This window comes from Girardinichthys multiradiatus, chromosome 1 (genome assembly GCF_021462225.1).
Source record: "Girardinichthys multiradiatus isolate DD_20200921_A chromosome 1, DD_fGirMul_XY1, whole genome shotgun sequence".
Taxonomy (NCBI): Eukaryota; Metazoa; Chordata; class Actinopteri; order Cyprinodontiformes; family Goodeidae; genus Girardinichthys; species Girardinichthys multiradiatus.
The window spans coordinates 39,913,365-40,201,722 of record NC_061794.1 but is presented as its reverse complement, the minus strand read 5'-3'; the positions used below and the strand labels follow the sequence as shown (position 1 = coordinate 40,201,722).

The window sequence follows — 288,358 nt, the reverse complement described above, 5'->3', positions numbered from 1 at the left end:
CAATCTGTTTAAGAGGCCAGAGTGCCAAATATGAAATGTTATTAAGAGGAAATTCAAGACTCAATTTCCACAAGACTCAATTTCCACAAAGACAAGGATGAAATGGTAGCAAAATCACAATAGCTCTACAAGCCAATAGATGCTACACGCCCATGCATGTCAGTATAAGAAATGATCGGGAAAAGGGGAACAGGAACTGTGTGAATACCTATGTTGTACACTTGTTCTGTAGCACTCTACTGTAAGACAATCAAATATTTTATATACACTATAAAACATTTTTCATTGCAACTAAAAACTCATTACATCTAGAGAACATTAGATGTATATACTTTTAACTGGGGCTGCACGGTGGCGCAGTTGGTAGCACTGTTGCCTTGCAGCAAGAAGGTCCTGGGTTTGATTCCTGGCCTGGGGTCTTTCTGCATGGAGTTTACATGTTCTCCCCGTGCGTGCGTGGGTTCTCACCGGGTACTCCGGCTTCCTCCCACAGTCCAAAGACATGCCTGTTAGGTTAAATGGTCACTCTAAATTGCCCTTAGGTGTATGAATGAGTGTGTGCTTGGTTGTTTGTGTGTTGCCCTGCGATGGTTTGGCGACCTGTCCAGGGTGTACCCCGCCTCCCGCCCATAGACTGCTGGAGATACAGGTCCTTCTCAAAAAATTAGCATATTGTGATAAAGTTAATTATTTTCTATAATGTAATGATGAAAATTTAATATTCATATATTTTAGATTCATTGCACACTAACTGAAATATTTCAGGTCTTTCATTGTCTTAATACGGATGATTTTGGCATACAGCTCATGAAAACCCAAAATTCCTATCTCACAAAATTAGCATATTTCATCCGACCAATAAAAGAAAAGTGTTTTTAATACAAAAAATGTCAACCTTCAAATAATCATGTACAGTTATGCACTCAATACTTGGTCGGGAATCCTTTTGCAGAAATGACTGCTTCAATGCGGCGTGGCATGGAGGCAATCAGCCTGTGGCACTGCTCAGGTCTTATGGAGGCCCAGGATGCTTCGATAGCGGCCTTTAGCTCATCCAGAGTGTTGGGTCTTGAGTCTCTCAACGTTCTCTTCACAATATCCCACAGATTCTCTATGGGGTTCAGGTCAGGAGAGTTGGCAGGCCAATTGAGCACAGTGATACCATGGTCAGTAAACCATTTACCAGTGGTTTTGGCACTGTGAGCAGGTGCCAGGTCGTGCTGAAAAATGAAATCTTCATCTCCATAAAGCTTTTCAGCAGATGGAAGCATGAAGTGCTCCAAAATCTCCTGATAGCTAGCTGCATTGACCCTGCCCTTGATAAAACACAGTGGACCAACACCAGCAGCTGACACGGCACCCCACACCATCACTGACTGTGGGTACTTGACACTGGACTTCTGGCATTTTGGCATTTCCTTCTCCCCAGTCTTCCTCCAGACTCTGGCACCTTGATTTCCGAATGACATGCAGAATTTGCTTTCATCCGAAAAAAGTACTTTGGACCACTGAGCAACAGTCCAGTGCTGCTTCTCTGTAGCCCAGGTCTGGGGAATGCGGCACCTGTAGCCCATTTCCTGCACACGCCTGTGCACGGTGGATCTGGATGTTTCTACTCCAGACTCAGTCCACTGCTTCCGCAGGTCCCCCAAGGTCTGGAATCGGCCCTTCTCCACAATCTTCCTCAGGGTCCGGTCACCTCTTCTCGTTGTGCAACGTTTTCTGCCACACTTTTTCCTTCCCACAGACTTCCCACTGAGGTGCCTTGATACAGCACTCTGGGAACAGCCTATTTGTTCAGAAATTTCTTTCTGTGTCTTACCCTCTTGCTTGAGGGTATCAATAGTGGCCTTCTGGACAGCAGTCCGGTCGGCAGTCTTACCCATGATTGGGGTTTTGAGTGATGAACCAGGCTGGGAGTTTTAAAGGCCTCAGGAATCTTTTGCAGGTGTTTAGAGTTAACTTGTTGATTCAGATGATTAGGTTCATAGCTCGTTTAGAGACCCTTTTAATGATATGCTAATTTTGTGAGATAGGAATTTTGGGTTTTCATGAGCTGTATACCAAAATCATCCGTATTAAGACAAATAAAAGACCTGAAATATTTCAGTTAGTGTGCAATGAATCTAAAATATATGAATGTTAAATTTTCATCACGACATTATGGAAAATAATTAACTTTATCACAATATGCTAATTTTTTGAGAAGGACCTGTAGGCACCAGCTCCCCCGCGACCCACTATGGAATAAGCGGTAGAAAATGACTGACTACTTTTAACTGTGTGCAAGTTTGCAGCCACCAATCTTGTGTGACAGCAAAATGGGAGAAGCCACACATTGTCACCTACTTCCTTGTGCTCCCCGTTTCTTGCGGGCAAGAAAGTCTAAATCTGAGGCAGCAAATCCACAAACTGCTGCAAGACTCTGCCTTGACTCAACCAAGTGGACATTTGCGTGAGGTAGCATTGCCGCACTGTGAGGAAGTCCTACTTTGTGGTAAAATCCTGGAAAGCCATTCTTATAAACACAACAAGCTGAGCAGTGTCCGTAATGTCCACAGGTTCATCAAACTGCAGGGAAAAATATTCAAACTGTGACAAGTCCATCAACACTTGTTGATCCAAGTCCTGTGATAGCGCTTCTGCTCTCTGTGTCACCATTACAGGTCCCAGTGGCACTGCACGCAGGGCACTTTTAATATCATCTTTTTTTTAAGTTATTAAAAATGGTCTCTGCTGTAGCAACCACAGCTTCTTTAAACAACTTGCCATCTGTAAAGGGTTTCTTGTGTTTAGCCAAGATGTGGCACATGTGAAACAATGCTTCTATCACAGCTTTGTATTCAACGGTAAATGGACTGAACTTATATCGCGCCTTTCCAGTCATACTGACTACTCAAAGCACTTTGCACTAGAGCCACATTCACCCAGACGCACTCACTAACGCATACTACATTCATTCACCGATACGCAGATTTGAGGTTAAGTGCCTTGCCCAGGGGCACATCGACATGTGGCAGGAGGAAGCTGGAATCATACCCACAACCCCCAGAATGCAAGACAACCACCCCTCTCACTGAGCCACAGTCCCCTGTTGAGTTGAAGGTCTTGTAAATAACACCTGCTGGGCCTTTAATGCTGAGTTCAGTTAGCCAACTTTTTTCAGAGGAATTGTGCTCTTCGGCGGATAGCTGTCCTTAGTTTCGTGGTGCCGCTCCAGATTCCCTGGTTTAGATGTTTGGCTCGCATGCACTTGTCCTTCACCATTGTAAAGATAAATTCTTCTTTCCATTCTGGATCAAAATAATAGGTCTTTGCCTTTTTTACGAGGTATCTTCCATCGTAGCTGTATGAAAATCGCCAGGTACAAAAGTGGATTTAAGCAGGGTTTGACTTATTCTTCTTCATCCTCCTTTGGATTTGACAAACCCAGACAGCGCCGCTTGGTCATTGCAACCTGTACAGTGGGTAATCTTGGAACTATAGCTTGACCGTGGTCCCATCAAATGAATCAATGAATTCATAGCTCTACATTTTCCAAAATTTGTCAAGACTGCCATCGACCGGTTAGTGATTACTGGTGTAGACAAAGCGTTTGCATAGTGTATATTGAAACTGTCATCGTTATGTAACTTGTAGCCAGGGGGATACATGAGATAAACAGGGGTTGGACAATGAAACTGAAACACCTGGTTTTAGACCACAATAATTTATTAGTATGATGTAGGGACTCCTTTTGGTGGAGGAATACTGGTGGAGGAAAACCTTTCCTGACTCGCTCCTCCAAAACACCCCAAAGTGGCTCAATAATATTTAGATCTGGTGACTGTGCAGGCCTTGGGAGATGTTCAACTTCACTTTCATGTTCATCAAACCAATCTTTCACCAGTCTTGCTGTGTGTATTGGTGCATTGTCATCCTGATACACGGCACTGCCTTCAGGATACAATGTTGGAACCATTGGATGCACATGGTCCTCAAGAATGGTTCGGTAGACCTTGGCAGTTACGCGCACATCTAGCACAAGTATTGGGCCAAGGGAATGCCATGATATGGCAGCCCAAACCATCACTGATCCACCCCCATGCTTCACTCTGGGCATGCAACAGTCTGGGTGGTACGCTTCTTTGGGGCTTCTCCACACCGTAACTCTCCCAGATGTGGGGAAAACAGTAAAGGTGGACTCATCAGAGAACAATACATGTCTCACATTGTCCACAGCCCAAGATTTGCGCTCCTTGCACCATTGAAACCGACGTTTGGCATTGGCATGAGTGACCAAAGGTTTGGCTATAGCAGCCCGGCCGTGTATATTGACCCTGTGGAGCTCCCGATGGACAGTTCTGGTGGAAACAGGAGAGTTGAGGTGCACATTTAATTCTGCCGTGATTTGGGCAGCTGTGGTTTTATGTTTTTTGGATACAATCCGGGTTAGCACCCGAACATCCCTTTCAGACAGCTTCCTCTTGCTTCCACAGTTAATCCTGTTGGATGTGGTTCATCCTTCTTGGTGGTATGCTGACATTACCTTGGATACCGTGGCTCTTGATACATCACAAACACTTGCTGTCTTGGTCACAAATGCTCCAGCAAGACGTGCTCCAACAATTTGTCCTCTTTTGAACTCTGGTATGTCACCCATAATGTTGTGTGCATTTCAATATTTTGAGCAAAACTGTGCTCTTACCCTGCTAATTGAACCTTCACACTTTGTTCTTACTGGTGCAATATGCAATCAATGAAGACTGGCTACCAGGCTGGTCCAGTTTAGCCTTGAAACCTCCCACACTAAAATGACAGGCGTTTCAGTTTCATTGTCCAACCCCTGTATATACAATGTTAGTAAGTTGCTATGCTGCTCCAACAACATTTTGATTTGCTTAAATACTGTGCCAGGCTCAAGCCACAGTATTAGATATACAGTACTGTGCTGTAAATACTTTTCTTATAGCTGCAAATCTTTGTATGCTATAAAAAGCCAAAGACATACAGGTCCTTCTCAAAATATTAGCATATTGTGATAAAGTTTATTATTTTCCATAATGTCATGATGAAAATTTAACATTCATATATTTTAGATTCATTGCACACTAACTGAAATATTTCAGGTCTTTTATTGTCTTAATACGGATGATTTTGGCATACAGCTCATGAAAACCCAAAATTCCTATCTCACAAAATTAGCATATTTCATCCGACCAATAAAAGAAAAGTGTTTTTAATACAAAAAACGTCAACCTTCAAATAATCATGTACAGTTATGCACTCAATACTTGGTCGGGAATCCTTTTGCAGAAATGACTGCTTCAATGCGGCGTGGCATGGAGGCAATCAGCCTGTGGCACTGCTGAGGTCTTATGGAGGCCCAGGATGCTTCGATAGCGGCCTTTAGCTCATCCAGAGTGTTGGGTCTTGAGTCTCTCAACGTTCTCTTCACAATATCCCACAGATTCTCTATGGGGTTCAGGTCAGGAGAGTTGGCAGGCCAATTGAGCACAGTGATACCATGGTCAGTAAACCATTTACCAGTGGTTTTGGCACTGTGAGCAGGTGCCAGGTCGTGCTGAAAAATGAAATCTTCATCTCCATAAAGCTTTTCAGCAGATGGAAGCATGAAGTGCTCCAAAATCTCCTGATAGCTAGCTGCATTGACCCTGCCCTTAATAAAACACAGTGGACCAACACCAGTAGCTGACACGGCACCCCAGACCATCACTGACTGTGGGTACTTGACACTGGACTTCTGGCATTTTGGCATTTCCTTCTCCCCAGTCTTCCTCCAGACTCTGGCACCTTGATTTCCAAATGACATGCAGAATTTGCTTTCATCCGAAAAAAGTACTTTGGACCACTGAGCAACAGTCCAGTGCTGCTTCTCTGTAGCCCAGGTCAGGCGCTTCTGCTGCTGTTTCTGGTTCAAAAGTGGCTTGACCTGGGGAATGCGGCACCTGTAGCCCATTTCCTGCACACGCCTGTGCACGGTGGCTCTGGATGTTGCTACTCCAGACTCAGTCCACTGCTTCCGCAGGTCCCCCAAGGTCTGGAATCGGCCCTTCTCCACAATCTTCCTCAGGGTCCGGTCACCTCTTCTCGTTGTGCAGCGTTTTCTGCCACACTTTTCCTTCCCACAGACTTCCCACTGAGGTGCCTTGATACAGCACTCTGGGAACAGCCTATTCGTTCAGAAATTTCTTTCTGTGTCTTACCCGCTTGCTTGAAGGTGTCAATAGTGGCCTTCTGGACAGCAGTCAGGTCGGCAGTCTTACCCATGATTGGGGTTTTGAGTGATGAACCAGGCTGGGAGTTTTAAAGGCCTCAGGAATCTTTTGCAGGTGTTTAGAGTTAACTCGTTGATTCAGATGATTAGGTTCATAGCTCGTTTAGAGACCCTTTTAATGATATGCTAATTTTGTGAGATAGGAATTTTGGGTTTTCATGAGCTGTATGCCAAAATCATCCGTATTAAGACAATAAAAGACCTGAAATATTTCAGTTAGTGTGCAATGAATCTAAAATATATGAATGTTAAATTTTCATCATGACATTATTGAAAATAATTAACTTTATCACAATATGCTAATATTTTGAGAAGGACCTGTACATGCGATACAGTTATGGAGATGTTGGAGTGCAACAAGCTCAAAGTACTACAACTAAAGAATACAAATGTATAAAACACCCACAATCAAATTGATATTTTTGTTCTCTATTTGATAACTCAACAAAACTAAATGACATGCAATTCTCCCAGGTTTTTGCCCAGGTTTTTGCCTTACAACAAATGCAAAAAAGATGCACTACAAATGGTTCAACTCTAGTCATCAGATATTTACAAATATTTTTAACAATGACTCTATCTGCACTAATTTTAAACAGATTTATACAGACTTTAATATGAGGTTGTTTTTTTATATTTAAAACATTCAAAAGTATTTACAAACAACAGTTCTATTAAATATATCATGTATGCACTTTGTTTACTGAAAGACAGTACTGTATTTCTGTTCTTTGTCTAGTTTTGGTGTCTCACCCATCCATCCATTTAGATATCTAAAACAGCCAGCCATTTGTCATTTTCATGAATCTCTAAAGCCATCAGTAAAAGGCAGGAAAAATGGTTAAGGTGGGAAAAATAGTGCAGCAGTCAGCACTACCCGTGAAATCTCAGAACATATTATGCTAAAATATTCAATGAAACAGACAAAGTATAGATTACAGTGAGCTGACTCAATTTTAATTTTTCATGCAGTAGTTGAAGAGCTCCCATCCCCAAAGACAAACATTGTTTTAGGGTTTCCACACATCAGAACCCTGACACCCCAATAGATTATGTGGCGATGCCTTTGGCTGTTATTATTTGTAATTGGCTTGTCTTGCCTATGCCATTCCATGATCCAGGCTAACTGTAGAGTAAACAATGATGTGAGTGGAAGGAGCCCTTTTAGCTGGATCCAATAGATTAAAAACAGACACCGCTGCCCCTAAACCTGACAGCATAGCTGATGAGCAGCAAGTCTGTGTACACAGTATAGTTTGTCATGAGTGACATCTTCATTTTACCATCAATTCCTTAAAGAATAACTGTGATGTCCTTAACAAAGACATTTGAAGCACCACTCAAGCATACCAGCTCACATCCAATGTAAGACATAGCCCTGAATTAGAAAATGACTCCACATGGGCTTCTCAGGGGAAGAACAAATACACAGGTCTGTCTTTACTTAGAGACTCACCAACCACGTAATGACTTTACATAATTATTTTCATCCTTCTCACTGGCAGGAAAGGCCCTTAGATGGAATTCAAATCAATCTGTCAGATAGCTTTGCTAGAAAAGCTGATTGTATTTCAGCAACACACAGAGGGGAGAGGCATTCACTTACCAGACAAATCAGAACCTTGAGGAGATTACAAACCTGAGAGAGAAATTGAGTCTGGAACGAGCTTTCCATTCTGTTCTCGTTGAATTAGATCTCTAGCCTCTAATTGACTTTCTAATTTTTCAATTAGCAATCAACATTAGAGGGTTTTTTCTGAAGCTAAATTACATTCAGACTTACTAATCTATTTGGGTGCAAGAGGAAACAGATTTAGCTGTGACAACTAAAATTAAAAAAAATTACAGTTACTCAGACATGTTCCAGTGTGTGATCTTTGGGGTTAGTATCACTCTGACAGGACAACATGATTTATCAAATATGCATTTCAGAAAGTGAAGGGCCCTACAGCACCAGCCAGTCTGATATCAGTCATGGACTTTCACTGGCTGTCTGAATGGATCTTTCTGGGATGTAAACACTGCCAATGAACTAGCATCTCAGAACTAATTAACTGTGAATGTTAGACCTCAACTACACCAAAAACCTCCACCTGGGCCAGAAGAGCCTCCTCCAGTTGGACCATTTAGATCAGGGCACCTCCTATGAGACTGTAGTGCCAATTACACCACAAACTAAATCATAGCAAGCCCATAATGAAGTCCCAATCCTCATCAGCTCCAATTAGACAGAATAGATCTTTGTAAAGGAAAAAATGTAGAGGGAGGGGAAGAGAAACAGGGAAAATAATAGTAGATAAAGGGTAGAAAAAATTTAGGGTGATTGTGGAGAGAATTCCATAGCTCTACTCAGATGCTTGGATGAGGCCTCCATTAAAGATTGTAATTGGAGTTGTCTTGGGGAAAAAAAGAGTTTCACACCATATTTCTTTGGGAGGAAGACAAAAAGGAACCCATGTATAATGTTTGAAGAACATGTCATGAGAGATAATTTTTGCATTTACTTTCCAGAAACACAATTTGTGCCAGACCAAACGTATTTTAGTCATTAGCTCTGGGATATTGTCATGCTCTAAAGCGTAATGAAGGAACAATATAATATGTCTGACAGAGTGTCTCTGTCCCTTTGTGGCATACCTCCCATGGTGTATATTACATACTTACCAACCCCCATACTGCTGGTGTGGTGGCAGAGCTGAGAGAAAGAGGACTCATTTTAATTGGATTACTGAGCATCGGAGTGATTTCAGTGCTGTTGACAGAAAAGACTTCAGTTACCCTGCTCTGTGTTCAAGGACAAACAGACAGATTATGATCTCAATGTGGACAAAAGCTATGCTAATACAGACCAGAAAGGGAGCAGGGGTGTGTAAGTCTAAATGAAGGGGAAGTAGATAGATCCCTCATTAGTCTGTTTGCATTTTGGTGGCCTATGTTTGGAGAGGGCTTTAGTCTTCAGGGGATTGTGGCAATGAGGAGCAGACCCAGGTGGTGCAATCTCCTGAGGGAGTCACAAATTTTAGAGTAACACAATTTTTATATTTTGGCTGGAAAAGCAATTTCTATGATTATCCCAAAGTGACAAGGCCAGTCTAATCCTTGGGGTATTTTTTTAGACAATATCTGGTACTTTTCCTAGAGTTTCTGCATGTCTTAACTTTAATAATCAGTCTCATGCATTGAAAAGTCTTAAATACACCCAGATTCCTTGTGGGTAAATTTGTGAGTTCATTCATTATTCATTTTTGTTTTTCAGTTTTTTGTAAGAAATGTGCAGGTAGCTTTGTTAGTTCTATGATACAGCTCTGACTTAGGAATCTGGGCATTAATACAATAGGAAAAAAACTACAAAGTCCATGATGTAGTAAAGACATAGGCCCAGTCAAAAAGAATATATCCCCAGAAATACAAACGTTTCTGCAATCCTCAAAAAAATTCCAATCTTGAAACTTGTTTTTTGAATATTTTGGTCAATTAAACTCAAACATCCATCCTGTGGCTCTGACAGCTCTTTCATCTAGGGAAACTGTACATTTACAAACTAATTTCAATAGTTAGTGAAAACCTGTTACCAATGACTGCTTTATAAGCTTTCACTAAGGTGCATTATAATAGGTTACAACTTTACTGAAAAGTTCACCGGTAATTCAATTTAAAAAGTGAAATGCAAAAACTACACAGATTTATTACACATAGTTATATATTTCAAGTGTTTATTTCAGGTATTCTTAATAAGTTATACTACATTTGGGGATTTCATTAGCTGAAAGTCATAATTATCAATATTTACATAAATAAACACTTAAAGTATATAATTCGGTGTGTAATGTATCCCTAAGGGTTAGGGTGAGTTTAGTGTCACGATGACATCCCCCTAACTCAGTCTGATGACCAAAAAAGTTTGGTGTAGGGAGTCAAAGGCAAGGCACAGGCCGACGCATGTCACGCAAGAGCTCATCTCCTTATGTTAGACCCGTGTGGAAGGTACACAATAAAACAATCCTAATACCACATCAAAGGGCAAGCAAGGACCCAGGAACTGGGCAAAGATCGTGCAGGTTAGGGTTAGGGGTTAGGGTTACGGGAACTGATTCCTCCTCCCGAAGGAGAAGGGAGGTGCATGGTCCATCTACCCGTCAGGTCCCCCGCGCCAACGTTTATTTTTTGGTTGGCGGCCTCTTTGTCGTCCGCCACCATAGCAGACCTCCGTCCAGTCGTCTCCCATGGAGTGGGTTAAAAGTTGTGTTGTTATTTGGTTTTTTGTAATTATTAAGACAAACAACTAAGGGAGGGTTTTCCAAATGGGGAAACAATACGTAAAATGAAACCTTGTTTTTTGAAAAAAAAAAAAAATACGTAAAGATGAATTTAAATTAATTCTGATGTTTTGAAATATTATTAAATGATTTACAGACTATTTATGCTAAACAAAATGGAGAGTATCAAACCAAGGTAGTGTTTCCCAAAGGGGAAAAAGTATTTCCAAAAGAAAATAATCTGTATTGTGTTTGTGCACTTCCTGATGTTTTTATATTTTTTTTACTTTGTTTTAATTTTTTTATGTTTTTATATATATATAAATATATATATATATATATTTGTTTTGTTTTGTTTTTTTTAACAAAAAAAAATAAATAAATAAAATAAAGAATAAGTACGTGCTGATCTGCAGAGCCCCAGGGATATGTTGTCTCTTCGGAGGTCAGAGCAGAAAGGGTTAGGGTTAGGGTGAGGGGTTAGGGTTAGGGTTAAATTTTTTTAACTGAATAGCTGAAATACATTTTGTCCCATCATATTTTTATTTTTATTTTAAATGCATTAGTATTTCTTTTTTTAACTGACTGGAAATCTAGTGATTTTAATGTTACAGCCCCAGGGAACAGGATTTGAAAAGACAATGGACACAAACATGTCTCTTAATAGTTAAACACTGCACAGATCAATCAAATCACATTATTCTATGCTTTATAGTTTTGACAGTCAGTCATTCATACTGTACAATGCTATAATGTTGTCAAGCAGAAAACAGAGAATTTAAATTAGATAATAAAAATTATGTAAACTTTGACCAGGTCATCCAATACTATATTAATCCGAACATTTAGATTTCCTTCAAGGGCTAATTTAGGCCTTGCTTTGTTTGGAGATATTGCACACTATTATTCATATACTATAATTATATTTGCAAAAAAAAGCATGACAGTAATTTGTGGAGGAGTGATGGCAATGTGTCCCACTCATATCCATTTCAGTGAACATATTCCCACTTGGTCTAGTTAGGTGGAGGAAAATTGCCTTGATAAACTCTTTGCAGAAAACAGTAATAAGGTTGTGAAGATGAATAACTGCAGAGAAACTGAGGATTCTAACTGTAAACAAAGCCATATATTACTGTAATGTTACCATGTGGGAGTGCCACACATGCACAGAGTAGGTTAAGGCTCACGCTATTAAAGCGTGGGTGTTCTGTCAGCCTCTGCAACCTACACACCAGTGTTTTTTAACAATAATTTGCAACATGGGTTCTAAATGTTTAAAGAGAAAAATCCTTCATTAATGTCATTTTCATGACAAATTTGCTTCCAACTTAAAATGTTAATCTTTCTTTCCAATATGAACAAATTTACAAAATACTCTATAACAGATGTGATACTAACAAATCACTGACTAACACTTGCAGTCAATACACCATGCATCCCTTCTGCTCACTTCTGTAGGTAGTTAAATATAGAATGAAAGAGGTTTTAATCCATCAGAAAGCTGCATGGACGGTTTCCTGAAATCATATTTTGGTAACTTTTACAATCATTTTTATTGTATCTTCTTAAGGCGACAGGGGATGCTACTACAGCAGAGTGACCAAAACTATGGTGCAAATTATACCGATGGTGTGATACAAAGAGAAGACAATTAGTTATAAAACAGCTTAACAATGTAAAGTTACCTCAAAACTGCTTGTTGAAAGAGTTGTTGAAATGCAAGAAGGGACTAAAACTTGAAAAAAGCAGGAAAGAGCTGCCCATAGATGAGCTGAATTGGCTATCACTAGCATGAAGGTTGATATTAATTTAACCCATCTACCATGCAAAAAGCAATGTATAAGCTAAAATTAGCTAAAATGCTAATGCTTACTACAGCGTATATTCAAAAGTCTATGAAATTGCCGTTTAAAATTATTCACTAGTAGTTCACTGGTAGTGAACATTTTAAAAGTTGAATGGGATTTCTAGCTGAAAGTATATAGAAGTAGTAAGCTGTGAAAGAGCACAAAGTTTGAGCTGACTTTTGCGGAATTTTTAAGATGAAGTTTAATGTTGTAGATACACACGGACTTAGGGGCATGCAGGCAGAGTACAGGCAGGTCATTCAAAGGCAAACCGGTACAAGAGGCAAAACAGAAAACAAAGCACTAGGAGGAACTCGGGAAGAATACAGGGGAGTTCACAAGGAAGTTTACAGGAGGAACCAGCAGGGAACAATGAAATCTAGAGAGCTTACAAACTGAGGGAAGTGGAGTGTAGACCAATGAGACAGGGAGGCAGGTAATCAGAGGAAACATGTAACAGGTGTGGACCAGGCTGCAGGGAGGCTGAGGGAATGTGTCAGGTTAAACTAATGAGAAGGAGGAAAGCAGGGACAAGAAGAACTGAGCAAAAACTAGACTAAATAACACCTGGGGAAACTCTGACCTAAAAGGAATATTAACCAACACATGAACACAATAATCTAGAAAGTAATAAACTAACAAAAAACCCAAAATGGCAGATCCTCTCACTATCCAACTATGATCCATAATCTGTCTCTTCACTGTAGTCATATAGGACTATTGTGTATTGCACATGACAGTGAACTCAAAGTACAATTACAGACACACATAAGGTAAAATTTAAACCGTTTAATAGATCCTGGAATCAAAAGGAAAAATCCTATAATTCCAGACTCTATTGCTATTATTGCCTAACAGAAAAATAAGATTTGTTGAAACAGAACTTCATTAAAACAAATCTGCTCTGTGATGGCCTTAGTGGTTGTTAGAGAACACTGATAAACAAAAAGCTTCATAAAGACCATGGAACACAGCAGAGAGCTCAGGGATAAAGATATGGAGAAGTCATGGATCAATGTTTAATCCATTTTCAAAATATAGAAAGCACAAATGCAAACCTACCAAGACAAGTCCATCTACATAAACTGACAACCCCAGTTTACCCCAGGATTCAGCAAACGTGAAAGACACTGTATGTCCCCCACAAAAAGTTTCATTTCTTTGCCAATTTTCTGCTTTTCTGGACTCCACTGGTCTGCTTCCTCGTTCCCTCCTTCTGTTTGGAGAACTCTCTCAGAACTCCTCCCGTGAATCTCCTCACAGCTCCTCCTGACGTCCTCCTGGAACCACCTACCTGGATTTCCACTCCAACCTGGAAATAGGACAAAGAGACAATCACCAACAAACCCACTCAACAATCTCTGAGGATATACCCACCTCCTCCTGGAACGCCATCTTCTCCGGCTTTAAGAAGCCGTTTTTACGTCATTACAAAATAAATCTTAACTATCTCTGATCACAGACATTTCCCACTAACCTCTCCTAGTGTCATTCTGGACTGCAGCCATTAACCTGGAAGAAATATCTCACTGTACATATTTACTAATAAACCTTATAAACTATCTCTTGGTATCTGTGATTGTTTCACTCCTTAACAAACATTACAAGCATATGCATGCATTATAATAACCCAGTCAAAGTCCAAATCTAAATCCAATTGAATTCTGTGCCATGACAAAAAAATTTATGTTCACAAACACTCCTCGTCCAATCTGAGTTTGAACTATTTTGTAAAGAGCAATGGGTAACAATTAAATTTTAGATGTGAAAAGCTGTTAGAGACATTTCAAAGGACACAGGCTGTTGTATTCCCAAAGAGAAGCATTAATAGCTGTAACTTAAAGAAATTTAGAGGTGTGAATATTTTTGCTGGGTACAGTTATTACAAACCCATACATAGTATTAACTGATTAAAAATTACAAAGCTTTTGAAATAAATGTGAGATACCTCATTTTCTACTCATTTGCTTAATTTTGCAAAGTAACATTCAAACGTTTTTTCCATGTCTGACCCAGCAAAGATAAATAGATCATGCAAAGTTTGCATTAACCAGGTTGTAGTTTCAAAACTATTAGCAAAACCCTTTGCAGTGCCTGAAAAGTTCGTGTTGACTTTAGAATTGAAGCATTTCAAGAATTAATTTAATTCTCTACAGAGCACAAATGGAGAGAATAAATTATTATATCTGTTAAACGTTTACATACAATTGTTGTTACTCTGCTTTTATCCAGTTTGAGGTCTCATTGTGTCCCCTTTTAAGGCAAGGCGTTTTGAGCCAGAGCAGACTTGTGCACTGGTTTAATCAGTCAGCAAGTACCATCCCCCTGTTTGCTGATTGGTCAGTTGGTGTATGTGTGTACGTCTGATTGGTTTATTTGATTTTTTTCTGGATTGTACTTTTTATTTAAATACAACTTGTGCTGGGATTTGTAATGACCCCGAGAAGGCCACAAACAGAAACTCACTGGTTTGCTATTAAAGTTGGTTCCCAGTACTTCAAATGTTGCTGAAGTTTTCATCTTTCCAGTTTGAGGTATAAAATGTTTCCTTGAATTGTGATATGAGGTCCCAACCAACTTAAGAACATTGTGCTGAAAGGTTACAGAAGAATACTGCAGTTTGAGCCCACAGCTTTACATAGATCACACCTTGCTCTCAGCCATCTGACCTTTAAGTACTAGTGGAGGTTTTGGAAATTCGACAGGAGCACCTGAAATTTGCTTCAGAAATGCTTTTTGCTTTGTCTTAATGGGGGCATGCCTTTAAGGCTGTCATCAAGGTGCATCTAATTTAAATGCTGAAAATGAAACATCTGCCCGGAGTCAGTAAGATTCATCTCTCTGTCTTATTACATCCCGTAAACAGCATCCAATATACCCCTCGTACTCACAGAGTGGGAGGGAAACTCAGAGGAAAAATAGAAAGAAAACCCACAAATATTAATGAGCTGTTACACTGAGAAATAACGACGTGTTCATCCCTGATAACATCTGTACTTCCTTAATGGCATGCACAATTATGTGAGCTCTCATTAATATCAGGGCTGGAGCTGTCATCTCTAAGAGCTTCAGTTCAATCACTGCTGTGCTTCTTAAAGCATACAGTAAAAAAAAAATATATTCAAAATGTGCCTCCAGTGACTTACTATTATGCCACATAAATGGGTGCTAGGAGACCAGCAGCAGCCCCAACAGTTATATGGGTAAAAATAAAAATGATTTAAATAAAATTTAAGCTCTGTGAAAGACTGTCACATATTTTGCTGGGTCTGGCAATACGTTCATGGCCAAAAAAATGACGTGCTAAGTTTTGCAGCCAGGCAGAGAACTTTTGGGTCCATTGACTTTAGGTTTTAATCTAATAAACTTTATTTGTAAAACATTTTTTGGGATTAGAAAAATCAAAGGGGGGGCGGTTGTAAATTAAACAAGTGTGAATTTAAATCTACACAGTTTATATAAACACTAGAGTGCTTATATCACAGTAATCAAACATCTGCCATTTATAATGTAAAACAGAAACACCTATGCAAATATCTATAACCATGCAGACAAGATTAAGCAATTTAAATCTAGAGTTCAACTGTTGAATTTGTTTGCTTATTGTATCCAAAGCATGGGCAACAGAGTGGTGTTATTGAGTCATAGTTTGGAGCACTGAATTGTGGGAACCCAGGATAATGCCTTGGTAAGTGAGGCCGGTCCATAGTTGTGCCACAGGATCTCATTGACCAGATTATTCTGTCATGGTGTTTGTTAGTGAGACCCTTGTGAAGGCAGCAACCACGGACAACTGAGGAAGGTTTATTGGCACAAGAGGAAAAAGTGAATGTTTCTTCCAGGTTCAGGAGCGGCTTCCAAAACGACGCTGAGGAGGAGAAGTAAGTTATTATTGTATGAAGTAAGTTCAATAACTTGCAACAAGGATCCTCCTGATTGGTCTGAACAAGCTCCAGCTGTGAGGACGCACCCTGCAATCAGAGAAGTAAGGCACACACACAAACAAACCTGCACAGCCCTGTAGACATGACACCTATACACACAGGAAGTGCTATGCTGGCACCTCCTATACCTGTCTTGAATGTGGGATCTGAACAAAGGGACAAACAATGAGTATGAGTGAGTATTTACAAAGAAAGATTTACAAAAAATCATTTACCAGAAACTTTCCTTTAACAGGAGACTGCAAATTAACTAAGGATTCAATGGTGCTTAGTTTAAAAAACATGCTTGGAATTAAATTGTGACACAATGCTACCACAAACAACTCCAGGTGTTCAGGCAAAGTTACAACAGCAATGTTAAACTAAAGGATTATTAACTACAAATCAGAATCAAATTTATTGGCCAAGTCTGTGTGCTTTGGTTGACTTTGGTTTCCAGTACTCTGTGTACCAACATTAAGTATAAATATATATAAACTTTAGAGAAAATAAAATAAGGATAAAGGAGCAGTAGGTATGTATATGTATCTACAGCCAAATGTTTTTTGTATATAAACAAAACAGAAGGGCAGATATGCAAATATGCTTATTTTGTTTCTCAGCAGAGTAGCTGACTACTCAATCTGTAAGGTGGTCATTGTGTTCAACAGAGAGACAGCCTGGGGGAAGAAACTCTGTGGCAGCTGGTTTTGTAAAGAGTGCTCTGTAGCAGCATCCTGAAGGTTAAAAACCTAAACCTTGTGAGTAGGATGTGTGGGGTCAGCAGAGATGGTTGCTGCCCTGGTTCTGACTGTAGACTAGGTGATGGAGGGAAGGTTAGCCCTGCTTATCCTCTCTGCAGACAAGGGCAGAGTGGGTAATCAGAAAAGTTGGGAAGATTCCTGATGGGGCATTTCATTCATTGGATGGTCGGCGCCAGAGAATAATCTTAGCATTTCTATTCATTCTGAATTGATCTGCCGCTTTAAGAGACGGCAAAGGCAGTTTGGGAACTTCCATTTGATAAATAACACCTCTGAGTAGCCCACAGTTGGTTTAGTCCAGCCCAATAGGCGGAGTGGGACAAGTTGCTGATTAGTGAGCACAAACTGATAAGAAGAGACCAGGTGGGACTGAAAAAGACAGGTTAAAGAAAAGAAAGGCATTAGTAGACAATGCAGCCAAATGTGCAAAGCTCACTGATATTTTTCAAGAAGAAAGACGGAAGACACAACTGGTTATAAAATTGGGCTTAATTAATTTTTTAACTAAAGACTAACATGATAAATGAACCTTGTTCTGTGGTACCCAAATAAGTAACCCAAGTAAACAATAGCCTTTAAAAGCTAAATATGCATTGTATAATTAGGCAATAGCTACTAAAAATAATTTAAATGTATTCAAAATAAAATCTAAATAAATCTAATAAGCATGCTGTAAAATAGCCCATTTATTGCATGCTTTTTGAAGCATCTGAGTAGCAAAGCCAGGCAGAAAATATTGATTAAACCAAAATTTGAGAGAGGACAGGCACAGCTCAGTAGAGTGCTAAGTACATGCATTAACATAACAAAAATGCTTTATGTGCTCTGGGATTAGCATGTTCATCTGCATATTGTTTCATAGGTGAATCAGGTTGAGAGAGAAGGGAAACAGAAACAATGAGATCACAGCAGCTCAGGATATATCACAAGGAAAAGCCTAGGATATTTAATTCAGTTCTGTTACATTCACAAGTATTTTATTACTCCCAAAGGTAAATTAAATGTTGTTCATCATGTCATGCAGGTTTCTTCAAAGAAGAAGGTCTATGATGGCATCTTCAACTGCAATAAAACAGCAATAAGCAAACTGCTGGGTGTCCTGAATGTTGCTTTTTTGCTTACTCAGATGGGCCAACAGGAGCCTCTCTAGGACCTTCATAATGTGGGATATCAGGGCAACAGGTCTATATTGTTGGGGCAATGGTGGCTTAGGTGGTAAGGGTTCATCCAGTGGGTTGCCGGTTTGAACCCCCTGCCCCATCCGTATCAGTCGTGTCCTAGGCAAAGACACTTCATCCACCTTGCCTGCTGATGGTGGTCAGAGGTGCCGATTGTATGGCAGCCTCACTTCAGTCAGTCTGCCCCAGGGCAGCTGTGACTACAATGTAGCTTACCACTGTCAGCATGTGAATGTGTGTATGAATGGGTGAATGACTGTTTGTAGTGTAAGGCACTTTCGGACTTGATAAGTGCAGACCATATAGTCATTGAGTATAGTCATTGAGTTTTCTTTGGTACTGGAACAAGTCAGGAGGTCTTCCACAATATTAGAACATTCTCCTGGGTCAGGGTAAGGTTGAAGAGGTGCTGCAGAATCCCACAGAGTCGCTCTGCTCAGGCCTTCAGGACTCTGGGGTTGACACAATCTGGACCCTCGGTCTTATTCCGATTCAGTTTCTTCAGTTGCCTCATCATCTGACTTCTAGAGACACACAAGTGGAATGAGGAAGCAAATGGAGTATTAGCATCTTCTGATTTGATTGAAGACGAATATGTAGAAGCTCAAGGGTCCATAGCCGAGTTGGACAAAACATTTGAGGTGTGACAGGGAAGCTTTGGGTCAAAGGAGGATTGTCTGGCTAGGGGCAAGTGAGGATGATGCTGAGGTTGTTCGTGAACTGAACCTATTAAAGAATGTGTTCGGTTCATTGGCAGTGTTCAGACATCCATTTGTTTAATACTTCTTCTGCTTGAAGGCTGTGATCTTCTTTATCCCTTGCTTCTGTGTACTGTATACTCAATGACTCACTTTCTTTTTCTCTGAAGGCTCTTTTTGTCTTGTTAAGCAGGTCTTTAGGTCACTGGCGATCCAGGGTTTATTATTGGGGAATCTCAGTACTCAGCGCCATGTAACCATCTTGTCACAGTTCTCTTTATTACAGGTTGCCTCTGAACAAAGGGTTTATATTTGGAGCAGAGAAAAAAAAGATTGTGTTCTGATTTGCCCAGAGGATGCCTTGCGTTATACAAGTCCTTGATATTTACAAAAAACAAATCCAATGTTTTAGTTTCTCTGGTAGAGCAGCTGACAAACTGATGAAACACTGGAAGTGTAGCAGAGAGTGAAGCATGGTTAAAATCAGATATTGCCACAAATACATTGGGGTGAAAAACACCTTATTGATATGGTTACGCATCATAATATATGTCCAAAAGTAAACTTTTAACAGCATAACTCCTTCTAGCAGCACAGTATCCAACAATAAAGGGAAAAATCATCAAAAATAAAGCAAATTTCATCCAAAAAAGGATGAACTCAAGTTTTAAAAAAAAGACATCGGAATGAAAACAACAGAAAACAACATGCTGCCACCCCGAGCGGCACAATTCCAGGATAAACAACAGGCACGGAGACAAGAAGAAGCTAGTGTAGATAGGACTGAACATTTACATTTTTTTGTCCATCCACAAGCCCATGACCTATATATGTGTTTTTTTTTTTTTTATTACAATTCTCAGCAGCCTATTACACAGCCCCTACTAGCAAATGATTTTCACAACAAGCATGGCACGAACCAGAAATGGCTGACATACTTAGTCAAATCACAATCCCTTATTTGTTCTTGGCCTCCTATTGGGCTGATATGTTACCCCACTCCTCCCCTGTATGCAGACCTAATTGTTCTTTGCAGTCTGGACCTGTCCTGTTTTGTGGGTGAGCCACACTGCAAAATGATGGACGAACACAAGACAGACTGAGTGTTGGCAGTGCAGAAGATGACCACCGGCTCCTGTGTACTTCCTGAGTATATCCAGGAATTACAGTCTCTGCTGGGCCATCTTCTGAACAGTGTCTATGTCAGTGTGTGAATGTGTGTATGAATGGGTGGATGACAATTATCTAGCCGTGCTGAAACATTTTAATCCCAAATTAATTAAAAGTTGTCAAGAACAGAAGACTTGTCCATCCAGCTTACAATGTAAAACTGTTTATGTAATAATAATAATCAAAACACAGTACGGTTATGTATGGAAGCCCTGACAGGCAAGTGAGGAAAAATAAAATATTTATTATAATATTTCTATGTTTTTTGTTTTTTTTTCTGTTCTGCACTGAAAGGCAAGTGAGAAAAAATATTTGTGTTTGTCCTTGTAATACTTTGTTCTTCCACTAGAGGCGCTGTAATAAAACCACCAGCCTTCACTAACAGCTGTGTTGTTCAAATGGATTATTTCCAAGAACGAATGTCCCATTTTCTAAATGAGATTGTTGTAAAGTAAAATAAAATACAGTAAAAGCACACAAATAGTGTGCTTGTTGGCCATGCTATGTTGTTATCATAACAAGCTTGTATATTCATGTGCGATATAGAATTAACCACAGTACTGATCAAGAATATCTGTGGGACAAAGGACAATTGCCCACCATGACTGCTCTTTCTTGACTGCTCTTTCTTGGGACCAAGACTGTATCTTGCAAATGGCCTTAAAACTTGTCAGTACATGCTTATCATAACTTGTCACAATCAATTTGAAAAGTGTATGATAAATCACCAGACAAAAAATCAAATATGAACCCTTAATGATTAATGATCCTTTAATGATAAATGACGCCTTATTTTTCTAAGTCTTTTTATTTTTTTCTTGTCTCAAGCCTGGAAAGGCAAGTGAAAAAAAAAAATGTTACCATATTTTTTCTCACTTGCCTTTCAGGGCAGAACAGAAGAAAAAAAACAATAAAATATTCTAATCTAATCTAATTTGCTGTCTGTCATTTCCATAGGCTGAAGGAACTGACCTCTTAATCAGATGAATTCTTTTGGCAAATCCTTCTTGATACTAGCGTACCACTAAAAGATTAAGCGACGGTACGCAGTACCAGGAAGAGAGAACCGCCAATGTGATGCCGGGAGTGAAGTCAGGTGTTGGTTGCTGCTCCGGATGACTTTCCAGACATTGTACTGTTGCACTATTACCCTTGGGGTTTTTCCATTGAGCTCCCGCCTCAGAGTTTTACAACCTTTTGTTCGAGATTTGGGGTTATCAGCTGTGAGTGGCTAAAGGGCTGGCTCGTAGATGCTCTGCATCTGGGGCGTGGCCCTACCGTTCTACCAGCTGATAGCTGCTGTCAAGACGCACACATGGAGAAAGGCTTCACAGCGCAGTGGTTTTGTTCATCTTTCCAAGTTAATCCAAATTGTTGTGTTATTCTGATTTGTCCATAAAATGCTGGTTTGATCTCCATCTACCCTCCAACACATATCCTTATTTTAGATTATTAGTCTACCTCTTTTGTATAATAGTGCACAGTTAATGAGGTAAATGTTGTTTGACCAGAATAGTTTGATTGTAAGAGGGACTATTGGTTTAAAACATTTTCACAAGATAAGGCTAGTGTTTCACACCATTCAGTAAAACGATCGATAACACAGTGACATTTGGTGTGGTTTTGGTTAATAATTGTCAATTATTAATGATAATTAACTAATTGTAATTATTAAGTGCTGTGAGCCAAATAATCACACCACCAGAGTGTATCTCTGATCTTTATTCATAAGAAATGATTTTTGGTTAGAATTTATTTTTTCTAAATTATGATTTTTTATAATAGTTTTTGATACATATTTATAATCAGTCATAATCCTTACACAGTATATGTCAGAAAGTGTTTAGGTATTAGGATGTTAGTAATACATTTTTAGTTTTTAAAATTTCACATAAACCAGTTAAAGGAGACACATGTTCAGATTGTTCAATTTTTATGTTTTTATGTATGTAGAATAGAAAATAGTTTATCGGTGGTTTAAATATGCCAGCACCCTAACCATTAAATATATTTTCTCAATATTTTCAAGAGCTTTTAATTTCTGCCTTATCCATTCAGGCAGCCTAAAGTAAAATATTAAAATGTCTTCATTTGTTTGGGTTTAGACTTTTTCAAAATGCATGAAGCAAGAGCGGGAACAATAGGAGCCAATGAAGATTTTTGTAATCGTACCGGCAATAATTTAAAACTACTTTAATCCCTGACTCCTACAGAGTCCAAGTACACAACAAAATGTATTTAGGGGTTAAAAAAGTGGATTTTGCATGATTTGTCACCTTTAAGACTAGCAGTGTGTCTTAGATAAGATACAATGAATTCTGAATTTGTTTTAGGGAAAAGTGGTGAATTTCCACATGCTCCACATGCTCAGTCAATTTTTCAAGTGGTCTATTGTCATAGTGTGCAAAATCAGTTCATGCAAGGCACCACTTGTCCGGGTAAATAAAGTACTGAGTAACTTTAAAACATTCTACTTTTGTGTTTGAGCATAGATGTAGCCTTTTCATGCATAGGCGGAAATCCCAGGGGCATGTCCCCCCCCCTCCTAAAAAAAATCATTGTAAACACAAATACATTTCTTTCTACAATAAAACACTAATATTAACTTTAAAAACAAATTACTCAAGCAGTTTAAATTATAAACGTTAAATGCGTTTCTTAATTAAAGTGGTTTGGTCCGCATGTCACCCAACGGGTGGGGCTACCTGCAGCTCCTATTGGCACCTTTGTGTTTCACTGAGAGTCAACAGGCTTACCTGCTGAGGAACCTGCACCAATGTGTAAAAGTCAGTGAGTCATTTATCACACCACTAGTTCAACAAACACAAGGTTGTAACATCAAAAGCGACATTTCTCCCTCTTTGTCCAAAATCAGCCTCTTTTTCATCAGCGTGCTGGTTAAGCAAATAGCCTAGCTTATGACAAGCTCAAGTGTGTAGTATAGCACCAGTGACAACCAACAGGGCAGTTGGAAGAAAGAATAGGACACAGTGGAGGGAGGAGAGCAAGGAGGAAAAAGAAAGAGATCACTTTCAACTGAGAGGAAAAATAGATGAGGGGAAAGACGAGAGGAAATAAGCAGGACAGATTTTTCAAAAAGGTCTGTCAGGATGTGCATGTCAGATATAAGGCTAATTCATATTTAACTGACATTTTAGATTTGTTCCTAGAGAGATATCCAGATTTTGAAATGAATATAGGTATTCTTAATTTAAGTTTGAGGTCAGAGTTTTGATAATTGTTTGTAGGCTAATGACAACTTTTCCTGTGTACGTGTGTGTATAATTGTCAGCCAACCAGGTCAGTAAAGAACATTGCTATAACTACTATTATAGCTTAACATTATTTAACATGCCAAGGGCTTAAACCTAGAAGGAAAGTTGCAAAGAAGCAGAAAAGAGAGACAGGAAGAGAGCTTTTTTCCATGTCCCCCAAGGAATTCCTCTCTGAAACGTTCCTGTTCATTGTGCCCCCAAAAAATGAAGTAGGACTTTTGCCCCTGTTTTCATGTTATTCCTGTAATTACTATATTCCTATAATGTGTAATTATGTTTCTTCATGTGGATCTAGGGCCAATTTAGATAACATTCTGTCTGGACCTAACAATTGCTTTACACTTAGAAATCCCTGAATACACTAAGCAAAACTTAAAGTATAAAGTTGAAAACAGTATCTGGGGTAATTTGAATATATTTACTGGTATAGACAGCTTTCATCGAGCCCCATAACCAAATTTAAGTGTTATGAAGATTTTAGCAATTTTATGAATTCCTATAGAGTCTAAATCTATGATCTCAATGGATTTAAATTGAAACAACATTCACCTAGCCCCATCATATAACAGGATCCCAAGACAAAGTCAAATAAATACATCCATTGCCTATAACAGTGGTAAGCAATTCTGGTCCCAAAGATCCAGTGGCTTGCATGTTGTAGATGAGATCAGAATAACCTTAAAAACATATGCATTCAAGGGAAAAAGATGGCAACTCCATTCATATATCTATCCATTTTATATATCTACATGATTCTTGCAGAGTCGCTTGGGACTTGCCTCCAGTATCTAATAGGCGAGAAGCAGGGTACACTGTAAGCAGGTTGCAAGTTTTCCAAAGGGCAACACAGAGACAGACAGAACAAACAACCACATTCACATTCAGACTTAAGCGTCGTAATTTAGAGTTGTCCATTACGCTAAGATTCATGTTTGAAACGGTGGGAAGAAACCAGAGCAATCCATGCATACCTGGAACATGAATACACACTCCATACAGAAAAATCCAAGTTATGACCTTAATATTCACAGTAACAGTGCAAACAACAATGCAGCTCTACCTGTCAAACCATGTTATCCCAGTAATTGTTTTTTCTCAGGTTTTTAATATAAACATACCATCATCACAACTGTTTGCAGTTTTGCATGTGACAATGAACTGCAGGATTCTGTAAGCAAGATGCTGATTTTATGGTGGAATTTTACCTTGTTTGCTAAAAACAATGGAATATAAAATTCATTTTATGGATAATGAGATAGCATCTGCAAACATACTACTTGGATGCCTTGCATGGACCATGACTGTATAGAGAGAAAGGATTGTTAGGTCAAAAAAAATTACCTCTTTAACGCCAAATGGACATGTGGCCCATTATTGGCTACACAAAAAAAGATGGAGTGAGAACTTCTACAAAAAATGTCCTCTGCAGGAAACATGAAAGAGATGAATAGAGGTAAATAGGTGAAGAAGACAGAGTAATCTTCACCCATAAAAACAGTCTCTGTTGGAAATATTTTTGTACCTGGTTAACAGAACAACTGAAATGTTAGATTTAAGGTAAAGAATAAGGCAAACCTGAGAAAAAGAGGACACAGCATAGCTGACAACAGCTTGAACAGGGAGTTAACAGCCATACCACCGAGGCAACCACAGATGTTTGTGTGCATTAAGTTCACAAGGTGAGTAAATGCTTTCTTTCACAATGGTTTTTCCTAAGTGTCTGTCAATAGAAAGGTTCTGCAGGTGTCTGTAGATCATTTCAATTAATGCATAAAGTTCAACTGTGACTGTTATCCCTTTGTCTGAATCAAAACATGTTTGACTCCAGATGCAGTCTGACTATAATTTGGTATTTAAACTTCCCTTCCATGATTAAATCTTTCTGCACAAATGAATAATTTAATTATTTCCATCAAGGTTCTTTTAGAAAAGAAGAATCTTTCTCACATGTGATGCAGTAAAGCCAAGGTCTGCCACTCCAGTCAAGCACTTCTCTTTATGAGTTGCTATGAGAGATCCGCATCCCTCTCTATGATCTTAATTAACTTCTGCTCTCCTCAGAGGACAGCAGCTGAATAAATCTCAAGGACAATAGGCAAGATTAATTCATTTATTTACCAAGCAAGTGCGGCTTATTAAATGCTAATATGGGCCCATCTCCTTCATGGATACGGCTCAGTACCTCATTTTACCCCTACACTATCATGATCCCTAGCTGTTTCTGTAAGTACTTATAAGCCTGGCTGGAGTTTCAGCAGAGAGAAAAACATTTGTCGAGGTATCATGTGTCATAAGATTTCTTTTTTTCTTGTCTTGTATAGAGATTGCACTTAAATTGAATAAAAAAAGCACAAATCTCTTTTTATTGCATGTGCATCATTTGTACTGTTACAGCATGCCTTTCAAATAATATACAATCATAATGTACTACAATGCACCACTTCTGCTCCTTCCACAGTTTCTGACTCCCTCTTTGCAAGATATACCACAGTGCAATGTAATAACCAGTTAAAAATGCTAATCAAGGACAACTGCAAAGTTTTATGTAAACAAATAACTCGATGTATGAATATGCTACTAAGCAGGTCTGCAAGTTTGCTGTGGCTATGATCACATACCCTTGGGGTGTAAAATCAAATAAAGGGTTTTTAAAAATGTCTGCCTCCTCTGTAATTTAATACTCACCCAGTCTGTTCTACACTCTCTGTAAACTTTAGCAAAAGTAAAGTCACTGCTGCTCTGTGTGCAGGGACATCAGAGAAATGCCTTGTTTTTCTCCACATAGGAAATACTCATGGGCATCATGGAAATTACCTGTTTTAAAGACCCCTATGAAGAGCATTTTCATATTTTCAAACCTTGATATTTTCCTTTGAAAAATTGAGCAGGGAGGGGGTGGGGTTGGATCCTGCATCGTGGGTGATGTTTAATGCACTCACCGGCTTGTGATAAAGCTGATCAATCAACAAAGACAAGAAGCCTGTTGGCAGAGCTGTGCTGCACCCCAGAGTGAGATGGCAGCTGGCCAGGCCAATGGGACAGGAGCTGGAAAGGGGTTAACAGCATTAATAAGAGCCCTTGGTGGTCCCATTTATCTTGCTTTACTTTTGTTTTTTTCTCGCTGACTTTCATAGACCAGAACTGACTTGGGGATATTTTGTCACTCTTGGATCTTTTATTTCTAATTTAAGGCTAACCTACCATACAGGGTCTAAATTATATTTTTGGAGAAACCACTGCATGAAATGATGACATCAGTTTGCTCAACGACTGTTGCAAACGAAAAGACAAAATAGATAAATGCAAATATGCTGCATTGGTATTAGGTTGTTTATTTGGCATTATTATTAAGGATAAACACAAGTTATTCAAATCACAAAATTACACTGAAATTGTGTGGAACGTAACTTTCTGTTTTAGCTGTCAGATGGAAGGAAAAACCGCAAAAAGAGCAATGTATATACAATCCACACTTTCGTAGGCTCTTTTTTTATTTAGTAAAAAAATAACATGTATCAAACATATTTTATATCTTAGCTTTGCAAATGTAAAAAAAAAAAATCCAACATTAAAAAAAGAAACATTTTCTGTAGCTTCTATAAATGTCAATATTGGTTGTGTGACAACCCAAATGTCAGAAGGCAGGAGGAAGGGCGGAAGAGTTGATGCAAAAATAAAATCTTTGACCATCCACAAATTGAAAATCCTCAATAATTCAAAAACACAAAAAAAGAAGATTCAAGGCAAGAGGCAATCCGAACAAAAACCATGAGCAGAAACAGAAAGAAATACCACAAAATGAGTTTGCAACAAATTCAATTGTGTTAACAAATTCAAATTCAGGCACACGTCATAGATTTTACATGTAATTTTTCAAGTAGAGCTGTAAGCTCTGTGGCAGAATGTCCTAACATCTCATAAATCTTATTGTCAATGTCCTGTATTGTGAACTTATAGATTTACCAAAATGCAGACAGAAGCCAGAAAGTAGCATGGTAGAGAAAGGTTAAATAATGAGAACAGGCAAACTTACAGGAAGTGAACAAGGAGAAAAGGATATGGAGCATGAGCTGAGTAACAGAAGGAACCACTAATCAACAGTGAAAACAAGGGACCTTGGATCTGGAGGCAAGGGTGGAGAATGACAATGGATCCAGGTGTCCATAATTGAGGGAATGTGGAACAGCTGTGAGAGGAGAGTGCTGAGCAGGGATACTGAGGGAAGGAGACAAGTTAACACAGAAAACATAAATGCCCCTATTTCATACTTTGGCCGGCTCCACCTCAGCCCGTTTTGCGACCATTTCCATTCTCTTCAGCAGGTCCCATCAAGGCTGTGCAGGGCCGAAAAGTGATGTGAACAAACCGCTGTTCATTGATTGGCTATAAGTGTGGTCAGCCATATGTCAGTGGCACGAGAAAGTGTTCAGTAAAAATCGGAATAATTTCGAAATTACTTTAATGGGTATATTTTACTAATCTACAATGTATACCCAAAAATAAAAATAACATGTCATACTGATGATATGTTTTTGTTTCTTCAACAACATTCGACAAGAACTGTTGAATGACCATCCCCCAAGGTTGAAGATTCCATGCCACAGGATGTAGGTATGCAGAGGGACAGAGAGCCCAGGGAGTCTCTGAGGGTGTGAATGAGATTTAGAGATGGTGTACACTGTTTATCTGGCCTGCCTGAAGGGATGCCCCTCTGCTGGCTGGAAAACATTTTTAGCATGGGATGCACGTCTATGTGACCCCCCCTTCCCTCGTCGTGTCTCACTCTCCCACTATCCCCAGCTGCTCAGGGGCACACGATGGTTTCGGAAAGATTAATGCATCTTCAACAGCATGCCGTGAAATCAAATTAGTGTACTCTGATCAAGAGACACGGAGGTCTTAGGCTAGGACTCTAGCAAGGGACAATTCCTCAAAAACCTAGAGCTTTATTACTCCTACTTAAAATTACTGTCTGCTAATTATTCAAATAACTAAAATGCAGTGTGTGACCAAAAAAGTATTTTCCCACATTAATATCATAACCTGTTAGAAAGTCTTTATTAAGTTTTTTGTTTGTTTGTTTTACATACTGATCTTTGACCTTACAACAAGTGACTGAATTACATGATAAAGGTGGAAAACAAAGACTTTCATTGAAATGTCACTTTACATTATCTCAGACACACAAGCTCACATTTATTGCAGGTTTCCATCAAATTTGGTCAAGGATGAACACCATTCCAGACGCAATATGCTGTTAAAATTGGATTTGCTGGGGGAAATAAGGGGATTATTACTACTTCAGTGTTCTGTTTCTGTACACCGCTTTTTCTCTCTCTGTATTTGATCATGTAATCGGGCAAGGGCAGATGGAGTCAGTCTCAGAGCTTAAAGAGTAATAACCTGAAGATATTGACATTGATGGGGTGTGTGAGTTGAGGATGTGGACTGTGTGGAACACTGAACACTGTCGGTCCCTGGATATGGAGATTTACAGGTCACATCATGCACTTTTAACCCGTAAGATATGCTTTAAATAAGGTATTGGTCATCATATAAAAGTTCAACTGTTGGTCATTACCCCTCTGTGTAGCTGCAACTGACAACTACATCCTGACCTATAGTTTCCCAGCAATACAGGTAGCATTGATAGGATATGTAAAGCTATTGTACCACACATAAATTAATACATAAATACATTTTATGTATGGGACAATATTTTAATGTTCATTGTCATATTGGTGAAGCACAGGACCACCAATATGAGAATGATTATGAATAATTTAAAATTGTTCTCATAATCTTTTAAAAATCAGTCTAAAAGATTAATCCTTGCTTTCACACTGAATTATCTCTATCACAAATTTCAATAACCATGGAGATTTCTGTATATTTTTTAAAATGAAGATTTATTTAAGATAAGCACTATGATGATTACACTTCAGATGAAATGGAAAGACTTAAAAAAACATACTTGTGATGCCATAAATCCATTTTTAATAACAGTTCTATTTAATAATGATTTTGGTAAAAAGAGGCCAACAAACAAAGATAACGATACTATGCTAAATACTGTTAGCATATATAAAGCATGGATAAAGCATGGACTCTGAACTGTGAACAAACAAAGATAATGGTAGGAAACAGCACCTTTAAATACAGTTTTTAACTTACACTTAGTCTTGCCCAGGAAGGAGGAGTCACACCAGGAATCCACCTGATGTCATGAAGCCACTGACAAAAACGTTGTCTCTGCTCCACCTTGCTCTCTACTACGTGACTTTCCCAGAGAGGCGGACAGGGGAGGAAACGCATGTGAATGTCTGACTTGCTGGCAAACTTCACAAATTCTTCAAACCTGGATCCAGAGTTGACTACGATCTGATGTTAGCGAAGAGATGTTAGCGAATTCAGAACAAAGTTAAGACAGCAGGTTCCGATCCAGCTTGTGAGTTGTAATTTGTTTAGCCTTTTCTGTCTGATGGTGTCTTCCAGTTATGTTGCTGGGTCTAATATGTTCACTTTAAAACAGATGCAAACCATCTATATGTATATTTACACCTTGCATCCATGTGGTATTTTAGCTCTCATGCTGACTCCAGCTAGCTGCATTCCACCTGTGAGAGACCCACAGATTACATGTTTTCAGAAGTTTTACAACCTTGGCAAGCGAAGCAAGGTATGTCATGTTATAGATTTATACTGTTCTTAATTTTACTTGTGAGGAACTTTGCATGTTATTCTAACTTGATTTCCACATTATTAGTGATAAAAAATAGGACTGAAGTAATGATGAAACAATATATTTAATTTGTTACCAAATACAGTTCAGGCCACAATTAAATACTTTTGGGCCAGTTAGTTAGGCTAACAATACAGCTTGTGGCAGTAATAGTCTATGTAATCTACTGATATGAGAAGTTGTGATTACATTCAGTTATAATTTGTGTTTTTTTTTGTGTGTCTTCTGTTTTGTTAAACCACAAACAACTGTATGTCAAGGGCTTCTACATGTAGGCTGTAAAACTTTAAATGTGCTTTTCTGGACAGTAAGAAATATAAATTTGTGAAAACAAAAGACAAATGGTCTATGATAGTTTTTTGTAGTCCCTATAAATAGTACAGCATTTTCCAAAGTCATTCATTGGTTTTGATTTTGGTGTGCCACCCTGAGATTTTTAATGGCTCCATGTGGCTCTCCTGTGAAATTTGTTTGGAATTAGCGAAAACAAAAATGGATTAAATTATATATACAGTATTTACTGTCAGCAATCTATACTTTAGGCATAAAGTATAGGGTTATTTTATTTTAACACTAAAGGTCCATGTAAGTGTTCTATTAAATAAAAAATGTACAAGTTTTAACTCATGGGAAATTTGAATAAGCAAAATGAGAAACATTTGAAACTTTGACAAGTATTGAAAGGTATTTAGATTAAACATTTTTAAGCATAACACTTTGAGATCTTAAAAACATTGATATTTTATAAGTTCAATTACAGTAACTGCATGAGATGAGAGGGTATTATATCTAAATGTATGGTCCATCAAGGATTTATTTGGGGTGACCTGGTGAAAAACGTTTTTTTTTGTATGTGGAAAGTCAAATGTAATGTGGTTGCATTCATTTACAGACATATAAACATTATTGAAAGCGAATAAATATTTAAAAGATCCTACAGATTTTAGAGTGAACTGTCACAAAGTATGAACTTCTGACCTGCGGCATGAGATTGGATTGCCAAATTGATTTTACAGCTCAAAAGATAATCAAGACAAGGTAAGCAATAATTAGTATTGACATCCTAATAAAGATAACAAGAAATCAATACAGAGGTGCTTCATGTTAAAAAAAAATTACGGGCGAGTGGCATAAGATCTAATCAGATGGAACCAAAGCAATGAATGATCCACCACCTATAATTGTAATGCAAATATAGTAAAAAAAAAAAAAAAAAAAAAGGAGATAACACGAGGTTTAAGTGTTGTTTCTCGTTTAAGGTTCATTGTGAGAGAGTTGCATCAGTCTGTTCTCATTAATACAACGCATTGCATAAAACCTTATTGTGCAGTCACATGTCAAAAAGAACAGCAATGCAAATAAGCATTGAAAATGTCATTTGTTTTCTCAATAAATATATTTATTTTGCTGACATAAAATTCAAGCAAAATGATGGTAATATCTCAAGTAATCCACACTTACAAAGTAATCAACAGAATGTAGTCCATATATTGAGCTCTGTTTAAGTGGAAAGACACATTGACCATGCTCACAGATTTTTTTTAATACTTATTAGGAAAGCCTTTTTTTTCATGACAATATGAAGACATCCCCTGTATGTGAAGACGATTCCTGTACTGGTTGCATGCATTGCTCGGGTGTGATTTTGGCACATTCGTCTACTCACACTGTTTTTACTCTTAAAGGTTCTGGGGCTCTTATATGCAATCTGATCTTTGCAACTGGGGTGATTGAATGGGCACAAGGAAATATATCATCTTCCTGAAAAATCCACCCTCATGGTGCTCACTAGGAATAGATCTGTAACCAATGTTATCAGTGTGCTTTGCAATCATAAGGCTGTGTAGGTTTTAAGAGAGCATTTGGCTTTTACCCATCATGACATTCTTTTGCAATAGCTTGGTAATGAGAAACACTAACTAAATACTACCAAATTTAATTTATCTTGTCACTCCCCAAAAGGTGTAGACAGCGTCTAGAGTTAGCAAACACCAAGATGCCACTCTCTGCTGCAGTTCTCCGGGTTTTTTTTATCTCCCTTATCCTTCTCACTGTGTGTGGTAAGGTAAGGTAAGGTACGTTTATTTATATAGCGTTTTTCAGTAACAAGACATTCAAAATGCTGTACATGAGGAAGAACAAGTACAATACAATCACAAAGAAAATAAACACAGAAAAACAAATCAAATGACACTTATAATCCTTGGGGGTAATAATAATTAATAATCCTTCCAAGTTTACTGGTAGAAATTGGTTCCAAGCCACTCTTAAATAATAAAGCATCTTATGATAAAAGCAGATGTGTCGGAGTTTTGGGTTCAGTGTGTGTGTTGTGCTTTGTTTGTGACTTTGTTTTCAGTTTCCAGATGGTGCTGGAGTTTCTCAGGTGTGCTGGATGATCGGTGCGACTGATCTGCTGATTGTTTTGAGGAGTATTTAAGCAGGAGGCTGCCAGCACTTCGATGCCAGAGTGTTTGCCTTCAGTTTTAACAAACTCAGCCACTACTAAGCAATGCTTCGTTCTTTGTCTTTAAGCTGACGTTGTTTATGTTCCTTCGCAGGCAGAAACCTGAACCTTCTGATCATTCTTTGTTGAACTTTAACTTCGGTTCCAGAAGTTTCTGGACGATCAAGATTACCTATGTTTGGTGGATTTTCATTTGGATTTTGTTTCCAAGTACCAAGCTGGCAGCTTCCTGTTATCCTCCGTCTCCTGAACCAAGGCAGAAGCGTACCCTGTTCACCCTCCAACGCAAGTACCTGAACATTGAACTAACTCCTGAACTCACCAGAACTCACTCTGCAGCTCAAGTAAACCATCTGGATTTTCTCCGCTTCGCACACATGGGTCCCGATTCCCTCTACCCCTGGCGACCTGACTGCACTCATTTAGAAAGCCGCTCTTCTGATTACAATAGTTACCTTTAGTTATTTTGCAATATTATAAATTCCCTGTCTCACCAGTTCTCTTCCCCTTCTTTTCATACAGTTGGCGATTCACCCGTTCATGTTCCAGACTCACTTTTTGTAAATAAAACACCTTTCACTAATTCAGTTGTTCCTCAGAGTGTTCTTCTGTATGTGGGTCAAATTTACTACGAAAACAATGACAGAACACTCTGGCCAACAAGACCCAGCAGAAGCACTCCGAAGAACCCTATCTGAACACGCTAACCAGATCCATTTTCATGACTCCTCTCTTCGTTCCCTTTCAGAACCACAGCACCAAACAAATCTACAGTTAGAACAGATTACCTCCATGTTTCAGCAAACCTTGAATACTCAGTCTGCCGCACATGTAGATGGCACTGCAGCATCACCGCCCTCTCAACAGCTTCCTCATGTCCGTGACATCACCTCATCTAACCCGGAAACATTTTCTGGAGAGGTTGGTAATTGTAGGGGATATTTGCTCCAATCTGCATTAGTTTTCAACCATTCTCCACATTCCTTTTCCCATGGTGATGTGAAAATTTCATATGTTATTGGTTTATTGACAGGCAAGGCCTTACAGTGGGCAGAGGCCCGTTTCTCTGATTGCAGAGATTTTGGTTGTACTTTTGAAGAGTTTGTTAAAGAGTTTAAGCAGACATTCTCCCCTGTTATTGACAAGACTAGTACTGGTCGACAGTTGAGGGCTTTAAAACAGCATCATAGACCCCTTACTGAGTTTTCCATCGAGTTTCATACTTTGGCCACTGCTTCTGGTTGAAATAATGATGCTTTGAAGTCAACCTTTTTCCATGCTTTAGACGACTCCTTAAAGGATGAGTTAGTCCTGATTGATGATCCCCCTACACTAGACGAAGCTATTTCCCTAGCTATAAGAATTGACAATAGGATAAGGGAAAGAAGGAAGTCCAGAGCAGAGAGGTTTAATTATAAACCACAATTAGCGACTAGCTCTCCACACACAGCTAAGACTCCGTCTCAACGATCAGTATCTGAACCTGAGCCCATGCTGGTGGGGTGCACACGCTTAACTTTTGAAGAGAGACAGAGACGCAGATTAGCTAAGCAATGTTTTTACTGCGGTTAATTTGATCACTTTGTAACATCTTGTCCTATTTGCCCCGGGCAGCCAAAAGGCAGGGTCCACCAACTATGAAAGGGGTGTTCGCAGAATTGCAAAGCCCCCAGATTCAGCTTACCAGCTACTATCATATTCAATCAACATACTTTGACTCTGTCTGCCATGTTGGATTCAGGCTGTGAACAAAACTTAATAGATTCTGAGTTAGTCATCAGAGCTGGCATTGAGGTGGAACCACTTCCTATTCTATTCACTTCCTACTCTATTCTGCTAAGAATAGAGTCTGAAATAGTACAAAAAACCTCAGCAAAGGTAAACAACACACACATAAGTAAAGATTTAGCAAGGGTACGGGGGAATCTTGAGGGTGCAAATATATATAAGTGTGAGTGTGTTTGCAAGAATTAGAGTGTCAACACTGATAGAAGCGCCATTGTCCTTGAGAAGAGCGGTGGAAGTTTTATCAATCGGCCTCATTGTCCTATCAGCACACACCTGGTAGGGGAGTGCTGGGGAAGAGCGTCGTGTTTATATAACATCCAGGATATATTTTGTCGATAGCCAGTTAGCAGACGTTTCCAAGGCTACATTGGGGAGCCAGATTTAGAAAAACAATAAATGTTGTGGTTCAGGCAGTTGTGAATTTCCAACTACCTTAAGAGTTTTACTGGTATGTCTCAATTGCAAATCCAAATAGCCAAATTTCTGGTACTTTCCGCAGATCTCGAGCGTACAACTTCTCCAAGATTATATCCTTTAACCTCTGAGTCCAACTGCTGCCAAGCTGCAATTCTGTTCAAGAATCGTGTCCAGCTTGCGATTCTGCTCTCTTAACATTTCAGTCTGAGTGTTGATCGCTCTACAGACTCCATCTAACATCGCAGGCAGTTTTGGAACGCTTTGAACAGCCGCCCACGTTTTGCGAATCACTCGATAAGCCAGGTAACCACCAACTCCAAAAAGCAGAAATCCTGTTATCAAAAGTCCAAATATGTACACATCTTCTACATCCTTGACTGACATCGTAGTCAGGCACACAATCTTCCACTGCTGCCAAGAATTCATTGTGTATCCAAAGAAGAACGTCGCGTCTGGACAAGAAGGTCTCCTTTACCCTGCCTTCCCGTTGAAAAAACAATTTGATCAATTACGTTGAGAGTCCAGCTGACCAAATCCATAATTTAAAAGTTTGGAGGATATGCAAAGCGAGGCTCTGAGAAAAATACAGACAAAAAGCAGAAGCAGGGATCAGCAGGGAGGGAGGGAGAGAGGGAGAGAAAACGCATGTGTCTTCCACCGAGAGCAAGAGAAAAAGTGGTGGCAAGATATACAGTATATGGGTCTTATCCAGCATGTGGCTGGTTGCCTTGATGTTGTGTTATATGTATATATTGTGTTATATACAATATATGACTTTTTGTTTTGTCATTGTTCCCCACTGGATCCTCATCATAGATGTCCTCGTCTTGCCCTCGTCATTTTCCTCGTTCCTGTTAATGTCTGGTGACTCTCTGTTCTGGTCTGGTTTGGTCTTGTATGTCCCTGGTTTCCCTGCCTGGTTCAGTGAGTAAGGAAATATTAAAATCTGCTCTTACCTTCATTCAAAACCCGCTTCATGACACAGACTGATTGTATAGTCAGTGTTGGCAACATAAGATTATTTAAAATGTGTTTGTTTTTTTTTCAGCAGACTGAAAAATGTATGTTTTAAAATGAAGGTTTTTAACTACATCCACTGTTTTAAAACTTTCATTAATGGCTTTGGTCAGCAGTGAATACTGATGTTTTAAGTTGGCCATACCTTCAAAACCAGTTATTTTATTTTCAGATTTTGTAAATGTAGGAGATTCAGGAGCACTGGCATGTTTTAGTCGTGGGAAAAGCAGAATGAGAAAGTGAGATAATGAAATTGTACAAGTAATCAATCTTTAACTTTCCTAACATGAGACATGGTTTGACCTTTTGATTCCTTCATACATATTTAGTTCTCTGTCACTTTATATGAAGCTACGCACTCAGGGATTAAAATAAATAGCCCAGGGTTGCACTGCTGTATATCATGTAAATGTACGTTGTTCATTAACAACCTCTTAATTTAATACAGATTACGTGAGAAACTCTGAAATCAACTTCAATTACTTCAGCTTCCGAATATTTCGTTTTGAGAGGAAGCTTCCCTAGTGGCCCAAGTAGCAGAATTAATGTGTCGCTTTTGACATTTACCAAGTGCCTAAGAATTGTTATATTAGCCATGGCTGCATATGCTGGGGAAGATGGTGGTAATCTGTTTTAGCCAAGGCAGCTGCGATAGGACATGCGGCCGGTCTAACAAAGACAGTTTGGAACCTGCAGGGCACATAGTTATACCACCACATCCTCTCGCACAGTCCGGCTTAGAGCTCTTAAATGTGACATGGATCACTGCTGACAGGTTGGAGAAACCACAAGCATAAAACACAAAGTGCAAACACAAGTCGTTACACACTTTCAAATATCTTACAGCCCAAATTGAAAGACGTTACAGTACCATAAGTAAAATTTCCAATTTCTGGGCTTTGTAAAGCATTGACTAACCAATGCAGAATGTAGCTGGTCCCAAATTGTTTTTAAGGACTATTCCAGAAGAAGATATAAAAGCCTTCCTCCTTTTAGAAGTTATTACATTCTTCTATTACTAGTAAGGCAGTGTCACATATGTGACTAATTGCTGTATTAAAGAGAGTTTTCTTCATATTTTCAAAACATTAACACAAATTATTGCAGAGTTAACATTCTCTGTGTGTATTCCGTAAGGAATGAAGATCCTTATCTTAACAAGACTAGAGCTTGGAGGGCCTGCTGTAGGTGGACTGGGTCTTCTATGAGTATTTTGGGATGAGGGCAGGCCCCATGGCAGCACCCTCTCTCTACTCATGGAGAAAAGCATGAAGGATACATGCTTTCATGTTAATACTACCAGAACCTATTATGAACCTATTTTGACAAAGAGTCATAGATGGGTTGTACATATTTCCTTTATAAAGCAACAAAAGACACTAAATTGGCAACACAGCTGAAGTTTTCTTTAAAATACGTTCCTAAATCTCGGTGCCTTCTCTTCATTCTCAAACACCTTACTGACAATGAAAATAGCTACCTTTGAGTATTCTTCATTCAGTAACAACTTCCAAACTGAAGGGTGGTTTTCTTAGGGCATGCATATGGTGCATTCACTGATCAAACTGAAAAATGATTTCTTGGTCCAGCTTGTTATATTAGTTTATTAAGAAACTGAATAAGTGAGTGAATTTGAAAAAAAAAGCAAAGCAATGTAAAAGCAGTTTCTTTGCCACACACTGCTAAAAAAGTATACATGTAGTCAAATCATATGTCAATTTCACCTCAATAACTTTGATAAAATGTGAGCTTGAGATTAGGATTCACTGCATGTATGCTTTAATCAGCCTTTGGACAAGTGCACACATCCCATGCATGTGTCTTTACCCTATTGACTGGGGATGAGTCTGTCACTCGATCCAGATTAAAGTATTAGGTCTATCAATAAAAGGGGGCAAAGCAATGAGGGGGACTTGTCAGAGATTTGTTTGCTGGCAGGGCCTTGTTATTGCCAGGAGAAGGTGTAGCTGCATAATAGCAGAATGTTCTATTTATTTTTCTGCTTCAAAGTCAAATCAAGATCAAACCCTACCATAGTAATAATTGAGGAAATATTCAAACTGATCATTGCAATTCTGTGATAACACTAGTAAAGATTTAGAAACCTGATAATACACCAGGAACTCAGTTTGACCATAAAACTCACAACTTCCTTTTAAACTTCATGTTCACATTTAAAAGTCTGGTTCATGGGTTAAAGCAAATGTCTAGACAAAAGTAAAGGATTCCCAAAAGTCAATAAAATCTCTCCAAGTAATTCCAGTATTTATACAAGGTCTAAACTCCTTTAAATGCAATCATCTACTCTGCTTGACTGGATGAGAAATAAAATGTTACCTGTGTCTCACTGCAAACAAAATGCTAATGAAAGGCCACCCAACAGACGGCATAGTAGGCAAGTGCACCTCTGGAACCCACATGCAGATTACCTGCCTGTCGACCTGTACCTAATTATTATTCATGTTTACAAACTTTCATCTCCTGGGACGGGCCGAGGAACCTGCTGCATACGGGATGAGCAAACAGTGGCTGCAGAGGCATACAAGAGTGGGCATGAATTTATTCATGGCTAAAAGAGCCCATGCACGCAAAGGCCCCAGCGTCTGCTGTCTTCCTCCCACGAGAGCAGACATTTATGAAGACATTCCCTCAAAATCGTAACAGCAGCATTATCATTCCACACAGGAACCATGTGCGTCATGACTAGGTTTGTTGCCCTGCCTCCACCGAGCCAAACAACCCAGACCCAGCCACACTGCTATGCCAATTTCCTATATCCTGTGAACCATTGTGACTAATGTGAGAGAGAGTTCAGTGCATGCTTTCTAGAGGGATATTTGGAGAGTCGCTTAGTGATAGTATGTTTTACACCCATTTCTCAGAGTGCATCCCATCTACCTCACACGAAGGGTGGAATAACAAACTGACTTCTAGCTGCCATGCACACCAATTTGTGTCCCTGTGGGCCACTCCACACACATCAGACGTAGAGTCATAGGTGGAAAGACAAATAATATCTCTATGGACACTTGCAGAGATGAATATGTGTAAATAGCAGCTTGCAAAAGTATTTATACCTGTTTAACCTTTTCACATTTTGTTACATTACTATCACAAGCATCAGTGTATGTGATAAAATATATTTCCTTGTTAAATGGATAAAAAATTACACATGATTTTCATTTTGTTTTACAAATAAAGATCTGAAAAGTTTGGCATGCATTTGTTTGCAGCCCTTGTTAGCCTCAATTACAGCTGCAAGTCAAGAGACTAGCCAATGTAGATAACAGGAAGGCTGAAAGGACTCACAGCCTCTGAGCAAGTCTTGGCAGATTTTCATTTAGATTTAGGTCATAACTTTGAATGGGTCTTTCTAAAACATGTATGTTTTGACCTAAACCATTCCATTCTAGCTCTGGCTGAATGTTTGAAGCCGTTGTCCTGCTGGAAGGTGAACCTCCACCCTATTCTCAAATCTTCTAAGGCCTTATAACAGGGTTTTTTCTTACAGGATTGGTCTGTGTTTATCTCTACCCATGTCCTCATCAACTCTGACTATCTTCCCGGTCACTGCTGTAGAATAGCACCCCCAAGCATGATTCTCCCATGTGCAATGATAATGATATGTAATGTCTGTTGTGTCTCTTGGATGGTTTGTTTCAATCTGAAAATAGGATCTGTCACAGCTTCCAATGGCTTTCTTCTTGCCAATATGCAATAAAGGCCAGACTTTATGAATACAGGACTAAAAGTTGCCCTGTCAACAGATTCTTCCATCTAAGTTATGAATCTCTGCAGGTCCTCCAGAATCACCATTGACCTTACACTGCTTTGTTTATTAAGCCATGGTCTTCATGATACTTTTTGCTTGCTAATGTTCTCTAACAAACCTCAGAGGCTTTCGCAAAATAGCTGGGACTCTATTTACTATGTATTTGAGTTATGAAGGCAAATGTTTGCGCTAGAATTTAATTTTGGCATATCAGGCTGAGCGCATGCCTGATTTTTAAGATTTTGATTTGTAAACAATTTTGAAAACGTGTTTTAATTTTCCTTCTAGTTCATGCACTGCTTTTTGTTTGTCTACCACATGCTATACCAATAAAAGTGACAAATAATAATGGTTTTAATGTGTAAAACATTTAGGATAAATTCATATTTTACAAAGTAATTAAAATTTTATCAGATTGAGGTTATGTTATTTTTTGTTTGTGGTGGTGTTTTCACAAAGATATTCTTTCACACTCATGCATAATAATGTGGGTTTGTTTGATTTGAGGGGTTTTGAAATCAGCTCGCCAAATAAAAACACATCAACAATGTCCACTGCTTCATGACTGACGGCCACTGTGAGTGCTGTCAGCTTTGTCAGTCAGTTTTATCAAAACACAGTGCTCGGTCCACAATTACAGCATGTTGTAAATGCTTGATGAGCCATTAAGATAAAAGAACAAGTTGTCAAACTGAGGCTCACGCTGCTCAAATATTGTCAACATGACATGAAATGCATGACGCCTGCTTTGTTTTCTGTGTAGAATACCACACAGAGACCACACATCTTGGAAAAAAACACAGAGAAACAATAGAGCTTTTTTTCTGTGACAAGTTCATAAAGAGTTTTTCTGTGTGGTCCACAGAGTGAGAAAGCCTCCTCACCAGAGGCCTCTATTAGTTAAAAGGAGTGATTAATGCATTAATGAATCATTAGAGGAGATCATTCTGGGTTATAGTGTGCCATCTCATGCAGTAATTGACCTAAATTAAGTCAATCTCTATGGGGCTTGCCTTGATCTCCCACTACGAGACCATTGCTCATATGATTTTCAGCCAGCAGCTGGATCTGTCCGATCGGGCAGCTCCACAGGGTCAAAAAGAGCAGATGAGAGAAATGGGAAATGAAGGGAAGGAGAGTCTCCATTGTAATCCTATGCTCCCAAAACAAATTGGCTCTTGGCTCCCTGTCTAAGTGCTGCAAGGAAGTACCACTGGGAAAAGAATCAATTCCACCTGACCTTCCAACTTAATCACTAATCGCTCCATTGCCACTCTGGTAAGACCTTCAGTGCTGGGATATAATGCAGGGGGCAGGACCTGTGGTGGGCCAAATGTCAGCAGAGAAAGCTACAGTAAGCATTTCCATTCAAGAGAAATGATACAGGATGTTTTCAACCAATTCAATTCAATTCGGTGTTATTTATATAGCGCCAATTCACAACACATGTTGTCTCAAGGCACTTCACAACAGTCAGGTACATACATTCCTATTAATCCTAACAATTGAACAGTGCAGTCGGAGTTAGCTTTTTATTCAAATTGGATCAAAAGTTTTTCTATCTAAGGAAACCCAGCAGATTGCATCCAGTCAGTGACTTGCAGCATTCACTCCTCCCAGATGAGCATGTAGAGACAGAGGACAGTCACTGGCGTTGACTTTGCAGCAATCCCTCATACTGAGCATGCATGTAGCGACAGCGGAGAGGAAAAACTCCCTTTTAACAGGAAGAAACCTCCAGCAGAACCAGGCTCAGTATGAGCGGCCATCTGCCACGACCGACTGGGGGTTTGAGAAAACAGAGCAGAGACACAAAAATAACACAGAAGCACTGATCCAGAAGTACTTTCTAACCACAACTCTTGAATGTGACCCACTTTAACACAGAACTTGGAAAAGCTTCAGTCTTGGATCACAGTATTGCCCTGAGCATGAATGACGTATTATCGAACCCACAGAAAGCAAAGTAAAGAAAATCATTTTTTTGTGATTTCAACCTGGAAAGACTCACAAAAAGAAGAGAAGACAGGGATGCAATTAGAAAAGTTTATTAGTGAATGTTTATTTCTTTGGCGCTCGGACTCCAGTGGAAGAGGTGAATGCTGAGAATAACATGCGCTTGAATGAACATCTTAGAGTTAGAATTTAAGATGTCTTCCCCTCAGGGATCCGATCCTGGTGATGGAGTGGAGGCCTGAGGAGCTTTGGAAGGAGTTTGGAAGCCAGATAGTGGAAATGGGGTGGAGGAGGGTCAAAGTTCAGCTGAAGAACACAGTGTTCCATGGATGAGATCTTTTAAAGTGGAGCCTTGAAGGATGATTGGCCGGGGACAAATGCGGGCTTGACGCTGATTGGTGGAGCAGAGCAGCATGGATGAGTAATTAGACGAAGCTGGAGGTGATGGTGAGTCTTCCATGTTGAATTTTCATTTAAATCCATTTCAATTTGAAAATACTCACAAAGGGAGGGATGGCAATTAGAAAAGTTTTAATGACGAGAAATTACATGGTTATTTCTTTGGCACTCGGACCTGGGAGGAAGACATGAATGCTGAGAATGACATGAGCTAAGATGATCATTTGTAAGGCTTAGATTTAAATATGTCTTTTCCCCAACAATAAGGGCCGAGGCCTAATAGAGTACTAGAGGGGCATCTATCAAGAAAGTGGAATGAAATAAGAAAGAAAAAGAGAAGCGAAAGCCGCAGGGAAGATTAAAAGCAGAGAAAAGAAGTTTGTAAATAGGCTATGAAGCAAGGAAAATAATAAAGAAGCAAAGCAGATAGAAGATATGCCATGAGGGTCAATGCGAGTTGATAGATATGCCGAGAGGGTCAATGCGAGTTGATAGATATGCCGTTTTGGCAATGCAAGGTGAAAGATATGCTGTTTTGGCAATGCAAGCGATGCAACGCTTGATGAAAGCTTAGAGAGCAGAGTAAGGTGACAGATATGCCGATGTAGGCAATGTATGATTATTTCAAACGTTATAGAGCAGAGCGAGGTGATAGATATGCCGTGTTTGGCAATGCATGATTATTTCAAACTTTGAAAGCAGAGCAAGTTGATAGATATGCCGTGTTGGCAATGCAAGACGATGCAACGTTTGATGAAAGCTTAGAGAGCAGAGTAAGGTGATAGATATGCCATGTGGCAATGCGTGATTAGAGGTATATCCGCTGAGGATTTGAATAAAGATATGAAGTTATGAACGGATCAGCTAGTAAAGAACAGATAGAATGGGTAATGAAGAAATAAAAAGATGAAGGATGAAGAAAAATGAGATGAAGAAATTACAGAAAGCTATGGAGTGCTGAAAATGCCATTAAAGAAATGCAGATGAAGATAAGAAATAAGGTTAAAATAAAGATCTATGAGTCGGGGTTGAATAATTAGAGAACAACAAAGTAAATGCAGGAAGATGAGTAAAGTAATGCACAAAGCATGAGAAGACAAGGAATAATCAGCCTCCAATTAAGGAAGGGCGAAACAAATAGAAGTACTTTTCGAAGAACATAGGTGAGCTAGAGTGATGGAGAAAATTAGACAAGACTGGCAGGTGCTGAGGGGAAGAGACTTGCAAAACAGTAACATGACGATTGAACAAAGCCAATGATGGATAAAGGCCAACCACCACCAGGAATTGTTGGGAGCTCTTACCTGAGAGCTGATAAAACATTGAGCAGATAGAACGGAATAGAAATCCAGGCGAACATAGGAAGAGAAGGATGAAGAAAACCAATGACCCAATTGCTGGGGAGCGGCTGAGGGAGAGACACTGGGTCACTGCAATAGTGGCTGCTCCTATTCTGAAGGAATGGTGTGAAAACTGGATGGGGCATAATGCATTGAACTGGGACATGCCTATAATATTTGAGGAACCAGGATGCGGACATGGGGCTCCTTCTAGCGTGAGAAATGGGGCATGCGAAGGAAAAGGATTTGAAAGTAGAAAAGGGTTAAACCTGATAAATAAAACAATGCAGGTTGATAGTAGCAAGAATGAAGAGATGGATTCAATCGACCTTAGACTTTAAAAGAGAAATTGAAGTAGACTGATGGGGAGAAACAACAGAAGACCTAGGAACTAAATAGAATAACCTGGAACATGATGGGCAGGATTGATGAAGTTATGAGTTATGGCTTGCCAGGATGCACAGGAGGTAAGGCATAATGCCTTAGAGGACGAGCGGCTTTGACTAACGGGATTGACCACTGTTGCATTATCAGAAAAGCAGCGATGCGCTTCTTCCAGAAATGCCCCAAATGCAGCAGGCTATAGTGATGGGATGATCTCATAGAAAGCTGGGGATTCAGATCAGGGAAGAAAGAAGGCCTTACAGCGTAAACAAATTGCCCTGAGAAACCCCCCAAAACCTACGGACGGAGCTACGTCAGTGTAAATAACCTTACTAAAAATTGACTGTTCATAAATTGTTTCATAAGAGTTTGTTAAGCTGCTGTGGCAGCAGCAGGATTAGTGCTTATGTTGAAACGCATAGTCCGGTGAGATGCTGTAAACCACTGAACAGAGCAGCGCCAACCCTGTGTGCAGAGAGAAAGTGTGCTTTACAATCATCACGGGAAAAGATAGTTATGATGAATATTGTAACAGGAAATAGTTTTAGTGCCTGGTTGATAAGGGAACAAGGTTGAAATATTATAATAATAATCCCTGACTGGCTGCTTGGGGTTCCACCATCAGGAGATGAGGGTCGGTAGCCAATGAGAGGCACATTGCTTAACTCCACCCCTGGCGGGTCATATCCACCTGTTCGCAGGTTACGGTGGAGCATGGTGCCAGTTGCCACAGACAGGAAGACAAGAAATGTTCAATGATCTCTTAGCCATGCACTAAGGAAACATCTCAACATGTTACTCAGATGATAAACACCTAAATGAATTTATAGCTGAACTCTGCTATTAAAATGATTCTCGAATCCTTTTGGGAATAAGACCATTAAGACGAGCCTTTCTCGTCAATTAAAAATCTGGCTGCTTCCGGCAAAAAAAAAATAAGTGCTTACATATTAAGAGCTGCGACAAGGACAAAGATTTGTCGCTCAAGTACAATTTCCTTTTTGTTGAGTCACAGAGAAGCACACACAGGCTCTTCCTTTACAACTCTGTTTTTAAATGGAAGACAAACAGAAGAGAAGGAGTGCAGCAAGGTCATGTGCTGAGCTTATTTGGCATGCGAATACCAAGTTACATTATTTATTAAATTATTATTATTATTTTTTTTTTTAAGTAGAGGGTGCCAATATTCTTAGTACGTTGTGCATGCTTAATGGCAATACTAAAGTTTATTAGGTTCGATATCATAAACTAAGTAAAGTCACAGACAGTTGAAATATATATTTTATATCGTTTCATGGCACTGGGAAATATAGGGAGGTGAGATGTTTAATTAATATATGGTGAAACGGGGTAAAAGCACTCATTTTGTCAAGGGCGAAAGGGTTGTAATAATTAAAGATAAATAAGTCTTTTATGGTAAGGTAATGAGGCAAAGAGGTTAAAAGCAGCATAAAGATTGAGTTATTAAAAGGCATTACATTCTGCATATCCTTAGATATTACAATGTGATCACATGCAAGGCTCTTTCAACCAAAGGATTGTGAACCATCCGCTGAGAGACCTTCTTTTAGACCGAGACGCTACAGACTGTAAAACTTAAGACGAGTCAGCCGATCGAACGGCAATGCTGGAAGAGAAGAAGATACCGTACCAGTTAGAAAGGAGACTGGAGCGGAAAGCCCGGTAATTTGTGACCGTGCAGAAGTTCTGGAAAAAGGAAGAGAAGAGTAAAGCACTCTGATGGCCGACCAAGGCGCTGGAATCAGAAGGTGGCTTGCAATATAAATGTCAGTGGAAGAACAGCGCAGTCTAAGCGGGCTCTTGATTGAGCGAGGGTGGATGCTGCTAAGGCTGAAAAGGACTAGAGATACTGATGAAAAACGAGCAGCCAAATAAGAAATAGGACAACGATGAGGGACGGAAAGTATTGAATTATCTATGCTCGGGTGAAACTATGCAGCTGGCGACTCTGAATGCCTAGAGACAGCTGAGCGCCAAAAGAGGATCCTAAGAAATGTTAGGGAGAATCTTTAATAATATTAAGCATAGCTGATTTTGTCCATACATCCCATAAAGATAAGAATACACATCGACACCATAGGGGTATAAATGGCCTAAGGTTTGTACATGAATGACCTGTGGATGGGGCACTGGTTTTTTTAAAGGGAGTAGCCGATAACTGTTTAATTAAAATGCAGCAGCACACTTAGATTAAAAATGGACACCAGCTACTACACAACCTATCAGACAGACACGGCAATGGTGGCACGTAATCTACTGATCAACACTAGGGAAGTGCACATCTATTGCTTTGGAGTGCCAGATAAAACCATGTGTGACCTTCTTTCGGGGCTCTTTGTCGACCTTTCACATATGGCGATGATCCGAAATAGGAGCCTCAGCGCTGATCTTTGTAATCATTCCTCTGCTTAATTTAGAATAAAAGAGCAGAAAGTTAGAAGCTGTTTGAGAATTGTCCTTTAAGACCAAGGACTGGAGGAACTCCGAGAGGTCTGACCAGCAGCAGGGTGTGGTAGTTCGGACAGAAAGCCGGGGACGAGATGATTTAAACGAAGCAGAAAGTAATCAGAGGAAGCGATACATTTAGACAGCTTCGGGAGATGGTAAAATGAAAGAACCAGATAATAAGCTGCCTCGGTAGGATTTAGAGCTGAGCCTGAACGAGATGGTAAAATACATGAGAGTAAATGATCAACCTGAATGAAAAGAGGGGTGGGAAACACCGCACGCTTGAAGAGCACATGAATGAAAAAGATAGAGAAGCGAGAGTGGAGTTATACATTTTACCTAGAGACAAGCTAGGCTGGGCGCTAGCAAGGGCGGAGCAAGGAGCAGGCAGCTACGATGGAGTGGGAAGAGGAAATGCTGATGTGGCAGAGATGGCGGCAAACTCACAGCAGGTGAGTAAGGGATGATGTGGAGCGCTAGGGGGGGAATCCATGAACGAGATGAATGAAGCATGTAAATTTGTAGGATGATCGGTTTGAGGGATGAAGATGGAAGGAGAAACTGCTGGAGAAACCAGGCCAGGTGACGCAGCGGCAGGGCCACCTCCGCGACGCTTAGCTGGAGAAGTGTAGGAGTTGTTGATGCGCTTTCCGCTTGCCCAGAGCTGAGACAAGGAAGAAATGAGCCATGAAGCGAGGCGAGCGCTCCTATGAGCGGTAGGGAAGGAAGGAGAGTCTGTTACGAAAATTGACAGGCGAAGATGAACACGGTAGAAGCTCCTTTAAAAGCAAGGCGTCGGAAGGTGATTGGATGGAGAATCAGATGGACAGGATGCTGATTGGAAGGCCGGGAGACGTACCGAAGAGTCATTGGAAGGTGGAGGCGGTGAAGGTGAGTCTTTCGTTCTGAATTTTCGTCAAAACTCCATTTGTTGAATAAAAAGATTTATGTGTAAGTTGAAAATGATGTGACATAGAAGGTTTTTAAGTCTTAGACTCTTCCTTTGATTGAAATGCTTGAGCATTTTCACAAAGCAACTTTGCAGCCTTGCTAGAGTCCAAAGGTTATTCATACTCCCGGCAGGTGTATGATTTAAAATAACCTAATTTATCCAAGAAGTTTGTTTCTAATAGGAAATAAGACAGGCATCTCTCAAAGGACAACAAAAGGACAAATTATTTTTAAATAAATAATTTACTACTCTTATTTACATTTTATTGATAATGGTCAGTGGAAAATTATTAAAATCTATATTAATTGAAATCTTTCTCAATATTCATTGGAAAAATCTTTATTGGCATTCCGCTTTATAGTATGTTTTCAGTGGCATTTTCCCAATCTGTCTTTTGTGATGAGCTCAGAGTCCATGGGGTTGGATAGACTCCTGGCCATTACCCTAATCCTTAGCTCCCTCCTCATATTCTTTGCTGGATTTAAATCAGGACTCCAGGTGGATCACTTCAAAGTCTTAAATTTTAGACTGAAGTAACAGGTTAGTAATAAATAAAATACTATATATATATATATATATATATATATATATATATAGGGTGGTATAAAATATGGGAAAAACATGCAGTTTTAGGAAATAAATTTATTCTGCTACATAATTTTTACACTGTAGGTTGACAGTGCTGCAAGCAAAATGAAATATAGATGCTACAGTTGTACACTGATGTACTACTATAAATACATCACAGTTCTGGTTATATTTTGCAGACTCCTGTTTGTGCAGAAACAGCTGAGAGTGGTATGATAACTAACTGCCATGTTTAGCTTCTAATTAAATCAAAGAAGTCCTGAACATACCTTGACTATGTTTCACTACTGAGCTTCTTGATTACAGAACTAATTTCATAATTTACCATGTAAAAATATGGTAAATTATTCTGTTTTTGATCATTTTCCATGTTAATTTATTAAAATGTATTCTCTGTGTCTGTAATCTTGTAACTTCACATACTTTCTAGTTACTCCTACCTGTGCAGACACCCCTTGAATTGCCCTTCATAGAAGGGAGGATATAGGAAAAAAGCTCCACGGCTCCTCTTGCTGATAAGCACGCCCAGAGGCAGGTAGACCTCTTGAGACCACACAGCTTTTCTCTACAACACAAACAATCCCCTGCACTGCAGAAGGTCAGTGAAAGAGAAATCTTCTGCCTGCCTTGGGGACGAGAAGGTAGGAGGCTCTGTGACCTGACACCACCGACCACTGAGCTGCATGAGTTAAAGAAGTAAATTATGTACGATCTAGTTTGCTGAAAGCAGATTTTCACCTTGTTTAGCTCTATACACCAGAGAACACAAGGTGTATAATGAAAGGACAGTGCACTTGTTAAGTGAAACATATGGCGAAAGATATGAGGTAATGCTGCAGTCCGCCCCAGGAGTCTATGGCTTCGCTCCACATTTCACAAGTCAATATTTGCCGCATGTATTGGCTAGAGTAAATACTGCAGTCCACACACAGTGCTCATTCCAATGGAGTCAGGGAATTGAGTTCTCAAGCAGCTGTACAGCCTGACATTTTTTGTGTCCCAGTAATGACAAAAAACAAAGCCAGGCAGGTGGTAATAAAGATTCTTTTTCTGCAGAGATGCCTCATATCCTCACTCTCCCTCACCCTTAATTTATTCCCTGAGGTGCTATGAGTGATTCTGTCTGTACTTTCCCTTATATCAAACATCGCAGGCTATTAGCTCTCAATAATCATTTTCTGCAACCCAGGACACAATGATTTCCCATGACACATAAAACTGCAATAACGTCAACTCGATTTCTGAAATAATATTGCCGACATTCTTTTTATGTGTCTCTCCCGGCCGGAGAAAATACCATCACATGATTCGCCTGCTCTCACACTGCACAAACCATTTGTAAGTTACAAAAGTTCAAGCTATCAAGTTTCTGCTCATTTTTCAAAAAATCTGTTTTTAAGCCAAATATATATTATATACATGTATATATATATATATATAATATAATCTTTCAATGAGTGGTGAAAATAATGTCAATGCTGGCAGAGACGGAGGGTTTTTCAGCTAATATAAGCAGTGGATTTTTACATTAGAGTATGATATCATGGTCTTGCGAAAGCAACAGATATCAGTACTGCTGTGAAATTAATGCAACATATCAATTGTTACAGTTATATCAATTTATAACATTATTAACTGTTGTTTTGATTTTTGTATGAGAGCTGTAAGACAGTGGTGAGGTGTGCTGTAGGTGTGAGAGAGGAGTTCAAGGTGGAGGTGGGATGGCATCATGGATCAACTCTGAGCCCCTTCTGGTTTGTTGTGGTGATGGATAGGTTGACAAATGAGGTTAGACAAGAATCTGCATGGAATTTAATGTTTGCAGATGACATTGGGATCTGTGGTGAGAGCAGGGAATAGATGGAGGAAAATCTAGAGAGATGGAGGTTTACCTTTTAAAGGGAGAGGAATGAAGGTTAGCCAGAGCAAGACCAAATACGTGCTTGAATGCAAGGGACCCAATTGGAGCCTTGAGGTTTCAATGAACCGAGATCAAAAAAGTCGGAGGATTTTAAGCACTTGGGATCAACAGTCCAGAGCAATGGTGCGTGTTAAAAGGAGGTGAAGAAACATGTCCAAGTAAGTTGGAACAGGTGGAGAAAAGTGTTGGGTGTTTTGTGGTAAAAGAGTATCAGTGAATAGATAATGAGGGGCCTTATTAAAATGGACCAAAGAATTCACAGTATGAACATGAAGGTAACAAAGAAGAAACTTATTCATTATACATTCTTAATGTTTATTTGCACAATCCTGCCCAAACATATTATTGTCTGTTAAGATATAAATATTAATACTTTTAGAATAAAGCCAACATCGACAGTCATTCCAAAACCCACAAACTCGGAATTTCAAATATATATTCCAGCTTTTCAGCATAAATTTAACAAAGAATAGTCAACAATATTTAAATCATATTAACCTGTGGGATAAACTTAACATATCTTAAATTGCATCTCTTTCATTTTATATCGGAGTATAACAAAAATATAATATGTCCAAAATCTTAGAATATCTTCTATTACTGCCTCCTACTGGTATGTTAGTTCTTTCAAACTGTTATCCTCGTAACAGTTTCCACGTGAGTTTGATGCACTCAGTTGGCTCTACTTAGTCTGAAAAATCCAGTAGTCTGTGATTTCTCAGCAGGCAAAGACGGAGTTTTGACGAAAATTCAACTTGGAAGACTCACCTCCACTTCCGGCTCCATCTAACTACTCCACCACATTCTCTGCTCCAACCAATCAGCTCCTGATCCACATTCCTCTTCAGCCAATCATCCCTCCAGGCTTCGCTTTAAAAAGACCTTCATACACAGAATCTCCTGCTCTTCAGCTGAGCTTCGACCCTCCTCCACCCCATCTCCACCATCAGGCTTCAAGCTCCTTCCAACTACCTTATCTGCTCAAACCTCCACTCCACCACCAGTATCAGGATCCCAGGGGGGAAGACTTCTCTAATTCTAACCCTAAGATGTTTATTCAAGTTCATGTCCTTATCAGCATCCATGTCTTCCACTAATATCAGCTAATAAACTCCTCTAATTGCTAGCTCTGTGTTTCTCTCAATTGTGAGTCTTTCCAGGTTGAACTGTTATATGTAAGATCTTCAGTCGGGACAGAAAAAAAACATGTTAATGTCAGTTAGTGTTAACACCTAATATTGTCAAAATCTGTCACGACTGTGAAAGCCACGTAGTTTGTCCCCAGCTTCACCAGATTATTACACCATTTTACGAGACAAACAACGGTGTTGCTAATGGCTTCATGTTTCATGCATCATTTCATGCATCATACTGCCAATTTAAAGATCACAATGTCTGGTGAGGAAAAAAACAACCAAAATCCTACATTTTATCTTGTTTTGTCTTCTGTTTTATAATCTGGTGTAATTTTGACAATTCTAAAAGACACCTTAACTTTCATTGGTTATTCTTTATGTATTAGAATACAAATGTACATTTCAAAGAATATAATCTTGTAATAATTAGATGACATGATACATTTCTGATAAAATGAGCAAATAAAAAATATCAATTTCACTGAAACAATACTGTGGATCCAACTTCAGGCATCTAAGATGCACTAAATGTTTTGTGAATTCCAGTCATCGCAGAACAACCTGGATCAAGAAAGAGTCCAGTCAAGTTATTCAAAAATTACTTATGATTTGTTTATGTTAAGATTTTAACCTTGATCATATGTAAAAAATTAAAATCCAAATAGCAAAATAAATTAAATATGTTGCACTCGGAGCCCAGATTATGCACAAATTTACATAAATCCTGATCATAAGTGAAATAGCGTTGGATCCACATGGTGCAGCTATAATAAATGGTGGGTTACAAATATCTCAAATTGCTTTCAGAAAAGGTAATTTACTTTGCCACAGGAGCTAACTAAGAAAGCATTTATGTTTCATTGCTTACCTTTCTATAGAATTTGACCAACTCATGACTTTCACCTTGCTAACAAAGAAAGACTGTTTAGCCAGATCCATTCATTGGATTGAATTAAGAAACCCAATGTAATATGTTTTGTTTACATTGGGTTTCTTGATACCGATTCCTGGTACTGATCCAAGACACTGAACTTTAAGCATTTGCCAATACTGAGTCTGACTCCAATATGTTAATATGTTCACACCAGGAAAGTCCTTTGGTCCGCTTGTTTGATCCGGAGCAAAAGCGGATTTTATTTTATTTTATTTTATTTTTTTTTTGTTTGTTGTGGTTTGCTTTCACATTGTACTTATTACAAGTGTACTATTACTTGTAAACAAAGCCACGCGGGTGACGATCATTGCTCCCATTGGACAGAAATGACAGGGGCAGGACAGAGCACAGACCTGGAAATTTAGGAAAACAGCTGTAGATGTGCTGTGTGCAGCACCTCTGTTCTGCATATTCGTGCCGTTATTACAGCTGCAATATTATTGTGAGGGTGAAGAGCAGCTCATTCAACACAGATTGAGACGTTCCATTCATAATTTTCAAACCCTGTCGGAGAATGAGTGCTGATCGCCGACGTTCTGTACGTGCCTTGTCCCACAACAAGCCAGTAGCGTTGCTAAGCAACACACAGCTTATCAGGTATGATTACCTTACAACACACACCTTTGCTACCGGCTACGGTGGATTTTTATGTCCAAAGAGACGTACGCTTTTTGTAGTTGGTTCGGATCGGGGCCGGTTTGTATTCAGACCATAAGCGAACTGCACCAGAGTCCGTTTGGAAGCGGACCGAGACCACCTCAAAATGTGGGTATCGGTCCGGTTGTTCGGTCCGGACCAGGGTTCACTTGAGTGTATTCACACCTGCACAAAAGGTCTGGACCAAGGGGGGAAACGAACTCTGGACCATTTAAAGCGGACCAAAAGTGGCAAGTGTGAATACACTCTAAAAAAGCTGCTACTTCAAAAACATGTAGAGGTGAAAGCTTCATCATTTGTTTCTAAAGCCATATCTGACTCGACATACAGGGGTTGGACAATGTAACTGAAACACCTGTCATTTTAGTGTAGGAGGTTTCATGGCTAAATTGGACCAGCCTGGTAGCCAGTCTTCATTGATTGCACATTGCACCAGTAAGAACAAAGTGTGAAGGTTCATTTAGCAGGGTAAGAGCACAGTTTTGCTCAAAATATTAAAATGCACACATTATGGGTGACATATCAGAGTTCAAAAGAGGACAAATTGTTGGTGCACGTCTTGCTGGCACATCTGTGACCAAGACAGCAAGTCTTTGTGATGCATCAAGAGCCACAGTATCCAGGGTAATGTCAGCATACCACCAAGAAGGACCAACCACATACAACAGGATTAACTGTGGACGCAAGAGGAAGCTGTCTGAAAGGGATGTTCGGGTGCTAACCCGAATTGTATCCAATCAAACCCCCAGTCGATCGTGGCAGATGGCCGCTCACACTGACCCTGGTTCTGCTGGAGGTTTCTTCCTGTTAAAAGGGAGTTTTTCCTCTCCGCTGTCGCTACATGCATGCTCAGTATGAGGGATTGCTGCAAAGTCAACGCCAGTGACTGTCCACTGCCTCTACATGCTCATCCGGGAGGAGGGATTGCTGCAAGTCACTGACTGGATGCAATCTGCTGGGTTTCCTTAGATAGAAAAACTTTTTATCCAATTTGAATAAAAAGCTAACTCCGACTACACTGTTCAATGGTCAGGATTAATTGTAATGTATGTACCTGACTGTTGTGAAGTGCCTTGAGACAACATGTGTTGTGAATTGGCGCTATATAAATAAAACTGAATTGAATTGAATTGAAAAAATACATAAAACCTCAGCTGCCCAAATCACGGCACAATTAAATGTGCACCTCACCTCTCCTGTTTCCACCAGAACTGTCCGTCGGGAGCTCCACAGGGTCAATATACACGGCCAGGCTGCTATAGCCAAAACTTTGGTCACTCATGCCAAGGCCACACATTGGTTTCAATGGTCCAAGGAGCGCAAATCTTGGGCTGTGGACAATGTGAAACATGTATTGTTCTCTGATGAGTCCACCTTTACTGTTTTCCCCACATCCGAGAGAGTTACGGTGTGGAGAAGCCCCAAAGAAGCGTACCACCCAGACTGTTGCATGCCCAGAGGGAAGCATGGGGGTGGATCAGTGATGGTTTGGGCTGCCATATCATGGCATTCCCTTGGCTCAATACTTGTGCTAGATGGGCGCGTCACTGCCAAGGACTACGAACCATTCTTGAGGACCATGTGCATCCAATGGTTCAAACATTGTATCCTGAAGGCGGTGCCGTGTATCAGGATGGCAATGCACCAATACACACAGCAAGACTGGTGAAAGATTGGTTTGATGAACATGAAAGTGAAGTTGAACATCTCCCATGGCCTGCACAGTCACCAGATCTAAATATTATTGAGCCACTTTGGGGTGTTTTGGAGGAGCGAGTCAGGAAACGTTTTCCTCCACCAGTATCACGTAGTGACCTGGCCACTATCCTGCAAGAAGAATGGCTTAAAATCCCTCTGACCACTGTGCAGGACTTGTATATGTCATTCCCAAGACGAATTTTCACTGTATTGGCCACAAAAGGAGGTCCTACACCATACTAATAAATTATTGTGGTCTAAAACCAGGTGTTTCAGTTTATTTGTCCAACCCCTGTATATATTCACAGTCTTCAGTAACATCCCTTCTTGCTCCTGATTTTATATGGTAAAGTACTAGGCTAACACTAGTGTGTTTACTCTGTTTTGATGTGACTTGTTAATTTTGTGAATTACAGAAAAAGCCTCCTGCTTCATAAACTTTTTTTTTTAATATTGTAAAATTTAATGACTGCGTAGGGAGGCCCAGAAGTTTCAGATGTGTCTCTGCTTCAACAGCTTTAAAAATTGGTTATTAACTGGCAGCTGCAGAATTTAACAGGCCCAGAATGTAATTAATGAAGTAAGTTTGATCATGCAGGGCTCCATCTAAAACTTGGGGAAAACCAGCTGTTGTACTGCAGTTTGGTAACCATGTCTTAACATAGATGGTATTGTATCATACAAGAATAAGTCCAAAATGTTGCTGTGCAAGTAAATGTAGCCAGAGAAAAACAGATCAATAGAAAATAAAAATGAATGAAGTTCCATTTTCAGAATAATTATGCCTGTTAATACTTGAGTTTCATAGTTTTATCATTGGGACTAATTCTTTGTCGTTATTTCAACTCACTTTCCTATAAATGAAATAGAAAAAAGATGAAAAATCCTTTGTTTGATGTTAATAATAAGTACCCTTTGTTATAAGTAACTTTGGTTTGGTTGGTCCTCACTGTGTTCACAGTCTGTGTCAAGTGTGGATCAAGGTGAGTTAAAAGCAAAATTAAATTAAATGTCGAAAAATGGAAGAACGTGTGCAAACTTTTTTAAAAAAGGGCTCATTTCACATTTCTTTGGGAACACAGTGTGAGCCCACTATAAATTGTAATCAAATGAAAGAGCTATTAAGCCCTCAGACATTTTGGTAAGAAAATTTCAGGAGAGTTACTGACATTAAAATAGAGGGAGATGAAAGAGAAATTCCACAAAATGTCAGGTTTAACATAAGCTGTTATTCCAATGACCTATTGAGGCCTGGAAGGTAGATTTATTCAGCCGGGTGGAGTACTTTTACCCTTCTGTCAGAGCAGGTTGCTCTACACATTATTTGTCCACAGTCATTTAAAACATACCTTTAAAAAGGTGAATTGATGAGCTGTAAGTCATGTTTTTATCCCTATGTGGTTTTGTGGGTGACCTTAAGTAAGGCAGCAATTCTCAAAGCATGTTCAGCTTTGGCTCAACTGACATTAATGTGAGATATACCTGCGTGCAACTTTAGGCTAGCTCTATAACACTTGTCAATATTAATAAGTAAGTTCAAATGTAAGAAACAGGAGAACAATTCTCCAGCAACTTTCTGTAAGTTTTGTCCTCACATGAATAATTGGAGCAAAAAGAAGTTTCAAGCCAAATTATCAAAGAGGGATTTCAAAACAGTGGAAGCAGGCTGACATTAGCGTTACCCCGTTTCCCTGTGCAAAGATACAGAACACAACAAGATGCACCTTTATTGAAGACATTTTGTAATTGTATGTACCTAGTACAGAGTTTTTGGATGAAAATTGATCAAATAAAGCAGGTTTTAGGGAAAGGGTTGTTAGAACCTACCAGTTTCTATCTATAACCCAGCTGGAGCAGAGACTGTCCAAACTCATAGGTAACAAAAAAAAGCATCCTGAAAATGATTTTTGGTGATTAAGTTTTATCTGAAAGTTTTAAGTTCATACAAAACATCATTTAACTGGTAACAGATAACTGACAGGCCGATTCTTAAGAACTTAATAAAATATATTATTCCCAGTAAAACATGTTTTCTACTGATCTGTTAAATGTGTCTTATTAAACATATGACTAAATGCATATTTTGGATAGGAATAGTCTAGTTTGTAAAACATGGAGGTCTGAAAATAAAAATTATATTTAGAAAAAAAAACATGAGCCAATTTCATAAGATTTTAGTTTTAGCCAGCTGTTTAAAGGCAAAGTGTGCCATTTTACACACTAGATCGATTGGTACAATAAATGTCTCTGGGTATCCATAAGTCTCCAGTTGTTTCAGTGTTACATGTCATGTAGGACTTTAGGTTTAGTTTATTTGCTTTGTTTTTGTTTTGTGGTAAAGAAAAGCCACATTCTCTGTTAAGGTATGAACATTTATTCAGTTAAGTTACATTACAATTTCTTATAAAATTAGTTTTCTTTTTTTATATATGATTTGATCATCATTAGCTGTTCCAGACTGTGGCCCTTATGCAGAAATCAGATTTGAACACCTGATTTAAGGTCTTGTTCACAAAGATATCCATGCATGTCTCAGTAGATGGCGCTCAAGAGTGTTGCCCGTCTCTTTGTTCAAACAAACTTAGCCTGGTCTAGCTCTTTTCCAACACATCCTGCTCTATTATCATGTCTAATAACCTAGGTAAATCTCCTATGAAGTTGTACTGTGTATTACTCTCATTAAGCCATCATACTTTAACATTTGCTTAATCTGAGGCTCTATCCTGATCTAAATTACCAGCAGGCAGATAATGGTCAAGCATTGGGGTGTACAGGCCTAAATATACCACAAAAATTAGTTACACTTTTATCAGAGTCTGATGTCATTTCCTCTAAAGAAATATGCCTGTGCATTTTGAAAAGTACTTCCCCTTGCGAGAAACAGAGAGACTAAGAAGCTCCAAACCTACGCTTGGGGCAGGCGAAGTGTATTACCTTTCCATTTCAAAGAAAATATCACAACTGGATCAGATTTCACTGGCAGTCGGGTTCAGTGACTTAACCAGAGTTAATCACAGAGGACAAGGAGTTCCACAAAGCTCCAGCTCATGTTGCCCTGTGCAAGCATCATTCAAGGGGAAATAAAGGCATTCTCTGCCTCGCCAAAAACCTGCAGTAACCTCAGCAGGTTCCTCCAGCTTGGAGGTGGTGGAAGAGGTAAAAACCAAAGCTTAATTTGTGAGTCAGCCTGAAGCATGTGTAGAGCTGTGTCTGAGCTCTCTGCTGGAGACACGCCTCACCCTCATTCATAAAGGCTTGGGAAGTTGGTTCTCTTGAGAAAGTGGATATTTGTGACTTGATGTCAGTAGTGTGAAGAATTCATACAAATAAATGACATGTACAGTTCTTTGTTCATACGTTTTAAACTTTTTTTATGCTGTCAAATTATTTTGGCAATGTTTGTATTTAAACTGTGTTTTATTGAGATTTCTTTGCTAGGCCAATACAAAGCAGTGCATCTTTTGTAAGTGGAATGTAAGGGGTACATGATTTTCAAAGAAAGCCACAAAACCAATGATAACTGTGGAGGATCTGCTGAGTTCTTGTGCTCAGGTGGGAGAATATGCTAATAGCAAAGCTTTTAGTTGTGCACTCCAGAAAGTAAGCTATTGTTGAAAGAAAGTCATAATAAATTTAAAGTTTGGAACAAATAATGCAGAAAACAGGAAACTTTGTGGTGGCTGTATCTAACTTTCTGTATGGAAAGGCATCCCCGTCACAGGCTGCAAAAGACTTATGACTGCGATGGAGGTTCTCACAGGTCAACAACCCTAAACATACAGCCAGAGCTACAATTGTATGGTTTAGATCAAAATATATTCATGTGGTTGAATGGTCCGATCAAAGTTCAGACCTCAATCTAATTGAGAATCAGTGGCAAGACAAAATCGAAAATTGATTAGTTTGAGCAATTTTAGAAAGAAACTTGCTCAAAATGTTCAAGTCTGGAGGCAAAACTAAAAGACTTTGAACCCTGTCCCTCATTGGGGGTAAATACAAATGCAAGCCACATTATCATATTTTTATTTTTAAAAGATTTTTAAAACCATATATCCTTTTCCTTCAACTTCACAATAATGTGCTAATGTATTACACAAAGTCCCAATAAAACACATTCAACTATGTGGCTGTAATGTTTCAAAATGTGAAAAATTTAAGGGGTATAAAAACATTTTCGTAGGCTCTGCAATTCTAGCCTTTTATGTATACGCATCATAAATAAGACCTCATTTTCAATGCATGGGATCTAAATTCGTTTTACATTCCTTTAACTTCGATTATCCCAAACTACACCCTGATGAAAGTTTTACTCTGATGGCAATTTTCTTATGTCTAAGCCTGCTGCACAGCCACTTTCTCTGGAGTTTGTGGGAGCCAAAAACATGCTTCAACCTGTCAGCATTCCAGTTCCGCAGAAACACCTCTGGAAAATTCCTATCTGGGAGATGGCAGGAAAGATGAGGTAGAGAATTTGAAAGGAAGGTTTAAAAAAAAGTCTAAATGCATCCTTTCTTTGCTTGCTTAACTGGGAAATGAACATGTCAGGGAAGTGTATTTCCACATAATTTAATTCTTAGAAAATCTACGTAGACGTTCTGCAGGTCATAACAGACTCCAAAGCTCTCCTTTACTGAGATTACTTGCAGCCAAATGCCATGGCTCAACAATGCATCTTGGACTTGACCAGAATTGAATTTCTTCCATTAATTCTGGGTTTCACAACAATTGAATTAAAAAGGCCATGGGATGAATATTTATCAGAGTTGACAGCTATGCTTTCAATCAAATGGCAAACACCAGAACTGTGTTCTTATCTTTATATAATGCAGGGGCCGTGGGATGGGGCCATACACACTTCTGAATGATAAATAGTAACTTGCAGAGTTATACATCTGCTATCCTTGTTGCCTACATCTTATCTGGATAGATTGGTCTAAGAAGGTAAATCAGCATTAGATGTTGATACATAATTTAGTTTCACTGAGGTGTTACCCAACCTTTGCTACCATATAAATATGTAAAGCCCAAGGCTGTGCTTATTTTTAAACAGCAGAAACTCATTCTGCTGCTCATGTTAAATTTAAAGAAGCAGAAGATGGGATTTCACAAGCACCTGATTCCAAACAGCTAATTTAGTTTCTATAAATTCTATGATTAGAGTGACATCTCTGCGATAAACAACAACCACCCCCATTCTGAAGTTCTGCACTAGAGCTGCACAATATATCAAATCAAAATTGTAATAACAAACTTATTATGTGCGATATCGCAATCAAGGACTGATTGGGTGCAATATTAAGGAGACCAATATATTTTAGTTGCCATGGTATCAGGATTTTAAGGATTGGTTGTCCCTGGGGACTCCTTTAACAGCAGACAGAACTTGTGGTTCTGTGGTTGCCGATTTAAAAAAAAAAACAATATATGTTTGACTACTCAGAAAGGAAAAGAATCACTTTGACAATCTCCTCAATCTCTCCATGTCCACCATGGAGAAGGCAGAGTGTGAGGGCTTAGGGAATGTGGAGTCCATCAGCATGGCAGAGATTGCAAAGGGAGTAAAAAAGTAATGGACCTTCCACTTTTCAATCTCATATTTACAATGTTTAGACAGGTACAGGTCATCTTATCTGTGTTTTTTCAAGAACATTTTACTTCCAATGAAAACAAAACAACAGAATTTTCTTTGCACATGTTATTATGTCGAGCTAGACAGTTTACGGAAGTTACGCTGTAACTATGGTTCTGTGAATTCCTGGATGACTGCCAGTGGCAGTAAACAAAGCGGATATGTCTCCTCGCGCTCTGCGCAGGTCGAGATTAAATGTAAACAAAGTCACGCACGTGACACGTAGCCCACCTGGGCGTGCGTCTATAAGTAGCACGTGGAAGGCTACATTTGGCCTCTGGGATTTTCTCGCAGGGAGAAGTTCCGAGTGACCAGTGTGACTGGCAGTCATCCAGGAATTCACAGAACCATAGTTACAGCGTAACTTCCATTCTGTTTCATTCCTTCCTGACTGCCAGTGGCAGTAAACAAAGTGGGTGACTTATGCCAGCAATGTCACGAGGAATGCAGTAGTCACGCACCTCTCAGTTAGTAGAAGGGGCCAGAGGCAGGATTGCCGAGGCCAGTGCGACATGTGCCACATTGAGGCGGTAGAAGTGTGCAAACGTGCATGGTGTTGCCCATGACGCCGCCACGCAGATATCGCCCAGCGGCACGCCCCTCAGTGCCGCCCAGGACGTAGACACACTCCTGGTGGAATGGCACACAACACCAGAAGGGGCAGCTGCCCCCACAGACTCATAAGCCAGCGCAATAGCATCTATGACCCAATTAGAAAGGGCTTGCCCCTGTTCTGTCCCCCGTGGCACACAAACAGCTGGTCCGACTGGCGAATAGCGCCTGTAGCCACCATGTACAGCTGCAATGCCCGGACCGGGCACAGCGTGTTAGCCAGCCTCTGTTCCTCGGACTGAAACGGGGGAGGGCAGTATGCCCCCAGTTCAATGGCTGTATTCACGTAGCCTGGGGGCAGAACCTTAGGGAGAAAGGCTATGTTCGGCCACAGTGTTACTCTGGACCCGCCTGCCTTCCAACGCAGGCAGGTATGGGTGATTTCGAGTGCGTGGAGCTCACTGACCCGCTTGGCTGTTGTTACCGCCAACAAAAAAGCAGTCGTAACAGACACCAGTTTCAATGGCGCAGCCCCCATAAGCTCAAAAGGTGGCCCACTCAGGGCCTTCAACACCAGTGGGAGGTCCCATGCTGCCGCCGGTCTCCGTAACGGGGGGCGCAGCCTCCTTGCACCCCGGAGAAACTGACACCCAATAGTGTGTCCCCACTCGTCTGCCATTCACGACGTTGTGGCTGGCTGAAATGGCATCCAATAGACCCTGCAGGTACCTCAAAATATTATGCAGGGAACACGAAATTGGGTTAACTGCTCTGCGTCTGCACCACTCCGCAAAACACTGCCAGCAACAGGCATAAGTCCTCAATGTGGAAGGAGGTCTGGCATTCTGCAGTGTCCGCTGAATGGAGGGCTCCAGATCCGTCAGGGGCTGTCAGCACCCCTCAGTGGCCACACCGTGAGGAGAAGATGGGCCGGAGACAGATGACAAACCTTCCCCTCCAACTGAGACAACAGGTCTGCCCTGACCGGGAGCCTCCATGGCTCCCTGTCCAGCAGACTGAGGAGCAGTGGGAACCACACCCTCATGGGCCACTTGGGGGCCACCAATAGAACCTTCATGCTCAACAACCTCACTCGGTGGAAAGTGGGCAGAAGCAACGGAAGCGGTGGAAAGGCATACACGTTCGCTAGGGCATCCATCCCCAGTGGGGAGCTGGCCTCCGTAGTCACCACCTCCCGTCTTGCAGGGACCATACCGAGGGGGACCCCACCCTGCAGATATGCCCTGTCCCGCCAGTGACGGAGGAGCACTGTGCAGGCGGGTGTTACCCGTACCTTGACCTGCCGGTGCAACCTGGGGTCCATGTGGAGGCTGTTGAACCACCTCTGCAAGGGCCGTAGATAAAGCAACCCCAGAGGCGTCAGAGCCGAGGCCGCCACCAGCATCCCCAACAGTCTGACGTGGGCCAGGACCTTTGACGTCGCCCGATCCACCCCGCCGGAGGTGGGGGCACAGATGAGCCAATCGTCCAAATATGGCAGGATCTTTAATCCTGACAGGCACAGAGGGCTCAGGACCGCCTTCATGCACCTCGTGAAAATCCGAGGGGCTAAAGAAAGGCCGAACGGCAGGACCGAAAACTCATAAGCCACGCAGTGGAAGGCGACTTGCAGATACTTCCTGTGTCCTGGGTGGATCGGGACATGGAAGTACGCATCCTTCAGGTCCATGGATGTAAACCACTCGCCTGGACTGATTACCCGAAGGACGTCGCAGGTGCGGAGCATTCGAAATGGCAGCACCTTCAAAAAGTGGCCCCTGAGGTCCAACACCGGCCGAAGGGAACCGTCCTTCTTTGGGATCAAGAAATAGGTTGAGTAAAACCCGTCGGCCAGCGAATGTGGCGGGACCACCACTATGGCCTCCTTGTCCAGCAGAGTCTTTATTTCCTGCAGCAAGATCACAGTTCGTGCAGGATTTGTGACGGGAGTCACCCTGACCCCCGATGGGGGCCTGTTCCACCCCGGGCTGCTGCCAAGCTCCTGCCACAGCGCGGCTCTGCTGCGCAAACTGTGCGGGAGTGGCGGTTCGAAACTGACGCCGCGGTTCTCACACGTCACGTCTCCTGGGTTGCGGAGCAGGGGGTCCCATGGCCCCGCTGCGACCAACCCAAGCTTCAGGGGCCTGGCTGGACTGCTGACGGCGCTCCAGTGCCCTCTTGGCCTCTGGTCCAAACAGCTGGTCCAGTATCACTGGCAGCCTCCGAAAGCTCTGCCTACAGTCATCCAAGATTGGGGCCTGTGCCAACCAGACCTGGCGTCGGGTGACCACCAGAGTGGACAAAAGGCGACCGAGTTCCCTGGACATGAGTCCAAAGGCCTGGAGAGCTGCGTCATTTGTGTCGCCCAGTGCTGCTCCCGCCATGCCCGGCTGCAGCATCTGGGACTGTGCCAACAGGAGGACAGAGAGGGAATTGCCAATACGTGCCATACAAGCCGCAATGCCGTAGGCACGGCACAAGAAGTCATCCGTCACCCGACACTGGGCACTTAGACAGCGGGCCCTCTCCCTGAGCGCCTCATCTGGGGAAAGAACCAGTGATGCGATGCAGTGATCCACAGGGGGCATATGGTCCAGACCATGATCCCCAGGATTGCGCATGCACACCAGGATCCGTGCGTCTCAACCATGGTGGGAGAAGCTTCTAGGATCCCTCCAGCAGCGCTGAAGCTCTTCCAAGAAGGCTGACGACGGTGGCTCCTCGAACGGAGGGGCCGCCGGAGCCCGGCGAAAAAACGGGTGCATCGTCCAGGTCAACCTTGGCCAAGGCTGCCAAAATAATTGCCCGTAGCGGGCAAGGCTCCTCCCCTGGGCCAGAGCTAACTGAACTCCTAAGGGAATTACCTGAGCCATCATTTCCTCCAATACTCGGGAGATCCCCCTCCCGATCCCGAGGGTCTGGGAAGGGGTCCCGCTGGTCCTCGAGGGACTGGAACTCTGAATTGGAGGCCCTCACAGAGACTCCATCATCTTCCAGGTCCTCCCCCAACTCCAAAGCTGCTGCTGCTTGGAAGGCAGGCGTGGGTTGTGGGGCTTGAGTAGAGCCTTTAGCTGCTCCACCTCGGCCCTCAAAGAGTCCACTTCCAGCCGAGATGGGCGCTCCAGCCGAGGCCTCTTCCTCCGTGGGCTGCGGCATTCTTCCATTGGCGCATCCCCCCGCCTCCCGGAACACGGTTGAGGGTGGCAGCTCGGCCGCGAAGAGGTGGAGATTCTCCACCTGACGTAGCCTGTTCTCTCTAACAGGCAACGGCAAAATGCTGCAGTTCATGCATGGGTCCATCAGAGCTTCCCTGAGATGACCCACGCCCAGGCATTTGGGGCACAGATTATGTCCGTCCTCTACCTGTAGAGGAACCCCACATGAAGCGCACGCCAGCATCCTGATCACAGACGTGGAAAATGCAGGCAGGCACCAGGCCAATTGAGCGAGGACTTCGATAGAACTGAAGAACGCGATCAGAGGCCTCTTTTTGATCCACTGCTTCTCAATAGACACGAGCGGGCAATCTGAGCGGGAACTGTGCAGCACAGAACGCAGTCAGAATATCCAGCTTCCACTCACCTGAAAACTGCAGCTGTCCGCTCCTCCCCACCCGGTCTCAAGAGGGGAAAAGAAGTGCCAGCATCAAGCTTCTGGCTACTAGAGTTCTGCTAACACAGAAACAGAGAAACGTCAACCACAGCCTTAGAGGGCTACAAAGAGCACTCCGACGAAAAAGTCACAGGCAGGATGACGCCGAATCACACAAACCGTGTGCTTACCTCTGTTAGACCTGCAATACCCAATAAGCGCCGAAACACAGACTTATAGGAGCGACCAACCTGCGAAACATGCAACGGTTGACCGCGAGAAGATCAAAGAGGCCGAACGTAGCCTTCCACGTGCTACTTATAGACACACGCCCAGGTGGGCTACGTGTCACGTGCGTGACTTTGTTTACATTTAATCTCGACCTGCGCAGAGCGCAAGGAGACATATCCGCTTTGTTTACTGCCACTGGCAGTCAGGAAGGAATGAAACAGAACTCCAGTTTTTATCATAAAAAGTGCAATCTTATAATCACACAAATTAAGTTTCCTATTTCTTAATGTATTCTCATGTTCCACCATAAACAACAAACATAAGAAGGCAACACATCCATATTTTCTAGCAAATTCATTCAGGAAATGTGTCTCTACAGGCCACCAGAAAGGAATGAAATGTGCAAGTTTTACAACCTGGGCCAGCAGCAAGCGCCACACAGGCTGAAGAGCACTGTGCAGCTAATACTCTGAATCAGAGAGTAACAGGGGTGAAAGTGAGCCGGTACGGTCCGGTACTGCGTACCACTAAAAGATTCTGCGCCGGTGTTACGTAACACCTGTTACGTCGATTCGCGTTTCCCCATCAGATACGGTTTCCACACCGTCTGCTCGCCGCTCACGCGGCAAAAATGGCACATGCTTGTTCAGCGCTCGTAACCAGCGCACCGTGCTTGCGCTGCAGGAGATCTACAGACACCGTGAAAGCTCAAACAACGTGTTTTGGTGAAGCTGTCCCACTATTTTGATAGATAGATAGATATTTACACACAAACATACAGAAGTTTATATATACATATATATAGTCAGTCAGTCATTTTCTTCCACTTATTCCATAGTGGGTCACGGGGAAGCTGGTGCCTATCTCCAGCAGTCTATGGGCGAGAGGCAGGGTACACCCTGGACAGGTCGCCAGTCCGTCACAGGGCAACACACAAACAACCATGCACACACTCATTCATACACCTAAGGGCAATTTAGAGTTACCAATTAACCTAACAGGCATGTCTTTGGACTGTGGGAGGAAGCCGGAATACCCGGTGAGAACCCACGCATGCACGGGGAGAACATGCAAACTCCATGCAGAAAGACCCCCGGCTGGGAATCGAACCCAGGACCTTCTTGCTGCAAGGCAACAGTGCTACCAACTCACGAGCACACAAAGAAGATCAGATCCGCTACCAATAGACAGTCTAAAATACGACTTAATCTGTTTATAAATCTAACTTTTTTCCCTTCATTGCAAATAGTTTCTGAACTGTTCTGCTATGCTGGAGCCTCAATGCTCTTGCTTTGCTTCTCTCCCCCGGAGCTCGAGGCTGTTGTGAACGGCCAGCCTTTAAACCGTGCACCGCTACATTTAATGTCTGTCTGCTCGCTGCTAAATACCCCAGTTAAAAGTAAAGGGAGAGTAACTGGTTGTGTTTCATGTTATTTTGCTGAATTACAAAAACACAGTACAGCTCGAAAAGACCACTTACGACCAGAGATTTCACATATGCTTCACGAGAGCGCATGCGCGCTTACCTCCAAAACAGAGCGGTTGCCAAGGAGATCAACGCGTTCGATTTAATGGAGTGGGAGATTTTAAACAGGTGGTGCACAGACATAAAAAAAAAATGCCGCTTGCATTAAGACAGGACGAACAATAAATCACTTACCATCTACAGACTTTTAAATAAAAACCGCGAAAACAACCGAACTGTCAATTCTTTTTATTTAAATGAAATCAAAACTTGACCACAATGCAGAGAACAATAACTTCTTTGTTCAAAAGAAAAGACGGAAACTGAAGATTAAAAGTTATGCAAAGTTATGCAAAGAAAATGCTTAATCATTGTTTCATACATGGCAGTTCTTTAACAATTTAAATATATACAGTGGTTGGACAATGAAACTGAAACACCTGGTTTTAGACCACAATAATTTATTAGTATGGTGTAGGGCCTCCTTTTGCGGCCAATGCAACGTCAATGCGTCTTGGGAAAGACATATACAAGTCCTGCACAGTGGTCAGAGGGATTTTAAGCCATTCTTCTTGCAGGATAGTGGCCAGGTCACTACGTGATACTGGTGGAGGAAAACGTTTCCTGACCTGCTCCTCCAAAACACCCCAAAGTGGCTCAATAATATTTAGATCTGGTGACTGTGCAGGCCATGGAATATGTTCAACTTCACTTTCATGTTCATCAAACCAATCTTTCACCAGTCTTGCTGTGTGTATTGGTGCATTGGCATCCTGATACATGGCACCGCCTTCAGGATACAATGTTTGAACCATTGGATACACATGGTCCTCAAGAATGGTTCGGTAGTCCTTGGCAGTGACGCGCCCATCTAGCACAAGTATTAGGCCAAGGTAATGCCATGATATGGCAGCCCAAACCATCACTGATCCACCCCCATGCTTCACTCTGGGCATGCAACAGTCTGGGTGGTACGCTTCTTTGGGGCTTCTCCACACCGTAACTCTCCCGGGTGTGGGGAAAACAGTAAAGGTGGACTTATCAGAGAACAATACATGTTTCACATTGTCCACAGCCCAAGATTTGCGCTCCTTGCACCATTGAAACTGACGTTTGGCATTGGCACACGTGACCAAAGGTTTGGCTATAGCAGCCCGGCCGTGTATATTGACCCTGTGGATCTCGCAACGGACAGTTCTGGTGGAAACAGGAGAGTTGAGGTGTACATTTAATTCTGCCGTGATTTGGGCAGCCGTGGTTTTATGATTTTTTGATACAATCCGGGTTAGCACCCGAACATCTCTTTCAGACAGCTTCCTCTTGCGTCCACAGTTAATCCTGTTGGATGTGGTTCGTCCTTCTTGGTGGTATGCTGACATTACCCTGGATACTGTGGCTTTTGATACATCACAAAGACTTGCTGTCTTGGTCACAGATGCGCCAGCAAGACGTGCACCAACAATTTGTCCTCTTTTGAACTCTGGTATGTCACCCATAATGTTGTGTGCATTTCAAGATTTCGAGCAAAACTGTGCTCTTACCCTGCTAATTGAACCTTCAACTCTGCTCTTACTGGTGCAATGTGCAATCAATGAATACTGGCTACCAGGCTGGTCCAATTTAGCCATGAAACCTCCCACACTAAAATGACAGGTGTTTCAGTTTCATTGTCCAACCCCTGTATATATATATACATTACTCCTCACCTCTCATCGACTCTTTTTATTTGGCACCCCAAAGGACAATCCTCAGTCAGAGATCAGTTGTATGTTTCCACAAGTTTATTAAAACCAATCTGAATTCAGAGAGGGAGACACCGCACTTACATGAGTACCTGAAAACGTCTGTGTGTTGTCTCACTGGAGGCTGCGTTACATTACATTTTATACCCCACGCTGCTATGCAGTACACATACACAATCATTCTGTCTGTGGATGTCTCCCCAGCAACAGTATCAAAGAAACAGAGGTATATTTCATCATTTAATTAAAGAATTGTTTCCCACACGTGGATGCAGACAGAAAACACCAGCAAGCCTTATCCTTGAATAATGAACACTCTTTGTTTTATAATACTAGAGGCTACTGTTACAGTATCAAAGAAACAGAGATACATTTCATCATTTAATAAAGAATTGTTTTCCACACGTCTTCAGGAATCTTCAGGGTGGAATACTTATCAGAAGTTTCGGTCAGCACAGAGAGGAGTAGCATGCCTCCCCAATACACTGCCGGCTTCTCACGATACAGACAGAAAAGACTTGCAAGCATTATCCTTGAATAATAAACATTCATTGTGTTATGATACTAGAGGCTAGTGTTAAGGTTTTTTTCTAACTATCAAAAGCATAACTAAAACTCCAAATAAAAATCAATCTATAAGCAGCAAAGTCCCAAATATACCTTAGTCTTAGCTACTAATAATAAGGCAATTATATTTCCACACTACTAATAATAAGCCATTTACATTTCCACAATATATGTATATATATATATATATATATATATATATATGCCCCCAGTCTCTCCGCAGCCCCCTCTAGCCCCTAAGTACCGGTAAGAATTTAAAACTACTTTCACCCCTGGAGAGGAGACAGCGATTAGCGTGTTGTTTGGCCCAGAGCTTGTTTATTCTGAGCTGCGCATGCCCAGAACAGGAAACTTTATCCTCCCTGGCAGATCCACAGTGGCACAAGATTGCCCTCTACTGGACATATAAAATTAGCATGTACACAATATAACCAAAAATAGGGGGGTATTATTTCACAAAGTTTTTTTTTTTTTTCATGTAGCCATTTTTTTCAACTCTCTACACTCTCCCCCGTTCTAAGAGATGTCTCCAGACATCTGGAACTGAAGTAACAAATGTAACCATGAAAAGTCAGGTTTGTCACCTCGTGTCTCAAAATGTCCATTATTTGTCCAGTGTCACTGTACTAACATGTCCATATTGGCATAGGATAACAGCAGTCAAATGTAGCTGGGTAAGACAGCATGGGAAAAGGAAGACATGCAATCATCAGATTTACTCCAGGTTGGCATGGGTGGTAGGATGGTTGACCCAAGCGGTCATATGTGAAGAGCTCTCGAGGTTTTACCCCTCTGGCTGACCGCCTTACTGGTGCCACTTCTTCTCCTGGTGTGTGCATGTCAGGTTCGGTGTTATCCCCTAGCTCCTCCAATCCTCCTTTTTCCACTTCATTTTCCACTTATGGGTCTCCATACAGTTCTTCAGTTAGGAGTGCCACTGGAGTTACAGGTTCTGGGACAACCACTGTCTGATTTGAACCTTGCTGTTGCATTTCAACATTCTGTGTTAAATGTCTCGCAGGCCGAAACTCTGAAGCTGTCGCTCTGAAGTCACTATGGACATTTGGCTGAGGGACATGGTCTCTTACTTTCCTCTTTTCATAAACAGGGATAGTTCTGAGGACATAGCGGTACTCCTCTTCCTCATCCGAGTTGTCAGAGTTCTGTTCAACCGTCAGATTGTCATGATCCTGACATTCGCTTTGTTTTTTTGTTTGTTTTGATGGTTTAATCTGTTCATCTTGTTCCAAGGGCAAATCATTAACAGGTAGCAGTAGATTCCGATGCAAAACACGAATGACTTTGTTTCCAGTTTCTGGTTGCACACGGTAGATAGGCCCATCACCAATCCTCTCAACAACTCGATGAATCTTTTTCTCCCAATAAGCAAAGAGTTCGCCTGGACCACCTCTCTCTGACAAATGTCTTACAATAACCCAATCTCCTGGTTGTAGTGCAAGGCCTTTAATATGTCGATCATAATATTGTTTCCCTTCTGCAGAAGATTTTGCACTATTCTCTGAGGCGATTTTATATGCTTCCTGCATCCGTGAAGCCCATTTTTGTGCATACTCAGATCTGGAGTGTTGCTTCTCTTCAGATTTTAAATCAAACAACAAATCAATTGGCAAACGGGGATCTCGGCCATACAGAAGAAAGAAAGGAGAGTAACCTGTAGCCTCATGTTTGGTACAATTGTATGCCTGAACTATGTGTAGTAGGTAGTCTTTCCACGCAGATTTCTTTTTCTCATGCATCTGAAGAAGAGTTCGGTTTAGGCGTTCAACTGGGTTTCCCTGTGGATGATAGGGGGTTGTTCGTGAATGGGTTATTCCTGCTAACTGTTGGAGTCGTTGGAACAGATTGTTCTCAAACTCTTTTCCCTGATCATGATGTAACTTTTCAGGGTAGCCAAACGTGGAATGAGATCATAAAAAATCTTCTCAGCTGCAGTTTTACCTGATTTGTTCTTAGTTGCGCAGGACCAGAATGTACTCATAACCACCTTTGCTTGGTTCAAGGTGCAGATAATCCACAGAAAGGAGCTCAAAAGGGGCACTAGTTGTTATTGATCCCATTGGTGCTTTCTGATGTTTGTTTGGTTGTTTCTGCTTGAGACAAGTGCACTGGTGAATTACATAATTTTCAATGTCATCTTGCATAAAAGGCCAATAAAACTTCATCCTCCGGCACCTGGACTCCACAGGAACCTATGCCAGGATCCTGTTTGTGGATTTCAGCTCTGCCTTCAACACCATCGTCCCAGTTCTGCTACAGGAGAAGCTCTCCCAGCTGAGTGTGCCCGACTCCACCTGCAGGTGGATCACTGACTTCCTGTCTGACAGGAAGCAGCGCGTGAGGCTGGGGAAGCACGTCTCTGACTCCCTGACCATCAGCACCGGTTCCCCCCAAGGCTGTGTTCTCTCTCCTCTGCTCTTCTCCCTGTACACCAACAGCTGCACCTCCAGTCACCAGTCTGTCAAGCTTCTGAAGTTTGCGGATGACACCACTCTGATCGGACTCATCTCTGATGGTGACGAGTCCGCGTACAGATGGGAGGTGGACCATCTGTTGGACTTGTGCAGCCAGAACAACCTTGAGCTCAACGCTCTAAAGAGAGTGGAGATGGTTGTGGACTTCAGGCAGAACCCAGCACCACCTGCCCCCATCACCCTCTGTGACTCCACAATTGACACTGTGGAATCTTTCCCCTTCCTGGGAACCATCATCTCCCAGGATCTCAAGTGGGAGCCAAACATCAGCTCCCTCATCAAGAAAGCCCAGCAGAGGATGTTCTTCCTGCGGCAGCTGAAAAAATTCAACCTGCCAAAGACTATGATGGTGCACTTCTACACAGCCATCATTGAGTCCATCCTCACCTCCTTCATCACCATCTGGTACGCCGCTGCTACAGCCAAGGATAAGGGCAGGCTGCAGCGTGTCATTCGGTCTGCTGAGAACGTGATTGGCTGCAGTCCACTGTCGCTCCAGGAACTGTACACCTCCAGGACCCTGAAGCGGGCTGGGAAAATTCTGGCTGATCCCTCCCACCCCGGTCACAGACTCTTTGAGACTCTCCCCTCTGGCAGGAGGCTGCGGTCCATCCGGACCAAAACCTCACGCCACAAGAACAGTTTTTTCCCATCTGCCACCAGCCTGGTTAACAAAGCCCGGAAACCACCCTGACACTCTCCCTTTCACCCACACCCCCCCTTTTTTTTGCTGACAGGACACCTGTAACCTGTAACTCTGCTCGTTAATGCGTTACATTAACGTTCAGCATGGACTCCTGCTTTACTTGCACTGCCATACTTGCACAATGATCACCTGCACTGTTGTATTGCTCTTGCATCTTATACTGCTCTATATTTACTCTCACTCACTTAAAATTGTGCACATATATTTATATTATATTGTAGATATGTTTATACTGTTTAATTTGTATTGTATTGCACCGACTATGCCAAAACAAATTCCTTGTATGTCCAAAAACGTACTTGGCAATAAAGCTTTTCTGATTCTGATTCTGATTCTGAAACCTCTCTCTGGCAAGCTGAATGACTTTGTCAGCTCCAACATGCCCCATATCATCGTGCAGCGTTTTTAACACAGTTTGCTTCAGTTTACTGGGTAAAACTAGCTGCTTTCTGTGTCCTGTCTGTCTGTACAATACTCCCCTGTCCAATGTCAGTCTTTTCCATTCATTTATGAGCCTGCGTATCTCTGGATCCATCTGACTCTTATCTTTACTGTTAGGCTTCCATCCCTTCATTTTGAGATTTATCACCACATAGATGACAGCATCATCCCTCTGCGCCGCACTGATGTTTTCTGGGGTAATAACTGGGGTGCCTTTAATGTTATTGTCCTCATCACTCTGGTGTAAATTTAATGCAGCCACCCATGGTACATCGCCGTCTCTCATAGCTTTGTCTCCCTGCCAGATTGCAGAGACCACCTCTGGGGGCATGACTTCCATATATTCACTTAGATGATCTTTGAGAGGAACTTTGAGAGGGTGTCAGCATCAGCATTAGTTTTTCCGGGTCCATACTTTATGGTGAAATGAAAGTCAGCAAACTCCCCCACCCAGCAATGTCCGGTGGCATTTAACTTTGCCGTGCTCAGAATATAAGTGAGTGGATTATTATCATTGTACACAGTAAAGGTGGTTGCAAAGTAGAGATAATCCCTAAATGTATCACAGGTAGCCCACTTCAAAGCAATAATTTCCAGTTTGCCAGAATGAAGATGATAATTCTTCTCAGCACGGGTGAGTGTCCTGGAGCCATATGCAATAACACAGAGTTTGTTTTCTTGTTGCTGATAAAGTACTGCTCCCAGACCTTCATTTGATGCATCAGTGTGGAGAACAAAGGGCAGATTAAAATCTGGGTAGGCCAATATGGGGGGACTTGTTAGAACATCAACAAGATGGGACACTACATTGCTGTGTGTTGCTGTCCACTTGACTGGGGTTTTGGATGGTAACTGGCCACCGTGCTTGTACTTCGGCTGGGTTTTAGTATTAGCTGAGTCAGGTTTCTGATTACACTCCCTGGAACTTTCTATGAGTTTGAACAATGGTCTAACTATCCTGGAAAAGTCCTGAATGAAAGTGCGGTAATAGCCTAGGAATCCTAGCAGGGCCCTGACTTCTCCCACATTGTTTGGTTCTCTGTCTTTAAGCTGCCTCAATGCTTCAAGATCTTGAGGGTCAATCTGAACACCTTTGCCCGTCACTAAACGGCCAACATATCTGACCTGACGTTTCAAAAACTCAAATTTTTTTGGCCGCAGCTTGACACCATGCTCTTGCAGGCGGTGAAGCACAAGCCTCAAGTCATCAATGTAATCCTGGAAAGTTCTGGAAAAACAAAGAACGTCATCCAAGTATGGAGAGCAGCACTCATCCCTCAGACCATCAAGGACTGCTTCCATGCACCTTTGAAATGCAGCTGAGGCGTTAGTAAGGCCAAATGGAAGGTGGACCCACTCATACAAGGCCCAGGATGTGCTGAATGCAGTCATGTGTCCTGAACACTCCTCAACAAAACCTTTATGGTATGCACTGCCTTGGTCGAGTAGTGAAAACCATGAGTAGCCCCCCAGGTTGTCCAACAAATCTTGGATACGTGGAAGAGGGTGGCGGTCAGCAATAGTTTTGCAGTTCAGTCTTCTAAAGTCAATACACAGTCGTAAACTCTGATCTTTCTTTCTGACACAGACGACAGGGGATGAATATGGTGAAGTGGATTTCCGAATCCAATCATGGTCAAGGAGATTTTGATATATTCTTTCACCTCCTTATACAGGGGCTTTGGAATTGCATTGTAGGACACCTGGACAGGTGTCTCATCTTTAAGATTAATTTTCAATTGCAAATTTTGGATGCAGCCAATGTCAGAGTCATGCTTAGCAAAGACTTCAGACTCTTCATACAACATATCCCTGACAAAGTTTTGTCCATTCTCCTCCAAATGAAACAAATCAACAGGAGGATGCCATCTCAGACATGTCTCATCTTGCGTCTTACTGCTTTCTGATATTAACTGTGCTGTGCATGAGGTTACAGGAGAACGAGGGGTTGGCTGTGAATCATTCTGGTCATACTGTGACCTTTTCCAAAATTCCTAGAACAGTTCTTTTGCCAAGGTAAATGGCGTTTTTAGTGGGGTTCTGAATTGGGATTGTAATGGCAGCTATTAACCCACTGGGGACCTCATCTAGAGCTGGGAAAAGCTCTAGACCTTCAGGGAAATTACTCTCAACGCTGGGCTGGAATAACACTGAACCACCTCTCGGCCATTCCCTAACTCTGCACTCTACTTCACAAATCTGTCCTGCTGGGATGATCACACCTTTGTTGCCACTCCTCATACTGTAATGGGCAGCCTCATCAAAGGTTGAAATCTGGAGGGCAGAAACCAAAGCCTCTACTGCACTGCTGGTAACACTTAAAGTCTCTTTAAGTAATGCAGTGATATAAGCTCAATTTCTTTCTTCTGTATTGGTTTTAATAATCTCTGCAATTACATTACTGCCTAAAAGAGGACACTTAAGGCAGTTCTGGCTAATTAATACTGGTACCTGTATGGTAACATGGCCATGGTTCACACTACGGATCTGTAGTTCAACATCTGCCCAACCATCAAATGGAACATTGGTGCCATTTGCTGCTGCAATTTCTAAGTGCTGGTTAGAAATGAGGGACTCAAGAGGTTGAATTTGAACACCAGGCAAGGCCCTCTCTATCCATTCCTTCCCTATCATAGTCACTTGGGCCCCTGAGTCGAGCAGCATTTCAAGGGGAACCCCATTGATGGCACACGACACCATACATCTTTTACCAATGAGCTGTACAAGATGTTTTCTTTGTTGGGGTTGACTGGTTTCATGAGATGTGACATGACGGCTGGTTTTAGAGTTGTGTAAAGCTTTTGGGGCCTCCTCTGTCACCCTGGTCACTGGTCGCCCCTCTTCAGTGACCTTTCCAAGTTTCCCGACATCTTTCTTTGCAGACAGCCAACAGCACAATGGCCAGCTTGGCCACATTTGAAACAGTGAGGGCAGGTAGCCTGACCCTATTCTACACAGTTGCTGCATCTTCCTCGGGTTTCAGCTGGAGCTGCTGGAGGCTTGGGAAGAGAGGGATAGTCAGACACTGCTTTGTCAGTAGTTTTTACTACCTGGGACAACTGTCTGGTCAGAGAAGACACCTGTGCAGTCAATTCTTTAACTGCAGCACGGTTAGCCTGCAACTCAATGTCAACTTTATCTTGTTTTGTGTCAGTATTGTCAAGCTGAGCTGCACCTACAGTCACAGGTCTTTGATACTCACCCAAAACGTCTCAGTCTCTCTGCCTCCTCACTTGTAGACTTTGTGATCTATTCTAAGAGAAAATCATCACTAATCTGCAAGGAAAGGTTTAAGATCATGTCTGACGTAACAGTTTTTTTCATTCAACCCTTGGTACAGTGTGTGCAGAAATGTACCCTGTACAAGTTTCTTATCATAGCTAAAATCTGCAACAGGTTGCTCTGACTCAAAAAGGACACGCTGTTTAAGTCCCATTATTCTGTACAGAAATTGCTGGGCACTCTCTTTCTCTTGTTGCTTTGCGTTACTTAAATCTTGGAAAAGCTCAGTACTATTTTTATCTCTGATATGAGAGCGCAGGAACCTCTTAAGCTCATCAATGTTTAAGTCACATTTATTAGACAACATTTCTTTGAATGTACCTGGCTTCATTATCTTGAGGATTGTGCGAATCACTTCTGTTTAAGTAAAACCTTCCTGTAACCCTTCATCTATTTGTTTACACAGGTTACTGTATGACATATCAGAACCAAAATCAGAGATCTGTCCACCATGAAGCCTAAACTCCCTGCCTAGAAACAAAGCTGCAACATCACTTAGCCTCAAAATCTGGTCTCCCACACTGGAAGAGGGACTCCTCTCACCACTTTCACTCGCTGTAGTTGTTTTCGCTGGTGTGGCAGAAGTGGCGCCTCCCGCAGTACCTCCATGAGCCCACAAGTCACTGTCCAGAGGCAAAAGGATTGTGTATGAATTTTGTTGGTGGCATGTGTTGGCTGCAAGGGAATTTCTGTAGTTGGAGTAGCTGTACGTAAACCTGAATCGATGGGATCCGGCTGAAGAGAGGCAAGACAACCAGACCAACTGGTTGACACATCATCAGTTCTTAAAAGTGTGGTTAGGTCATCTCCAGCTGCACTGGCGTCAGAGGTGAGCAGGTTACTAACCAGATGATCCAAAAGAAGAAGTTGAGCCATGCCTCCATCCTCCAATGCTTCCAGTTTCTCACTTCTAACAAAGTCAACAATCACATCATACAGTTTGGGTTCGCTTAAATCATGAACGTGAATGGAACCTCCATCGACAATTGAAGACACAACTGTCTGTAGCTGCTTGGCATTCAATGTAAAATGTTTTTCTTGTATCTTGAATATCAATCCTCTCCGTAGAGTGATGGTAGTCATGCTGACGTTTCACCTGTTGCTTTGGCTCTCTGGATGACACATTCAACACAGCCTTCCCTGAAGCCTCAGATACCATCTCTCGTCGTCTCTGCATCAATCTTTCCTGACAAGCCACGTGGGATCCCGGGACGAGCCCCCAATTGTTACCGGCACCAGATCTAGGGGAACCTGGGCCAGCAGCAAGCGCCACACAGGCTGAAGAGCACTGCGCAGCTAATACTCTGTGAATCAGAGAGGAGACGGCGATTAGCGTGTTGTTCGGGCCAGAGCTCGTTTATTCTGAGCTGCGCATGCCCAGAACTGGAAACTTTATCCTCCCTGGCAGATCAACAGTGGCACAAGAGTGCCCTCTACTGGACATATAAAATTAGCATGTACACAATATAACCAAAAATAGGTGGGTATTATTTCAACAAAGTTTTTTTTTTTTTATGTAGCCATTTTTTCAAACTTTCTACACAAGCTTTCACTGTTCTAAGCTTGTCTGGGCATATGGATGGTGAAACTATGAACTGGTTTCAGTTGTTGACTGTGAAATCAAAATTGTTAGCCAAATCCAATCAAAACGGTAATTCCCTGTGGGTTCAGGCAAGTCTTTTTAAGCCCACACTTAATCATCTGATCTGCTGCTTTTATTTATATATTTCTGGAACAATTATTAATTTTTTTCTGACACACATACCACCAATTTCTGCCACCTTTGTGGTGCATAAGCTTTTACTTCAAACATTACTGTTTAAAAGATTATCCTTGTGATGAGAATGTACATTTTCTAGGGCAGTACCTCCCACTCACACCAGGCACATGCACTCACCATGACTGTGCTGCAGAAATGATAGGAAACATCCAGAAAATGAAGTAAAGAACACATATCTTGGCAAACAAAGAAATGGTAAAGCATCAAAGTGTTACTGCAAAGATAAAGAGTTTAATAAAATGTTAAAAACGAATCCCAGTGTGTAGGCACGCATCCATAAATTAGATAAATTCAGTTTTACATTAATATATTTTATTAAGTACAGTACTTACATACTTATTTATATTAGTTTGACAAGTCATTTGCAAGACTTTAACTTAAACAGCTTAGATTTTATTTCTCTCAGCAGTATTTGCATGATCAATATTGCCAAGAAAGATGAAGAAAATAAAAAAATACCCATTGCAATCAATTGTTTCTATTTACTGACAATGCATCCACTCTTCTTTAAAGGTTCCCCACAAAAAGATAAAAAAAAACCAGTGGCTATGTTGACACTTTAAATCATGTTGGCTTCGGTTGAATAATACTGTAACTCTTTGACCTTGAAGAGGACAGCTTCATCTGATCTGCTCTTTTGTCCAATAACTGCCCGGATCAGGAGTGTAAACTGCTCCTGAATTTTCCCAAAATCTATTATTTCCATTTATTTACTTAATTGTTGTCATTTTTCAGCTAATCAGTAGTGTAAAAATAAAGATGGAGGTTTTTCAGCTTTGCTTAGCTTTGCTTTGGATTGCTTAGCACTTGTTAGAATGTAAACAATTATATATTTTATGGGTTTTGTTAAAGCAAATGAAGGACAAGAACACAAGAGATCTTACTTTCATTTTATTTACACGCTGCTTTTTCGTCCCGACATACTACCCATTGAGCAACAGTGCTTCAGTGGGTACAGTAGTGGTATTGAAATCCAAAAGTTGTTAATTCAGTTCCAGTTTCATCCTGACACATGACTATGTGCCCCTGAGCAAGGCTCTTAATCTGAAATTGCTTGAATGTGTTCGCACTTGTGATCGGGTAAATGTGGCTCTAGTGCAGAGTGCTTTGAAAGGTCAGAATGACTAGAAAAGCATAAATTCAGTCCATTTATATTTTATTCCTATAAACAAAGTATTACAAGTTCTTAACCTTCACATATAAAGTCATTTCTCTAGTTAGTCAACTATTTATTGAATTATTAAGATGAATAAATATAAATGTTCAAAGTCTTACTTCTGTTTTAATTGATTTATATTGTCTTATTTCCCCTGATTTCCATTGATTGTAATTCTGATCTATTTCAGCTACCTTTGAATTTTAGAATTTATGGCACCTGATGGTGGATTGGGTAAGTCTTAAAAGTCTGAACAGGTCGTAAAGGTCTACCATAACTTACATAAAATCTTGGTCAATTCTTTTAAATTCTTTAATCTTTTAATGTGACATGTACATAAAAACATCTATTAGGGGGAACATGTAAAAATCTAACAAGCAGCAATAACGTGTTCGCACATCTTTACATGGAAAATGGTAATTGGCCTGCTCTTGTATAGCGCTTTATGAAGTCCGAGAACCCCGAAGGGCTTTACACTACAGTCATCCACACATTCACACACTGACAGTGGTGAGCAACATTGTAGCCACAGCTGCATTGGGGCAGACTGACAGAAGTGAGGCTACCATACAATCGGCACCACCGAGCCCTCTGAACACCATCAACAGACAAGGCGGGTGAAGTGTCTTGCCCAAGGGCACAACAACTGAGACGGACGGAGCAGGGGTTCAAACCGGCAACCCACCGGTTACAGGACGAACTACCACCGTCACCCTTCTTTAACACCTATTGATTCAATTACAGCATTTGGTCTTGTTGGGTACACACATGCCATCAGTTATAATGAATCTGGTAAACCAGAAATAAGGTTTTCATTTCTTGTTGAATTTCCCTGACATTAGTTATTTCCATCATTTAGCTAAAGCCATTGTTGGCAGAGATGTTGGAAAGGCATCAGTTAGGAGAAGAATACACAAAAACTTCCACAGCATCGTATCTAAATCATGGCACAGCAAAGAACATAATCAAACAATTGTGAAAATATCAGATAATTCTGATGTTAAAAATACCTGGATGTTTTTTTAACATCATGTAAATGAGGTGAATAAATATTTACTGTATTGTACATGATGATGTCAGTGGCCTAAGCCTAACTGATTATCTACAACGCTCCCCATCTGTGTAGAAGTTCTCTGGTGTTACAATTGATGAAAAGGTAAGACGGAAGCTGCCAAGAGACCGATAGCAACACTGAAGGTTCTGTAAGAAATGTTACAACTACTACTTTTGTTTTCTACTTATAACAATAATCTCCTGTCTCCATATGCCCTGAGTAAGAAGTAAGCCTGCAAGACAGAAGTTTTTTTTAATAAGTTCTTTAAACTGTTTTTGGGCTACAGTTCCAAAACGTTGCCACAAGAAACCTAACTCTTAACATCATCAATAAAAAATGATGGTAGCTAAAAAAATAGCTACAATTAAGATGTTTCCTCCAAGGTGGATGAACTTATGATCAGGTCGAACAACTAGTCAGTTTTAATTTAAGAGTGTTCAGTGTCAGCTAGAAGGCTTAACACTAGTTTCCTTTTAGAGCCTTACAGAGTCCTCATCAACAAAATAATTGCTTCACCAGGTAAAAATTTAATTGTTGGAACAGCCTAAATCACATTGCAAAACTAGATTTGACAGAAATCTACGGCAGAAATCTTAAGAGGGCACTGAGATATCCCCCTGCTGATAGATTTGGAAAACCTTTGCAAGGTACAGTAGACAAATATTATCAAAATGTCAGATGCTGATCGACTCCAATCAAAGACCTGATGCTAAGATTAATCGAAAGATGCTTCAAAGAAGTGTAAGTTTAAGGGTGCTCAAAATCATGCAGCTAAATAATGCAGCTTGTTAATTTTTTACCTAACAAATTTGTTTCTGTTAATTTGAACACCATATATGTCACATTTAATGTGGACAACATTTTGAAATGATTTACCATGGCTTCATTTTTTCACTTTTATTTTAACAGGAGTGTGTAGACTTTTGAGTCTGTATCCACCATCAGGAGGTCAGTTATTGTTTCTTTGGGTTTGATCAAGGGTCATAATTTCTAATAAACCTGGGCAAACATCAGAAATGCCTGGCATTATAACAGACCTTAAAGGTCTGCTGCATCATTTAAGGATAACCACATTTACTCACACCTGGCTGTGAGTATATTATTGAGAATGATTTTAAATCATTAGTTGTCAAAACGGAGCCAACTGTCCCAAAGATGGGAACAAACCGATTGATTGGTCCAAAATGTTTTGGAAGGTAGGACAAAACCAACACTGCAAAACAACATAATGGCCAGCACCAAAAGAAAAAGACCTCCTAATCTCCATTCCCGACTGTACAGAGAAAGATGTTTTAAAAATACGTAAAGCAATAATGCATAAACATTTTAAACAACATAATGAAATCGAAGACCAACCTCTAACATAAATAAAGTTAAGCTTAGCATATTATTATCCTAATTATGTTTCAGAATTTTGATATTTGCCCAAACTGGCATGCAGCATGATGGAAATTGTGGCCACAAAAGGTGAAAATAAAGTGAGGATTCGGCATCAAAATACCTTATTTCAACACCTATAACAAGTCATGTCAACAGTTTGCTGTTAGTTAACATAAGACTGTTTTGCCATAGCAAAAAACAATGAAAAAAGCTTTATACTTGGAATGTTCTTTATAGCTTCACATTCACACCTCCTCCATGTTTCACATAAATTATGTGTAAATTCCATGATATATTCAGAGGCTACCAGTGCACATTACAAAATCTTTCAGCTATTGTTTTTTTTCTGTTTAACACAAATAGTTATTCAAGTGTAAATTACTTCCTCTTGGCATAGATGATCATGCCAGCTTGATAAAAGGAAGAAATTTAAACATCATTGTACTTTTGATCACAGCAGGATGGCTGCCAGTTACTGTGGCACAGAAACAGGGTTCATCTCTGGTTGCCACCATGTTGAACATAAAATGATTATTATTACCTTTGAAAAAGTACTGTGAATGCTAACCACCAAATAGGAACATGATCAGGACCATAGCATTCATCAAAAGCTACAAGTCTTCTTGAAAGATGAAAAACTCGAAGGGAAACTTCTCACTTGCCAAGTTTGGTGACTGAATCAACACAACTCCAATGGCTACTAGAAAAATAGAGAAGCAGGTAGCACTGCAGGCGAGACACAAACCAATGCTTGGTCAGGGAGAATCCTCATCTTTGCTGAGAACAACTTTTTCAAGGCACAATAATAGTTGCACACACAAACACATTTACTTGCTCTCTGAGGAAAAGAAAAAGTGAGATGCTCATAAAAAAGTAATGTCTCAAACTGAAAATTGCTTAAACCCTGTCCAAAAGATATAGCTTAAATAGGGTTTTCTGAAAATCTGATTACTTCACCTCTCACAATGTACATTGTCACATAGGACATTATCACATGATTCACAGAGCCTTAAGTTGTTGTGAACTATGCAACTACATTTCCACAAATGTGACCTTCTTAGAAGAGCCAAACAAGTCAACTTGTTATGTGACCTGGTTAGGTTTAACAAATCTTATAGCTGTAATGTGCCAGATTATAATTGCGAAAACAAATAATTATACAGTATTTACTGCAACTGATAAGCAGTTGGCCAATTGTGCTGAGAAAATATGAACTTAACACCAAAATCTGAAGTCAAGAAAAAGCAAGAACAACAATTACAAACAACATATAAGTCAGAAAAAAACTGCCCCTCATATAATATTATACCAGCTCTAAATGCAGCCTTAGATTTAAAAGTCATGGGCACAATGGAATTTCACTCTGTAGAATTTCAGCTTCCCAGTGTCATACTTTGGAAGAGCCAGATCTAGTATGTGTGGTTGAGTGCTATCAATAAGATATAATTGTACTAACCTCTCATGAGAGCGACTCTGAACTAATACACGACAGAAAGTCCTATTTTATTAAGGAGGTGTGGTTTTCACCATTGCTAGGTGTGGCGCTTTCTTTTAAGGGCTGTGATTGGTTGTTAAAAGAAACAACAACAAAAAAACAAACAAACAAATGCACTCCTAGTTATCGATGGAGAGAAATTAACCAATGAAAGAATTTATACTGGATTCGGAAATGTGTAAATTATGATGACGACTTAGCAAAATTAATTAATTGTCACACAGCATCAAAATGTTTGAACATAGCTTATTTGCATCCTTGTCATTATTTTGATTTGCTTATTATTATGTTTACTTGCCATGCTGGTCATTTTCAAACTGCATCTATTTAATATTAATTAATTTCATATCAATATTAAAATTCTGTATTTGACTGGGATTTCCTTCTTATATAATGAGGTTTAGTTTGGTAAAATAACCAAAACAAAGCGGAGAGAAAAAGGTGGAGAAAACCGAACAGGGGAGCAGAGCCTGCTGATGGAGGAGAAAAGACCAGTGTTGAAAGATGGATTTGGTCCTGGGATCACGGTGTGAAGAAACAGGGATTTTTGAGCAGATCGATGCGTCGTTCCCTCTGCTTTCCGGCACTAGCCTGGAATGTGAGCAGCTTTGGTACCTGCTGTATTCAGAATCTAGAAAGGAGATTGCAGCACACCAGATAACTTATCCACAGACAGGGAGCGTTGTAGATGATCATTTAGGCTTAAACTGCTGACATCATCATGTACAATACAGCAAATACTTATTAACCTTATTTACATCTTCCTTCTATGTATTTAGTGCTTAGATTATTGTACTGTATCTTGTCTAGCATTTGTATTTATGTATATATATATATTTTCGTGTTTTTTCAGTTTTTTCCAAATTGAATTTTTTATTTTTTATTTAATATGTAAATAATTCTGTACAATATAATTTGTAATTTTGTTCACTTTCTATTCATGGTTATTCGTTATTCTTATTCATTATTTCTATTATTTATTTATCCTTCCTAATATTACCTTTCTAGAGGTGCACTTTTAACCTGTCCTGCTCATGAAACTATTTAATTTCTTCCTCAGGGATCATAAGGTTAATCGTATCTCTATATTAATAATTGTATTATTTTAATAGAAGTTTATATTCTCATTTACTCAACTGTTTAGGGGATGGATCCCTGCGTGGTTGAGACGGTAGCATTTTATTATTTTACTGTTGTTCATAGTTCGGTTAATATCTCTCCTTTTTCTCTCTCGTTCTGCCATTTTCCCTGCTTAAGACACTGTTAGGCATACTAAAAGTCCTCCTCACTACTCCTACCATTTCCTCACATAAGGAGCTTTCTTAAGGCCTAAGACGCTCCATAAATAATTTTTATCTTACAGAGGTAAACTTCTAAGAAAAATCTTTGAATTTCTCAAAGAATTTTCTTAGAATGACGTCACTAGGAGTTCTTTGTGAATGTGGGCCCTGATCTTAACCCTTGCATAGTTGCAGAAGAATCATGAGAGACAGACTGGTTATCCAGTCAAAATGTGTTTTGTGGATTTGAAGAACACTCATAAACATGCCCCCCAAGGTCATTTGTGGGAGGAGCATGGGTCACCAGGGGTGCCATTAATAGCTATCTGGTCTTTGTGCACGAAAAAGCAACAACTGTTTCCACTTTCATGGCACAAAATCAAAGTTGTTCTTAGTGCAGGCTGGACTTCCAATGCCAGGGTTGCTCCATGTCTCTGATCCTGTTTTTGAAGTTCATGTCCAGAATCTAATGGAGTAGTCAGGGAGAGGAGGGGTGTGTCTGGTTTTCGAACCTCAAGGTCTCATCTTTGCTTTTTGCAGATTTTGTTGTCCTGTTGCCATTTCTAAGCCATAGCCCTTAACATACAAAGGTGCAGTTTGCCTATAGTCAAGTGCCCAGGATAAAAATCAGCTCTTCTATGTCTTAGGCCATAATTCTCAACCAGAAAAGGTGGATTTCTCCCTCTGGGTCAGGGATCAGTGTTTGCCTTAGGCAGAGGGATTTAGGTATCTTGTGTCTTCTCCACAAGTGGTGGTAGGACGCAGGAGGCCTTTCCTGGAGCAATGCAGGGTCTGTTTCAGGTTGTTGTGGAAAAGAAAGAGGGGAGCTACACAGCAAAGTTCTTAATTTACCAACCCATCTAGGTTCAAACCCTCATCTATAGTCATGAGACTCATACAAGTGGCTGAAATAAACTTCCTTTGTAGGACGGCCAGACATAGCCTTAGAGAAAGAGTGAGGAGATCCATCAGCAGAGGTTGGCTCAAAGTAGAGCTCTTCTGCATTGAAATGAGGCAATTTAGGTGGTTCAGCCATCTGATCAGGATGCCTCCTGGGCTCTTCTGATGTTTCCTGGTGATGTCCCACTTGATGGAAACTCCAGGGCAGACATGAAGCAGGAACACATTTGCCTTCTGTCCATGAAACAGAAAGGGATCCTCAAGAATAAGGTTGAGAGTGTTGCTGGAGACACTGATGTCTATATTTTCTTCATGAAACTGTGATCCCCACAACCGGATCTTGGATAACCAGAGGACAATGGATGGATGGATGGATGGTCGGACAGACAAATGGATTTTACTGGTTTCTTGGTGTACTAATTGTCATATTTGTCTTGTTTTTCAAACCTTTTGATTTAGAGATTATTGTCTCACATTTGGTCCCAGCACACACATTGCATTCACAAAGCTGCACGGGACCAACTGCAGAATGCTCTGGTGGATCATTATGGATGTCTACACATGACAAAATTTACATCACACAGGTCTCGGGGACGACCAAGCAGTCTAGTTTATGTCTACTTGGTGACTGATTTTCAGGTTTTATCTCCATGAAAAATATAACATAATTAAACTTTAACGGCTAGTAGCCATGCTAGCAGAATGTTAATTCCTGATCAGCCTTATACTCTGGGCCCTATTCTTTTCCTTTACATAGTTATTGGACCTGAAAAAATATGGATAAAAATACCTATTTTCATGTTAATACAGCATATGAATGAATAGGTAGTTTTTACTTTTAAATTTAATTATAATTTGTATTAATATTATTAAATCAGATATATATATATAGTATTTATACGTGAAAGCCCTGTTTGCCTTTCTCTTGAGTTCAAACAGACCACTTGTGTATTCATAATGTAAAGTGTTGTATACTGTTCACAGCAAATCACGAAATAACCTTTACAAAGAGATATCTGATACAGAATGCACCCCAATCACACCTTGCTTCCGTATTGTCCCATTGCTTTTGTCTCTGGATTAGATTCTTTCCTTTAGAGGTCAGGGATTTTAAATTTGGCCTTAGTAAGCTCTTGGAAAGTGTATTGAGTTACACAAACCCTTTACTGTGGGGTTAGCTGAAGGCCAGAAAAATCAATCGCACGATGAATTCATTCATGTGAAATCTGCATTTACTAAATCTATCATTATGAACTTTACTTTTTGTGATTAGAAAACACTGTTTGAAGGTACATTTGAATATAAAATAGTAGGTAAAATGCTTGTTAGATATTGGACATTTTTGAAGGTTTGAAAAGTGGTATTCCTAGAACAAGAATGTAATTGCACAGTGCCTTGCAAAAGTGTTCATGTGCCTTGAATTTTTCCATATTCTGTCACATTGCAATCACGAACTTCAAAGATACATGACTATGCTTATTTTTTTAGTTAATAAAAACTAAGTATATTGTATATTTTAAATATTGTATTGTATTGTATTTGCATTCAGCCCACCATGGTTCTTTTGAGAACCACCATTGGTTGTAATTACAGCTGCAAGTCTTTTAGGATGTGTTTCTACCAGCTTTAATTCAATTCAATTCAGTTTATTTATATAGCGCCAATTCACAACACATGTTGTCTCAAGGCACTTCACAAAAGTGAGGTACATACATTCCAATTAATCCTAATCATTGAACAGTGCAGTCAGATTCAGTTTTCTTATTCAAATTTATCCAGTCCTGGATAAAGCGGAAGACGACGAGTACGAGTGGATAAAAAGTTTTTCTGTCTAAGGAAACCCAGCAGATTGCATCGAGTCAGAGATTTGCAGCATTCACTCCTCCCGGATGAGCATGTAGAGACAGTGGACAGTCACTGGCATTGACTTTGCAGCAATCCCTCATACTGAACATGCATGTAGCGACAGTGGAGAGGAAAAACTCCCTTTTAACAGGAAGAAACCTCCAGCAGAACCAGGCTCAGTGTGAGCGGCCATCTGCCACGACTGACTGGGGGTTTGAGAGAACAGAGCAGAGACACAAAGAGAACAAAGAAGCACTGATCCAGGAGTACTTTCTATGGGAAGGAAAATTAAATGTTAATGGATGTAGCTCCTTTAATCATTTCACCTAGAATGAACAGATAAACTCTGACCCAGTTTTCAAGGTTAGAGTCTGAAAGAGAGCACATATAATTAGTTACAGTAAAAGCTCAGTCAATTGCCATATCTAGGAGAGAGAAAGGGTTAAACACTGAAAGACAGGGTCATGTGGGTCATCGGAAGAGGGTAAGCATTAAGTTGTTGGCAGCAGAAGCTTGGACGATGCCCCTCTCCAGAAAGTTGTCACAGTTAGACACAGAGTCAGGCCAGGTGTAGCTTCTAGGAAGAGAAAAGAGGGAGAACATAAAGTTAAAAACTGAAATAAGAGCAAATAATGCAGAATTAAAGAGTAGTGTGAGAATGTAGCGAAGCGGGTGAAAATGGTCATTATGTCCTCCAGCAGCCTAAGCCTATAACTGAATAACTACAGAGATAGCTCAGGATAACCTAAGCCACTCTAACTATAAGCTTTATCAAAAAGGAAAGTTTTAAACCTAGCCTTAAAAGTAGACAGTTTGTCCGTGCCCTACCACGGTTAAATTGGATGGACTGTTTCTATGAACAGGAGTTTTAAGGTATTTTCATAAATGGAATTATGTCTGGAGTTTGACTGGGCAATTCTAACACATAACGATGCTTTGATCTAAATCTGTATTTAGAGCCTTCCTCCTTTCTCACCACCATCAACTCTGACCAGCTTCCCTGTCCCTCCTGAAGAAAAGTATCCACACAACATGATGCTGCCAACACCATATTTCACTGTGGAAGTGATGTCTTCAATTCCTCATTACTAAATCAAAAAACAGTAGTAGTTTTCCGACACAGGTTTTGCTCCCTGCTTCCTTGTCAAAGATTCCCTTACAAAGATTAGCCTCCCTGCAGCTTGATACCACCACCACCATTTTGTGTGGTGGAGATGGCATGTTTGGTGATATGTAGGATGCTAGTTTTTCACCACACAAATCATTTTGCATTTAGGCCAAAACATAACATTTTTGTCTCACCTGATCAGAGAACCTCATAGGGCTACAGGTTCCCTTAGCTGTTCAAACTTCAAATGACACTTTTTATGGTGTTATTTCAACAATATTATTCTTTTAAGGACAGATTTGTGTGGTTTACAACTAATATTTGTTTTGCTGAAAGATTTTCCCACTTGAACGCTGGATCTCTGCAGCTTTTCCAGACTTACCATGGGCCTCTTGGCTGCTTCTCCTAATAATGCTCTCCTTGCCTGGCCCTGTCTTGGTAGGATTGCTGTTGTGCCGTACCCTTTCCATTTATAGGTGATTGATTTAACAGTGCTCCATGAGATGTTTAAATCCTAGGATATTGTTTTATAACCTAACCCTTTGTTAAAGTTCTCCACAACTTTCTCCTTGACCTGTTTGCCTTGTGTTTTACATGTTTGTTTGTTTGTTTGTTCTCCAACAAACTCTGAGGTTTTGCATACAGATGAAATCTTTTCAGCAATTAGGTGACATCTGAAATCAATTAGGTGCACTGGAGTTTTTGTAGGATGATGGCTACATGAATATAGCAACACATCATACTTAAAAAAATTACTTCACAACTATGTATCACTTTGTGTTGTTCTGTCTCATGAAATCCCACTAAAATACATTGAAGTTTGTGGTTGTATTGTGGTTAAATAAATAAATTTGCGAGGCACTATGTGTTTTCACAAAGACCTTCCGGAGGACATTCCAACAGTTCGATATTTGACCCAGGTTCTCCATGTCTGCTCTATTGTGTGACCAGGTTAACTAATGGACTAACTAATCAAAAGGGGGATGGTCATGTCTGTCTCACCTTTGTCAACAAAGGAGTGTTGACCTTTCAACAACACCTGCCCCCATCCCATCACACAGAAGCCATATACTCTCTCACTCAGAATAAAGCGGGGCTAATCGACACCTCCAGCCTTTTGGAATTTCCATCGTTTCTTTAGGAGAGAAGGCTTAGTGAAATTCCAGACAGGTATTCTGAGCAGAAAACAAGCCCAGACCCATTCCTTGGTATGGTTGCAGCATGCTATGAGAAACACTGGGAGTGTTCAAGAAGCTTTTGTATTCCACGCAGAAAGAAACCAGAAACTGTTGATGTGATCATGAATGTAGCAACACAAACTGAAACAATTTCTCATTTTACATCTTAAAGGTTACAGACAATGTAGGTTTTCTTACAACCAAGAGAAACCCAGAAAAAAAATCAGTGAATTCACATGTGGCAGTAACAGCAATCACTGGTCATTCAAGCTCCCAAACTCATTCGGTGGAGGCACAATGTTGCAGCAAAATAGGATCTTTTTCAATGATTCCTGCTGGGATGCCATCCCACCACTGTTATTAACAAACATTCTTAGTCAGTGAGAGAAGTGCATAAACACAGGGTACTGACAGACCCCCTGTCTCACACAAGAATGGGAGAATTATCCAGCTTGCTCCTACCCCAAATGATTCATTTTGGGCTACAAGGTTTGTTCTGCTATGCAAATTAGGAACTGTTTTATACAATCATGATTTACAGCAGGTCAGGGGTGGACACCAAATTGACATCCAGTGAGTCTTGTCCCAAATGTATGCAACTTTTTAAATTTAAGTTTAGGATGTCACACATTTCTGGGTACTTTACTTAATTTTTTTAAAATTATCAACCACAGAATCGGTATTCATCAGCTCTTACAAGTTTTGATGTATTATCTTGATTCAGGTAAATACAGTCATGGGAAAAGCCAAATACACCCTATGAATCAAAAACTTACAGATCCACATTTAGGTATAACAGGCCTGATTTGTTGTTACCTGCATAACTTTATCAGTTATTCACATTAACGTGAAAACTCTCGGTCCATTCTTCTTTAAACGTTAGTTTAGTTAATAAAGGCTTGGAATCATTCATTTTTGCACAGCTCTCTTAACATAGCTGTATTTGCATTATTGTCCTGTTGATTAGCTTGTTTGGCTCAAGCTTCAGCTGTCAGACAGATGGCCTCACGTTTGATTCTAATACTTCCATTTACAGAGCAGTTTATGGTCGGTTCAATGCCTGGAAGACTCCAAGGCAAAGGCCCAAAGCATCACACCTCCACACTCATGCTTTCTAGATTGTATAAGCTATTTATGTTGATATGCTGTGTCTGTTTTCTTTCCAAACTTGGTGTGAAGCAACTTTGGCCTGATTTGTCAAAAATACTGTGTCTATCTGTTCAGTCTCAGTGCACTTGAGCATAATGTGTTTAATGTATGTAAATGCACCAATTGAATAATGTCTACTGGAATGACGCATGGCAACTCTCATAATGTGCATTCCCCATTAGTCACATTCTTTTTAAAGCAAAAATATTTTACTCATGAGACCGTTTCACAGCAGCTATACTTGTTCAGTTGATTCCTATTAGGATTGTCATGACTATTAAACATACTGTGTGAGGTCTGCAGAATCTGAGATTGAGACCTTGGATTTTTTGCAATTTGTCTTAGTAAAGCACTGTCTTAACCTTGGGTGAATTCGATGGGACATCTTTGGTACGATCTCCAGCCTTTTTATATATTTTTTCCCCTTGGAAATAATTATTCTCTGTAGAATGACAGACTTAATTTTCTTTGTATATGTTCATGTAATTCTTCCAAGATTGATGGGGAGCAACAATTGCTTCCGTCTTTGCATTGTGTTAACAGACACCAGCATGCTTCATACCAGCAAACTGACAAAACTCCTTCTTTTACAGGCGTGGTCACTGGTTGCTGGTGTTAATGAAGTGAATGTGATGAGCAGTATCAGGCTGCTGCTTAACCTCTTAAATTCCAGGTAATGTACTTAGTTTGTTCCAAATAAAAAAACTTTCTTCCATTTCTTTATTAACAGATATTAACTGAAAAGGAACTTTTGATCAGCTTCCTGTTCTTCCCTGTTTGTTTGCACTTTGTGTAAGAAATGAAAGATTCCTCACGTGTAGAAGCCAAGTCTTATACACTTCAAACAAATCTTCAGTATTTTGAGTAAATTTTGAGTTAGGCTCACATGAACAATTGAGAGCTTTTTTAAAAAAAACGTAATGTTGGAAACTGAGTAAATTTAAACCTTGTGGCTGCCTAAAATAGTTGTAATTAAAACTTTTATAATAAATATGAATGTATTCTTTATCAAATAGTTTTACAGTGACAGTGATTCCCAATAAGACCTAATCAAATTTGCGCCGTATTCGTCTTGAGCTCACACAAATCACATTCGCACATTCGAGACAGTTCTATTCAACAAATTCTGGCACCCCTTTTTGTATTCTGTGTGTGACACCTCAAATCTGCATCCAAATGGGGAATGAAATATTTATGCTGCAAAATGACGATGAAGCTTCTCATTGTCAATTTTCTTCAACATAAAACTGCATTAGAAGGTAGGTGCATTCGTAGTCAGACAGATAAGAAGATAAATGGCCAATGAGGCGACAGAAAAGGAGATACGGGGGAGAGTATAGAAGGAGAGATACCTCTCTGGCAGATTCATGACCACCATTCTTGAATCTTATTCAAAATATTAAAATGTTTAAAAATGTCAGAAGCGTTTTAAAGAAATACCAGCATTTAAAAATGAACAGCTATTTCATGTTATTATTTTGAGATTTGTAGCAGTTATCTGAGGTGTTTTCTGTTGATCTGTGTGGATGTGCAAACAATATGAAACATATTCATTATTTAGCTTGATTCTTTCTATATGAATAAACAATGGGCATCTCTTACATTAATGCATGATGTTACTAATCACAGTTTTGAATACCTCAATATGATACATTATACCTCAGTTTTCCCATGTAAATGTCAAGTCAGACTTTGATTTTAGCCATCTGTGGCTTGATCTATCTCAGGAAATATTTATAAAAAGCATACCAGTCAAATATGAAGGTTATTTTGGAAAACTATAATCTCAGTTATAATGACTTTTAAATGTGTCTTTAATGTGCTGTTTACCAAAAGTTGCATAAAATGGATTAATAAGAAGGGGAAGTGCTTTTTCTCAACAGTGTGTAATAAAACGCAGATTTTTAACCATCTGTGATCACAGTAAAGACATTTGTTACACCGACACATATGGATGTGTCACTGCAGAAGCTTTCTTTGTGTCTGATCATTGGGTTAAAGCTCACATTCCTCACTGTGACATGTTACAACGGAGCCATCGTTCTCTGTGTACGTTGCCTTCAGGGAGTTAAGTGCTAGAATACGCCACCCATACCTTAGGTGTTTGTGTGCATTAAATTAACTCAGACATTCTGACTTAGAAACAGATGTGGTTGGTACATTTTAAGTACACAATACATTATGTTTTTCTTGCCTTATTTATTAGGTATTTGTAAAACATGCATGTATGTTTTTGGAGACAAAAAGTTATAGAAAGCACGAGAAAATCACCAAACCAAAAACATGTTTTAAAATAAAGTTCCAGTAACTTAAAGTATCACTTAATTTGGCATGACTTCAAGCAGAAATTAGAGGTTCTTAGGTACAAAACTACATTATTTTCCATTAGCTTTATTTGCTATTTTCTTTATTATTATTCTAAATTCACAAAGCAGGAAGTATCAAGCCCAGGCATATGCAAATATGCCGTTAAAGTCCTGTATATGAGAGTCATTTGCTGCCAGTTTTGAGTCTGAGCTGGATGCAGAAAATTCCTGAGCTAGAGAAAATGTTTGTGAATCAACAAATTTTTAATTAACTCCAGGAACTGTCCTGACCTGATGAGCTATTCCTCAAAACTTTAAGAATGTCTTCAGAACAGGGTTTCAAAATCAGTAAGTGATGCTGCAGATTGTGAAAGACAGAAGAATGATGCATCCATTTTATAAATCAATTCAAAGATAAAATCATTGAGTAAAATAAAACAAATGCAAAATTCATTAAATTTAGTTTCTACAAATGTAGTGGACTAAGAAGAAACAATGGGCAATAATTACATCTTGCAAGCTAACTTAACAATGGATTACATCACAGGGTACTTAAAAAAAATTAACGTGAGTGGCTTCCATGACCCATTTCTTTGCTAAAGCCAGCAGCTCAGCAAGTAAACAGTCTCTATTTTACTGCAAGCATCATTGCAAAGAGTGAAAACACTTTGATTGTTGTGGAAAACAAAACAATGTGTGTGCCTTAAATACTGTTTTCCAAATCATGTACATGTAAAGAGTCTTTTTTTATGAATCTGTCATGCAAATTCTGGCTGAACAACTCACTGGCTAACACTGTCAGTATGGCTGAGGTTAAATTCTGTGCACCAACAACAAGAATCTACGTCGGATCTTAGTCAGGGACTGCAATTAAATGAAGTTTAAAAAGGACAAACTGGGACATCTACTTTAGAGCCAGTAACAACATCCAGTTTTTCAGACTTTAAAGAAACATTTATTTGCTGTATTTAGTACTTGCTGCCAATATGGTAAAGTCTAGCAGTAAAAATATTAGAAATGGGTTGAACAAGTTCGGCCACTATGCCATCCAACCAGCAGTGCTACAAATAGATAGTGCAAACTTTGTATCTGTTTGTTTAGTTAGCCAGGCCCAAAACTGCCTTAAGTAGTATGTTTTTAAAAGCCAATTTTTCACCTGTCACCTTTGAGGGTCCAAAGGATTAACCCAAACAAGTCTTACTGTCCAGATCAATCTGGTCTACACCAAACACTGAGATAAATCACAGCCTGTCTCTGTAGAACAGCAGCTCATAAGTCAAAGATACTGGTGTTTTTGTCAATAAAATCACACATAAAGAAGATTGGGGCTAAATGAATGTGCCCACGAGAGGAATACTTCATCAGGTGAGGCTCCGTGCAGCTCTCTACTTCAGGAATTTGTCAGCACTGTTATTCTCCGCCCACCTCTCACCAACCCTGGCCCTGCTATTGTAAAGGAGAGGAATGCTATTCAAAACGACCCTCCTTTTATGGAACGGGATGTCAGGCATTACACCATTTCCCATGAAAGGTTAAAGGCTACATATTTACTTGCATTTCAAAACCAAGTAAAATGTTTGGATGAAGATCAAAGTACAAATCACAGTCTGCCCAAGATGTGACCTAAACTGTATAGCAAGGCTGAGATATTTTAATAATTTATCACAATCTTCAACATACAGATATAAATTTTAAACTAACAGCACATGCATTTTCTTTCTTGCCACAGTTGCAAATTGCATTTCTTTTAGAAGAACTAGTTTATGGGCTCATGAAACAATTTGGCCTAATGAAGAATGCGGTTTGCTCTCGAGGGTGGGATAAAAATTAACAAATTACAGCACAGACTCATCAAATAATGAACACAAGGCTCTTATTAGATGAATATTACATGAAACTCCTGTATTTGATTTGCAGGTTTTTTGCCTTCCCTGGAGTTTCCATTCATTGCCTTTGAAATATATGAGATGTTAACTTTGTTATGATAATAGAACTTCTACTGTTGATCACATTTGTTTTAAGATTATAACTTGAACAGGTTTTTGATTATCTTTTTTTTTGTTGTTTTTCAAATATTACTTTGTTTCTTGGTAATAAGATCCTTCTGCAAGGTAAGGTGGGGCAGGTTTGTCACACTGAAAAAAATGGGTGGTCCTTCTCAGGTGCACGCATATTATTGGTCGGTGCAGTTGTCTAAAACACCACCTGAATGAGGTAGAGAAAAAAGTCTGAGAAAAACTTGTCAGAAGTACCTTTAGTCTCCTTCAAGTCTGGGTTGAGCTTCATCGTTGTTTGCAATCCCGAGAAAACTCTTGAAGATAAAAAGGTGAGTATTACATCTTCAGCTAGGTCAACTACTTCAATATACACAAAAAACTTAAAAAGAGCTACAAGGGCTTGTGGAATTTATTTTTTATTTTTAAGATTATCTAAATAGATTATATATTTTAAAGTGGAGCAGAATCAAAGATAAATTTTGGACATGGAAGGTCAGGCGACGTAAGTCAAACATGGTATGATGACTGTCGGAAAGTTGCAGGTATTTCGAGCTGAACAAAAAGATGTTTTTTAACCCTGAGAACACGTATCTGACGTGGTGTGATACCAAGAGGAGCTTGAGGGGGACTGTGGTGGGTTCTTATTGCTGATGACTAAACCAGAATTCAGCTCAGGCTTGTGATAACCTGTCAGACTCAAGGATCTTACCTGCAGCATGTATCCCTGGAGCCAAGGAGCAGGGCATGCCCGGTCTCGCTCATGTTTAACTCAAAACTCAAGAAAAAGGGAAAGGTCGACATCCAACTCCTGGCATACTCATTGCCACCTCCTCACCCTCAGAGGCTTCCTCATAAATCATGGAGTCCCAACTGCAAACTCTGCACCAGGTTGCAGGGCTGGCCTCTATCCTAAAGCTTAACACTGGAAATAAAGCTTAAGGTTTATCTTAATGCAACTTAGGACTTGCTGTTTCTGGAAAAAAAAAAAAAAGACTGATTGTGTTTCATTACCTTGGGGAAATGTGGGGAATCTGAGGCAGAATGAAAATCAGAGTATGAAGAAGGATGTTCTGACAATGTACATTTGTCTTTTTTTTAATTTCAGACACTGCAGGAATATTCCATGTGTTCTATCCTTCATTCCACCGGAGTCTGTATCGTTATTTAATCAGATTTCAGTGGTGTGAAGTGTAAAAGACATGGACGCATGACTTCAGGAGACGACCACAATGCAAGAAGGATATCAGCACATAAGTCAAACAACCCCCTTAGTTTCTTCCTATTTTTTTTATCAGTAATCATCCGTTTTTAAGATTTCTTTACAATCTGCTTCATATTGTGCTACATATGTAAGTCTCGGATTATCTGGTGGAAACTTTAATGTAACATGAATAAAATTCCTGACTTCCTGCCCTGTGTTTCCTTTTTTCTGATAATGTAAAATCTGAAATCATCGCAGAACCATTATACCACCCACTCCTGAGCTTCTGTGTTTCTCAGCCCTTGAGCACATTTTTTCTTTCATTAGCCCACATGGAGAATTTAACACTGCATCCCACACAAACAACCTTTACTTCTTGGCAGATGAAGCTTATTAACAATTTAAAACATGCCCTCACCATAGCCCTCACAATGATGCCATTAAACATTTTTTCCCTGGTAAATAGATGCATCTCCAGCACAATACTCTGAAGTTTCGCAACGAAGCCAAAACAGACATAAAAGTGTATGCATTTTTATTTCTCTGCACCTCACGGCTGCAGCCATGTTCACTATTTTTAAAGGGTGAGACACAGATACCATGTATAGACTAGGCAGTATGGGTTTTCAAACTATATGAAGCATATATCAGACCTGATCTGGTTGGCTTCTGACAATAAGATACGTTTTAACATGCAAAATCATAAAAGTGTAAAGCACTCCCGGCCCTTGGTTGTCTAGGTGGGTACACTTACATGAATTTACATGCACCATCTTTTTTGCTCACATTGACTTTCCCGATGTTTTTTTTAATTGCATTTTAAAAGTTTGTTTCTACTACATACATGAATCTTGCAGTCAACAAAAATAAGAATAGACAATGAACTGAAACGTCTCACATTTCATCACATTACAACCACAAACTTTCATTCATGTCATTGGGATTTTGTGTGATAGATCAAAACAAAATAGTGCACAGTTGTAAAGTGGAAGGACATGGTTTCCAAAATGTTCAACATATAAAAATGTATTTATTTGTATTCAGGTCCTATTACTTTGAGAACCTTCAATAAAATCTAGTGCAGATGGCACTCTGCTTTCGGTGTGAACATGCATGGGTGCCTAGACCTTGAAATGTTGCCAGTTGTTTTGAATGTCCTCCAGTTTGAGAAAATGTTCTAGACAGTGCAACTCTCCTGAGACCTCTTTAAACACCTTACCAGCCTCATAAGTTGTTACAATTTTCCCATCAAACTTAATGTCTGAGGTGAAAACAAAGTAAACTTGATGTTAAACACCCGGGAGTAATTATAACGTATAATTTAGACATTTTATTTGGGTATAAATGTCGGGTTGCCGTACTTTATTCCTTAGCAGGAGTTGCATTTTATATAACACTTTACAGAAAAGTTTAAAACGGTTGTTTTTATTTTATTGATTTTTTTTTACTGTAGCACACATCTGTAAATGTAAAGTGCACTATAAATAAAATATGTTATTATTATTAATAATATTTTTCAGTTTAATTGTTTGCTTATGTAGCTTGTGTTTTTATGTAATGTCAATGTAAATTTACATTTATGTAATGTAAATTTTAATTTACATTACATTTCCAGATATGTTAGAAAACACACAGGCTGTCCTGTACGCTAATTTTCTACATGACTGCAGGTAGGTATATAAATAGCAACAGTCTCCATGGTGATTAGTTACAGAGTCTTTAGTTTTTCTTTCAAAAAGTTCAGATCATTTGTACATTTTGGAAACAAGCAGCACATATAAACACTTAACAACTGACATGAATGTCTGTAAAATATGTGTCTGTTTCTTCTTTCTGTTGCAGAGCCCAACACGAGAGGAGGAGACAGGTGAGAAGCACTTAGAGCAGGAGTACTTATATCATCATCAACAGATTAAAAAAATATCTTAGTACACAACTGTGAAATGTGGACTATTCTGGTTAATTTGACAGTTTCACACCACACAGGCAGTAAAGTACATTAAGTAAACCCATGCCTCCAGTGAGCGTTAAGTATGCAGTACAAGCTACAGTCTTGTTGTTAGCTGCTTATGTTTTTGTGCATGCTGCTGTCATTACTCCTTATTTTTGAACTTGCAGTTGCAGAAGACATTGGAATTCATCAACTGGAGCGCTTAGTGGAGCAGCTGACCTCCAAAGAGTGTGAGGACCTCCTGCTTGCCCTGTCTCGCCCAGAGGAGGACATTTTTCGACACATTGACCGTCTCTCACCAGAAAATAATCAGCTGGATCTTAAATTTCGAGCCAAGAGAGACACCTCCTCTGCTGCAGGTTGGTCCACAGGTCATTTGAGACCTTTGACACCACTTAAATCACTGAAGGTCCTTTCTATCAAGAGCATTTTCAAGTGGTTGAGTTCTGTTGCCATGTGGGATTTTATAATGGGTTATCAAAAAGGTTTAGGTGGGAAAATGTTGAAGTAAAACGCTGAAATCGGAAACAGTTAAGCAGGTATTGTCAGCAGCACAATTCAATGCAGCTAGATTCACAATGTTACTGATTCTCTTTATAAGGTCGCAGAAGGTGGCCGCTTATTACATTGACTCGGTTTTTTTTTTTTAAAGCGATAAATTATTTTGATTTGATTATTTTTCTTCCACAACTTTACTTTTTTGAAACTTGTTTTTTTTGGTTGTGGTCCTAGATGCTTTGCAGCTGGTTTCTTTTTTACTGATCGCCACTTGTTATGTTGTGTGACCATAGCAACAAGACAGATGCATACAAGAGAGAGCAGTTAACTGACATTTCAAAAGCTCAAATAATACCCAAACTGAGACCCCAAATCCCAGATGACCTAGGAATGCAGTTGGGGAGCAGCGTGTGTCAGTGGAGGAGTGGGTGCACCATATACAGGCGCTATATTCCTCAGTGAAGCGGTCCCGGGTTTGATTCTCAACCATTCGCTGCCTCTGTTCCACCCTCTCTCTCTGCTGTTCTTCCTGTCAAGTTATGAATAACAACCAATATCATCACAGTTTGTTTTTTTTTAATAGAGAGAAAAAGGCAGTTTTTCTTTTGTTTTATGTTACATTGATATTGATTTATTATAACTGGATCTTACTGCATTTTTATTTGAATAAAACAAGGTTACAACAAAAATACAGACACATTCATTCATGCCCAATATAAATACTTGAAAGAGTGAATACAGTGTTGAATAACTACAAATCTGGGCAAGTGTAAACCTTTTAAAGACTGTTTCTCACATGTCCAACTCAATTTTGAGCACTTGTTGTGTCATCTTACTCTAACTACCATGTGGTTTGTGCTTAGCAGATCAAAAGAGTCAATGCAGAACAGCCTTGACAGATTGGCTGCTGGTGTTCGGGCAAAACATTTACTACAACAGGCTTTCTCGTGCCTTGCAGCACATCGGCAGAACGGATATTGCCCTAGGTGAGTTAAGCTGGGGACCACACTACACGACTTCCACAGTGTGCATATATTTTGAAGACTAGGTGTTCAGACTAACAGATTGATTTTTTTTCACGAGTGGAAGACTGGGGACACACACTTAACAACTGGACTTGCTGCTGAATCACAGACTACCGGATTTTTCAGAGCAACTATAGTTAAATGAAAGCATCAAACCCCCGTGGACACTTGCGAGGGTGACAATATGACAGAACCGACATACGTGGCTGTTGCACCAGTAACCAGCGGTAAAAGAAGATTTTCCCAGAATTCGGATGGATTGTATCTCTGTTAGACTAATTGTTTAGTTTATTTCAACAAGGCCTTTCATTATTTACTTTTTTAGTTTTAAATATTTGATTATCTCTGTTGTCTTTTGTTGATTTCTTTATAATTACATGATTGCAATAAGTTATCTGATAGTTTGTGTAATGCCAAGTGCTGCGGTGGTTTATGTTCATAATCATGTATAGTAACAAATAAAGTTAAAGAAAAAGGCGGACTCACAGCTGTTGCCGTGTCCCAGCCTCTCTTTTTGTATGGCTGTCCGCAAGAGGAGTTTGCAGTTGGGTCGGTTATCAGTTCACACTATCCGACTGTGTCCAGATCTGCCACAAAAATTGACCAACTGATCACAACTACAGCAGACTGCCGCAGACTAGGAATCGTAAAATCTGGAAAAAAAATCCTGTGAAGTCTCCACAGCTTTAAATGAACACATAATGAAAACTTGTCCCTTGCAGCACTTAATAGTCTATCATCATAAATAGCAATCTGTATGATCCAGCTAATTGGACAGTTGTCAAATTAAAGCTGCTCATTTTTTATGTTCATTGCTGTTGATAGCAGCAAATCCCCAAAGCACACTGCACAACATGTCCCCTGACAAAAGGAAACTGGAACAAAGCCTCATTCTGCTACATGTCTGCATAGTTTTAAAACTGGCTTAATCCAGTCAAGATGGCCTCCCCAAGACTTTAACAACAGAAAACAATTACTTTATCACGTTGAGGTTTGTTTTAATTGTAGCTTGAAGACCGGGATGGTTCACACACTGCCAGTCTCTGGCATGTGCTGCAGTCCGGTTAGCACATCAACTCCACAGCTGAGTGGCAATGGAAAGGAGGAGGTGTAAATGATCTGACAGAGGACTCAGTGGAGCTGACGTGAGCCCGACAACAAACCATCTGCTCCTTTCATCAGCAGCTTTGGAGTTACAAAAAATAACACAAGGAAAATATGCAAAGACAAGTTGTGAGACAGGAATTTGGGAGGGTTGGAATCAGCGTGATGCAGGATATAGCAATCATTGATCACTTGATTGCAGTTCTGAAGAAATCCACTCATATAAACTATCCATCCAACTCAATTTGTCTCAGAGTATCAGATCAACATTAGAGTCAATAACATTTACCACTTATATAACAGTACCGAATTTTTGTGAAACCTCCCTCAAATATTTCCTGTAAAGTGTTTGAGTCACGAAAGATGTAGCCATCTGTTTTGGGATAAAGGGTATAAAATAAACAGTCCTGCTGTTGGGTCAGGATATAGTAAGTTACTTTTGCGTGAGATCACCGTGTCATTAATTGTTATGCCCCCATACTTAATGATCGCCTGACCATCTGAGAATGAAAGTTCAATGCTCTTTTCATAGTCTACAAGTACCCTCTAAAGATTATTTGCTAGATTAATCAGAAATGATTTGTACTGCCATCTTCAAGCATCCCCCATGCTCAGGTGAGCGGACTTTACATAGAGCACATAGAGCATCTGCATAGCATATCATAAGAGGATTTAATGTCAGTAATTACCTAAACATTTATGTCCGTTATATATTGCATGTGTTAAGTTGCAATCCTCATGCACAGAATTTTTCGAAATGCCAAAAAGTTTGGCGGGAAATAATGGCTTTTAATTCCGCAATTAGAGTCCCTCTACCATACTCAGGTGCTGAAGGAGAACTGTGCTAACACTGGGAGGAATTACAGCTAGGGGTCGGCTGAAGTTAATATGCCTTTTTTGAAATCCATAGTGGAAATTCCCACCAAAACCACAAGAGTAAATGAAAGTGTTGAGAAAATAAGCATTTTTTTTTCTTCTCAATACTTTCATTTACTCTTGTGGTTTTAGTGAGAATTTCCACTATGGATTTCATATTAAGCCTGGTGTTGAGTTGGATCCGCTGAAGGAGGAGAAAGCCGGACAGACTTGGCAGGCCCAAGTGCATAGTGAGGGTCTGCTGGGAACGTCTGGCGGAGCCCTTGGCCAGGGATGTATTCAACTCCCACCTCCGGGAGAGCTTTGACCAAATTCCGGGGGATGATGGAGACATAGAGTCCGAGTGGACCATGTTCTCCGCATCTATTGTCGATGCTGCTGCCTGTAGGTGCGGCCGTAAGGTCTGCGGAGCCTGTTGTGGCGGCAATCCCCGAACCCGGTGGTGGACACCGGCAGTAAGGGACACTGTCAAGCTGAAGAAGGAGTCCTATCGGCTGTGGTTGGCTTGTGGGACTCCTGAGGCGGCTGACGGGTACCGTGAGGCCAAGCGTGCCGCGGCCCGGGCGGTGGCAGAGGCAAAAACCCGGGCCTGGGAGGAGTTCGGTGAGGCCATGGAGAAGGACTACCGGTTGGCCCCGAAGTGATTCTGGCAAACCGTCCGGCGCCTCAGGAGGGGGAAGCAGTGCTTTGCCAACACTGTTTACAGTGGGGGTGGGAGGCTGCTGACCTCAACTGGGGACATTATCGGGCAGTGGGAGGAGTACTTGGAGGATCTCCTCAATCCTGCCATCACACATTCCCTGGTGGAAACAGACTCAGGGTTGGACTCTTTCATCACCCAGGCTGAAGTCACCGAGGTGGTTAAAAAGCTCCGCGGTGGCAGGGCTTCGGGGGTCGATGAGATCTGCCCTTAGTACCTCAAATCTCTGGATGTCTCTTCAACATTGCGTGGCGGTCGGGGACAGTGCCTCTGGACTGGCAGACTGGGGTGGTGGTCCCCTTTCATGAGAAGGGTGACCGGAGGGTGTGTTCCAACTACAGGGAGATCACACTCCTCAGCCTCCCTGGTAAGGCCTACGCCAGGGTATTGGAGAGGAGAGTCCAGCCGATAGTCGAACCTCGGCTTCAGGAGGAGCAGTGTGGTTTTTGTCCCGCCGTGGAACACTGGACCAGCTCTATACCCTCTACAGGGTACTCGAGGGTTCATGGGAGTTCGCCCAACCGGTTCCCATGTGTTTTGTGGACCTGGAGAAGGCATTCGACTGTGTCCCTCGTGATGCCCTGTGGGGGGTGCTCCAGGAGTATGGAATCGGGGGCCCTTTATTAGGGGCCATCCGGTCCCTGTACGAGTGGAGCAGGAGTTTGGTCCGCATTGCCGGCACTAAGTCGGACCTGTTCCCGGTGCATGCTGGACTCCGGCAGGGCTGCCCTTTGTCACCGGTCTTGTTCATAACTTTTATGGACAGGATTTCTAGGCACAGACAAGGGCTGGAGGGGGTCTAGTTTGGGGACCAGAGGATTTCGTCTCTTCTTTTTGCAGATGACGTGGTCCTGCTGGCCCCCTCTAGCCAAGACCTACAGCATGCGCTGGGGCAGTTCGCAGCCGAGTGTGAAGCGGCTGGGATGAGGATCAGCGCATCCAAGTCCGAGGCCATGGTTCTCAACCGGAAAAGGGTGGCTTCTCCTCTTCAGGTTGGAGGGGAGTTCCTGCCTCAAGTGGAGGAGTTTAAGTATCTCGGGGTCTTGTTTATGAGTGAGGGAAGAATGGAGCGGGAGATCGACAGACGGATCGGTGCGGCAGCCACAGTAATGGGGACGCTGTGCCGATCTGTTGTGGTGAAGAGAGAGCTGAGCCAAAAAGCTAAGATCTCGATTTACCGGTTGGTCTACGTTCCTAACCTCACCTATGGCCATAAACTTTGGGTAATGACCGATAGAACGAGATCCCAGATACACGAGGCTGTAGGGTGGCCGGGCAATCCCTTAGAGATAGGGTGAGGAGCTCGGCCATCCGGGAGGGGCTCGGAGTAGAGCCGCTACTCCTCCACATTGAGAGGAGCCAGTTGGGGTGGCTCGGGCATCTATACCAGATGCCACCTGGACGCCTTCCTCGGGAGGTGTTCCAGGCACGTCTCACCGGGAGGAGGCCCAGGGGACGGCCCAGGACACGCTGGAGGGACTATGTCTCTCGGCTGGCCTGGGAACGCCTTGGGCTCCCCCCGGAGGAGCTGGAGAAGAAGGGGTCTGGGGAGAGGGACGTCTGGGTGTCTCTGCTGAGTCTGCTGCCCCCGCGACCCAGTCCCGGATAAGCAGAAGACGACGAGTACGAGTACGAGTATGACGAGTACAAGAAAATAAGCTCCTGGAAAAGAATTCTGGGTCTAATATTTGAAATGACCCTCAAAAGAATGTCAACAACCCATCATGTTAGCCATTATAACTCATGACCAAGACTATTTTCACATTACTGCTTTTCTGGAACATGTAACCTTTCTGTTTGTTATAAAACAAGATTCACATTCAAGGTTTAATATGTATCAACAATCAAATTTTTAAGTAACATTTCTAAAACCTCTATGTTAAAACAAAGATTTTAATGAGATTTTTGACATGTGTTAAGAGAAATTTAGATAAAACTTTGTTTTAACATACACTTCTCCATTATTTATTATTATGTATTTTGGAGACCTCAGAATGCCACCTGAGTGGAGATAAAAGGTTATTTGAGGGGTTAGTGTGCACTATAGGTTAATGTGAGTGTCTCTGTATTTTTGTTTTCACAGAGGTGGGGAAGAACATCAACCAGGATAAAACCTTAAGGTTAAAGCGCTACGTTGAGGACTACCAGAAACATGTCAACTCCCTAGGCGTCCAGTTCATGAAAGCAGATGCAAACAAGCACCAGCTTCCTCATCAGAGAGTCCGAAAAATTAAGCGTAAAATCATTTTCCTTACAGTCTAAAAAAATTAAATTGAAATTATACAGATCGAAATAGTGATGTAGAATCAAGGAATTTCTTATGCTATTAATGTCTGAATGGTGTTTCAGTGAACCCTGAATCTATTAAGTGTTTAGATGAGATGCTGAATTAGATGGGGTGGATGTGGGCATGTTTCCAACTCATTACTCCTCAACATCAACACTCTCACTTTACAAAGTATATTTCCCAGGACATTAACAGATTCAAAAATGTAATTATCACCTCTCCATTTATTTACTCTCCTGAGAGGTTACTTCAGGTGAAAAATTGTGAAAAAAATGATCCCATGGTCCTTATAATCTTAAGCATGTTTGGCTTGTTTGTGCTGTGTTTCAGTTGGGGATCTGACGTGGCGTGACCTGGATCTGATTGTGAAAAGAGCTCCTGTCCCACCGTACCCTAGGGGCCCTCTGGATGTAGCCCTGCCTCTTTTGTATGGCATCCTGCTTTGCTCTGTTTCATGTGCAACTTTACTCCTCATCATCGTGCTTGTTTCCAAAGGATCAAGTTGACTTTAGGATGTTTTCAGGATGTCAAGAGCATGAATGTGTGACAAGACATTAGATTTACAAGAATGCACAACTGAATGAAAATAAATATTCACAGATGTTCCTTTTTATGTCTAGATTATGTAAGATTTACACATTTTCCCCAATTTCTATATTCACAGTGATCACAAAAACAATGCAGACTTTAGTTTATGTTGCCACACAGTTGTTAATTTCCACAAATAAAGCAAGCATGGTGCCTTTTCAAATAAAATAATTATCCATGCTGTACGTTTTTTTTTTTAACCAGCAGGCAGTATTGTCTTGCCAGGGGCCATCTGCATTGTGATGAGACAGATGCAATGGAACCCAGCCCTCACACCTCACAGGTTATTGCAGTGTTACTCTGATTGGGATGCCACTCTCCATTTCCCCTTTAAGTGACGGCACTGTGCCCGTCTGGCATTGATGAACAACTAATTATCCAGCTTGGCGTCCATTCACCAACCCTGAGCCTGCTGATACCCCCACAGGCAATCCAAAGCACCAATAACAATGTTTGTGGTGGTTGCGTCTGCTGGGTGAAGGGAGACAAAAAGAAAGCATAGAAGTGTAGTTTTTGAAGTGTAAAAAGAAAACATTTAAATAAGTTGATATCTAGGATTGTGTGACAAAATGGGCCCCAGAACACTGGGCATTAAAAGCCAATGGAAGGAAAAAAATGTTTTACGAGTTTTGTTGAAATCTGTGGGCTTTAATTAAGAAAATCGTTTTCTCTCAACAGGAAAATTCTCAACTACTTCACTCAGACAGTTTCATAATACCATGACAGAAAACATTCAATGCACTCGACTACTTTCTTTCTTCTTGCTCCCAGTTTCTTACACCATCCCCACTTTCTTCGTCATAATTGAGCTAATTACTTCATTACACAAATCTAGCCTAATGTGCTTCAGGAGGGCGACAGCTTGGATTAACGCTGGCACTGAGCAGCAATTACAGTCTATTAGTTCATAAATCAACATTTAAACAAATTATAGTGCCAACAACTGTATGAGCAAAGCTGTGAAAGACCAAAAGGGCATACCTTTGAGTTTTAGTCATTACCGAAGTACATTGCAGCAGAAAAGTATTTATTTCCCTTGAACTTTTTCACAAACCTCAGCACATTTTATTGTGATTTTATATAATAAACCAACAGACATTAATGCATAACTGCGATGTAGAAGGAATGATACAGGATTTTCTAACTGTTTTACAAATACAAATCTGAAAAATGTAGCATGCGTTTGTATTCAGCAATAAGATTTAGATTTGGACTTTGACTGGGCCATTCTAACACCTGCACATGCTTTGATCTGAACCATTCTGTGGCAGTGCTGAAGCAGTTGTCCTGCTGGAAAGTGAATTTCTCCCTGGTCTCAAGCCTTTGGTATCCTGTAACAGGTTTTCTTTTCATTCTATTTAGACTCATCGATCTTCTCATCAACTCTGACCAGCTTCCCTGGCCATGCTGAAGAAAAACATCCCCATAGCAGGATGCGGCTGCCATCATGGCTCACTATATAGATGGTACATTCAGGGTGATGTACAGTGTTTATTATTCTGCATGAAATAGTGTTTTACAAGTAGGATAAAAAACTCATATTTTGGTCTCATCTAACCAGAGCACCATCTTTTACATGTTTTGTTGTGTCCCCTACATGGCTTGCAGCAAACATCTTATATTTTTCTTACTTGTTGGCTTTCTGACTGTTACTCCTTATTAAAGGCAAGATTTGTGGACTGTGCAACTACGTTATCCTGTCTATATTTTCTTCCAGCTGAGCTGTGTATTTCTGTGTATTTCTGTAGCTCCTCCAGATTTACCATAAACCTCTTGCTTCCTTCTTTAACAAATGCTCTTTTTAGGTTTGCAGTTGTGCCATTATGTTTCTAATATTTAGCTGATGGATTGAATCATACTCTGTGAGCTATTTAAAGCTTGGGATATTGTTTTATTACCTTGTGTTATATCCCTTAAATTTCTCCAAAACCTTCTCCCTGAGTTTGCTGTGTTTCTTGGTGTTCATGATGCTGTTTGTTCACTAATGGTCTATAATACACAGCTGAGGCCCTTAAAGTACAGCTGGATTTATACTGAAATTTAATACACACAGGTGCACACTAGTTAATATTTAGGTGACTTCTGAAGGCAATTTGTTGGTTTGGATTTTATTTAGGGGTATCAGATTAAAAGTGGCCGAACACTAATGCACACTTTCCAGATTTTTATAAAAGTTTCTTTTAAAATACACCTTGAAAAAATGTGATGCTTGTTTTTGTAATGTGATCAAATATAAAATGTGTAAATACTAAACTAGGCAACAAAAAATATTCATTGCATCATACTTTAATTATAGTTATTTATTTGTATGTTTTATCTCCATGAATAATAATCCATTGCATTTTATCAAACAAAATCTTTAATATGTCTGCTATGTAATACATGAAACTCTGACGTCTGTCTTTAGACATCATTCTGTTTCACATTCGTCACTAAACTCCCCTGGCAGCACAGGACAGCTATGACTAAACTTTGTCTGTCCTTCAGTTTTCCCCTGCTGGCTGTTAGGATGCTGCAGGTGCTGACTCTGACAGGTTCACCTGCTGTGGGCTCACCCGCGTTTCTGTAAGCAGTGGAGAGGAAAGCTGTACTTTTGTATGCCTGACTGACTCAGAGAAACAACATGCCACAAGGGGCCATCATGGTTGTGACACTATTTTGCATGGATCTGTCAGAAAGCTTCTTTAAGCTGGCTAAAAAAAGATGAAAACAAACTCTTTGGGGTCATTGAGGCTAACTGTGGAACTGAAAAGTTAGTGAACCCTGGTCCACATACTGAAAGCAGTGGTTCAAAAAACATTGGAGCACCTTAATAGATGCATTCCATTTTTCCCTACAGGGTCTTTTTATTCACAACACTTGATTGTTTTCACATTTTATCATGTTACAGCCCCCAACATTTCTGCTTACCATGGAAAAAAATATCCCGTGGTGAAACATGGTGGTAGCACATTGTTGTAGTGCTGCTTTTCTTTCGGGGGGGGGGGACTTGAAAATTAATGCTGACAGATACTCTCTATTAATTCTGACTTACGTAACATTTCAGTTTCTAGATGTACCAAACTGTAAGAGATATACCATAAAACACATGAAGCTGTAATTGCAGTGACAGGTAGTTATGCAAATGATTGAGTTATTTGCTCCACTTATTTCATGATATTTAAGGTGTTTTTTTGGGGGGTAAAAATGTGAGAAATGTCACAGAGTAACTGCATAGATTTACCATCTATTGCACAGTTTCATATTCTATAAAATGTTGCCTGACCATGTGATTGTCTTTGAGCCCGTCCTTTAAGATGTTTCTCATTTACCGAAATCAGAAGAATAGGGCAGCGATCTATTCTCATGCAAAGGGATAAAGCAATCACATGGATGAATAGAGAAAGAATCTGACATGAAATTGACATTTACAGCCAAGGCAAAGCCAGGTTACGCTTTCCAGACATATCCATTCTCATGTAAAATAGAGCATTTTTTTCATCCCAGAGGTTTCTTTGGGGTATTTGATAGTTTGTAGCGCAGCAGCTTATGAAGCTGGCTTCTCTGAGGAGGACACATCTGTCCCTTGTCATTGGCTCAGTTTAGCATATGGAGTCAAATGTTTGTCTGGCTGGAAATGTAGATGAACTGGATGTAATGCGTGCCAAGGGGACGCTCAGACGGTAGGGCTTCGTCCTTGATGTGCTGAGGCAGAGCTTTCTGCACCGCGGCCTCTGGGGTGTGCTTAGTGTCACTAAAGGCTTTAAATCCCCCCTCCCTTCATTTGCATCTTCATTCATCTGCAGAGCTACAGAGGTGCCTCAGTCCCCACTAAAGCATCATTTTCCCTTTTGCTCAATATTTATGGATCACAGGAAACAAGATAACAACAGCAGTTCTTTTCTTTAATTGCTACAGCCTTTCGCAACTTTGTCCGTCATAGTTTACTTAAAAGTTTCTAGCTCTGCTAAGACAAAAGAATTTGTAGGGTTTTCACATTAAACCACAGTGCCATCATGTGGTCATGATAGGTCATTACAAATGATTTCAAATTACAGTGAAGCTTTAAATGTAAAACCGCTATTTATGAGCAGTTTCAATTTGCTGAAATACATCTAAATACTGTGAATAAATTTAACTCTGGATTGTTAACTAGCACTTATACAGCACCATGGGTCTGCAGTTGTTGTTAGTAAAATTCGAAACAGAATTGAGTGTGAATATTTTTAAGTTGTACATATGTTGTTTTAGTAACCTAGGCATTCTGATTCACTTCCAATGCTTTTAAATAGTGGGAAATTACTTCCAATGTACAGATATAAAAGGTTACATCAAGATTGAATACGTTATCAAATGAAACTGCCCTTGCAAAGTTCAACATACAGATGCCGGTGCATTTAAAAGGACAAAACAAGCACTGGAGAAAATGTACAAATGTTTTGTAAAATAATTTTTTAATTTATCCAAGCACAGGACAACAAATGTACTGTGCTTATCTGGTTCAGGAGAGAAACCCAGATATCCCTTACACTAGCAACACTCTCCAAATTCCAAAAGTGTTGCAAGGCCAGACGGATCTTATACTGATCAGGTATAACATTATGACCACTGACACAGTAAGCAAAAAACATTTATTATCTTTTCATAATGGCACCCGTTAGTGGGTGAGACATAAATACACCAAGCAAGTAAAAACATTGCCCTCAAAGTTTAATTGTTAGAAAAAGGGAAAATGAGCAAGCATCAGGATTTGAGTGAGTTTGACAAGGGCCTAATTACAATGCCTGGACAACTGGGTTAGAGCTCTTCCAAAACTGCAGCTTTTGTGGAGTGATCTGCAGTGGTCCGTCTCTATGAAAGTGGGTCCAAGGAAAGAACACCTCATTGATGCATGAGGCGCTGAGGCTGGCACGTGGGATCGTATCCAACAGATGAGCTCAGATTTTTGAAAAGGTTAATGCAAATTTTGTTAGAAAGGTATCAGAATACATAGTACATCGCAGTTCGGTCCAAATGGGGCTGCAACGTGGCTACGCTACTAAGCAGAAGGTCATAAAGTTATGCCTGATTGGAATATAATACCTACAGCAAGTTCTTTGTCTGTCCCAGGGTCTCTTCCAAGTGGGATTTTCCTATGAAATCTCCAAAGGTAAGCACCCAGCTAGTAACCTGATCAGCTGACTCCTTTCAATTTAGAGAGCAACAGCTCTACTCCGAGCTGCCCTGGATGAAGGAACTCCTCACCCGAGCCCAGGCACCCTACAGAGGACAGTCATTTCAGCTGCTTTTATCTGGGATGATCCAAATCTGGTTACCATAGAAGAAGGTGGAAATGAGGATGTCCCATAAACACCACAAACAACATCAGTGACAGTCGGGAACCTTGGCAGAGTCCAACATACACTGAGAACAAACTCCATAGCTCTTGCTTTGGATGTGCAAGGACCTGCTTTTAGGGAAATAAAATAAACTTGATGTTTTCAATACATAAGATGTATCAGTCTATTTCAGAAAATGTTTTTTATTTTACTTTTTTTTTGCATTGTTCAACAAAAGCCTTCAGAATCAATTTGATTTATTTTACTTGAACACCGCTGGGTTTGAATTCCCCTGATGGAACAGACAGGTAAACAAAAGTGGGCATGAACCCTTGGGTGTTGCCAGCTTAGCCTGTCTATTTACTGAGATAAAAGCTAGAGATTAGTCCTCTGGGCTTTTCACTGCTGTGTTGCTACAGCAGGCACAAACAAATGTCCCCAAGAGACATTACAAAGACTGGGAGAAAACTGAAGTGCCAGAGATTTCAAACCCATTTTCTCATCTTTTTTTTTTTTTTTTTGGTTTTCGTCCATTCAGCTCGCAAACATCATTTTCAGACTGTATGCTGGTTTCTTAGCAGCAGTTCACTGGAAAGCTGATGAGAAAATGTTTATGATTTAGATTTATAATACATGCTGAAGATATGAACTTTCACTAGCATTTATCTGTTAATGGCCTCAGATATTTGTAGATATGACTAGCCTTTTTCTCTAAAGTAAAATGCTGGCTCATCAAGTCCCATGTTATGATGGTGTAAAACTCATCCTAACTGTAGTTTTATTGTAGGCAAGGACTCCCATCAATCCAATTGACACTCTGACAAGCACGCTTTGAGATTATTCAGGTCTTAAAATAAATGAGGTAGCTGTGTACAACTACAAAATTATGATGGCGTAATAACAGTCACAACCTCCATAATGACACTCTGAAAAGTATCATGTAGCTTTTTCTCATACTGCAGTGCTCTAATGAGTTCTCCTGGAGCTGCCCTACACTGCGTTGTTTTTGTCTTGTTTAATATCCCCACCAATACTTAACAACTCAGTAAGGAGACGAATAGACAGTTATTACTCTTCTTTTTTCTTTTTGTTATTTTTTTTATATTTAAATAAGTAAGGAGAGTAACCCTTTTGTAATTTAACAAGTAACTCATTATGTTAAATGAGTTAAAGGCATGATAACTCCCATCATCCACATCATTGTCCACATCTATCTTTGTGCTGATTTTAGGTTGAGGATATTTTGTTACTCTTTGGAACCATTAGCCAGCATTTCAGTTGTTTAAGTTTCAAACATTTACCTGCAATTTGTCTTCGCTGATAATATACAGCCCTCTTTACCTTGATAGCCTTTAAAAAATCCAATGCAACCAACTGCCTTAAGAAGTCATCTTATTGTTCATGAGAGTCCATCTGTAATTTAATCTTTGTATAAATACAGCTTTTCTGTGAAGGTCCTCAGATGGTTGTTCGAAAAACATTATTGAACAAAAACATCATCAAGACCAAGTTAAACCCCAGACACTTTAGACAATGTTTTGGAGGAGTTTAAAGCAGGATTCGGTTCTTAAACAATATCCCAAGCTTTTTGCATTATTCAATCCAATATGTGGATATGGAAGTTGTTCCTGTCATCTATTCATACTTTCCTTGTTTGAGTGAGTTTATTTGTTAAATTCACTTAAATATGGGACAACCTGTCTCCTCTTTGCAAGTGGGCCTTTAACAACAACAAAACACCACAGCAAAATGATATGGGTGGAAGCAAACTAACACTGAACACAACCCAAAATCCTCACTGTGAAACGCGGTGGTGGCAGCATCATGCTGTGGAAATAATTTTGTTTAGTAGGGATAGGGAAGCTGATAAGAGTAGAGGGGAAGATGGATGAATGGTAAATAGTAAATGGACTGAACTTATATTATTATATCATATATTCAATTAAAAAATACTTTATTCATCCCAAAGGAAAATTAAATATTGTTGTAGCTCATATTATGCAGTTTTCTTCAAAGAGCCGTTGTAGATGCTGATGGCTGTGGGCGGGAAGGATTTCCTGTAGCGGTCTGTCTTACAGTAGACCTAAAGAAGCCTCTGACTGAAGACACTCTGTTGCTGCACGACAGTCTCATGAAGAGGATGCTCAGGGCATATACCGTCTTTGTAATCATACCGACCATTCAAAGTGCTTTACACTAGAGCCACATTCACCTAATCGCACTCACAAACAAGCACACATTCATATATTGATGTTAAGATTGGTAGAATGAAGGTAAATACAGAGGATCCTTAAAGAAAACTTGTTGGAAACTCTTAACCTGTTAAACCCTAAGGGATTTAAGAGCAACTTCCGTCTGAAATTACGTACCTTAAATAATCAAGTATAGCTCCACAGTTATAAGGCCTACATGAAAACCTTTGGTACCTGTGTAAAGGTAAAACATAAAAGAACATAATATTTTTCCAGTGGAACCATTATTGTAACTGTTACTATGTCTGATTTATTTGTAATTAAACAAAGAAAAAATAAACATTTTTGAGCCTCGCCAAACGTTTTTTCAAAAAGAACATTGTTGTGGACACTATGGAAATCCTTTAGAATTCCTAGGAGAACCCCCAGGTTGCATTCATCCACATCTTCACTATAACTGCGGATTTGGACTGAATAAGTTGAAACATATACACTCACCAGCCACTTTATTAGGTACACCTCGCTAGTACCGGGCTGGACCCCCTTTTGCCTTCAGAACTGCCTTAATCCTTTGTGGCTTAGATTCAACAAGGTACTGGAAACATTCCTCAGAGAGTTTGGTCCATATTGACATGATAGCATCACACAGATGCTGCAGATTTGTCGGCTGCACATCCATGATGCGAATCTCCCGTTCCACCACATCCCAAAGGTGCTCTATTGGATTGAGAACTGGTGGCTGTGGAGGCCATTTGAGTCCAGTGAACTCATTGTCATGTTCAAGAAACCAGTCTGAGATGATTCGTGCTTTATGACATGGCGTGTTATCCTGCAGGAAGTAACCATCAGAAGATGGGTAAAGCGTGGTCATAAAGGGATGGACATGGTCAGCAACAATACTCAGGTAGGCTGTGGCGTTGACACGATGCTTAATTGGTACTAAGGGGCCCAAAGTGTGCCAAGAAAATATCCCCCACACCATTACATAAATCACCTTTCTTCCCCTTTCTGATGCTCGGTTTGAACTGCAGCAGATCGTCTTGACCATGTCTACATGCCTAAATACATTGAGTTGCTGGCATATGATTGGCTGATTAGAAATTTTTGTTAACGAGCAGTTGGACAGGTGTACCTAATAAAGTGGCCGGTGAGTGTATGTTCCACAAAGGTTTTACAGGGCAATGTGCCAGGTGGAAATGCCGGTTTGGCAAAGGGTGCCAAAACTTTCCCAAATGTGTTTTTCACCTCATAAAAAGGAAATAAAAGGGAATCTGGTCAAATAAAAGTGCTGATTTCCATTGTAGGAGTCCTTCTGCATATGACATAGCCTTTGGTTATGACATTTACCCTGTGTATCATCAAACAACAGACTGTAATGTGCAAACAAATTACATCACCAGAGAAGGTGCTAGAAAGACAAGTTATGCCTTGTTAGAAAGGTGAGTGTATCTAGTTTATGAAATGAGACATGTGGGGGTGCTGCAAAGAGAAAGGTGCTTTTTGTACCTTTTTGTTTACAGAGTCAGCAATGTCTGAGGGACCTTAAAATGTCATCGCCTGTGTTTAAGTTGCTGTAAAACTAAAAGGTATTTGTGCAAAACTCATTTGGGGAATTGTTTTGTGAATATTAAAGCCTCCTCTGTTGATATATTTAAGAAAAAAAATTGGTGGAGTTTTACCAAGTTTAGACTGCCAAAAAGGGTTGTGGCCTAGCAGGCCCAACAGTGAGCCCGCTAGGCCTTCACTAGGCCAGAGGTTAAAGATACTGGGGCAGAATTGTTTGGATTTAAGCATATTTGCATTTTAAAATGGCCTAGTCAAGGTCCAGTCTTAAATGGTAAGACTTGAAAATAGAAAAAAAATTCTTACTCAATCTGACTGAATTTGGGCTATTTTGGGCTATTCAAGATTAGGCCACATTTCAGTAACTAAATGTGCAAAGCTGGAATGAGAGATCCCACAAAAGACAGTAAAAAGTGGTTCTACAGAGTATTCAATAAGGGAAACTTCACAACTGTGACCTGCTTTGAGTTAGTATTTTACTTTGTGATTTAATAGAATGCAATGATGGTTGCGATGTGGAAAATTGTGGAAAGTTCAAAGGGGTTTGAATACTTTTACAAAGCATTGTATTTAGAAAATCCAGATGCGTTACTTATATAATATAGTAAGGCTGAAATGTAAAAAAATTTTGCATTTGCAATTTGTTAAGGACAGAAAGAACAATAGGAAGCAGGTTGAGCAGCTTTTTCCATCAGACACAGGGTTGTGGTTTAAGCCATCTATAAATAATTAAACAACCCTTATTAGCAGACAGAGACTAAATAATTGTATGCACTAATTAATCATACAAGAGAGTTCCTTTGTTGATGCATCTAATTGCTACTGAACTATGGGAGTGAGACAATGTGCAGCATTAATTAATGCCAGCTATCAGAGATCAGATTTGCTTTCAGCAGTTCTGTAAACAAATTGTGTCCAAAGGCATTTTGCTGATGTTACACAATCAAGATTTATGGATCCCCTGCTGTAAACAGGATAGCTAATGAAAGGGGATATAGGACCCACCCTCTAAGTGCAGGTTTGTGCAAAGCACTAACTACTCTCGCTTGTTCAATGTCAAAGTTCCATTATTTAGCTTTCCAGAGGTGTTCAGCTGTGGCTCTATGATCATCCTCAATTTCCCAAAGGAGTATTACAGGCCCAAAGCAATTTTATTCAGTCTTTTGGTAAAATTAGATTTTCTAGATTCTCAAGTTTTCATTTTAATTCCCAAACAGACACAGCTAAGTGTTTTCTCACAGTAACGTTTTTTATAAACGCAGGCAGATGCTAAAAGACCCAGTCTGGTGAGTGAAAGAATAGAGAGCCTCTCACACCATACAATTTGTCTGAACAGTGTGATACCACTGAGCGTATAAACAAATTTCATGCAAAAATCTCCTGGTCTCCAGTTTTTTTTAACAGGATCCTGTTAAGTAAACCATCATGGTCACTGCATGTGCAAAGGGTGTAAAGTTAATTTTTATCCAAACTTGCAATTATAGGAGAGATATGCGCGACTATAATGAAAGCATTTTATTTAAGAATGGATTTAGCAAAAAGCATTCCTTAATTCCCTTGAATCATCATTTAACCTCTATTTTTTTTTATCAACTTTAGAGATAAAATCTAATTATACAGTAAAATGTCAACAAACAAAAGAAAATGAACATATGAAACCATTTTGCAAATATAACTGAATAAAATAAAATAAAAATGCACTAACCAGACACTCCATTTGGTTTCTTTGTTCAGTTGCTTGTTAACACAAAATCAACTGATTACATAGGAGCAATGCATTTAGGCATCTAGACATAGTGAAGACAACTTGCTGAAGTTCAGACTGAGCATCAAACTAACCGCTGTTTACAAAGGTATGCAGAATAATATATTTGCATGCACAACATGTCAAACTTTAAAGCAGATGGGCAAAAGCAGCAGAAGACCACTCCAGGTGCCACTGGTCAGATAAAAAGAGGAAATTGAGGGTATAGATCACACACACTTATCAAAGTTGGCCAGTAACAGATTAGAAAAATGCTGTCTGATCTGATGGGTTGCAGTGGGTCGACTGTGGCTCAGGTGGTAGGATTTTGTCCTGTAACTGGTGCATTGCCAGTTCCAACCCCCGCTCTGTCTGTCTCAGTCGTTGTGTCCTTGGGGGACCCACGTTGCCTACTAGTGGTGAGAGGTCAGAGGGCCTGGTGCCACAGATGTATGGCAGCCTCACTTCTGTCAGTCTGCCCGAATGCAGCTGGGGCTACATTGTAGCTTATCACTGTCAGTGTATGAATAGGTAGATTACTGATTATAGTGTAAAGCGCATTGGGATCCTTGGACTTGACAAGTACAGGCCATTTACAATTTTAGCTGCAACATTCAGATGGTAGGGTCAGAATTTAACACAAGCATGGATCCACTCCACCTAGTCGACAGTTCAGGTAGTTGCTGGTTGTGTAATGGGGGTATTTTTTGGCACAGTATAAAAACAAATACAGTATATTACCAAGTAATGATCATTTAAATCTCCATGTCCATCCCTTTATGACCACAGTGTACCCATCTTATTTAAAGAATGTTTCAGATACCTCGCTAAAGCTATGCAATGAAGAATTAGGGCAGTTCTGAAGGCAAGGGTATAATAAATGAAGTTCGGCAATGCAGGCAACATGTCTTGAAGGTAAAAAAAATACAAAATTATACCAACATGTGCAACAAGTGAACAACAAGATTGAAAATAACATGTATTTTCTGGTTGCTGTATTTTTGCACCTTTCCATCCCCAGAAAACATTTACTGCAGAGTTACAGAAGCATCCTTTGTCCCAGGCAAAAATGCACAAATGTGATATTTGCTTAAACGACATTCAAGAACTAACAAAAGTACTGGTGGTAAAGTCCTTACTGTATCAAATAAAGCTCTTCAGCTCATAGGTTTTTACTTTATCCAGGGTAACTGAGTACAAAGTTGTATCAAACAACACAGACAAAAATCCATCATATCTGCTGTGTAGACACTACGTATATGTGTAATTGCCCTTTAATTATGGTACATGGTGTAAAAAGACATATTTTTGCTTTGTTTCCCATTAAATGTAAAAAGGACAGATACTTGAGAGAATGACAGCAGAAGTCAGAACAGCTTTAAATTATCAGAATTATCGTCTAAGGTGAAAATGCGTCAAATTAAGCTGAAGAAACTGCTTCAAATAATTGGAGTCAGGCAAAGAACTGAAAGCTAAGGTACAGAAATGAAACACACCCCAATAGATTCACTTAGAATCTATGGGTGGGGAGATTAGAGAGACCCTTACAGGGCTCCAAATTAAAGCTGATGGCCATAGAAACCTTGTAATCACTCCTGGTGTCAATTTGCTACAAAGACAAAGGGAAGCAGAGGAGCAGAGGAGCAGATGTGTGCCAGAATACCTTAGAATGATTGCTTAATAGCTTTATAAATCTGTTCATGCATCACAGGCATACCACCAGCACTGACAGGCTGCTGCTAGGTGAGACACCACAGGCCTATCATCCACAAACCAAGTCAGTCGGCTGACATATTTTTCTTTGTTACACTTTTTATCTGTGCAGCTGTGGCAACAATAAGGAGTCTAATGTCTGTTGCTACAGCCCATAAATTGCAGTATTAACACTTTCTAAATACCAAGTCTAAATGAAGTGCAAAATGGTGATAAAACTAAATATGCCAACTTGTAAATGCTTTGAAGTCTAAAACAATCATAAATGGGAAAACGTGTAAATGTAAAAAGGAAGAAATGAGAATGTTCTCAGAAAATAAGTTTTGAATTTGACTAAAAAGGAGAAAAAAATGCAAAAGTACTCCTTGAAATAAAACTGCAGAATTATCTCACTAATCTTAAAAGGACATTCAGGGATATCTTATTGGAATAATTTCTCGGATGATTACTTCTTACTTCTACTTGAGTAAAATATACTGAAGAAATGCTACTCTTACTAGAGTAAAATTTCTGGTTACTCTTCTTACTTCTGTTCATACCCTTCACATTTTTCACATTTTGTTCACCACAGAATTTAATGTATTGTATTGTATTGGGATTTTATGTGACATTCAGAATATTTAGTAGAACCACCTTTGTTGCAATTATATGTGCAAGTCGTTTGGGGTATTCTCAATTGGATATAGGTCCGGACATTGACTAGGCCATTCTATCATAGTATATCCTTTGATCTAAATCATTCCACTGTGGCTTGTGCTGTATGTTTAGGGTTATTGTCCTGACAAACCTTCAACCGCTAATCCATGCTCAAGTCATTTTCAGCCTCTAATATGGTTTCTTTCAGGATTGACTTACATTACACTCCTTCTATCAACTCTGATCAGCATCCTTGGCCCTACTGAATAAAAGCATCCCCACAGCATGATGCTGCCATGACAATGTTTCACCGTGGGGTTGGTATATTCAGTGTGATGCTGGTAGGCCAGACAGTTCAATTTTGGTATCATTTAATCAGAACACCTTTTTTCACACATTTGCTGTGCCTCCTACATGGGTTGTGGCAAGCTGCAAACAGACTTCCTTCTGGCTTTCTTTGAAGAATGTGATATATTTCCCTGCTAATTTTTCTTAAAGGTCAGATTTTTGGATTGCATGAGTAATAGTAATTTATTTTAAGAACAAAATTGTGAGACCTTGCTTTTCTTTCCACTAAAACCCTAATAAGATACATTAAGGATTGTGGTTGTTACATGAATAAATGTGATAAAGTGTAATGGATATGCACTCTTATCCATATCCTCCTCGCCCAATGCAGGTCGACGAAGAAGGAATCAGGACTACCAGGACAGATGTGATGGATGTACGAGGCAAACATGCAAATGCAGCACAAAAAGGCTATTAAAAACTTACCTTCCAACACACAACTGCCAAGAGTTTCACATTACCATCAATAGGCATACATAAAACTGAAAATAAAACTTAGCTGCATGGTGGATCTGGTGCCTGCCTTATAGCTAGTAGGTGCACATTTTGCCCCTACATGTGTGGGTTTTCTCCAGACACTCCAGCATCCTGCGACAGTCCAATATTATATATGATAGGTTAAATGGCAACTTTCTGCTTAGGTGTAAGTGAAAAGTTAGTTTCAAAATATTGACTGCAGTCCTAAAAAGAGTTTACAGGTCAGCAAGACCAAGAAACCGCTGACCCTACGTAATACTTGTTTTACTCCTGGTTAGCCTTTCACAATGTCTCACCTCCAGAGGACCTCGGTCAGACTGATTGGCTGGCTGCACCTCACAGCTGTGGCCATGTATATTCTCAGTTAATTACAGGAGAACAGCACATTCAGCAGGTTTTTTCCACTGTTATTTTGAAAGGTGAGCGAACCAAGCCACAGAGCACCCATCATCATTATCTGCTTGTTGCTGGAGTCTCATACTGGTATTAAAACCATCTATCACCCCCACCTTTGGATTGGAAGACATTTGCACGAACAAAATCAGCAGTATTTCATTTGAATAACTAATAGTAAAAAAAAAAAACATAATCAACCATACAAATTCAACACTGTAATTATTGATTTTTGTAAATTACTAAATAAAATTAAATATTAGCAGTCCTCTTCATCTCCCCAGCAGCAATCAGTTGTCAAATATTCACTGTAAATGCAAAGTTAGTCTTTAGAGATTAATGATGAATAAATGCTAATAAGTTCAACTGGTGTTCCATTTCAGATTATGTAGAAAAATCTTCTACTCATTAATGTAAGAAGCAAATTTTATGTTTTCTCGATCTGCCTGCAGGCAACAAAGTCAGTTCACGGATCTAAAGTCAAACAGGCTTTATGTACATCTGATATGATTCTGTGTTACACTGAAACATAAAGAAAAACAGAGGAAACATGCTCATGCAAATAAATGTCAACATAATTATTATTATTATCATTATTACTGTTATTACAATTATTATTATCAGCAATTGCAGTAGTAGTAGTTATTAAAACAAGTATAACATCTGCCCTTTATTACAGTATGTTACAGAATAATTGAACATGCACTCAACATGAAAAAATGTAAAATTATGACTGTCTTGCAGATTACTAGCAGACCCTCAGTGTTGATAGAATGAAAGGCTTCCTTAGATAGCTTTAAAATCCAAAACACTATCTTCAACACTTAGTTCTCCAGCCTAGACATGCACAGTAAAGAGATGGCCTGAGGGGACGGAAGACTATCTGAGGGAATGTTTCAGCTCCCCTGTGTGGGAAGAGCTTTGTGCTCTTCATGGGGAGGACATTAACAGCGTCACAGACTGCATCACGAACTAAATTAACTTCTTTGTGGACAACACTGTGCCCCTCATGAAGGTATGGTTTTTCTCCAATAACACGCCCTGGATCAATCATGAAATAATGGGTCTCTTCAAAGAGAAAAGGAAAGCATTTAGATCAGGAAACAAGGAGGAGGTGAGAGCTGGGCAGAAGGAAATGAGAAGAAAAACCATGGATGGAAAAAACATCTACAGGAAGAAGATGGAGGACCAGCTGCAACAAATCAACAGCAGTGGAGTTTAGAATAGGCTTAAACAATTTCAGATTATAACTCAAACTCCTAGGTGGGTGAATGACCTGAATCGGTATGTCAACAGGTTTAATCAGTCCCCTCCCCCGGCCCAGTCTCCCCTGCTGCATTCTCTTATCTTCGACGCCTATACCTGCTTTTCTTCACAGATCTTCTCAGCTCTCAGCCATCGTCCACCCCTTCCGTTTCAGAGGACTTCATCCCACCCCCACCTTTTGATTTTTATAGTTTTATTATGTTTGTGAATACCTGTATGCTTTCATTTGCCTTTTACATTGCTGATGACACACCTAAATTTCCCCACAGTGGGGCAATAACGGATATTTATATTGTATTCTACTCTATTCTGTGGTGGTTGAAATATCTCAGCTTTACTGAGTGTCTCCGATGATGCATTTGATGGACAATCATAAAACATAAATTGGTTATCGCTAACAATTTTGATGGTTATTTCATTTGAAAAGCATAACACTAACCTGCAGAAAATTTACCATGGTAAATATCAAAACTGATAATTGTTTCACCCCTAGATTTAGATGTTTCTGGAGTAGTGGCTCATCCCTCTCTGTCTGGAATCCAATTGAAAGGTCTTGGTTTGGTGATTGCCAGCCAGCAGATAAGGACTGGCCTGACAGTGTTGGGCCAAGGTTAAAGTTTGGTATGGAGTTGTTTTGCAGGGGCTGGATTTGGCTCCTTATTCCGATCGAAGGAAGTGTTAATGTTGGAGCATCCAACATTAACATTATTTTGGACACAGATAAGCAAGCTAGATGTGGAATACCTTGACAGGCCTGAACAATGTTCTGAGGTCAATCCAATAAAACACCTTTGGTATGAATTAAAACATAGATTGCAATCCAGGTCTTCTTGTCCAACAACAGTGCCTGACCTCCCAAATGCCCTCCTTGAAGAATGTTTAAATATTCCCTTAAACACACCACAAACCTTGCGGACAGTGTTTAAAAAAGAGTTAAAGCTGGAAAGGATGGACCAGCTCCAATTTAAAGCAGAAATGTAATTTTAAGAATTGAATGTCATTAAAGTCCATGTGTCTAAAGACAGGAGTCTCAATGCTTTAGCCTATATACTGTATTTTCATGTCTCCCCGTGCATGTGTGGGTTCTCATCAGGTACTCCGACTTCCTCCCACAGTCCAAAGACGTTTAGGTTAATTGGTCTCTCTAAAATTGTCCTTAGGTGTGAATGAGTGTGTGCATGGTTGTTTGTCCTGTATGTCTCTGTGTTGCCCTGCGATGGACTGGCGACCTGTCCAGGGTGTACCCTGCCCCTCGCCTGTAGACTGTTGGAGAAAGGCACCAGCTCCCCCGTGACCCACTACGGAATAAGTGGTTATAGAAGATGAATGAATGAAATAATATTAACCTACTTTAAGATTTTCCTCTGTGCAGATTATTGAACAGTTTAAACTATATTAGACAGAGATGACCTGAGTTAATAGAAAAAGCTGTTTTCAGATGGATTCATCTATAAACCTGTAAAAACCTATCCAAACCAAGAGGGCCCCATGTGAAAAGGTAACTGTCTCTCTCTTGTTAAATCATAAATTAACTGTGATTAACCACTTTACTTTGATAGCTGAGTTCAGTTTCACAAGCTACAACCAGGCCTGTTTATTGCCAGAGTGGTGAAATTAAGAAATACAGGTTATAGGGAAGGAATATAGGACTAGTTCCATTGAGATTCTGTGACTCGTACTCTTACGAGTCGTCTTTTGCTTCATCCGGGACCGGGTCACAGGGGCAGCAGACTCAGTAGAGACACCCAGATGTCCCCCTCCCAAGACACCTCCTCCAGCTCCTCCGGGGGAATCCCAAGGCGTTCCCAAGCAAGCCCAGAGACATAGTCCCTCCAGTGTGTCCTGGGCCTCCTTCCGGTGGGGTGTGCCTGGAACACCTCCCAAGGAAGGCATCCAGGAGGCATCTGGTATAGATGCCCATGCCACCCCAACTGGCTCCTCTCAATGTGGAGGAGCAGTGGCTCTACTCCGAGCCCCTCCCGGATGCTCGAGCTCCTCACCCTATCTCTAAGGGAGTGCCCGGCCACCCTACAGAGGAAGTTCATTTCAGCCGCTTGTATCCGGGATCTCGTTCTTTCAGTCATGACCCAAAGTTCATGGCCATAGGTGAGGGTAGGAACGTAGACCGACCAATAAATCAAGAGCTTAGCTTTTCGGCTCAGCCCTCTCTTCACCACAACATATCGGCACAATGTCCCCATTACTGCCGCCGCCGCACCGATCCGTCCGTCTCCCGCTCCATTCTCCCCTCACTCGTGAACAAGACCCCGAGATACTTGAACTCCTCCACTTGAGGCAGGAATTCCCCTCCAACCTGAAGAGGGCAAGCCACCCTTTTCCAGTCGAGAACCATTGCCTACGACTTGGAGGAGCTGATCCTCATCCCAGCTGCTTCAGACTCATCTGCGAACCGCCTCAGTGCATGCTGTAGGTCTTGGCTACAGGGGGCCAGCAGGACCACGTCATCCGCAAAAAGAAGAGACAAAATTCACTGGTCTCCAAACCAGACCCCCTCCGGCCCTTGGCTGCACCTAGAAATCATGTTCATAAAAGTTATGAACAGGGCCGGTGACAAAGGGCAGCCCTGCCGGAGTCCAACATGCACCGGGAACAGGTCTGACTTAGTGCCGGCAATGCGGACCAAACTCCTGCTCCTCTTGTATAGAGACTGGATGGCCCCTAATAAAAGGCCCCCAACTCCATACTCCTGGAGCACCCCCCACAAGACACCACGAGGGACACAGTCGAATGCCTTTTCCCGGTCCACAAAACACATGTGGACCGGTTGGGCAAGTCGAGGTTCGACTATCAGCTGGACTCTCCGCTCCAATACCCTGTCGTAGGCCTTACCGGGGAGGCTGAGGAGTGTGATCCCCCTATAGTTGGAACACACCCTCCGGTCACCCTTCTTATGAAGGGGGACCACCACCCCAGCCTGCCAGTCCAGAGGCACTGGACCGCCACGCAATGTTGAAGAAGCGTGTCAACCATGACAGCCCCATAACATCCAGAGACTTGAGGTACTCAGGGCAGATCTCATCCACCCCCGAAGCCCTGCCACCATGGAGCTTTTTAACCACCTCGGTGACTTCAGCCTGGGTGATGAAAGAGTCCAATCCCGAGTACCCAACCTCTGCTTCCACCAGGGAATGCGTGACAGCTTGACAGCGTCCCTTACTGCCGGTGTCCACCACCGGGTTCAGGGACTGCCGCCACGACAGGCACCGCAGACCTTATGGCCACAGCTACGGGCAGCAGCATCGACAATAGATGCGGAGAACATGGTCCACTCGGACTCTATGTCTCCAACATCTCCCAGAATCTGGTCAAAGCTGCCTCGGGGTGGGAGTTTAATAGATCCCTGGCCGAGGGCTCTGCCAGACGTTCCCAGCAGACCCTCCCTATGCGCTTGGGCCTGCCAAGTCTGTCCGGCTTTCTCTCCTTCCAGCGGTTCCAACTCACCACCAGGTGGTGATCAGTGGACAGCTCAGCCCCTCTCTTCACCCGAGTGTCCAAAACATGCGGCTGAAAGTCTGATGACACGACAACAAAGTCGATCATCGACCACCTGCCTAGGGTGTCTTGGTGCCAAGTGCACTTATGAACACCCTTATGCTTGAAAAATGGTATTCATTATGGACAATCCAGGACTAAGTCCAATAACAAAACACCACTCGGATTCAAGTCCGGCCATTCGTCCCGATCACGCCTCTCCAGGTCTCACTTTCGTTTCCCTCGTGGGCGTTGAAGTCCCGCAGCAGAATAATGGAGACCCCGGGAGTGGCACTATCCAGCACGCCCGACAGGGACGCCAAGAAGGCCGGGTACTCCACAATACCACTGGGCCCGTAGGCCGAAACGACAGTCGGAGACCTGTCCCCAACCCGAAGGCGCAGGGGTCCAATCCTCTCATCCACTGAGGTAAACCCCAACACGAGATGGCTGAGCTGGGGGGCAACAAGCAAATCCACCCCAGCCCGCCGCCTCTCCCCGTGGGGAGGGGCTCTGGATAAGGATGAACCTTAAAAGCACCGTTCCTGTTGGAAAACCTTCCAATTTTGCTGGATTAAAACACTTCTGCAAAGAAGAGTGGGCCAAAATTCCTCCACAGGCATGTAGAACACTCATTGCCAGTTATCGTAATTTCTTGGAGGCAGTTGTTGCTGCAATTGGTTGCACAACTAGTTATTAGGTTTTGAGGGGCAGTTACTTTTTCACAGAGGGTCAGGTTGGTTTGAGTAGCTTTTTTCCATTAATGAATGAATTTATTATTTCAAAACTACTTTTTAAATTTACTCAGAATATTTTTGTCATAGATGAAAAATTGATGCTATGAAACATTTTAGTGTGTGTTGCCCTGCAATGGACTGGCGACCTGTCCAGGGTGTACCCCGCCTGTAGACTGCTGGAGATAGGCACCAGTTTCCTTGCAACCCACTATGGAAGAAGCAGCATAAAGCATGACTGATGACTGACTATTTCTGTGTAATAAATATTAGAAAACTGCAGGGGAACCAACCTTTTTAAACAAACAGTTTGGGGATATGGTTACATCAAGTCCACTGGAAAGCAACATTTTTGACTATAAGTGTACTAATCTGCTTCACAGTAAAACTACATCACTGGCCAAAGAATTTAAAAAGGCAACACTAACATCAGAAACACCATACTTAATATCTAGAAGATGGCAAATTAATTCCCAATGTATGCTTTACCAGTAAGACATACAGGAGTTGGACAATGAAACTGAAACACCTGTCATTTTAGTGTGGGAGGTTTCATGGCTAAATTGGACCAGCCTGGTAGCCAGTCTTCATTGATTGCACATTGTACCAGTAAGAGCAGAGTGTGAAGGTTCAATTAGCAGGGTAAGAGCACTGTTTTGCTCAAAATATTGAAATGCACACAACATTATGGGTGACATACCAGAGTTCAAAAGAGGACAAATTGTTGGTGCACGTCTTGCTGGCGCATCTGTGACCAAGACAGCAAGTCTTTGTGATGTATCAAGAGCCACGGTATCCAGGGTAATGTCAGCATACCACCAAGAAGGACGAACCACATCCAACAGGATTAACTGTGGACGCAAGAGGAAGCTGTCTGAAAGGGATGTTTGGGTGCTAACCCGGATTGTATCCAAAAAACATAAAACCACGGCTGCCCAAATCACGGCAGAATTAAATATGCACCTCAACTCTCCTGTTTCCACCAGAACTGTCCGTCGGGAGCTCCACAGGGTCAATATACACGGCCGGACTGCTATAGCCAAACCTTTGGTCACTCATGCCAATGCCAAACGTCGGTTTCAATAGTGCAAGAAGCGCAAATCTTGGGCTGTGGACAATGTGAAACATGTATTGTTCTCTGATGAGTCCACCTTTACTGATTTCCCCACAGCCGGGAGAGTTACGGTGTGGAGAAGCCCCAAAGAAGCGTACCACCCAGACTGTTGCATGCCCAGAGTGAAGCATGGGGGTGGATCAGTGATGGTTTGGGCTGCCATATCATGGCATTACCTTGGCCTAATACTTGTGCTAGATGGGCGCGTCACTGCCAAGGACTACCGAACCATTCTTCAAGACCATGTGCATCCAATGGTTCAAACATTGTATCCTGAAGGCGGTGTCGTGTATCAGGATGACAATGCACCAATAGTAAGTAAGTAAGTAAGTAAAATTTTATTTATATAGCACCTCTCAAGACACAGATCACAAAGTGCTTCACAACAATAATACAAGGCACAATTGGAATAATATATTTATAAATGTAAAATAGAAGATAAGATAAAATCAAAAATAAACTAATCAAACGCAAGCCTAAAAAGATGAGTTTTTAGCTGTTTTTTAAAAGACACCACCGAATCCGCAGTCCTTATACAGGTCCTTCTCAAAATATTAGCATATTGTGATAAAGTTCATTATTTTCCATAATGTCATGATGAAAATTTAACATTCATATATTTTAGATTCATTGCACACTAACTGAAATATTTCAGGTCTTTTATTGTCTTAATACGGATGATTTTGGCATACAGCTCATGAAAACCCAAAATTCCTATCTCACAAAATTAGCATATTTCATCCGACCAAAAAAAGAAAAGTGTTTTTAATACAAAAAACGTCAACCTTCAAATAATCATGTACAGTTATGCACTCAATACTTGGTCAGGAATCCTTTTGCAGAAATGACTGCTTCAATGCGGCGTGGCATGGAGGCAATCAGCCTGTGGCACTGCTGAGGTCTTATGGAGGCCCAGGATGCTTCGATAGCGGCCTTTAGCTCATCCAGAGTGTTGGGTCTTGAGTCTCTCAATGTTCTCTTCACAATATCCCACAGATTCTCTATGGGATTCAGGTCAGGAGAGTTGGCAGGCCAATTGAGCACAGTGGTACCATGGTCAGTAAACCATTTACCAGTGGTTTTGGCACTGTGAGCAGGTGCCAGGTCGTGCTGAAAAATTAAATCTTCATCTCCATAAAGCTTTTCAGCAGATGGAAGCATGAAGTGCTCCAAAATCTCCTGATAGCTAGCTGCATTGACCCTGCCCTTGATAAAACACAGTGGACCAACACCAGCAGCTGACACGGCACCCCAGACCATCACTGACTGTGGGTACTTGACACTGGACTTCTGGGATTTTGGCATTTCCTTCTCCCCAGTCTTCCTCCAGACTCTGGCACCTTGATTTCCGAATGACATGCAGAATTTGCTTTCATCCAAAAAAAGTACTTTGGACCACTGAGCAACAGTCCAGTGCTGCTTCTCTGTAGCCCAGGTCAGGCACTTCTGACGCTGTTTCTGGTTCAAAAGTGGCTTGACCTGGGGAATGCGGCACCTGTAGCCCATTTCCTGCACACGCCTGTGCACGGTGGCTCTGGATGTTTCTACTCCAGACTCAGTCCACTGCTTCCGCAGGTCCCCCAAGGTCTGGAATCGGCCCTTCTCCACAATCTTCCTCAGGGTCCGGTCACCTCTTCTCGTTGTGCAGCGTTTTCTGACACACTTTTTCCTTCCCACAGACTTCCCACTGAGGTGCCTTGATACAGCACTCTGGGAACAGCCTATTCGTTCAGAAATTTCTTTCTGTGTCTTACCCTCTTGCTTGAGGGTGTCAATAGTGGCCTTCTGGACAGCAGTCACGTCGGCAGTCTTACCCATGATTGGGGTTTTGAGTGATGAACCAGGCTGGGAGTTTTAAAGGCCTCAGGTATCTTTTGCAGTGTTTAGAGTTAACTCATTGATTCAGATGATTAGGTTCATAGCTCGTTTAGAGACCCTTTTAATGATATGCTAAATTTGTGAGATAGGAATTTTGGGTTTTCATGAGCTGTATGCCAAAAGCATCCGTATTAAGACAATAAAAGACCTGAAATATTTCAGTTAGTGTGCAATGAATCTAAAATATATTAATGTTAAATTTTCATCATTACATTATGGAAAATAATGAACTTTATCACAATATGCTAATATTTTGAGAAGGACCTGTACACAAGGGGATAGAGTTCCAGAGTCGGGGAGCTACTGTTGCAAAAGCTCTATCACCCTTAGTTTTCAGCCTTGTGTGATGTACTGCCAGTAGGACTTTATCGCATGACCTCAGAGACCTGGGGGGATTGTACGGATATAAGAGTTCACTGATATAAGTTGGGGCTTGACCATGAAGACCTCTATAAGTCAGGACCAGAATCTTAAACTGAGCTCTGAATTTAATGGGGAGCCAGTGCAGCTGGATGAGTAACGGTATGGAGTGGGAATACTTAGAAGATTTTGTCAGAAGTCTAGCAGCAGCGTTCTGAACAACCTGGAGACGTGCCAGGGAGTTTTTGCTAAGACAGGTAAATAAAGCATTACAGTAATCCAAACGTGAGGAAATGAATGCATGGATAGTAATCTCAAATTCAGAACGTGACACAATGGGACTTAACTTAGCAAGGTTACGTAAATGATAAAAACAAGAGTGAACCAGAGATTTGATGTGGGTATCTAAGGAGAAAGCAGAGTCAAAGGTTACACCAAGGTTCCTGATGGAAGATTTAGCAAATTTGCCAAGAGGACCAAGAGCTTCCATTATCCTGGGTATAAATCTATCAGGGGCACAAACAAGGACTTCAGTTTTTTCATCATTAAGTTGGAGAAAGTTATCAGCCATCCAACTTTTGATAGATTGAAAACATACAATCAGCAACTGTAACTTAAAAGAATGTTCAGGCTTAAAGGAAATATACAGCTGAATATCGTCAGCATAACAGTGATAAGAAATGCCCTCAAAAGTGCTCAAGATATGCTGTAAAGGTAGCAAATACAATAAAAATAACAAGGACCCTAGGACAGAACCTTGGGGGACACCACAAGAAAGGGAGGCTGGAGAGGACCTGTACCTAGAGGCAGCCACACAGAAGCATCGTTCAGATAGATATGAAGTGAACCACTCTAAAGCATAACCAGATACACCCACCCAATGTCTCAGCCTATCAAGCAAGATTTGATGGTCAACAGTATCAAAGGCAGAAGTAAGGTCCAACATCAGCACAACAGAACACTCTCCTGCATCACTACGCAACAAGATATCGCTAGAAACTCTAACAAGAGCTGTTTCTGTGGAATGAAACTTACGAAAACCAGACTGATATTTGTCAAGGATATTGTGTTTGTCCATGAAGGCTATCAGCTGCATAGATACAACCTTTTCCAGAATCTTAGATAAAAAGGGTAATTTTGAAATTGGTCTATAACTGTTGAAAATAGAAGGGTCAAGCTTGGGTTTCTTTAAAAGTGGGTGAATGACAGCGTTCTTAAGGTAAGTGGGTACATGACCAGAGGCCAATGAAGTGTTAATTATCAAAAGCACACAGGGACTGATATGGCGGAAAACATTTTTGAACAGAGAGGCAGGTAGAATATCAAGAGAGCAAGAAGATGCTTTCGTTGAGTCCACTAATTTTTCCAGCTCAATTAAAGAAATAGGAGAAAAACGTTCTATAACATCAGGCCGAGCTGGAGCTCAGTGAAGAACCAGACGGGGGAGATGTTAGATCTTATATTACTGATTTTATCTACCAGAAAAGAAAGAAAATTATTACAATCCTCATTTAAATTAATTGGAACAACAGGTAGAGCAGGAGTAAGGATATCTGTAATTGTGTCAAATAACACCTTTGGATTCCCTCTACTCTTTATGACCAGGTTTGAGAAGTAAGCTGCCCTTGCATCTTTGACTGCATTGTTAAAAGAGACTAAAATATCCTTTAAGTGAAGCAAATGAACGTGTAAACTAGTTTTCTTCCACAGACGCTCAACTTTACAACAGTCACGCTTTAAACAGCAAATGCTGTCATTTACCCAGGGTGAAGGTTTTGAAGCAGGAGCTAATCTGGATTTAACAGGATAAACTTCATCTAGAATAGACAAACAATGATCATTAAAATGATTTGTTAAGTGATCAACATCATTACAGGGAGATAAAAATAAATTAAACCTGTCAGAGAATTTCTCTGCAGTAGAGGAGTTTAACATGCAAGAAACAACTACCCGGCGGGCAGGGGACCGAGTGACACGATAAGACAAGTTAAACAGAATACAATGGTGATCAGAAACAAAAATGTATTTCGAATAAATAGAATCAATATTTAGACCCAAAGTAAAAACAAGGTCCAGAGTGTGTCCTTTAGCATGTGTGGGGCAGGACACATGCTGAGTAAAATTAAAAGAATCCATGATGCTGATAAAACCTCTGGCGAACAGGTCAGAGTCATCATCAATGTGAATATTAAAATCCCCAACTATGACCAGCCTGGACAACTTTATAGTGGATGATAAGAAATCACTAAGATCCTTTAAAAACATGTTACTCCGGGCAGGAGGACGGTACACCACAGCACAGTACAGAGGATCCTTGTTTCCAACTTTAATCAGCTGTAGTTCAAACGAAGAAAAGTGACCGACCTTTATTGAGCGACAAGAGAACCTGTCCCGAAACACCGCAGCGAAACCTCCTCCAAGGCCAGACGTACGGGGATGGCTGATGAAGGAATAGCCATCAGGACAAAGCTCGATGAGGGAAGAAAAGTTAGAGTCACGCTGCCAGGTTTCAGTAAGGAATAAAAAATCCAATTCTTGGGAGAGTATAAAATTGTTCAACACGAACGATTTATTAGTCACTGATCGGGCATTAAATAGCGCCATGCTTAGCGGGAGGGAAGTCCGATGTTTAGGTGATGTTCGAGTTAGAGGACGTAGATACTGAGGGTTTGGGCCACGACCATCGTAATTTCCACTAACCGAGGGGACAAAAGGCCAAACAGCAGGAGAGTCTGGAAAGACCTGCCTGAGATAGCAGAGTCTCACACAGCCAGGCCGTGAACATCCAAGCCGGTACTTTGAAGAATAACCCTCTTCCATGGAAACCGACAGATTACAGGAAACCAGACACGCTCGGCGTCGCATTCCCACCAGACCCCGCTTCCAGAACAGTCTGAGCTTCACCTGGACACCTGCTCGTCTTCCTCTCCTCCTCCGAGGTTTGCGAATTCCCATAAAGGTAACATTAGGGACGCCGGACGTAGCTTCAATCCCTGGGAATAAAGGATGAAAACTGCCGTCACCGGGAGATAAAGTATATTTAACCATCATTGAGGATCGGATAGACATGAGTGTCTGGCGATCATAAACCAAGGCAGACAGAACATCGGTGATACAGAGTGAAAACAGCAAAGCAGAGAAAAATAGCATTGTCACAGAGCAGAACAAACTGCGACCGGCAGCGGCAAAGCCAAACACAGGCGCCATCTTGCAAGTAACAATACACACATCAAGTTTGGTGAAAGATGGTTTGATGAACATGAAAGTGAACCTGAACATCTCCCATGGCCTGCACAGTCACCAGATCTAAATATTATTGAGCCACTTTGGGGTGTTTTGGAGGAGCGAGTCAGGAAACGTTTTCCTCCACCAGTATCACGTAGTGACCTGGCCACTATCCTGCAAGAAGAATGGCTTAAAATCCCTCTGACCATTGTGCAGGACTTGTATATGTCATTCCCAAGACGAATTGATGCTGTATTGGCTGCCAAAGGAGGCCCTACACCATACTAATAAATTATTGTGGTCTAAAACCAGGTGGGTCTGTTTCATTGTCCAACCCCTGTACATCTGCCATTCTACAGCCTTGATAAAATAGTTTCTGACAAAATTCAACTAAAAACTAAAATGGCTGAGCAAAGAACAACATGCACAAACATCAATAATTGTAATAATCTGTGTGACCCAAGTCAAATTTCCAGACGAACCTTATTCATCCTGCCCATGTTTCTTTATGCAACATTAAAATATGTATGTAAATGGCTTATATTTGATTCTCTGACCACTCTAAGACAGATAATTTCCACTATAATGGTGAGCAACTTTCCTCAACATAGAAAATAGTATGCGACAACCATATCTAATGAAAGTAGGAAAAGTGGGACTGAGAGCAGCTCTGTGCAGCCTGGGCAACTTATCACTGTCATGACATAAAACTGCTGCAGATAAATCACCCTGATTTACCAGAAACCGTCTGGGGAGCAATGCCCATGAAGAAATATGGGATCAGGGGAAAGACATGGAATATAAAGTTTGACAGGAGGAAGATTTGCCAGGAGGGCAAACACATGCTGGGAAAGTACTCAAACTATTAGATCAATCATAAAAGAATGGTAAAACATTTTATGCATGGTAGCTGCCAGCTTTTATATTACCCTATCAGAGATGCATGGACCGTCTCACCCTGGAGAACCTGAATTGTGCCTCTTCTGACCCACTGATGATATCACACTGCTGGGTTTCTTTTGTCACTTTGCAAACGGAAAGCTGGCTCATTGCAGAAGGATGTGTGAATAACAAGCCTTTCAGTCCTTGCACAAAGCATCTGGCAGTCAAAAATAAGTCTTTGAAGAGCTCCTGTTTTTTTTCAGATTTCTCTTGTTTTTACTTCATAAAAGTATTTCGCACATATCCAAGTGTTGCATTAATTGATGCAGTTGGGCTCTCTGCTGTTTGATTCTCCTACAAAGCTTGTCAGATGTGGGGCTCATGTGAAAGGAAGGCATGTAACTTGTAGTGGAAGAGTTTCCTGAGTTTTTCCTCTTCCCTGACAATGCCAACCTGTCAATTCCATATTTTACATGTTCTTACACAGCAAGGCCCAGTAAAATATCTCTTGACACCAAAGACCATTTTCAATTTGTGATTTAACGGATTAGAAGAGAATAAAAAGCGCATTCACTAAGTAATGAAAACATATATCAAGGAGTTACAGCCAACAAACAATACTGACAGCAAGAAATAAAAATAAAAACCTGGAGTTAGGAAACTAAAATTTGGAATAGCATCAAATGACTCTACAACTTTAAATGTAAGGTCAAATGTCTGCAAGCATTCAGTTCCTTGAATACGTATTCATGCCCTTTGCTGAGATCTACAGCTCAGGTGGAAGACAGGACAATTATTAGTAGTGGCCAAATTGGTCTCTATGGAATAGTTTCAAGAAGTAAGCCAGTGTTGAAAAAAAGCTATATGAAGTTCTGTTTCACTTGTTGTGGAAGAAGGTGCTCTGATTGGATGAGACCAAAATGTAATATTTGGCCTCCATGGAGAACGCTGTGTGTGGCAAAAGACCAGACTGCCATCTCCTTGAACGTATAATCACCATGATGAAACACAGGGATGACCGCTTCATTCTATGGGGGTGATTTTCTTCAACAGGGACAGGAAAGCGGGACAGAACTGATGAGAATATGGTTAGAGTTAAATATAAGAAAACCTGCAAGAAAAGCTATTAAAGGCTGCAAATTTCCAAATTGTCTTTCAGAAGGGACAACAACCCTATGAAATGGGTTAGATCAGGGTTCTCAAAATCCATTCTACAAGGGCCGGTGTCCCGCTGCTGTTCGTCTCTGCTTGAACACACCTGAATCAATTAATTTACCACCAGCAGGACTCTGTAGAGCTGATTGCATGCTGACGAGGCAATTCAGACATTTGATTCAGTTGTATTGGACCAAGGACTCATGTAAAACTGGTCATCTCCAACCCCTGGTGGCCAAAGTTTGAGACTCCTGGTTTAATTTGATAATGACCATCTTTAGTGCTTAAGTAGAATGCAACTGCACTGGAAAGTTCAACTGAAGAAGCCTTTTGGATGAGAGTCAAAACATCTTCAAGAAAAAAAGAGATGTCCAGTTGTCTTCTACTTAAGCACTTAGGACTGTCTTGTCATGGATGACTAAGAATCTACACCAGATGTTACAATGACCCAGCCACAGTGAAGATGTAAATCCAATTGAGAATCTCTTACAAGACTTGAAATGTGATCTTCACACTCTTCCCCCAAGAGGCTGAACTAGTTTGCAAAACCTCAGTGTCTAAAGCAAGGGGACACATATCCCAAAAACTGCAGCTGTAACTACAGTGAAAGGTGGTTCTACGACTTATTTACAGAGGAGGACCTAACACAAACACACCCCAAGGTTTAGATTTTTGAAAACTACTAAGAACTAAAATATGTACTACTTTGTGTTGGACTATTAAATTAAATTCCAGTAAAATATACTTTCTAGTTGTAGCGTGACAAAATGTGGATAAGTTAAAGATACATGAATTCTTTCATGCATCTGTACTGTATTTGATAAACAACAGGTAAAAAGGAACTTCTTCCCAAACTCCCAAGTTTGCAGTATTAAAACTGCAAAAATAAAATGGAGGCAGAAAAATACTTGGTTTAAAATTTGTTTTGACTTCACTTATTTAACTGAATATTTATCCATTTAGAGCAAGGCTGTATATCTACAAAATCAGTCCCATTTGGTACACATTTAATAAATACTATAAGACTATTATTCATCATCAGTGAAATAAAAATGTAATCAATAAAATAAAATCTTTAATGCATTGCTCCTAGTAAGTTATGATCTGTAATTTAAGAGCTTACTATGAAAGTACTTCAAATATCAGAGTACTAACTATTCAATATTGAAGTGATAGTGGCCTGAAAATAAAACAGTGTGCAGTATAATTACTCCTGAACATCCCAACATATTCTGCAAATATGTTGCTTGATTTTGTCTCTCACTTAAGCAGCTCTTGGGTGGGGCCACAGATTTGACACCTTAACATAACTCAGACTGATGCTGTATCTTTGCTTTATTAATGTTGATTTTACATGACAGAAATAACAATAAATGCATCCTCAATGTGTTTGGTTTGTAGTATTCTCACATGCTATAAATGACAAAATTACTGTACATGTTTCATAATTAAAGGTAGACATGAACAACAACTGAAACTAAAAAAATGACAAAGACTAGTTTAACTTCAGTAGTGAAATCAAACTGACAGAAAATTAAATGTTACATAAACGTGGTTTACTACGATATTTTAGGGGTGAAACAGAATTGACAAACTGTGTGCAAAACAAGGGCATTGATTTCATCGACTAAAGTGCAATTCTGTATCGAATCCATTTGTTTTCTCCAAAACAGGAATGTTAAGAGTATCACAAAGTGTTTATATGAAAGCAAGTCTCTCCCTTGTGAAACAAATAGAGAAAAGTACATTTTACATGAGAATTATTTTTGTAGCATGGCGGAAGACAATTTTTTTCCTTCCATATTAATAGCATTAGTAATCTGATCACATTAACATTTGTCAGAGAAATAAAGCTTGAAATCAGAGCACCTAAACTTCAAAAAGTGTTTTTTTAAATTATGCAAGGAAGCTGACTGAATATTAATGCAGACGTGTAAAAGAAACAAGATAATCAAAAAAGTACTGTAGAAGCTCCGAATCTTGGATAGTAACAAGATGTTGAGTAGTTGCAGCAGCAGGTCCGCTTAGAGTTGTAGCTAAAAATAAAACATACTACAAGGTCTCTATACGTCCACATATTTACCAGTAAATACACTATATTGCCAAAACTGTTTATCTGTCTACTTTACATATACATGAACTTTGATGACATCCTAGTCCAGTTTGTTGATGGACCTACTGTTGCCAGCAATAGCAACTTTAAATATTCTGTAAACATCTTCCACAAGGTTTAGGAGTGTGTTCATAGTTAGGTGACAAAACCAGAAGTGCAGCCTCTGCTCTAATTCATCCCAAAGGTTTTCAAGAAGGTTGAGGCCAGGACTCTGTGCAGGCCAAATACGTTTGGCAATATAGTGTTTATTTCTAAAAGACCTACTGAGATGAAATTCACATAAAGTGGAATGACACAGTAAGCATTGGAAATTCAAAGAAAATTAGGGGTAAAAAGGCAGAGAAAGCCAGAACCAACTATCAGTGCCACAGAGAGCATCAGACAGACTTGAATAGTTTTTTTTTTTTTTTCCAAAACAGTAATTCACTAAACCACATTGGGCTCAATGAAAACTCACCACACAACTCCACTGCTGAAGAAAAAGAATTTTGAAGCCTATTTAAGTTTACCACAAAGCATTGGGGCATCCAAATAAAATACTAATCAATTAGAGTTTATAATTATTAAGACAGGATAAATAATTAATCATTTTTTGATATCAATAAACAGTATAACTTCCTATCCCTAACATGGTACAGGCAGACTTTCTATGGATTAAGGATGAATAGATCCTTGATAAGAATCTGAGATGAAATTGGGGCAGATTTGTAAGCAAGACAATGATCTCACACAGTCATTGAAACTCTCAGTTGTTTTCATAGAAAAAAATTAAGCAGCTAAAACAGCTCAGTCAAGAACTGGGGGGAAAAAACAGACCTATACTGGAGACACTTGGAAGCTGTCATTACTAAAAAGGCTTTTCTACCAAGTACTAAACAGAAATTTCAGTAAGCATGTTTAATACTTATTCCCTGTGCCATTCCACTTTATACCATACAATTTACGGAATGATTTTTTTAATGATTTATTTGTATGCGTTTATCACTTAGCTTGTTATCAACATCTGGTGTATATTTCATGTCAAAAGCCTCATTAGAAAAATATTTCTGGAGATAAACTTTGACATATTTCATCCTTATTTTCCCCACTGTAAACTAATTACATGTGTAACTGTTCATTTTAACAGAAAAGACAAAACCTAATCACTATTTCTTTTTGTAGGGAATCTAATTCAGCTTCAATGGCATCAACATCTAAAATCTGCTTTCATGACATCCATGGATGATAAACTAGTAAAATGTTGTTTTCTTAGATGCACCTTTAAAAGCCATCATCAACCTACCAGATGTGTGGTTTCATGTTGAGTATTTTGTTTTGGTTCAGAGAATTTCTTTGTGTTAAACTACAAATTACGCACCATAATGGTGTTGATTTCCTTCCAAGTTGTTTTATAATAAAACAATCCAGAGATAAAATCTCCTCTGCAAAAAGACTGCCTTCACTTCCAGGAGTGCACTGTTACAGTCAGTACAAGCATTCACCTTTAGCTGTAACTCGTGGTTAGGAGGGTGAACAGGTTACAAGACGAAGAAAAGAGCTTGTTATGCGAGAGCAACAAGTGCATCTCTGTGTGGTAAAAGTCATATGACTTCCAATCAGCCACGTCTGCTTTTTCTCCATGCTTTTACAAAGTTCAAAATCCAGCTCCAGCTGGCGTTCCTAAATCCTTCAATCTTCACTGAAGTCTATAAAAATCATTCTGGCTAAAAATCACTGAGGATGCTGATATCAGCAAACTCCTGTCGGTATCTATAAGAATACAAGGCCAACAGGAAAGACCATTTGAGTGTCAGGAAGCTCCAAACGCAGGACAGGTAGAGGGTCCGCGGGTCAGTCAGAGCTGTGGGGCAGAAATGACACAAAGTTTAGGGTTTACTGGAGAATTCTCACTTTTATAACCCAAGAACTGAATAGTTTCTGCTTGTTTTAAATGATATTTGACACCAAAAGAAGATGATTACATTGTTTCTGTGTGATGGCCAGACTTAGAAAGGTAAAGAAGGCAGCCACAGCCAGAACTGAGAAGAGCACACCGACAACAATGAAGAATTTGAGGCCCTTGAGCCAGGTGCGCCAGTAGTCCTGCAGGTACATGATGTGTGTGACAAGAACCCAGAGCGCTAAAACTCCTGTCAGAAGAAAAACACACACTGATTAAATTATCTAGATACAACTGCATCAAATGAATACTGGAGCATAGGGTTTTAATAATTAAAAACCTGTTTTATCATTGACCTTCTCTCTTATATTGCTACATTTTTCAACGAGGCATGGGTCGGGGACTTGTTTTTCCCCAGTATACCAAGGTTCTCGTTTCATAACAGCAAAACGTCGGTCATACTGTTCCTACAGTTTAAAGTCCTTTTAAAGAGATGCTAGAGGAAGTGACCAGTTAAATGACCAAGCTATTTGGAGCACAGACTAATGCAGAGCTGTCCCTTCCATTCCATTACTGTTCACTGCTGGCCAGCTCGCCAAAAAAGGCCACTACACTTTTATTTTGCTTTCAAGTAAGATACATTTGGCAATTTGGAAATAGTTCTGCTTGCAAAAACCACACAGTTGTGCTGTATTCAGTAGGCACACTAATATCATTAATATTTTAGGTGGAATAACATGTTTACTTTGTAAAACAGAGTTCAGACACACAAAACAACAAGAAAAAAAGGAAAATTGGAAAATAAACTAAAGAAAAAAAGGGATTTATTAGGGTTCCTTAATGTACTCATGTGTCATGTATTGTTACATTTATTTTACAGTTCAGTTTGTTCTATTCAATTAGTAACAAATGACTAGAATCAGTCAGTCAGTCATTTTCTACCGCTTATTCCATATTGGGTCACGGGAAGCTGGTGCCTATCTCCAGCAGAATCAATATTCAATAAACACATTTACCTTGATTGTATTGAGTTTTTGTTTTGATAAGAAAGACAAATATTGGGTGCTGGTCATGTCCTGGTCTCACCATTTTGTACCTTTGCAGTTTTGGACACAACCTTTTCAGGTATGAAATGGTGCGTGTCGCTTTGTACTCATTATCCAAGAATTCCTTTTTCATAACCTCTTTGACAACCAACTAAAGTAATTTTCCATGACCTACTGGCAAGCAGGAGCTTGCTGAAAGTAGCCTTGGTTTGATTAGGGGTCTTTACTGGTCATATTTTATAAGAGTCAACAGGCCCAAAAATAAATCACAACCAAAATAAAATAAATGGATATAATGTGCAAGTTTTGTGAAGGAAATGTAAGAAAGGCCAGTTTAAGGATGGGAAAATTGACCTGGAGCCCAAATATTACACTTAAGTGCCACTGAAACAATTAATGGATCGCACAAATGTTGCTTGTTGAAGAACATTTTTAATGTCACACCTGGTGTTAGCTATAGAGAGGGCCCCCCAAACAAATTCTGCTGTGGGCCGGCTTTGGATATACGGCTTTTTGATTATTTTGACGAAAATCCCAGGAGAAAATGTTCATACTTTAAGCCATTTAAACAAACGACGGTCTAACTTTAAGCAGACAGATATGTTAGCATTTTAAGTTCAGAAGGCCGCCGTCAGGATCATACAGCCTTGATTAAAGGAAAGGCACTAATAACAAATACGTGAACATATAATAGTTCGTGTTAACAGTAATTATGGTGCATTTACGTACCAGACAGGCCTCCCATGGCAGCTGTCCATGGCTGTTTATAGGCGATATTCCAGACCAGGAAGGCTGAAAATCCAACCAGAGTACCGAAGCTAGCATAGCCTATGCTAATGTATATCCTGCTGATTCCCATTGTAAAATAAAGCTATTACTATCAACAGATCTTTACCGTCAAGCCTGTTTTTGTGAAAAACAACGACAGATCCGGTGCTTTGGCTCTGACCTACATCAACAGCTTACCGCCATATTATGTAATATCCTGAGCAACAGGAAAACGACAAGATAGAAATCCCCCTCGGCTCACAGCTAGAGGGAAACAACAGAGCCAATCGCCGTAGGTTTTTAAAAACAGAAACCTAAAGACACACACTACAATCAGCTTATGTCTAAAGCAAAGAAACGGCAAGATAAAAAGCTCAATAAGTCCGCTGCAGAGCGCAAAGACATAGACTAGAACTATTGCCACGGTTTAATCAGCAAGTACAATCTCTGCATTTAAATAACACCCTGCATGTAACATATGCACCACTGGAATATTGATTTAAGTCACCCATCTCTTATTTTGAGCATCTTTGTTCTGACGAATGCGCTAGTTTAGCTTCGTGCTGCCCCTAGTGGAGAAAAGTGACTAGCAAGTCAGATGACGCAATTTGCTTTTTTGTTATTGATTTAAGCGTCCGTTTAAGTAAATTTTTGTCTGTCTTCTTTCATTATTATTCAATTAGTAGTAGTAGTATAGAGGTGAAAGAAAAACGTATTATACTACTACTACTAATTGAATAAGAAAGAAAGAAAGAAAGAAAGAAAGAAAGAAAGAAAGAAAGAAAGAAAGAAAGAAAGAAAGAAAGAAAGCGAAAGAAAGAACATTAATTCTATGTGAGACAAATAAAGACGCAACAAGACACAGAAAAAACATTAACTGCCACTCCCATGTAATATATATATATATATATATAACAAAAACAAATACCTGGCCTATATAACTATCAAGTCTATTAGAGCTATAAATTATAACATCCATGCATAATCTTCTTAAATCTGTCCCTAGCTTCTTCCATAACATAAAAGATTGAAAGTTGCAGTCTAGTGTCGCTAATCAAATGCATTTCATTACTTGATCATCAGAAAGTGTGCCCACCTCTATCAAAGCAAGAGGTTCAGCCGTTTGCTGCTCTGGAGCATACAGGTATATGTTGACACGATGCCAGCATGGAAAGACATCTACCATTTAGTTTATCGTTAGAGAATAAAATGTTTCCATCCATCAGTTTAGGAATGTTTTTTAAGATCTTGCCAAACAATTTGAAGTCCATAATTGTATTGTAAGAAAGTATACTGGCATGTATAAACTATTTAGGATAGTTCCTAAAGCTTCCTGGGAGTAGATATCCCAGCAGATTTGTTCCAAGGTCCCTGGGAAAAAGATTAGAGAAACTGCAAAACCAGGTGCTACATTTCAATCTCTACAAGACTCAGCTCACATTTCAAATGTTAAAGTTCAGAATAGTACAATTAGAAAAAGACTGAACTTGGATACCTTGTTTGAAAGTGTTGCCAGGAGAAAATCTTTTTTCTAGAAAGAAAATAACAGCTTGACCTCATTTTGCAAAGTTTTATCTGAAGATGTCTTAAGCAATATCTTTTGGAGAGATGAGACTTAGGTAGAGACATTTTTTATGTTTTTTGTGGCACCAGTGGCCTTTATTTTTCTCTTTTTTTGACAGTAAGCTGTCAGCAAAGGGGTAGAGAGAGGAGGTAGACACTCAGCTGTGCCCACGATAGCTGAGTCGACGACGGAAGCCACTAAATATGGGTCGTGCATTTTCAATTCTGCACCACCGCCGTGCCCCATAAAGTAGAGATATTATTTTGATCATAGTCTCCATTATCATGTTAAATGCAACATATTACAACAAGCATTTGGTGGAAGTATAATGATTTTTTAGCTTGTTTTGGAACCACAACACCATTGCCCTAAACTTGTTTGTATACCATAATATTCTAGTTTCAAATGTGAAGCCATCTGTCTGAAAGAGTGAAGATCAGCTGAAACTGGATCACAGAAGTGGTTACTTAATTTTGTACCAAAACAGAAAATGACTAATTCAAATTATTACTTCTAAAGGTAGTTCAATAAGCTATTGAATCATTTGTACTTAGTTTTCACATTTAGCCTTTCCATTATGTCTTTAAATCAATTTATTAAAACATTGTGGAATGTGTTTGTGCTTCTGTACTTTTGACATTAGATTTGATTAATTCTATAAGGACCAGATGATTTTTATCATTCCCTGATATGTAAAACTTCATTTGAAAAAGGGTGTACTTTCTTTTTTTCAATACAGTGCTTAAAGTTATGTAAATGCTGATCATGTCACAGACTACACAGACATTGCATTGCTACACACTGTCGACTAAAAAATAATAAAACTGACAATATTATCTATCTTTAGAACAAATTCTTAAAATAAAATATGACCACAGCTACATGGGAAGATACATAAAAAACCTCTGACCTTCAGAAAGAGCAATTAATAGCGATTATTCTTTGTCTGAGATGCTTGGCTGCAATAATAAAAGCACACAGACCTGAAATGTGCGTTGCTAGTTAAAGTTCAAAGTCTTCCTGTGGTTATTTGCAGTTCTTCTGCTGTCAAAAGCATTACTGAAGGAAACCACACAATACACTTGTAGTTGTAATGGATACACTATGCTGTTCACAAGCTCACTGCTGAGGGTCCATGAAACGTTCTGTTCATGCCCTCAGGCGCTCGCTTCATGACCAATCAGAAAGATACCGGAAACGGTGTCCACTAACACTCCCCACGACTCACACAGACGACCCAGATTGGGAAATCATCCCCAGACATATGAAACAAGGAACGGCTGGAAACAGGAAAGCAAAGAACAAGTGTACAGACGAGCCTTAGAAGTGAATAATTCTGGTAAGTCTGATCAAGGATGGGACCCATGTGACTGACAGGTCATTGCTTTATTATAATATTTTAGAAATAATTCAGGTATTTCTAAAGGAAATATGTTTTATTCATAGCACACCTTACATGTAAAATATTTGTGTATGAGTGGATTTTTGGAGCAATGTCTACCATGTGCATAAAGGTTTCTTTCATAGCTGCTCCAAAGTTTTAAACAAAATCAAACATACTTTCATTATGAGATAACGTTTTTGATGCTGCTTTTTGATTGCAATGAGTTAGTGTGTGGTCATCAGCAAGACACTGTGAAACAGGCGGTAAAGGCTAAATCACATGGGTAAGATTGTGATCTGTTGTTACATGTAGAACTATTCACTCCATTTATTTTAATTTCTTCCCTCATACTGGCTTCACATTCTGCATCAGTCCTCATCTGACCATTAGGTCAAACAGATCAAATATGTATTTCCCTGTTGCTGCTAAGTGGCAGGAGAAAGGAAGGAAAAGGTGGACGTGTGTCAGTGATGCATGTGTGAGTGTATTAGTGCACACGTGTGTGTGTGTATGTGTTCCTGTCTTGGCATCACAGTGAGAACCATTTTCCCGATTTCACCAACAAATTGAGGACCGTTTGTACCAAAGTGAGGACATTTTGCTGGTCCTCACGACCTATTTTGCTAACGGTTAGGTTTAGGACTAAGGTATGAATTGACTTTAGGTTAAGGTTAGGGTTAGGTATGCACTGGTAATGGTTAGGTTTAGGGTTATTGTCAGGGTTAGGGCATAGAAAGGGTTGAAAATTACTGAAAATCAATGGAAGTCAATGGGAGTCAACACATGGTCCTCACTACATATAGCAGAACAAGAATATGTGTGTGTGTGTGTGTGTGTGTGTGTGTGTGTGTGTGTGTGTGTGTGTGTGTGTGTGTATTCCTGTTTTGGCATCACAGTGAGAACCAATTTTCCGATATCACCATCAAATTGAGGACCATTTGTACCAAAGTGAGGACATTTTGCTGGTCCTCGTGACCTATTTTGCTAACGGTTAGGTTTAGGACTAAGGTGTGAATTGACTTTAGGTTAAGGTTAGGATTAGGCATGCACTGGTAATGGTTAGGTTTAAGGTTATTGTCAGGGTTAGGGCATAGAAAAGGTTGAAAATGACTGAAAATCAATGGAAGTCAATGGGAGTCAACACATGGTCCTCACTACATATAGCAAAAAAGACCGTGTGCGTGTGTGTGTGTGTGTGTGTGTGTCTGTGTGCTCAACAAAGACAGTTGGCAAAGTACATTCCATGGGCGTTGATGTGTTGCAGGAAATCCCACTCCCATTCCCGAAGGATCTAAATAGAAACACGCTCTCACAAAAATAAATAGAAATAGAAAGAAATAGACATGAGTTAGATAACAGACAAAACAACATGCTTAATTAAAGAATCCCACTACAAACATTCAACAACTAAACCTGACATTTAAACCATTGCTATCATAATATAAAGTGCTATGAAAAAGTATTTGCTGCCTCACAAATTTATTTTGTCAGTCAGTCAGTCATTTTCTACCGCTTATTCCATAGTGGGTCACAAGGGAGATGGTGCCTATCTCCAGCAGTCTATGGGCGAGAGGCAGGGTACATCCTGGACAGGTCGCCAGTCTATCACAGGGCAACACACAAACAACCACACACCTAAGGGCAATTTAAAGTTGCCAATTAACCTAACAGGCATGTCTTTGGACTGTGGGAGGAAGCCAGAGTACCCAGTGAGAACCCTCACATGCACGGGGAGAACATGCAAACTCCATGCAGAAAGACCCCAGGCTGGGAATCGAACCCAGGACCTTCTTGCTGCAAGGCAACAGTGCTACCAACTGCACCACCGTGCAGCCCTGAATTTATTTTGTTTTTGCCTTTTTGTCCCAATTAAATGATCATCAAACAAATTTTATTGTCAGACTAAGATCAGTCAGTCAGTCGTTTTCTACTGCTTCTTCCATAGTGGGTTGCAGGGAAGCTGGTGCATATCTCCAGCAGTCTATGGGCGGGAGGCAGGATACACCCTGGACAGGTTGCCAGTCCATCGCAGGGCAACACAGACAAACAACCATGCACACGCCTATTGTTGCTTAAGGGCAATTTAGAGAAACCAATCGACCTAACAGTCATGTTTTTGGACTATGGGAGGAAGCTGGAGTACCCGGTGAGAACCACAGTGAGAACATGCAAACTCCATGCAGAAAGACCCCCGGCTGGGAGTCCAACCCAGGACATTCTTGCTGCAAGGCAACAGTGCTACCAAATGTGCCACTGTGCAGCCCCAGGCTAAGATCTTAGACTAGGATAACCTGAGTAAGATAACCGAGTAAAAACAGAACGCAGTTTTCAAATGATGATTTCATTTATTAAGAGAAGAAAGCTATCCAAACCAACGTGACCTTTTATGAAAAAACAAAACCCAGGCCCCTCTTTAAAATCACATTATTAGAAACTGTCAAACAAAAGGAATTAAAAGATCACAGAAAGCAACCCATCATGCAACAAAACAAGAACAGATTGGAAAAAATGTCACTGAGATCCATCAGTCTGGAAAGCAAAGACATTTCTAGTAACATTAAGGAGGAAACGTACCCAGGAGTGGCCTGCTTACCAGAGTTACTTCAAGAGCACATTTGTGACTTATCCAGGAGGTCACAAAAGAACGCAGAACAACATCTAAAGCACTGCAGACTTCACTAACCCATGTTAAGATCCATGTCCAATATTCTGCCATAAGAACGAGACTGGACAGGAATTGTATCTATGGGAGAATTCTAAGGTGAAACCAAAAAGAACATAAATTTCTGTCTCCCCAAGACATTTGGAAAAATATTCTGTCGACTGAAGAGACAACAATGGAATTCTTTGGTTATATCTGCCATAAAACTATAACAGCATGTGACAGTCAAACATGGTGGTGTTAGTTTGATGGTCTGAGGCTGCTTTGCTGCCACAGGACCTGCATGAATTGCAATAATAGATAAAACAATGAATTCTGTTCTCTACCAGAAAATACTGAAGGAGAACTTTTGACCATCAAGTTGTGAACTTAAGCTCAACTGCACTTAGCTAATGCTCCAGGACAATGATCCAAAGAACCAGTGCCAATTATAGGTTTTGACCTTTAGGGGTGATTAGCCCCCAGTAAGCAGCTAGTAGCGGCTCTGTAAGAGGGTAATATCTTAAATAAAATCATCACAGATTTGTCTACAAAAGGAAGATAATGAGCAAACTTATAGGCTTGTAAGCACTTCCGTTGTAGTTGATCCAGGTGGAGCAGTTATGGTTCGTTAGTCACCCTGAATAAGAGATTTAACCAAAATATCAAATTAGTTATTTAAAAGGTTCTTACAATGTTTATGACGATTCAGGTAGTACTGTAGTAAACATTCTTCAAAAATGTTTTAGCTATAAACACTGGAAATCAAATAATTTACAGTACAAAACATTTTAGTGCTCTTCGAAACAACATCATCACACCCTTCTTTTTTATGAGCATAAACATGAACACCTTTATCTCAAACCAAAATCAAAGATATATATTGTTCTGGCTTACAACTTAAAAAAATTATTCTCTCTGCTTTGGCAGAACCAGACGGTGTTACATCAAATCTTTCACCTAACGTGACTTTATTCTCTTTAGAAGAATGTATCTCAGTCTGTGAAAAAGCAGACATTTGTGGATCGGGATTTTCTCTTTCTTTGTTTCATTATCCATGAGGTATCATGAGAATTATAAATCTCCATCAGTAAGTTACCAACACCAATCAAGGGAAACTTTATCAAGTTTATCTAATGTCACTACATGAAGTGGTGGCATTAAGCAGGCTAACTCTGTCACCTGAAACTCTGGTAATAACTCCTTCATGCAGGTAACCTACCTACATAAAGCACCATGATCATCCAAGGTAAGGTTTAAGTTATTCGTTTTCCCAAAGGCCAGATCAGTACCTGTGACTGTAGAGGAAGCCCACGCTAACAAGCTGTATTCAGATAGTCAAGCGATGCATCAATGAATCAACCAGAGATCAGGACTGATCATCATCCATAGATTGATTCTGATCTCTGAATCTCAAATATGGACAAATCAAATGTTTTTCCCCCGCTACATTCAACATAACTAAGAGCTCAAACTATTTTTTTTATCTATATGTAATAAATAAACTATCAGCATCTCGTCTCGTCGTCTTCCGCTTATCTGGGACCGGGTCGCGGGGGCAGCAGACTCAGCAGAGACGCCCAGACGTCCCTCTCTCCAGACACCTCCTCCAGTTCCTCCAGGGGGAGCCCAAGGCGTTCCCAGGCCAGCCGAGAGACAGTCCCTCCAGCGTGTCCTGGGCCGTCCCCTGGGCCTCCTCCTGGTGGGACGTGCCTGGAACACCTCCCGAGGAAGGCGTCCAGGAGGCATCCGGTATAGATGCCCGAGCCACCTCAACTGGCTCCTCTCGATGTGGAGGAGCAGCGGCTCTACTCCGAGCTCCTCCCGGATGCTCGAGCTCCTCATCCTATCTCTAAGGGAGTGCCCGGCCACCCTACAGAGGAAGCTCATTTCAGCCGCTTGTATCCGGGATCTCGTTCTTTCAGTCATGACCCAAAGTTCATGGCCATAGGTGAGGGTAGGAACATAGACCGACCGATAAATTGAGAGCTTTGCTTTTCGGCTCAGCTCTTTCTTCACCACAACGGACCGGCACAGTGCCCCCATTACTGTGGCAGCCGCACCGATCCGTCTGTCTATCTCCCGCTCCATTCTTCCCTCACTCGTAAACAAGACCCCGAGATACTTAAACTCCTCCACTTGAGGCAGGAACTCCGCTCCAACCTGAAAAGGACAAGCCACCCTTTTCCGGTCGAGTACTATGGCCTCGGACTTGGAGGAGCCGATCCTCATCCCAGCCGCTTCACACTCAGCTGCGAACCACCACAGCGCATGCTGTAGGTCTTGACTAGAGGGGGCCAGCAGACTACGTCATCCGCAAAAAGAAGAGATGAAATCCACTGGTCCCCAAACCAGACCCCCTCCGGCCCTTGGCTGCGTCTAGAAATCCTGTCCATAAAAATTATGAACAGGACCGGTGACAAAGGGCAGCCCTGCCGGAGTCCAACATGCACCGGGAACAGGTCTGACTTAGTGCCGGCAATGCGGACCAAACTCCTGCTCCGCTCGTACAGGGACTGGATGGCCCCTAATAAAGGGCCCCCGATTCCATACTCCTGGAGCACCCCCACAGGACATCACGGGGGACACAGTCGAATGCTTTCTCCAGGTCCACAAAACACATGTGAACCGGTTAGGCAAACTCCCATGAACCCTCGAGCACCCTGTAGAGGGTATAGAGCTGGTCCAGTGTTCCACGGCCGGGATGAAGACCACACTGCTCCTCCTGAAGCCGAGGTTCGACTATCGGTCGGACTCTCCTCTCCAATACCCTGGCGTAGGCCTTACCAGGAAGGCTGAGGAGTGTGATCCCCCTGTAGTTGGAACACACCCTCCGGTCACCCTTCTTATGAAGGGGGACCACCACCCCAGTCTGCCAGTCCAGAGGCACTGTCCCCGAACGCCACGCAATGTTGAAGAGGCGTGTCAACCATGACAGCCCTACAACATCCAGAGACTTGAGGTCCTCAGGGCGGATCTCATCCACCCCCGAAGCCTTGCCACCGCGGAGCTTTTTAACCACCTCGGTGACTTCTGCCTGGGTGATGAAAGAGTCCAACCCCGAGTCCCCAGCCTCTGTTTCCACCACGGAATGCGTGATGGCAGGATTGAGGAGATCCTCGAAGTACTCCTCCCACCGCCCGATAATGTCCTCAGTTGAGGTCAGCAGTCTCCCGCCCCTGGCCGAGGTCTCCGCCAGGCGTTCCCAGCAGACCCTCACTATGCGCTTGGGTCTGCCAAGTCTGTCCGGCTTTCTCCTCCTCCAGCGGATCCAACTCACCACCAGGTGGTGATCAGTGGACAGCTCAGCCCCTCTTATCACCCGAGTGTCCAAAACATGCGGCCGAAGGTCTGATGATACGACAACAAAGTCGATCATCAACCTCATGCCTAGGGTGTCCTGGTGCCAAGTGCACTGATGGACACCCTTATGTTTGAACATGGTGTTCATTATGGACAATCCGTGAATAGCACAGAAGTCCAATAACAAAACACCACTCGGATTCAGATTGGGGAGGCCATTCCTCCCGATCACGCCTCTCCAGGTGTCACTGTCGTTTCCCACGTGGGCGCTGAAGTCCCCCAGCAGAATAATGGAGTCCCAGGGAGGGGCACTATCCAGCACCCCCGACAGGGACGCCAAGAAGGCCGGGTACTCTGCACTACCACTCGGCCCGTAGGCTGAAATGATAGTCAGAGACCTCTCCCCAACCCGAAGGCGCAGGGATACGACCCTCTCATCCACTGGGGTAAACCCCAACACGAGACGGCTGAGCTGGGGGGCAACAAGCAAACCCACACCAGCCCGCCGCCTCTCCCCGTGGGCCACTCCAGAGTAGAAGAGAGTCCAACCCCCCTCAAGGAGATGGGTGCCAGAGCCCACGCTGTGCGTGGAGGCGAGCCCGACTATTTCTAGTCGATATCTCTCAACCTCCCGCACCAGCTCAGGCTCCTTCCCCCTCAGCGAGGTGACATTCCACGTCCCTAGAGCCAGCCTAAGCATCCGGGAATTGGGCCGCTGAGGTCTCCACCTTCGTCCGCCACCCAATCCTCTTTGCGCCGGTTTCTCACGGTTCCCCCTGCAGGTGGTGGGCCCACTATCAGCATGCTTTTGCATAATTGTTTTTGGTTTCAGAAAATGTTTTAAATAAGGTTAAAGACTTTTTAAGCCCAATTTGAGATGATGTTGTAATTCATATCCTTCATATTTCTATCAAATAACCTGCAGTACATTTTTCTTTTTATGCCAAAGTCGACAGAAGGAAAAATAATTGGAATCAGCAAATCAGAGCTTAGAGGAAATCAAAAGTCAGTATCAGCCGATATATAGCCAGATCAGCGCATCTCCTAACTATTTTAAGTATGAATTTGAAAATAAACAGTTAATATGATGTTTTATCTACTGCTGACAACTGCAGAGAGCATTAAATATTTGTCCCAACATACAACTATCTTTATGCTGAATATGAATAAAAAATAAAATCATAAGCAAGTGCTAAAAAAAATGTCTCATAGTTTGAACTAAAACATACTTAAAAGTGTGTTTAAAAAGAATATGGAATATCTACAGAAACAATATTATAAAAACAAACATATAAGCCTTGCTGCTTTTTCTGTGTTAATTGCAAAGCCTCAGATGAACAGCTGTAGCATGTCTCTGTGATTAGCCTGATAAATAACAACTAAAGCGTAATACATTTTGCCATACCGTGTATTACACAAACATGTATAATTTAATAATACCAATACAAAAAATATTTATTCAGTATAAAAATATAAATAATTAATTAATTCACACAGGTTTATATCTGAGAATGTTTGTGCAAATCTTAAATCTTTATTTCTCCATGTAAACTGCATATTATCTGAATTCTCAAGAGAGGGCGCCATTTATTTTAAATGGCATAGCTTTTCGAATGAAGATTTCTGCAAAGAAACACATTCCAACTTTATATTACTAAATAGCCCAGAAGATCAAAAGCCACAATTTAATTTTTTCTGGTGCAGAGTTAAGCTCTTATGTCATCCCCAGAACCAGAAGGTAATTGCCATCAGGGAAAATTTTTCCATCTCTGTACTCTAATATTATCACCATCAAGCCCAGATTAGCCTCCTAAGGGGTTGTTTGCTTCTTTTAGAGTGGTTCAGACCTTTTCTGCTTGTCGAGAAACAGGCATGAGTCACTTAAAACAGCCATATTTCTGTTTAGGTATGAGCTGCGAAGAAGTCAGTCTAGAGAGTCAAATTGCATTTATATGTCTTGTCTTATATACTCAGCCACTGTGTTCACCATCATAAGAAGGATTCAAATATTGTGAGCATACCTAATGTGATACCACAAAACTCCTGGCAGACACAGCACAGAAACACTTTCAACCTTATAAAAATTCTGTTTGATTTCTACTTTTTGACTCTAACTTTTTGGGTTAGCTGCTGGGGCATCCTAACGACAGCCCTAAGGTCTAAACCTTGTAAGAAAGTAATTTTTTCTTTCCTAATATTTGCAGTAAACGTACCTCACTGTGGAATTTAAAGCATTTAGTCTAGTGTGGTGCATTTGAAATAAAGAAATTCCGTAAAACAAAGCAAAGTGATTTGTGCATGCTTCAGATCCATCCTACACCCACCACCCACTAATGTAATAATGCTTCTGGAAAGAAAAAGCAACAGGTGCTGTGGTTTTTAACAACATAAACAAAAGTGGCTGTTTTAATATGCTGCCCTCCTACGTCTATCCAGCCAGGGGAACAAGCAGACCCACGCACTGAAAGCAGGACAGAATGGATGTTCTTGTGACTGAGTGCCTTGTGGAAAACCTTGGCAAACTGACTGACTCTGAGGTCAGCACAGGAAGAGCAGCCCCGCTTTGGAACAATGGCAGGGATTTAAACAATTCTTGCATAACAGCCTGCAAGACAGAGTTGACTGTGATCTAGTGCAAGCAAAATGAAGTTACAGAAAGCTCTCTTTTATTTTTTATTTTGTAGACCAACACAGGTGCATCTCATTACATTAGAATATCATCAAAAAGTTTTTTTCAATGATTCCGTTTAACAAGTGAAACTCCTATAGACTCATCAGTGACATATTTTGATGAGTATGGCTAACAGTTAATCTAAATTTGTTCCGTTATGTTATGGTATAAAAAGGGATAACAATAGCCTTAAGTTTAGGGAAAAATCACAAGGCGTGCAATGCAGCTGGAGTCAGTGCTTCAAGAATCACCAAAAAGATGTATCTAGAATATGGACTAAAACTGTTCCATTCCTTATGTTAATTCACTCCAGAGCCAAAGACAATGTCAGAAGCATCTTTATTGTTATTAAAAAAGATTGGACTGTTACTCAGTGGTACAAAATCCACTTTTAGACATAACACATTTTGCATTTTATAAGGAACACGAGTGCGGAGAGATATAAAGTTCCTAGCTATTTGAATTGAATAATCGAAATAAATTGCATTTTGATGACATTGTAATTTATTGCAGTGTGCCTGTATTTGTGTACACTATTTGATTCAAAGAGACATAACATTAGGTTTTTTTTTCTGTGAAAATAACTATTACCCTGCTTTTCTGCTTTTCAGATATTGTTCAAGTTATCCTTTCCATGGAAAATTTGGTCAAGTCTTTCTGTTCAATGCCAAGACGGCGCACACCAGAGATTGGTGAAGTAAGTAATTTGATTCACCAAGTAACACACACACTGGTGAAACAACAGACTGTTAGAATGCATAAATAAGTTCCAATAAATTTTAAAATGTACTGACTCCACTAAATTAGGTAAATATTAACTAATTACTAATATATTTTTGTTCACCTGGTTTGTGTCCCAATGTTAACAAGAAACAAAAAAGAAAACTGGTTTGTGATTGGGAGATAAAATGTTACGCATATAGTAATAAGCTTTTTTAAACTTGAATGCATTGATTGATAGCTAGAATGTGGAATGTATGCAATTGAGCTGGAATCTGTCTCAGTGATTGGATTGAATTGACATTTTTTGTAAAGTGCCATGAGAGAACTTTAGTGTGAATTGGCACTATAAAAAATAAACTGAATAGAATTTGATTGCATTAAATCTATTCAAACCCAGGTAAGGTCTGTCATTAATTGATGGACTGTCTCAGGTTTGAGAAGCTCCACTTGCTGGCAAGTTTGACATTAGCATTAGGACTGTTACTAATTGTTACAATTACTGTTACTGTCTAATCCCGCCTGTCCTTGCAGGATTGGGGAGGCTGGTGCCTATCTCCAGTGGTCATTGGACAATTCCCCAGTCCATCACAGGGCAACACAGAGACACACAGGACAAACAACCATGCACCCACAACACACGCACACACAAACACACACCTAACGGCAATTTAGAAAGCCCATGACTGTCTCAGGGTTAAGAACCTCAGCTTGCTAGCAAGCATAATAATTAACATTAAAACTGCAAGCTGCATTGGGCGGCTCTTGCAGCTCAGCGCCACTTGGCCTATGCAGTGACCGCGGGAGCCTGGCATCACCTACTCCATGCCACTGACGATCCTGCCACTCAGTTCTGCGCATCACCAATAGGTGGCAGGGTGAGCAGGCTTTTATACAATCTTTGGTGAAGCCGAGTTGTGCTCTGCCGGAGGCATTCGAAATTTGGCCGAAATCTGACCTTCCTGATGAAAGCTGCACTCACATGTTTGTTAGTGGGCGGGGCTAAAGCTATCTCATCAATTAACTGCGCCATCATGTTCAGCATTGATCTACAATGATGCATATCAAATTTGAGGTCGATCCAAAGATGTATGAGGGAGATAGAGCACTTGAAATGTCCTAGGGGGTGTCGTTTGATCCAAATTTCAATGTAATCCAATATAGCTGTTTGGGGTTTGACAAAGATCAACCATTTTCAGTTTGGAGTAAGTGGGACCTTCCTAATGGAAACTACACTCACTTGTTTCTTAGTGGGCAGGGATAAAATGATGTCATCAATTGACTGTGTTAACATGTTCGGCATTGACCCTTGATCATGTATACTACATTTCAACTGGATCCGATGATGTATGAGGGAGATAGAGCGCTTGAAGTGTCCTAGGGGGTGCCGTTGAACCAAATCCCAATGTAATCTAATAGAGCTGTTTGGGGGTTGACAAAGATCAACCATATTCAGTTTGGAGTAAATTGGGCCATGCATGTGAAATTTAGAGCCAAACGTATGGCCATGGCATGACATCAGAATTCGCCATGCCACCACGGCCACACCCTCTAGCCAAACCAGTCAGTACTAGAGACCAACTTAGACCATCATGTTATCTGTCACTGGGGTCAGTTTAATGTTGATTAGGTGAAGGGGATGAAATATGGACCACACTAAGCGAAACATTACACTTCCTGTCCTCAGGGGGTGGGGCTTTGATGATGTCAGCATTTGACCATTGAATATTGTTCAGGGCCTCATATGGATCAATCCCATAAAGTTTTGTGTCTCTGTGACTTTCCTTGTAGGAAATATAACAGTTTCATGTTTCATGGCGAGAAGTCTTATTTTGGGGCTTGGCCACGCCCACATACTTTCATGTAGCAAAAAGCTTTTACTCCCCAATGCCTTAAGACTATACTCATTGATTTTGAGGTCTCTAAGTTGAAATCTGTAGGAGTTTGCTCAGATTCGACATGTGTAAACAAGAGAAAATAGCGTCTTTGATCCAAAATGGCGACTTCCTGTGGGGTTTGGACAATCGGTCCAAGAGACTTTTTTGTAGGTCCCAAGAAGTTACATATGTGTACCGAATTTCATAAACCTTGGACAAAGCATGCCTTGGCGCTGGTTGTTTTAGTGCTTCTAGAGGGCGCTGTAGAGCAATTAGGCCATGCCCACCAATTATTTCACTGGATATCTTTAGGGGGCTGGACCAGTATCAGTATATTTGGTGGTGATTGGCTGAAAAATGTGGAAATCAGAGGCAAACATAAGGCCATGGCGTGACGTCTCACTTTGCCACGCTGCCACGGCCACACCTTCCCACGTAAAGTCTCTGTGTTCCAAACCAACTTAGACCACCTTATCTCTCACTGGAGACAGTTTCATGTTGACTAGGTGAAATATGGACACAGTAAAACATGACACTTCCTGTTCTCAGGGGGGCGGGGCTTAGATGATGTCAGGATTTGACCATTGAATATTGTTCAGGGCCAAATGTGGATCAATACCAGAAGGTTTTGTGTCTCTGTGACTTTCCTTGTAAGAGCTATAAAATGTATATTTTTTTGATGACTCTTCAAACTTTGAGGCCTGGCTCCGCCACTTCAACATGCTCAAAAACTCACATTTTGATAACTTTAGATCCCACATCCCTTCTGAGCAAACTGACCAACTGACCATTTCAAGCCGATCGATCAAAATCCGTAGAAGGAGTTTGATCAAATATGGAGGCTATAAACGGCAAAAATAGGATTAAAATTGAAACTTCAATACAAGATGGCCGACTTCCTGTTTGGTGTAGGATGTGGTAGGTCTCAGGGAGAATTTCATAACTGTACGACAAAGTAAGGTCAATGTGGAGGCTTTTTTGAAAATTTCGGGGGGCGCTGTTGAGCCATTTTCATTGCGACTTTCGCGAAACCCTTAAAATGTATAATTTTTCACCAGGCCGGATGTGTGTGCAAAATTTGGTAAGAATTTGTATATGTTTAGGTCTCCAAAATGGCACTTCTTTTCGGCTGAGAAAAATAATAATAAACACGATGTTTACAATAGGCCTACGCAGCGCTTAGCTGCTCGGCCTAATTAGCACTGTCACAAAATTAACTGAAACATAAAGTGTTAGTGAAATAGTAATAAACTTTTTCAAATTTGTTCTTAGAAGCAACTCTTTTGTCTGACAACTACGGCTAAGAACTGCTGTTCCTTGACAATGACTGCCTCAGAGCCAAGAGCTAAGAAGGCTGATGAGCTTGACTTTAGCTATAAAGCAGATGCTAAAGTAGCAAGACGCAAACTTACTGCCAGAGATGTCCACGCAAAGCTAAATTTTTATGACTGCATATGCGTTGTCACGTAATGAACTGTTTGGCGACCTGTCTCCACACCAAACTGTTATAAATGTGAAACACTGCTCCGAGCAACCATTTGTGAGTATGCGCCATGTCACTGCCACTCTCCACACCACACCACAGGTGTATTCCCCTGCTTTGTCCCCAGTCTGGTTTAATGGTCTTATTTACCACCTTCTTTTCTGTTTGTTTTTCCAAAGCTGCAAGGCAAATTAGCTCTGCCTCCTCGACCGATGACACCATGGCAGACAATGTAGGAAATGTAGCACTTTGTCACCAGACATTTATGAAATTGGATAGTCTAGACTATGAAACCTCAAACATCGGCGGACAGTGTACATGAAGTCTGTGCGAGGTCCATGCTGCTCACAGTTCGCCCGACTGTGTTCTGCTCTTTACTGTCCACACAATTAATGAGAACATCTTCAGTTAAATTCTTACCAAAAATGTTAGGTATGATTTCTGACCAAAGTAGCTAATAACATAATTTACCTATTACCGAAAATGATTTTTTTTCAAACATGCTAGATTAAAATATGGATGTTTTTTGTCTTATATTTAATAATTCATTAATAATAATTATTATTAATACTTTTTTATAGTGCAGCTGAACTTTTACTATGAATTTTATGACCCCATAAACAAGGAATGTGAATGTAACAGTTTAACACCTGAGCTAAGAACAGAGTAAGTCTGAGAAGCAGACACAAGTGTTATTGAAAGACTTTAAATACTGCTCTCCTGCTGTTTATCTGTGTCTGTACAGGCACTGAGTCCGACAGCTGGTTGGCCTGATAAGTCTATGTGCGCAAAGTCCTGCAGCCTGCTTCTGAACTGAACAAACTAATTAAGCCTTACCATACCTGCAGGGAACACTGTGCCTCAGTTCACACTTAGTGTTGAGTGACTGTTAAAGAAGTAGGAACAAGTTGCTTATAGTTGGATGAGTTGGGTGTACTTGGGTTAACTGCTCAGACCGGACCCCTTTCAGAACTGGCTCAAGGCACAAGCGAACTTTGCAACATCTTAGAGTTCTGTGCTACCCTGTGGGACACATGCACAATTTAAATCACACAAGACAGGTTTATAAACATGCCAGTTGTACATACCAGGCAAAAAATGTAAATGTATATTAATAGGGTCACATTTTTTAGAATTGGTGCTAATTTAGCCTGAGCTGGGGTCACATTTCATGCTGTAAGTTTAAATACATCAGCAAATAATTCCCCTTTTTTCCAACAGTTGCTTGTAAACAAAACATTAGACTCTATCCATTCCCTCAGTCTAACTCAAACATGGCCTTAACAGGACATTTCTGAATACCAAATATTTTAATTGGTCTTCTGTTATATTCTAACTTTATTGGAGACAAAACTTTTGTTTCTGTTGCGCTTCACCTTTTTCTTCATCACTTTTTCCCACTAATTTTCCCATTAAAATGTTTTAATACAGTGCTTTCTGAACAGCAAGCTAGCACCGTGGGCCCTTTTGCTGCCACCAACCAATTCAAATGAGACAATGGATTCATAGGTGGGATAAAATACACACACACATAACATAAGCTAGTCTCCCTTTTCTCAGCAGCAAACAATGGATGCCTACTCAGCACATGGAAATGTCAACTCCTTATTGATTGCACATGCATAAAAGCAATTGAAAACTATTTCAGGGCACAACTGAATACGTTTTCTGCGCCACCCCGACCCCTTTTTGTTGCTGCCCAGGGCTTCTGCCCATATGACCTACAGCAAAACACCACTGGCAATGACCTTTTGTGGCTTATCCTTTGTTTTGTGTCAGTGACTGTCTGATGGACAACTATCAAGTCAGTAGCCTTTACAGAATTTTGGTTTGGCATTAAACCAACTAAAAACTAAACTAACTAACTAAAATAAACACTTCAAACATCTAACGTATGTGTAATCAATCTATAGAATATATTAGTCTCACTATTTGAAATTAATTACTGAAATAAATCAATTTTTCACATCGGTATCAGTGTGCACACAATTTGACTTCCACTTTGTTCTTAATGGATGCATTTGAAATATGAATATATATATATATAAGAAAGGAAAGAAAAATAAAAGTTTTTTTTGTAAATACGTGTATTATGTGTCTATTCTTTGTAAATATGTGCATTTTGTATATATATATATATATATATATATATATATATATATATATGAACATATTTTAATTTACTGAGGCACTTCTGTGTTGTAACCTACATGATGTAACCATTTTCACACAAGGAACGCAATGCACCTGCCTGCATCTACTCCAAATATGTCAGAGCAGATAAATCCAACATCGTTAATGAGGTTGTAAACCTGCCAAAGGCAGGCCGCCTCTGAGGTAGTTGTTGGCCAAAGTGCGCGCACACGCACATCTGCTACAAAGTGCGCCTGTGCCGCACGGGATGGCTGAACATTACACAGCCACTCCTGACAGAAGCAGGCACGTCCTGAAAGCTTTGAGTTTTGGATGTGTTGGGACGGCAGAAACACGGTCTTGTCTGGATTTCTGGCTCAAAATGCGCTGACAGTCTCTGCCCCTGACTGGCTGCTGTGCAGAAAAGAGCGGGCGGTCAGCTGTGTGCTGTGAATAATGCGTGGACATGCCGAGGACGTGTGCGGTTCCTCCGACTGGGAAACTTGCTCTTCGGTTGTTTTGATCTGAGACAAGATGCATCTGTTTCGAACTCATAATTACCAAGTGTTCCCTCATCGCTACTCAGTGGAGAAACCGACCATAAGGGGCATCAGCTGGGTATGTTCCCTTCATGATTACAGTGAAGAATTACCTGTATGTCGGGTTTTTTAAGTTGTGTAATGATAACCAAGATATATCCTTTATATTTTACACTGACTTGTATATAATACTGGTGAAGCTGATCAACCTCCAAAGGACATTAATCACGATTTTCTGGCAAAATCCAGTATTTTTATCACATGGTGCAAGAATTAAGCATTTTCTTCTTCTAATAATAAGGTGCACACAATGCAAAATATTTTTTTTAAATGTCTAAAATCTAAGTGCACTAATGCACGTTTCAGATTTTAGACATCTTAAACAAATATTTTGAATTGTGTGCACCTTATTATTTGCCTCAGTTGCTACAGAGGATTGGGATTCTTCCTTTCAAAATGTGTTTACCTGATGAAAAATTAGACTTTATTTTCGTTAATATTTTTCTATATTGACAAAAAAAAAAACATCAGCCTTTCTTCAATTGCATTGTTAATAATACATTGTAATATGTTTTACATGCTCAACTGGTCTCAATTGGACCTTACCTTTTGATTATTCTGAACAAGGCATGGGCCAGTATGAGATTTGTACGGTATGGTAACCTGAACTAAACATACCTTGGTACCATGTGGTACTTATACAAATATATTTGAAACAAATATGTATAACATGATCTATTTTTTTCATTCTTAATAGAAACACATCAAGCATTCATAATACTGCTATTGCAAAATAACATATTTATCATTATGCTTATATTATTAGTCAATAGCACTTATTATTTTGATTTTGATACGCAGACTGAAGCAAAATATGATCGCCCTCTATATTTAGTTGTAGTTTTCAAGTCTTTATTTTACAGAATATCAAACCTTTTTGCCTTTTTACTATTTTCCTCTTTACAGAGTAACACACGTATAACCAGCTAATATAACTCAGGTAGCCAGTTTACAGTCAGGTGCTTGACAAATATGCAGCTCATAACTTGCTAGCTGTAGTTTAAAAACAGTGCTATCTTAATAAGAGGGATTGGTGTTGCTCCTTTAATTCTCAGGCCATGACCGTCTGTGCTCTTAGTAACCAGAAATACTAACAGCTTTTAAGCAAAACAAAATGTCTGAGTTTTTTTTTTCAGCCAGCTGACAAGCAGTGTGCAGCAATATTTGTGGGAGGGGCAATGCTGCAATACTCTATGCTCCATACATTAGGAGAAAACTCCAGTTACTGCAGCACCTCCTCTGGCATCTCATTGACAGAACTTTAAATCATAGGAACGGTATCAGGAAATTTAGCACTTTAGAGGGGACTCTTTGAATCTGAGGAATGGCTCCAAGTAGACCAAAGCAGAAACTCTATTGTGTTTGCAGCCTCAGAGAGGGGACAAGGGAAGGCACACGGGTTTTCTTATTAAACTCAGGTTATTAATAGTGTATTGTTTATTGTTCACCTTCCCTGCAGCTCCCCCGCTAGGTTTACAGAGGGGGTGTAGAGAAGAATGTGCAAAGTGGAAGGCTTTGTTTCCAGGTCACAGGAAGACACAGAGCAGAGTTGAAAGCCTCCGCTTCTAAATTTACAAGAAGCTGAAGTAGAAACAACTGTAAATCTCTGGAGTTCAACAGCCCTGCAAAACATCAGTTTAAAAAAACACACAAAATCACAAATATATATATATATATATATATATATATATATATATATTTAACACATAATACATTTCCAAAAAGACAAGCCAATAAGTGTTACTTAACAAGGTGAAAATAGTTGAAAAACCTTGTCTAATTCTAAAAGACACTTATTTGAAATTTACCACACAATTATCTTTTCTACGAGCACATTGAATGAACTATACTGGCGGTAGAACAACTCCCTGAGGGGTTTAAAGTGGTAACTGTGTTGTGCATTTCAGTTTTATATTATTAAAGGATGCAGGAAAACATCTCTGTCTAGTTTACTTTTAGTTGTTTATGAATGAGCCAATTAGATATGAAGACCTAGAAATTAACAAATTGTCTTTATTTAAAGCAACAACAGACAATTGTAGTTCTTTAAATCCTGCTTTTAACTCAGAGAAAAATCAGAACAGCGTACCCTGTCACGTTTACGAGGGTTTTCTGTCTGTGTCTTCCTGCAGTCCTGGAAGGCAACTGGTTCCTCCACATTTTTGGTTTTGTTCTGATTTAAATTTTTTCACTCGAGTCATCACTGGAGAACATATGCACTGATTGAGGGTAATTACCAATTCCCCAAATTATATGGTTGGAAATTATATTTTAAATACATTTTTCAGTTTTCTTTAAGTTGCTCACCTGCCCAGACCCAGACTTTTATCTTAATGGAGAAGGTAAAATATTTTATTGTTCATGCGCTGATCATGTGATTCAGCTGCCTGCAATGCAGGCCAGACAAAACACGCCACAAAGTCTGGCTGCAAAAGAAATAGAGACACTGATGTTAATCAGTGACGTGAAGACCTTATCACAACTTCTGGATAAATGCCACCAGCCACTGTTTATGTCACTGTCAACTGTGCCATGTGATTAATTTTTCTATTCTTTCATTTTCTGGTTAATACTACTACACCCAGTGAGGAAAACATTTTGCTGCTACCCAGTATGTCAAACGTGTAAATAACATAAGAACAACCTCAAATTATCACAGCTGTCCATATGAGTATAATGCTCGAAAAAGAATAGGATTAAGTTTATACTTATTTAATCCTGCCTCTTTTTGGTTCTAGTTATTCAGTTCACAGATCAAAGTTTTGGGGTATAACACAATCATTTATTACACATATAGAAGTCTGCACTCACAATACACACAAAGACTAATGTATACCCTACTGGTTAAAAGTTTTAGATACACACTTTCTCACTTAATGGGTCTCTTTTTTTCATGACTATTTAAAATGAACATTCTCGCCAAAGGAAACAAAAACTCTGAATGAACGCACATGGAACGCTATAGTAAACAAAAGTGTGAAATAACCCTAAATATTTTTATATTTTAGATTCTTCTAAATAGCCACCCTTTGCTCTGATTACTGCTTTGCTCTCTTGGCGTTCTCTCCATGAGCTTCATGAGGTGGTCGCCTGAAATGGTTTTCCAAAGAGTCTTGAAAGAACTTCCCAGAGATTCATTGACAGACGACCAAAGGTTAATATTTCAGTCATCACAGCAAAGGGCGGCTACTTTAAGGAATCTAAAATATAAAACATATTTAAAGTTTTCATTTGCTGCATAATTGCATATGTGTTCATTTACAGTTTTGAGTGAGAATCAACATACAATGTCACTGGTCTTGAACATAAAGAAAACCATTAAATGAGAATGTGTGTCTAAAACCTTTGACTGGTATTGTACCTCACAATTATTAAAACATAATATCATTCAACGTACAAGTTATATGTCCTGTGATTAACACCTCTGTAAATCTGTGCACCTTATGAAAATAATAATAATAATAATTTCTATTTATTTGTAAATTAAAGTAACAAAAAGTAGTAATGGTAAAGATCCGGCAAGAAAAGTTTATCAATTTAGATTTAATGTAATTCTTAATTCATTACCCTTTCTATGTCAGAAAATAAATGGAGTCTAGTAAATATGTATCCAAAACCGTATACATAAATCAGTGGAGTTCAAGAAAATGTAACAAAATAGACTGTTTATAACTGTATGTGTGTTAATAAAATAAATAATTTAACACAGACCCCTGTGGAACACCACAAACAATGTGATATGAGGGATTCAAGGGACATTTTGCAAGATGTCAGGCTAATTCAATGATGCTTAAAATGTGATTTGAGAAGTCTATAAAACTGGATTTATTGAAAACAATTACCGTGGGAACACAGATACACATCCAGCAGTAATAACAAGATAGTTATAAAAACATAAAAACCAGGCAACAAGAAGGAAGTCCCAGCAAGATCAGAGTACAGCTATAATCCTGCTAAGTATATATACATGGTAGCAGATATAAGCTTTAAGAGAGTGTGAAAAATAAATTATTGTCCAGAGAAACATATGCAACTGATCATCAAATGCTGTTGTTAAAAAAAAGAATTGTCGGTAGTTGAAGGAGGAACATGTGAGGAAACAGCCTGTGCATATTCCTCTCTCCACCCACTGATTATACACACTTGACACCTACCCACTCTGTAATGGAGACAAATTGTCTCCATCATAGAGTCTCAGACAATGGTAACAGATTTAGATATGGTTTGTGTTGACCTTCATCTCTATGACAATAAAACTGTTATTAACCTTGTCTGAACACTCCAGGCTGATTTTATCTGTTTATTTGTTGCAGCAAGGTTATCATAAACAACTAGTCCAACTAGGTTGGGTAGAATGTTGCTGGTGCTCTGCTGAAATTCCGGTGTTTTATTTCAGAGGTTTGAAGTAGTCTGTAGATCAGAGGAAGTTAGAATAAAGCCCCTTTCTGTCTCTTCTAGACTCCACTGCCAGAAGCCCTGGTTCCAAAAGACACTATGAAGCAGGTGTGTATGCCAGACATTCTTTAGTACATCTCCTCCCTACAGCCACGAGTAATTTAATATTCCAGTGTGTGTTTTTAAACTCCTGCAAAACAGTGGGAGAGTCATGATTTCAGAAGAGATGAGTGATTTGAAAGTTAATCTATTTAAAAAATGAAGAGACTGACAAAACCAGTATGAATCATTTGAAAAACAAGCAGTATATAAAAATGTATTATTATTATTTAAAACCTGTCTTATTTTATCTGTACCAGCATTCGATCACAGGTTATCTACTGTCATGGCATAGGCCATGTTGAGATTCTTAGAGTAAATTAATCTTGAAGAATAATACCAAGGTTTTACTATATCATGATATAACATGATCAAACTGTATTTCTTCAAAACAGCCTGCTGACCAGCTTGTAGCCAACTGTAGTTTTTAAGAATTTTGTGTTTGTAAGACTTTTGTAAATCTTATAAAAGTACCACTTTTATAAGATTTATAAGATTTGTGGGTGGCTCTTTTAGTTTCCACATTATTATGCTACTTTCCCAAGCAGAAACAATCACAAACAGACAGATCTTTCTTTCCTGAGAGAAAAAATGCAGAATCCTTCTTTTAGTCAGCTGATATGCAGTGCACAGCAACAGGTGGGGGAAGGGCAGCACTGCATTACTGCTTATGCCATATATTCGGTAAAAGTTTCAGTAATGCCAGTATAAATCCAGAAATATTTCCAAACTTTTTTCTTTCATGTGTATTCCTCATAAACAAGGGAAAATGTAGGAACCTTCTTTCAGTCTGTTGAAAAGGACTGAACAGAATCACAGGAAGAAAAATTTGGGGTTTTGAACATATGTTTTTTAAAACCTTGTTATACCTTAATACCATTTACTGATCTGGTGTTACTTAAATATTCAGGCTAAACACCTCCCAAACTTCAAAAGTATGAATCATATCCTTATTATTCTTTGCATGATCTCACACTGACAGCACTTGGCATTGCCTTTGAAGTCCTCTGTCTCTACTGACCCCTAGTTACATGTAGACTTGCAGTGCATGCATCCTGAAAAACTGCTGAACGTGTTCTTTTGTTGTTGCAATATCCTGCACTACTACCCAAGCAAGTCTTAAAAAAACACATTCCTAGACGGGCAGCCATAACGAGTCTAAAGAGCACTTTAAAAGCCCATGGTTAACTAATCATCCCCAGCTTTCTGAGTCTCTACTTGATCCAGTCCAGACTCCTTGAGCTGCTTTATCTCAGCTTCTTCAATGCTATATCAGGGAGAAATCTTTTAAAAGCACTGATAGCTCAGTTCAACATAGAAAGTGAGTTGTGGTTAGATTCAGTGGCCCCTGTTTGACTGGAGAGATCAAATACATCTTTCATCTCTACGAAAATCAATAGAAATATTTTCCTGTTTTAGAAATAAACACTATGATGACAGAGGAGCTGCCAGCAGGAGGCCAATCTTGCTTGTAGCATGTAGCATGTAGCGACAGCGGACAGTCACTGGTGTTGACTTTGAAGCAATCCCTCATACTGAGCATGCATGTAGCGACAGTGGAGAGGAAAAACTCCTTTTTAACAGGAAGAAACCTCCAGCAGAACCAGGCTCAGTATGAGCGGCCATCTGCCATGACCGACTCGGGGTTTGAGAGAACAGAGCAGAGACACAAAGAGAACAAAGAAACACTGATCCAGGAGTACTTTATATGGGAAGGAAAAGTAAATGTTAATGGATGTACAGTGGTTGGACAATGAAACTGAAACACCTTGTTTTAGACCACAATAATTTATTAGTATGGTGTAGGGCCTCCTTTTGCGGCCAATACAGCATCAATTCATCTTGGGAATGACATATACAAGTCCTGCACAGTGGTCAGAGGGATTTTAAGCCATTCTTCTTGCAGGATAGTGGCCAGGTCACCACGTGATATTGGTGGAGGAAAACGTTTCCTGGCTCGCTCCTCCAAAACACCCCAAAGTGGTTGAATAATATTTAGATCTGGTGACTGTGCAGGCCATGGGAGATGTTCAACTTCACTTTCATGTTCATCAAACCAATCTTTCACCAGTCTTGCTGTGTGTATTGGTGCATTGTCATCCTGATACACGGCACCGCCTTCAGGATACAATGTTTGAACCATTGAATGCACATAGTCCTCAAGAATGGTTCAGTAGTCCTTGGCAGTGACGCGCCCATCTAGCACAAGTATTGGGCCAGGGGAATGCCATGATATGGCAGCCCAAACCATCACTGTTCCACCCCAATGCTTCACTCTGGGCATGCAACAGTCTGGGTGATACGCTTCTTTGGGGCTTCTCCACACCGTAACTCTCCCGGATGTGGAGAAAACAGTAAAGGTGGACTCATCAGAGAACAATACATGTTTCACATTGTCCACAGCCCAAGATTTGCGCTCCTTGCACCATTGAAACCGACGTTTGGCATTGGCATGAGTGACCAAAGGTTTGGCTATAGCAGCCCAGCCGTGTATGTTGACCCTGTGGAGCTCCCGACGGACAGTTCTGGTGGAAACAGGAGAGTTGAGGTGCACATTTAATTCTGCCGTGATTTGGGCAGCCGTGGTTTTATGTTTTTTGGATACAATCCGGGTTAGCGCCCGAACATCCCTTTCAGACAGCTTCCTCTTGCATCCACAGTTAATACTGTTGGATGTGGTTCGTCCTTCTTGATGGTATGTTGACATTACCCTGGATACCGTGGCTCTTGATACATCACAAAGACTTGCTGTCTTGGTCACAGATGCGCCAGCAAGACGTGCACCAACAATTTGTCCTCTTTTGAACTCTGGTATGTCACCCATAATGTTGTGTGCATTTCAATATTTTGAGCAAAACTGTGCTCTTACCCAGCTAATTGAACCTTCACACTCTGCTCTTACTGGTGCAATGTGCAATCAATGAAGACTGGCTACCAGTCTGGTCCAATTTAGCCATGAAACCTCCCACACTAAAATGACAGGTGTTTCAGTTTCATTGTCCAACTCCTGTAGCTCCTTTAGTTGTTTCATCTAAAAAGAAAGAACAGATCAACTCTGAGCCAGTTTTCAAGGTTAGAGTCTGAAAGAGAGCACATATAATTAGTTACAGTAAAAGCTCAGTCAATTGCTATATCTAGGAGAGAGAAAGGGTTAAACACTGAAAGACAGGGCCATGTGTATCATCGGTAGAGGGTGAGCATTAAGTTGTTGCCAGCAGAAGCTTGGACGATGCCCCTCTCCAGAAAGGTGTCACAGGTAGACACAGAGTAGCGCAAAGGGTGACATTTGTGGTGTATAACAAGATCAATGTGCTTCCTTCAGAAGAGCTGTCCTGTATTTTTCTCACAAAGAGAGAGGTGCCAAAATCAGTCCATGGAGCTGTGTTATGCTGCTTGTCAGCTCACGCGGTGTTCTGCTTGTGCTCCTTCTCACCCAGCACATCCCACTAAGTTCACAGAGAGAGAAAGGTTAACGTTAATCTTTTCACCCAGCAACACTAAAGCATGAAATTATACCACGACTGATTTTTTTACTCTTTAAAGTGTTTCACCAGATCAAATGTGAGCTGTTGAAGACAGGAATAAACAGATAACACAGATGTGAAGTACAGAAGGTATTACAATACTCTGACTTGTACTCAAGCATCCACTCTGCCACCTGCAGAACAGCTGTTCCGGTGCTTGCCGTTCAAAACCTGACTGTTCTATTATAGTAACATACTGTAGATAAAGAACATATAGATTAAAAGGTTTAGGTGCATTGCAGTATGAAGTTGAGAATTGTTCTTTAAACACTTCTACAGCTTTATCCCTGAACTGTCTGCTGTGTGCCTTTGTTAACCAATGTTCTCTAACAAACGTATGAGGCCTCCACAAAAGATCTGCATTTATAATGAGATTGAATTGGGTACAAATGGACACTATGAAATATTTACATAACTTCTGAAGGGACGTTTTACTGGATTTTATTTAAGGGTATCATAGTAGAGCCTCTAACAAGGTTTCTTCCAGGATTGCCCTGTATTTAGATTCATCTATCTTTCTGTCACCTCTGAAGAGCTTCCCTGTCGCTCCTGTAAGTTTTCCAACAGCATGATGCTGCCTCCACCCTGTGGGAGTAGTGTGTTCAGTGTTAGATGTTAATCAGAGTAAATGGGGCTGATTACATGCTACACTTTTGACATATGTGTTTGTCAAAAATATACAATTGTATGAATCATTTCGATGATTTGTGTCTGTGTTGCTCTGCGATGGACTGGCGACCTGTCCAGAGTGTACCCCGCCTCCTGCCCGTAGACTGCTGGAGATAGTCACCAGATTCCCTGTGACCCAGTATGGAAGAAGCGGTAGAAAATGAAATGAATGAAAAATATACAATTCTATGAATCATTTTGACAACTTCCCTTCTGCATATATTCCCAATAAACTACATTAAAGTTTGTGGTTCTAATGTGAGAAAGGGACAAATGTAAATACTATTGCAATGGATTGTACCTTGGTCCTTTAAATGCAGAGTTTCAAATATCCAGAAACATTAGTTTATACAATGGTCTAAAATTCATAAGTTTTAAACCTTGGAAACTTGTAGATAGGTCGTATATTTGAGCTGCTGCTACACACAGACTGATGTAGTTTATTTAAATGCACTTTGTTTTACACAACGTTTAAAGGAGCAGCCTGTGAAATTTATGGTTGCTGAACTCACTTAGAACAATTACCAGTAGGGTTATAGTTGTATATAATATGATTAGATTGCCAGTGTGTAAACTGAAAGGCATCAAAACACCAACAGCAGAGTGAGTTACAAAAACGTTGTATAAACTGAAAAATAGTTCCACCATCTGCATGTTTACATGATTGTCAGGTTTAGAAGTTAGGGGGTAGGCTTCTCTTTGACTTACAGCTTTGGATGTGATTTGTTTTAAGAACTTGCGTAGGTAATGGAAAGTCACCTCCTAAAGGACATAAGTTTTGGAGCTGACATGCCTGAGAATGTGACTTTGGGAGTCTCAAGGGGAAAATGGGCCCCTGGGAATACTGGTGACCTCCAGACAGCCTTACTCCTGGGAGATTTCGCAGGCGCCTCAACTCACATTGGCTCCCCCCATTTTGGGTCTGAGGCCCATAGTGCTGTGAAAGAAATATTTGTCCCATAATGATTTCTTTCAGGGTTTTTTTTTTGTCAATGTTAAATGATTCACGTCATCAACACATTTTAATATCAGACAAAGCTAACCAGAATAAATATAAAATGCAGTTGTCAAATAAGGATTTTGTTTATTAACAGGAAAAATCCTACCAGACCCTGCGTGAAAAAGTAACAGCCCCGCTTGTCAAATTATGAATTAGGCATTCAGTTAAGTTCAAGTTCACTTTTCACCCCAAGCCTGATTCCTGCTATAGCTGTGGAGTACACCACAGTGTGCAATACATCATGTCCTGATCTGAAGACGTTCAGGAACAGATGAGAAACAGACATTGACATTTATCAGCCTGGAAATCGTTACTAGGCCTTTTGTAAGGCTTTAGGACTCCAGCAAACAACCATGCGCCATTATCCACAAATGAAGAAACCATGGAACTGTGGAAAACCTTACCAGGTGTGGCCAGCTTTCCAAAATCACACCAAGAGCGCACCAATGACTCATCCAGGAGATCACAAAGGTCCTTTACATTAAGGTATATTAGTGAAGGTCAGTGTTTTATCAGTAAGAAAGAGGCTGGGTAAAACACAACTGAGCAAAGGCCTGCCTTATATTTGCCCAAAACAGATCCTAACAATCCCATAGGCTTTTGGAAAATGTTTTGTGGACTGACTAAAGAAAAATGAAAAAATTTGTAAGGTGTGTGTACTATTACAGCTGACACAAAACAAATAAAAATAATTCAGAAAAAGAACCTCATATTGACAGTTTCTCTCGCTAAGTATTCATAGTTGTTGATTTTAATTAATAGCCCCATGTGAATAACAAGCATGATGAATGGGTGGTACTCATCTTCATGTCATCTGGGCATAGGGTCAGCAGGGAAAGTAAAGATCACTGGGTGTTTTTGCATCCTAAGGGGGCGGCAGAGGAGGTCAAAGGGTTCAGGAAGATTCTGTCCCTTGTTTTTTTTAAACTCTAATTAACGTTAAAAAATAAATAAATAAAACAGCTCACAGTCAATGTTGAGCTTTGTGTCAATCTCAAGACCACCACCTTGGGCAAACAACAGACCCTTAAGGAAAATCCAAAGCGCAAGAATGCAAGCATCTGAGCCACTCGTGTAATCACAAGACGTGCAGGAGGTTTCTGAGGGGGAACAAGACAGGGAGGAGCTAAGGTTCCATGACAATCGGTCATAAAATGTAGGTCATGCATTGAACTTGAAACATCCTGAATTGCTGAGTGTTACAAAGCCATAAACCAAGCCCTTTTTTATTATATAAGCTTTTCTTTTGCATGAGTGGCTGGCAGGCTTCGGTCCCCAATGTGTAGTCGTTTTGTCTTTTCAAACCAGAGCTCATTGAGTTGCATGTGGACACTTGAGTTAATCACATTGCGATGACCTAAATCTGTCCATTTGTGAGGACGTTTGAGAACAAATATCAAGTTCAGATATTTAGATTAAACCAGAAAACTGACCTGGTTTGCTATAAGGTAGGTTCAGGTGGAATTAGTATTGAACAGACGGAATTACAGTGTGAGTAAGTAACTATTGTAAGCCCTCTGAAGTGATGAAACCCCACCTCTGTGCTTCTGCTTCAGACTTTTAATGGAAAGTTTTGGTTAAGAGAAAAACCATTGAGGGTGTTGAGAAGGAAAAAGTTTGTTTTTCCTGTGTACCAGCCACAGAACGAGCTGCACAGGCTGAGAACTCAGTGGGGTGTGGGAGAGTTTCACAGAGCCATTTTTAACACATTCTCACCCTCATGCAACCCACACTCACACACACTAAGTCACACTTCAACACCTACAGAAATCTCCACTCACGATGTTGATGTACACACCATAACACATGATTTAACACACTGGGGTTGGGTAAAAGTGTGTGTGGAGGGGGGAATTACTGTGATCAAATTTGTGTCCCTCCTTTCAATTGTAAACTAACAATTGTCAAAGCATTTTCTGAAGTGTTTGCCAAAATCACAGAAGTTGGCTGTTTCATTAAAAAAGATTGCTTTTTGTTACAATTCCTCCCTTATGCATCTTTATATAAATGACCTAACCGCTCTAATACAGTGCCTTGCAAAAGTCTTTACACCCCTTCAGCTTTTAACCCACTAGACCCATGGTAAATCTGAAGATCCACAGCTCTGATGACAGAATCTGTTGGCATGACAACTATTAGTCACGCACTCTACAAATCTAGAAGAGCAGCATGAAGCAAGCCATCACTGAAAGAAAGCCATAAGAATTCAAGTTTAAAGTTTGTGACAAAGGATGTAATGGATGCAGTAAATGTGGAACAACGTTCTCTGATCAGAGGAGTCTACGTGAGACAGAAAACTAACACAGCACATCACCCTGAACACACTATTACCACAGTGAAACATGGTAGTGGTAGTATAATGCTGCCACTACTTGGGTTGCTTTTCACCAGCAGGGACAGGGAAACTGAGCAGACTTGACAGGAAGATGGATAGTGCTAAATAAGGACAATCCTGGAAGACTAGATTAGAGGTTTACTTTCCAACAGGACAATGACCGTGAACACACACCCACTGCTACAATGCAATGGTATAGACTAGTGGCGGATGCTGGTCTTTCAAGGAGGGGAAGCTCAATTTCAAGATCGCTGATTCGCTCATTTCGCTGTCAATCAAAAAGGGATTCAGCCTCAGACAGATGATCCAATCATCATGCAGAAGCTGAGCGTCCGGGCCAGCCGAGGCCAGCCCACTGCCCCATAGACCCCCAGAGACGCTGAGCGTCCAATGGACGGGACAAAGCCCAGCATTTTTGCTTCGCTATTAAACTCACTGTTTAAAGCACTGTGAAGCTGCGGGAATGAGTGAGAGGAAAGCCGCGTCGTTACCAGTGATAAGAAGCTGATTCTGAACAAAATTTGAGTGTGTTGTAGCGCATATTTAGTCAATGACATGTACACACAACAGTATCTATTTGATCACTTATTTTTGGACATTTTAGGGGAAGCTGAGCTTCCCTTGCAGTCTTAGAGCAATCGCCACTGGTATGTGCACATAAATAAATCCAAATATAAATTAAAATTGTTGTTCACAGAAGTTCCCCATCCTATCTGGTCGAGGCTAAGCTATTTTGTAAAAGAGGAATTGGCAAAAATGTGACTCTGGTTGTACGAAGCTGGTACAGACATAAGACTTGCAACTGTTATTGCAATGATAGGTGGTTCTACAAAGTATATACTCAGAGGAGCTGACCATGGGTTATACCACACCTTTGAGACTTTTAATGCTTGTAAAAAATGTTGTAAACTATGAATTATGTTCCTTCCAATTCACAGTTATGCATTACTTTGTTTTGCTCTATCACAAAAAAAATCCATTAAAATTCTTTAAAATTTTGCCATGTTCCACATGTGTGAATACTTTTGCAAGCCTCAAGTAAAAACCATTTAACTATATTTCCTTAATTTCTATTTAGTTTCTTTCAGATCGCATTGTGAAGGCCGCAAAATCGGTGTACAGTGTTATGATTGAAAAGAACCCTGGCTTGATCCGAGACAGGAAACATCACCTGAAAACACACAGGTACTTAGACTCACAATGTTATTCCCCTCAGCTTGAAACTTGACTGCAAGTTACATGCAATTTAATGTGGACCATTTCCCCTACAGGCAATGTTGCTCAGGGAAGGAGTTAGTTGACTGGCTGATGAAACAGAGCGAATGTCTTCAGTCAAGAAGTCAGGCTGTGGGAATGTGGCAGGTCTTGGTGGATGAGGGAATCCTTGTTCATGGTGAGGACTACATAAATGAAATTTTAAATCCAACTCCAATTTTAATTAATCCCCAACTTTTACTTGTATTGTTAAAAATGCTAAAACATTTCATAAACATGTTACACTGCCTTGTAGAAATATTTATACCCCTTGAACTTCTCCACATCTTGATACCTCTAAATAAAATATGTTGCATTTAATGGCCTTTAGAGGTCAACAAATTAGTTAACAGAGTCCAGGTGTGTGTAATTTAATTTCAGTATAAATACAGCTATTCTGTGAAGGCTTCAGGGGTTTATTGTGTAAGATTAGTGAACAAATAGCATCATAGACCAAAGAACACAGCAGACAGAACAAGGATGAAGTTGTAGAGAAGTGTAAATCTTGGTTAGTATTTAGAACAGTATCCTAAGCACTGAACATCTCTTTAGGCACTGTTAAAAAACAATTGTATGAAAATGGAGAATATGTCAGAACTGGAAACCTACCAAGCCATCCACCTAAACTGGCAGACAGAGCAAGGAGAGCATGACAACTCTTAGTCATGCATGAGAAGAAAGACATAACTATTCCAACTTTTTTGGCCTACATGCAAAATGTTGTGGAAAACTAACTCTGCAATCATAAACTCACAATTCTCTCTGGGAAACATAGTGGTGGCAGCATCATGCTGTGGGATGCTTTTCTTCAGCAAGGACAGAGAAGCAGATCAGTGTTGGTGGGAAGATGGATTGAGTCAAATCCAGGGCAATTCTGGAAGAAAACCTGTTGGAGGCTGCAAAAGACTTAAGACTGGATTGAAGATTCTCCAAAAGGACAAAACCCCTAAATATCCAGCGGGAGCTGTAATACAATTGTTAGATAAAAAGTAATATACATGTAAATATGACCCAATCAAAATCCAGAACTAAATCCATCCAAAAATATGTGGCAATACTTGGAAATTATTGTTTAAACAGACCTTCTAATCTGACTGAGTTTGTGCTATTTGGCAAAAAAAAAAAGAAAATATAGATGTGGAAAACTGGTAAAGAGGCATGCTTCAAAAGAGCTACATTTAGTCAAAATGTTTTTACAATATATTTACTTAGGGGGACTTAATACAAAGGGTCACTATATTTTGCAGATTACCTGTAAAAAACAATAGTATAAATAATTTTTCGCAGGCAACAAAATGTCAAAAATTGTGTCCAACAGCTAAACTGAAGGCACATTATGGTAATATTCATGATTTTCTTGGGGCCTTTGGGCAATGGAATATTTAGTGTATTTGATATTTTTTTAATGATCTCTACAGCAGTAGCCTGCTCAGAAATTTCCCAGAAGGGCTTGAATAGCTTGAAATTTAGCAACCTTGACTATTGAGGCATCTGATTTACGATGTTTTCTCATGAGTCAAGAGTTCTCTTACCGTTCATGCTTCTTCGATGATGCTCTGTTATCCTGATGGAGACCACTCCAATCAGGACGGAAGTGCTTCATCATGAACTAAGGAGAACTTAGAAAGAATTTGCACTTATTTCCATGCATCTGGGTTTTTACGAAGCTCTTACCTGGAAACAAACCTTGCCTAAAGGTCAAAACTTCTGAGGGGGAAATATTTTTGTATGTAAAGTGAATAACATTTTTAAATCTTTTGGGGTTCTGATTTCTTTTTTTGTGTTGTGTTTCCAGTAAAACAAGATTTGAACTTCCTTGACAAGGATACACAGTTCTACCGTTTCCAGGACCCAGAGTTTGGCTTGAACCATGTCTCCAACGAGAAGGACTTGGAGGATGAGCTGCATGAAGCCCTGTCCCTGCTGTCTCAGCTGGGTCCAGATGCTCTGCTCACCATGATTCTACGCAAATGGTCAGCATGTAAAGCTGCTATAGGATTTCTTGTGTGTATATGTCAATAGATCTGTATCTTTGAATAAATGTCTGTATTTGAGGTTTCTGCACCAGTCCTAAAACTAGAATACTTAGATGCTCACTGATTATTTTTCGGTTGTGCAGTCCCAGTCAGAGGAGCGCTGAGGATATTGAGGTCATCTATGAGGAATTGCTCCATGTGAAGGCTGCTGCTCATCTCTCTTCTTCAGTCAGTCACTGTGTTTTCTTCTAGCATCAATAAATCTCTTATGCTTAGACTTTTATATGATTAATAATCAATTATTTTCTGTGGTCTGTCTGTAGGTGCGAAAGGAGCTGGCCGCAGTGCTGGTGTTTGAATCCCACGTTAAGTCAGGAACAGTCTGTAAGTGATTCTTTACTGAGTTTATCACCCATACAGATTCTTAGCAATTACACAGAGAAGCTGGATAATTAATGCCTGCTGAATTATGTGGAATTATATGTCTGCACTTCTTTTCAGATTTGCAAACTAAATCAGCAAACGTAGAGCTATATTGACATGTATTTTGTTCATAATGGTTATGCAAGTGTTATTCAAGGCTTTTATGATTTTATGATTTTATATTATTTTAATCATTCTTTTACCAGGGCAAAATGATGGTACGACATACAACTTCACGGATTTTTCAAAAATAAGAACTGGGTACATCCAAATCAATGAATTTAGGTGTTTCAATCTCTACCATGCCCACAGGTGTATATGATCAAGCACCTGGGCCTGCAGATTGTTTCAACAAACATTTGTGAAAGGGTGAATTTGAGTCCTCACCTCAGCCGGAATGAATTAGAATAGGGACTGTGAGCCAGGCCTTCTCGCCCAACATCAATGTCTGAACTCAGAAATGCACTTCTGCAAGAATAATCAAACTGTCCTGCAAACACACACCTAAACCTTGTGGAAAGCCTTTCCAAAAGAGTTGAAGCTGTTAAGGCTGTATCTTAAGGCCTATGGATTATGAATGAGATGTCATTCATGTTCATGTGTGTGTAAAGCCAGACAAGCAAATACAGTAATATTGGTTTAAATATCCCTTAATAAATGGGGGACCGTTGATGGTGGTCAGAAGGCTCGATGGTGCCGATTGTATGGCTGCCTCACTTCTTTCAGTCTGCCCCACACAGCTGTGGCTACAATGTAGCTTACCACAGTCAGTGTGTGAATGTGTATATGAATGGGTGCATGACTGATTGTAGTGTAAAGTGCTTTGGGGTCTTCGGACTTGATAAAGGTCTATACAAGTATCGGCCGTTTACACTTTACCATTTGATCAAAATATATTTTGGCTGTATATTGTAGCACCCATTTTATCAGAAACTGGAGAGCTCATTTTAATTGATTGGTTTTGTTGCAGATGTCTCTGCATAGTTCACACATTTTCAATAAGGTTGAGGTTGTGCCTTTAGAAAGGCGATTCAAGAAGCCCAATGGTGGCCTGCTTTTTCTAATCCAAAACCAGTTTTAAGTGTGTTTGTGATAATAGTCCTCTTGAAACACCAGGCCTGTCTCAGGTTTCAGCAATCTGACCCAATCTGTCATGCTCAGGTGAAATTGCTTTGGATGCAACAAAAAAACCGCCAAGTTTCAAGCATATTCTAAAACTGGAAGAGGTTGGAACTATAGTGTCACTTGTATTACGCAGTATTACAGCATCGTGGACAAGCCTAATGTTTTCTGGAGAAATGTTTTATGGACTGGTGAAAAGGGATTGAGCTATTTATCCACAATGACAAGAAGGATGTTAAGAAGAGGCAAGGTTAAGGTATCAACCTGGTTAAATGTGCAGCTGAAATTATGCCAGATGCTATATGGTCATAAAAGGCATACAGTTCCTCTTCATCTCGCTAGCACATTTATCTGAATACTAATTGGGGGGTATGTATACATATGAGCTTGAATTTACAATATTTGACCAGATGTTAGAGATTTTCCATAACATATTCAATTGTGTCGTTCCAAAGTAACTGAAGTTATATGTTGTGCCATTATTCAAACCTTTTCAAAACCTTTTTTTTTCTTTTCCTCTATATTGTTCACATGTATGGCATGAATTGAAGGAATATACTGAGATAATCTTTCTTCATACCAACACTGCCATGTTCACTAGTCACATGTTCTTCTGTGTGGGCTCCTGTATGCCAACATAGCATTCATGTCCATGCTCCTTCACCTTATACCATTTTGAAGCTGCAGCGTCTCCATGGCTTTATTCATTTTTCTCTTCACTAAAGACAAGCAGGTCATTGAGTCTTCTTTGCTCCCTACACCTCCTACCTCCTAGTTAATGCATAATGTCAGGAAAGGTGCTATGTAAGCGGGGTTTTCAGTATGTTATTGACAAACTTGTGTGTAGGTGAACAATGTTTGTGCTGACTGTGTTTTGTTGTGATGTAGTGTTCAGTCAGGGGGATAAAGGCACTTCCTGGTACATCATCTGGAAAGGCTCCGTGAATGTGATCACACATGGAAAGGTAATTCTGTACACCGCTTTCAAGTTACTATAGATTTTAAGCTAATTTTCAACTATTAAAAGATGTGCCATCCACATGTGACTGGTGTTCATACAGGGCATTGTGACCACTCTGCATGAGGGTGAGGACTTTGGGCAGCTAGCTTTGCTGAATGATGCGCCGCGTGCCGCCACCATCATCCTGAGAGAGGACAACTGCCACTTCCTACGTGTTGATAAACAGGATTTCATTCGAATCCTCAAGGTTTGTCTGACAGCCTCATAACTTCATGTGAAAGCACCATGGCAAGACATGTCTATTGTCGCACATACAACAGACAGACATTTATAGGTGAACGATAAAAAATCCACAAACAAAACTGTAATTTTTGGCTCTGCTCTCCAGGATGTGGAGGCTAACACGGTTAGACTGGAGGAGCATGGGAAAACTGTCCTGGTGTTGGAGAAGAGTGCGGACTGTAATGCACAAGGGGGAGCTGCAACCAACAGCAAGTGAGCCACACTTGAATCGTCCTCTTCTAAATCATTTGTTTTTACCTATTCTTCCTATATTTACGCATCTGCACATACTGTCTTGTCCTTTCAGCCTAATCAAAGAAAATGTATCTGATATCATTACATGTTGATAGCACAAGTGGGTTAACAAACACTGACATGCACACTTTCACAAAACAAATCCTCTAAGATGACATTATAGTCATATAAACTTTTGGTTTTAATACGTAGTTTTATTTGATATGTTGAACCAATTGTTTATATTGCAATTCAACATCTGTTGAGTCAGCAGAACATTGTTGAAGTTTTTTTGTAAATCATTTTTGAATCCAAATAAAATCCCCTCTTCAGAAAGCAAGTTTCTATGTGTACATGCTTCCAATGGCACCATATTGGGCACAAAGCAACTGATTAGAGTTCTTTTGAGGACATCCATTTGTATTTTCCTTGTTTTTTCCTCTTTATCTCTTTTGTCTTAAATGTGTTTACTTGTACACTGTACAGCTGCACTAAAATGTTTGAGATGTATGTCAGAACACTGCAAGGATTTCAGGATCATTTGCCAACCATACAGCACATGTATGAGGAGAAGGGAAGATATTGACCTCACTTTATCATCAATGATCTCTGATCATTTCAAGCTGTGCTAGTAAAATAAGAAGCTGCACAAGTGTGACATGAGTAGAAAACTAATCAGATGAAAAATTCAAAGAGAAATTTAAACACATTGGTACTAGCTGAGGTTATAAAGATAATAATTAAAGGTTTGCTTCAACTGCACCATATATGGTATTTTGTATCCTGGTTTGGGGTAAATGTTTTCAGTGTAATTTAAATGCTTTAAGATATATTGACTTTATGTCAGAAGGCACTGATCCACCATAATGTTTTCTAATAAAAGTTCAGTTATTGTGCCTTTTGTAATATCATCAACCCAAATGTAAATTATTTTTGCCAAGATAAAAAGCCCTACACATTACCAAACGGTAATCTCTACTAATTGCATTGAATAAATTATTTTAAAAAGATGTTAAGAATTTTAAAACTACAATATCACACCTAAAATTCCTGATTAACCAACATGTACCACAATGCAGCAGTGCAATGCATTAAATAACTATTCAGGTCTTTCTGTCATCCTCTTTGCAGATATACAGTTATGTCAGGAACACCTGAAAAAATCCTAGAACATCTACTGGACACATTAAAGCTAGATTCCAGTGGAAATGGTCCTATAGGTGAGAAGCAGGCAGACACATCCCCATGTTTTTCTGTGTGAGTGAATCCAGATGCTGGGATACAGCTGACTGTTTGATTAACTAACTGTTCTCGCGCTGCTTGTCTCCCCTAAGATCCCTGCGTAAGCGACTTCCTGCTCACGCATAAAGTCTTCATGCCGTCCAGCCAGCTGAGCTCAGCTTTACAGCATCAATATCCTGACCACTGTTTTCAATGTATTCACACTCAACATCATGCTGCATCGAATAATGATGTTTCCTGTTTAACAACTGCTATCAGTGTTAATTAAGTGTTTTTGTGTTAGACCCTTAACCATCATTGCACTTACCAGGCAGAGTTGTCTAAAGGCTCAGAGCAGGAGAAGACTGCTTGTGTCTTCAACACCAAGCAGAGGGTAGTGAAGCTGATTGCCCAGTGGGTGGCGCTGTATGGCTTTCTGCTAAAAGAAGAGCCAGATGTTTGGAACTTTCTGGAGGTGAGATATCAGGCTCAGATTAACTAGGTTTTATTGAATTAAAATTTTAAGTACAATCAGTTTCATTGATGAGTTTTACTATTTAAATAATTCTCCTATTGTTTGTGTTCTTGGATCAAGCAGAGACTGAAGAAGGAGGTTGCAGCTGAGTACCGTTTATCCAGCATACTAAAGGAACAGTTTAGAGAAAGAAGAAGAACAAAAGTGTAAATATTTTCACTTCATTACTGCCATTTTTACACAAATCTAAATTTATAAATACTAATTAAAATTCTGCAACAACATTTTCTCTTTGTGATAACTTGGCAGGTTGGAGAATGGCTATCAGTCACTGAACAGGGTGAGATTTTTTTCATAGATGCTGCCTTATGTTGCCTAGTGCTAGTGGTCAGTCTGACTAGAAAAGCTCTAAATAAATTCAGTCCATTTACCATTTTGCTGTGAGATGACTGATTATTAAAACACTTTAATTTCTGAATTTCTCTCTTTTCTCATTGGTCACTGAGTCATTTTGTTCCAATCGACAGAATCAGCCGTTTGATTGGTTTTCAAGCTGTGAGGAGCAAGCTGGGAGACTACAGCCAATCAAAGCACAGGATAAAGGTGCGTAATGCTCTGGATTTCAAATCAAACAAACAGATCAACCAATCAGTAAAATCAGTGACAATGTAGTGTACGTTGCACCTTTAAGGACTGCTTTGTTTATATACCTTCAAATGTTTTTAAAATAATCATGCAAAAGTTTCTTGTTCATTGTTGATTTGTATAGAAATAAAGAAAATGAAACTAAAATGTCATTTTTCTCCCCATATCCACTATATTAGAGAGATTATTATTTATGCATTTTATACCAGTTTTTTTTCTCAAAATTAAACATTTTTTTTTCTTCTCCAAGTCACACCATCAGCTTTAGTGTTGTAAGGATTATGATTATTGATTAATTAAAATTCATCAAGAATTATAATTTAAAATCATAATTTGAAAAACATCTATTTCTTAACCAAAAATCATTACTTACAAATAGAAATCAGAGATGTCCTCTGGTGTTGTGATTATGGGCTCAAAGCTCTTTAATAATTACAAATTATTAACCAAAACCACCAACTGTCACTGTTTATTCAACCGCTTCACCGAAGGTGGGGGAACTTCTACCTTGTTTTGACAGATAAATCACTCTTTCACAAAATAAACACAAACGCTTCTCTTAATTATATATATGAAGATTTATTGAAGCCAAATAATCCTGATATACCATTATTCTGGTCCAAAAACCTTCACCTAACTAACAAGCATCATTCTACACAAAGGGAATAAAATGACTACCTAACAATAATAATAAAAGAAAAATATATATGCGGATTTAGTGTCTATGAAGATCAAACCAGTAGTTTTATGGACAAAATATGTAATTTAGGTTAAATGGAAAGAGATCCTCCTGTTTTGTTGATGTCTCATCGCAGCCATCAGCTGATAAAACGGTGGAGCCACGCCCCTTTAGCCACTATCAGCTGATCGCTCCAAATCTTGACAAAGATTTGAGGCGGGAACTCAGTGGAAAATCTCCAGCAATAAAACTGGAACAAAGAGAGGTCGGACGAGGCCCAGACCGCAGTTGCTTTGAATGAAAAACTTTTAAAAGTCCAACTTCTAACTCCTGGTTGATTAGAGATCAGCCAGACAAACATTAACCACACACAATTCAGCAGCGCTTGCACAGCAAATCAAAACGCAGCGCAGCATAACATATTTCAATCGGTATTGAATGCAACAAGTTAATACCTGAGATTAAACTACTGGTGATCCTACATCACATTAACTATGCCTTATCCTGCCCAGACCTCTAAATGCACCTATCCGGTTTACTATGAAAAGAACAACATTACTTTGAGGTTGATTTCTGCTCTCCACCGGTCGAAGAGGGATCAGGTCTGAAGAAAAAGGAGAGGAGGGGGATCACACTTCCGTGATCAAATTAAAGGAAAAAACGGTAATTTCTCATCCGGGTGTGGGCGTGGTCTTCGATCGGTAAATAAATCTCCTGATCTTCTCGTATCAGACAGATTTCCAGCTTTCAAGCTCTTCCGGGAATGGCCTTGTGGAGCAAAAGTTCGCCTGCGAGCTTTTGTCTCTCCAGAAATGCGCCTCCAATACGCTGTCCTGTGAGACAGGCGGGAAATGGCAACGAAACTCTGCATCTCAGCCGGTTTATGCTCCCAGTGACGTCAGAGCTGCAACGTCTGTTGAGCTGCGTGTGTCAAAATGTGTGACCAAAATGGATGACCCCAACATCCCCCCAAGGTTCGAAGGGTGTGATTCATCGCAGTCTTTGAAGCTACTGGGTCCATCCATCATAGGAGCTGAAACTCAATGATCCATGATCCACGAAGAAGCAAAAATAAAAAATAAAAATACTGTCCCTGTGTTCCTCTTGGCAGGAACGGGAGTTCACAGTTCAGTTTGTTTCTCAAAGGCCTATGACTGGGCAGAACAACGTTAGCCTGGGCAGGACTAAACTGACTAACTCATATCCGTCTCTGCCATTCAATGAGAAAAATACAAAAACAATACATTCACATCAGCATCACATTCTTTTGGTCATCAGCTCTGGTAACCCTGAGACAAAGTGAAACAACCATAAAAAGAAAGAAGGAAAAACAAGATAACCAAATAATGGGGTCATAGCTTAGTCGTCCAATTCCAGTCAGGCACGGGAATCAGCCTGTGGCATGGGCAAAGGTAGCGCTACGCTCCATGGGTCAATAAATGTGAAGGAGTCAATCCTGGTTTCTAACCAACTATGCAGTGTGTTATCTTAACAGAATCCAATGTTTAACATGGGTTTAGGTTTAAACAAATTAGCTCTTTCAAATGATGATGGGATTTAACATAACTTCTGTTTCTGAGACATTTTAGATCGGAAAAAGGAGAGGAAAGAAAAGTAATATAATAATAAAGGAACTGCACTACTTGGGCTATCAGCCAGGTGTGTTTGTGGAGGTTGCAAGGTGTCTGCTGTGGTGGACTTTAGGATTTTCTCTACTAAATCCAGCAGAACTCGGCAAGTAGGTATCTGTGCCTCGGTGGGACTGTCTACTGATGAACCAACCTCTCTTAATAAGACTTTGCATGCAATCTCTGGCAACATGTGTGTCCATTAAATCATTCTTAATCACTTCTGTGAGGGTCTGCAGTGCCTGCAGAGGGTAAATGGAAAAATAGAGTGCAACTTGCAGTTTAACACTGTGTATACCTGAAAGGTAGTTATATTTTTAACAGTTCCTGCTGGAGAAAGTTGTTAGTCGTTAGTGCATGTTAGTGTGAGTTTATGAAACATGCACCTCTTTAAACTGGTCCTACGCACTGGTCTCTCCTTTCCCGGACATGGAGACAAGCTCCGTTCTTGGGGAGGAGAGTTTGATGTAGAACTTTATCTGGTTCAGCAAAACAGCTACAGCTGGGATGACAGTGTCATTTGGTGCTGACTTAATAAAGCTGCATGTCACAGTTAGGAGGAATGTGTTACCTCCTGCTAATTTTGGAGCTGGTTCGACCCAGTTGGTCTGAAGGTGGAACCAAAGTAATGTAACCCCCCTTCGCTGAAGCGGAGGTTGACCGATTGGCTGGGATGGTTGAAACTGGCAGCAGGTTAAGCATCCTTGGATGTAGACCTGAGTGTCGTGAGACGTTGGAGGCCAGTACGCCATCTGTTGGAGGGTGTGGAGTGCAGCTTTGTAGCTCCTATGGCCTCCTACAGGAGAGTAATGGGCGTAGGATAATGTGACCACACTCTGGCTGTCTTGAGGAGAGGGCGGAGCCCGTCTGCTAAAAGGAGTGTGTGGCTGTGTTGTGCCTCAGTTAAAAGGGGATCTTCTTGGCACAAGCGGTCATACAGCTCTCTCCCAGTTGATAATTTCTCTAGCCAGAAAGCTAGAAGCACTTCTGGTATGAACATGGTTTCCAGGTGTACATCTTCCACCAATTTGGGGTTGTGAGGTTTCACACCTGGGTTCTTTAAAGAGTGAAGAAATGATGCATGACTGCATCTGGGAAGAGTTTTCTGGGTGGCTGCGTGCAGCTGTGTCCCAGAGGTGCCCATGTCTGGCACCGGCGAGGGCCTGAGAGGTTCTTTGGACTCCTCTAAGCTGGCAACCTGGTTTGTCACCAAGGATGGTTTGCTGCTTGCACCCAGTGGTGTTTGCACCTCCGCCTGGACCCAGAGTTGGTCCTGGTGGCAGTCAATGAGTGGGGCCAGCCTGTCCAGCAGGTCCTGGCCACCAAGGAAAAGCTCTGTGTTCAATGTGCACATATAGATAGGGTGTACCAGAGTCATGTCTTTGAGTGTGATGTCCATCTCCACCCAGCTGGTGCTGCTTACATCACAAGCCTCGGCCTGAAATGGTTTACTGAGGAAGAGCATGGCTCTATTCACCTCCTCAAACAAGATTGAGCCCATCAGGTTGATATCTGATCCTGTTTTAAAATGGAAACTCAGTTTGACATGTCCTCCTATACTGGTGAGACAGTATAGGTAACCTGTATGTTCATTTTGGTTCAGTTTACTTAAGAACAGTGGAAAAGTGGTTTGTTGTGTTTCTCCTGGAGAGGTCCCAAGGGGTTCTTGGAGTTTCCCAGGATTGTCTCCCCATCCGTGCAGGTAGACTCCGATGTCTGTGGAGACTGGGTCCACGTCTAGTCGTGCTGGTGGGGGTTTTGGATCCGGTTTCACCAGATGGTCAGCTGCCTCTAATGATGGTGGAGGTTGGGCGCTTGCCTGGCACACTGCTTCTGTCAGAATCTTGCAGAAGGCATCCTTCATCTCTCTCCTCAGGTTCCATCCTGCATGTTGACTCCAACCTTTACCATCAGGCTTACCTTTGGGCCTCACGTGATGGTCAGGTTGTCTGTTCGACCGGAAGTGGTCCAGCAACTTTGACTGTGGCTGGTACTCAGTACCACCCCCCCGGTCCAGCTGACCAAACATACATTGTTCCTTTAATCTGTTCTTAACATGGGTTCTGTTTGAAGGCATTTCTCTGCCTTCTAACACAAGACTGTCACCTTCTGTGTGCACCTGTAAAACTCTAACCTCTCCTTCTGATCCATTAGTAGGGCTTGCACGTGTTTCCCACGCCATCTGAGCGTATTTACGGATCTCCTGCATGGTGAGGGTTTTTGTTTTACAGTACATAGTAACATCGTAACGTACGGTTTCATGAAGGTTGTGGAGGAATAATGATTTAAAAGCATGTTCCTCCTCTATGCTGGGAGCATTACCACCTTGGAAGTAGGCGGCTCTCAGGCACTGGTAATACTCTCTGGGTGCTTCGCTTTTCTTTTGCTGGATAGCCAAAGTACCAAGTGTTGTGGAGGCCCGGTCCGTGTACACAGAATATTCTTCCCTCAAAGTTTCACAGAGGGTTGAATAACGGTCTCGGACTGCAGGGGGCAGGCTCTCCATGAAAACATGAACGCTCCTGGATGTTGTCTTTCAGATGAGCTTCAACTTTTCCTGTGCTGATGGGCAGCACAGGTCTAAAAGGCAGCGTTCAACCCCCCTAAGATAATCATCAATGTTTGATTCCTCATTATTAGGGTCAAAACGCTCTATGCCTTGGGCAAGAGACTCAAGTTGGCGTGTGCACGATCCACTCTCAGGGATTGGTGCTGGCCCATCTGAGTCATCATCTGAAGGTTCACTCCTGCTGCATCCCTTGCGTGTCAGGGCATCACGCTTCACCCTTGGGGGAGGCACTGGAGGCTGCTCATGGTACAATGGTGGGCCCTGTGCTCCCGGGAATCGGGTCCTGGGCAGCGGTTGAGGGCGGCATGAACCACCTGAGTCCCCGAGACGGCTCTCATGTCGCCTTGGTGGAGATGAGGGATCGCAGAGCTGGGTCCTGCAAGTCATGTGTGAAGGCTGCTCGCCCCTAAACCTTGAACCATTTACTTCTAGTGAGTTCACCGCCAGGTATTGTTCATGGCTGTCTACTACAGTGGGGTAGTGAATCTAATCTGCCTACTCATACCTGTTCTGGGCTCTGTGGATGTGTGGGCAAAACCACAAGCTTGGGAAGGTTGTCTCTGGGGAGCAGCTTCTACGTTTTCCAGCTCTGAGTGGAAGGTTCTCTCAGGGTGTTGCACGTGTGGCTCAGCTTCAGAGGTTTCAACCTGTGAGACAGGATTTATCTCCACCCCCCAGTCCTCCGGGGATGGGGGTGTATCCTGGCTACGCTCAGCTACCTCCAACATTCTGGCAGCTTCCAACCTCTTTTCCACTTCTAACAGTTCGCACCTAGTTGCCTCTGGTGTCTGCTAAGTATTATTCAGCATAAACTGTAGTTTAAAACGCTGGTCAACTTCCAACTTGACCCTTTGCTGATATAAAAGAGTGAGCTGTCCTAACACATCAGCCACCTGTGTGTCTGTTGGTGGGTTCTTAATGACCTGGAGCAATTCCTGTATCCTTGCTTCACAATCCTCAATGCTATAATCATTAAGAGCTTTACGCTCCTTTGATAACAATAAAATCAAAGCTCCAATTGGTTCCTGTGCCTGCATTTCTGTGGGGCCCTCCTGACTCACATCTCCAGTTGCAGTCTGGGATGTTTTCTCCATCTTTGGCCAAAATGCACAACAACAAACAAAGCTGTTCAGCTATGAATGACCACTAAAATTACCAGTAGTAACAGACTAAGCTGTTTAGTTTTGAATGATCGCTAAAATCAATTAGCAGCAACACAAACAGACTAAGCACTCAGCTAGCTGTGTGATTCATATATATATATATATATATATATATATATATATATATATATATATATATATATATATATATATATATGTATCTGTATAGGTTTGCTTAAAATGGGCACACAGGTTTGACCGTTCAAACTGTGGCTTACCCAGGTCTATGCTTTAATGGAAATAAAAAGCAAAACACACAAAAAATGTTTTGAAACAAAACCCAAATTTTAAAATAAAATTTTTAAAGTGGGATAAATAAAACTAAAACATTCAACGCTATTCTTAGCTTCAAATTAATATTAGTGATTCATACTATGGGTTATTTACTTTCTTGCAGGACCTACCAAGTTAAACAACTAAAGTTAGTTATGCGAGTCCGGTTAAAACATGCTTCACACGCACAAGAAAACCCAGCAAAAATGCATAAATTTCAGAGCAGAAGTGGCAATGAATGATCAATAACTTGATTTTAGCTCAAGCTATGTCCTTTGATCATCGGTGATGGGATCATCTGCCTGTGTTAATAAAACTAATCAAATTAGTTAAATTCTGTGGCACCAACTGTAATTCTCACTAGTGACCACAAGATGGCACTAAACGCCTGTCTGCAGCGGAGAAAATCCTGTTGCAACTGTAATTCACTCAATGGCCACAAGACCGTAGTGTTGCTTCCTCCCTGACTGGGAGAGTGTTAGTTGTAGCTGTAGTTACACCAACGGCAGATAGTAGGATGCCTCCTACTGTGCCAGAAATTTTTGGTTGCTCTGGCAACAAGCTGACTGCCAGCAGGGGTTGCTTTGACAAGCTGGCAATATACGTTGAATTTCCCCATAAACTACACAAAACATCTACCTTGCGTCCACAAAAGCACCTTAGAAAAACTATTACTATTAGGAGTATATTATTACTTCTCTGCAGTAGAATTGAGCCAATATTAGTCAAGATACCTCCTCCAGCTTACAACTGCAAAATTTTACCAAATCTCACAACAGAGTTTCCAGGATCTCACAAATGTGTTACTTTGTGCAACAGTGGTATCTGTCATTTTAAGGCCCGTCTTAGGGAATGCCATTTAATGTAAGGATTATGATTATTGATTAATTAATATTCATCAAGAATTATAATTTAAAATCATAATTTGAAAAACATCTATTTCTTAACCAAAAATCCTTACTTACGAATAGAAATCAGAGATATTCTCTGGTGTTGTGATTATGGGCTCAAAGCTCTTTAATAATTACAAATTATTAACCAAAACCACCAACTGTCGCTGTTTATTCAACCGCTTCACCGAAGGTGGGGGAACTTCTACCTTGTTTTGACAGATAAATCACTCTTGCACGAAATAAACACAAACGCTTCTCTTAATTATATATATGAAGATTTATTGAAGCCAAATAATCCTGATATACCATTATTCTGGTCCAAAAACCTTCACCTAACTAACAAGCATCATTCTACACAAAGGGAATAAAATGACTACCTAACAATAATAATAAAATAAAAATATATATATGCATTTAGTGTCTATGAAGATCAAACCAGTAGTTTTATGGACAAAATATGTAATTTGGGTTAAATGGAAAGAGATCCTCCTGTTGTGTTGATGTCTCATCGCAACGATCAGCTGATAAAACGGTGGAGCCACGCCCCTTTAGCCACTATCAGCTGATCGCTCCAAATCTTGACAAAGATTTGAGGCGGGAACTCAGTGGAAAATCTCCAGCAATAAAACTGGAACAAAGAGAGGTCGGACGAGGCCCAGACCGCAGTTGCTTTGAATGAAAAACTTTTAAAAGTCCAACTTCTAACTCCTGGTTGATTAGAGATCAGCCAGACAAACATTAACCACGCACAATTCAGCAGCGCTTGCGCAGCAAATCAAAACGCAGCGCAGCATAACATAATTCAATCGGTATTGAATGCAACAAGTTAATACCTGAGATTAAACTACTGGTGATCCTACATCACATTAACTATGCCTCATCCTGCCCAGACCTCTAAATGCACCTATCCGGTTTACTATGAAAAGAACGACATTACTTTGAGGTTGATTTCTGCTCTCCACTGGTCGAAGAGGGATCAGGTCTGAAGAAAAAGGATGGGAGGGGGATCACACTTCCGTGATCAAATTAAAGGAAAAAACGGTAATTTCTCATCCGCCCAGGAGGGGAAAAGATGAACTGTTAGTCGATTGAATAACAAGGAGGAAAACTCATCTCCTTGGACATAGAACCTCTGTGGGTTTCCACCTGCGCCGGGTGTGGGCGTGGTCTTCGATCGGTAAATAAATCTCCTGATCTTCTCGTATCAGACAGATTTCCAGCTTTCAAGCTCTTCCAGGAATGGCCTTGTGGAGCAAAAGTTCGCCTGCGAGCCTCCAATACGCTGTCCTGTGAGACAGGCGGGAAATGGCAACGAAACTCTTCTGGGTTTTACACTCTTGGTGACGTAAGAGCTGCAACGTCTGTTGTGTCAAAATGTGCGACCAAAATGGATGGCCCCAACAGTGTGTGCTCATAAAGGCTTGTACAGACTCAGCAACAACAGAGAAAACTACTTGTTCACTCGAGTTACCAAGAACAATAACACAAATTTGTTCTCGTTAGGACATTTCATCCCTGACATGAAACTCAATCCTGCTGCAGGATACATCAATGCAGTAACTACACCCACTTCAAATTTTGGACCAATCACACCATAGTTACTGGACATCACAGGACCGCACAAAATAGTGCGGTGAGAGAGCCAAAGAAAAGAGAACACATTTTAATGTTTTGTAGTGGCCTTTGAAAAGGTGTTATGAATCTCTAAGTAACACTTAAAGCCACCGAGGTATAGAAATGGCAGCATGAACGTGTACTGCATTTGTTTAATGATTGCTTCTAATGTTTAAATGTGCTTCCTTCATTACTTAGTTTTTCACATATCAGATATTTAGATAACAATATTGCAGTTTATACATCGAAATAAGGTCCAACAAATATCTTATCTCTACAGTAGTGCAATGGTCAAAAGCAGTTTGGTCTTTCCCACCACCAACACGTTTCACCTGTTTGAAAGTTTCTACCTTCAATGCACGAAAACTGTGACACACCGTGGCTCAATGAGGCTCCAACAGAAATTTCAAGCAATAGCTCTGCTACCAGGGGCATCAATGTGTGTCCCCTCTCCACACATATTGACACCCCTGATAAAGATATTTTATTGCAGCATAATGTCACTGCAAAATAAAAAAAATTCACCATTTGTTTAGAAAAAATTGGTTTTAACAAAATTCCTGGTCTACTGTTACTGGGACTTCTTACAATTCCTATAAATCTAATTTAGCTGAAGCATTTGTGTCGTTTATATTTTGATCAGACTGTCAAGTAGGACTGAAACTTAATAGGATAAATCTTGATAAAGCAATTATTGAAACATTTGTCAACTAATTTAGTAATCAAATAATCATTAACTGGAGTATACAGAGACTATAAAACATGCCATTGGCTGAAAGAACAACCTACTTAGAGCAGTAATTAAGCCAAAACTGTACAAAAAGTTTATATATTTTGCATTTAAGATGAAAAGCCTTATTGGTCTGTAAATATACTCTTTCCAGCACTCCTCGAGTGGCATAGCTTTAGCTTCAAATAGTTTTAGGTTCAAATTCTGTAAAAACTCCCCTATTAAGCACCTTATGTATCAGATTATTAATTGAACAATTAGTCAGCAGATTAAGCGATTAGCAAAATAATTGTTAGTTGCAGCCATACTGTCAAGGCACTTGACAGTACGGCTGTAGTATTGTTATCCCACGATATCCTGTTTTCCTGAGTGTAAACATGATGTGATACAAAGGCCAATTTCTCTTAGCCAATCTTGAAAATGGCAAAGACAAGAGAACATGCATTTTAAGTAAGAGGGTTTTGATCTTCACAAGTCAGCAAAAGGCGACAAGAAAATAGCTACTCACCTAAACCTGTCCATACCTATAGTCAGAGCAGTGATTAAAAGGTTTAACATAACTGGGACTGTGAGAAGAACCCAAGTTTATTTTTTTTTAACCACACACACTGAGGAGGATGGTAGGAGAGGTAAAAATCACCAAAGCTCAATGTTTGAAAACTGTAAGAAAGGAGTTGCATCTTGGCCTCCAAGTCTCCATTACAATGTATTTCAAGGCTTTTTCAGTCTTTATCAGGGGTGCCAATAAATGTGAAGGGCACCTAATATGATAGGTGTAAGAAAATTAACAATTACACCTTTATTTGTACTAGAAACTGTCAAACCATTGTGCTTTAGGAATGTATGCTGAATATTACGACTAAATGTTGACATGCTGACAGTTACCTCGCGAATTGTTAGGAATGTTTAGATAGCTTTTTGTTTTTACTCATATGTTTTTGCGCATGTCTCTATAGAGAAAGTTGAGCTGATACAAGTTCTCAAGCATTAATCAGAAAATGTTGATGTTTTGTGTTCTGTTTCCGCTCACTCCAGTGTTGTATGAGATCTACAAGCCAGACAGCAAACCCCTCTCCTTGATGCTCCCAGTAAACTCATCTGTTCAAGAGGTGATGTCTGCAATAGTTAGAGCAGATGGAGATCATGTACTGGTCAAAATGAACTCCAGTGGAGGTGGGACTCTTTCCTTTTTTCCCAGTATTTATATACACTTTAAATACACATCGAGCATAAATAATATGTATTTATTTCACGTAATATATAAATATAAGTATTTATATTTATGTAATTTGCATACAGAAAGAGTGCAGTTAAAGCTAGATTCAACTGCCGTCTACACTGCACTGGGTCTCAACGAGAGACTGTTCATCTGCACAAGCAGCGAAGTGGAACAACTGGTGAGGAATACAGGTCCTTCTCAAAATATTAGCATATTGTGATAAAGTTCATTATTTTCCATAATGTCATGATGAAAATTTAACATTCATATATTTTAGATTCATTGCATACTAACTGAAATATTTCAGGTCTTTTATTGTCTTAATACAGATGATTTTGGCATACAGCTCATGAAAACCCAAAATTCCTATCTCACAAAATTAGCATATTTCATCCGACCAATAAAAGAAAAGTGTTTTTAATACAAAAAACGTCAACCTTCAAATAATCATGTACAGTTATGCACTCAATACTTGGTCGGGAATCCTTTTGCAGAAATGACTGCTTCAATGTGGCGTGGCATGGAGGCAATCAGCCTGTGGCACTGCTGAGGTCTTATGGAGGCCCAGGATGCTTCGATAGCGGCCTTTAGCTCATCCAGAGTGTTGGGTCTTGAGTCTCTCAACGTTCTCTTCACAATATCCCACAGATTCTCTATGGGGTTCAGGTCAGGAGAGTTGGCAGGCCAATTGAGCACAGTGATACCATGGTCAGTAAACCATTTACCAGTGGTTTTGGCACTGTGAGCAGGTGCCAGGTCGTGCTGAAAAATGAAATCTTCATCTCCATAAAGCTTTTCAGCAGATGGAAGCATGAAGTGCTCCAAAATCTCCTGATAGCTAGCTGCATTGACCCTGCCCTTGATAAAACACAGTGGACCAACACCAGCAGCTGACACGGCACCCCAGACCATCACTGACTGTGGGTACTTGACACTGGACTTCTGGCATTTTGGCATTTCCTTCTCCCCAGTCTTCCTCCAGACTCTGGCACCTTGATTTCCGAATGACATGCAGAATTTGCTTTCATCCGAAAAAAGTACTTTGGACCACTGAGCAACAGTCCAGTGCTGCTTCTCTGTAGCCCAGGTCAGGCGCTTCTGCCGCTGTTTCTGGTTCAAAAGTGGCTTGACCTGGGGAATGCGGCACCTGTAGCCCATTTCCTGCACACGCCTGTGCACGGTGGCTCTGGATGTTTCTACTCCAGACTCAGTCCACTGCTTCCGCAGGTCCCCCAAGGTCTGGAATCGGCCTTTCTCCACAATCTTCCTCAGGGTCCGGTCACCTCTTCTCGTTGTGCAGCGTTTTCTGCCACACTTTTTCCTTCCCACAGACTTCCCACTGAGGTGCCTTGATACAGCACTCTGGGAACAGCCTATTCGTTCAGAAATTTCTTTCTCTGTCTTGCCCTCTTGCTTGAGGGTGTCAATAGTGGCTTTCTGGACAGCAGTCAGGTCGGCAGTCTTACCCATGATTGGGGTTTTGAGTGATGAACCAGGCTGGGAGTTTTAAAGGCCTCAGGAATCTTTTGCAGGTGTTTAGAGTTAACTCGTTGATTCAGATGATTAGGTTCATAGCTCGTTTAGAGACCCTTTTAATGATATGCTAATTTTGTGAGATAGGAATTTTGGGTTTTCATGAGCTGTATGCCAAAATCATCCGTATTAAGACAATAAAAGACCTGAAATATTTCAGTTAGTGTGCAATGAATCTAAAATATATGAATGTTAAATTTTCATCATTACATTATGGAAAATAATTAACTTTATCACAATATGCTAATATTTTGAGAAGGACCTGTATTTGTTTTTTTTTACACATTTTATGCATTTTTTTTTTTATGTGAAAAGCAGAAGAAGTCATGCCTTTATGCACTTATTTCTGCTTATTTTTCTTAATTCCTCACCCTGTTTCTTACAGCGGCCCCTGAAGGAGCAGCAGGGCCCAGAACAGGGAACAACTGACCTCATTGAGCAGATGAGCTCCAAAGACATTGCCACAGAACTGACTAACTATGACTGGGAACTGTTTACAGCCATGCATGAGGTAACAGTGCATTTTTTCACAAATATCACATTTCACAATAAAATATAAACTACTTACTGAGGAACAAAGTGGAGAATGTTGTTAACCACCCATGGAGAGCTCCAGTTGTTTGCCATGAAAAGTAAAACAATCTGTGACATCACCTTTTCCTTTTCCTCAGCTCTAAACCTGAAAGCTTTGCTGTGGGTGACTTCAAGGCTCTTTTCTCTTTATGTGATCGTGATGAATTGTCCCTGTTTCTGCAGGTAGAGCTTGTCTACTACATATTTGGTCGCCATAAATTTCCAGGTGCCACCACGGCTAACCTGGAGCGGTTTGTGCGCTACTTTAATGTGGTCCAGTACTGGATTGTGACTGAGCTGTGCCTCTGCGAGGATCTGGTGAAACGAGCCATTCTGCTGAAGAAGTTCATCAAAATTGCCTCAGTGTAAGAGTCAGACACAAGAAAGCTGTTTTTTGTTCTTTGGTTTGTTTTTAGCAGTTGATGGTAAAAACGGTTGATGGTTTATTTTTATAGGAATATCATTTCACTTATTTACTCATGTCTATTTTGGTAAATCATTACAAATTTTGGCTGACTTTAAAACTCGACCCTAAAACTAAACAGATTAACACCTAACGTGATGTCCTTTTATTTTTGCACTGATAATTTTTCAATGCGACAGGAAACATTGTGACAGCAGCTTTACTTACTTACTTACTACTTATTGGTTCTTGCAATTTAATTGCAGAAATTTAAAATGATTGACAATCCCAACAGCCTTAGGAGTGCAGGACTACTTCCTAAAATCCTAAACATACCGGCATATTGAAAACTGCAAACATTTTTGCATTTTAATACCATGTACTAACCCTATTTTCAGAAGCATTAGTAGGGATTCTAGTAAGCACCAACAATTTTAGCTGTAATTGGTTCATTTATATATATATATATCTTAACTATCTTTACTAAATCCTTTTTGATTTATTGAGATAAAGAAAGACACTTATTGAATGGTTAACTGTTAATTGTATCATTCTGGAAACATCTAGGATCAGCAAATTAACCAGACAGATGCTGGTGTCAGAAAGTGGGCATGAAGGAAGCATCTGCACAAGGTTGCATGAAGGTTTTCCTTCTTTGAAAAAAATGATGTGTTATTAAAGGAAATATGATGAAAGGCAATGTAAACATGTCCCCAAATTTTTGATCGATACCAGAATCAAATTCTGCAATTGTTTATGTTTTTTCTTAAAACATTTTAAGTTTTCTGGAGATGTTTTTGTAAATTAATCAGGCATTATCCCAGCGAGCTGTTTACCATCAACCTTTGGTTCCACTTAAAGATGCTCTTTACTCATGCTTGTCTTCAGGTTAAAGGAGCAGAGAAATCTCAACTCATTTTTCGCTGTGATGTTTGGTCTGAGCAACAGTGCCGTGCAGAGGCTTTACAAGACCTGGGAGGTGAGCAGACATGATGATAGTTCATGTGTCATATTTTTCTAACAAAGTGTTTTATATTAGCTTATGTGGCTTTTGACTTTACCTTGTAGAGAATACCAAGCAAAACTAAAAGAATCTACTGCGTTTATGAGAGACTGATGGTAATCTACATATTCTCATATCAATTCATTTTGCCCTATGGTCCAGATTAGTCTGTAGTGTGCATAGAACCTTCTGGTATTCATCCTTTCTCTGGTTCTGTTAGGATCCTTCACGCAACCACAGGGCCTATCGACTGGCTGTGGCCAAACTCAGTCCTCCTTACATTCCCTTTATGCCTCTGCTCCTGAAAGGTAAATAGCACCGACAATCAGCCTCCAAAATTCAATGATGTCTTTGACTTAAGAATGCTGGTCTTTTTTACACAGACATGACATTCATCCATGAAGGCAACCCAAACTACGTTGACAAACTGGTGAACTTTGAAAAAATGGTACAGCTGGTTTATATTTATTCCTTCTTTATTGTATTCTGTGAAAATATTTGTCCAGCTGTGTGAGCTGGGACTGAAATGTTTTATCTCCTTCTAATCATAGCGAATGCTTGCCAAGACAGTTAAAATTGTACGAGGATGCAGAAGCCAACCTTACGGTAGGTGAACCATTGATGCTGTTGTGTGAGCAACATTGCACCATTCTAAGGTCTCACACATGTAACCTGTACACTGGAAGGACGTACTTTCATATATTCTCTTTCTGCTTTGCAGTGCCTTCATCACCACAGAGGGGCCTGGCTGATCGGATGTTTCTGGATGGTCCTGCTGCTCGATTATCTACGTGTAAGATGCATCTGCAAAATGTTTCCTTTTGTAGTACATTTTCCCTAAAATTCTTGAATACAGTTATTACAGTATACACCCCTTGAACGTTTTTAACAAATAAAAATCTGAAAAGTGTAATGTGCATTAGAACTCAGCTGCTTTTAGTCTGATGCTCCTAAATAAAACCCAAGTTTAAATCAGGGTTAAGTCATAAAAAATATGATAAGCGTTTAACAGACAACTAAAAACGAAAAGAATATGGCACAGTAGCAAACCTACCAGGTCGAGGCCGTTCATCTCTTCTGACAAGCTGGGAAGGAGAGCATTAGTCAGAGCAGCAGTCAAGAAGCCCATGATAACTGTGCAGGTCCTGCAGAGCCACAGCTTAGGTGGAAAAGTCTGTTAACAAGACAACTACAGTTCTGCACTCCATTAATCTGACCTAAATGGAAGTTACGAGAATAAATTCATTATCGAAACAAAGCCATAGGATGCCCCTTTTAAAGTTTGCCGTAATTCATGTAGGGGACATCTTGAAGAAGGTGCTCTGGTCAGGTGAGTCAAAAATTCAACTTTTTGGAGTACAGGTCCTTCTCAAAATATTAGCATATTGTGATAAAGTTCATTATTTTCCATAATGTCATGATGAAAATTTAACATTCAAATATTTTAGATTCATTGCACACTAACTGAAATATTTCAGGTCTTTTATTGTCTTAATACGGATGATTTTGGCATACAGCTCATGAAAACCCAAAATTCCTATCTCACACAATTAGCATATTCCATCCGACCAATAAAAGAAAAGTGTTTTTAATACAAAAAACGTCAACCTTCAAATAATCATGTACAGTTATGCACTCAATACTTGGTCGGGAATCCTTTTGCAGAAATGACTGCTTCAATGCGGCATGGCATGGAGGCAATCAGCCTGTGGCACTGCTGAGGTCTTATGGAGGCCCAGGATGCTTCAATAGCGGCCTTTAGCTCATCCAGAGTGTTGGGTCTTGAGTCTCTCAACGTTCTCTTCACAATATCCCACAGATTCTCTATGGGGTTCAGGTCAGGAGAGTTGGCAGGCCAGTTGAGCACAGTGATACCATGGTCAGTAAACCATTTACCAGTGGTTTTGGCACTGTGAGCAGGTGCCAGGTCGTGCTGAAAAATGAAATCTTCATCTCCATAAAGCTTTTCAGCAGATGGAAGCATGAAGTGCTCCAAAATCTCCTGATAGCTAGCTGCATTGACCCTGCCCTTGATAAAACACAGTGGACCAACACCAGCAGCTGACACGGCACCCCAGACCATCACTGATTGTGGGTACTTGACACTGGACTTCTGGCATTTTGGCATTTCCTTCTCCCCAGTCTTCCTCCAGACTCTGGCACCTTGATTTCCGAATGACATGCAGAATTTGCTTTCATCCGAAAAAAGTACTTCGGACCACTGAGCAACAGTCCAGTGCTGCTTCTCTGTAGCCCAGGTCAGGCGCTTCTGCCGTTGTTTCTGGTTCAAAAGTGGCTTGACCTGGGGAATGCGGCACCTGTAGCCCATTTCCTGCACACGCCTGTGCACGGTGGCTCTGGATGTTTCTACTCCAGACTCAGTCCACCGCTTCCGCAGGTCCCCCAAGGTCTGGAATCGGCCCTTCTCCACAATCTTCCTCAGGGTCCGGTCACCTCTTCTCGTTGTGCAGTGTTTTCTGCCACACTTTTTCCTTCCCACAGACTTCCCACTGAGGTGCCTTGATACAGCACTCTGGGAACAGCCTATTCGTTCAGAAATTTCCTTCTGTGTCTTACCCTCTTGCTTGAGGGTGTCAATAGTGGCCTTCTGGACAGCAGTCAGGTCGGCAGTCTTACCCATGATTGGGGTTTTGAGTGATGAACCAGGCTGGGAGTTTTAAAGGCCTCAGGAATCTTTTGCAGGTGTTTAGAGTTAACTCGTTGATTCAGATGATTAGTTTCATAGCTCGTTTAGAGACCCTTTTAATGATATGCTAATTTTGTGAGATAGGAATTTTGGGTTTTCATGAGCTGTATGCCAAAATCATCCGTATTAAGACAATAAAAGACCTGAAATATTTCAGTTAGTGTGCAATGAATCTAAAATATTTGAATGTTAAATTTTCATCATTACATTATAGAAAATAATTAACTTTATCACAATATGCTAATATTTTGAGAAGGACCTGTACATGCAAAACTTTTATGTATGGCAGAAAGCTAAAGAACAAACATCATCCTAAACACATTATCTCCCTGGTTAAACATGGTGTAAGACATATATAGAGACATGCTGCAAAGGACTAGCAGCAGTAATTGCAGGGAAAAGTGGGTCTATGAATTGTTTAACCCAGAGGAGCTTAATTCAAATGCAGATATTTGTCTGTCACATAAAACCCCATTAAAATATTCTGAGGTTTGTAGCTGCATTGTGAGAAAATGTGGCAAGGTATAGTAGGTGTAAATACTTTGTCAAGGTACTGTAGTTTCTCCACAGCCTTTCTGGTGTGAGTTTAAATTTGTAACCTGCTTGAATATTTAAAAATGGTTTTCTCCCCCTCTTACCCAGATTCCGACCATGCCCTCCCCCTGCGCACTCCCAGCAACATCCGACACTACATTCAAAACCTGAAGGTGATCGACAACCAGCGGAAGCTCACGCAGCTATCGAGAACAATCGAATGCTAAGACACCAGCTTCTGGATGTAGAAAGACTTTAAGTTTATATCTAAATCAGAAGCAGAAACTGGATTCCAAGGATTACCTAAACTTTTACAATCACCTGATAGAATGGATCTTTCTGCAGTTCACAGCACAGAATGAAAATGTGCAGCATGCATAGTAATGACTTCAGTGCTGAACCACAGGACAGCTGGGAATGTTTTTACCAAACATGCCTTACATCAGCCCATAAAGGCAATGTACTAACATGTAGTGTGTTGCTCTATATCTGCTGTAAATGTTTCATTTTTTATACGACATGTTGTAATCTACATGCTGTGGAAAATCCAGTTGACAAGTCACACAACACACGCTACTCATCTGTACCACAAATAACCTTGGCTTTTTAAGCACTTGTGTATTCCCTTTTAAAGTAATATATTGTATTATAAATTTGGGCAACAAGGCCACAAACTGACATGCACATACTTTCATATGATGTTTTCCAAATAAATTATTTTCCAAGTTATGCATACCCAATGAGGTTACACTTTATTTTAAATTATTTTTTTTTTATTATTTAAAGTACAAACCAAAGCAGGTAAAAACAGACCTTCCACCTGGCACAAAAAAAGTCTCCCCAATATGGGGTGAGAAATTTCTCAACCAATCAGTCAAAACTCTCCTTGTCACAAATATGTACAACTTATTTTAGAATGTCCTGGAGAGAGAAAGTGGATGAAGACATAAAAAAATAAAATAATTACCAGTGCCTTCTCCTGAAGTAACAATGGAGGACAACGTAGAATGGTCCTGTCTTAGACAAATTTAAGGAAATAAATTTCAAAAAAGAATGTCTAAGATGAAGGTTTTAGGTCCATAACTAATGGAGCTTTTCTAGTCCAGGTGGACATAAATCACCCTCTGATCAGGATGCATTATGAGTCTAGTGAGGGAAAAATGTGTTCAACACATGTTAACTGAAACGGTTGTGTTTGAACAGCTGCAAAAGCAAAGCATGTAAATGATCAAACTATGCAAGCCTATTCAAGCATGCTAATGGTGGCTTTGTTTCAGCATCAACCTGTGTTATAAAAATCTGTGGGATAGTGAAGGAAGTTCAGAGCAGTCCAGTGAAGTGATGAGTATATCAGGAGTTGGGGAAAGTCTTTTTAGATTCCACTCTATTAGCAGTGACAAAGCAAGTTAAACATAAAAACAAACAGAAACCAACAAGGGATTTAGTCTACGTCCTCAATTTCTGATTTAAAACAGACATCAAATAAAAGCAGTGATACATTAAAAAGAGTGAATATAAATATTGCACTTCCAAACATTGTGTAGTTCCCAGTGCCTAGTTGTTATCCCTTTGTTTGAGGTATTTATGCTGTTATGTTTAATATTAATACAAACTGTTACCCCAATTATCTCAAGCTACAAAGGACTAGGCAGTGGGAAAGGTAATAACCATAAACACTCATGAACAAAAAAACTTAAATATATCATTCTCACAAAACCATGAACACATGGCGTCACACGTACACACAAGCAACCCTAACGCTAACCCACAGACATGAAGTATTTACATTAAGGCACATAAACCTGCGCGAAGGTCCATCTTAATAAATTTAAATATCAGCAATTTATTTAATTCAATTTTAAAAGTAAAAAGCAGTGATATATTTAAAGGAGTAATTTCTGTTAATTTTGATGATTATTATATTTTTCAGAAAATTTGCACATTACATAAGACTAATAAATAAAAAAACATTATTACTAGAGAAATGTTATCTTATAGCCATGCCATAGTCTATGCAATTATGAGGAAGACTGCTGAACATTGAGGATGCTTAGCTAACACTGACACTCTCCACATGGAGGGTAAGCCACAGTCATTGATTAAAAAAAAAAGGTGGCTGTTCACAGAGTGTTGCATTTAGTAGCCCTGAGAGGGTTGTGAAATAAAATAATACATCTTTACGAGTATCATGTTTTAAACCAAATTGCTGAAATAAATGTACTTTTTGCTGATATTTCAATTTATTAAGATGTGCCTGTATATGACAAAAGAAACAAATACAATGAATTATATTGTTCAGTCCCTGTAGCCTTTTTTTGGTAGTGGGATTATGTCAGCTGTGTCTCATTCATTTTACTCATTTAAAAAAAAAGAAAAATACAGTATCTGATTCAGCAACACACTGTAAGCTGAAATAGGATCCATCGTTCTTCAGCCTCCTGCCAGGGCTACATCAAGGCTGTCTGTCCTGTCTTTTTCAGTTTTCAACATGCTACCATGGCCAACAACTCTGATGTGCTTTACCCTATAAGCATCACAACCCAAGCAGAAGACAAGAGAGGACCACGCTGCTTCAACATGAGGTTCCACAGGTCTGTGGTGGTTCCAGTCCCATCCCAGTTAACTAACGCCACTATGCCAACAATGGCAGCCTGAAAACACATACAGGACTTGGACAAAGTGATCAGTAGGAGTCAAAGTCAAATCTCAAAGGAAGTTCAGTCAGTCTTTGGTGTATTTGGAAAAAAATATCAGTAGATCTCCTTTGAGTGCAAAAAAATAAAAAATACAAACACTGTCCACCAACCTGAGGCAGAAAGTGATCACTTCCATGTACAGCTGAGAAACATCCATCTAAAGCATTTTTAATACCCGCTTTTCCTGTTCAGGGGTTGCATAGTAGCGGGGATGCACCCCAGCGAGAACTGAGCTGGAAAACGGCAACGGCTCGCACAGTTTAAGGTGTAAAAACAGGGTCTAACAATTCATTTTAGCTTTTACACAGGTTATCATGTATCTTTAAATGTAATGCACCCTGGATCCTGCTAATCAGTTTTCAACCTGAAAAACAATCCTCTCTTGAAGGCAGCAAACATATCCAATCATTAGCACCAATATGAAGCAGCTAAACAGGTCTTCATCACAGACATCTTCAAAAGTAAACCTAACATGTTCCTGTATGCACAGGACAATGACAGCCTGTGTGCTTGTTTTTGCTCTATAGTCTAAGATTTGTTTTTAGGCACAGAGATAAGTTCTGTTTGACGACAATCCCAACAGGGTAAAAAAAAAAAGAGATATAAATAAAAAAACATTCATTTGGCTTGTAGATTCTTGGGTTTTTGTCTTCCTCTAGTGCAGCACAGCGGAGTTCCAGTAGTCTCTTGTTCACGCAACTCTGATCCACGCCACATGTTCCGTTGTGTTTCTCCATCGCAATCATTGGGCCAGATATTGTGGTTCTGGTAGTTCAGTCAGTCAGTTAGGCCTCAGAGGCAGCCTGTGGTTTGAGTTGGGCTTTCTCCATGGCAGTGCCGTAAGGTAGAGATCGCTTGAAGAAGCCAAACTGCAAGGAGATAAAAATCAGACATGTGGAAAATTAGATGTGAACACACTCCTGATCATCTTATACACATGTTCTTCAAATGTGATCCTATTTTAGACACTGAAAACCTAAAACTCTTTAAAGCACAAAACAAATAAATGATAGTCAGCCTCTCAAAAGAATTTTCTGACACAAAAAAAGAGCCTTGGAGCCATTACCATATATGGATTATCACATAGCATATCGATAAGCACAGAAGGGTGGGATTTTCAGCTGCTTCTTTTCACTTTGAGTTGTTTTCACAACCACTGTAAATCTTGTGAATATAATGTAAATTTGGTAACACGGTTGTTGGAAAAAATGGGGGTACTGGCCTGTTCATGTGGGCATTAGAGTAACAATGTTGGTTAGAACTTGAACAGAAGTTATTTCTTCCTGAATGTCAGAATTTGTGTTTTTCTAGTTCGTGTTTGCCAAAAGCCCTGTCCAGGGTGTACCCCGCCTCTCGCCCGTAGGCTGCTGGAGATAGGCACTAGCTTCCCCGCGACCCTCTATGGAATAAGCGGTAGAAAATAACTGACTGACTGACTGTTTGCCAAAAGTGGTTTTTCCACACTCCCAGAGGTTTGCAGGCCAAACTCCTGATTTCTCCTGACTCCTGACAATTCACCATGTACATTTTGCTTTATGAAGTCGCTTTCAAGCTTCAGACGTTTTTGTCACTACTTTTGTCTTAGCTTTTGTTTTATGCATTGTGTTATGCACTGATGCTTGAGTTTAATGCTACATAGTTGACATTATCACTCTTTTGCAACTTTCAGGTGTGCTCTTAACTGCCTCTTCCTTTCTTTAACGTATTTTAATTATTTCTCATATTCAGATATGGAACTTAATATGGGTTAGGGTTATAAGTATGTGTTTCAAAGCCCAAACACAAATGAAATAGGCTGAAAATGGTGAAATATACCCTTTAACATATCTCAATAGCAACAAAGTGATATTTCAAACTCCTTTTGCTTAACTGAATCAATTACCCTGTAAAGGACGTAGATAAGGAGAGCCAGAAGCAGTAAACCGGCCAGGATGGCCAAGACGATGATCCACAGAGGGACTGAGTTTTCAATGTCTGGCTTGTTCCAAACTATTGGGGTCACCACCTGTGGAGGACAAGACAGTTTCTCAGCTTAAAATAATCCAGCTGAGTAGAGTAGTCCTTTTAAAGACAATACATACCTTTTTCTGACCACTTGGATAGTGTTTGGGTGGAATTACATATGGCATCTTTTTTACATTGAATCTAGCCAGACATTCCATCACATATTGCTTGTAAGCTCTCTGAAAAGACAAGCATAAAAAACACATTTAAAATGTATGAAGTACATAAACGCTACACAAGGTGGTGACATAGACCATAGAAAACATTTTCTATTTTAGTATTCCAATCCTTTTAGTGGTTCTAACAGATACTGATTTCCCAATAGATCACACGTATCTCATGTTACTATGTGCAGCAGTTGATAAATGCGGATGCAAATGTAGCGCAGATACCAAAGCCAAGAATAACAAAAAGAAACTGTACAGCAATCTGTAGCAATCTGCAATTCCAGAAAACAACAATTTTGTTCCTTTAGGCAAATATGTGAATCTACACAGTGTGGAAGCTTATTCAGATCCATTGCAAATGCCAAGTGAGCATGAAAAAATGTGTTACAGAGTTCTGCTTTTGATTTGTTTGAGGTTTTCACTTTTGTTTTTTTTGTTTTTTAAGCTTTAAGAAATTTGCTTCTTAGATCCTGCCAAATCCTGACATGAGAAAATACACAAGAACTAGTGGGATGTATTTTCTGGCACTTTCCTCTGCTGGAAACACATGTTCATGTATGAAGAAGGCAGTTTGAATGGCAGGGTTGTTCTCCCACTGACCTCAGTGAAGGTCTCAGCCCAGACGCGTGAGCGCATTTTGAGGATTGCGGTGGTTCCCTTCTCCAGGAGACCCACGTTGCACTGGAGCGTCCAGCACTCTACATTGGAGCAAGACTTTGGGAAAAAAGAGAATGTTGTACTAAATAATGATCTCCACAAAAATGTCCCACAACAGGACAAGCTAAAGTAAATGCAGGTGAAATTTTATAAGGCAAAACTAGTAATAAATACAGTCATAATGCTTCAGGACACATAAATGTAACAAAGAGCCCAATGTTATTATCCTAATTCCACGCCTGCTTCAAATTAGACCGAAGGAATGTCATGAGACTGTAAAAATGCAGCATGCACAACTTGCCACATTATTGCCCAACCATTAAACCCAGCCCATTTTTCTCAAGACTGTAGAATACACAATCTTTATTAGGTCTCAACAATGCAGCTGTAATTTTTTACAACATGCACACACTGTCCTTTAGTGCCTATGCTAAAGCTAGACCCCCCCCCCCCCCCAGCACTGGGAGGTTTTGTTAAGTTTCCTACAGGAAAGCACTAGTTTACTTATTACACCAAGCAGGGAAAACCCAAGAGAGGAGTAGCGCAAACGCCCAATCCCTTTAGTCTCAGACCTAGACAGACCTAATGAGTATTGAAACAGACAGGCAACAGATCAGTTCACTTCCTCTTGGTGGAACTGCTTGATGCCTGAAGCAGCAGGGCCACACAAGTCTGAAAAAATACATCAACAGTTAAGGTTGCCTTGCAGCTTCATTTTACAAATTCTTCATGACAGAATTTTGCATGAGGGGTGTTCCCATAATTTAATTAAATAAGATTTTGAACTGACATCATTGCTGCCTTATACATAGACAAGCTTACACTGACAATCTAAATTTAACCCTGAAAACATGGTCCTCTACCGTGCCCTATCTCTGGATCCAAATCAGTTTAATGAGACACTTCCTTTGCCCCTTCTTTTTGCCAAGTATCAGGAAATTTCTCTCAGCTTAGGTTATCTCAGCTAATGCAGAGATAACCTACACACGGGCTGTGTAAAAATAGCCCATTAATGGCATTGGTGACTGATTGGAGTGAAATTTAGAAAACTAATTCAAAGTTGGCTGGAGTCATTTTTAGAAATGGTTATACAAGGCTAACAGCACAATCGATTTATGGAAGACAAAACCAAATTGCTACAAAAAAATATAAGCAATGTGTCCAAATCAGCTGTCTTTGAAATGTAGGACTACATCAAAGTTCTTCACATTAAACAAATAGCTAGGCAGTTCCCACCGAGAAGAGGCGCAGGACACGCTGGAGGGACTATGTCTCTTGGCTGGCCTGGGAACGCCTTGGGCTCCCCCCGGAGGAGCTGGAGGAGGTGTCTGGGGAGAGGGACGTCTGGGCGTCTCTGCTGAGTCTGCTGCCCCCGCGACCCGGTCCCGGATAAAGCGTAAGACGACGAGTACGAGTATGACGAGTACGAGTACGACGAGTACGAGTACGACGAGTACGAGTACGACGAGTACGAGTACGACGAGTACGAGTACGACGAGAACGAGTACGACTACGAGTACGAGTACGACGAGTACGAGTACGAGTAAAAGGACTTTTAGGTTCATTTTTCAGGGTTTTATAATTGTAACATCTTAATAATGTTTTAACATTTTAATGTTTAGATTTGCCTCTTCTGTTTGCACAAAATAAATATAATTATTATAAATATAATTGTTATTGACAAAATATACCATAGGAAATTATTTGTCTTATTGTTTTATTAGCTTAGTTCAGCATTTTAGCATTTTTTGTTGGCCTCCCTGCCTCTTCTTTTTAGATTCTGTAAAGAGCTTTGTAAATTCAGATTAAATGTGATTTAAAAGATTAGCATGGTGTGCCGCAGTGACGCAGGGGTAGGTTTAATATACAGCAATGAATACTTGCACCTTCCGTACTTTTTAGCACGTGTTTCATTCACTTTCAATGTGTTGATCCCTTCTGTTGCTGAATTAAATTGGTCTAAAGTTAGGAATGCTTCATGCGACTGCAGCAGAGGCATCAACCTAGTCTGACTAATTACATTTATGTCTTTCCTGGTTTATGTTTAAGAAAGTTCCAAATGTTTTGAATTTGGAATGTGGATATTAGCATTACAGCATTGCATCTATTGTGCCCACTCATGTACCAATCACCACCAAACATTCAGAAAACATGCAAGATAACCAATGCGCTCCAAGACCATCAAAACAACAGATCTTAAACTCTTTTGTCAAATTCTTTTTTTTTAAGTTTTTATTATTATGGCGGTTAGAATCAGCCCTTTGTGCTTTTAGCCTTGCTTAGCTCTTCAAAAACAAAGCAAAAATCCCACCCGATGTCTCCCATCTTCGCAGGTTTAATTGCCACAGATAGACCAGTATGTGCCCTCTGACCTCTCTTATTTAATGGATTTACACTTAATTATCCAGTCTCCTGAGAAATGCCTACACAGAGCTTTGCATCTATTTATCAGCATTAATCTTAAATCAATTTTGGGCTTTTAATGATGTGAAAGGATTATAAAGCAAACATCAATGACTTTCAAAAATCTTAACATGGGGTCAAAATTATACAGCTGCTCCCGTTTTCAGGGGTCGACACAGCAAGTCATTACAACTTGCACACAGACTTGGCAGAGTTTTTCCACCAGATGCCATTTTTGACACAATTGGGGTTTGAACCTGGGCCCCCATATGAAAACCTTGGACTAGATCACTATACCACTCACTTTCACAATTTCTTCTACTAAGTGGCAGTTCTTCTCACAGTATCTTACCAGGTTCGTCAAATGAGCGAGCTGGGTCTTGTGGACATCCCTCTTCTCAACATGATGCTCATCAGCCTTCAGTGCCAGAATGGGAGACTCTGTGGATATGTGCTGGAGCTGAAGAAAGCCACAAACATATAGCCACTGATTAGTTCAGTATATTTACAAACTTCAGCTGAGGAGCTTCTGTCAGTGTATGGCCTAATGTGAGCATGACCCTGAGGTTTTTTTATAATAAGTCAGAAGCATGTGAGCACTCCCCTCTCATGCATTCCCGTGGAAATTCACCATACTTAGTGATTCACAAGGGAAAAAGAACATTAGGTCACAGCTAAGATGGATGACACCCTCATATGCCTGCTCAACATCTGTTAGGCTTCAAATATAAACAAAAACAACTGCATGGAAATGTTTTGCCAACAGATTCTTAGAGGCTACTACTTGGAAAGGGGGTGTTGGTGTATGCTGAAGATGAGTGAGTGTGGTGCTTGGATGAGGTGGTTCTTCGAGCTGTGAGCGTAGGGAAGGGCTGTAACTTCAAAGCAGCGGTGGGGTGAGTGTCATGGGTGGGGCTGGGAAGCTAGGAGGAGGAGGTGGATGTGGTCAAAACCTTGGTAATCTGGGTGCAGAAGGATCTCTAATTTAGCCCCATTTGACCCAAAGAGGTGTGCATGTGCATGCGAGATGCTCACTTTGAGTTTAAGGTGGTTCATGTTTTTGTCCGTGGTGCAGTTGATGGGACCTTCTGTGAAGAGCTCAAGCGGGTAGAGGAGAGAGCGACCCTGGATGCGGAGAGGGCAGCGCAGCTCCAGTAAGGTGCTACTGATCCGACTGGGGCCATTGTTGACAAGCTGGAAAAATCAAGCAAATAAGAGCTTGAAGAGTTCAGCATCTTCAAGTAAAAAACATGTATTCATTTTATTTTGAACATGTACTTTGCAAAGAGTTTCACGATCCACTCAGGTGGACTATACATGTGACAAGAAAATTAATAATGCTATACATTGAGTGAGAAGTAAAAAATAATGTGAAAATATTGCAGTTAAAATAATTTGGATATATGGGCATGGTGCTGGTGGTGTAGGGGTTAAGCATGCGACCATGTGCAGAGGCTATAGTCCTCGGTGCGGCTGTTCCGGGTTTGAGTCCCGGACCCCGTGACCTTTGCCGAATGTTTCTTCCCCCTCTCTTTGTCTCTCTTTCCTGTCTACCTACTATAGGCCACTAGTGCTGCAAAAACAAATTTATTTTTAATTATAATAATTCGGATATATATTTGACAATTTTCTAACATTGCTGAGTGTCAATAAAAAAATCCCTTATCTCTTCTACTTGGTTCTGTCACATTCATCTTCAGACCCTGTCTGCTAAACTCTGTATTTTAGCAATGAACGTTTCAACTAAATGTTACAGTGTTAATAGCATTTAATAAAGGAAATGAATAATAAAGTCATCAATGAACACAATGATATACAACCCCAACTCTTATAATATGTTAGTACAAATGAAGAACACAAAAAACAAGGCCGCCACACTATAACAAGGTCTTTGTTGGGCCTTCCAATTTGATATTACCTACTTTTCTTCCTGAGCTATGTCAGGACCCTAAGCTTCCTTAGCATCTTTAGTTTGGTCCGATTTACAAGCTCCACTGGCACTACAAATAGTTCATCCCAATCCTTCCTTTTCTAAGAGATATTTATAGGTACCTAGCATCATCTTCAATTGATTTTTAGATCCACTTCCCTACCTACAGGTCTTTATGTCATGTACTGCACTACAGTTTTACAGATACTACATATCAAGTATCAAGATACTAAAAAATAACCAAAAAATGTTTTGGCTTCAAAAACCCTGTAAATAGAAGCCCTTACCGCTGTTACTGGTAGTATGGAAAACAAAGCCAGTGATGCATGATGTCCACTTTAAGGGACAGAGAATTACAAATGTTTTAGTGTGTGGTTGTTAATGGATTTGTTTTTACCCGTGAGGGTCTACTACTATAGAAGGTAAGATATGTTTGCTGCATTTCTGGGAGACAGCATGTATGGTTGAGGAGGTTTCTATGTAGTTACACTGCCTGGCTAGTAGGTTGCAGTGTATGGAGCGACACACAAGAGTTCAATGAAGTGGCTCAAATGCAAGTATCTCTTCAACAACCACAGACATGAGCAAACACATTTTAATAGCTGTCCATTGTAGTGATGAATATGCATGAAAGTGTAATGTGACAACCCCTATTTTTGTTTAAAATCGTATTTATAACTGGGCTGAAGAATTTGTATCTGATATGGTTTTCTAATGTTTAAATTGGTGGTAGAGCACAATCAAAATCTTTGTGCAATCTGGAATCCATTTTCTTTCCTTTTCTTTCTTAGAATGAACAATGGAATCTACTTTCAAACCCAATCTATTCAGTTCCCAATGAGTGTGTGAAGATAAGAGTGTGGCTGATTACCTCATAAATGTGTTCCACAGCAGGCCCGACATCCTGTTCCACCCCGTAGTTTTTGGGCACTTTCCAGTTGGCTGGTGGAAAGAAGACCTTATCTGGCCGAGACACACTTGAAAAGAGAAGGAGGGAGATCAGAGCATGTGGACGGAGGATCTGGAGACTGAATAAAGTCCCAGAGGTACAAATGAGAGAATCCTTAATGCTGAACTCACCCCTGCAGGATGACATCAGCCTGGACCACCACCTCCGGGTTGTAGTAGACAGCTTCACTTTGGGAGTTATTCTCATTTTTACTGTGAAAACAAAACCAAGAAAACATTCAGATTGGCTGATAATGGAGTTTAGATCCATACTATTAAATCAGAATCAGAAAATATTATAGAAACACAGTGTGTTCAAAGTGTACCTGCGTATCTGCAGGTAAAACTGGACAGTTTTGTGGGTGTCCTTGAGACGTGGCACCGTGAAACGAAGACCCGCCCAAAGCTGTGAAGGTAGAATGTAAATATAAAGACCATAATTTACAAACAGAATCAAAACATAGTAAGGACTTTTGTTATTTGAGACAGTTCTTGGAAATAAGTTATTTGGAAAGATGAACTACCATTAGCAAGAACTGCTGATTGCCTTGCTCTTTTTCAAGCTCTGAATAAATATATCTCAACTCTCAACTCTAAAGTCCCTCTTTAGGAGCTACCGAGTTAATTTACATCAAGCATCTTCAATCAAAATCTAAAAAAGACATTCAAAACTTGTTTTAAAATTACAGGTCATATTGTCACTACCCAGCTAACATAGTTTACAGTCTCAGTAAATATGTGCCAACTTGTGACTCAGTCAGTAAAGAGACCATTTCCCAGCGGGAAGCTTGGGTAACAGATGGGAGTCTCTACTTCCGGTCGCAACCTTTCCGGACACAAGCAAACTTTTCCTTGCCATTCAACACCCTCCGCCCACCCCCACAAAAGCAATGCATCATACAAGCATCAGCAATTTATGATTTAATACTGTAATGAAACATGCCTTAAAAACATAGCACAACATATTACTCTTTTGGTGCAATCATGATAAAAATCGCACCACAGATTCCACTTAATAACTGAAAGGAAGCCAGCATTAAAATATAAACTGCAAAAAACTAAGTACACCCTTCCTGTTTTCAATAAATTCTAGAAACAAAGTCGCAGTGAAACGATGTTAATTGAATGCAGATCATCAACTGGTCATTAGAAAGTGTGATCACTTCTATAAAAGCAGGAGTTTGGTCAGTTTGCTGCTCCTGAGTTTACATTGATGTGTTAACACAATGTCAAGATGGAAAGACTTCAGCAATGACGTTAGAAAAGCAGTTTTTGCCAATAATATAATTTACAATATATTTAATCTAACTAAATTAGTTAGATTAAATAAATCACAATTAATTTGATTCATTGTAAAAGCTGCCAGTCTCTTCAGTAGTGGATATTCCAGCAAATGCAACCCAAGTTCGGACCAGTGAGCGGTCAGAGAAATTGCAAATAAACAAGCAAGTGCTCCATGTTAAGCTTATTCGGGCCGAATTAACATATCGAATATTAAGGTTTGAACCGTACACTTAGATGAAAAGAACAGATGTGGCTTGTTTAGAAGGATTGTTAGGAAAGAGCCTCTTCTGTCTAAACTGAGCCTGGCATCATGACTTAGTTTTCCAGATTGGCACCAAAATAAACAAAAATGCATCTTGAACAATGTCTTTTGGACAGATAAGAGCAAGTAAAGATGTTTCTTCATAGTGCACAGCACCATATTTGGTATAAACCAAACACAGCATATTGACACAAAAACATTACACCAACTGTTAAGCGTGGTAGTGGAGGGGTGATGATTTTGGTTTGTTCGGCAGCCACAGGACATGGGCACTTGGCAGTCAATAAGTCAACCATGAACTCCTCTGTACACAGTAGTACTGTATTTCCAAGACAAATCTGAGCCTATCTGTACGATAGTTGATGCTCGACCCAAACTGGGTCACGCAACAGGTCAATGATGTCAAACAAATGAGCAAATCTACAACAGAATGTATATAATGACTAAAAAATGAAAAAAAAAATAATAATAATTGTACGGAAAATACTGGGTCGCTAAAGATGGTTCTAGAATTAAAAGAGAAGTGTACTTTCTTTTTACCATGACACTGTGTGGTAAAAAAAATCAAATGTTCCAATAACAGATGAATCTTCTTACATTGGTGCCTGCCTTCATTGGGTTGCCCAGATCACAGCTGAGGTATCTGGTCTGGTTCTCAGTCTCGTAGCTACAGGTAAGTTGGGTGAGGCTCTGGAGAAACAAAAAAGACACATTCAACCCATTAGTCTCAGAAAGTTTGAGATTCTACACTCTGGATTTTTTTTAAGCGTTTCCCTCTCACCTCATTGTTACGGGCAATACCGCTGTAATCTGCCTCAGGGGGCAACGCAACATACAGCTCTGCCTCGTACGCTCCTCCCTCTCCCTCGTTCCTGGCGTTGAAAGTTAAGGTCAGCGAGTTGTCATCGCCAAGATAGACTTCCTTCCTGTCACTGAGGGCCCAAGAGAAGAAAAAATGATTGATAGGTTAAATTATTGAACTTGTTACAGAAACAAGCAGAGGTTAGGGTATACTAGGCTCATAAGAGTGTAAGAAGTAAGATGTTTTCAAAGTGTTTGTTGGTTGTAGACAAGATTAGAGGCACAGTGAGCAGCATGTCAAAGATGGAAAGAACATCAATGAATTAATCTCACGAATCCTACTACAGTAAAAAAAAATTTATGTTATGGTAATAGTCATTCATGCAGCACAACACCCGCCGCTATTCCCTACTTTCTCTTGCTCACCATGGTTTAAAACAGTGAGAATTGGAAGAGGTGCAAACTTTTCTAATTACAGCCTCCTCTCATGAATAAAAACATCTGATCCTCTGCTAGCCTAAGCTTCAAGCGTAGTCTGAGTCCAACCCACTGGCATCACAATTTAAAAACGAAATGAAAGCTGACAACTAAAAACACCAAAAACCCTAAAGCTTCTGCAACAGATCCCCCATCCAATAGGTTATGTGATTTGGCTGCAGAACATATAAAAACAACATCCTAGGGAATGTTAAATACTTTTTGCCGCACATTTTACTAAATCTTTGTCATCCTGTCGGCTCCTCTAACTACAATTAGCTTTCTATGATTTACTACAGAGCAGACAGAAACAACAAGGGACTATTTTAATAGCACTAATCACAATCGCCAATGCATTATTACATATCCAGCCATATGTATACAGGGGAAAATGATCACAGATGGGAGATAAATATAGGAATGTGAGATCAAAATGACAGAGCAGAGAAGGGAGCATCGAGAAGGCAGTTATTTTTAAGGAAAATGCAAACAGATTTCTTGGTTGCTCTCTGGTAAACAGCTATCCAAACACACCACTTTATCTCCTCCATCTTCTGTTTGCTACAAGGAGAAAAGTGGTACTTGTTTCTATGGAATGGTGTCATATCACTGTATGATGTTATGACCATTAAAACTCGATTTCTGGCATGCTAAATGAAACAAAAACCAGCTGTATTTAAGGTTAAGGTCCTGTTTGCACACGTCAAGAGTTCAGAGTGACCTTGTTCAGAGTTTACAGAGTACAATTACTGACTAAAGTATTCACGGCCTCTGAAACTTTTCACATTTTATTTGGTTACAGCTACAAACTTCAATATATTTTATGACAGATCAGCGCAAAATATGACATAATTGTGAAGTGGACAGAAAAGGATACAAGGTAGAGACAGTGACTGTCCACTGTCTCTACAAGCTCATCCAGGAGGAGTGACTGCTACAAGTCTCTGACTCGATGCAATCTGCTGGGTTTCCTTAGATAGAAAAACTTTTTATCCAATTTGAATAAATAACTGAATCTGACTGCACCGTTCAATGATTAGGATTAGGTGGAATGTCTGTACCTGACTTTTGTGAAGTGCCTTGAGACAACGTGTGTTGTGAATTGGCGCTACATAAATAATCTGAATTAAGTGAATTGAAGGTTTTCTTAATCTTGTACAAAAAAAAATCTAAAAATAGTGACGTGCATTTGCATTCATCCTCCTTTACTCTAGCAAAATCCTGAGCAAACAATCTATCATCTGAAAATCTAAAAAGTATGACCTAACAATGGGTTAACCTATGAAGACATGGAAATCCTCCTACAACCAAAAGCCAGTGAAGGAGACTACTAATCACAAAAGTAGCCAGAGGCCCATGGTACTTATGAAGGAACTGCAAAGATCCAAAGCTCAGGAGGGAGACGCTGTTGATAGGACAACTTTTAGTCCACAAATCCGGCTTTTATGGAAAAGCGGTAAGAAGAATGTTTTAAGAGTTCTCCTTTGCAGTTTGCCAAAGGCCATATGAGACACAGCAAACGTGAAAGAAGGTGTTCTGGTCAGATGAGACCAAATTTCCACACACCGCCCTCACAGTGGAATATGGTGGTGGAAGCATTATACTGTAGGCTGCTGTTTTTCAGGAGGGAAAGAGAAGTTGGTCAGAGTTAATGAGTAGTTTGATTAAGTTAAATGTGTGTCAATACTGGAAGAAAACTTGTTACAATAGAATTGTTTAAGTCCAAGTATATTTATATGTTGGAAACGCCACAGCAAAGTCTAGATCAAAATCTGATTGAAAAGCTTTGGGAAGATGCTTCTATCCACTCTGACTGAGTTGGCGTTATCTTGCAAAGAAGAATGGGCAAGAATTTCAGTGTGTAGATGTGCAAAGGTGGTAGAGACCCAAAAAGACTTGCAGCAAAAGCATTGGCTCAGGGAATAGAATGAAAACCACACTTTTAGGAAATTTATTTGTAAAGAATGTATTTCCTTTCACTCCAAAATTCACAACATCAAAATGTACAATGAAGTTTGTATCATAAATTGTTAAAATGTACAATGGGTATTAATATTTTTTCACAGTTCTCCATGAATATTGATTTTCTAAAATCCATATCAGACAAGGATGTGAGTGGACTTACCTATGGACTGCCAGCTTTAAGTCAGGAACACAGACGTTATCCTCTCCGCAGTCCAACAGAATCTGAACCTGAAAGATAAACAAACAAGTGATAATGAGTTAATGTAATGTGGCTGCAGATGGCAAGACGTTCTGACTCATTCAACATATGAAAAGAAAGCAAACTAAAATCACATATTCGTAAACAGGACTTGTGCAGCAGGATGCAACATGTGGCGTGACTCACACATTCCACCAGTCTGCCATCCACCAGCCAAAGAACACCTGGGCGGCAGCTCAGACAGTCCCAAAAATCAGCTGTCCTGATATACAAACACGCATGGAAACAATGAGCAGGTAGCAGCTTGGAGCGCGAACTAGAGACGATCCTAAGCGCACAGCTGCCAGTTCTCATCCATGTCCCACAACACAGCTCTATGTGGTGAACCACGTTTCACCACATACCACACCACCCAGCAAACCGCCGCATATGATCACAAAGAAAGGAGAAGGAGGGAGGTTGGGATCCTTCAGCTTAGAATACGCTCTAAGATACAAGATATCTTTGTTGACATGAAAACAGGAGTCAGGCTTCAGAGATTACAGCTGAGGGAAAGACAAGAAAGGAGCAGAAACTCCAGCAAATGATTGGATGACCGCTGAACGTGTGGCGAGGCAGCGGCAGGGGAAAGCCCTGCGGACTGTTAAATTGCAAGCCGCTGCAACTGACAGTGTGATGCTGCTTGTGACGATGAGGATAATAAATAGAAATGTAAAAGAGATTACAGACAGCATAGTGCCCTTCTTGTTATTACGCAATCTACGGGGCTCTAATTATGGACACCATGGTAACCACTATGCTAACTCGACCACATGTGAACCTTTGACTGGTCCGTCCTGTCAGCGCAAGGCAGGTTTATAGTACCAATAGTGCACTTTAGCAGCAATATCAACAGAAATGTCATTATCACACAGGAAAATCAGACAACAGGCAGTATGAATCATTCATATTCAGTCAATTAGATGAGGCTATTTCAAAAACAGCACAAGCATTGATACACACTTTTAATCGCTTCCAGATTAACTCCCTCAAAAACAATGTCTTAAAAAAAGGTTTAAATTAATAGATCTTCCCTAAAGCCATAAATTACATGTGGACTATGTTAGGATGAGATAGAAACTACTCCAAGAACATTAGCCATCTCTCATCCCCCCTGAAAAGAACTTGGCACAGCGAAGTGAAGTGTTACAAGGCCTGCCACACATTCTCAGAACATATGCAGAAATCAATAGAGCATCGTGTGTCTCATCTAACCCAAGGCTGCGGTGCAATGGTCACTCTTCACTGTTTACACAATGCTGCACCGATGTAATATAAGGCAAGATTAATGAAATATCTTGGCAGTCTGACACTGTTCCCTTTTACACACACATACACACTCATATCAAGTTTACTCTTTATTTAAAATATGTTTCTTATACAGTTTCAGGATTAGTGTTACATCTCAGGCTTGTCTCAAGGTTTTAGTTCAAAAACAGACCACCTCTGTTAGAGGACAAATTGCTTTGACATCTAGAAGAGACATCAGCGAAAGAGACCAACAGGAACCAAGTCAGACAAACTATAATACAGAAAAAAAGATTTAAACAAAAGAGTTCAAATCACGATGACTGCCATTTCTTAAGTACTCCAATAGTCAATTCTAGACTTGCCAATGGTGCATATTCCAACACGGCTGAAAAGATGCATGTTTCGACAGTTCTAACTGGTTAATTTCACAAAGACTTTCACCAGATGGAGAAATTTCATGATTTGTGTCCTCTCCGAAATATAAAAATTCCTTTAGTTGTATTCAGATTTTTTTTTTTTGTCTGTTTTCCAGCAAACTGGTTTCAGTGCTAAAACTGAGTTAAGTGCTTTTTTAGTACTCTGTGCCACAAGAAAAAGTGCTAGCATCAGGAGCTGGGGGCCAGGCTGATAAGGACCAACAACCAACCAAAAGGTTTTTTTAAACTCCAGAATTAGAACTGTTTTTTTGATTTGCCCAGTTTAAGACAAGAAACTAGATGGGTAACGAAATCTTATCAGTTCATTCCAATATTTCTTGTCAAAGTAAAGTCTGCTCACAAGGTGCTATCCAACTCCTGGATGCGAAGGGGAGTACTTTAAATTTGATGCCGTGGTCTAGCTACAGGGGTTGGACAATGAAACTGAAACACCTGGTTTTAGACCACAATAATTTATTAGTATGGTGTAGGGCCTCCTTTTGCGGCCAATACAGCGTCAATTCGTCTTGGGAATGACATATACAAGTACTGCACAGTGGTCAGAGGGATTTTAAGCCATTCTTCTTGCAGGATAGTGGCCAAGTCACTACGTGATACTAGTGGAGGAAAACGTTTCCTGACTTGCTCCTCCAAAACACCCCAAAGTGGCTCAATAATATTTAGATCTGGTGACTGTGCAGGCCATGGGAGATGTTCAACTTCACTTTCATGTTCATCACACCAATCTTTCACCAGTCTTGCTGTGTGTATTGGTGCATTGTCATCCTGATACACAGCACCGCCTTCAGGATACAATGTTTGAACCATTGGATGCACATGGTCCTCATGAATGGTTCGGTAGTCCTTGGCAGTTATGCGCCCATCTAGCACAAGTATTGGGCCAAGGGAATGCCATGATATGGCAGCCCAAACCATCACTGATCCACCCCCATGCTTCACTCTGGGCATGCAACAGTCTGGGTGGTACGCTTCTTTGGGGCTTCTCCACACCGTAACTCTCCCGGATGTGGGGAAAACAGTAAAGGTGGACTCATCAGAGAACAATACATGTTTCACATTGTCCACAGCCCAAGATTTGCGCTCCTTGCACCATTGAAACCGACGTTTGGCATTGGCATGAGTGACCAAAGGTTTGGCTATAGCAGCCTGGCCGTGTATATTGACCCTGTGGAGCTCCCGACGGACAGTTCTGGTGGAAACAGGAGAGTTGAGGTGCACATTTAATTCTGCCGTGATTTGGGCAGCCGTGGTTTTATGTTTTTTGGATACAATCTGGGTTAGCGCCCGAACATCCCTTTCAGACAGCTTCCTCTTGCGTCCACAGTTAATCTTGTTGGATGTGGTTCGTCCTTCTTGGTGGTATGCTGACATTACCCTGGATACCATGGTTCTTGATACATCACAAAGACTTGCTGTCTTGGTCACAGATGCGCCAGCAAGACGTGCACCAACAATTTGTCCTCTTTTGAACTCTGGTATGTCACCCATAATGTTGTGTGCATTTCAATATTTTGAGCAAAACTGTGCTCTTACCCTGTTAATTGAACCTTCACACTCTGCTCTTACTGGTGCAATGTGCAATCAATTAAGACTGGCTACCAGGCTGGTCCAATATAGCCATGAAACCTCCCACACTAAAATGACAGGTGTTTGTGTTTGTGTGAGGAAATGGTTCTTTAACTGCCATGTTGTGTTGACCAAGTCAGGTAATAAAGACTTTTGTCAACACACCTCAAGCACTTTAAATCATATGTGTGGCCACATTATGTTTCTCGGTAGAAAAAAAAGAAACAGCGGGAGAGCGACAGACAAAAAACAAGTTGTATTTGTTCTGTAAGGATACTGTGACAGGCTAAAATCTTATCTCATCTCAGTCTGGTGAGCTATATTGGTTGTTGCAACTCTACCAAACAAAACCTCAGAAACACTGAGGTTTAAAATGAATTAAGTCAGATTTGCACAGGGATAACATGAGCTCATTGCCTCTTATCTACCCGCTGTTTTTTTACACATAGTTAGAGTAGGTCAATGTATCACATAGAGCTGGTATAACCACTACTAAATCCATTAATAGTGTTTCCAACTAAGCTTTTAAACGGTCAGCTCTTAAAAAACACCAGGTGTTTGATTCGCCTCATTTAAAAATTAGAAATGGTTCCGAGGTTGTGCTCTGATCATGAAAAAACAGGTCCAGAAACTAACTGGCTCTAGCACCAGCCATGGTAAAGCCCAGGAACTAAACTGACGGGAAAACCCTGCTAGTTCTCTTCCGCAGGCTAGGTGCTGACTGTTCATAGCAACCTCAAAACCTATAAAAACAGAACTGTTCCTTTGAAATGAACAAATTCTCTCTTTTATCAAGCTGATCAAAGTCAGTAAATAGTTGCCCGCTGATAAAAAGAATAAGTCTGCGTGGAAGACTTATTGCCTTCACCTCTCTAAGTATTCTCTAAAATGAAACCCAAATTATTAGTGAATATTTGTCAGTTTTATTTATATTTGAAAGGCTTATAGATCTACAAGATTTACTAAAAGATAAAGCAATTTGAAATTATGTCCAAGTACCTTCTGCTCAATAACGTTGGTGGTCTGGTAGTTGAGGATGGGCCGCAGGCCACGGGAGTCGGTGGCAGCTTTTGGGTCCAAGCTGAAGTTCAAGGCCACAAAAATGGAGGACAGTTTATCCCTGAATTCTTTCTCATCCTACAAGTAGAGAAAACACATTGTAGAGTTTACATAAACACCTGCTTTGTAGAGATGAAGAAAATCTGTTCTTAATCCAAAAAAGTCAAAATGCTATTCATTTTAAAAAGTGAAAGATTTGACATACTTTTATATAGATCTTTGTGTGGTTGCACAGACGTTCCCCATGGCGAACCCTCACAGTTTTCTGGAGCAAAGGCTGCTGGGAATCCAAGAACAGAGCCCTTTTCACAACACCTTTCTGCTTGTGGCTGTCAAGCTGCACCTCCACCTGAAAGTCTGGAACACAAATAAGCATTCATTGGATGATGAATGCTCACGAGTCACCTAATGACAGGGCTGAAAAAGCCCTCTGTAAATTCTCTAAGGCACTTGCAATATAGCTGATGTAACTTAAACAGAGAGGCAGAGAAAGCATCTGTGCTAAGAGAAAAGGGTAATAAGAGATAATAACTAATGATAAGAAAAGTGATTGAATGTAGAAGAGTTGCTTATTAAACACTGCCAGAAAAAAATCCAGAGATCTATAGTTTCTGTCAAAACTATGCGTCACTGTTATGGATCTCAAACGCTAACATTGGTGGCCAGTTGACGGCTTGCATGCTTGTAATAAAGTGCAGATGTGGAAAGTTGGCTCACCTAGATTGGCCGGTAGGTGTTTCCCGTCAGCAGATATGCAGTAACTCAGATTGACGCTGTTTTAGACACACACAAAAAAAAACTAATCAAAGGTTTAATAACAAAGGCAGATTTATTCATGAAAAAGATTCAGGTTAAACACACAGTACACACAAGACCATCAATTTTCATTTTCATTGTGTCAACTTCTTTCAGGGTTCAAATCACAAGGCGTGTGGAATACTGGAAATGCAACGAATAACGTGAGAAATATTTAAATGTTTGGAGACAGAGCTGGCATCTGACCACTCTCGCCAGCTGGGCTGATAAAGCATTGGGTCTCCGCTTCCACCGATCTACCAGTCGACACACAGAAAGCAACAGCGGAGTTAAGAGGGGTGAAATTGTGCAAGACTCAGGTTTCAGTGCTGACCAGTCAGTGGCTGTCTGTATAAGCCTGTAGACCTCTCCCATGACATCAGCTTCACAACATGCTTCTACTGCTGTCCAAATACCACCGCCCCCACTTTAACTGATAACCCTAGACAAGAGAAACAAAGACCAACAGTGAAATCTGGAAAATGCAAAAAATATAATTGCACCTCTTCAACTTTTCCATATTTTGTCACATTACAAACACAAACTTCAACTTGTTTTACTGCCATTTTATGTGCTAAACCAACACAAAGAAATGCTTAATTGTGAAGTTATTTTTTATTTTATTTTTTTACAAACAAACATCTGAAAAGTGTGGCCCTGCATGTGTATTAAGCTTTCCTGGTGCATGTCTTTGTCTTAATCTAAGCCATTCCATTGTGGCTCTGGGTTTAAGTTTGGGGTCTTTCCTGCTGGAAGTTGATCCTCCACCCCTGTCTATAATTCTTTACAGCCTATAACAGTTACTCTTCTAGTATTGCCCTGTATTTAGCTCCATTTTATTTTCCCATCAACTCTTATCAACGTCCCTGTCTATGCAGAAGAAAAGCATCCTCACAGTGTAATCTTGCCAACGCTATGATTTACCTTGGGGATGGTGTGTTCAGAGTGATGTGCAGTATTGGTTTTCCACTAAAAAGTTCAGTTTGGATTGGACGTGTTTGCTATGGTCCATATATGCCTTGTGGCAAACTTTAAAAAAGGAAACTCTTATTGCTTTCTTTAAACTATATCTTTTATCTTGCCACTCTTCCACAAAGGTAATTCCATAATGGTTATTTTGCAACTGTATTTATACTAGTACATTAAATGCAGGTAGATTCTATTTTCCAAACGAGTGACTTTTGAAGGCAATTGATTAATTTGATTTATTGAGGAGCATCAGAGTAAAACACAAATACAAATGCATGCCACAAATTTTACTATTTAATATATGCTCCATATATTATTTTTTTTCAACTATTAAATGAAATCTCACTAAAACCCATTAAATGTTTTGTTCAACACATGACAAAATATGGAAACATTTAAAAGGATGTGAATACTTTTCCAAGGCTCTGCAGGACAGGAAAAAAAATGGCAATCTTGTTGAAACAAAGATGAAAAATGAGAGAATAAGACAAAAGAATTACAAAGCCTTCTTTTGGGGAGTAGCAATAACTTCACTTATATACGCCTGTGTCTGCACAACTCAGGCTCACAGGAGTCTACGTGTCCTGATGTTTCCCAGCTGTGTTACACCACACAACAATATCTCATTCAAACCAACTGCAAAAACCTCCGAGCCCCTCCCCTCCCGACCTCCTTCCCATTATCCCCTCTGCTCTCCTTTCACCCCCACCGAAAACTCCTCATCACCAGGCAACGTAGCATAATCAAGACATATGTGTATACAAGAGTTTCCTTTATGAATCAGGATGTGGAGAAAGGGGGGTTAAAAAGCAGACACACGGGTACGGCGTCGACCATGCTGAGCAGCACGGAACTGTCATCTGTTTCCTCTCCCCGTTTCTGAAGCTGAACTGAGCACATTAGGAGGAGGCCAAAAATGGCCAACAAAGCTCCTATTCAGCATGATATTTCTCCATTTCCCAACAGAAGGGGTGAGATAAGGAGCCATTCTGAAAATAAGTCAAATAAAGTCCGCCTTCATTGCACTCCAGCACTATGTCAGCTGACATAAAGGATATTGCTTATAAGAACTTCCTGGCAGGGTATCAGTGTTTATGTATGGGGGAAATGGCCAAGCTCATCCTTTTTTTTTTTCACAGAACAGTCAGGTCAAACAAAAAAGTCACGGGACCAAAAGAGTTTAATTCAGGATAAGTTTAATGCTTACCAGGAAACAGGAATGCTGGAGTTTCCATTGGTGATCAGGCAGGTCTTCTCTTCAGGGTTGATCATTGTGGGAGAAACTACCAGAGAGGCGCTCGTGGTGACAATTGGCCGAGATCTTTGGACAGAAATAAAAAAAGAAGTCAGCCATTAGGTATTCAGGGTTCCTACAGAGTTTCCAGGTTAAAACCCAACACCTTTTCAGACTGAAGTTTTTGTTCTGATATTTGTTTTGCCAATTTTAAAAAGGTACAGATGCAAAAACACAGCAGAAACTACAGTCTACATGTCTACAGAAACCAGGCTTCAGCTATGGAACACAGCTATGGAAACTGCAAAAACTACAGGAAGAAAGGATAGATGGACAGATCTTAGAGAATGGAATAGCAAATGAAGCCTGGAAATACAAATATTGCTTATGTCTTTCCATAATTTTCAGATCTGAAAAATATCAAAAAGAAATACTAGACCAGAATACATGGGAACCATTAATATTTCATGTCTACTTTAAATGGCTTGGGAGATATTTTAGACCTTGAAACTTGACACTAGAAAACAAATAACTTGATTCATTTTCAAGCTATTCAGCATACATAACTTTAGTGTTGCAGAGGTAAATAGGCAAGTTAGAACATTTCCTATTTTTGGTCTTTACATACAGCCTGGACACAAAGATGGATATTGCAACTCTCATTTAACTTTTACCATGAAAGCAAATACACATAACATACAGGATAAAGGTTTGAAAACATACCTATAGAGAACTGCCTTATTAACACCAAAAGCTCCAACAATGAGATCTGGAAAATAGAAGAACACAAGTGTAAAAATCATACCCTAGATAAAAAGGTGATTCTAGTCATTTTATTTAAATACACATAGTGAACAATCTCTTACCAGGGTATCCATTCATGTCCAGATCCTGAGCACCTCTGAGGGCAAATCCAAAGCTAGCAGGAAAAGCACCAGCAGCCCATTGGCCTACAATCACCTGAGATGGCTTTTCCCTGAGGCCTTCAAAGTATCCGTTGTAGATGTAGACCAGTCCCTGCCGATCATCACCTCCAAAGGGACAGCTTATAGCCACATCTGCACAAAAGGTGAAAGATCATGAAAATGTGAGCTGTTCTTGTCTGCTACAACAAAACAAAGAACTTCACCGAATTGCAATTTGCAGTATGACCTGGTTAGACTGAATTAATAGTCTTCCATAGAACTCCAGTGATTGAAATCTCAAACTTTACTATTAATTCTAACATTCTAGGAGTTACATGTGATCAATGAAATGGCATGAATGAGTCAGACTTAACATTTTGACTCAACCATTTCCTATAATACGCAGTGGGTGTATTATCTGACTGAGGTTATGTGAGAACATAAAAGATCATTGTTTGACACAAGACCATACACTGCCCCTTCGGGAGATTACAAAAAACACACTTTTGAAAAAAACTTGACATATGACTGAATCAATAGGGGCATCCTGACAGCCAAAGAATGTTGATTGTCATTGCACAATAAAGGCTTGATAGTAGACGCCAATCAAAGAGGCTAAGTGGTCCAAATTATCTGTAGTTTGGTTAGTTTAGCAAGGTGGAATTTATTGTGATTATGATCATGCAACTTTCACTCAAAATCCATCTGCTTCAGTAGTAAGGGCTCATTACAGCTAACCAACCCATTTTTTTCTATTGTTTTAACAGGTTGTTATTAAATTTAACCATTCCCCTGCATACCACATGTAAAAATAAAACAAAACATGGTGCCAATAACTGTTACTTCTACATGTTTTTCCATTATTACTCGAGTAGTAACGACATCTCGTAACATAGAATCTTGTGATTTTTAAAACCCACAAAAGTTCTCATCAAACCAAACTGATATAAGCATCTAAATGTAAGCTATTATAAATATGAGGGCTTAGGTTATGCAGCAGGATCATTGTTCTGCATGAGATAAGCGAGTATGGACAATTGATGGATGAATGGACTATAACATTTGTTAGATGATCTGAAACATGTTAGTGTAAGAAAACAAAAGAAAGGAAGACTTTTTATGGGCACTGTATGGTATCGTCTTATTAGCCGGATGTACGATTACACTCCTACTATTTATAGTTCCAACCTTACCATTGAAACCATCCTGGTTCAAATCTCCTAGAGGTGCAATGGTGCTGCCAAATCTCCCAAAAACCTCGCTGCCTGTCAGGGTAGGTTTACGGAGATCCATGTTTAAAGGGCTGCGCTGTAGGTAAACATAAACCCGACCCATCTCTTCCAGACGACCATCAGAGCCTCGGACCATGAACATGGGAGCTCCCACCAACAGATCAACCATCCTGCAACCGTGGAAACAAGACCAGACAGACTCATAAAGTCAGATATAGAATCTTGAAAGAATCACTGCTGCAGTTCGAAAGTATCAAGTCTAGACTGATTCAACTCACCCATCACTGTTGATGTCAGTTGTTGCCAGTGCATAGCCAAAATACGACCCCATCTTTGAAAAAGAAATAAGTTGAACCAGAGCATATCTCTTTTGTTTATTGTGATGTATCCAGAACAAATACTACAAGCTTCACACTAAGTTTTTCCATTACTTTAACAAAAAAGACCTAAAGAAAATGAAAAGCCTAATGAGTTTTGCAGATTTGACCTATTTGGTGTCTATCCAGTTCTGTTTTATTTTAGTATGCCATAATTCTTAGCCCGAAAAGTCATAAAGCCAGCTTGAGACGTCACAGTGAATATAAGTTCTCATCTGATTTTATTTATGCCACTGAATCATGTTTAATGAAGTCGGTGCTATTTTATTCTTGAACCTAATTGGTCCAGGTGGCACTAGGTTTTCCCTTTAATAAAATGCTTTGCAAAAATAGTCTTGCCACTTGAACATGTCAACATTTTGTCACATTACAACCACTAAGTTTGATGCAGCTTCTTGGGTTTTTGTATGATAAACAATTGAAAGGTGGAAGACAAACATTACATGATTTGAAAAAATACCAACAAATCTAAATAGTGTGACGTACTTTCACCAGCTTCCTGGTTACTGCTAAAAAGGTTTCCTTACAGCATGATGCTGCCACCATTATGTTTCAAAGTGGGGATGCTGTGTTCGGGGTGACCAAAAATGTTGGTCTCACCTGACCGAAGCACATTCTTCCACACCTTCTATTTTTCCTTTACATGACATGTGGTAAACTTTAAACAGGACTTTATATGGTCTTCTTTAAATAATGGTTTTCTATTTGCCTTTAGTCATTCACTACTTTGTGGAGCACATGACTAATAGTTGTCCTGTCAGCAGATTCTCCCACCTGAGCTGTGGTCTATGCAGCTCCTCCAGAGTTACCATGGGTCTCTTGGGTATTCCCTGGTCTTTAACCCTTGAACTTTAGAATCCCCTCCAGTTAAGTTGGACGGGCATGATTGTTTTGCAGTTGTGTCCTACAATTTCCACTATCAGATAATGATTTGAACTTCTACATTTTATCTGTGACCTGTCTGGTTTGTTCCTGAGTCTTCATCCTGTTTATTCTCTTATGTTCTCTAACAAACCTAACAGTTGGATTCATGCTAAGACTAAATTTCACACACCTGGACTCTATTTACAAATTAGGTGACTTCTAAACAGTTGCAGAGTGGTATAGTAGTGAGGTGTGATGAATATCAATCAATCCCAAACTTTTGGACTAAAACATTTTCAAAACAAAAAAAATCTTCCTTCTACTTATACTTTATACTTTGTGCTGGGCTGTCACATGACATGCCTATGAAATACATTACAGTTTATGGCTGCAATGTGACAATGTAAAAAAGTTTAAGGCATGGCATTGTAAATTAGCTTTTGTTAATATAATATTTTTTTATAAATAAATTATTAAACTTCTTTAACTTACCTGCTCACCAGTTAAATCCATCAAGGTGGTCAGATCTGAACCATTCAAAATGGAGACCTGCAACAGAGAAAGCACATATGATGAGCATTTTTACTGGGTCAAATATATGCAGTTTCTGGAATTTACTGTAAAGAGACATTTCCCACTTTAACAATCATACACAGGCTGTTTAACTCTTTTGCCATTTCCCAAATCTTAACCCCTGACATTATATCACTTCAACAAGTGAAATAATTTAAAGTATGATTTTGTTTTCTTACCAAACCATGAAGCAGAAGTCGTTTTGGAACCCCAGTTACAAAATCTAGGATGAGAAACAAGGATTTTATGGTTAAAAAAAAAGGCACAGGTAACACTAATAGAGCAGAAAAAAAATAATCCAGATTGACGATACTAAATCAGTGATCACATTAAAAGTTATTGGTCCTTATTTGGATTGTTAAATTAATACATCATTCCACTAGACCTCTGCAATATGTGATAGCTTGACCTACCTTCCACCTGATCACCACTGAATTCCCCAACAGCGACAGAGTAACCTGGAAACCGTACATGACAGACGTGAGGCTAAACTTTCACAGCAGAGAAAAGAAATTATAACAAGATTTAGTGAACCCTGCTAACCTTGGTAGCTGTCATCGTGTACAGCCCAGACATGTTTGGTCTGAACTTCACCCTTTACTCCCTGCATGAAATAGCCTGGATAGTAGGATTTGATAATGTCTTCTGTAGCTGCAGAGATCACCTGACCTAAAGGTAGACAGAAGAGCAAAACCATAAAGAAATTGATCTCTCCCAGTTTGGTTTCAGATGACTGTACAACATAACTGATCTTTGTTGTCCGTACCCTGCCAGAAGTAGCTGCCGGGTCCACCCAGAACCACTCTGCCATCCTGAAAAACAAAAAAACAAAAAAAAAAGAGTATGCGTTATATAAGTGAGTACAGCAGAAAAAAGAAAAGGTGATAAAAACTAATATGGTAATTACCATTGTAAAGTCAGCACTGAATCCTCCCTGACAATAACCCTGTCCCTCTGGACCACTGACTTCTGAAACAAAGGACGGAAAATCTGGTCAGGAATTTTTATTTCGCCCAATCCCCTGGTTTTAGGTGATATTCCATCAATAGGATAAATACATTCACCCACTCTAAAAAACCAACTCCAGTTACCTGTCCGACAGGGAGCATACTCCACAAATTTGGTGAAGTTCTGAACTGAGAGGTAGCAGGTTCCTGTGGCATCAGAGTGGGTTTCATCCTTTTTCGTCCGCCAGTAGTAAAGAGGGGCGCAAGCCTGGATTACAGCGTTGGACAAGAGAGACAAACATGGCAGGTGTTAGACATCATGATAAAAAGGCACACTGACATTATATTACACACAAGCAACTTTGTTTGATAATAAGAAGAATTCCTGAAATTCTGATGGTTCCTGCTACCTTACCAGGACTTTTGTCTGGTTCTTTCTGAGTAGCAAAGTAAAGAGGGATAATGGCAAATATACAACACACTTTTCAGATTTTCATTTGTAAAGATTTTTGAAAACCATGAAACATTGTCAATCTATATCACAAATATGCAATAAGTTGTGTTAGTTGTCTAGTTGGTCTATCTCATAAAATCTCAATGCCATGTGGCAAAATATGAGAAACTCAATACAGGTTTCAAAGCAGAGCAAGAAAGAAACTTACTAAAGACAGGAAGCTAAACTTTGATGTAGCATGAGGAAATAAAACATTGCCAGTTCATTGAGATGCTGTCTGAAAGGTCGATTTGAACTCTATTAAGGTAGCACACATCAATGAGGAAACATTCCTGCATCCCAAGCCAGTCTTATTGAGGCAGCACAAGGGTTACTCAGGGCCATAATATGCAAATTCTAAAACTTTTCTCATTACAATTACCATCACAAATCACATAAAAATTACTTTACTATTATTTGGTTTGATTTGCCATTTCTTTTTTGTCATTTCTATTTGTGCACACAGTTTTATTCAGGCTTAAAACTGGGTGGGGAAGAACAAACGAGGGAAAACAAGGAAGCCAATCTTAATTTTAATAATGAGTAGCAAAATCTAAACTTTGCCCAACCCGTGAATACTTCACAAAAGTGGGGGATCACCTTACCAGAATTGTGTCACCGTGAGAACGCACTGTGGCACCAAACCACTGGTGGGACTTGAAATCAATCTGGTACAATTTGTTATTAAGCTGGGTACTGCGGTCTCCTGGGAAAACAGATACAAAGAAAAAGACACTGAGTTATAGCCAGATGATAAAACATGCACTCACTCAGCTGGACCTCAGCTATCCTATTTATCCCTTCCCCTTCCTTCCTGAGACTCGTGAAAACATCTGTGCAATTGGCAGACAGCTGGAATTTTGACTCCAGTTACAGTTTTTTCATGCAAAGATCAACTGCATGAGAGTTTGAAAAGGTGGGCTCTGCCAGCACATCACAGCTAAGAAGATAGAATGTATCTTGGCTTGGCAAGGTCCAATCTGGACTGGCCTGTCCTGTCTTGACCCTGCTGACCCTCTGCTGTGTTTGGCCACCTGGCCAGTAAGACTGATCTGATCTCCCACTTTGACAAACAGCAGGTGATATGACAGATGGTCTCAGGAGTCAGGTTTAAACATGGCTTCATTAGAACACACGTTACATATGTGCATCAATAAATTGAAAAAGCAAACTAATTGATTAGGGAAGGGGGACCCCTCACCACCACATAGCTCATATCAGTGCAAGATCAGACATTTGCAGAAGAGCATGGCAGAGTCTGGTGGGATTGACAGATAAAGAATGAGATTAAGCCCTATGTGGATGTGATGAGTGGTATCCATGTCTGCCTTTAATCATTCATTTCAGCTATAGAGGCAGCATAGAGCTGAAGATGAAGGTCTGCTCTGTGTCTTGGTGGAAACAGCCTTAAGTCTGGGGTCCAAGGAAAACATACACACACTCTGGCACCGGCATCCTAGCAGCAACTTTCCATTCATCTTTGTTAAGGCACACTTTACTCTCCTGTTATCTGTTCTCATTTTCATTGCTGGCTCTGTTTTTATTTTTCATTTTTCTTACAGTCTCACTCAAGTCTCCATGTCTACACAGCAAAATTCTCTCTATTGCTTACAGGGAATGTACTGTTCCCCCTATTAAAATATTAAAAATGCTTTTTAATGACCAGTCTACATTTTGCATAATCCAGAGATAGATAATTCCAATGCCATAAAGAGGATCAGTCAAGTTCTCACATGGCAGATTTATTACGGTGTCATTTTAACGATTAATAAATGGATCTGCTTGTTCTGTGGTCCGGCTGAAGGCACCCGGCTAGAATCACATAAAGCCCTTTGAGATAATAAGCAAGGAGATTCAAAGAAGACCCAAAGATGGGACACAAAAAGAGATGGGCAGGTTACCTGTGTTAGGATTAACCAAGGCTGAACACTGCCAATCAGCTGACTTAATGAAGCAACTACACTTTTATACCAAGTTTTAAAATATTTATTATTTTAAAACAGCAAACATTTTCTGCCATACCATTCCTACAGTTTAAGATGCTTTAATTGGCAACCAGGTAAAGGTTAACATTGTTAAACTATTATATTATATAGCAGTAGTAATAATAATCAATTGTTGTTTTAAATTAAGACATTTAAATGCAACACTAAGAAATTAGAACATTGTATACATTTTTGGTTAAATTTTTGTTGTGAACCCGTGTTAGTTTTACTTAAACTTATCTTACCATGAGATTCTCATACCAACCTATGCCTGGACACAAACCACTGTCATCTGATCAGAACACCCCCTTCACTGTTCCTGTGAGGCCGGTTAGTGCAGAGTGCTGATGTGACATGGTGCCAACCCAGACTGTCCCAGGACCAGTGCAGGACTCAGGGGGGTCTGGAGCGCATTTATACAGTCATTCTACTTTGAGCTGTGTGCAAATGGATAGAGCCATTAGGGGAGTTAGAGCCTCTCATTGTAAGAGTGTGTAGTTTTGTGCCTGTCAGTGAGGTGGAAGACAAATGGTCAAATTCACTCATCACATCAGCTGGCCCTGCGGGAGTACCAAGAGAAGGGGAGGTGGATGGAGCAGAGCAAGGGGGCTCTGGTTACTACCCATTTCCTCAATACCCTCCCTACGATCCTCTGATCTTATATGTGGTCTCTAACAACTTCCCTGCTGCCCTCAGTCCCCTCTCCTTCTCTCAGATTCATAGACAGGCTCTTATCTCCATGGAAGAGGAAGTGGATGGGTGGGTCCTTTGGACCACTTTGACCCAATTAGTTAGGCTAATTGAGAGGGTCTGTGGCCTGGAGGTCAGAGCTCAAACACACTAAGGTAGAGGGAGACCTCTGGCAACAATTTCCTTGAAATATACAGGACACGCAGAAAAGAGACACTTTTTCCATACCTGATTGTAGAGATGCACCGAGAAATCGGCTTTTGACTGATAATGGGCTGATTAATAGCTTAAGGAGTGCTATTAGTGAACCAAACAGTTTTAGGTCCAAACAACAAAAACACTTTTCGTTGTGAAGGTTGATAGTGTGGGATGAAAATTCAAGGGAATTCAAAGGAAGCACAGAAAGTGTAAAAAGCTATTCATGATATGCCAGGACATGTGTGTGGTTCATTCAGGATGCAAGATGGTGAAAGAGAGCAAGACTTTTACTAAATGACATGAAGGTTGAAATGATTACAACAAAGTTTCTCTCTTTTACTATTTTGACCTTTCAACCTCTTTGAACCAACTAGGTTTGAAAATCTTGGTAGCCTTTTGGAAATCTCAGAGTGAAGGTGAGGGTCCAAACTCTATGAGGACTACACACAGAGACTCCTGTTTTAGTGAAGCTAACTTGGCTATTTAGGCTAATTGCTAATATAAGATGCAGTCATTTTGGATTTTTGTCTGTTTTCAAATTCATAATGGTTCATAGCTGTTTGGCTAAAATTATTACATCCTGGTTTTAATTATATAGTTAATTTTTCATAGAACCCCGATTTTGCCAAATTGGTATTGGCAAGTCAAAGCTATACAAAAACTGGAAATAAAAAATTGGCCACAAAATTCTGATCTGTGCATCTGTAGTTGATTGTAGAGAAAAAGTAAAAAATGTCACCAAATAACCTTCCTTGCTTCAGTATTCACAGCCAGTGCTGGCAAATAAAGTGCAGCGAAAGCTACAATGAATGAACAGCAGCAGAGGATGTCATAAGTGTAACAGCTGTTTGTCATAGACACATTTCCATGCAGCTATCCATGTACTGAGTGCTGTACGACAGCTCATACAATGATCCAGATGTTAGAGCTGGCTCTGGGAGAGGAGTCTGCTGCTTCAAAGTCTTTTGCAAATATGAAGGACACTCCGACAGCCCAAGGGACCAACCTTGACTCTGAGGCCCCACTGCTTGAGCATGACATCACTCTGTGGTCTTTAGACAGCCTCCATTGATGCACATGCAAAGGAAACTGGAGCATTCTGTAAAAGGAGACTCCTTCAGCTTATGAAAAAGAGGACACCTTCTCCCAATTATACTATATGCCAAGTCAAAGTTTCTTTCTCAGAAAACAACCTAAGTTTGATGCAGCAACAGCCATTTTAGGGGTTTGATTCGTATTCCTTATTCATTTGGATGCTTTCTATGTTTTGCCAAGTCTACATTTTTCAAAAAGGGCTGATGGGGACTGTCAACAAAGTGAAACATGAATCCATTCATTCGACAATCTCCCTGACTTCCTCAAGTTGTGCCAAACCACTTAACTTAATTTTGACTGAACAGGAACCTCCTTTGTGATGTCTGCCGCCTTCACCTGTCATACAAACAGGATATTTCTTTGTTAGGTCTGTTTGTTTACTGGTTGCTTATCTCCGTTTAACTCCTCGAGCAAGAAGACACAAACATGACCTGGAGGAAGGAGGAAGTCTTCCACAAAAAACACTTTTCAACACTATTATCCATCTTAAACCCAAACAGCAATTGAACAGCATAGACACAGGACTACCCCACATTAGGAACAAATAAAAGCACAGTTTAGTGGAGTGAAAGAGTGATGCCTGATCCAAAAAGGAAATTATCAGATGACCTCAAGAGTAAAACGTAATGTCAACAAGGCTTTAGTGGCGACTGTGGCTCAGTAGGAAGAGTAGTCGTCTTGCAATCAGAAGGTTATGGGTTCGATTTCAGCTTCCTCCTGCCATATGTCAATGTGCCCCTGGGCAAGGCACTTAACCTCAAGTTGCCTACCAATCTGCGTATCGGTGTACGAATGTGTGAGCATTAGTGAGTGCGATTCGGTGAATGTGGCTCTAGTGTAAAGCGCTTTGAGTGGTCTGTATGACTGGAAAAGCGCTATATAAGTTCAGTCCATTTACCATTTACCATTTAGAACATTATCACCGGTGTTCAGCCTCCAAATATATCAGTAAAATGTCCATATAAATAAAATTAAATTTGGCAACAACCAAGCTCCAAATTAAAGGCTTCCTAAACAATAGAAACAACAATGGGGTTTGTATACCAGGAAATAAGAACAATAATCTGGTCTTTACCAGGTTTTGTGGTTATTTAAGCCTAACTTCAAGTGTACAAAAAGCACACCACAGATTCCACATTATTACATCATTACTTGTAAAAACAAAAAAAGACCAAAGATTAAAATCTATGTCTAAATACACCTGCTGCTTTCCTGGGATTTAAGAGGTAAAGTAGCAGACGTGCTGCCAGTTAAAGCAGTATATTAACTGATCATGGATCAGGAAGAGTTTTGTCAGTTTGCTAGTTTGCAACATACAGGGGTACGTTAATACAATACCAACAATGAAAGAGCAATGACCTTAGCAAAGCAACTGTTGCTGATCATTGATCTCTGAAGCACTTTAAGGCAATTTAAAAAAAATGAAAGTCCATCTTTCTAAAGCATGAATATGTATTTGATAGTAAAAGTATCTAGGAAAGTTGTTAGTTTTCCTAGGATTTGGTGAAACTGCAAAAAAAAAAACACACACACTTTAAAGCTCCAGCACAGACTCTACAATCCTTATTTATGGATAAATTAGTTGGTGATCAGAAATGATTTAACGCTTGATCAAAGCTTATCGGACGGTCATAAGCTAAGAGTGTTGCATTTTATTGAAGACTCAGCTAGGTGTCAGATGTATCACAAAACATAAGAGGCATCTGGTAAGTCAATTGTTTTCTATATAGCAACTGTCCCCATATTAAAGTCCAAAATTACACAAAAAGGCGTATAAAAAAATATTCTGTTGTTATTTAATTCTCAAAAAAAATCTAAATGTGCTAAAATCTGTATTAGCTAGTCATTACTTTACAATATTGGTAATTGGAAGTGGGCCACAAAATCTCTGATCGGTTCATCTCTACTCAGCATGGAATATTTTAAGGTTTTTGCCAGGACAATCAGAAAAAACAGGTATGGCTTGTTTGGAACAGTTAAAGGACACATATTTCACTTTTTAAGGTTTGCAAACTTGCAAATGAATGCACCAGTTGACTTCTGGAAAAAAATGTCCCTTTGGATCAAAAGTAGAGATGTTTGTCTATGCGTCAAACCACCACAGAGAGACCAATAACTCCTAAGTTGACCATGTGAAGCAAATCGCAGCAGAAAAACCACCACAGAATGGTTGAAAACGATAAAAATCAAGGTGTTATAGTTGCTCAGTCAAAGTTCAGACAACAACCAGATGGAAATGCTTTGTTGGGACCTTTAGAGAGTTGTACAGAAATGATTATCAGTAAACTTCAATGAACTAAAGCAACGTTCTAAAAAAAAAAAAAACAAATCAACTAAATTTCACTGCAAAGATGCAAGAGAGTAAAAAAGTCAGAAAACAACGTCTTATAGTTACAGTTTTAAAAGCTGTTTAATTGAGGACTTCATCTTTGTTAACAATGACAGAGTGGAATCTATTGTGTATTTTTGTTAACTTGAGGTTAGATTTGAATCATTTTAGAACCTATAAAAGACCAGGTGATTTTCAAAATGTCCTCATATAAAACCCTAACACTGAACGACTGTACAATAAAAGTGGTTCTTGTATGTGTCATAAATCTTACCTTCTGGATCGAATTCAATGGTGTGACAGTTCGATTGGCTAACGCTCCATGGACAGTAGAACACAGACCCTCCCTCTGTAACATTGTCCTGGCTCGTGTTGGCTTTGGGGGCTCCAATAACCACACTTGCACTGTGAGGAAGAGAAACACATTGAAAGTCTTTGTTTTAGGTTTGAACGTTAAAAGATAACAAATCCCAACCATTATAAATGTGACATTAAACCATTATTGGGATCTGCTGCTCTCAGTCTGGTGTCTATTTCCAGTCGCCCTCCAGACATATCCACTGAAAGCAGCGTGTACATTTTACAGCTCAGAGAGCTGTGTTCATTCCAGAGTGCAGAACATTTTAACAGGTTGCTGCTCTGTTTTTACATATCCCACCCGCTCACTGGAAACTGAAAATCACATGTGCACATGTGACGCTCACACATTAACCTCACTTTATCAAATGCACAAGGAGAAACACTTGCAAGGTCACGCATTATCCTGGGGGGCACGATTCAATAGGAAAACAAGAGAGCAGACAGGCTAAGTGGATTCATGCTCTTGTTTCTACAGCTGGGATGCTAAATGACTGTATCCTTGGAGTTCTACTGTATGAGCAGAGAAAGGGTGGCCAACCACTTCAACACACTGAAAGAATACTGTGACTACAGGTGAGCCCAGGAGCAATTACAATCCTGGGTGGACTTCAGATAAAATGTCAGTGATGATATGTTAATGGGTCAGTCAAGGTTTGGGTAAGAATAAGAATATAAAAAGAACTATAGCAAATAATATTTCTTCAGTAGATGCTGCAGCAATGACCTCATAGCGGACACGCTTGGAACAACAAGTACCAGATACAGTCATTTCCATGTTGGTAAGAGAGGGAAAGAACCATTGGGACCAGATGATGTTTAGGGGGCTTGAAAACAGGAAGAGCCCACCCGTTCCTAATCTGGATCCTACAATACTATACAAAAGTTTACTTTTTGACTAAACTTAGCATCCTCCCCCCAAAGGTAACAAATCAGAATTCCTCACAAATCTGTAAAACTATGCTTAATTCCCACCTCCTTGTAATTCACCTATATTAATGCCACTTAAATCATCCATTACCTCTGATGACAAAACAAATGTAATGGGATAGGCTATAGAAAAAAACACTTTCAAAGCATTTCTGCCTTAACAATTTTGAAGACATGACCCTTAGGAAACAAAGAGAGCAGAAACCACAACATTGTTGCTAGATAAGAAAAAGAAACAACGCAGTTAATGCTAAAAAGGATGAAATGGTGTCCCCCTACTTTATTTCTAACCACTAATGCAAGCATACAAGAACATCCCAGCAGAGCTACATAGCTCTGAATAACAGCAAAGTGCATTAATGTTTTTCCTCCTTTTCTCTGATACCCAGAGCAAAAATATGCCTTTAAAAATCACCAAATTAGTAAATATAGTCTCTCTGTCAACAATTTAATCTCAGTATAACTGATCTACAGTTGTTCTATGTTCTGTTAGAAAATATTAGTAAACAAACAGCATCATACAGACCAAGGAATGCACCAAACAGATCAGTGATATAATTGTGGAGAAATTAAAGCAGGGTTCGGTTAAACACTGTCACAAGCTTTAAACATCTTATGTTTAATGTTTGAGACTTTAGCAAGAGACACTTTTAGAAGTTCTAAAATACTTGAGGCTGCGGAGGTCAGCAGGATAGACACCCCTAACATAAAACCAGAGCTACAATTGAATGTTTTAGATTAATGAATAAGCTTGTGTAAGAACGGCCCAGTTAAAGGCCAGACCTACGTCCCATTGAATATATATGGCAAGACATGTAAATTAATGTCCAAAAATGCTTTCTATCCAATCTGGCTGTCAAATAAAATGGGCAAAATGTCACACTCTAGATTTCCAGAGCTGATGGAAGCAGACACCAAAAGACCTTCCGCTGTATTTGTTGCAATCGGTGGTTCTACCAAATATGTGCTTAGGGGACTGAACATTAATGCACAGCACAATTCAGTCTTTTATTTCTAAAAAGAATGAAAAACCATTTAGCCCTGTAGTGAAATATCTGGTTCTAACCATTTTTAAATCTTATTGACATTTCAGACCAAGTATGCGCACCTATAATCTACAAGCCACCAATAACTATTTAAGGAATACATTTCAAAACATACGAGCACAATAACACCAACTCGATTTCAGGAAAACGTTAGAGGGAATATTAGAGCAAACAGCACAACGAAGCAACACATGACACCACTGGACACCACAGAATACCAGGGTCATGGATATTACGAGCCAAAGCATTGTTTTCATTACCATATGAGCCAAGTCCCACACTGACAGCTTTTTAAATGTGAATACATGAAAATGCAAAAAAGCAGAGAATGTGCAGTTAATGCATGTTAATTTTGCTGCACTCATACATGCAGATGTGAAAAATACAAATACCATTTCGTTCTCACACACAAACAAACAGACTGATAGGAATCTGAAAGTTCTGCCAATGAGGCTGAATTAGCATTTAATGGGCCCTTATCTGGGGAGGATCTAACTTCTTCAAACGTTCCCCCCACCCACCATACCTTTTCTGATTGTTGTAAGCTTAAATGTTAACCTTTGTGTTGCTCGTACGTAATGAATCCCTGGCTCTAGTCGACTGAGTTCTGCATTATAAATTCCTTTGTGAGACAAAGTGTCTTGAGATTGGCACGTAAAATTCTTTAATTAGCTGAATGTGAAGGCAAGCTATCCTCAGTTGAGTTCATCCTGCAGTGAAGCTAGGCAAAAGATCAGCAAGAAAAACCCATGCGGGCAGATTTAGCTCAGCGTGCAAAGAAAAGATAATTTGTTTAGAGAAATGTACTGCAAACTCCAGATATAAACTACTTTATTTATTTGCAGGGATTTTAATTTTAATTTTGTCTCCAACTAATTTACCTATTAGAGAGGACAGACATCTGAGCAATGTTCTGGTAGCAAAGTGAGTAAAGATGAAAAGAATTTGCAGCTTTATCCATTTTATCAGCCGTTACCCAGCAGCCACTAATGATCTCCACCACCCAACCAACAATTAAGCATTCATTAAGCTAATGTAAATAATTCTGAATGCAAGACAGGAATGTGTAACAACTTGACTCTAACTGTCTCATTTATGGGTCAAGCAATCTGGAGACATTCTGGAAAAAAAGTCTCTCCACACTGTAATTGCCAGACTATAACCACTATTTTATATTGGGTTGCAAAATTAAGGCTGATCTAAAGTGTTGGAACTCGCTGGTGTGACATTATTGTGTGCAGCCGTGGCTAATAAGGTTTATGATGAGGTTACAGGCTGAGGTTGTCAACAGGCAAATTCCAAAGTTACGCCCTCCCATTTAAGCCCAGCACCCCCTCTCCATTCCACGTTTAATTGTCTTCCACCCAGCTGCAAAGGCTGATGTCACTTCAACACTATTATAACAGCTTTAAGGGAGAAAGAGGGGAAAACATTTAAATCACTTTTGTTCGGCCTTCCAGTGTCAGCTGCAGTCACCATCTGCAGTCATAAACGAGGCTTAACAAATGTTGTAGCACATGAGCGAAGGAAGAGGGTAGGTGGTGAAAGTACTTGTGGCCTTCAAAACTCACCATCATCTCAAACAAATGTGCTCTGTGACTCTGAGAATTTACACTAATCTATCAACACTTACTTAAACAATGAAGTGGTTCCATATCAGTAAAAAGAAGGGAGGTGCAGTGACCTGATCTAAGCCAGGGGCCTGCTCCTGAGTCATCAAGTGGAGAAATGACGTGTACCAAATACCTACGTCTTTCTTTTAGGCATGATCAGGGTCTGCCACCTGGGGTTCCAGCCTTATTTGTAGGTAGAAAAATGTTTTTCTTTATTTTCCATTGATAAAGAACTCATTAGACCCTATTTTACAAGAAACTATTAAAGGGAACACTTAAACAACACAATATAACTCCAAGTAAATCAAACTTCTGTCAAATCAAACTGTCTACGTAAGAAGCAACACTGATTGACAATCAATTTCACGTTGTTGTGCAAATGGAATAAACAACAGGGGGAAATCTTTGGCGATTAGCAAAACACACTCAATAAAGGAGTGGTTCTGCAGGTGGGGACCACAGACCAGTTCTCAGTACTGATGCTTTCTGGCTGATGTTTTGGTCACTTTTGAATGTTGATGGTGCTTTCACACTCGTGGGAGCATGAGATGGACTCTACAACCCACACAAGTGGCTCAGGTAGTGCAGCTCATCCAGGATGGCACATCAATACGAGCTGTGACAAGAAGGTTTAGTGTGTCTGTCAGCGTAGTGTCCAGATCCTGGAGGCGCTACCAGGAGACAGGCCAGTACAGGAGGAGGCCGTAGGAGGGCAACAACCCAGCAGCAGGACCGCTACCTCCGCCTTTGTGTGAGGAGGAACAGGAGGAGCACTGCCAGAGCCCTGCAAAATGACCTCCAGCAGGCCACAAATGTGCATGTGTCAGCACAAACAGTTAGAAACCAACTCCATGAGGATGGTATGAGGGCCCGATGTCCACAAATGGTGGTTGTAATCACAGCCCAACATCGTGGAGGATGCTTGGCATTTGGCAGAGAACAGCAGGATTGGTAAATTCACCACTGGTGCCCTGTGCTCTTCACAGATGAAAGCGGGTTCACACTGAGCACATGTGACAGACGTGACAGAGTCTGAAGACACCGTGGAGAGCGATCTGCTGCCTGCAATATCTTTCAGAATTACCGGTTTGGCAGTGGGTCTGTAATGGTGTGGGGTGGCATTTCTTTGGAGGGCCGCATGGCCAAAGTTGGCCCTGGATTCCTCCTAATGCAGGACAATGCTAGACCTCATGTGGCTGGAGTGTGTCAGCAGTTCCTGCCATGAAGACATTGACACTATGGACTGGCCCGCCCGTTCCCCAGACCTGAATCTGACTGAGCACATCTGGGATATCATGTCTCGCTCCATCCACCAGCGTCACGTTGCACCACAGACTGTCCAGGAGTTGGCAGATGCTTTAGTCCAGGTCTGGGAGGAGATCCCTCAGGAGACCATCCACCGTCTCATCAGGAGCATGCCCAGGCGTTGTAGGGAGGTCATACAGGCACGTGGAGGCCACACACAATACTGAGCCTCATTTTGACTTATTTTAAGGACATTACATCAAAGTTGGAACAGCCTCTAGTGTGTTTTTCCACTTTAATTTTGTGTGTGACTCCAAATCCAGGCCTCCATTGGTTAATAAATTTGATTTCCATTGATGATTTTTGTGTGATTTTGTTGTCAGCACATTCAACTTTGTACAGAACAAAGTATTCAATGAGAATATTTCATTCATTCAGATGTAGGATGTGTTATTTGAGTGTTCCCTTTATTTTTTTGAGCAGTGTATATATGCACACACACATTTATAAAACTTTATATTTTATCCAATATATCAGCTTTTCCTTTTTTATATTGGAGCAGCAATTTGCATTTATACAACATAATAAGAAAAAAATAAATGTAACTAATAAACCAGCTGGTCAGAAACACAAATCTTTTCCAGTTAGTGAATATTCCATAAATAAGTAAATTTTCTTTAACTGTGTACATTAATCAACAATTCAGCCTCAATGTAAATGTGCTAGATTTAACATTGTCACACAGAAAGCACAAAAACGTACCAAAAGAAAATAAGACATCAGTTCCTACCCGCCTAGGGACTTTTTATTTGAATTTTCTCCCAAGAAGAAATGTGCTGCATGTGAAATATTGGCAACCTTTTGGAAATCATATGGTTAGGGTAAGGGAGTCCATTCTTCAGGAAATACACATGAAGACAGCTATTACAGTTGGTAATGCTGACTGTAAAAATCATACTAATCTGTAACATAAGATACTAAAGACAGTTATAAAATGTCAATTTAAAAATTATTTTAATTTGATTTAAAATAACAAAACCCTTTTTTTATAGTGACAGCTTTCTCCTGGGTTTCAAAAAAGGTATAAAACTTCTTCAATTAAAAGTTTCAATTTTAGTCCTTTAAAGTCTCAAATATTCAAGACTGTTGCAATGACAAATAAAATAAAGATTATTATTGGTTTAAATTTGTATTTTTAGTCATTCATTGCCTCTTTTTATTGACTTATTTTATTTATTTTTGATTATTTGTATAGGAATTGATTTTTTGAAGTTTGTTCTTGTTCTGGCTAAGGAAGAGTTCATGGCCTTACAATTCCTGTGAAACCTTAAAAACAATACTGCTCCTGAAATTGGCTTTTGTAGTTTGCTTTGGGAATTTAAAATCTAAATGTTCTTACAAATCAGTTTTTACAAACAGTTGAAAAATTTAATTAATAGTCATTTTTCAGAATGCATGTAGGTCTTGAAATGTAAATCCTGAGGCTCTTTAAAAAGGTCTCAAACAAATCACAGATTTAACTAACTGAAACTTGCAGGAACCCTTTATCTCACACACACTGTGTGACATCACCTCTGCTTATAATATAAATGGTTGATCGGTGCTCATGGCAGGAAGGCCAGATAAAACGTATCTGAATGCTGTAAATTATAGTCTTTGAAGAGAAATCAGCTAAAATTTGTATGAGCTTTACCTGAGACTGAAATGTGGCCACAAATCTCTGGTCAGCACATCCATCTCTACTACCGGTAATCATTTTTCAGAGCATGTGTAACTCAGACTGAGATCAGCTGAATGACTGATATAAGAAACACAAGAAGTGTGTGATGACTTATTCTAGACAGCATGGAGCCATATGAGCAGTCCCATGTCCTCTCAGAGCCAAGGCCAGACAGAAGCTGTTTGAGTCCTTACCGCTGCCATATGGACAGTCATCCACTCACATACACACACTCTGACACTAAAGTACAGGAGCAAGGAGATGATGAGAGAAGCAGTGTTTGCTGGGATGGCGTGTGCTGACTACAGACAGTCTACTGTGCTGAACTGCAGCTATATTTTTCATTCACCGTTGCATGGAGCTGGAATTTTAAGCCATAACAACATAAAAGAGACAGCATGTTGCCTTGCAAGATGTGACCTTTACAAAATGTATAGACCTTTCTATATCCAAGGACAGACTTAAAAAATGCTGATCCAACAATAAGATAAACAGTCCACTCTGCTGAGGATCCGAACCCAGATCAGAGTAAAAAAAGAAATCTAGTTTCCTGAGTATTCTCTGAAGGGTAATGCAGTTAAGCAACAGGTGGCCTGGAAATTACAAGCAGCGCTATCTAAGGCATGCACACCCTGCTGTTTATTGACGCACAGGAAAAATCTGAGGACTTCCAGACAAAATTTGAAATAATGGTTCAAACACAGCAAGTTTGGGAGGCTCTAGTCTGTTAAATGAATTAGCTTATTACACCCACCAGATTTAGCCATCTTTATTTATTTTATTACAAAACCTTCATCAAGGAGCAATCAGTTGACTTCCTGTCACCTACATGGGTACTTTAAGAGTGAGAAAAGTCGCAGCTGCCAACACATTTTATAAGTGGCACGTAAGAAATTTAGACCATTCTGTTACCACTGAAAACATCAATAAGTCTTGTAGTCTTACAGATAAATCTTTTTCAGGCCAATGTTTCTCAGACCCCTCAGCAACTATTACCGTGCATTACTCCCCTCCCCAAGGTTCTCCTGCAGGGGGTTTAACAGCCTGGTGGTTCACACCTCTCCACAATTGCCACATCAGGGGGTCCAATGCTCTCACCTCAGGATAGAGAGGCTGTTGTATTAGAAGGAACAATGATAGTGGAGGGGGTTGCAGCCATCTGAGAACTTAGCTCCAATGCAGACCCACCCTTCATGTTCCCACAGAAACATACAACTCATTGCAAAATATTCATACTTCTTGAACTTTTGTACATTTGCCACATCACACCCGCCAACTTTAATCTACTGTACTGGAATTCCAGATGATAGACCAACACAAAGTACAGAATAATTTTTAAATGGAAGGAAAATAATACAATTTTCAAAAACATTTACAAGGTTGAAAAAGTGTTGCATTCTGTACCACCTTTACTCTCATACCCCTAACGTAAATCTACAGCAACAAAATGTCTTCAGAAGTCACCTTCTAGAGTTCCCCTGTCATTAATTTAATCCAATAGTAAATCCAGCTGTTCTGTGAAGGCCTAAGCAGTTTGTTAGAGAAAATTAGTAAACAAACAGCATCACAAAGACCAAGAAACACAACAGGGAGAAAGTCAGGGAAAAAGTTTTGGAAAAGTTGAAAGTGAAGCTAGCAGGAATATCTCATGCTCTGAACATCTAATGAAGCCTAGTTAAATTTACCTTCTAATAATGAAAATTGTATGAGGCAACTGCAAACCTACCAAGACATGGTCTTCTATCTAAGCTGATTTACAGGCTGGTCAAGGAACTGCCCAATCAGAGAAATAGGCAAGATGCCAATGGCAATTCTGGAGGAGCTGCATAGGCCAATAGCTCAGGTGGCAGAATATTTTGTGCACTCCAAAAATTGTTAAAAGAAAGCTATATGAAGTCCTCCTTTCAGTTTGCCATAAGCAATATAGAGGACATAGCATACCTGTAGAAGAAGGTGCGCTGGCCAGATAGACACCGAAACTGAACTTTTTGGCCTGCATGCAAAACACAATGTGTGGTGGCAATTTAGCAATACACATCACTCTGAACACGCCATCTCCATTATGAAGCATGGTGGTGACTAAATTATGTTATGGGGATCCATTTTTTTAGCAGGTTCATCTTCCAGCCATACAAACAACTTAAACATGCAGTTAGCTAAATTCAATTAAAAATCCATAGACATACTTGAAAATTCCTGTTAACAGATGCTCTCCATACAAACTGACTGGGATTAAGCTTTTTGACCATATTTCCATCTGAAATATTTAAAAGATTTCTTTTTTAACTTTGCTGACTACACAAGCACTGACATCATACACTACACTGGTTGCAATATAAAGGATAGCCTTTCATCAAATTACCAGTGACGTGAGCCATTTTTGTGTGCAGAACACTGGAGTTAAAACAAACCAGGCCTACAGGCAGACGCATATTAAATCCAGCATCAGGAAGACCCCAACTGAAGACTCCCTTCCACAGTGGACATGATGTTCTTAGGTCATTCCCCAAGCAATTTTGCAGAGGGTTCAGAGGCCCTTTAAACACCTATTATCTTTGGATTCACACAATGTTCAATAAAGAACATTTAAGCTGCTTATTAGAAGGGCAGTATATATTGAGAACAAACCAAGTCATTGCAAGACCTCCTCTAAAAAGGATACAGTAAACAACTTCAGCCATCAGACAATGGCTCTCTTTGTCTGCACGCAACAAGGACCTGCATGAGAGAAAGCTTGCCAAGCCAAATATACAAGCTGTGCTCCTGCAGCTCAAACATTCACTGGTTTGATTTAGAAAAAAGTCCAGAGAAAGAGACACCAAAGAAAACAATAACAACATTGGAGTTAATCTTACATAAAGAAGGGCTTTAAACAGGACAAGGAAAAGAAAAATGGCAGCAGATTTAGCAGCCAAAAGAGTCCCTGATCCAAAGTCAATATTAGCTCAATTCTAATCCTATTTCAGAGGGCAACCTCTAGAAGTCCCAAATGTGGTCAGGCAGAGCTATGTTTACACTAGTCCAGGTCAATTTGCCCTTTGACCAATTTGTACCATTTTATGCCCAAACTTTGCAATTTTTTCCTGCCGCACTTCTATTTTCAGACCCGTACACAAAATAATTTGTACCCCTTGTACTTAATTATTTGTATAAATTGTGGAGACAAATACTCATAAAAATGCTCAAATTTCATGTAGGATTTTAGCATATGTTATAGCATATTTCCTGAAATGTTTAAATTACATTTTCATTTATTATTGGTTCATATCCTTCCTTTCTTGGAATGTTTGTAATTAACTTTGAATTTGTCTGTATGACAGGATTGAATTAACTTGACTATAGTAGTTGTAAATTCAACCCTAGTTTTGGCCAGTTGACAGTTAATATTGTGTCAGCTTCTGCTGACAACTTAATGCTCACCTTCTACAGATGATCCACTTGGCCCTGTCTTTTAGTGTTTAACCCTTTCTCTCTCCTAGACATAGCTACTGACTGAGCTTTTACTGTAACTAACTCTATGTGCTCTCTTTCAGACTCTAACCTTGAAAACTGGCTCAGAGTTTATCTGTTCTTTCTTTCTAGATGAAACGACTGAAAGAGCTACATCCACTAACATTTACTTTTCCTTCCCATAGAAAGTACTCCTGGATCAGTGCTTCTGTGTTCTTTTTGTGACTCTGCTCTGTTCTCTCAAACCCGCAGTCGGTCATGGCAGATGGCCGCTCACACTGAGCCTGGTTCTGCTGGAGGTTTCTTCCTGTTAAAATTGTGTTTTTCCTCTCCACTGTCGCTACATGCATGCTCAGTATGAGGGATTGCTTCAAAGTCAACGCCAGTGACTGTCCACTGTGTCTACATGCTCATCCTGGAGGAGTGAATGCTGCAAGTCACTGACTGGATGCAATCTGCTGGGTTTCCTTAGATAGAAAAACTTTTTATCCAATTTGGATAAATAACTCAATCTGACTGCACTGTTCAATGGTTAGGATTAACTGGAATGTATGTACCTGACTTTTGTGAAGTGCCTTGAGACAACATGTGTTGTGAATTGGTGCTATATAAATAAACTAAATTGAACTGAATTGAATCAGAATTCCTTGATCAAACCATAGTAACTCTATTGCTCCTTTGCCGCTGGCTCTTTTTAGGCGGCGTGGCTCCACTCGGTCTCTCTTCTCTACTCGGTACCTGTTGTGTTTCCATTGACTCACTGATGGCTTGAAGCCCCATCTCCAGCCATCAGTGTAGTGCGCTGTGCCGCTAGTAATGTTACTATGTGACATTGTTACATTAAAGTAATCTGCGTTTTGGGGGAAAATATATGTGCCTCTGAACACCTGATTTTATGTGTGCTCAGCTGATTAAGGATGTTATTAAATATAGCAGTAATATTCTCTATTCTACTAAGTTGTCTGAAAGGAAATGTTGTTTTATGACTCCAGTAAATAATATCTACCAGCATGAGTTTGCTTGGTATTCTAGTTTAGGTTTATAGTCTCATTTACTGAGAGTCAGCTGGTTCAAATGGTGATAAAAAACAAAAATAAATCCAGTATAATACTAAACGTTTTTGAATATGATAAAGTCGGTCAGTCAGTCATTTTCTACTGCTTATTCCATAGTGGGTCACGGGGGAGCTGGTGCCTATCTCCAGCAGTCAATGGGTGAGAGGCACGGTACACCCTGGACAGGTCGCCAGTCCATCGCAGGGCAACACACATACGAATATAATACAATTACATACAATTTTATATGAGAAAAAACAGGCAGATATTCAGAGGGTGAAGTACATGGGAACAAAATGCTTTATTCGCAGATTGAAAATGCCAATGTGTGGGTTCAAAATGGGAGTACGAATTGGAAAAGAAGCAAATTGATGCAGAGCCTTTTAGAAGTCACCAATGTTGAGTACAGATATACTAATGACAGTGTATCTAAAAAGCAATGGACCTTGGGAAAACACATGAACTTGCCTTATCTATTCATATAGACTTAGTCCGTTAATAATTACAGCCTCTAACCTGTGACCTCTGTGATCTCACAAAAAAGTCGCTTCTTCATCACTGCCTGGCTCAAGAGCAACAGAGGAAAAAGGTTTATCATTTGTTTAACGGACATCATACTCAAAAATGTTTGCAGGAAGACCTTTCACTTTTATGACATAAAGAATAGATAAACACATATAAGCATATCTTCCAGCTCTTTTCAGTGTGTATTTGACATGGCCTGTCACGCACAGTTCACAGAAGCTAACCTCAGGCGCTCTACCATGGTGGGCCAACTACCAGTGTCCAAATTGAATTTTATGACTAAGGCTGAAGGGCATGACAGACCCACATATATAAACTTGTCAAGGATTAGCATAAAAGTTGGAGAAAGCAAGCGTTTGTCATCAAGTATTTATGGACAGGAAAGTATTTTCTTTTCTTGTCTTCACATCTAGAACCGCTATCCGTCTTGTTTCTCAAACCAATTTTGCTAGCCCCAAGGTTTTCAAACTGTGGCATAAGTATCATTGATGTTACTTGGATTGTCTTTAGTGGTACTTAAAAGAAATTGTGGTATCAGCCTTTTTTTAAATAAATACAAAACTAATTAATAGCCAAAGAGAAGAGTTGTCAAAGATCAAGAGTACATTGATCTTGGTTAAAACAGAAATTACTCAAAAGTCAGGTTCAGCAGAGAATATTCTGAGAATTCAGAGTAGAAACAGAAGCAGACAACAGTCAACCAAGAACGCGTGCTGTCAGCTAATTAGGTCCCCCTGAAGCCGGAACATGGACCTGGGAATTACAACAAACCCAACTTGGGACTGTTCCTCTGGCAAACCAGAAAACCAGCTGAAAATACTAGTTGTTTAGTTCAGTGACAAGCTAACTGCCAACAATGCATTTAAAGGATTATGTTCGCTAGCCGAAGTTTGTGTGAGTAATATTCAGTTAGATGTGACCCATCAGAAAGCCATCATGATCTTTTAAACAGATAGCAGCCATATTGGGTTTTGAGGTCAGGATTGGTGACAAACTTCTGACGCTCTTACCTGGAATTTTGACTTCGGGGACCTTCTTATCTATCTTTTTTAAGGCAAAATAATTCATTGCCATGGCTGGTTTACAGCCAGTTGCCCTGACAAGAAGAACCTTTCCGCACCACCCTGAACTGACCTCAGTGGGTTTAGAGCTACTCCCCCACTCCTCACGTCTCCAAAGCGTGGGTGCGAATGATGTGTTGCCGAGAGACGAGATAAAAGAAACTTATTTCATGCCCGATATGTTTTGATGTGTAAACCTCAGAAAACAGCTAGATATGTGTGGTTTGCAGATAAAGGAATGAGTCACAGACATAAATCCTGCTTTCTGAGACGGTTTCTTGTTATACATTTGACTTGTGAATACGTATCACTGAAAGGAAAATTACAGGGCAATGAGCTGTAGGAAATTTCTGTTTATTAGAACATTACTCCTGTTTTGCACATACAAACCACTGTCTAAGCCTTCTTAGATTTATTTTATTGCGAGATTTTAGAGCCAAAAAAAGGTCTGAAGCACAAATAGATCACAATCATCCTTGTCATTATTTTTCAAGGCAATAAGTACTTTTAAACAACAATTTTTAAACAAAATGGAAAACAAACATGAACATTGAGCATATATGGGTGGTGTTTCTTTATAAGCACACTTTGGAAATCTCTCACAATGATCATAAAAGAGATTAGTTTCTTGATCAAAGAAAGAACTTTTAAAATATGTAGAATAGATGTGTGGCTTGTTTTTGGCAACTCAGAAAAAGCATAAAGCGAGCCCTCTTGTTGTAAAGATCACGAACACAGGAAAAATTGGTGAATTCAATGGATGTAAACAGGTGAAGCAACTTCTTTACTTCAGGATTATGAAACAACTGAAATATTGGAATTAAGGGAAGGAAAACACAAACGTGAGGGAAGGGGAAAGTTCAGGACACCGTTTATGCCACAGACAGATATGCTAAGCACACAGTTGACAGCCAGACCACTGAGGTGACTGCAGATGTTGTAAGTGAGCACAAAGTGTTTTACTGCAGTTTTTAATGGGTAGTCTATCACTAGACAACATCTTTTGATGTTTGCACATTAGATTAAATTAAAAACTGCTCACTCCAAAAATCCTCTTGTATGTGTATGTGTGGATGATAAGTTTCAGCTGAGACTGTTTTTTCTTCTTCTTTGTTTAAACCAAATGAAGGACAGTGTTTGACTGTAGAGTCTGAATGTAAATAAAAAAATACTTAAAGTGCTTAAAGTGATTTTTAGGGCAAAACAACATGTTGCTTTCTGTAGATGGACTCCGAGTGGTGTAACAGACTGGATCCTTGGGATAACATTTTTACTTTACAACACAGACTATGTGGAGAATGGTCAGAATAGCTGAGCTATTGTATGGCTTACTAATATAAAGTTGGCTTATTCTTGACAGTTGTTTGGAGGAACCTGCCGACACATGCCTGTGCACATCAGAATAAAAATTGCATTTTTTTATCCTAAGCATTCATTCACCACTAAAGGTAAATTCACAGTAGACAGAGACAGGGTGCTTTTAAATACCTCAATAGGGTGCCAGTTTTTCAGGTTTTCAAACAACTGCTCTCAAACATTTCTCAACTTCCTCCTTTTGCTGAATAAATGGTCATTCAGATATTTACTTTATAAACTCAAATTCAAACTGGAGACTTATCACTACTTTTGTCTTGGATGGACGCTGTGCTACATTATGCCTGAGTTTGTCACTCCAAATGTAATGTTATCCCTCGCTTTTGTTGTCTATCACAGTTTGCACTTATTTCAGAAAATGAATAAAACTATTGGGAGCTATAGTCTAAATACCACTGAACAGAGAAGTTGTAAAAACAGTGATACATGCCATTTAAGCAACGCGTCTTAACTGTAACAAAGTTCAGTGAAAATGACGTCTGCTGTGTCTGGGACTCGAAGTGATGAGGGGAGGTGATGGGGGAGAGGGGGTGGACAGTGGGGGAAGGTCTGGGCAATGGATGAATTAAAAATCCCTGCAGAATGACATCAGCATAAGAAGGAGTAAGGAGGGGGATGTGGGAGAGGGAGATAGGTTTATGCAAACAACTGTCACCTCTTAAATCATACGGTTCTCCTGAAACCCTTGTTTCCCAGGAAGAAAAATTAGTACTAATAGAAAGAGGCTTTTAAAGAAACAGTGAAGGCCAGAGATAAGTAGGGGAGACGCAGAGGTGGAGTCTCCCCACATGTCTGCGGGTCTACTGCCCTGAGAATTGGGGAGGAGAAACAGGGAAACTGAAGCTGATGATGGCAGCCCACATGGCACAAAGCCCTTTCTCAAATCTCACCATGTCGCCTGGTTAAACAAGGAAGTCTGCATGTCTGAGTGAAACTTTTGTTAATAACAACTCAAACAACATCCAAGGCTCCCCAATGTATGGTAGCGATACAAATGTATAGACACCCACTGAAATTACAATTTTTCCCCCCCAACCCATCCATTTTATACTCTCCACAGACCACTGGGGTATTAAATAGGACCACAGGCATGTATGCAAGAGTTGAAATTCCAAACATGACTGATGCCAATACCCTCTCAGGAAGAATGCTGAGACAGTCACTACATGCTGAGTGCCACAGGGATCACATCTCCTCTGAGCCAAGATGCATCACAGAGAAGAGAAGCAGTCCGTACAAGGAAAACAGGATTACTGAATGGAATTAAGATTAAAAGGTCAAGCACAAATCTGTTGGATAATAAGATTATCTTTTCTGACAAATTTATACATAAATTGTTCATCTTTCAGACTCATCATTTTTTTACATGACCTCTCCTTCATTGTGTAATTATTTGAGATTTATTCCAAAAGTTATTCAACCAGATCATTAGTCTGCTTCCCTGGATATATTAAATTACAGTCAGTTGTATTCCCAGCGAGGGTGTGGATACGCGTAAAACATGTGTTCATATGAGCACAGTTGTAAAGTTAAGAGTATTGGATGCTGCTCTGCTGCTTTAACGGGCAATTGTAGAGGCAAAGTCAGACTAAATCCAACAGAGCTCAATGGAAAGTTTACTGATTGTGCGCAACACATTCCGCAACAATTATAAATCGAGTTTTGTCGGGAAGAAATCTACATTTTAACTTTTTATGCATTGTTGGATAATAGCTTTTTTTATTTCTAAGTAACTCACCTGGCAGATTCAGACATATAAAAGTCAACAGCATATCCGAAGTAGCTTCCCTCGGGTCCGCTATAAACAGCTGGGTTCTCCACGTCCAGGTTGAACGCCTCGCACACAGGCCGAGAGAGAGTGGCCAAAAGCCCGATGATACCGAGAGTCGAGCGGATGGAAAAGACTGTTCTCTCCGGCGTCTTTACGCGCAGTCGCTTCAAGCCCATTGTTACCAGAGCAATAATCCACTAAAGTTTGGTTGCAATACAGTCCAGGATTTCGAGATTACTAATCCGAATATGAATCCTGAACAACTGTAACTTAAAATTGCATCTCTTTGACTCTGACCGGGCAGGATCTCATTAACGCTCCTTCAGCTCTTCCGCTGCGTCTTTTCGCCTTCACCCACTGCGATTCTCTCCAGACGCACGCCCACTCTGCTCACCTAATCACAACGACGCGCAGGGAGTTCCCACAGCAAAGTTTGGAGAAGAAAGGGGTGGAGTTTGTGATTCCCTAGAAAGAGAAAAAAAGAAGGAACTTCTGATCGACTAACCTACCTACATTACAAGTGTGGTCAAAGTGTCGACGGGTAGAGAATTACCCGAAAGAACAATGGATCCCCAATCTTTGCATTTGATTTTATCTTTTACTTATCCTGAGCTTTTTAGATCGAAGCTGTTGTCTGGGAAGGAATCCTGATAAGTGATGGAAAGGTTGATGAAACCTCTCATCCAAGCCAGCAACATCTCGTTAAGTAGACACAAAAAAAGAATGTCTAACAGAGCCGCCAAAAAAAGCTTTTTTTGTGTCTAACAGGTGAAAATGTTAGGCTGGGATACCAAAACCAAAAGTCATTGCAAAATTTACAAGGATTTCATATTTTTTATTTTTAGATTTTAGATGTAGGTAATCCATTCACTAGCTACTTTATAAACCAATCACAACAGCAACTCAATGTCATGGTATGCCGAGGTTTGGTAGAACCAACGTGCAGGTTAGACCGCTGCAGCCGCTTGGTACGTTACAAAGTATCTTTTTATAATAATAATCAGATAACTTACAGAAGTCAAAACACAGGCAGATGATGGCCATGGAGCACGTAGTTGCCAGGAGCATGGTTGCTGGTGCCAGATGAGCTGTTCTGAGTATTCCAGGTACTGTTAATCTGCTGGGATTTTATCTGTCTCCTCATGGCTAATCCTTCATGTCACAAAGCTCAGATGATGTCAAACTAGTTTCTTGAACATGCCAATGATCTCACTGCAGTCCAGAGGGCTTCACCGTCATCATATTTCAATCCAATAGAGCATCTTTGGTGGAACAGGAGATTCACATCATGGATGTGCGACCAACCTATCTTCAACAACTGTGTGATGCTATCATCAGGAGGGGTATCATATTTGTATGGGTAGCCACTGCACCGCTCATTTGGCAGCACTGAAATCTGAATAGTTTGAACCTTTTGTCAAGTAGTGAAAAATATACAGACATCTCCCTAAACATGTCTGCTGAGGTTAAAAGGTGGCTGGAAGGCTGATAAAATGGCTTAACCAAGCCTGACCTTCAAGGTCTTTTCATCTCAATCCGAACAAGACCTATGGGCTAAATCAGTTAGATTTTCAACAAATTTTCATGAGCTAAATAAATACAAGGATTGGCCAGTCTTAAAAAGCCACTAAAAGATACTCATAGAGACTCTAATTTTGGGAGGAAACATTTACTTACAAAAAACATCCAAAACCAACAGTAAGGCAACTACTACTTCGCTTCTAAAATTAAAAACTAAGCCAATGACTTATATCTGTACAACTCCATACTAATTACTCTTTTATCAGGCAGCGTGTGACCCAAATGTATTTCTGTGTAATTACAGTGTGGATGTGACTGGGGCATAGGATGTGTCCGAGTAGTGAACATAGGAGGGGGTGTGAGAAGATTTCTAACTCCTGCCTCTGAGTCATATGAGACTGAGGAAAGTGGTTAGACAGCAGAAACAAGTCCTCCCTCTAACGAGACCTTTAATAAACCAATCCAGGCCTGCTGGAATTACTGACTGTTGGTTTAGCTGATTCATATGGAGAGTCGGCAATTGAACGCCGCAGGGGCCAAATTTGGCTGTGTGGCAGCAGCAACATGAACTCTCCGTTGAGTGTTACTCGTATTTATAACTTGACCAAATGCCTGGACACGCTGAGGAAAGCATGACTGGAAGCTGATGGGAGAAATTCAGGGCGTCTGGAGGGGCCAGTTCACAGCTGTCGGGGGCACTTGATGGTTCAAAGCCCTAATCCGAGAGGGGGGTCTCATTTGCTACTCTGTTTTTAGATTCTCAAGATGAGGATTGTAGATGAATTGAGGAAGAGTTCAAGCTGTAGTTGACTGAAAGATTCATCATGTTCAGCAATTAAGCTGATGTGTGGTGGAAAGTTTCCATCCAGTGTCATGACTTGATATTTTTTAGAAGTCCTACACCCTGCAGAGCTTGAAAAAAGAACGTGATGTTACATAAGCCACATGGTGATTATGTTACTCTACTGTGCCTTGCAAAAGTATTCACACAACTGGAACTTTTCCACATTTAGTTAGTTTATAATGCTAAACTTCAATCTATTTTGGGGGAATTTATGGGATCAACAATGTAGCAAGTAATTGGAACATATAAAAAGGATACAGGGTTTTAAGTTTGAGTTTAAATATAAAAAATAAAGTATAGTGTGTCATACATTTGTGTTCAGCCTCCTTAACTCCGATACCCCAAACTAAAATCAATAGCAACCAGTTGCATACAGAAGTCACCGAATTAGGTAATACAGGCCATCTGTGGACCACTTAATCTCAGCATATATCCATCTGTTGTTTGAAGGCCTAAGAGCTTTGTTAGAGAACATCGGTGAACAAACAGCATCACGAAGACCAAGTAACACAGCAGACAGGTCCTGGATAAAGTTGTGGATAGGTTTACAGCAGGGTTACGGTATTAAAGAAAATCCCACCATCTTACAGAGCTCTGTCCAATCACCATCTGAAATCGGAAAAACAGTGACCCAACTGCAAACCTATGAAGACAGAGCCATCCATCTGAACTGACATGTCAAGCAAGGAGAGCATTAATCAGAGAAGTAGCAAACAAGCCCATGATATCACAGGATGAGCTGCAGTGATGAATTGCTCTTGGGGGAGAACCTCACAGGACAACTTTTAGTCCACAAATCTGAGTTTCCTGAAACTGGAAGAAAACTTGTTAGAGGCTGCAAAACACTTGAGACTGGGATGGAGGTTTACCTTTGAGCTGAACAATGGCCCAAAACATTTAGACCTATGCTAGAATTGTTTAGATCTAAGCAAAATCATTTGTTAGAATGGCCCAGTCAAAGTCCAGATCTAAATCTGAGCTACATATAAATGCATGCCACACTCTTCAGATATTTCTCTAATAAAAACCTCTAACTAACTAACTAACTAACTAACTAAAGCATCATTTACCTTTAACCTCATAATTATGCTTTACTTTGTGTACATCTATCACATATTAGAATTCATATTGTATATATAAGGTTGTTTATTGTAAGTGCGTGTTTCGAACAGGAAAAAAAGTGGAAATGTTCAAGGGTGTGAATACTTTTGGAAGCACCATATGCTCATTTACAGTGTACTTCTGGATTCTTTGGAAGTATGAAACCACTGGGTTTCTTTCAGTTACAAAACCTCATGATCTTATGCTAAAAGAGGGCAAGTAAATAGTTTGGAAACAGCTAGTACTGATTTCTGCTTTACCCCATTGTGTTCTCGACTCTCCACCTGATTGAACAGCTCTCATGTTATCTCCTAACCCACAAACATTTATTTGAACTGTTAAAGGATCAGAGTTTTAGATAGGGGAAATATTCCTTTCAAGTATTTTCTCTCCTGTTTTAGTGCAAACAGTAGAGTCTGTGTATGTGTGTCATCAACTAGTGGCCTAACATACAGACCAGAGAAAACAAGGGGGGTTGTTTATTAAGTAGATTTTATGCCCGAGGCCGAAGCCTGCTCAGCTCTTGTTGATTTGCTCTGGCAAACTGAACACTATTTTCCATCCAGTCTTTTCCGTTAAAAATGTGGGTGTGCTTTTATTCCATTGCCTCGGCTTTGACATCATCAGCCACTATGGCAACAGATCTGAAGTGCAGCAAAACACTTGTAGAACATTTTGCAAGACCCAGTTGGCAAACTATTTTAAACATAGGAATACAAAGCCATGTATTAGAGACATCTAAGAGTCTGTAAACACACAGAACATGGCCAGGTATACTATGATAAATACATAAACCACTGTAAAATATCACAAAATGCTAATAGAAATGCTTCATATAAAGATAAAAACATGTGAACCTAGTGCATTTGAAGCAACCATTTTTTGATTTCGCATGCTCCACACATACCATATGTGATACACCAACATAAAGCAGCACTTAATCATGAAGTAGGAAGTGATACCTTTGGTTTTCAAAATGTTTACAACTAAAAATCTGAGAAGTTTGATTTGTGTTCAGCCACCCTGAGTCAATTCTTTGTAGAACACTGCCAGAACCATCGATCTTCCCATCAACCTTTACCAGCTTTCTGGCACCAGCTCAAGAAAAGCATCCCACATGTTATGATGCCACCACCACCATACGTCACAAAGGGGATGATGTTTTCAAGGTGATGTACATTGCCAGTTTTCCACCATCCTTATAGAGTTTTGCATATCGATCCTTTAGATCTAATCTTACACAAGCACATTGTTCCATATGTTTGCTGCGTCCCTATATATGTTGGGGTGAGTGGCAAAATGGTCTTCCAATGGCATTTAGTTAGCTGACTCCTGAGGGCAATTAGTTGCACAGAATGTTTTTAGAGGTAGTTAGTAAAGCTATTGATTTGTAGACATCTAAGACATCTAAAACCATGTGTCCTTTTTGTTTCACTTCATGATTTTGCACTACTTTGTGTTGGTGTGTGACCTAAAATGTAAGTTTTTAAAATGACAGAATTTAAAAAAGTTTTGCAAGGCACTGTAGAAAAAAGTTTAATCTTCCATTTCTCTAAGCTGGTATCTTTGATCTCCATCAAACAAATACTAGCATTCTTTAGCCATTCTCTCCTATATATACTGTTACAGTATATATATAAAATATATAGAACATTTTATTTCACATCTAAAAATAATGAACTGTATTTTTTTGTAAAATAATTAAATTGTTAAGAATAATGTATGAGAATAAATATATTGTCTTTATCTACAGAAACTGCAAATAAATAAAGTTTTACTAAAGATTATTGTTTCCAGCAATAATCTCTCTGTTTCCTTTAAGGTGACAATAAATTGGGCAAAACTGGGGGAACATTGCTTAAATACAGCCAATAAAAAAAAAAGACAAATAATAAAAACATTTTAACAATACAAAATACAGCCAATAAAACGCCAGGACATCCTGAAACAAATGCAATAAAAGCTAAAACAGCTTTTTCTTGGCTGTGTAGATCAAGCTGTGCTTTAGTCAACTGACAATACAAGGTAAATTATTGCTTAAATGTCATCAAGCTCCTTAAAAAATATATACAATAGGGGACCTGACTCAATCTAAAGTGCCTTTCAGTCACATTCTTAATCTTGACTGAGGTAATAAAATAAAATGAAATACATGGCAGACATTGCACAACAGAGGACCTTCATAGTCATTATAAAGGCAGTAAAGGGAAAAGATGAGGCCTAAAAATGTGAATGGTGCCACTGAAGTGGTTCTTTTAACCTTTACAATTTGTTTCAACACCACACAAAAGGGAAACAAATTGTAAATAACTCTATTTATGATTCTTGAACTACAACAGGATTTTCAAATACACCAAATAACTGACAACAATTAAGAAGAAAACTAGTGATCATGGCAGACTGAATGAACTGGATTATGTCTAAATGTTTCTCTAGAAAGCAATGTTCCTTTTAAAAATGCCTTTGACAAATTATTCTGATAAAAATGTTCAATCTGTAAATGTATAACCCGTAAAATCCAGATTCAATTTTTAACAACCTTGAGTCTCTCAAGGTCAAAAGGGAGGCAAAGCCCTCAATTACAAACCTAATTTTTTTTATGTTTAAGACCTGGCCTGAAAGTCCACCTTTTTAAAAAAAGATGATTGTAAGGGCTAATTCTGGTAGTACCGAAGCGCCACTTTCAGTTATCTTGCTATTGGACAAAAATCTCCTGATGTACTGGCAACACCTTCTCACTCCTTTACCTCTTTTTACTTTCTTAAAGCTAAAAGTGAGAATTATCAATCTATCAATCCAATTTATTTTAGATGTACATTTCTCAACTATCACAATAATCGTTGTGGTCAGTTTTTGTGTTTTCTTTTTGGCTATTTTGTTGTGAGTTGTTATTTAACCAAGATAAAATCGAACCTACCAAAATACAAGCTTCCCGGGCTACATGCCTCTGGTGACATCACAAAAGGCGACCATAGTTCTTTTGAGTATATCTATTTGTACCATCCTTGTTTTTTCTCTCTTTTAATGAATATTTTCCACCTAAATGAAGGCTCATCTGCCATAATGTTAACTGAGGTCAGTTGAAGAGCATGATTTTTGTGCCACCTGTGATGTCATCACAACAGGCACAGTATTAGCACTTTTTCCCCTCAGGTTGCTTCTTAAAAAAAAGATTTTGTAAATTCCTGCGTTGGAAATCATTAATTCATTACTCATCTGTGTTTTTTATTGTCCATGTACAATTGTTAGTGAAATAAATACACCACTGGATAATGTCTTTACCAATCCATGTATGCAAACTCTTTTATTTTGTCACTGAGATGTGTTTCTCTTCTTTCCAGGTGTTCCGGGCCTTGCGTTTTTATCTTTGTCTCCCTTTTCTGTCCTCTTAGATGTGTCTGCAGAATTACATTACTGGGCTGTATGGGCTGGACAGATATTAAGAAATTTTAAAAAATATGGAAAGAATTACATTACATTTTGTCTTTTTTTTTATGAAAACATTTTTTATTAGCTTGTTTGTTTGGTAATGTTTTTGTGTATATTTTCTTAGATAGAAAAACATTTTAACCAATTTGAATAAATAACTGAATCTGATTGCACTGTTCGATAGTAAGGATTAATTGGAATGTATGCACCTGAATTGAAATCTGTACGATTCGGTTGAATTGACTTTGTGAAGTGCCTTGAAACGACATGTGTTGTGTATTGGTGCTATTTAAATGAAACTGAATTGAAACTGAATTGAACATATCAGACAGATAACTAACTACAACTGGCAGGACACATTACAAACTTCAGTCATCCAAACCCACATCCATTAAAGCAATATTTTACACATATCTAATTTTATTGGTTTAGTCATGCACACAGAGGGACTCAAATATTTCAATCTTTTTCTCTCAGCTGTCAGTCAAATCCATCTTAAAATATGTAAAGATAAACATTATTGCTGTGATGTCCTCTATTGGTTGATTTGTTATCATTTTCTGACTGGAATTTGTCTTTATGCATTTAAATCTTGTTTCGGGAGAAGGGGTGCTCTGAATTTGTCATAAATAAGTTGTTGACATTTATTAAGTATTTTGTAAGTTTGTGTACTTGTATCGTAAATGTATGTTGTTTTGTTGCAGGGTTCTGGAGAGTTGCATTTCCCTTGGAAATCTGGCCTCATGTTGGCTTTTTTTCAGCCTTTAACAGCTTGTCTTACTTGCAAATAAAATATGATCCACTTAACAACACCTCATATTTGCCTCAAATGACACAAGACTTTTCATGTATTTATTAAAAAAATATAAGAAAACAAGATTATTTTATGTTTGATGCCCTTTGTTCTGTGCATATTACTTGAATTTAGGTCTAAATTTTGACCAGGCCATTCTAACACATTAATATGCAGGTACAGAAAGTCCCTGAGAAGAATGAGAACCAGTGGCTTAATATAAACTGCCAGCTGAAAGCTTTGTGAAGGATTCCTATTCGAACAAAGGATGAAAACGTTCCTTTCTGCTCTTTCCTCTCCTCTAACAGTAGAAAGGCAGCGATACACATCTTAGTGGGAGGAAATTCCACCAATGTAAAAGTGATGTGGAGCTTCCTGTTTCACCAAGTTTGTACTCTGAGTTATTCACACACACAACGCACGGCTCCTAACTGTTCTGCTCTGAAACATGTACAAAGAGGAAGGATGATGAGCTGTAGCTAAATTTTCCAGGCACTATGAGACATTTCATACTGGATGACAGATTTGTCATGAAGGGGCGGAAGTCCTAAACTGGCCGGTGTTCCTGAGTTTTCAACACAAGCTCTTAGCAACATAATAACTAAATGAATCATTCGCTTGTTTTAGAGGAAGAAATCATCCAAAAGGCTCCTTACAAGGCAAAGATCACCCACCCTAGTGCATTGTTCTTTCCTCTTCTAATCCTTAACTGTCAATCCAAACAACTTGTGTGAGCAACAAGATCATCCAAACACTGTACCTTGTTAGGTTCCCTCGTTAAAACAGCCACAAAACACCTACACCTCCAGTGGCGTTTTTATGTACATCTGCAAATCAGTCTGAAGTAGCAGGGCAGTACTGTAACGGCATGCAATTTTCCTGGAGGGGGAAACACAACCCCTACCAACACACACACACACACACACACACACAAATGTTAAAAAAATGGAAGTCTGATCTGCATTTACAGCAGCAACTAATATTTTTGTAGTACCTCAATCTCTCTCCAGCCTCAGTGAAACGTTTTAAGAGGCAGTGTAAAATGTTTGATTTCTTTAAGGAGGGGTCACAGCGGCAGAGAGTCCCTTGTTGATGAAGCAAGACTTGCACGCTTAGGGTGGCTCTAAGGGTATTACTATTCAAATAATAATGAACCATAAATTGATTAAATAATGAGGTAATATTACAATAAGCTGAGAAGTGGTCATCTGCAAAGAATATGATTTTCTAATGTTTTGATTGGGAAATGCTGAAGGTTCACAGTTCTACAGTTTCGCATTCATGTCCCGTGTTCAAGATGTGACGTCTTATTTGGATACTTTTTTGGTCTCAAAGTAACAATTTGCCCTCTTGACCTCGTTCAGTGTTTTCCTATCAGTGCAGGCGTGCCGCGGGCCACTGCCTGGCCTCTAAATGAAGGAATGTGGCTGTTAAAATGTGCTGTATCTTGGGGTACAGCCACATAGGGCAGTGAATCAGTGTGATCACCAGAGAGCCTCAGGGTTTCACACACACACACACACACACACACACACATGTTTATATACATGTATGTAGGCAGGCAGGCTCAAATCCCCACCAATTTGCTGCTGATACTTTCTCACACCCACTAGCTCAGCCAAACATGCTTGACACAATGGAAACAGTGCCAGCTAGCCTCCTGGGACAAAAACTGCTTGTGTCAGACCTAAAAAAGTTACACATATATGTTATTTTTTATAGTCAGACAAAAGATAAACACTTTCTTTTTTTATTACTGTATCGTATTGCAAAAGCAGTAAGACGATAAATCAGCCACCACTCCTTTTAGCTCTTACATATTTATATTATGGTAATTAAAGAGAACACATCACTCTTAAAAAGGCCTTTACGTGTAATGTGGTAACTTTGGAAATCCTCTGACAATGAGAAGCTGATGTTAGCCGGAACCACAACAGGCTTTCAGTGCTCCAGATGAATGGAGACATATATTTAACACCACTCAGAGAAACTTCTGTATACTTGGAGCAAGACGAAAAAGCAAAAGTGCCCACCAAGGTTCTGCTCAGTGTTTCTAATAAATCAGGAGGTGATGTGGGATGGTGATTGATAAGGTGAAGTCTCTACAGGTTTCCTGAATGATTATTTGTGATTTGATTTAGCTTTCTCTTGATTAATACATTGACTCTATTTTGTCAGAAATATCCAGTGTGGAAATTATAAAATAGTTTCTCACCGTAAAATTTTTTTAGACCATATACAAGCAACTATGTTCAATATAAATGATCTTATTTGTACCTCTTGAACTTTTTCACATTTTGTCAAGTTGCAACCAGAAACTTCAATCTTTTTTATTGGAACATTATCTGCTAATCTTTTAGGGTTAGAAGGACCTTCAGGAACATAGCCGGATGAATATTTACCCCAGTGCCTAAAACTGCCATTCTAAAATCTCACAATCATTAAATCAATTAAATATTAATGGTATTAACAGAATAACTTATCTTCATTCTTCCAAAACTAAAGAAAGCTAACCAAATTTAAGAGTGGGAAGATTAAATCAGTGGGTGGTTTCAGTCTTTATTCACTTAGGATCTGTTTTAGGGCAGAGGTCTGTTCTCTACAAAATGCCCCTTAAACATTTCACACTTTTACAGTGTTGTTTTTTTGTGGCCACCTTGGTGACCTTTTTTTAACCATTGCCAAGAGAAGATTTAAAGTAATCTTCTATAATTCTCTTATAGTCTCCTACAGGAAAATTTGGTTATGTGACTCCATTAAATCTTACTCACCAGTAGGAGTTTAGAAATATTTTTGGCTTAATCTAGGTCATTATCAGTCTTATTTTCATAAATGTTTGCTGGTCGAAACAGGTTAAATCTTTTGAAAATGTTGTAAAGTGTAAGTAAATTATATGTGATTCATATGATTATTTTGCTATATTATGCTATAGTTAAGTAAATAAGCAAACTGCTTTGTTTTCAGTGTAAAATAGAAAGATGGAAAAATGGCAAATCTAAATTAGCAAAGAGGTAACTAACCCAGAGGTCACTGAGAAGCAGTTGCCCAAAGAAAGGTACACAATTTCTGTTGTACGTATTCACATTTGCTGTTTCCTTCTAACCTCTGATACAAAAAAGATGGTAATTGGTAAAATGCAAACATTAAGGATTTAACAGTTGAGAAATCATTGAGTATGCTCTGCTGTGGCAGAAATTACCCATGGTTGGAATGCTTATCTTATTCTAAAGTACAAATAGAGCTGCCCTGAAGCCAGTATTTTCAAGCCAACTGATCACATGTATATCTTGAGTTTGAGTGCAACTACATTTGGCTACAGAATTAACAAAAAGAAGTAGCATCTAGACTTTCAAAGTAACAACATTTAAAGTGGTAAATTAGAACCAATGGGTGTATTAGCTGTCAGCTGTGCCCAGCACCCTGGTAAAGAACATTCCTGTTCTATCTCTCATGTCTGTCCACTTCCTGATGTATTGTGTGTTATTTCCTGTCCAGAGTGGGCTTTGCTGCTGCTGAACAACAGAGTGGACCGTTACGATGCGGAGGTCTGACAGGAATGCACCATACGTCACAGTTGACACCCTGTATAAACACTACAACACAATGTTGTAAAAAGTGACACACATTATGTCTATTAAAATGTTGCACCTAACCCCTGACTGCCTTTAATCTGTGCTCCTCCTCCTTATAAGTCCATGCTGAAGCTAATGCTGTCCAGACCACCAAGGTGTCATCTCCACTCAGACAGCCTTATATAGAAGCCATCAGAGGTTTATGATCCATGCATTAGCAGTATCACCGTGTGTTGCTCACCATGCAGAGGGTTCTCTGTCATCCAGCTAATGTATAAGTCACAGAAAGGTTATGTCCTGTGTTCATCTAGTGAAGCTGGTTGGTGATATCTCACAGAGGGTAAACTCTCAGTGAGCAGAATCTAAGTGCATGCATAAGATGATGGATCCTCTATGAAGGACTGGGCATGGTTATAGCATATTTTAACCTTCCACATTTTGTCATGCAAACATGACAAATTTTAATGGATTTCATAAAGATTTTATAGACCAACACATTAGAGCAAAATTGTGATGTGGAAGGAAAATCACAAATGATTTTCAATTTCTTTTAAAATTATGTTCTGAGAAGTGTAATGTGCATTTGTAATAAGCCTCTTTTATATTGGTACCCTTCAATAAAACCCAATACAACCATAATAAATAAAATACACCTCTGTGTAATTCAATATAAACAATCATATACATAGTATACATACAGTTGTTCTTTAAAGGCCTTAAAGTAGGGGTATCCAAACTCGAAGCATTTGTGGAGTTAATTTGTATGGCTCCCCAATTACAATTCAAGAATAGTAAAAATTTAACCAAAAGATACAGTCAGTTGATAAATTGCAACATGTATTTTTGAAGGATAAGTGACCCAAATCTTATTCTTATTGCTGAGATCAGAGGATAACAATTGACCCAAAAAGTTCAGAAAATAAATGCCTTACTTTTAATAAGGCATACTGGTGAGACCCTCTTTATATTTTGGATCTAACATGGATTACAGGGTGCGGCACTGATGGTGTAGGGGTTAAGTGCATGACCAATATACGGAGGCTACAGTCCTCGAAGCGGCTGTCCCAGGTTTGAGTCCCGGACCCGGCAACATTTGCCAAATGTCTCCCCCCTCTCTCTACCCCTCTTTCCTGTCTGCCAACTGTCAAAAAATAAAGGCCACTAGTGCTGAAAAATATCTTTAAAAAAATAACAGGAATTACAGATCAATTATCTACAAAAATAAGAATACTTTGTTTCTTTCAATATAGTATTTAATGTTTAATTTATTATTAAGCTTGTACACTGAAATAAAAACTCAATAAAATTAGTTTTTAGGTTTTTAATTAAAAATCAAATTATTGTGGCCGGCAAGTAGTTTCAACATTACGGTTCTGGCATACGTGGCAGCACGTTTGGACACCACTGCCTTAAAGGTTTGTTAGAGAACATTAGTGAACAATCATCAGGAACACAGCTGACTGGTCAGGGATAAAGCTGTGGAGAAGTTAAAAACAGGATTAGGTTAAAAAAAAATGACATCCAAAAATCTGAAGGAGCTTTGTTCGACCCATCAAGCGAAACTAGAAAAGGTATAGCACCATTGCAAACCTGCCAAGATGCCGCTGTTCACCTTATCCAAGTGGACCAAATAACCTTTTAAAACTTATTTACAGAAGTTTCAAGCAGAAGATATCCATGTGACATGAACAGCTAGTTTAGTCAACATTGAGGTTCAAACAGGAGAAACAGAGCCAGGTATTTTTACTGCTGCTAAATCCAGCTCTGGGATATCTCCATGGAAAATCTTTGTCATAGGCTTTCTGCTTTTAAGAACATTGATACTTGATACCAACTAACCCATAGCTTGTACGACTGCTCTCTTAAACAGCCATTCTCTCTGCAAACAAAAAAAAGAAAATCATGTTCGCTTCTACTTGTCTCCTATTCATAACTCCAAATCATGGAAATTACACTTACTGGGAATGCTTGGCCCAGCTACACATACACATCCAGGCTTTATAGAAGAACAATACCAGTGTTTCCATTTCTGTGCAGAGGAATACAATCTTTTGTTGCTTCTGATGAATTATTGGCTGTTGGAAAGAGACGATATAGTCATTTACAAGCTTATTTTACTTCATCTTGGAATACCAGCACATTCAAAAGAATCAATGCTTTATATAACAGTATAACAATATAATTGCTCACTACAATATCTGCAATATGCAACATCTGTATGTATGCCTTATCTCTAATAATTATATTATACCTATAATATTGAAAGCTACATTTTCTTGACCACACTTACAACACATAACTGGTAATTTATTACAAGAGCTATTTGAAGACCACCAAGGCTCCAGCTACAAGAGCAGCAGTGTCTTCCCTGTGGAGTAAAAAAGTAAAATATAAATTTTTAACAGCAGAGCTTCTTATTTCACTAGCATATAGTGGAACACCCAGCTAGAAAACAACAGGAAAACATTATCTCTCCAAGTGCTTTCCCATAAAACTGTTACAGGAGATGGAAGCTCAGTAACACAAAACCAAACTTTTTATTTGAGGAAACATGTAAACAGTTAGATTGTCTTAGAAAATAAATTGACAAGAAATGCAAGAACTCAGCAGTGGGCCGAGGCATATATCGAACAATCTATACACTAGTTAGGGAACCAGCATGAAGGGTAGCGGACGATAAGGCTGAACCTGCAATGAAAGGATGATGGATGGAGCAAACTGATCCAGGAGGAGGTCACATCCTTTAGGAATTTTATCTGTATCATTTCTAAAACCATTAATCCCATATTTCACAAGTATGTATTATTCTGTCTTGGTAAATCAAATAAAATCTCAATAAAAATCAATTTGTGATTGTGTTGAATGATGTGAAAAAATATTGAAATTATCAGTTTTGCAAAGGTACTGTATTAACTCCAATACAAGGAGGCTGATGATTTGCTGCAAGTGGGTGTGCAGCTCCCCAGGAACAGCCATGAAAAGAAACTACCACCACCCCAGTATCATGACAAATGTTGGTTATGCTTTGTGCTATGTTTCAACCTCCGCCATCAGCTACTAAAATAAACGTTGAGACATCAACGTGAGTTCATCCACCATCAAATAAACAATCTTTTCGAGTCCAACATTTTAAACATAAAAAAAGATTCTTAAAAATCCTTCATAGTTCCAAAGATTTACCTCAAATCAGCTGTGGAAGTCAAACTTCATTAGGCTTCAGGCAAGTTTCTATTATATGAATATAGAAAAGACCAGAGGCAGCTCAGCGATACATCAATGCACACCTCACAGTAATAAAGATGGTTTCCAAGGAGTGGAAATAAGCTGTTAAAGTAAGTGACATGCTACATCTACATGCTTACTTTTCCACACATAGAGGCAAATTTCACTCAGTGACCTCTGTTTGCTGCTTGCATACAAATCAGCAGAGCACCATCAGCCCCCAATACCATCCTCGTACTCACAAACAAGATACTGATGCACAACAAAGACACAATTTTACCAGTAATTTATACAGAGCTTTAATCTATGTGTCTACAGGGGTCCTTATGGGACCATATTAAATAAATTAAATCAACTGACCAAGTCCTTAGGGGTCTATGTCACTCTTCTAATTAGTGTGTCTCCTCACTCGATGCACTGCAAGTGTCTTGGCTGGATATGAGCAAGAAACAAAATTATCATATAGAAATGTTTAATCTTTCTAAAAGAGAGCAAATAGGGATGAAAAAGTTGTAATTACTAAACCTTCTTGTGCCGTCAGCACTTTGGCTGCTACTGCTTATGCTTTATTCTTCCTGAAGTGTGCGAGGAATGCTGTCACTTCACTGACCAACTTGGACCTGTACTGTCCTATGAATAGACCTAGACCAGGGAACCATAAATAGGCCTTATAGCAGAATGACAGAATGATGTTCTTGTTCCACAAGCAAAACATAATTGGGTTTATAACGTTGCTTGCAGGTCAAAGTAAAGACAAACCAAAGGATGACTCTTACATTTTCAAGACCCTCCCAAAACTGACAGCCCTGTTCTAAATGCTGATTCACTTCCAAGTAAGAGACTGAATAGCTCACACCAAGGAGAATATTACCATTAAGGGGAATATCTGTCTCATAAGCATCCTGCTGAAAAACAAATACTTAAATGATTCTCTTAAACTTCTGATTCATTCTTCTTAATAACTTCCAATGTGAGAGACTGAGATGCCGGTGTCTTGTGACTCAGTCCTTCTTCTACATACTATTCTAAATAAGGCACTGAGCTCCTCTGTGATATTTATTATTGTGTTCAGTGCTCCCTGCTACTCACTGTCTTTATGTAAGACCTGACACAGATTACAGTCAAGTAGTAAATTAGTGAAGTGAAACCTCTTTTTTTAAGTTGCTGTAGAAAGGTGGAGAGAAAAGGAGTAGGAAAAAACTGAGTAAAACTGCTGGGTTGTTTCTATTGCCTAGTACCTGTGTTCATGCTATAGGGACATTTAAGCTAAAGATTGGGTCAATCTGACTTCAGATGGTTGTTAGTGCCAGGCGTGTTGGTCTCAGCCTCTCAGAAACTGTTGATCTAGTGGAATGTTTACTCACAACCATCTCTCTGGTTTACAGGCAAAGGTCCAAAGGAGAAAACATGTCCAATGAGCTGCAGTTGTGTGGATCAAATTACCTCATTGATAGGTATTTGAGATGACAGAAAGGCAATAGTAGCTTAAACACATCCATCCAAGGTATGGCATCTGAATGCACAACATGTCAAACTTGAAGCAGGTTGCCTACAGCAAACCAGACCGGGTGCCAATCCTGTTAGTCAAGAGCAGCAAAACTGAAGCCACAAGCTGAAAATGGGTCTCCGAAATTAGACATTAACAGCTTGGGAAAACGTGACTTGGCCTGACAACTCTTGATATCAGCTGCACCATTCAGATTACATGATCAGAATTTGCTGTAACCAACATGAAAGCATACTTCAGACTTCTTAGTACCAAGGTTGCATAGTTTAAATGACACAGCCTACCTGATGATGTCCATCCTTTCATGATCACAGTGTAGACATCTTCTGACATATATTTAACTCCAATATTATTTACTCAATAATCCAGGGTAATGGTTTGAAGTGTGAGTGTGCTTGAGGTGATCGTTTGGGTTGCAGATCTTCCACTTGGGCACAAGATTGAGGCAGTGACTGCATTGTTGCAGTCACAGAGGATTTAATCTATGATGCAATCTATAGACTATATTTTATATGTAGGTTAACGTAATGGGGACTGTCTTTATCAGTCAGCAGCACTAATCCTGTGAGTGAATGGTGAAATGTTGAATACAAATAAGGACTTGAAGGCTCTATCACATCCTGCCGTTGAGGGCAAATAACGGTTAAAATTTTATCTACTCAGTTCTTTGTCTTGCTTTTTGCCCACGTCCCACCTCCTCCACGCTTTCGTCACTCCTACAGAGGGACTCTCTGTAAAAGCTTCCCTCCTCATGTGAGAGTTGGGTCTGGTTTCTATTAGTGAATTGGCACAGACCTCTGTGTGCATTTTATCTAGGTACAGGAGCTCTTAAGTCAGAAATTTCCCATTTTACAAGACAAGCCCCTATCCCTCAGTCTGTCCCTCTCCGTTTTGACTCACGCACATAATCTACAGGGAGTAACAACCTACAGTAATCCCCCACCAATCCACCCCTGCATCCAGGGGACATGGGCAGCCCGGAACATTTGAGTCTCCATATGTTTCCATGAGCAAGAATCGGGTTTAAACACACTGAGGAGCTGCCGTCATGGGCGTGACCAGCTTCTTTTCGACAGATCCACCTCAGCTCATCAGGATCTGGCTCAACCACAGCCACTGAGGACTTTGATTACTTTTTAATGCTTTGTGCTTTTCATAACATCCTATGTGAACAATAATGACGTCTACCATAGAGGTAGGATAGATGAAAATACATATTTGACAACCAATATAAAACTATCTGGATTTGGAAGCAAATAAATGGACTTTATGAACGGACCAAGTTTGTAGTTTTAAAATGAATTTGGCAGCTCTTGCTTTCTTTGCACATGAACAATTAAGTGTATATAACATACAGTAAATATCTGCTATATAGGAAAACAAAACTACTACTGAGTCTTGAAAAGCTCGAAATAGATATACCTATTAGTTAAATGAAGTGTTGTGAGCTGTTGTTGATTCAAACAGTATCCTGGAAAATTAAGACAAAACTAAATGGGACTTCTGGGTGATGGTCATTTCACCACTAGCTGTTTTGTACTTTTGCAGTTTTAGTTATTTTGGGAGCAAAACTGAGCTGTTTGACATGGAAGATTTAATAGCAGCTAAGCATAAAGTTGGAAATGCCTTATCTACGTTTACCAGAAATAGGATGCTCAGATTTTTGGTTTGATCAAAGGTCATAGTAATCAACTTTGCCAAACAGAGATCAGAACCATTATCAACAGAAATGGGGTGTAATATAAAGTCTTTAGAAAGTAATATACAATTTAATTAAAATATAAATATGTAACATCTCATACTCGTCGTCTTCCGCTTTATCCGGGACCGGGTCGCGGGGGCAGCAGACTCAGCAGAGACGCCCAGACATCGCTCTCCCCAGACACCTCCTCCAGCTCCTCCGGGGGGAGCCCAAGTCGTTCCCAGGACAGCCGAGAGACATAGTCCCTCCAGCGTGTCCTGGGCCGTCCCCTGGGCCTCCTCCCAGTGGGACGTGCCTGGAACACCTCCCGAGGAAGGCGTCCAGAAGGTATCCGGTATAGATGCCCGAGCCACCTCAACTGGCTCCTCTCGATGTGGAGGAGCAGCAGCTCTACTCCGAGCCCCTCCTGGATGGCCGAGCTCCTCACCCTATCTCTAAGGGAGTGCCCGGCCACCCTATGGAGGAAGCTCATTTCAGCCGCTTGTATCCGGGATCTCGTTCTTTCGGTCATGACCCAAAGTTCATGGCCATAGGTGAGGGTAGGAACGTAGACCGACCGGTAAATCAAGAGCTTTGCTGTTCAGCTCAACTCTCTCTTCACCACAACGGACCGGCACAGCACCCCCATTACTGCGGCAGCCGCACCAATCCGTTTGTCGATCTCCCGCTCCATTCTTCCCTCACTCGTGAACAAAACCCCAAGATACTTAAACTCCTCCACTTGAGGCAGGAACTCCCCTTCAACCTGAAGAGGACAAGCCACACTTTTCCGGTCAAGAACCATGGCCTTGGACTTGGAGGAGCTGATTTTCATCCCTGCCCCTTCACACTCGGCTGCGAACTGCCCTAGTGCGTGCTGTAGGTCTTAGCTAGAGGGGGCCAGCAGGACCACGTCATCTGCAAAAAGAAGAGACGAAATCCTCTGGACTCCTGGAGCACCCCCCACAGGGCATCACGGGGGACACAGTCGAATGCTTTCTCCAGGTCCACAAAACACATGTGGAGCGGTTGGGCAAACTCCCATGAACCCTCGAGTACCCAGTAGAGGGTATAGAGCTGGTCCAGTGTTCCACGGACGAAAACCACACTGCTCCTCCTGAAGCCGGGGTTCGACTATCGGCCGGACTCTCCTCTCTAATACCCTAGCGTAGGCCTTACCAGGGAGGCTGAGGAGTGTGATCCCCCTGTAGTTGGAACAGACCCTCCGGTCACCCTTCTTATGTAGGGGGACCACCACCCCAGTCTGCCAATCCAGAGGCACTGTCCCCTTCCGCCACGCAATGTTGAAGAGGCGTGTCAACCATGGTAACCCCACAACATCCAAAGACTTGAGGTACTCAGGGCGGATCTCATCCAACCCCGAAGCCCTGCCACCCAGCTTTTTAACCACCTCGGTGACTTCAGCCTGGGTGATGAAAGAGTCCAACCCCGAGTCCCTAGCCTCTGTTTCCACCAGGGAATGCGTGATGGCAGGATTGAGGAGATCCTCGAAGTACTCCTTCCACCGCCCGATAACGTCCCCAATCGAGGTCAGCAGCTCCCCACCCCCACTGTAAACAGTGTTGGCGAATCACTGCTTCCCCCTCCTGAGGCGCCGGACGGTTTGCCAAAATCGCTTCGGGGCCAACCGGTAGTCCTTCTCCATGGCCTCACCGAACTCCTCCCAGGTCTGAGTTTTTGCTTCTGCCACCGCCCGGGCCGCGGCACGCTTGGCCCCACAGTACCCGTCAGCCGCCTCAGGAGTCCCACAAGCCAACCACAGCCAATATGACTCCTTCTTCAGCTTGACAGCGTCCCTTACTGCCGGTGTCCACCGCCGGGTTCGGGGATTGCCGCCGCGATAGGCACCGCAGACCTTACGGCCACAGCTACAGGCGGCAGCATCGATAATAGATGCGGAGAACATGGTCCACTCAGACTATGTCTCCAACATCCCTCGGAATTTGGTCAAAGCTCTCCCGGAGGTGAGAGTTGAATACATCCCTGGCCAAGGGGTCCGCCAGACGTTCCCAGCAGACCCTCACTATGTGCTTGGGCCTGCCGAGTCTGTCCAGCTTTCCCCTCCTCCAGCGGATCCAACTCACCACCAGGTGGTGATCAGTGGACAGCTCAGCCCCTCTCTTCACCCGAGTGTCCAAAACATGCGGCCGAAGGTCTGATGATACGACAACAAAGTCGATCATTGACCTCCTGCCTAAGTTGTCCTGGTGCCAAGTGCACTGATGGACACCCTTATGTTTGAACATGGTGTTCATTATGGACAATCTATGACTAGCACAAAAGTCCAATAACAAAACACCACTCGGATTCAGATCGGGGAGGCCATTCCTCCTGATCACTCCTCTCCAGGTGTCACTGTCGTTTCCCACGTGGGCGTCCAAGTCCCCCAGCAGAATAATGGAGTCCCCGGGAGGGGCACTATCCAGCACCCCCGACAGGGACGCCAAGAAGGCCGGGTACTCTGCACCACCACTCGGCCCGTAGGCTGAAACGACAGTCAGAGACCTCTCACCAACCCGTAGGCACAGGGATGCGACCCTCTCGTCCACTGCGGTAAACCCCAACACTAGACGGCTGAGCTGGGGGGCAACAAGCAAACCTACCCCAGCCCGCCACCTCTCCCCGTGGGCCACTCCAGAGTAGAAGAGAGTCCAGCCCCTCTCGAGGAGATGGGTTCTACAGCCCACACTGTGCGTGGAGGCGAGCCCGACTATTTCTAGTCGATATCTCTCGACCTCCCGCACAAGCTCAGGCTCCTTCCCCCCCAGTGAGGTGACATTCCATGTCCCTAGAGTCAGCCTAAGCATCCGGGGAGCGGGCCGCCGAGGTCTCCACCTTCATCTGCCGCCCAATCCTCTTTGCATCGGTCCCTCACGGTTCCCCCTGCAGGTGGTGGGCCCATTGGGGGATGGTCTCGTGTCTCTCGTTCGGGCTTGGCCCGGCCGGGTCCCGCGAGGAGCAACCCAGACACCAGGCGCTCTCCAACAAGTCCCGACCCCAGGCCTTCCTCCAGGGTGGGACCCCGGCTCCGCCGTACCAGGCAACGTCACGTGCCCCGATTTCGTAGTCGTTATGAGGGGTTCTTGAACTGCTCTTTGTCTGACCCGTCACCTAGAGCCTGTTTGCCATGGGAGACCCTACCAGGGGCATTTAAGCCCCAGACAACATAGCCTCTAGGATCATTCGAGCACTCAAACCCCTCCACCACGTTAAGGTGGCGGTTCTAAGCATTTTTATTACCCAAAACTGATATGCATTTAAGAAGGTTAAAGGTTTGTTTATGAGTATTAAACAACAGTGGGTTGGTGCACATGGAGGTTCAAACTGACAAATACCCATTGACCCTGATTTGTGTCTATTTACAAAGGAACAAATGTAATTAAAAAATTTTGTTTTTGTAATTTTATTGTATAAATATTTCTCTTCATAAATCGCCAAAATGTCCAAGCCAGAGGAAAGGAATGAGCTCTGGAAATACATATGTATGGCACAGGTTTGGACATAAACATAGGCCCACAAGTATGTAATTGGTTTCCATTACATGTATGAAATGGTAGTAGGTTAACTAAACATTAACCCATGGATATAAAAGGGCAAAGAAGGAAACTAATCCGGAGCCAAATTCTGCAGCCATGAAAAAAATAAAGCATATCTGCTATGGAGTCTTTTGCTAGCTGCTCTGTAAACATACAAAGCTCCAAAGATCAATGCAATGTTTACAAACTGTGCCCTCAATTTTAAAATCTATTTATACAGTTGTGTCATTTGTGTACATGGTTATTTAATCCATGCTCTCAGGCTTGAAAACTGTGCCTGAATTTGTGAGCTCGCCATTAAAAAAAAGCCTTTTGCAATATTTGTCCAAATTGGTATGGTTGACAATTTCGTTGGCAGAGTTTTTTAATCTTTGGGAAGATTATATGAAGTTTGGGACATTACATAACAGCAGTTATAGATTGGGAAATTTCTCAACAACTTATTTTGGCCTGGGAGTAGAAGGGCTACTTAAAACTTGATTTGAAAATGTACCTGGATGTAGGACCTGGAAACTGGGATATGCTTGATTTTAGAGACTATTATTTTGGAAAACCTCTCATGTATAATTGATGTGTGAAGCTACACTGCCATCTAACCCAAGTACCTACCTCTATGGTAGCTAAAGTCAGTTTCAAAAACTTTAATGTCTTCAAATGAACATTTATCAAAATCTATTTTAAGTTGTAATGAACGAAGAGATTCATGTTCACTTTTAAATCACACATTTAAATGGCCACCCTTTTGGGTTGATATATATATGAAGTCATAAAATGCTGAAGCTAACCTTTTGTTCGTTGACCACTGATTCAAACACCACACACAACAATGGTCACAGCTTTTACTTCTTAACCTCAAAGTTTGTGTTTTCTAGATAGTTGAAATAAAAAAGGCTACCTCTAGCACTCAGATGTGTAGGTCAATATGTTGTAGTTTTTCCATCGATCGATCTTATGTCAGTTCATACACTCCAAGGGGACTTTCATACCTGCTTCTACAGTCAACAGTTTAAAGCAATTTCACTCTTCTCCTAGTTGACAGTAAGGAAAGTAATGTGCAGATAAATATCTATCATAAGGAAGAAAGGTCATTTTGGATTGATCAGGGGTCCTAATCTGGGAATAAATTCTCAGAAAATAATATACAAGTAATTTATATTATACAGTTGACTGTTTATCCCCATAATTCATTAAAATGACAGGCAAAAACAGATTTTCATTGGTTTATGTATTCCACATAAGTACAAACTGGTTTGTTGATGGGTTCAAAATAGTAGGAAGAAATAAAGGATACCGCATGGATGCGAAATGAGTGTATGAATTGGCAAAGAGCTGAATTGATATGGAGAACCGCATAGAGGCTGCTGGAGCTGCAGCCACTAGAAGAGAGGAGAAAATAAACAAAGGACCTGCCCATTTAGAGTCAGTCGATGGGTGCTTTACCAGTAAGCTATTTAAGCCTGAGCTGGAACCACAAAACACTTCAGAAAACATAGGTTGAAACACATGGATGTATTTTTTACAGGAGCATTTGGTTCTCATGTGTCACTAATACGCATTCTAGTTCTTGTCAAATGTAAGATGAAGCTCCCACTGTGTGTTTCCTACATATCCCATAATCCACATTGACAGCATCATTCCTTAGATCTATATAACTTATACAGTAAATACCTAACTGCCGAACTTTGTAGCTGGTGTTTTCTGCTGAAATGGTTGAGCTCTGCCTGCCTCCTGAATCAGCTCAGGTTAAAATAGACATGACTTCATCGCGCCCATGTTGTACACTCGCCTGCTGGCCGCTATAATTGCTTCCATATCTCTCAGCTGTGGCACAGGCTGAGCTGTTGAAGTTAGTGGGAGGTGGAGAGGACAGCTTTGAGGACAGCCAGCACCACCTGGGTGGGGTCATTTACTCTCTGACTTGAGTTCTTCGGCCTGTGTTAATGACACAGCTATGTAGACCTCTCAGTGTTCAGTGTGAGTAAGGCTTTCCTAAAACTCATAATGTGTTATTTCCACATCGGTGATGTCAGGCATCATCACATCTTGAACCATGACCTCAGACAGCCAAAAAAATCATTACATGGTTACCAAAACTGGAGGAAAGTTCATTCTGTGCATTTAAGCCTCATATTATTGATGCAAAATTCCTCAAAGGTAAAAAATATCTTTTTGATCCAGTGGTCTGGAAATCTTCAACTTTTTCTGAAGACTTCCCCCTTTTACAGACAGTTTGAGGCAGATATTTAAAGTTAAACTGAATGATCTTAGTGTCCAGACTGCATGCAGGTGTGCAGATGATCTATAGCTTGGCTATGAGCAGGAGCTGAATGCCACAGGCGCCTTTTGTTTCCTCTGACCTCAGTGAACCAGGTGTTCCCACCTCTCTGAAGCTCCTTATTGATAAGAAAAGATTGGAGGTGCGATCAGAAAAAAATATCTATGACAGAGCAAATGTAGAAGTCGGCATATTTCTTTAAGATATGAATGATAGTAGAATCAGATCATGGTATAATGAACAGTTGTATACTTTGTTAAACAAGGTGTAATACATATAGCCAAACAGGTAAGAGAATGTTGCATGAAGGTATTTTTTACGTATAGCTGCATCGGTATCTTCAGACTGTGACTCAAATCATGCTCATTCCAACAGTCTGACAGTTCAATTCAATTTCAGTTCAGTTTATTTATATAGTGCCAATTCACAACACACGTCGTCTCAAAGCACTTCACAAAGTCAGGTACATACATTCCAATTAATCCTAACCATTGAACACTGCAATCAGATTCAGTTATTTATTCAAATTGGATAAAACGTTTTTCTATCTAGGAAACCCAGCAGATTGCATCAAGTCAAGAGACTTGTAGCTGTCACTCCTCCTGGATGAGCATGTAGAGACACTGGACAGTCACTGGCGTTGACTTTGCAGCAATCCCTCATACTGAGAATGCATGTAGCAACAGCGGAGAGGAAAAACTCCCTTTTAACAGGAAGAAACCTCCAGCAGAACCAGGCTCAGTGTGAGCGGCCATCTGCCACGACTGACTGGGGGTTTGAGAGAACAGAGCAGAGACACAAAGAGAACAAAGAAGCACTGATCCAGGAATACTTTCTATGGGAAGGAAATGTCAATGTTAATGGATGTAGCTCCTTTAGTTGTTTTACCTAGAAAGAAAAGCAGATAAACTGAGCCAGTTTTCAAGGTTAGAGTCTGAAAGAGAGCACATAGAGTTAGTCACAGTAAAAGCTCAGTCAGTAGCTATGTCTAGGAGAGAGAAAGGGTTAAACACTGAATGACAGGGCCATGTGGATCATAGGTAGAGGGTGAGCATTAAGTTGTTACCAGCAGAAGCTTGGACGATGCCCCCTCCAGAAAGGTGTCACCTGTAGACACAGAGTCAGGCCAGGTGTAGCTTCTAGGAAAAGAAAAGAGAGAGAACAAAGTTAAAAGCTGAAATAACAGCAAACAATGCAAAATTGGAGAGCAGTATGAGAATGTTGCGAAGAGAGTGAAAGTGGTCATAATGTCCTCCAGCAGCCTAAGCCTATAGCAGCATAACTACAGAGATACAGTGCCTTGTGAAAGTACTCGACCCCCTTGAACTGGTCAACCACTTGCCACATTTCAGGGTTCAAACATAAAGATATAATTCTAATTTTTTGTGAAGAATCAACAACAAGTGGGACACAAACGTGAAGTGGAATTTATTGGATGTGTCAAAGGTTTTTAACAAATAAAAAACTGAAAAGTGGGGCGTGCAATATTATTCGGCCCCCTTGCGTTAATACTTTGTAGCGCCACCCTTTGCTGCAATTACAGCTGCAAGTCGCTTGGGGTTTGTCTCTATCAGTTTTGCACATCGAAAGACTGAAATTCTTGCCCATTCTTCCTTGCAAAACAGCTCGAGCTCAGTGAGGTTGGATGGAGAGCGTTCGTGAACAGCAGTCTTCAGTTCTTTCCACAGATTCTCGATTGGATTCAGGTCTGGACTTTGACTTGGCCATTCCAACACCTGGATATGTTTATTTGTGAACCATTCCATTGTAGATTTGGCTTTATGTTTTGGATCATTGTCTTGTTGGAAGATAAATCTCCGTCCCAGTCTCAGGTCTCTTACAGACTCTAACAGGTTTTCTTCCAGAATGGTCCTTATTTGGCCCCATCCATCTTCCCATCAATTTTGACCATCTTCCCTGTCCCTGCTGACGAAAAGCAGGCCCAAACCATGATGCTGCCACCACCATGTTTGACAGTGGGAATGGTGTGTTCAGGGTGATGAGCTGTGTTGCTTTTACTCCAAACATATCGTTTTGCATTGTGGCCAAACAGTTTGATTTTGGTTTCATCTAACCAGAGCACCTTCTTCCACATGTTTGGTGTGTCTCCCAGGTGGCTTGTGGCAAACTTTAAACAAGACTTTTTATGGATATCTTTGAGAAATGGCTTTCTTCTTGCCACTCTTCCATAAAGGCCAGATTTGTGCAGTGTACGACTGATTGTTGTCCCATGGACAGACTCTCCCACCTCAGCTGTAGATCTCTGCAGTTCATCCAGAGTGATCATGGGCCTCTTGTCTGCATCTCTGATCAGTCTTCTCCTTGTTCGCGATGAAAGTTTAGAGGGACGGCCGGGTCTTGGTAGATTTGCAGTGGTCTGATACTCCTTCCATTTCAATATGATTGCTTGCACAGTGCTCCTTGGGATGTTTAAAGCTTGGGAAATCTTTTTGTATCCAAATCCGGCTTTAAACGTCTCCACAACAGTATCTCGGACCTGCCTGGTGTGTTCCTTGGTCTTCATGATGCTCTCTGCGCTTTGAACAGAACCCTGAGACTATCACAGAGCAGGTGCATTTATACGGAGACTTGATTACACACAGGTGGATTCTATTTATCATCATCAGTCATTTGGGACAACATTGGATCATTCAGAGATCCTCACTGAACTTCTGGAGTGCGTTTGCTGCACTGAAAGTAAAGGGGCCGAATAATATTGCACGCCCCACTTTTCAGTTTTTTATTTGTTAAAAACGTTTGACACGTCCAATAAATTTTATTCAACTTCACAATTGTGTCCCACTTGTTGATTCTTCACAAACAAATTTTATTTTATATCTTTATGTTTGAAGCCTGAAATGTGGCAAGAGGTTGAAAAGTTCAAGGGGGCCAAGTACTTCCGCAAGGCACTGTAGCTCAGGATAAACTAAGCCACTCTAACTATAAGCTTTATCAAAAAGGAAAGTTTTAAGCCTAGCCTTAAAAGTAGACAGGGTGTCTGCCTCACGGACTAAATCTGGGAGCTGGTTCCACAGGAGAGGAGCCTGATAACTAAAGGATCTGCCTCCCATTCTACTTCTAGAGACTAGGAACCACCAGTAAACCTGCAGTTTGAGAACGAAGTGCTCTGTTAGGAACATATGGACTAATCAGATCTCTGATGTATGATGGAGCTAGATCATTAAGGGCTTTATATGTGAGGAGGAGAATTTTAAATTCTATTCTGGATTTAACAGTGAGCCAATGAAGGGAAGCCAAAATAGGAGAAATATGAGCTCTCTTTTTAATTTTCATCAGAACTCTTGCTGCAGCATTTTGAATCAGCTGAAGGGTTTTGGCAGTTGAGCTTTGAGGCAGTTGAGCTCGAGACTTTGCTGAATCGCACATCTTGGTTATGCAACAACAGCTACTTCTGGTTTCACATTGTTTCACAATTCACTTCCTACTACTTACTTTTTAGGTTTGGGTTTTAGGTTGGCCTCTAATTCTTTGCTTGCCTTTTTAACACTGAATAACAGCAACTTGTGGTTACAAAGAAAGGGCTCAAATAACACCCTATAGAATCTATCCACCCATCCATTCATCCATCCATCTGGCGCCAGCGGTCATTGAGCAAGAGGTGGGGTACACCCTGGAGAGGTCGCCATTTCCATCACAAGCACTACAGCTATTGGCTGTTCTTACCTTTAACTGATGTTTGTAAAAATTCATAAAACGCAGCCGATGCAGTGACCCATGAAATAAAACTCAACACCTAAAGGATCGCATTTAATACACATTTTTACCACAGCTTTTTCTGTTAAACATTCTAGTTATTTTGCAACATGACTGTGTAAAAACTAATTTTTATATAATTTTTTACTATTATTATTTGCTGTAACCATTTCAAAAGCAAAGTTGTGGACTTGGATCTCACATCTAGGGAAGAAGTAAAGGATTCAATACAGCAGATTTTTGAGAAAAGTGCAAACTTGTTAAAGAGGTTGAGATCTCAGAAATACACAAATCAACGTGAGATGTTTGGTTTTACAGGGTTAATTTATTTCAGTCATTCAAATTTAAAAGTGAAACTCATATGGATTCATTACACACAGAGATAAACTTCAAAATGTCATTTCTGTTAATTTTGACCATGATGGCTTAAAGCTAATGAAAACCCAAAGTTTTCAGATTCTCAGAAAATTTAAAAATATTTAATTTAAATGAAAATTAATTTTAATATAAGAATGCACAATGATGGAAAAGACTACTGACTTGATAGTTGTCCAGCAGACAGCCACTGACATCCTTCAATAGGAGGGTAAACCTCAGAAGGTCAGTGGCTAAAACATCTGACTGTTCTCAGAGGGCTTTATAAAGCATTTTATTGGGAAGTGGAAGGAAAAAGTGTGGTCCTTTGTGCTTAGTTTATAGTTCATTCACCTGCTTTGTTTTATTTTTTATATTATGTGAGATTTCTTCCCTATGTTCCACCATGTCTACCCCTGCTATTATTCTTTCTCTCCCTGCTTTAATTCCCCCCAGCTGTTGCTCATCCTCACCTGATTGCCCTGCCATTCTCTCACTCTCTCCTAATATTATACACTGCTCAAAAAAACAAAGGGAACACTCAAATAACACATCCTAGATCTGAAAGAAAGAAATATTCTCATTGAATACTTTGTTCTGTACAAACTTGAATGTGCTGACAACAAAATCTCACAAAAATCATCAATGGAAATCAAATTTATTAACCAAAGGAGGCCTGGATTTGGAGTCACACACAAAATTAAAGTAGAAAAATACACTACAGGCTGATCCAACTTTGATGTAATGTCCTTAAAACAAGTCAAAATGAGGCTCAGTATTGTGTGTGGCCTCCATGTGCCTGTATGACCTCCCTACAACGCTTGGGCATGCTCCTGATAAGACAGTGGATGGTCTCCTGAGGGATCTACTCCCAGACCTGGATTAAAGCATCCGACAACTCCTGGACAGTCTGTGGTGCAACGTGACGTTGGTGGATGGAGCGAGACATGATGTCCCAGATGTGCTCAATCAGACTCAGGTCTGGGGAACGGGCGGGCCAGTCCATAGCTTCTATGTTTTCATCTTGCAGGAACTGCTGACACACTCCAGCCACATGAGGTCTAGCATTGTCCTGCATTAGGAGGAACCCAGGGCCAACCGTACCAGCATATGATCTCACAAGGGGTCTGAGGATCTCATCTCGGTACCTAATGGCAGTCAGGCTACTTCTGGCGAGCACATGGCTGGCCATGTGGCCCTCCAAAGAAATGCCACCCCACACCATTACTGACCCACTGCCAAACAGGTCATTCTGAAGGATGTTGCAGACAGCAGATCGCTCTCCATGGTGTCTCCAGACTCTGTCACGTCTGTCACATGTGCTCAGTGTGAACCTGCTTTCATCTGTGAAGAGCACAGGGCCCCAGTGGCAAATTTGCCAATCCTGGTGTTCTCTGCCAAATGCCAAGCATCCTGCACGGTGTTGGGCTGTGAGCACAACCCCCATTTGGGACGTCGGGCCCTCATACCATCCTCATGGAGTTGGTTTCTAACTGTTTGTGCAGACACATGCACATTTGTGGCCTGCTGGAGGTCATTTTGCAGGTCTCTGGCAGTGCTCCTCCTGTTCCTCCTTGCACAAAGGCAGAGGTAGCGTTCCTGCTGCTGGGTTCTTGCCCTCCTACTGCCTCCTTCCATGTCTCCTGGTGTACTGGCCTGTCTCCTGGTAGTGCCTCCAGGCTCTGGACACTACGCTGACAGACACAACAAACCTTGCCACAGCTCGCATTGATGTGCCATCCTGGATGAGCTGCACTACCTGAGCCACTTGTGTGGGTTGTAGAGTCCGTCTCATGCTACCACGAGTGTGAAAGCACCGCCAACATTCAAAAGTGACATCAGCCAGAAAGCATAGGTACTGAGAAGTGGTCTGTGGTCCCCACCTGCAGAACCACTCCTTTATTGAGTGTGTCGTGCTAATCGCCAAAGATTTCTCCCCGTTTTTTATTCCATTTACACAACAGCTGTGAAATTGATTGTCAATCAGTGTTGCTTCCTAAGTGGATGGTTTGATTTGACAGAAGTTTGATTTACTTGGAGTTATATTGTGTTGTTTAAGTGTTCCCTTTATTTTTTGAGCAGTGTATATTTTGTCATTTTGTATGTGAGTGATGTAATGCACTCGTACTCGTACTCGTTGTCTTCCACTTATCCGGGACCGGGTCGCGGGGGCAGCAGACTCAGCAGAGACACCCAGACGTCCCTCTCCCCAGACACCTCCTCCAGCTCCTCCGGGGGGAGCCCAAGGCGTACTCAGGCCAGCCGAGAGACATAGTCCCTCCAGCGTGTCCCGGGCCGTGTCCTGGGCCTCCTCCCGGTGGGATGTGCCTGGAACACCTTCCGAGGAAGGTGTCCAGGAGGCATCTGGTTGATGCCTGAGCCACCTCAACTGGCTCCTCTCGATGTGGAGGAGCAGCGGCTCTACTCCGAGCCCCTCCCGGATTGCCGAGCTTCTCACCCTATCTCTAAGGGAGTGCCCGGCCACCCTACGGAGGAAGCTCAAGGCCATAGGTGACGGTAGGAACGTAGACCGGCTGGTAAATCGAGAGCTTCACTTTTCAGCTCAGCTCTCTTCACCACAATGGACCGGCACAGTGCCCCCATTACTGCGGCAGCCGCACCGATCCGTCTGTCAATCTCCCAATCCATTCTTCCCTCACTCGTGAACAAAACCCCGAGATACTTGAACTCCTCCACTTGAGGCAGGAACTCCCCTCAAACCTGAAGAGGAAAAGCCACCCTTTTCCGGTCGAGTACCACGGCCGCTGACTTGGAGGAGCTGATCTTCATCCCAACAGCTTCACACTCGGCTGCAGATCACTGCTTGGTGTCCAGGCAGACAGGTTACATGAAAATACCATTAAACTGGGTAGTGACAGCAGACCAAACAGTGCATCTGCAGGACGTGCAAATTAAGTGATTTATGCTAATTGCTGAGGAGGAACAGCGATTAGAAAACCTTCCAGAATCTTTATGGACAAAAGGGCCCTCAGATGTAGGATTAATTAAAGGGTGTCAGCCAGTGGAAGTGAAACAAAAAAATTATATGAAGCCTACAGTAAAACAGTACCCCCTAAAACCAAATGCACAAGAAGGCACTGATTGTTGGACCACTTGTTTGCTGAATATTGGACCATTTGCACGTTGCTGGACGCCACTACGACCTTCCAACGTCATCGGCCATTTTGTATCCCAGGACAGTCCGTTATTACAAATCCCAGCGGCCACTGCGGCTGATAGGACGGGGGCGTCGCAGCCCTGAGGCCACCTTCAACTATATAACAGAAGATGAGACGGCCCACCATTTGCTTTTCAGCTAGAGACCGGACCAGCAACTGAAGCGCATCATTTCTAGAGAAGAGTCCCAAGTGGATTTCATTCGTTCTCCTTCGTTGGCCTCCCTCTCTGGCTCACTCTCAACAGAAACTCTCCAGAAACCCAAAACACCCTCACCGAACTCCTCCCAGGTCCGAGTTTTTGCCTCTGCCACCGCCCGGGCCGCGGCACGCTTGGCCCCACGGTACCTGTCAGCCGCCTCAGGAGTCCCACAAGCCAACCACAGCCGATAGGACTCCTTCTTTAGCTTGACAGCGTCCCTTACTGCCGGTGTCCACCACTGGGTTCAGGGATTGCCGCCGCGACAGGCACCGCAGACCTTACGGCCAGCTACGGGCAGCAACATCGACAATAGATGCAGAGAACACGGTCCACTCGGACTCTATGTCTCCAACATCCCCCGGAATCTGGTCAAAGCTCTCCCGGTGGTGGGAGTTGAATACACCCCTGGCCGAGGGCTATGCCGGACGTTCCCAGCAGACCCTCACTATGTGCTTGGGCCTGCCGAGTCTGTCCAGCTTTCCCCTCCTCCAGCGGATCCAACTCACCACCAGGTGGTGATCAGTGGACAGCTCAGCCCCTCTCTTAACCCAGATTACTGTGCATGCTGTCCTAATGAGAGAGGACGGCACCTCTAAGTTTAAGAAAAATGGAAACAAACTATAACCTTTAAAGAGAAATCACTGGTATTTACTTCACAAGGAGTTAATACTGTTTGAACTGTGAAACCAGTTTGAAGTAGTTTTTTAAAGTGTAAACATATACAACACTTCCAGCATCTATTGGAACCCAAAATAAGGTTTTCCCCATTTGTAAATCAAACACTCAACCCAAAACACTTTCAAATACTGAAAGATGTTAAGAGATTAAACTGAGTATGTAACGGTGCATCTCTACTTATGGTGCCCCTTTTTACAATGTAAAATAAATCATTGCTTACATTTGCTTAAAGAGTAAAATTGTCCATCATATACATGACCAGATTAGATATTTATTAATGTCAACCATTTCTAAATGGTTAGTTCAACCATTTAGAGAAAATATACAGAGCTTTCTTAAAATAAACTGTGGGAAACAACTTTCAAAGGGGATAAAAATCCACCAACAGCTTTCAGGCAGTGTTAGTTGCACAGATTGACTGACAAGATAAGCTGTGTTAATTATTGAGCTTTGGATGTGCATGTAGAGCCACTATATGCAGGGACTCTGCTAGCCAACACTGTGTTCAATTTCATATGATCAAGTATTAAAACTGGTTAGTGGGCCAGCTAGATAAAACACACAAGCTTTAAAGGACATATTTAAGCTTTTCTGTCAGATCCTGTAGACTTTATCTCACTGTTCCTGCATTATCTCATGATCTTAATTTGTAAAAGCAGGCATGCTGAGATAGGGCCCCAGGAGCCTCATCAGCACAGCCATACCTTCCTCTTGGACACACCCTGCTCTAATAGTATAAATCAAACCCAACACTAATCATAAGGCTGGCTAACTTGTATTAATCACCTCTGTTACATTTTTCTTGCCTTTTTGACAAAACTTTCTATTCCACTATTCCATTTTTAATCATTTTAAACGTCAACGTCTTGCTCAAGAAAGAACAACAGAAAAAAGGTGATGAATAAAGAGCAGCTGTGTCAAACCAAACAAGGGTTCTTCTTTGACTCACTGGCTTTCACCCTGTAATCAACTTTAACAAAACAAAAAGGGGGAAAAAGAAATAACACAGATGCAGGAAAAAAAACTCAGGCCTTCAGGTGGATCTACAAAGAAAGCGTTGATCCACCTGTCAGCTGCTGGTGGTGGGTGGTGGCAAGAGGGGATCCAGCCATTCAGGAGGGCGGACTGTGATTAGTAGAAAGCTGGGCGATGACCTCCTCTCCCTGGGTGAGTGGTCACACTCTGCAGGAGTCTAATGAAGGGTGCCTGAATGCAAAGAAAGCCCTGCAGGGTCAGAGGCTGATGTCAGAGAGAAAATGCAGAAGCCTCTAATCAGGTGACACCAAACACAGAGGGCAGAGGCCCAGACACGTGTGTGAGTTTGTGTGTGGAAACTGTAGGGTTTAGCAGAATCACCTCTTCAATATATGAAAGCTTTACTGTCTTTGATTTAAACAGATGAATCTTTTTTTGCCCACAGTATGATCATTGTTCTTCAACATTGAAAGGAAATTGTTATTTTTTGCTAAATGACATGGAAAAACCAGATGTTTATCAGCTTTATAAATCATTTCACCAAATGGACGGCTTAGTATTGTGATATCTGCTCTCACTGGTGTATGTGCAGGTCTAGACTGCAGAAGCATGAGTTTAACACGAAGTCTTTTACACTGAAACCATAATACTGTAATTTGTCCACAATGGGGTTTAGAGTTGCTGAATTGAAACACACTGGTCTGGGTGCAAATCACTCCTGTACATTAATGCTGACTAATGCTCTCACAGGTGCAGGCTTTTACATTTAAAATGTGCAAGTAGAAACGGTATGTCTCCAACTTCTTTTTTCTTCCATTTCTAACTTCTCAAACCAAGCAGAGGTTAAATTTAAAAAAGAAATATAGAAATCCTTACAAATGAATTCTATTATAAAATTAAGTCTATGTTCAGTGTAGGTCAAACTGGGTTCCTGAAGATTATGACCATTCATTAATAGTTTTCAGTCACGTTCATAGAGAGGTTAATAAGAAAATGTCCTTTAGATTAGAAATTTTCATCTTCCACATTCTGTGGAAAAAACACATTCATCTCCTTCATGAACCTTATGATGGCTAGACATTTCTGGGCCATTTATATTCATATATAATCGTTAGAACAGATGAACATGGCTCCTTCAGGCATCTGGAAATTGTGCCCAAAGATGAACCAGACTTGTGCAGGTCCACAAGTCCACACCATAATACCTTTGCTGATTTCTTTTGATTATTTTCAGGGCCTTTAAGGTGTTGTCTTAAAGTACATTCACAATTTTGCCTCTATTTAACTCAAACTTTGTGAATTAACCTACCAGAAGCTTACAAAGCCATGACATCATCGTCTGGCCTTTCCCAAACTGTTTAAAGGCACAATAATCTGAGTTTGAAGAAACTGAGAGAAAATCTCTAAAAAATGATCTTGCTCATTTTTCTACCATTTAGAAAATAGAAAATATTTTGGTGATTCCATCTGATCTAAAACAAGAAAACTTCAGTCTGAGTTACAGTCAGACATTTGGAAAAAACAGTTATATGTCTTTTTAAACAGTGCATTTAATCTTCTGGTTTCAACTGTATAAAAGGTATTTAAGAGAAATTTTCCTTAAGTGGTTTAAGTGGCTTTTTTGGTCATGGGTTTAAAAGGAGGGCATGCCGTCTGCTCAGAAAGTGCTTCCGTTCACACAAACAACAGCTAAAACATCCGCAAAAAGTCTTTACCCACCACATGTTTCGCTTGATTGTTTCATTAGGTCAGGAAGAAGTGCACTAATTGCTTCTATTTTCTGCCTCTGAGCTTGCACCAATTGCTTTCAGAGCTCAAAATATAACCTGAGAAAGAAAACAGCACCCTGGGCCTGTGGGAAACTCCACCAGAGGGTGAAGCGAGGCGGATCAGGACGTATTCATTAACTGTCCTGCTTCACTCAAGTCCCTGCCACTGCGCCAAGAATTTATGGCAGTTTGAACTCTTCAATCTCCGTCCAGACGTCTTACACTCTCTTCCCAGGAGTTTAGTCTCAAAGAAGAGCGTTTTGGGTTTCGATTGAAATTTTTTACCATCTCCCAGGATGCTGTTGGATATGGGAGTAAAGTAAATCCTTACTAAGACCACAGAGGTGTCCTCTGATGTTTTTCAGCCACGCTTCATCAGTCTAAGTTAACTCTTGAAGACCTAGAAGGACGAAGATCCCTGGTAATTGGATTTGGGTCCGATTTCCTTCGAGGGCACAGTGAGAAAGCCCTATTTATCCTAGGAAAGTGCTGAACCATAACATTTTCCTCGGGAACAGCTGAGAGTGTCCAGTCATTAGGGAGACAAGGCTGAGATCCACTTAACATTTTTCTGACCCTCTAGGTCTTCCCTGATGGTGCTGCATAATCTTCTCTCTTTCCCAGTTTACATAGCACAGGTGCCCCTGCGTGCCAGTACTTAAGTCTGCTGAGAACCAGTCAGGGATAAACTGGAATAAAAAGATAGAAGGGGCTTTACTCCTTCATCTATATTCCAAACATGTCTTGTTTCATGTGATTCAAATGAAACACAAACTTGATGGAATGAAGGAATGAGCTACAAGACAGAAACAAACTCAGCATTCCTGCGCCAGAGCCTAACTACATGTTTGTTTTCTCATTATCGCTAACTGACTGCCAAAATGCTAATGTTCATTTTAACTCACAGATGTGGAGCAGCTCTTAAAAGGGACAAACTCTCATTGACCTCACATCTCCTTTTTTAGTCCATATGTCGATGTAATGTCGTCTAGTGTCAAGATAAGCAGTTTTCTGAAACTCCTGTCTGTGGGGGATACCCTTTCCACTAGGCTTAAAATGCTATAAATAATCATCTGAAGTCACCCCCGATGTATAATTAATTTACCAGAGCAGTCCACCAGCGATGAGGTGCTTCTGTGTTATGACAAGCCTCTCTATCAAGCCTATCACCTGTTGGACTCCCACTATGTTTTCGCAGCGGTAACCTGAGAACAAGCACTACTTCTCCAGCACACACGGGCACATATGAGACAGCAGATAAAAAAAATCGATCTGTGTGTTTTGGATGATTACATCTGGTTTACTTTTATCACACTGACAAATAGTCGGCTGGGCAAGAAACCAGACAAATGGGCATCTGTGTCACATCATATTTGTACTACATGGAAAAAGAAAGTCATAGATTCCTAATTAATAGCTGATCAACTTAAAGTATAATTATAAAAAATCTTCACTTACTGCTATTTTAAGGTAATTGTTTTGGTTACCAGTGTGGCACTAGTGAGAAAAAAAATGACCTCAGCCTATATTATTTCTTTTCTCCTATAATTAATGGACAAGCACGAAATCCTACAACTGCAATAAAAGAAAAACTTATTTGAAGGATTTCTCCATATCCACAATGTGCTTATGTTCCCAAAGCCGCTACGAAATGTACATTGAGATTACAAGGCAACACAACATGCATTTTAAACAATACAACAGAAAATAACAGATTTTACCTTGTTAAAAAATAACATTGTGGAAAATAATGATAATGATGTTTAAATGGACTGCCTGCAGTCCTGATCTGTTACTAACAGAGGATCACCGAGGAATTTTGAAACATAACGTGCATCAGAAGTGTACTGTTGAAAATGAGGACATGTTTGGAAGACAAGTACCAGGAATTGTACAAAAGCCTATCACAATGGAAATTTGCTGGAAAGTTTTCTTGAATTTAATTTTAATTATTTGTTATATTATCTCTTACGCCCTGGGGGAATTTAACTATCTTTATCTACTGTCATTACAGTGAGTTCTCTTAGTTAAACAATTGACATGTGTGGTAGCCACCGAACCATTAGCTAGAGGCTGATATAAAGAACTTCTACGAACGCCAAACCCAGTTAAAACTACAAGCAGTTATATCGGAAAGTAAAAAAAACTTTGCAAAATGGTATCACCATAAAACTCGGTCTCGGCTGTTCACCGCACAGCTTCTATACACCCAAACAGCATCTCTGCTGAAAGCAGAGATCTCACAGACTCCAAAAATAAAAGTTTTGTCACAATCCACCCAGGATTTACTCATACCAGCAGCAAAGGAAGACCACAATTATCACTAGTTTTTGAAAAACATGACTATTAACATAATGATTATTTAAACAGGGTTTGTGATTTCTGAGAAAAGTCAATTAGATTTGGGCACAAACCCTAACCACTTGGAACTTAGGAGGTCACCACATCTAATGAAGCTATTTAGATTAAACAAGAAGTGTCTTATTTTCTTCTGTTTGCAAACTGTTTGTAATGAAGTCAAAATTCTGAAGTCAAAATAAATGGACCAATGAACATCTATGCTACATGTACTTAATCAGCTTTAATCTTAGCTGGACTTCTAACGTTTATTTTGGCACAGTCCTGAGTTCATTTCGGAATGTTCCAATGATGGGAAGTACAACACATCCTCCAACACCATTTCACTACAAACACACAAGCACTGACCTGCCTGTGTCAGCATTCTCTTCGGCACACACGGTGAGGAAAGTTTTATCCACAGCAGCAACAGGCCTGGGCATTGTTTCTACCGGCAGACCAGTGGACATTTTTTGTTGCAGGAAATTAGGTAATTTCATTGTACTATCAATACACTGGATTGTGACTTAAAACTGAGCTCTCTTACATGTCAGCACAGCCTGTCTTCTGCTGGGAATGACTCACGCTGCCAGTTCTATACAAGAAGAGGAGCCCGAATTGTAGAAATATGGCTTCAATTACAGTTAAACTACTAGACTGCCATGATGGGAGTTAAACATTTGCCACAAAGAGGGACTTTTTTCATGATTCACTTAAACAGTCCAAAAGTGAAAAAGGACTCATAGACAGGAAGTGATTCTACATCCTTTCCCAGATTTTTTAAAAGAACGTATTACTCCTCTTCCCACCACCTCTGCAAAACAACGGCTGACAGATGCAAACATGATGCAGTTCGTGTTCTTGAGCATCAAGACTGAGAGTCAAACTGAGCTAGAACAGCACTGATAATGTATACTTGAAAAACGTCGCACACTGCTTTAGATTTAATATTCAAAGCTAAGTTTACATTTTACTATGAAAAATTATTATTTATTTTAGACATAACATAGTTCTAATCATTTAAAGACGGGCATGTGTGGCTTTGTGATATTGGTGTGTAACATTCAAGATCCCAAAACCGAAAGGCTGGCAGCAGATGTAGTTCCAAAGTGGAAAAATAACCGTTTGTCACCAAAGGTAAGTAAGGTATTGTCAAGGGTCCTACTGTATACATAGAAGTAGGACCTTGGCTGCATAGGTAGGGTGTACTGTCAGGGAAGAGGAGGCACACACAATTCTCATCCCCATGTTTGACCCCAGTCTTTGGATGTGCAAAAAACATCCAAGAAGCATCTAGTTTTTCTATCTGCAGAGACTTAGGTGCAGGATCTGACAAAAACAACTGGCCAACTTGTCAAAACCAGATCATGGTTTCTACGCAGTCTGGAAAACCCTGGAATTCCACTAAATTTTTCTCAGGCTGGAAAAAGTTTGGAAAAAGAAAACAAATTAATGGAAAGATATCGGTATTTCCAGAATTTATTCATCCATCCATCCATCCATCTATTCTTCCAGTGATTTTTGCAGGTTCCATAATTAAAGCCTGACTGCTTTGAAAATCTCTTTCATAGAACTTGAAATGTATTTGAAAATACTCTAGAGAGTTGAAAATTATGGAATTTTAAACCAGAAAAATGTAGGGTAGATCCAATTTCCTGTAGCATGAAAAGGTTCATCCATTCCCCGGACTTTACTTCTTTTTGTTCCATTTCCATGATTCACTCTCATTATCCTGAACAACAGGATTAAAGCAACATTTGCTAACATAAATTAAAAGATAATTTATATATCTGCATAAATACACAATTAATGCAAGATTTTATGCAAGTATGTATGTTTTAATTTATGCTTTTAATAAAGAAATCACATCTTGTTTAGGTAAAAGGTTGTTGCTGAGTAAGTAAGCAGTCTTAAGGATAATAACTTCCACTACCAGGGAAGTTAGGCATAGTGCCTGTTGCTTATCTAATTGTATGGGTTTTAGTACAGGACTAAAGTGATGTAAGAACATGCAACATTTGAGAAGAAACACAGGGAAGCATGTAAAAGACTGCAATTGTATGTTGTATGTTTTTTCTGCATGTTGTTGTTGTTAGGAACCTTGGACGAAGCATTAATGACGTACTTATCCGTAGGGACCAGCAAGCAGAACAGGATACACCATATTTCACACAGCTGTGTTTCTGGTTCTGCTGGGAATCATTCAGCTACTTTGCCATCCCTTACTTTGGGTTCTTTTTTGTTTGCTCTGGCTGTAACAACTTGCCTAGATGTAGATGACATAATAAAAATATCAGGTTGATTTATTGCAAACTGCATTTAATCTTGCAGTTTTGGATCTCACCAACAAATCAGATTATAACTTTTTTCAGAAAATGACAAAGGATGCATAAACTGAGCAGGAAGCTACAGGAAACCATACAATGCTGTTGCTTGGTACAATAAAAAAAATAAATAAATAACCAAACAATAACATCACATATATTTCATTATTCCTTGTGTGCCTGGGTATGTTATAGTGAATTAGTTGCTGATTGTAACAGCTCATAGTTCAACAGACCTAGCTATTCGATACAGGGTTTAAATGTCCCTTTGGCAATTTAGCTTATTACATAGCTGATTTTTACTGTTTAGTCTCACACTGACTTCATGCAAAAGTAAAAATATTATCGATTTTCAGAAATCTCAACTAATAAATTAGATAAGAGGGGAAATCTCTGTGGGGCTGCTCTGGTTAGCAATGTTGCCTTTCAGCAAAAACATCTCTGGTTTGAATTACAGCTTTGCAGGTCCACTGTGGGGAGCTTGCCTTTAAATGCATGGATGGTAATCTGTGTTGTTCGGCCTGTGATAGACTGGTGCCCTACCCAGGACGTACCCCCTTTTTCTTTCGCTGACTGCTGGAAGGCACCCTGAAGAGACGGATGTCAAAAATAGATGGATGGATTTCAGGAGGAACCTAGTTTCCTGTGGAAAGGCACTTTCTCTCTCTATTTAAAGTAGTCTGGGCCAATGTCAGTCTGTGATTGGTGGCAATTTGGACTCACCTTCACTGCTGTGTCGCACTGCCTGCTGTTTCTGTTTGAAGTGGCCCTGTGAATCAGTTCTGCCTCTCTACAAACTCCCTAGCAAACTGTCATCTGGGTGGGTGGCAAGGGATTCGATGTAAGCAGCTTGCCTCTGGATCTCCAGTTATTCTGTGCTGAAAGTAATGATTTTGTGACTGCACTTCATTAGACCTTTGTTTAGTCTGTGTTTTGACAACACCCTGTTTTGTAAGTGTACTTCTTGGATTCTGGACTTGGAAGTAAAGTCGAGTACTAGTTCATTTCCTCCTTTAATTTTTGGGTTATTTTACCATTGTTTTGCAGCAGTAGTTTTAGGAGGGCTATTGTTTATGTACTTATGTTTGGTTAGATAAGGTTTGTTATTATAGAAAGGTTTATTTTGTATTAGATAACATACCTAAAGTTAGAAAGGCTTTTGTTTTGTTGACTTGTTTGACATTTTTTGTTTCAGTCACACACCACAGATGATTTATCATAAGTAAATAGGTAATTGTATTGCATGCGTAAGGGTGCTTGAACAAGAATTTGCTATTTGGATTATGGGTAGAAAGAAAAAATTTGATGGGCTGCAGTTGTTTCTTCTTTACTGCTTCCAGTCTTTCCTTCTTCTAGCTTTTAGGAGGTAATTTTGAGCTTCTCTCCAGAGCTCACTTAATGAACGTTTCGCCAGAGGTCTGGATTTCCCTCAATGGTTCAGCCAGCATGTGAGTGGCAGTTCAGACTAGTGAAAATACCATGAGCCGGTTTTTATGAATAGCGCCATTTAAAAACGGACTGGTTTTGGGGGAGGTCTGATGATGCCATCGAGGTGGCGTCATAAAGAGAGAGAGGAATAAGAGAAAGCATTATTTCCTGGCGCTGGAGCAGCACTTTCAGACTGGGTCAGTGGACTGAAGTGGTGAGGCAACTTTCCATTTCACATATGTCTCTGCAAGCTCCCAACTGCACCTTTTGGCTCTGTCCAGTCACAGCAGCAAAGAACAAAGCCAAGCTTAAGCTGATTTTTATGCTCAGCTGTTAACACTGTGAGATGACAGATAATGATGAGGGATTTATAAACCTTTCCATGAACCTGGGATTTGCTTCATCACCAACAGGGCAGCTATCAGACTGAACTGGCCTTTTCTGGCGATTTGAGGGGTAAAACAGCAGAAAGACAAGGACTGGAAATGTGAAACAAATAGCTGGAACTGTGCCACAATTGTTCCAAAGCTTCAACAGTTAATTCCTTTCTGTATGTTTCTTTTTCCTCTTTTTTAAATCATGCATTTGGTGCAAATGAAAACCCAATGGAACAGGGGAGAAAATATTGCATTCCCAGGTAGTTTTTAAGGGACACTTCAATAAATTAGCTGAGTGCCTCTTTAAAGTTAGCAAACCTACACAAGACACAATAAAACCTGCAGTTAAATGAAACATTGGATGCTTTTTCCCTTTCTGTTTTATAGGTTTTGTTAGCTGCTTTTTAAAAATCAAATGAAATAAAGAATCCATTTGAAATATAAATCCCCATTTGCCAAATTTTATGTCCAGTCATTCTTGTCTGTGAAAGATATGGTTCTTTATTTAAAATAATTGGCAGCTCCTTCCCTACAGTAGGCAGCAGTCAAGACAATCTAAGTTTGATGAATCTGGGATACGTTCTCTTTGGGGAGTCATGCAAAGTGCTACTCAGAGTAGCATTCGTAAAATAGCAAATTTCTAATTTACAAAAAAGCTAAAAGTTAAAATTCTCTAATGGTTTAAACACTGACTATTTTCATACATTTACCCACCACATATGGGACAGTTGCTCATGTTTTCTGTGAACAACATCTGTGTTTTTACACATGAACACATACATTGAGGCTGGTAATTGTTTCTTGCTTTCAATCTGCCAAGAGTTACAGTTCAAGCAGTCCAATCCCAAAACAGCAACTAAAGACTGTAAAAATCTGAATGATTACAAAAGAAAGGATGATTCTTTCTGATTTAAATAAGAAAACAGGATCTGATCTGGGGTCAGACCATGCAAAGCAAGACAAACATCGTTCAGATGTATCTGGTGACCTGGACTACCGAACCAAACATTTGCTCTAAATCTTAAACTTTTTTTTACAAAGCAAACTTACTTTATTGGACAAGACTCAACCCCTGTGCATTCTGTCTCTAAACTGTCTCTAAAGTGCCTAGGTTTGGTTTTTGAGGATACAAATATGAAACTCCTGAATAAAGTCTAAGCATTGTAAATATGCTCCTGAGACAAAAATAATTGGCCTGAAAATTGGTTGAAAGATCAGAAAATATTTGTCAGATAATGTGTGGAAGTTTAAAATGGAATTAGGAACGCTGTGATCATGGTTGTTACATAGTTCAAAATTGTCTTTTTTTGAAAAATAATGAGGCTCCTAATCCCTTCTATCACAATTTTGCCTCCATGTTGGATTTAAACTTTCTAAATCCAGTATTAAATGACTTAGCAGTTTTTGCATGTATATTTATATATATATATATATATTTAGTCACTACATTCAGAAAATAAAGATAATTTCAGTACACTAAAATGTCTGCTCTCATAACAGAAGATATCAGTGAAAGCATCTGCATGGGTTGTAGCTGCCTTTGTTAATAACAACACTAAGCAGGACTGTCAATGTTTTACCTCATATGTCCTCTTTGCTCTAATGCCATGAAGCATACAGTGGTGAATTTATGCTGCCATCTAGTGATCAGAGACTGTGTTGTAGATGAGTGTTTAAGGCTCTCGTTTTCCACTGGGTTTGGCTTAGCTACATGAACATTTTTTATATTTACTGTTTGAATTTCTTTAATTATTCCCATACATTTACAGTGAATAAATGTAGAGAATAAACAGGATCTCACTTTTTAAATATAATAAAAAACTCGTTCTGCTCCATATAAGGAAATAAAATTGTGATAACTGATATGGAATAACCTCAGATTGGGTTATTCCATGTCAGTAGTCTTATGAGTAAAACAAAACAAACAAAAAAATATATATAAGAAGAGGGCAGAGTCGCTGGGCATTTAAGGTCGACTGCAAAACTCTGAAAGACCTGCTGTTTTGGTCACATTTTAGAAGTTTACAAGAAATTCTGGCTCATCTACAACAAGAAAATGAAATACTGGGAACCACCCAAAGAATACGATCTCCACATCCCAGCACGGAGATGAAAACATTATGGTTTGGGTATGGTTTCTTGCTAAGGGTAAAGGACAGCTTCACTGCACTGAG

The 288,358-nt window shown here is 40.3% G+C and overlaps 4 protein-coding genes and 1 long non-coding RNA gene across 10 annotated transcripts; 2 read left to right on the top strand and 3 right to left on the bottom strand.

Annotated features, from left to right (window-relative positions):
• Positions 1-12,567: 12,567 nt before the first annotated feature.
• Positions 12,568-26,430, bottom strand: LOC124875681. The gene is made up of 2 exons (XR_007040100.1): positions 26,331-26,430; positions 12,568-13,695 (listed from the first exon to the last, which is right to left on the bottom strand). It is a non-coding gene; the product is annotated as an uncharacterized LOC124875681 (long non-coding RNA).
• A 69,838-nt stretch (positions 26,431-96,268) lies between these two features.
• LOC124863321 (transmembrane and death domain protein 1-like) lies at positions 96,269-103,599 on the top strand. Of its 2 annotated transcripts, none has more exons than XM_047357762.1 (5): positions 96,269-96,422; positions 96,674-96,865; positions 97,871-97,990; positions 102,793-102,945; positions 103,327-103,599. In XM_047357762.1, the coding sequence occupies exons 1-5, from the start codon at positions 96,353-96,355 to the stop codon at positions 103,500-103,502; spliced, it is 711 nt and encodes a 236-aa protein (XP_047213718.1). In that variant the 5' UTR covers positions 96,269-96,352; the 3' UTR covers positions 103,503-103,599. The 2 variants fall into 2 exon arrangements, with proteins under 2 accessions (XP_047213718.1, XP_047213650.1); XM_047357694.1 differs by having other exon boundaries at positions 97,868-97,990.
• Positions 103,600-133,370: 29,771 nt separating this feature from the next.
• Positions 133,371-138,392, bottom strand: slc48a1a (solute carrier family 48 member 1a). The gene is made up of 3 exons (XM_047380146.1): positions 137,821-138,392; positions 136,128-136,295; positions 133,371-136,006 (listed from the first exon to the last, which is right to left on the bottom strand). The coding sequence occupies exons 1-3, from the start codon at positions 137,948-137,950 to the stop codon at positions 135,870-135,872; spliced, it is 435 nt and encodes a 144-aa protein (XP_047236102.1). The 5' UTR covers positions 137,951-138,392; the 3' UTR covers positions 133,371-135,869.
• Positions 138,393-140,611: 2,219 nt separating this feature from the next.
• Positions 140,612-195,110, top strand: rapgef3 (Rap guanine nucleotide exchange factor (GEF) 3). Of its 5 annotated transcripts, XM_047362568.1 has the most exons (28): positions 140,612-140,762; positions 150,034-150,119; positions 160,693-160,737; positions 169,335-169,441; positions 169,528-169,649; positions 171,306-171,483; positions 171,630-171,714; positions 171,810-171,870; positions 173,920-173,996; positions 174,093-174,239; positions 174,381-174,487; positions 175,640-175,728; positions 175,843-175,921; positions 176,054-176,204; positions 176,325-176,410; positions 176,514-176,544; positions 176,732-176,807; positions 187,434-187,571; positions 187,698-187,795; positions 189,536-189,661; positions 189,907-190,088; positions 191,015-191,105; positions 191,195-191,245; positions 191,350-191,437; positions 191,513-191,577; positions 191,681-191,735; positions 191,851-191,922; positions 194,479-195,110. In XM_047362568.1, the coding sequence occupies exons 2-28, from the start codon at positions 150,057-150,059 to the stop codon at positions 194,595-194,597; spliced, it is 2,589 nt and encodes an 862-aa protein (XP_047218524.1). In that variant the 5' UTR covers positions 140,612-140,762; positions 150,034-150,056; the 3' UTR covers positions 194,598-195,110. The 5 variants fall into 5 exon arrangements, with proteins under 5 accessions (XP_047218524.1, XP_047218534.1, XP_047218511.1 ...); XM_047362578.1 differs by lacking the exon at positions 160,693-160,737; XM_047362555.1 differs by lacking the exons at positions 140,612-140,762; positions 150,034-150,119 and adding an exon at positions 155,906-156,253.
• Positions 195,111-195,125: 15 nt separating this feature from the next.
• On the bottom strand, positions 195,126-245,687 carry itga5 (integrin, alpha 5 (fibronectin receptor, alpha polypeptide)). The gene is made up of 30 exons (XM_047362547.1): positions 245,316-245,687; positions 229,476-229,606; positions 223,510-223,610; positions 222,556-222,679; positions 222,372-222,433; positions 222,231-222,276; positions 222,008-222,133; positions 221,878-221,922; positions 221,644-221,687; positions 221,384-221,440; positions 219,929-219,981; positions 219,612-219,820; positions 218,380-218,571; positions 218,237-218,282; positions 217,487-217,600; positions 215,233-215,288; positions 214,721-214,872; positions 214,456-214,593; positions 210,125-210,192; positions 207,503-207,653; positions 207,319-207,411; positions 205,502-205,581; positions 205,308-205,388; positions 205,099-205,204; positions 203,333-203,491; positions 202,650-202,757; positions 199,838-199,951; positions 199,148-199,249; positions 198,949-199,071; positions 195,126-197,935 (listed from the first exon to the last, which is right to left on the bottom strand). The coding sequence occupies exons 1-30, from the start codon at positions 245,522-245,524 to the stop codon at positions 197,852-197,854; spliced, it is 3,174 nt and encodes a 1,057-aa protein (XP_047218503.1). The 5' UTR covers positions 245,525-245,687; the 3' UTR covers positions 195,126-197,851.
• Positions 245,688-288,358: the final 42,671 nt, after the last annotated feature.

Bases quoted from the DNA above. Each gene is read 5' to 3' on its own strand.
- LOC124863321 (XM_047357694.1), top strand. From the start codon at position 96,353: ATGAATGTCTGTAAAATATGTGTCTGTTTCTTCTTTCTGTTGCAGAGC. The intron at 96,866-97,867 runs GTTGGTCCACAG...GTTTGTGCTTAG, and splicing joins AGACACCTCCTCTGCTGCAG to CAGATCAAAAGAGTCAATGC. The intron at 102,946-103,326 runs GTAAAATCATTT...GCTGTGTTTCAG, and splicing joins GAGAGTCCGAAAAATTAAGC to TTGGGGATCTGACGTGGCGT.
- slc48a1a (XM_047380146.1), bottom strand. From the start codon at position 137,950: ATGGGAATCAGCAGGATATACATTAGCATAGGCTATGCTAGCTTCGGT. The intron at 136,296-137,820 runs GTACGTAAATGC...TTCTTCTGACAG, and splicing joins TGCCATGGGAGGCCTGTCTG to GAGTTTTAGCGCTCTGGGTT. The intron at 136,007-136,127 runs GTAATCATCTTC...TCTGCCCCACAG, and splicing joins GGCCATCACACAGAAACAAT to CTCTGACTGACCCGCGGACC.
- rapgef3 (XM_047362555.1), top strand. From the start codon at position 156,170: ATGCATCTGTTTCGAACTCATAATTACCAAGTGTTCCCTCATCGCTAC. The intron at 175,922-176,053 runs ATATCCTGACCA...CCATCATTGCAC, and splicing joins AGCTCAGCTTTACAGCATCA to TTACCAGGCAGAGTTGTCTA. The intron at 176,545-176,731 runs GTGAGATTTTTT...TCCAATCGACAG, and splicing joins GCTATCAGTCACTGAACAGG to AATCAGCCGTTTGATTGGTT.
- itga5 (XM_047362547.1), bottom strand. From the start codon at position 245,524: ATGGGCTTGAAGCGACTGCGCGTAAAGACGCCGGAGAGAACAGTCTTT. The intron at 221,441-221,643 runs GTAAGAAAACAA...TCTCTGTTGCAG, and splicing joins GACTTCTGCTTCATGGTTTG to GTCTCCATTTTGAATGGTTC. The intron at 199,952-202,649 runs GTAAGATACTGT...TTTTTCCCAAAG, and splicing joins TCGCTCATTTGACGAACCTG to TCTTGCTCCAATGTAGAGTG.